This window comes from Acomys russatus, chromosome 5 (genome assembly GCF_903995435.1).
Source record: "Acomys russatus chromosome 5, mAcoRus1.1, whole genome shotgun sequence".
Classification (NCBI taxonomy): Eukaryota; Metazoa; Chordata; class Mammalia; order Rodentia; family Muridae; genus Acomys; species Acomys russatus.
In genome coordinates, this window is record NC_067141.1 from 9,159,794 (window position 1) to 9,447,232 (window position 287,439).

At 45.0% G+C, this 287,439-nt stretch overlaps 3 protein-coding genes, 1 non-coding gene and 2 pseudogenes across 5 annotated transcripts; 4 read left to right on the forward strand and 2 right to left on the reverse strand.

Moving 5' to 3' along the window:
• Positions 1-33,583: 33,583 nt before the first annotated feature.
• On the forward strand, positions 33,584-127,013 carry Inpp5f (inositol polyphosphate-5-phosphatase F). 2 transcript variants are annotated; one of them, XM_051145401.1, is made up of 20 exons: positions 33,591-33,933; positions 63,290-63,370; positions 86,425-86,561; positions 91,585-91,713; positions 92,096-92,263; positions 92,373-92,429; positions 96,089-96,287; positions 96,867-97,046; positions 98,504-98,571; positions 104,393-104,517; positions 105,480-105,557; positions 106,895-107,015; positions 108,679-108,807; positions 111,324-111,441; positions 113,642-113,840; positions 121,105-121,176; positions 122,579-122,652; positions 123,049-123,177; positions 123,665-123,752; positions 125,446-127,013. In XM_051145401.1, exons 1-20 carry the CDS (start codon positions 33,837-33,839, stop codon positions 126,590-126,592), a joined length of 3,396 nt encoding a protein of 1,131 aa, XP_051001358.1. In that variant the 5' UTR covers positions 33,591-33,836; the 3' UTR covers positions 126,593-127,013. The 2 variants fall into 2 exon arrangements, with proteins under 2 accessions (XP_051001356.1, XP_051001358.1); XM_051145399.1 differs by lacking the exons at positions 96,867-97,046; positions 98,504-98,571; positions 104,393-104,517; ... (8 more) ...; positions 123,665-123,752; positions 125,446-127,013 and having other exon boundaries at positions 33,584-33,933; positions 92,373-92,427; positions 96,089-96,281.
• Positions 127,014-129,616: 2,603 nt separating this feature from the next.
• On the reverse strand, positions 129,617-177,171 carry Mcmbp (minichromosome maintenance complex binding protein). Its single transcript, XM_051145402.1, has 16 exons — positions 177,006-177,171; positions 157,055-157,140; positions 156,009-156,149; positions 155,878-155,919; positions 152,268-152,369; positions 148,476-148,620; positions 146,779-146,930; positions 144,765-144,865; positions 141,152-141,330; positions 140,373-140,496; positions 138,170-138,287; positions 136,129-136,294; positions 135,078-135,211; positions 132,741-132,905; positions 130,343-130,431; positions 129,617-129,767 (listed from the first exon to the last, which is right to left on the reverse strand). Exons 1-16 carry the CDS (start codon positions 177,061-177,063, stop codon positions 129,641-129,643), a joined length of 1,929 nt encoding a protein of 642 aa, XP_051001359.1. The 5' UTR covers positions 177,064-177,171; the 3' UTR covers positions 129,617-129,640.
• LOC127190270 (U6 spliceosomal RNA) lies at positions 169,931-170,034 on the forward strand. Its single transcript, XR_007830764.1, has one exon. It is a non-coding gene; the product is annotated as a U6 spliceosomal RNA (small nuclear RNA).
• Positions 177,172-190,716: 13,545 nt separating the features above from the next.
• Positions 190,717-236,790, forward strand: Sec23ip (SEC23 interacting protein). The gene is made up of 19 exons (XM_051145403.1): positions 190,717-190,956; positions 197,790-198,319; positions 201,446-201,656; positions 203,732-203,925; positions 206,538-206,627; positions 209,435-209,555; positions 211,538-211,627; positions 212,370-212,511; positions 213,535-213,743; positions 215,355-215,473; positions 216,139-216,291; positions 217,869-217,964; positions 220,973-221,170; positions 227,752-227,907; positions 228,433-228,535; positions 229,402-229,587; positions 230,165-230,327; positions 231,071-231,172; positions 235,789-236,790. Exons 1-18 carry the CDS (start codon positions 190,800-190,802, stop codon positions 231,150-231,152), a joined length of 3,000 nt encoding a protein of 999 aa, XP_051001360.1. The 5' UTR covers positions 190,717-190,799; the 3' UTR covers positions 231,153-231,172; positions 235,789-236,790.
• LOC127190129 (transmembrane protein 11, mitochondrial-like) lies at positions 221,361-226,830 on the reverse strand (annotated as a pseudogene).
• Positions 236,791-268,923: 32,133 nt separating the features above from the next.
• Positions 268,924-269,769, forward strand: LOC127189944 (40S ribosomal protein S6-like; annotated as a pseudogene).
• The last annotated feature ends 17,670 nt before the right edge of the window (positions 269,770-287,439 follow it).

Genomic DNA, 287,439 nt, shown 5'->3' on the forward strand with positions numbered 1-287,439 from the left:
GGCTCCCCTCCTAAGGGTCCACCCCCTTTCAACATAAACAAGCAGAATCAAGCTTCCAGCATGCAGAACCTTGGAGGACAGACCACACCCCAGAACCATAACAGATGCTACTCCTCTGCGGGGGAACTCTGTTGGGGAGCGCAAGCACGCTTTCTTTGCTTTGCTTTCTGCTATGTTTAGGTTGAGATGAAGTTCCCGCAGGAACGCCTTTCTAGCTCTCTTTTCCTTTGCTTTCTGGCCCACGGAAGTGACAATTCTTGGTGAATCTGTGCCCTTAGTCAGTGTCATTGGCTGGAGGGCCCCTCCCCTGTCTTCTCTTCTCTCTCTCTTTCTTTTTTTCCTTTGCCCGTCTCTAGTATTTACCCTTCTCTCTACTTCCACCATCTCCATAATGGACACTTCAATCCACATTCCACCTCGGGCTTTGAGCCCAGCCTGAATCGTCAGCAGATGCATGCCTACCAGGGATGGGGCCCAGTTAGCCCAGTAATTTATCTGGATGGGGAGACAAGTCGGAGATCACAGGCCGCGGCTAGTCAGTGCTTTAGGAGCAGGAAGAGGGTGATGTCTTGCTTAATTGGGGCCATGGAAGAGGAGAACAGGCCATGAAGAGCATCTTTGTATGGCTCTCCACTCATCCATCCAAAGCAACTGGCCCATGTGCTCAGCATCCCGGAAGCTGCTCTCACTGTGGTATAAACGACGTCTTTGTTACTGGACCAAATGGGGGGGGGGGTTGGGGTGACCGGGGAGACGGGGGGAGGGGGGAGGGCTATTCACCCCTTGCTGTGCACAAGTATTCTGTGGTTCTCCTAGTTGTTGGCTCTTTCTTTTTAATTCCCGTGCCTCCCTTCCTCTCCTTCTTTCTTTACTTCAAAGCTGGGCTTCCTCTGCAGGGGAGTTTCCTTCTCTTCTCCAGGGGCTTCTGTGTGTGTGTGTGTGTGTGTGTGTGTGTGTGTGTGTGTGTGTGTGTGTTTCTACTTCCTCCCCTAGCGACCTCTTTCTCCCACGTGGCCTCGGCCAGTCACCGGCACTGTAACTGATAGGTTCCAACATTATGCGTCTGCTCAGCCTCCTAGACTGCTTAATGGGCTAGGCAGACAGTCTTGCCTGGGTATCCCACAGGTCTCTACACGCTCAGGCCAGGTCAGTACCCTCTGCTTTACAGTGTCTCATCCCCTGATGGCCATGACTTAAACGGGTGGTACCACCCACTTGTACCCGTTAGAAGTCCTGGCAGAATACCCCTGGTATTCCTACCTGGAACCCAATAACCACACATAAAGGAATCAGTGACTGTGTTTCCATGTGTTAAACACCCTGTGCTCCAGGCTCCCAGCACCTCTCTTTTCTTTTGCCCTCCCACTGTTTCCATAAATCCAGGGGTTCTTCAGACGCCTGATGAGGCTTCCAGCTTCGGTTTTCCGACTCCCCAGTTTAGTTACCTCACAGTACTGATGGTTCTTTCCCTTCCTCCTTTTATCTTTTTTTGGTTTTGTTTTTTGTTTTTTCGAGACAGGGTTTCTCTGTGTAGCCTTGGTTGGATAAATAAATATTTTTTGGAAAAATGTGTGTTTTTTGTTATTTTAACTACTAGGGGTGGGGTTAGCATGTGCATGTGAGTGCAGGTACCTGAGGGGAGACCAGAAGTATTGATCCTCTGGAGCTGAGATGCCAAGGCCATCCAACATGGATGCTGGAACTGAATTCAGGTCCTCTGCACTCTCTTAACAATTGAGCTGTCTCTCCAGCTCAATGGCCCTTTGGTTTGGGTTTTTGTTTTGTTTTGTTTTTTGAGACAGGGTTTCTCTGTGTAGTCTTGGTTGTCCTGGACTCTCTTTGTAGACCAGGCTGGCCTTGAACTCACAGCGATCCACCTGCCTCTGCCTCCCGAGTGCTGGGATTAAAGGCGTGCGCCACCACACCCGGCTCTCACTGGCCCTTTTAAAGGCAAATGTAGTTGTAGTACTTCAGGTGTCCAAAAAGAGCTGGGCACACACCTGTAATCCCAGTACCCTGTCTCAAAATCAGCAAAAACAACAACTGATAATGATAATGATGATGATAATAATAATAATAATAATAATAATAATAATAATAATAATAAAGTAAGCAAACAAAATGTACAGAGACTCAAGTCACAGCAAAATGGAGGCAAGCATGCTTTAAGATAAGTATATGTTAGCTACTCTGTTTGTTTTTCCAGACAGAGTTTTGCTGTGTAGCCCTGGCTATCCTAGAACTCTCTCTGTTAAACTATGCTGGCCTCAAACTCACAGAGATCTACTTGCCTCTGCCTGAATGCTGGGATTAAAGGTGCATACCACCACTGCCCAGCTATTTTGAACATATGCTAAAGAAAACAGAATATTGGGAGCTGGAGGTGTGGTTCAGTGGAAGCTCTCTTACCTAACAGGCACAAGGTCCTAGGTTCAAACTCTGACATGGTAAAAACAATAAAGATTAGAGCATTTTTTTTTCCTTAAGATTTATTTATTTATTGTATATGAGTGCTTTTTCTGCAGAAGAGGGCATCAGATCTCATTATAGATGGTTGTGAGCCACCATGTGGTTGCTGGGAATTGAACTCAGGACCTCTGGAAGAGCAGGCGGGACTCTTAACCACTGAGCCATCTCTCCAGCCCCAATTATAGCATTATTATTCTCTCTCAGGCCCCAGGAACATCAGGGATGTGGGCGAGCACTGCCCTGTTCTTATCCAAATCTACTCCTTCTCATGTAATATTTTGAAACACGTTCAATATAACTGATTGTTTTGTTCATCCATATTTCAATATAGATTCCTAAAAGTTAGGATTTACCTAAAAGAATGAACAATAATCCCTTAATATCATTAAAAACCAATGTTCAAATATTTTGTATAGAAATACTTTAAATAAGTATGTTAAAATGCCAAGCCAGGCAGTGGTAGGACACAACTGTAATCCCAGTACTCGGGAGGCAGAGGCAGGTGGATCTCTGAGTTCGAGGCCAGCCTGATCTAGGAAGAGAGTTCCAGGACAGCCAGGGCTACACAAAGAAACCCTGTCTTGACAAAACAACAACAAAGTTAAGATGCCAACCAACCACGATTAAACACAATGGTCTTACTTCTCCCCCACGTGAAAACCTTCGGCTTTCTGGGAATCTCACAAACAAGACTATAAACTTCACTAACTAAAAACAAAACATTTCTTAGGTGGGCTCTGTGGCACACCCAGTTAATCCCAGCACTTTGGAGGCAGAGGCAGGCAGATCTTTGAGTTCAAGGCCAGCCTGGTCTACAGAGTGAGAATGAATTCCAGGGCAGCAAGGGCTACACAGAGAAACTCTGTCTTGAAAAACAAAAACAACAACAACAACAAAGGACTTTAGTCAGCCTTTGATAAATTAGTTCAGAAGCCACCAAAATAGTATATGTGACTCCTGTAAAGACACAGAAACACAATTCTCTTGAGAGAGTTGCACCCACAGTTGGGGTTCCCTCGGCACCTTCTTTCTACTAATCCCTGTGCTGAAATCCATGTTCAAGCCTTTCCCCCCCCCCCCCTTTTTTTCTGTTTTGTTTTTTTCCCGGAGACAGAATTTCTCTGTGTAGCCCTGGATGTCACTTTGTAGACCAGGCTCATGGTGATCCGCCTGCCTCTGCCTCCCGAGCGCTGGGATTAAGGGAGTGCGCCACCACCGCCCAGCTTCAAGTCTTTTCTTAAGAAATCCCTACTGTGCTTAACACCAGTTCACCTTGGGACTCTTTTCTGTGGTAGCGATAGGAACCCATGTTTCATGTGAGTAGAGTTGTCAGAAAAGAAGCCCCAAGGCTGCTGTGGATTCCCACTGCGCCCGCAGCTCCGCCCCACAGCTGCCGACAAGGTGAGGTGGTAAGGATGGGGCTCTTAATACATAGCAGAGCCAATATCCTCATAGAAAACGGAGGGGGCACGCTGGGGAGGTGACCCAGCGGGTGAGAGCGGTTGCTGCTTTTGCCAAGACCTGGGGGAAACTCAATCTGTTTCACTTCGACCTTGGACCTTCTGCCTCTCGAAGAGCCACCACTATGCTCCTGCCTTGCTCGGCACCGTGCCCAGCTAGGCAACATTGTGGTGTTTTGTTCTGGCTAGTGTGATCTCAGTTCCCCATCTGCTCCTTGAGTCCCTCTTCTTGTGCGATTCCAGAGTCTGGTAAAAACCTCTGAGTGCTCTGAGAGACTTGTGCATCATGTTCCCTCACCTAATGAGCACGCCTGTGGTATTTCATGGATGAGTACCACATTTGCTGCCGGGTCTTAATCAATACCTTTCTTCCAATTAAGCAGCCTTGGAAAAACCATCCTGTTTCTACCCTCTTGTCTGGACGCCCAGGCTCCCGGTGCTGCAGAGAAAACAAACTGCAGGCTCCTTTGTGCTCTGTGTTTTTGTGGAGCTTCTTTTTTTTTAATGCCAGGAAAACCATCTTGAACTTTCGAACTCCTGACAGCTTAAAGGGGGCGGGCAGTCCACAATGTCAGTCCCTTTTCTATTGCAGGGTGGGGGGAAAGATGCTTTCATCCCCTTTTGGGAGAAATACTGTCATCCTTTAATTACTCTCCTTCAGCTGGGAGGGGCCGGTCTGACTCTTCCCACTCCTATCAGTAGGTGGTCTGAGAAGCCAGGCCCCCAGCATTGCCCTTCTGTGTTCTGACTCTGAATAGATCTCCTGTGTGTTGATCAACCATTGCCAGGACCACCTTCCGAGGGAGAGGGTAGTGTGAATCGCTCACTCTCTTTATCCCTCCATTGGGACTGGATGGACAGGGGTCTGCGAGTCCTGCTCTGGTCAGTGAACAGAGAGGAGGGCTGGCTCACTCAGGTTTTTCAAGTCATGTTAAAATTCAGACCTCACTGAAGTTCTCATGAAGAATGCTGTGCAGTTTCCCGATATGGCCAGAGGCTCTTGGTTAGTCACAGTCTCTTTTGCTGTGAGACTGTCTGCACCATGAACTCTGTTTTTTGGGGGGGGGGGGGGAGACAGGGTTTCTCTGTGTAGCCTTGGCTGTCCTGGACTCGCTTTGCAGACCAAGCTGGCTTCAAACTCACGGAGATCCACCTGCCTCTGCCTCCGGAGTGCTGGGATTAAAGGCGTGCGCCACCACCGCCCCCGCTGCACCATGAACTCAGACACTGAGGGTGGCCTCTCACTATAGAAGAACGGGGCACAGGAGCCGACGCCTCCAACAGCAGCCTGTGCCCCCATTAATAGGAATAACAGCTGTTTACTACTCCCATGAGTGACGTAAGGTTCTCTCTCGCTGTGTCCTCCTATCTGTGCTACCACCTTCATCTTCTAGAAGGCAACTCCACATATGGATAACATGCCAACTGAGCCTGTGTCGAAGCGCCCACTGCTCATAGTCTCAGATGGGGCTCTGGCTCACCCCCCTGGCAGCATGGAACCTGGTGTGCCTTCGTCTGATCTTCCCAAAACATGCCCATGCCCTGATTTGGTTTCTGCATTCACTCAGTTACTTTTTTTTTTTTTTTTTTAAGACAAGATCTCATGTTTTTTAGACAGTGTTTCTCACTATATATCTCTGGCTGCCTTGGAATTGTAGACCAGGCTGATCTTGAACTCACAAAGAACCTCCCTGGATCTGCCTCCCAACCATTGGATTTAAAGGCATGAACTACCACATCCAGGCCCCCAAATAAGTCTTTTTTTTTTCCTCTTTAATATGTATTTGTTTTTATTTTATGTGTCTTGAGTGGTTTCCCCACAAGTACGTATGTGTGCTCTGTGTGCATGACTCGTGCCCGCAGAGGTTGGAAGAAGGTTCCAGATCCCCTGAAAATGGAGTGTCAGATAGTTGTGAGCCTCCTATAGACGGTCTCTCGTCGGTCAGCGCTTGTTGGATGACAAGCCCTTGGCGTTCAGGATGCATGGGGAGGATGAAGAACTGCCCGGACTGCAGCACTGCATGGGATTTGGTCCCATTCTATCCTGCAGAAAGTGTCATCTTCCTCCCTCGCCTGACTGCTTGCCTGACCTGTGACCCAAATATGTTGTTAATAGAAGATGCTGGAGAAGAAATTGGAGCATCTTGGGACTAGGATTTTCTCTTGCAAGGTTTCACTTCCCTTTTCGTCTTCAACACTTTTACTCTCGGCAGCAGTGCATGAAAAGTCTCCTCTCTCTCTCTTCCCTCTTTCTTTGTATTTCTCTTTTTTTCTGTAGGGTTAAACAGCAGGGTTGCCACATTTTACAAACTTTTATGAAATCTCCTGTCACATACTCAGGGGAAAAAAAATGTCTCTTCAAAACTGTTAAGCCTCCAGCTAAGCATTGCAGAGCCCTGGAGAGGCAGAGCAGGAGAATTGCAAGTTGAAGGTCTGCCTGGGCGACAGGCAAGTTTAAAATCATCCTTGGCAACGGAGTGAGCACCTATCTCTAGATAACAAGTAGGGAGTAGAGACCTAGTTAGGGGTGGATCATTGTCCCAGCATTCACAGGGCTTTAGGTTTGATCGCCAACACAGCAAACAACAGGACCAAAACACAATCAAAATAAAAAGTTCAGCAGCCAGGTGTGATGGCGCACACCTTTGATCCCACACTCCGGAGGCAGAGGCAGGCAGATCTCTGTGAGTTCGAGGCCAGCCTGTTCTACAAAGCAAGAATAGGACAGCCAGAGTGGTTACACAGAGAAACCCTGTCTTGAAAAACAAAAGTTAAGAGAGGGTTGCAGATCTAGTTTGATGGTAGAACACTCACCTAGCGTGCAGAAGGTCTTGGAGTCAACCCTAGTACTGCAAAAATAAATACATGTATGTATGCAACAATAGTATTTCTAAATCTACGCCTGAGGACCCCGAGTCTATGATTTGACATTGTCACGAGGCACACGAGATCAGCAAGCACACTGGGACATGAAGAGTTTTTCTGTTCTTTCTTTATGTATGCATGTACAAGGAGTCCGTAGCGTACATGTGGAGGTCAGAGGTCAACTTGTAGAAGTTAATTCTCTCTATGGGTTAGGAGACAGTTTTCTGGGTCCAGCCATCTCAGGAACAAGTTGCGTCTCACTGGCAGGGTCAAAACTAAGTTCATGTCCCCAGGCCCCGGAACCCAACGCCTCTCCTGCTTCTTCAGGTGTTTCATGTTTGTTTGTTAGCCCGGAAAGGATGGGAAGAGGGGCGTGGCCATTATCCGTTATCCTAACTAAGGCACACAGGTTGTAAATGTGTTTCCAGTCTTGACTTAATTAACTATGTGCAGCCTGATCACCCCTTTGTTCCCTTATCCTAACTTCCGGGTCAGAGTCCAGGAGGGGACCCAGATGCAAAGAGCTGATTCAAGGGTCCTGACACCACGTGACCTGGAAAAGCCCAGGACATTTACTTCCTTGCTTAGCCCCTCGCGTCAAAATATGATCAGTCAGTGCCGCAGCCCACCCCTCTCCTGTTCCCATCCTTTAAAAAATGTTATACAATCAATCTCCCTTCCGGGGTGAGGTTCAGATCTCGAACTGGCCGCCTCCCTGCTGCGCCCGCAGAAAATAAAGCTTGCGGTTTTTAAGCTTCTGTCTCTGAAGTGAGTTTTCTCGGCTTCCAGCTCAAACCCAACAGGAACCAAACTCCAGTCCTCAAGCTCGGCGCAGCAAGTGCCTTCCCCCACGGAGCCATCTCAACAGCTCTGTTTTGTTGTTGTTTTGAGACCTGGTTTCGCTGTGTCTACTTGTATTTTGTTTTATGACCCTCTAAAGCTAGCAAGTGGGAGTTACTGAGTGAATAAACACATCTGAAGGAGAGCCTGGAGAAAGAACATTCTGGGTAAAAAGAGACCTCCAATGTCACTTGAGAATGACTCATCCAATTTTTTTCTGGTTGTCTTACAGAAAATTCCAAAGGACGGCCACATAATCATGATTTCATCAATCCTCAAACAATGGTTGGTCCAGATCAGGAAAATAATGCTTAGATGGTAGTCACCTGACCTTTGTGACAATGGGTCACTGTTGTAGGGTGCTATATTGTAGAGTGCTTTGTGGTTCTGTTGGCTGGTTAGAGACTTGCTAGGGTGCTTAGAGGCAACACTGTAGCCCCCAAACAGACCAGGGCTTGGCACAGAGGAGAGGAGAGAGCTTGTATCTATTCCCAGCCTTTCCCTCCCCATCCCTCCTTTTCTGGGGCTGGCTGGAAGTAGGAGCACCTATCTCTATAGTTTCCCTTTGCTGTTCTCAGGGCCCACGAGACCTTAGCAAGATCCTTCTGTGCTCTGCTTCCTGTTTCCCGCATCACTGACAGGAAATGAGCATGTATAATCATATCAAACCGATTAACTGTGCTTCCAGCAAAACCTAATACAGAAAGGAAGCGCAGATGTGTTAATTGTTCCTATGTGTTTCCCTTTATGGACGTTTTGCTTTTCCTTCTAAAGAATAGCTGGGGAATGAGTGAAATGGCTCATCCAATAAAGGGTCTTACTGCCAAGCCTGATGAGTTCAAGTCCTGAAATCTACAAGGCATAAGGAGAGAATCAAACTGTACTCTAACTCCTACGTGTGCCCTCCCAATAGATAAGTAAAGTGAAATTAAAAATAAACCATAATAGATGAGGTGCTGGGGATAAACAGAGTCGCTGGCTAGCATGTAAGCAGCCCTGGGGTCTTTCCCTGACATTGCACAAACTAAGCATAGAGGTAGATGCCCGTAAGTCCAGTGCTACTCAGGAGGGGAAGGCTGGAGGGTCAGAAGCTCTCTGCTGCATGAGACATTTCTCAACACACAGACACACACACACACACACACACACACACACACACACACACACACACACACACACACACACACACTGATGTCCTGGGTTGACATAGTTCAGTTAACAAGAACAGTTAGCCAGGAGCGGAACTACAGAAGCCGAAAAAACAAGGTTGGTACATTTAGAGACTTCTCTAGAACTATGGGCTTTGATGGATTAGGCCTCTGTTTTAGTTTTGGCTGGTGTTTAGCTTTGCTTTAGTTTAGTTTGGCTGGTCTGCCTTCTGAGTTTATTGGCCTGAATGGCACTTCCATCATGGAGTCCCTTGTGCTAGGGTCTGGGGCCTGTTACAGTGTTTCCTCAGCTCTTGGTTAGGCAGTCAGGTTGGTGAGACTTTAGGGGTGTAACTTTTGACTTTGTAACGGCAAACTCCCTGACCCTCTGGCTCTTACAGTCTCCCCCCCCCCCTTCTTGCACAATGTTCCCTGTGCTGAGGTGCAGGTGGGGCGGTCCTCCTGTGGATGTGTCCACTGGGACTGAGCTCCAGAGCTCTTTTTTGATTGGTTATGGTTTCTGTAGCCACCTCCTGCTGCTGCAGAGAGATGTTTCCTTGCTGAGAGGTGAGAGCTACACTTATCTGTGGGTGTAAAGACAGATGCTTAGAGCCTAGTTAGGCAATGCGCTAGTTTAATAAAGTGACACTTATAGGTTCTTCTCCAAGATCCATGACCTCACTAGCTCTTTTGTCCAGTCCCATGCCGATATTACAGAACGCACCACAGCGCTTGGCTTTTACATGGGTGCCGGGGAATATGACCTCGGGTCTCGATGCTTGCATAGCAAGGATTTTACCCACAAAACCATCCTTTCATGTGCGTGCATGTTAGGGCCTCTTCTATCCCACATTAGCCTCCAGCCGGCTACGTAGCTGAGGATGACCTTGAACTGTAATGTTCCCATTGCTACCTACTGAGCGTTGTTATATGCTCCACTTCTGTTTCATGAGGTGCTATGGATGGATCCCAGGGCTTTGTGAATTTGAGCTAGGCAAGCTCCGTCCTGAATTACATCCTTAGCCCATGGATTCCATTTTCTCCTTAATCTATGTGAGGAAGGGAGGGAGGGAGGAAGGGAGGGAGGGAGAGAGGGAGAGAGAGAGAGAGAGAAACAGACAGACAGAGAAGCATGTCACAGGACCCACCCAGGACAGCCACAGGCACCATCAAGCTTAGGACAGGAAGCTTCTTTGTCACCCTCTGTAAATACTGCCACTTAGTTCTGTCGGGTCCAAAAGAACTCAGGACAAAAGGCTAACAGCAGTTCCTCTTAGCATCCCTAAGTGTCTGCTGGCCTCCAGGCTCACTCAGTGCCTGTAGCTCCTCTCAGCTCTTCTTGCCCTGTCCCTATCCCCTAAACTTCTCCAACTTTGGGGTTCTCTTCCTCCAGCTTTTTAAAAAATTTTTAAATTTTTTTTTTTTTTTTTTTTGAGACAGGGTTTCTCTGTACAGCTGTGGCTATCCCGGGGCTTGCTTTGTAGACCAGGTTGGCCTCGAACTCAGAGATCCACTTGTCTCTGCCTCCTTAGGGCTTAGATTAAAGGTGTGCCACCACTGCCCTGCTCTCTCATTCCTTTATAACCCTGCCATTTTGGCCTTGCTCCCTCTTGGTCTTCTCTCTTTCTTTTAGCCCCCTCTCCCTTCCCCTCCCACCCCCAGCCCCTGTGCCCTGGTGTGTGGTCCACCTGCAGGTCATGCTTAGTCTACTATATTCTCTCTCTCTGCTTTGGACTCTCCCAGAGGCCCCTGGCTATACTCTCCCCTCATATTTACAATACAATCCTTCTCCTGAACCATACGTTGCAGCGGGCATGTCCTTTATTTATACACCTGGTGCTGAAACCCTCATTTTATTCAACTTCCTGTGCACTCAGAATGAGATATGCCTTGATGGTATTTTTTTCAGCTCTGTGAGGGCTGCCATGAAAATTGGAGGTATTGTTGCCTTCCTTCATCTCGTCTCTGCTCCGTTCGAGCTGACTCCCTCTCGTCCAAACTTGTTATTCGCTGTACTTCTGCTAGGTACCCGACAGGACTTCATGTTCTGATTCACGGTGCAAAGGTGTTATTTTTCCCATTCTATCAGAAATGCAATTATCCCTTTTTGTCCACTCAAGAGCTTGTAGGAGATGGACATTTCCTTTTAATGGACCTTTTGCTTGGTAGGCTATGAAGATGAGTGTAAATGGGATCTAGCCTGCTTTGCTCCTTTTGGTAATTTGTGAAATTGATGTAAACCCTGTGGCCTATGTGTTTTTTACACCTCCCACTATGATTATGAGTCACATAGAGGCTGAAATTGACAATAGGCTGGTGAGCTGAAAAAGAGAGCCGCAGCCTAATGACACCATCATTAGCCAGACCTTCTGTGGCCTCCTACTTTCTGACTCAACAATGGTCCTAGTTTACTGGTTGAAAGAGGATTCATTTGCCCTGGTGTTAGAGACATGTGTATGCTTGCTTTCTGGGCTCAGTGTTAACCCCTTAAGGGAATGCAGTAGGTATTTCTTCTTCGTGTCCTAAAGAAAAATATGAATCGTTTTAGTGTGTGTGTGTGTGTGTGAGTGTGAGTGTGTGTGAGTGTGAGTGTGTGTGAGTGTGAGTATGCGTGAGTGTATGTGTGTGTGAGTGTGTGTGAGTGTATGTGTCCGTGTGTGTGTGTGAGTGTGTGTGTGTGAGTGTGTGTGAGTGTATGTGTCCATGTGTGTGTGTGAGTGAGTGTGTGTGAGTGTGTGTGCGTGTGCATACAACCCGGTGGCTTGCATTTTGTCTTTCCTTTTCCTTCTCATTGTCTATCTTTTGTTGTTTGTCTGCTCTTTTTCTTTTTTTTTCCTTCCTCTTGAGACGGGCTATCATTCAGGCAATGTGGTTTGGCTTTGAAATTTCTATGGAGACGAGGATAGCCTTGATTTTTTGATCTTCCTGCCTGCACCTCCTGAGTGCCGAGATTTTAGGCAGGTACAACCACACCTGGTTTATTTGGTGCTAGAGACGGACTCCTTGACTTGATGCATGTTAAGCTACATTCTGCTAAGTGAGCTATACACCAGCCCAGCTTTTTTCATTTTAAAGGGACAATAATGTTGGGTGGTAAATGCCTATATTAATACCAACAATGGGGAGGTCTGAAACAGGAGGTTTTTTTTTTTTTTTCTTTGAGGCCAGACAGGGCTTCAGAGTGAAACCCTGTCTCAAAACAAAACAAAACAATTGAGATGTAATATGAATAAATTAATAAAAATATTTTTTAAAAGGAAAAAACAAAACACAATAAAACAATAATAAAGCAGCAATATTGTCTCACAATTGATGTTGGCTGTGACTTTTTAAAACCCATGATTCTTCTCTCTCATTCAGAGTCTTAGTCTTTTTTTTTGTTTTGTTTTTGTTTTTGTTTTTTTTGAGACAGGGTCTCTCTGTGTAGCCTTGGCTGTCCTGCAGAGTCTTGGTCTTGTTCTAAAGCGTTCTCTTTGGCACACAAGCAAACCTGCCATTTTAAGTCATATTAGTAATGAATTAAGTCAGTTTCTTAGCTATGTTTTTCTTTTTATTTATGTAGTCAACGTCTGCATGATGTCTCTGAAACAATCACTTAACAGTTACTCTCACTTGTCCAGCAATGTTATACAGTGCATCAGGGCTGCATCTGGGCAAGTATCTGGCTTATTTGTATCTGTAAGCCTGTAGATGTTTCAGATTCCACACAGAGGGAAATCACAGTTCGGAGCAATGTGTACTAGTTACTTTTTTTCATTGCTATGACAAAACACTTGACAATGGCAAGTTAAGGACTGGGGAGTTAATTTTGGCTCACAGCCCATTGCAGCAGGGGAGATATTGCCGTGGGAGCAGGGGATGGTTGGATATATTGAGTCCACAGTTAGGAAGCAAAGAAACATGAATGCTGGTAAACACTATGGGCTTCCTCCTTTCTTCTCTTCCTCTTGAGTCAGGGGACCCTTGGCTATGGCATGGTGTCACCCCAATTCAAGGTGGGTCTTCCTCCCTTCAGTTATACCTCTTTGGAAACACCTTGACAGACACACCCAGAAGTGTGTCTGATAGGTAATTCCCAGTTCAGTCAGGTTGACGATGAAGATTAGCTACCCCTAACTGCAGGCCAGGGATGATGGAGAAAGGAGGGAGAAGAAGCCAAACTCTCTGGTTGGTTGTCATAGAACTATATATTGCTTAAATTCACAGACCTCATAGGCCGAGAGATAAGTATATATGATCATAGTGAGGAAGACCCAACTGCCGAGGCAAGAGGGTGAACTCAGAAGTGATCAAGCCCACAGACACCTTGCCTTCAGAGCTGTGAGGAAGTAATTTTTGTTGTCTTGCCCTGCCAGCCTGTGATACTTTGTTGCAGAAGTGCTACTAAGCTAAGGAAGCTGGGTCCCAAGCGCCTGCTCTGGAGATGGACTCGGAGGGCAGGAGGGAGGCAGAGCCATTGGTTTGGAACCTTCTGAGTCCACCTTCCAAAGCCCTGGGTAAGCCATCAGATAAAGGGTGGCTAACAGAGAAGGAATCCCATTTGAAGACAGCCAAGGGGACGGAAGCGGATAAGAGAAACGGGGGCACTCAGGTCCGCAGCAATGGAGGGAGAGGCTTGCAAATGTCCTCGTGTTAGTGATTTGGTTGCAACACACTCTGTTTCCCTGGGGGGGGGGGGAAGCTGATGCTCTGTTGCTCCTTGGAGATAAACAGATCTGTAGAAGAAGCCATAAAAAGCCAAGTATGGCGGTGGTGCACCCTGTAATCCTAGCACTTGGGAGGTAGGAGCAGGAGGATCAGGAATTCAAGGCTAGCCTTTTGGTTACATAGTGAGTTTGAGGGCAGCCTGTGCTACGTGAGACCTTCCTTGTCTTTAGAAAAATGTGTATGTGTGTGTGTGTGTGTGTGTGTGTGTGTGTGTGTGTGCAAAGAGAGAATATAGCAGGTAAAAGTGCTTCCTATGCTAGACTTAGTACCGAGTTTGATTTCCAGAATCACAGTGAAAGGAAGCATTCCAAAGGCTGCCTTCTTCCTCTCCATAAGTATGACGTGGCAGGCACACTCTTCCACATGCATCCACATATCACTCATATACACAGTTCATTCATCCATTCTCTCACTCGTTTAAAAACGTGTAAGAAAGCAACTTATGCCAGGCGTGGTAGGTGCACGACACCATTAATCCCAGCACTTGGGAGGGAGAGGCAGGTGGATCTCTGTGAATTTGAGGCCAGCCTGGTCTACAAAGAAGAAGGAGAAGGAGAAGAGAAAGCAACTTATTGTGGCACACACCTTCAATCCCAACACTCTAGAGGCATTAGCAGAAGGATCTCTTGTGAGTTCAAGGCCAGCCTAGTCTACATAGCAAATTTCAGGTCAGCCAGAGCTATATAGTGACCCTGTCTCAAATAGTATATTAATTAAATTGACGAAGGGTAATAGACGTAAAGGAAAACAAAGCTGTAAGTCGGCGAACGGTGCAGACTGAGAATCCACCAGAGCCTTGGACCAAACAAGGAAGGAAAGCCACCTGGTTTGCAGTGCTTTGCCTGACACCCCAGGGCGCTGATATGGGAGTGAGCAAGGCAGGAAAAAGCAGTCTAGAGAAGTGTCTGTCGGGGTGGGGGGGTGGGGGTTGGGGGGCAGTCCGGCAGATCCACAAACGTGCCAGATCCGTGTGGCATGCAAATGTGTCTAGCGCAAACCCCAGGCAGAGTCCTCTTCTCCTCTCTCTCTCTCTCTCTCTCTCTCTCTCTCTCTCTCTCTCTCCGCCCTCTCTCCTCTCTCTCTCCTCTCTCTCTCTCTCTGCTCTCCTCTCGCTCCTCTCTCTCTCTCTCTCTCTCTCTCTCTCTCTCCTCTCTCTCTCTCTCTCTCTCTCTCTCTCTCTCTCTCTCTCTCTCTCTCTCTCTCTTTCTCTCTCTCTCTGCTACACACAGAAGCAGAAATTGCTAGCTGAGATTCCAGGAGGACAGCTCTTGAGAGAATTCATTAGCACAGAAAGATACCACACAGAGCTTTAGAATCAGAGTGCATCCTCCACTGTGGGGAGATTATTTTTCCTCTGGTGCAGAGGACCTTCTACACAGTGTTCTCAACCATCCTAATAGCAGCTTGGCCATGTGAACAGGCTCACTGTTGAGAAATTTCCCTTTATGAGGCAAAATTAGCATTTAGCATTTAGCAACAGTACAGGAAGCTAACTAAGCATTGGAACTGCAATGGTTTCTTTTGAAAGAAAAAAAAATTAATTCTCTCTCCCTTTCTTCCCCCTCCCTCTGTGTGTGTGTGTGTGTGTGTGTGTGTGTGAAAGAGAGAGAGAGAGAGACTCTGTGTGTGACTGTGTGTGTGTGAGACTGTGTGTGTGACTCTGTGTGTGTGTATATGCATGTGCATATGTGTCCAGGAGCCCAAGGAAGCCAGATGCGTTGTGATCTCCTGGAGCTGGAGTTGCTGTGGGTTGGAAGCCACACAATGCAGGCCCTCTGCAAGAGTAGCAAGCCCTCTTAACCGCTGAGTCATCTCTCCGTGCCTGGCAGAGGTCCCTGAAATCTTTCGGAGATGAAGCATTAAATCCTGGTTTCTGTGTTTAGTGGGTGGCAGGCTGCATGCAGTGTTTTCTTACAAAGGGACTGTGTGCTTTAGTAAAGTACAAATATGCGGCTGATTGTAAGTGCAGTAGCAAACATCTTTCAGAGTCTGGAAATCACCAGGAGGTGGGTGGCCTGGTGGAAACAGGGCTGGACTAGATGCTCTGGATTAAATGTGTGGAGGCCTGCTGTCATCACTGATTTGGTCGCCGGAGGTTGGCAAGGAGCCAGCACTTGCTGAGTCTTCATGAGGCTCCACAGGTGACTGCTGGAGTTTTCTTTTCCCTTCATGGAGAAGGCAAATGAGGAATTGTTTCCGATTATGAGTTGAATAGGGTCCCCCAAAAGGGACCCATGAGTGTCACTTTATTAAGAAACAGGGAGCCAGGAAGTAGTGGCACACACCTTTAATCCCAGCACTCAGTAGGTAGAGGCAGGATACCTGTGAGTTCAAGACCAGCCTGGTCTACAATGGTAGTCCAGGAAAGACAGCCACACAGAGAAACCCTATCTCCAATACGAGAGAGAGAGAGAGAGAGAGAGAGAGAGAGAGAGAGAGAGAGAGAGAGAGAGATGGGGGTGGGTGGGGTGGGGGAGGGGCTGGGCAAGGAGTACATTGAAAATCCTAACATTCTAGAGGGAGAGGAAGGAAGGCAGTTCTCTGTGAACTCAAGGCAAACCTGGTCTACATAGGAAGTTCTAGGCTAGCCGGAGCCAAAGCGAGACCCTGTCCTTTAAAAAGGGTGGGGTATGGGGGTGGAGGGAGGGCTCAGTGGTTAAGAGCATATGCTGATCTTATATTGAACTCAGTTCCATATATACGGGGGAGGGGAGAATACTGGGATGTTTCTGAGAGTGAGAGCTTTCCTGAGCTCTTGGGTGGATTTTAATTGAGCAGCGAGGGTGCTGGGTGCTCATGGACGCGCAGCCTACAGAGTTGGTGTCCTTTGGGTTCTTGTTTCTTCAACTCAAAGGATGAAATTCACGGATCACAGTGGGTGAGTTTGGGAAGGAAGTATTTTAGTATATGGAGCTTAAGAGAGAGAAAACAGGTCCTTGGGAGTGGCACCCCACTGAGGGCACTACCATGGAGTTACTAAGTTATTGGACGGAGGCATGGGCCAGGAGACAGAGCTGGTCAGTCCGATTTTCGTTTGAGGTGTCGATACCTCTCACATCCTCATAGATGGTTTTCAGGAAACGGAGTCTTCCTTTAGAAGAAAAAAGATAGCTAGGTGTGGTGGCGCATGCCTGTAATCCTAGCACTCAGGGAGGCAGAGGCAGGCGGATCGCTGTAAGTTCAAGGCCAGCCTGGTCTACAGAGTGAGTCCAGGACACAGCCAGGGCTACACAGAGAAACCCTGTCTTGAAAAACCAGAGAGAGAGGGGAGGAGGATGGAGTCGGGTGGGGTAGGGGACAGGTATCCCCTTCCTGGCATCCGGCCTGTGGCTAGGGCAGAACCAAAGATGTTTAGACTTATGAATATCTGCCGTCTCTAGCCTCTGGAAAGGAAAAGACTGTCAAAGGCTTTTAGCCTAAGAGACGCTGTTCCCTTCTGGGGTCTTTTACCCTAGCCAATTGCTATCTCCTGTTCTTGTCAATCGCTTGAGTCGGGAGTGGGGCCAAAGGACTGCTTACACGTGTTAGTTTTTCCCGACCATGTAGGTTGCAAGAATCAACTCAGGTGGCTGGGTGTGGAGGCAGGCATCTTAACCACGGAGCCATTTCCTTGATCTCTAAATGTATGTTGCCGGGCGTGGTGGCGCACGCCTTTAATCCCAGCACTCGGGAGGCAGAGGCTAGGCAGATCGATGTGAGTTCGAGGCCAACCTGGTCTACAAAGTGAGTCCAGGATGGCCAAGGCTACACAGAGAAACCCTGTCTCGAAAAACCAAAAAAAAAAAGTATGTTTTAACACCCTCCCCCAAGTTGGAGGTCATTTTCATGGCAGACCTAGCAAATGGATGTCATCCCTACAGGCGAGAAAGACACTGGCACAAAAGTCTTTTTACCCTCGTCATCCACGGGCAATCACACTCTCTGACTGTGTTAGCCAGGTCAAGCGTGTGTGGCATCTAACAGTGGTCATATTCCTCCCTATGGCTGGTGTTAACAATGACTACACATCCGGTGGTGTAAACTCATTCTGGGGCATGAAAGTCCAGTCTCACTGTTGTCACAGTCACAAATCGTCTCACTGAGCCAAGATCAAGGTGACAAAAGGACTCTTGTCCGGGCTGTAAAGGAGAATCACTCAGTTCTTGCCTTTTCCAGCTCTGGGGATGGTCAGTTTTCCTTGGCTTGTGGCCACGCCTGTCTTCAAGGCCCACATCTTCTGTCCATCCATTGCTTTCTCTGTGTGTGTGTCACGTCTCCTTCTGCTTCTGCTCTCTGCATGTAATATCCACCCGGACAATCCAGGATACGGTATCTGATCACACATCTACGGCGACTCGTTTTCCATACAGTAACCGCCCCAGTTTCATTTTTGCTGTTGTGATCAAATGCCCTGAGGAAAAAACAGATCAGGGGAGAGTGGGATTATTTTGCTCACGTTGCCAGGTTACAGCTCATCATTAGAGGGAAGTTAAGGCAGGGATACGCAGGAGCCAGTCACGTGGTGTCGAAGCAAGACAGGGCAGAGGTTCCTCCATCTTGTATTCTTGCTGAGGCTGGTTCCAGGTCTAATCAGAATCTGATGATCTAGTCTAGGAACCAAAGGTCAGGATGCCTTAGCTAACTTATCTTAGCCTTTATTAAAACTGCTTTGTTTGTGCAGACCCTCCTCCAGCTAATCATTCACTGTGGCTAACTGCTTATCTTAGCTTCTGCTAAAATGTCTTGCTTCAAACTGTGTACTCTGTGAAGGACACGCCCCCCCCCATGCATCCCCCCACTCCCACCCGCAGCAGCAGAGCAAGAGGTCTGGACAAGGTCTCTGCCCTTAAAAACCCACATTCTGGACGTTCATGGCCACAGGGGTGGTCCCAGCCAGCTGGAATAAAGACTTTCAGTTGGCTATGCACTGGGTCTGAGTGGCCATCTCTGGTGGGCTTACTGAAACAAATCACACTCACAGTCAAGAGCAGGGAGAGAGGGATACAGATATGTTTAGTGCTCAGCTGGCTTCCTCTCCTAGGCAGTCCCACTCCCCAGCCAGGGAATGGTGCTGCCCACTCTCAGGCCTGATCTTCCCACATCCACTAATAATCAAGGTGATTCCCCTACAGATGTGCCCACAGGCCAGCCGGATTGAGGCAACTCCTTATAAGGCTTCTCTGGTGACTCTAGATTGGATGAGTTGGTTTTTTGTTTGTTTGTTTGTTTGTTTGTTTTTGTTTTTGCTTTGAGACAGGGTTTCCCTGTGTTGCCTCAGCTGTCCTGGACTCACTTTGTAGACCAGGCCGGCCTCGAACTCACAGAGATCCACCTGCCTTTGTTTCCCAAGTGCTGGGATTACAGGAGCATGTCACTGTGGCCGACTAATCCAGGTTCTTAGTATCCTTGAGGATGAGGATGGTTCAGTTGACCAAAGAAGTTCTAATGGTCCCTTTACTGAAATATCAGCTAAGCAACTTAAAACCACCCCGTATGTATGTAATGGGATTGGGCACAGTGCCTTCATCTAGTTGGTTCCTTTGCTCATATACTTAAGTACGATGATAGGGTGGGGTGGGGACTGGTCGCTCAGTTTAGGTTCTCAGAGAACATTCTGGATGGGAACCACTTGTTCCCCGAATTCTATTTCCTACCCTTCTTTAATTCCCCCCCTGAGACTTTTCCCAATCCATACTTTGAAAAATCCACCCATTCCCACAGATTGGGACTTAACCTTTATTTTCTCAAGTATCCTGCAATCTATATGCCATTAATTTAAAATTTTTATTTATTAGTGTGTGCATGGGTGCACGGGTAGAGTTCAGAGGGCCGCTTGGTAGAACTGGTTCTTGCCTTCCACCTTTATGTGAGCTCCAGAAGTTTGAACTCTGAGTCAGTCGACGGGCTTGCAAGGCAAGCGCCTTCACCTGCTGAGCCGCCTATTCTCTACCATTAGCTCTGCCCTGAGGATGGGCAGAGTGACCTTGGGCCGCCACTGCTGGAGGAGAACAGTGGTACCACGCTGCGTCCAAGCTGTGCTCTGTCCCAGCGCAGCTGTGGCCAGGCAATGGCATCACCCAAGGAGGAGCTCACCTTGTCACTGAGTATTGCATTTCTTCCCAAGGCAACCTAGTCCAAGATCACATATGAAAACCCTTTCTCCCTATTAACAGTGCTCTTGAATCCACCCATGGAGGATCTATAACCACAGCATTACTGAATCAAAGGTTCTTCTTAGCTCTGGTTTCACTATCAGGGCTCCACACGAACCGGATATAGCTCTGTCTGAGTCACTGGAACACTCAGTTTCCGATCTCTAAATTTATCTCCTAACAGTGTGTGTGTGTGTGTGTGTGTGTTCACCCAGCTATGTAATTACCAGTGCATTAGAGAACTGCAGGGCAAGTCTGAACTCAGGAGATGGGAGGAGCTAAAATAATACAGGAGAGTGATTACAGAGAGGAGACAATGAACAGGCTCAAAGCCCAGAAGATTCTCCCACGCTCATGCTGGGACTGGGTTTCTGGCACTCAGCTCTCTTTCAGGTGGGAAGGGTCTTTCGAAATACTACAAAACAATAAACACAGAATCAGAATCGCGTATGAAGTCGAGACATCTCAAAGCTTAAGGTTTCCTCTCCGCAGGGCACACTCTGTGTCTCTGAGAGCAAAGGCTCTGCTAATACACCTGAGAGACGAGAGCCAAAGTTTGCTCTTCTCATTCCCCAATGATGCAATTTGTACCGACACATCCAAGTCATATGCACATATCCGCATGTGTCTGTGTACACAAGGACAGATGCTAGGTCACACACAGAAGCAGCCAATGGATTGCTGTTACGGAGGCAGAACAGATGGCCCTGGATATTCTGACTCGTACCTTATATCCCAGTAGTCTACCATAATCACTAGAATTTTAATTAATCAGCCTTGTAAGACCTTCAACAGAGAGATGCTCCTCCTGGGCATTACCATTCACAGTTAAAATGTTAGGGATCTCTCAGACGATGAGTCTTGAAGGAGGAATTGTATACATTATATGTATGTGACAAGATCTTACTATGTAGCCCTGCCTGGCCTGGAACTCCGAATAGACCAGGCTGACCTGTAATTCACCAAGACCCACTTGCCTCTTTCTCCCAGTGCTGGGATTAAAGTTGTGTGCCACCACCATCTGCCATGTTTATTTTGTAAGAATTGAATGTATGTATGTATGTATGTACGTACGTACTTGTGTGTGTGTGTGTGTGTGTGTGTATTACATTTTGTCTCTAGTTTCCTTCTTTCTTTCTTTCTTTTTTTTTTTTTTTTTTTTTTTTTTTTTGAGGCGATCTGCCTGCCTCTACCTCCCAAGTGCTGGGATTAAAGGGTGCGCCACCACGCCCAGCTTTTGTCCCCAATTTCTATAGGAATAACTGACCTGGGTGAGCGGAACACTTGCCTGGGCACATCTGGCTAGTTAACAGGGGAGGTGGGCTGGGCCTCAGGTGTCAGCGTTGACAGAGGGGGGAGGGCCATAGTCGGTCTGCACAGCTACGGCTTATCCAGGCTGGGCAGCAGGGAGAGGGGCAAGCGGAGCAGAGCAGAACAGAGCAGAGCTAGCGGATGGTTCACCTCAGCTGCTCCTCTCCTTCCTCCCTCTCCATCTTTCAGCTCCACAGAAAGTAATTTGCTCCAAATAGATGGGATCAACAGTAAACAAGGATGGGTGAGGCCCCGGGGGAACTGCTCGAGAGCTGGTGCGTGTCCATCTGCACAGATGGCTCCCAGCTCCTGACAAAAAAATAAACAAACAAACAAACAAAAAAAAAAAATCAAAAGATAAAAAGACAGCCCGCAAACCCCGAAGTAGCTGTTTCTCTATCTATGAACTAAGCTGCACACCAGTCAGAAAAATCACAGGGGAGCTAAAGTCCAGACGCCTGTCTGCAGCCGTTAATACAAAGTCCCCAAATTAAATAGTTTGCAGTTTACAGTTTTGTTCCCACTCAGAATGAAAATGCCTTTCCTGAGACCTCACCAAGCCTTCCCTGGACACGTCTGTGCTAACGAGAAGAGAGGCATGCTTAAGGGCCGAGCAGCCTCCTGGCCTTTCCTTTTCCCTATAGCAAGGACCGATTTCCCATGGCCAAAGAAGGGCAGGCCCTACCAGACAGAGAGCAGGAAAAGAGGCTTTTTTTTTCCCCCCTGAGAAGAGGCCCAGGTAGGTGTTGTGTGTTACAGAAAGACAATGGTTAACAAGGGGGAAAAATTAAATAAGATTAAAAAAAAAAAATACACAGGATTTTATAGAACTTCAGAATTATATTCATCTTGGAGAGTTATTTTTAATTGTGTAGAATGGCTTTTTGTTTTCTTACTTGGCTTGGCTCACCCTTTCATTGTAGCATGATAAACATCATAGGCACAAGTTACACAGCCACAGTGGCGCATGCCTTTGATTCCAGCACTGGGGAGGTAGAGGCAGGTGGATCTCTATGGATCCTAGGTTTGCCTTGTCCTAGTCTACACAGTGAGTTCCTGGCCAGCCAGGCCTACTAGTGAGATCCCGCTTTAAAAAAAGAAAGAAAGAAAGAAAGAAAGAAAGACAAGTATATTTGAGCTTTTTTCCTTCCCCCAGCTGCTCCCTGGTTTCCTCTCATAGTTAAAAATACAGTCTTGGAAATTTGGCAAGTCACATTTTGTTCCTGCCTTTCCCCTTCAGCACCCCACCCTCAAGCCTTTGATCATTGGGTCAGAGCCATGCAAACACTCCTCTACCCCCCCCCCCTGACCTCCACAACTCCCCCCATCCAGCACAGAGTTATCCCACCCCAACTGCTTCAGTGCCCAACAGGCTCATTGAAGGAAAATCCCCAGGCAAAGGATGGAGCCCAAATAGGGAAACTGGAGCCTTGTAGGTCCTTGTTTCTCAGTGCTACTCTAACAAGATGTCCTCACATTGTATGATGCTATTATTATTATTATTATTATTATTATTATTATTATTATTATTATTATTATTATTATGCTATTATTTTATTTACTTATTTATTTACTTTTGGTATTTCAAGACAGGGTTTCTCTGTGTAGCCTTGGCTGTCCTAGACTAGCTCTGTAGACCAGGCTGGCCTCGAACTCACATCAATCCCCCTGCTTCTGTCTCCCGAGTGCTGGGATTAAAGGCATGCGCCACCACACCGCGCTTGCTATTATTTTCTTAAAGCAGAAGAAATAACAGGTCCAAAATCAATCCTCTGAGCAGCTTTTCCAAGGATGTACAGACCTTCCCCCACAGTCATTTTCTCCCTGCTGGTTTCTGAGGCACTGCAAAGTATGGTTGGGGGGGGGAAAAAAAAGCCTCGGCCATGATGATCCCCAGAAGGCATTTTGACAGTTGTAATTGACTTGAGATGGTACCGGCCCTGACAGCCATCAGTACGTGAGAATTACAGTCAGCAGAGGCAAAAGAAACCATGCAACTGCTGTAGCTGAGAAAGGGGGGCTCGGCCCATCTGTGCCATTTAAAAGCGTGCTGTACAGCTCAGAAGGCGCTGGGGCTCTCAAGCACTATGTGGAATGAATAGAAAGAGCTATGCCCTTGAGTTTCTTGTCTGCAAAGACAAAGAGTTCTAGAGCCCTAGGTGATAAATTGAGTAAGATTATGTCTTTGTGTGTGTTGAGGGGAATGATACACACATTTGTACTTACCTAGGGAGGATGCATTTATTTCATTTTTGTTTTGTTTTGTTTTTTGAGACACGGTTTCTCTGTATAGCCCTGGCTGTCCTGGAACTCACTCTGTAGACCAAGCTGGCCTTGAACTCTGTGATCCTGCTGCCTCTGCTTCCCATCTGTTGGGATTAAAGGTGTCAGCTACTACCACCTGGCTTGTGTATTTAAAAAAAAAAAAAAAAAAAAAGGTTGAACCAGTGCTGAACACTGAACCCAGAACCTTGTATTTGCTAGGCAGTGCTCTACCACTGAACTAAATCCCTAACCCCCTTTTATCACTTCAAGAATTTGGGGGAGGCCGGGCGTGGTGGTGCACGTGCAGCTTTAATCCCAGCACTCGGGAGGCAGAGGCAGGCAGATTGCTGTGAGTTCAAGGCCAGCCTGGACTACAAAGCGAGTCTAGGACAGTCAAGACTACACAGAGAAACCCTGTCTCAGAAAAAAAAAAATAATTTGGGGGAGCAGTGGTCGGAGACACGGTTTCACTGTGTAGCCCTTGATGTCCTGGACTTGCTTTGTAGACCAGGTTGGCCTCAAACACACAGAGGTCTGCCTGCCTCTGCCTCCCTAGTGTTGGGATTACCCAGCTTTCACTTCAAGAATTAAAAACTCATGGCTCACAAATAAAAAGCACTGACTGGGGGTGTGGCCATTGGTAGAATGTTTTCCTATCACTCACAGGGATCTGGGTTTGACCCCTAGTGCTCCATAAAATTGGGTATTCGTATATGTACATTTTATTTTATTTTTAAAGATTTATTTATTTATTACATATACAGTGTTTTGCCTGCATATACAGAAGAGGGAACCAGATCTCATGATAGAGGGTTATGAGCCGCCATGTGGTTGCTGGGAATTGAACTCAGGACCTCTGGAAGAGCAGACGGTGCTCTTAAACGCTGAGCCATCACTCCAGCCCTCCCCCTCCCACCCCATATATACATTTTAAATCCCAGCACTGATGAAGGAGAGGCAGAAGGATCAGGAGTTCAAGACCAGCTTCAGGAACACAGTTTGAGGCCCACCTGGTCTACATAGAGAGTACCAGCACAGCCAGTACGACACAGAGAGACTCTGTCTTTAAGAAAGAAAGAAAGAAAGAAAGAAAGAAAGAAAGAAAGAAAGAAAAGACATTAGCTGCTTTTCCAAAGCCCTGGGTTTGATTCCCAGCAGCCACTAGGCTAGTCTTATGCCAATTTGAGACGAGCTAGGGTCATCAGCGAGGAGGGGGCCTCAATTTAGAAACTATCATCATAAGATTGGGTCAGCAAGTTTGTAGGGCCTTTTCTTAGTTACTAATTCATGTGAGAGGGCCCAGTCCATCGTGGGTGGGGCCGCTCTTGGCCTGTAGTCCTGGTTTGTTTGTTTTTTGGGGGAGGTGGGTGGGGGGGGCGGAGGTGGTGTTTGGTTGGTTTGTCCAGAAAGGGTTTCTCTGGCTATCCTGCAACTCACTATGTAGACCAGGCTGGCCTTCAACTCAGAAATCCACCTGCCTCTGCTTCCCAAGTGCTGGGATTAACGGTGTGCGTCATTATGCTAGGCTTGGTCCTGGGCTCTATAAGAAAACAAGCTGAGCAAGCCGTGAGGAGCAAGCCAGTAGGCAGCACCTCTGCATCATGACGCTCCTGCCTCCAGGCTCCTGTCCTGTTTCAGTTCTTGCCCTGACTTCCTTCGATGAAGAACAGTGATTTGGAAGCACAAGACAAATAAATCCTTTCCTCCTGAAGTTGCTCGTGCTCATAGTGGGTCCTCGCAGCCACACGGTCACTAAGACAGTGGCTTACACACATCTGTAACCCCAGTTCTAGAAGCTCTGCCATCTTCTGGCTTCAAGGGTGCCGGGAAAACACCCATATATTTAAAATAAAATTATAACAAGGTCTTAGGAGGCCTCTAGACCTTAATTAGCATAACTGACACCATGATGGAAGTGCCATTCAGGCTGTAAAACTCAGCGCATAGACAGCCCCACCAGCCAAAATGAAAACAAAGACCTGATCCATCAAAGGCCACAGTTCTGGGAAAGTCTCTAAATGCACTGACCTTGCTTTTTGGCTTCTATAGTTCTGAAGTGTGTCAACCGAGAACATGGTTTTTATGCCTCAAAGCTCATCCTGAGAAAGGCTTGGGTCTACATTTGGGATCCTGAACACCCAGTGTAGTCACTGGCCAGCTAATAAAGACTTTCTATTGCTTAAACCCATGTCTAAACAGCCATCTCTGGTGAATATCCCATAACAAAAATAAAATTTAAAAAGTAAATTGCGACGCTGTGAACTAGAGAGAGAGAGAGAGGGGAAATATTCAGCTCCTTGCTTTGTGTGTGTGTAGAATGTAGGTGTAATTGTGCTTCTATACTATGGAGTCTGTCTGTCTGTCTGTCTGTCTGTCTGTCTGTCTTTCCTTTCTTTTTCTTCTCCTTCTCTTTCTCCTCCTCCTCTTTCTTTGATTTTTCGAGACAGAGTTTCTTTGCGTAGCCTTGGCTGTCCTGGACTCGCTTTTGTAGACCAGGCTGCCCTTGAACTCAGAGAGATTCATTTGCCTCTGCCTCCCGAGTGCTGGGATTAAAGGATTGCACCCCCTTACCCCGTCCCCCCCAACCTCTGCTTTGTTTTTTCAAGGTAGGATCTTTCACTGAACCTGGACTGGACCTTACTGATTCAGCTAAACTTGCTGGACTGCATACCCCAAGTGTGTCTCTGCCTCTGACTCCCTAGTGTTTTTACTCTGTCAGGCTTTATTCATGTGTTTTTTGACTTGGGTGGAGAAACAGAACTTAAAGTATCCATAATACACACACACACACACACACACACACACACACACACACACACACACACGTGTAGTAGCACATGCATTTACTCCTAGCACTAAGGAGACAGAGGTAGGAGATCTCTGTGAGTGCAAGCCTAGCCCAGTCTATATATCAAGTTCAGTCCAGCCAAAGCTACATAGTGAGACCTTGCCTCTAAAAAATATTCAAAAATATCTGGGGCTGGCTCAGTGGTTAAGAGCATTTCCAGAGGACCTGAGTTCAGTCCCTAGAACCCATCATGTCAGGCATCTCAGAACCACCTGTAACTCCATCTGTATCTGTAGTATATCTGAATAGACAAACATTGCTCATTTCTAGCTAGTACTATCTGTTCAACCTAGGAAACATATTTCTGTGGTTAACTAAATTAGTATCTGACATGATCATGTGTTTGACTGACTGATTGCTTACTTGTATTTCTAAATTATCCTCAACAGTGGGCTTTTGGGACCCCTACCACCACTGGGGTGTTTATTTCATGGTTGATTTTTTTATTGTACCCGGGCACTAATATTTCTATTGTATAATCATTTTGTAACATGTGCTGACTTTCCCTTCCTTTCTCTTCCCTGGGAAAATAAAGACTTATTCGTACTCAAAGGGGGGGGGGGGCGGGAAGTAGTTTTCAAAAGGACTAGAACTTCACACTGCATTTTTAATTGGTTGCATAGGTACAATACTTTATACAAGAGTTGAAACCTATATACAATGTGTATCAAAAATATGTAGGCAGGCTGGGCAGTGATGGTGCACGCCTTTAATCCTAGCACTCAGGAGGCAGAGGCAGGTGGATCACTGTGAGTTCTAGGCCAGCCTGGTCTACAAAGTGAGTCCAGGACAGTCAAGGCTATGCAGAGAAACCCTGTCTCCTGTCTCGAAAAACCAAAACAAAACAAACAAACAAAACAACGTAGGCTTAAGTGTTCGAAAATCTACTTTATTTAGGGTTCTTGAATACTTTACTCTCATTTCTAACCCACTGACCAAAGGAAAGGGAAAAAGAATGTTAATAAGAAAAGGGGGTTATGGACCTGTTTATATGTAGTTCCTTGAGCCAATTCCACTCTGTGTTGTCAGGATTCCAGCAGTCTATCCAACAGCAAACACCAAACAGCACAGGAATCTGTAGCAGTGGCACCATCCAGCAGAAACACCAAGGCTCCACCAAATTGGCAAAAGGGGCCAGAATCATCTGGAGTGCCACGAGAAGTTCTCTGGAATGTTTCTCTCTGTGAAGTGAAGACCAGCAAAGACCAGGGAAGACCATCAAAGACCAGTGACGCATTCCATGGCATAGCATGGTCTACGCCTGGTCCCATCTGGCCGTGGCTCTTTTTATATTCCTTCTGACCATCATGTGCTCTCTCACATGTGTGTTTCCAGCAAAACATTGCATGTCCTCTTGAAAGAGAGATAAACTTGTTTTTTTGTTTGTTTCTTTGTTTGTTTAGATCACAAGTGGGAGATGAGAAAAAGACCTGTGAGAGAGCTGGTGATGTTTACCCACTTAGAAGTCGAACCACCATGTGGGGGAGACTGGTTATTAACCAGCTGAAAAACACCCTTCAACAAAGTCTGAGAGGAGGTATAAAAATGAGCTAAAAACAAGAGGTGGGGCCTTTGGAGACTTTGGGATAGTTTGGCTGTTCCAGACACTCCTAGAGAGAACTGCTCAAGAGAAGGCTTTGGGCTCTGGGCTCTGGCTGAGGTCCAGGTTCTGGTTATTCCAGGTTCTAGCAGAAGAAATCCTGCTGATTATGCCAGGAGAATTGTTCCTCGGAACTGATATCCTTACGGTTTCGTTATTGTATTCTTTAATCTCCTTTTCCTATTGTTTAGGTTAGTTGGGTTATAAGTGCGGTACTCTCCGTTAATAAGTTCATAATAAAATATATTTGTTAAGAAAATTGAGCCTATATCCTTTCATAAGACATCTTCCAGAAAAACATCATGAGCCCTCTTACAAGACAGCGGTCAGCAAAACACAACGTGACACAACTGATCTTTAAAGAAACCAGAAAATTCCACTTCAAAAATAACTTTAGTCGGGCGTGGTGGCGCATGCCTTTAATCCCAGCACTCAGGGAGGCAGAGGCAGGTGGATTGCTGTGAGTTCGAGGCGCGTCTAGGACAGCCAAGGCTACACAGAGAGACTCTGTCTTGGAAAAAAAAAATCTACCCTTTTATTCTATTATTCCTATGTCCATGTTGGGGATCATTTGTAATCACAGGTTTTCCACCCATACCCCAGTTCCCAAAATAATGACTATGAGCCCTTATTATTTATGAATCAGTGCCTAGGCCATAAGCTTTGGCTCATTCCCTGACTAGCTCATAATGTAATTTACCTGTTTATCCTCTTCTATGTGTGTCACAGAGCTGGTTACTAACTCCTCAGTTTCACGTGTCTATCTTCCTCAGAGTGGGGGCACCTCTCTCTATCCCAGAGTTCATCTCTCTCCGCCGGAACTCCCACCTTCTATTTCCTGCCTCAGCTAACAGGCCATCAGCTATTTTTATTGACAATGGGCTTCCATAATAGCAATACTGTACACTCACTCGGGGCTTCCTCTGCTCCCTATAGTCTGTCTTTGCCCTTCTGGTCCTGATCCAGCTCCCATTGGATTTGATACAACCATCCTCAGTGATGAAGGCAACTTTTCTGCAAATAGAAAACACTACTACACTACCACAAAACACAGAGCATCCATCACTCGGGCCCTTAACCCTAAAGTTAATCCATTCTGACTGCCTATTTAAGTAGGCATACAAATATAATTCCATCATGCGGAGGTTAAGGATGGCTGCAAATTTTCACCCAGCCACAGCTGCATGGACCCTATCTCAAAAAACATTCAAGAAAGAAATCATCAGACTACTGATCTAGGAAATTAGCCTCCTGCGAGGTGAGAAAATATTGTGAAAAAATAAAAAATAAAAAACTTTCTTGCCAGGTGTGACATCTCACTCCTGTAATCTTAGCACTTGGGAGGCAGAGACAGGAGGACTATTGCAAATTGAGACACCCAAAGGCCATATGTTCAAGGCAGCCTGGCCTAGAGAGTAAGATACTATCTCAAAATTCAAACCAAACAGCCAAACAAAACCAATTTCTCCATTGGGATATTTCTTGCACAGAGAGATCAGACATAATAAAGTTTTCACAGACACACAATATACACAACTGTGGACAAGCATAGGCAGAAGACAGGGCATGATGTTAAAGTCAGATCTCGCCAGAGGACACCAGAGTCTCCCCAGACTTCATAACCCTCCGTGCCAAGTAATAACGTAACCCTGAGAAGCTGAGCAGCTGGGTTTGTAGCTCACGTGTGGAGTTCTGGTCCACCAAATGTGAGGCCAATAGCTTGATTCCCTTTATCACAAAACAAAACAAACAAAAGGGTCTGACACTGAAGGTCCAAAATTCTCATTAGAGTTAGCTCATTTACCATTTTGTTTGTTTGTTTGTTTGGGCTCCTACCCCCCCCACCCCCACCCCCAGATAGGGTTTCTCTGTGTTAGCTCTGGCTGTCCTGGACTTGATTTGCAGACCAGGCTGGCCTCAGACAGAGATCCACCTGAGATTAAAGGCGTGCATCACCATGCCTGGAGGCATCATTTACCATTTTTATTTGGGTAGGATTGAGCATGTGGATACATTTGGGTACATTTGTTGATTTCAGTACTGCAGGGAGTCTCCGGTGAGGGTCTTTTTAAGTAAGAAAATGGAGGACGGCAGAGATGGCTCAGCATTTAAGAACATACACGGCTCTTGCAGAGGACCTGAGTTTGGTCCTCAGCACCTACACCGTGGGGGTACCCACAACCACTGCAGCTTCAGCTTCAGGGGAGTTAATACCCTCTTTTGACTCTGTGGGCACTGGACACTTATGGACCCCCCTACACACACACACACACACACACACACACACACACACACACACGGACATATTGACATACATTTAAAAAAATTTCAGGATCAGCCGGGCGTGGTGGCACATTCCAGTAATCCCAGCACTCAGGAGGCAGAAACAGGAATTGATGTGAGTTGGAGGCCAGCCTAGTCTACAAAGAAGAGTATAGGATGGACAGCCAAACAAACAAAATCCCCCGCAGGGTATGGTAGTACGTGCCTTTCAGTCTAGCACTTGGGAGGCGGAAGCAGGCACAGGTGAATCTTTGTGAGTTCCAAACCAAGCCTGGCCTAGGTATTGAGTTCCAGGCCAGCCAGGGCTATATATGGTGAGATCCTGTCTCAAAAACCTGAAGTAAGCCTGCGTGGCGGCACACACCTGTAATCCCAGCACTTGGGAGGGAGAGGCAGGTGGATCTCTGTGAGTTCAAGGCTAGCCTAGTCTACAAAGTGAGTCCAGGACAGCCAAGGTGACAGAGAAGCCCTATCTCAAAAAACAAAACCCAAAAAAAACAACAACTAAAAAAACCAACCCCAAAATCCAAATGACCAAAAAAATAAGCAAACAAACAAAAAATCCCAAAGTCAGGCAGTGGTGGCACAAGCCTTTAGTCCTAGCATTTGGGAGGCAAAGGCAGGCAGATCTCTGAGTTTGAGACCAGCCTGGTCTACAGGAGTGAGTTCCAGGACAGCCAGGGCTACACAGAGAAACCCTGTCTTGAAAAACAAACAAACAAACAAAAAATAGAGACCAAGCAAAATAAATAAGTAAAACATAAACATACACGTAAAAGAAGATAACTAACACGTATAATGGCCATCACTGTTCAAAAACTAGAACAGGAGCAGAAAGTACTTCCTTTGTAACCTGGAGACAACCAGAGCAGGAGGACCTTGAATCAGCAAGTTGGAAGGTTAGAAAACAGCACAGGTCAGCCAGGGCTTGAGAACTCTTCAGGATTCAAGGTTCACAAAGCCCAAAGCAGCATGAAAGGGACCTCCAGTGGTGGTAGGAGACTTGATGTGACCTGCCCCCAGGAACAAAGAACTTTCCTTTTTCATCACCCTGCTTTACCTGGCTGGGGCTATGCCTACCCCAGGGCCTGGCGTGGATTTGGAGCCTGCCTGAGGGAGAGAGCAGTATGCTTTTGAGTCAGACACATAACGGGAGTATCATTTTTCCAGGATTTCCTCTCTCTTAGTGAGCGCTAAGTCTTGATTTATAGGTAACCAGCCTCTTACAATGGTATTAAAGAGTAACTGCTGGTTTTTTTTTTTTTTTTTTTTTTTTTTTTTTTTTTTTTTTTTAACCAAGCTCTCAGGCAGTTTTCTAATTAATTTCATTCAAAACAGTGCTACTCAACATTAGGTGCACATTAGACTCATCTGGTGCAGTTTAGAAAAAATACTGGTGCCCATGCCCCAAGCGAATTAAGTTCTTCTGTTGGTCTGAGGTCTAAGAATTAGTATGTTTTAAAGTTTTTTCAGGTGATTCTAGCCACAGAGTTGGAACCACTGGTTTAAAACATTTGGATTTTTTTTTTTTTTTTCAAGACAGGGTTTCTCTGTGTAGCCTTGGCAGTCCTGGACTCACTTTGTAGACCAGGCTGGCCTCGAACTCACATTGATCCACCTGCCTCTGCCTCCCAGAGTGCTGGCTGGGATTAAAGGTGTGCATCACCATTCCTGGCCCAGAAAAATTTTAATCAACATGGTCTCTTGTAGCCTCTGCTGGCTCTGAACTTGTGCTCTCCTTGTTTTTCCTAAGTGCTGGTGTTACAGGCATGCACCCTCATGCCTGGCTTAGCCAATTTTAAGTAGGGTTGTTCAGTAAATAATGAAATTATTTTCAGGACATACTGTCTTTATAGAACTTTTCCAATATTTGCCTTTGTTGAAGAAAAATCAACATACGCTTGAATTCAACAGTAAATCTCCAGTTGATTTATATTTCTAAGTTTCTGGTGAAACTTTTTACTGTCATTACCTTTGCCCAAATCACATCGTAAAGATTTCCTAGAGCAATCACAACCCCTGATGTTGGGGCAGCACATCAGGCACTGAGCTTATGGGGAAAGATTCCAGGACATCTTGTTGTCATGAGACTTGTTGGTCTGTGGAAATTGAACAGTGAAGTCAGTTTGGGTTTAGCAGTGATTAGTAAAGCGAGCTCCTTCCTGTTTTTGGAGACCTCTCAATCTTATTGGAGCCAAAGGTTAAAAGTATTATATCCTTTGTGCTAGCTTAGGCTTCTTTTTAAACAAACAAAAGACCAAAACCATGTACTTTACATTTATGTGCCTGTGCCCCACATGCATACGGTGGCCCACAGAGGCCAGAAGAGGTGCACAAACACAGACGGTTGTGAGCTGCCCTGGGGGTGCTGGGAACTGAACCCAGGTCCTCTGCAAGAGTAGCAAGTACTCTTGACCCGCTGAGCCATCTCTCCAGGCCTTTAGGCCTCTCTCTCTCTCTCTCTCTCTCTCTCTCTCTCTCTCTCTCTCTCTCTCCTCTCTCTCTCTCTCTCTCTCTCCTCACTCCTCTCGCTCTCTCCTCTCTCCTCCCTCTCTCTCCTCCTCTCGCTCCTCTCTCCCTCTCTCTCCCCCACCCCCCTATTTTTAGATTGCTTTGAAGGCGATAAAGACGACAGGAGAGGAAGAAGACTCATTGATGCACAGAACTGGGAGTGTAATTAAAAGACAAATTTAATCACCAGAGACTAAACATTTCCCGCGATCACAGAGCAAGACAGACCTGAAGATGGGTCTGGAGACTGGGATATGGGTCTAGAATTAGAAATGTTATCTCCCAAATCCTTTCTGATTAAGACACCCACCTGACCATTTTACTGAGTGTGTCCCTTTCACTTCAAGAACTGACTTCCTGTAGGCAGGCTTCTCAGGCTCTCTTGTACTTTCTCCTCCCTGGCCCTGCTAACTCTGTTGTATTTTCTGTTGATACTCTCATCTCCACTGATGGGCTTTTATTTAATGAAAGCGGCCTGTGCTCAGCGTAGGCCCACTCGGGATAGAGCCAGCCAGGGCTACACTTGTGAGTTTGGTTTGGTCTAAGCTCAGACTGGGAGGAAATGAATGTCAGGTGGATTTGGGGACTTGACTAGACTTTTCTAGAAGCTAATGGAAGGAAGAAAGGACCGGCTTGCACGTCAAGGAAATGGTTGCATTGAGGGCGACCAACCAGTCTAACAAGGCTTAGTCAGGCCCAGGGTCCGCCCGAGGTCACAACGCGTAGGAAGGAAGGCCGGTTAGTGAGCCAAGCCGAGGAGCTGAGACCGAGAGGGAGGAGCTGCAGGAGGCGCGGCGGAACCGCCCGGAAAGAGCTGAGAGGAGAAAGGCTTGAGACGCAGACGGGGAGGGACAAGACTAGAACCCTGTGGGCGGGACCAGGGCGGGGCCTAGGGAGGGCCTTTAGAGAACTACGGAGGGAGGCGGAGTCGAGGGTCGGGGAAAGCAACCTAAGGGGCGGAGCCTAGCGAGGGGGTGGGCGGAGCCGGCGGGTCAGAGGAGGAGCCTGGGCAATGGCGGAGCCTAAGGGAGAGGGGAGGAACTATAGGAGGGGGAGTTGCACGGCGGGGTGGGGCGGAACCTGGGAGGCGGAGTCTAGGGGGAAGCAAGATAAACCGTAGGGGGTGGAGTCTCAGGGTAAAGGGCGGAGCCTGAGTAGGGGAGCTGCAGGGGGAGGGGGGAAAGGCCTCCAGGGCCGAGGCCGCCCAAGCGTGTTCTCCGCGGGCGGGTCAGGCCCCCGGGTGCTTCCCCGCCCGGTTCCTCAGTGCCCTGGATCCCCGACCTCTTAGGCGTGGACTCTGGTGGTCGCGGTGGAGGAGGACGCCTGCTTCGCTCCCCGGCGGGCCGCTGCAGTGCCCGGGCCGGGGGACCGCCAGCTCCGGGAGCCGGTGGGGCCGGTATGGAGCTCTTCCAAGCCAAGGACCACTACATCCTGCAGCAGGGCGAGCGCGCGCTGTGGTGCAGCCGGCGCGACGGCGGCCTGCAGCTCCGACCCGGTAAGCCGCGCGGCGCGGGGCTGGGTGGGGCGCGCGGGCCAGCTGGAGCGCGGGGGGCGCGGCCCGGCCCCTCCGGAGTAGCGATTGGGAGGTTGGGCGAGCCGCTTGGAGATGTCAGCTCTGGTCCTGAGGGGAGCCGCCGCCGCCTAGGCGCGCACTCGTGCCTCTGTGCGGCGGGAAAGGCCGGTCACCCCCTGTAGTAGTGCACCTCCTCCAGTATCCGGGGCTTGGGGAGCGGGGATTGGGTCCCTCGTGAAGCTCCCACAGGCCACCACCTGCAGCTGCTACGCGTGGTCCAGCGCGGGAAGTTCTGGGTTCGAATTCCATCCAGTTCAGTGGAACCATCGGCGGGACACTCCCAGTTGGCATCCTTGTTTTGTTCCCGGTCCCTTATTAAAGAGTGACTTCAGAAGGGTTACCTCACAGCCTTCAATCGAAAGCTTGTGTATGACTTGTCATTTTGGACAAGAAGTTGTGTTGGATGTCACATAAACGGTTGGGAAAGGTCAAAGTCTCCAGCCGCCAGTTTACTTTAGGAAACTGTTGGCAGCTCCTGTCCTCAGACTAGTTATCACTCTGAGAAGTCTGGTATAGCTTCTACTTTGTTCGCCAGTGCCTTTTCTTAGCCACTCAAGATCTTTTAACTTTAGGAAAAGTGAGACTGAAACTTTTGAAAGAGCCACCGCATTGGACGTTTACCTGTATACCTTGGGTGAAACTAGTTATAATAAATAATAAATAATAAAGGAGCTTTTCCGGTCGTCTTGTTACCACTTAGGGGGTGGTTTCCTAGGACAGGTCCTTTAGCGTCTATCTTAGTCCCAATCCTGCAGCCTGCAGGAGCAGGATAGGAATCTTCTTTTTCAGGTGAGGCCCCAGAGAGTGGAGTTGGAACACTCGGAGAGTCGGTCGGTGACTTTACGAAAACTTTTCGGCAGAGTACACTGTGACCTCTCGAAGTGGGGAAGGGGAACATGTTTTCTCCTCCAGAAATATGAGTCTGGTTGTATTTTCTTGCCACTGTATTTTATTTCCTCTTTTCACAGTAGAGACACTACTGTGTCTACAGTAAGGCTCTTGGTGACCTTGGGATGGTGTAGGTAGGCTAATTTTGGCTACTTGCTGTTTTCTTCTTTATCCTAATTTGACTGCTTTCCTAGCCTGCCACCAGCCTGAGGCTTAGCAGGGAGAATTAGACTGTAAACTAATCAAGAGCCAAATTCCTGGGACCTGGAATGCATAAATGGATGGACTGAGTAGACAGAACTTTTCCCTGCAAGTCAGTTTCCTCAACCAGAAAGCTTGACCCGGGCCTTTTTGGGGATAAACCACATGATTTGGGTTGCCCTTTGTTTGTCCAAAGTCCGTATCAAAAAGCAAACCTAAAACTTTTCCCTATAATAAAAAGTTCTTTGGCCGGTGGTGATGGCGGCAGCTCACCTTTATTCCCAGCGCTCTGAGGCAGAGGCAGGTGGATCTCCGAGATAGAGGCCAGCCTGGTCTATAGAGCAAGTTCCAGGACAGTCAGAGCTACTTAGAGAAAACTTGCCTTGAAAAATCGGGCCGGGCTTGGTGGCACACGCCTTTAATCTCAGCATGGATCTTTGTGAGTTCAAGGCCGGCCTGGACTACAAAGTGAGTCCAGGACAGCCAGAGCTCCATAGAGAAAGTTTGTTGCAGGGCGGTAATGGTGCACCCCTTTAATCCCTGCACTCTGGAGGCACAGGCAGGTGTATCGATGTGAGTTCGAGGCCAGCCTGGTCTACAAAGTGAATCCAGGACAGCCAAGTTAACACAGAGAAACCCTGTCTCAAAAAAACAAAAGAAAACAACAACAACAAAAGTTTGTTGTAGTCTTTGCAATTCAGTTTATCTCATTTCTTAGATACATAGCCCATTACCCACAAACCAAAAATCTAGAGGAAGGCAGAGGCCATCATATTTCAGAATCATCACGCAGTTGGTTGTGAGCCTTAGACGGTTACCTTGAGCGCATGAAGCGTCCTTGTAGTTACAAACTAGTTTAAGCTATTCAGTATTCAAGATTCTAAGTACAGCTATTTTAGTAATGATATTGAAATGACTTGAATGATCTTTAGGTCTTTATATTTATGCAGTGTTATTTCAGATTCTCTTTATTATATTCAATATTCTCTTCTCTGTTTTTATGGCCAGTTTTGCTGTTGTTTGAAGTGACAACAGTTAAAGTCTTTAGTTTCACATTCCCCGCCCCTGCCCAGTTAGTCAACAACTACATTCAGACTACTGACCAAAGTTTTCTTTATTTTTTTATTTTTTTACTTTCTTTTCTTTTTTTTTTTTTTTTTTTTAACCACAAGTGGTATTATCGGACCGAACAGTGTTGGGAATTGTGGTTTTTACATGTAGCTACTGAACAACCAGAAACGAGTATTTTTTTTTTTTTTTAAATCCTGGAGACATCAGAAAAATAAATGATAATGATGTTTAAGGTTAAAATGACCATTTCCATAGCTTGGAATCCCCGTTACTCTTCAGTCCCTGTCCTGCCTATTCATGTGTGAGACTCATTCGAGACCATCTGCCCTGTGCTCCTCTCGCCCTCATCCACGGGGCCGAGTTATCGGTCACACTTAGTTTGCTTCTTGGCTTTTCCTGTACTTTGTACATACTGCAGTTGTAACCCTCCCTTTCTACATTACGAGATTCTAGTTTGACTGTGTCTTTATTTCCGCAACACAAGGCCTTGCTTTACTAATCTTGGTGTCTCTGGGCTTAAGAGTGTTTACAATACAGAACATACTTTATGCTTGAGTTGACCTGAATTAAACATAACTCCAAGCTTCCTCACACTTAAATTGCCTCTGTAAAAATAAGATGTTTTCTTATGTTTACCACTTAGGCCCCATTTTGATGTCTTCCCCCCACCCTTCCAATCTTGCTTTGTGGCCTAGGTTGGCCTAAAGCTCACTGTGTGTCTCCAACTCAGCAATGTTTTTGTCTCTGCCTCCACCTGGGTTCTGGGATTACAGGTGTGACCTATGGTACCTAGCCTAGTCACTTTTTTTTTTAAAGGGTTTATTTAGGACCACCTCTAATCCCAGCACTCAGGAGGCAGAGGCAGGTAGGTCTCGAAGAGTTTGAGGCCAGCCGGGTCTACATATCTAGTTCTGGGATAGCCAGAGCTTACATAATAAACTATCTTTAAACAAACAAACAAACAAACAAACAAACAAACAAACAAACCAAACCAAACAGCACACACTTGTGAAGTTTGTTTGTTTGTTTGTTTTTTGGTCTGATAAGAGCATCGTCTTTTCCCCCTTTATTTATTTATTTATTTATTTTTTCTGTGTGTCTGTGTGATAGGATTTCTTATTTTTTGATAATTGTTTAAATTTATGTTTTTTTTTTCCTAGCTAAAAAAGAATTGAGTATAAATATTTGTATGTCTTTCCTTCCTTCCTTTTTTCTTTCTCTCTTTCTCTTTGTTTGTGTCATTCTTTGTTTCTTTTTAAGATATTGTAGACCAGGCTGGCCTTGAACTCACAAGGGATCTGCCTGCCTCCGCCTCCCCGAGTGCTGGGATTACAGGTGTGTGCCCCTGCGCCCAGCTGCTTTTATTTTCTTAACAGTAGTGAGTAGTCTATATTTTTGTAAATCATTGTGTCGTTTTTTTAGATGCTTCCCACAATTATAAGTTAATGGCCACATAAGTTAGGCTGTTTTCACTTCTCCCAAGAAAGTGATTGAGAGCTGTGTAAATACTCAGGACTCTCCAGAGAGTAGAATTTAACTGACACTAAGAAATAGAGTTTCATAGAAAGGAAGCCAGGAGAAGGGGGGAAAAGCGTTGAAAAGGGGGGGAGAGTAATGGGGTGTGTGAGACATCGAAGTAGAGAAGAGGTTCTGGGAGATAGGTCGAAGAGACGAGGGCAGACCGAGGGCATGAGGAGATGAGGAGAGCCAACAGAAACAAAAGAAACAAATACGCTTGAGAATGCTATTTTAAGGAAAAAAATAAAACCCTAATAATTAAAAAATAAATACATATTTTTAAAAAGGATGGTAGTTTAAAAAACTGAAAAAAGAATATAATACAATCCACTTTTGGGAATAGCTAGGCTAGGTCTTTTCTGTCTTAAAATCAGCTCCACTCTTGGCTTTGTGTGAAGGGGCTGTGTTATGTAATTTATTTCTGTGTGTTACTGCATTCTATTCTGAGACTGAGTGACCATGAAAGATCTCAGAGCACCTGCTACACACAGCATTTATAAGCACCTAGTCTATACATTAGCAGAGTGAAACTTTAAGTGATGAACAGTAGTAGACATTTATTTAGTTTTCTTTCCCTTTGTGTGTGTGTGTGTGTGTGTGTGTGTGTGTGTGTGTGTAGGAAATACTAGTTATGAGAATTCACACTTTCACATTTGAAAATCTTTTTTTTTTTTTTGCGGGAAGGGGCATGAGTGACAACCTGTGGGCCCATTTTTTCCTTCCACTATGTGGATCCCAAGGATCAAATTCAGGTTGCCAGGCTTAGAGTTGGTCACCTTTACCTAGTCACCTTTACCATCTTGCCAGCCTGAAATTATTTTTCACTGTCAAATGAAGTTAACTTTTTTTTTTTTTTCAAGACAGGGTTTCTCTGTGTAGCCCTGGCTGTCCTGGATTAGCTTTGTTTATCAGGCTGGTCTTAAACTCACAAAGATCTGTCTACCTGTGCTGGAATTAAAGGAGTGTGCCACCATGCCCTGCCTAGGTTAACAGGTTTTTTTTTTTTTTTTTTTTCTTTTGTTTTTGTTTTTCAAGACAGGATCTCTCTGTGTTAGCCTTGGCTGTCCTGGACTTGCTTTGTAGACCTGGCTGGCCTCGAACTCGCAGTGATCCGCCTACCTCTGCCTCCGGAGTGCTGGGATTAAAGTCATGCGTCACCACGCCCGGCACTTATTTTTTTAAAATAAGAAATTATTATGAAATCCACATAGACCACATACCTCTTGAGGAATGGTGTATGAAACTGTCTTGCTTATTTCTGTGTCACGTTGTTTAATTTTTTGTTTTATTTTTTTGAGGCAAGAGCTCACTTAGCTCAGGCTGGCCCTGAATCCCCAATCCTCCTGCCTCAGTTTCCTGAGCACCAGGATCACAGGCATGAGCCACCATTTTTGGCTTCCTAGCCATATTTATTATTGTTGTAACCAGGTTTACTAATGTCTTTAGTCTTTAGCTTCTTTGAACGAAGTACTGGTTCTATATCGTGTCCTGTTGTTTTTACCCTGTATGGTATGGTGTTTAATGCTATACTGTAGCAGTTGGGCAGAATGGGTTTTTACATTTAGTTTGTTTCCTGAAATCGTCAGCTAAGATTGTTACCAGCTTATAATAATAGCTTTTACCTGTGGAGCATTTCCTGAGCCAGACCGTCTTCTCACCTCTCTGTGCATATTATTCCATTTCTTCCCACAGTAAAACTCCAGGTGATACTTTTGTTATTAGTTGCAGATGAGGAAGTTGAAGCATAGAGGAAAAATTTGTCCAAGTTCTTGGAGAAAGCTGGAGAGCCAAGGCTTCTACTCCAGTGTTGGTCCTCAAAGCCACACCCCTCAGCGCTGACAGTGTTGTTTTATGACCCTCCCTGCCTTGAGGACCTCAAGGTGGTAAGACGTATGTTTCATGGGCATCTAGAGTGTCATAATGCAGCCCACCGGAGACTAAGAAGCCCGCCCATGTAAAGCCAGCACACGAAGGAAAGGTCAGCACAGGCTGCTCGGGCTAATAGTGGGGGCTTCTCTTTTTTTTTTTTTTGTCCCTGTGCCTGCCTTGCCTCATTTCCTCCAAATTAGTTTATGTGGCTGCAAGGGACTGCATGATGTTATGCAATGGATTGACAAACAGTCCTCGTAGCCAGCATGGGTTCCTCAGGGTTCCCCGTGAGCCTTTAGGACCGCTGCAGGAAGAGGAGAGAGATCGCGGGGCAGGCCTTTGGGTAGACAGTGCTATGTAGTGAAGGACAACTGTTTTCCCCAGGGACGAGCAACCCGAAGCCTTCCTTAGTCTAGCTTTGCAAGAGTCCTAGATCCAGTTTCAGGACAACGTTTCAGAGTACACAGAGCGGAGATAGAATAGAAGAGCGGGGCGGGGTGGGGGCGGGGTGGGGAGGGAAGAAACCTTTAAGGCAGTCACCTTTAAAAAGGGGAGGAAGTTTTGTTTTTAATCCCTGATTCCTAGGTACTTGTGTTCTGACTAGGTCCTGCCAAAGGGGACTACCATCAAGCCAGCACACCAAGGAAGGAGTGGTGAGAGTGAAAAGACGGATAGAGGGTAGGGCTGCCAGGTATCAGACCTAGGTGACCGCCATGTGGGTTTTCAGGAACCTGGCTGCATCAGACGCCTGACGTCTTGGGTCCTCCCACCTAGCACAGCTCTAGCATGGAGGAAGAATACGTTTGTCTCCAGAGCACTGGTTTGTGTCCCTCATAAGGTCACCTGCCAGAGTAGTATTGGAATACTTACTGTCCCTGTTCACTTTGTGTTGTTAGAGCATCAGAGGGATTGTTGGGAGGATTAGAGATGAGAAGGACCAAAGATTAGAACATTCTAGAACATTGCCTATGATTCCGTGCTCGTTTCTTACTGGCATTTTATTCAGTCAGGGGGATTCTAGCTTGTAAACATGTGAAGTTCAGTAGATCTGTTTTCTTTTAAAAGAAAACAAAAAAGTGGGACACGTAGACATCTTTAACCAACCCCCCCCCCACCCCGGCCCTCCCTCCTCACTCTGATCCTTGGTCTTTATGGTGGAGAGGGCTTGTGTCTCTGCACACAGGTACCAGACCATTGGGGAAAACCAAACCAGTCCACCTGTGCTGTTGACTCAGCGCGTCCTCATTTTGGTGTGGCGTTATGGGGGTTTAAGTGTATTAGGTCTTTACAAACCGTGTTGCTGTCTCTTCCCGTCTCTTTACGGATTGCTCCGTTCTTGTTCATGTGTTTTAAAGCATCACTCTTTACAATCTAGCCTTGCATATACAGGTCTGAGAGGTAACAGTGATACCACAGAGCCTTCGATAAATCCCGACTTGTTAGCTGATCTCGGGTACAGTCCTCTTGGGTCAGCTGGCCGTAAATGAGCTGAGAACACTTGAACAAAGCTAAAGGGTCGTTATTTCTGGCTGGTGGCGATATATAAGTCATAATGTATAGATAGCGTTATAAAAGTGAGGCTGAACATTGAACACCCAGCATTATAGTACCCAAAGCACGCTGGTAGTGGCTCAGTTCAGTCGCAGATGACTCAGTTTGCAGATGCTGAGAGACCCGTAGGGAAATACTTTCTGTTCATTTTGGTAAAGCTAGTTGAGAACCACAGGTGGGTTTTAGGTCAGCGTTTCTGTAGAATGTTTTCTTTTACATTATTTTCATACGCCTTCAACCTAGAATTTAGGAGGTAGAGGCAGGAGGGTTAGACATTTAAGGTTACCTTCTGCCAAATGAAACCCTATCGGAAAACCACCAACACATCGGGGGAGGGGTAGAGGGCAAATATAGTAAAAATATGTTTTTCTTTTTTGAGTATAAGGTTCCTGATGGTTTACATCATAAAATATTACTTTTATGCCAGATTCATTCTTCTCCCTACCCTGAGCTCAGGGTTCCTGTCTGCCAGAAAGGCTGTGGTGGGCACACTGTAGAGTTTTGATGACACTGGTGTGCTAGTCCCTTCTCGGGGACTTGTTTCTAGAGCGGTGGCATTTATTCCCCTTGTAACTTTCAAGTACTCTCATTTCTTGAAGAAGTGCTCACTCAATTTAATTTAACATTATATTTCTTTTTGTCTTCTGAGTTACATTGTGATGTGATTTAGTCTTTTTTAAAAAAAAGTATTGATTAGGGGCTGGAAATGTATGTAGCTCAGTTGTAGCATGCACAAAACTCCAGGTTCTATCCTCGGACAGTACTGCATAAAACCCAGTAGAAAATGGCAGTGCAAACTTGTAAGGCCAGAATTTGGGAGGTGGAGGCAGGAGGATCAGGAATTTAAGGTCATCTTCTGCTACCTAGGGACTTTAAGCCTAGTGTGCGTGACATGAGAACCTGTGTCAAACAAAACAAAAGCAAATGTTGCTTGGAGGCTGTCTACTCAGTTTGTGCCAAAATAGAAAGATGAATAGCGCTACCAGTAGACTAGCAGGTTGTGTGGTCCAGTGGAGGAGATACGCAGGGCTTCTAAAGACAGATACTAGTGTAGAGCCTTACCACAAAGTTATGTGCAAGATTTGGTCTAGGTCTTTTTGTTTTGAGACAGGGTCTCATATGCCCTAGCTGTCCTTGAACTCAGGTAGCAGAGGATAACGTTGACTTTCTAATCTTTATTCCTCTACCTTCCCAGTGCTAGGGTTAATGTAAAATGGAGTGGTGGGAACTTTGCCTGGCTCGTTAATCTGAGTCTTGAGGTTTGAGGTCTAAGTGGTTCCTACCTGGTCCTCTGTGAAAATCTGTTTTCTTTCTAACAAATCAGGAAGAAAGATGTTTTTTGTTTTAAGTCTATGAAGTTCCTTCAGCGATAAATAGACAGTGATCATATCACCTTTTAAAAGTAAAAAGGCCTTTGGAAGGCACCATGAGTTGTGGGGATTTTACATTATCAAGAATAATACTTTTTTTTTTTTTCTTGTATTCGGCTTTCTTTATGTACCCTTGACTGGCCTGAAACTTCCTATGTAGACCAGGCTGGTCTTTGAGTCATGTAAATCTGCCTTCCAAGTGCTGGGGTCAAAGGCGTGTGCCGCTATGTCCAGCTGAAATAACGCTTTTTTGAACAATTCCTTCATTCTAATGGGACATGAAAGAGGATTTGCGGTGCTTATGAGAACAATTAGGATGTAAATGGCCTTTGTGTCTGGTTTTGTTTGTTTGTCTTTGGAAGTAGTTCTTCCACTGAGGCCAGGTGAAGCGGTGAGTGCAAGACAGTTGGTGGTGGCTGTGAAGGCATAGCTTTTTGTACGGGCCCACAGCGGCATACACTATACAAGCAACCCTAGAGCAAGATATGAAAGAGTAAATCCGTGTTTAAAAAAAAATTTCAGGGAAAAAGATGCAATTATTTAAGAACCAGCTGGAAGGAAGGTTGCATCTGTTCAGTGTTCGAGGTGCAGCGTCTGTAATAGTTCTCTCTAGAATGAGGAAAGGGAAAATGCCAACGGTCATCTGTGCTTTGATTTCCCTCTCAGAGTCTCCCTCCCTCCAGCGAGCCTGGCACTGACTGTGTAGCCAGGGATAACTTTGACCTTCGGTAGCCCGTTTCCACCTCCTGAGTACTGGAGTTCGAAGGGCACGTAACTTTGGTTTATACAGCACTGAGTATGGAACCCAGGGCCTAGTGGGTGCTGGGCAAGCTCTCTACCTACTGAGCTACATCCCCACCTCTTGTTTTTGGATGTGTGTTTCCTTTTGGTACCTTAGATCAGCTTTTATGCCAAGTCTCTATATTGTTATATTATATTATATCTGTGCAATTTGATTTTTACAACTTTCATGTATTAAACGTCTGACGCGTCATCCGTGAGTCACACTGATAGAGTAAAACTGAGCTACTCAAACGGATTCTTCCCAGATTATAACCACTTAGGCATGATCATTCTAAACCCACCTGTGTGTTAGAATCATGCTTGTGCTGGGGCCCCACCTTGGCCAGGTATGTCCATCTCTACGCAGTGAGCCCCGGCATCAGTAGTTTATAAAGCGCCATGACGATGTTAATGAGCAGCCTGGACTGGTGTTACGCTGGGAAGTCACCAGGTGCCTGAACTTCTGCACTGGATGAATTCTTCATCTTGCTGCCTGGTAGAGAAATAATTACCATTATGGAGATTGAGAAAAGGTGGATGAAACTTTGAGCTTTAAGATGGCACCTGAAAGAAATTATTACTTGCCCTTTTTCCTGCCTCACTAAATTCTGAGAATTAAAGCACGACATGCTAACAATTGGAGTTCTCAGTTCCTCATCCTAAAGAGCTTTTCTTCATCTGTTTGATTTGGCGTTGGTGATTGTCAGAGCAGTAATGGCCTTTGTCTTTAGCAGGAAGTGAAACTGGGGTCTGATTAGATGTGCATAAACTATCTGCCCCCACTTTACAGACACAGACAAAACTTGCTTTTAAACTGTGCACAACCTCTGCCGACCGGCCGGCTCTTGCTTTGAGGGAGTGCCTGTGCTCTGGAAGCTTGGAATGAATGACTCATGCTCTCTGCAGGCACACAGTGCTTAATCACTTGCTTTCTGCGTACCAGGAAGAGAAGGGCATATGAAAATAGAAGCTGTGTACTACTGCCAGATGGACAAAATTACTGGGAATGTTGACTTAATGGGTCAAATCGCTGGGCTTATCTCAATTACAGACTTTGGCCGTATGCTACTTTATTATTTCACAAATTAAAGTTTGGCATTATTTCTAAAATGCTATACTTGTGTAGTTTGTAAACAGCTTTCCTTATTATGTAACTTCGACGGTTTCTCTGAATTTGTTGGCTAGCTGAGGGAAAGGTGAAAACCCCATTGGAGCAGTTCACTTCCATGAGTGTTCTTTGTGGTTGGACTAGCATAAGGCTTGGCCACTTTCTCTGCCCTTCCAATTCCTTCTCTCCCCAGAACAGCCACTCGAAATATTGACAGTGCCAACTCCTTAGTTGTTGCATATGCTCAGACTCAAAGCATCTTCATTTCCTGAGTGAAGAATAAGATTATAATGTAATTCAGGTTTACCTAGAATGTGTGCGAGTATGCATACGTCCACATCCACACGTACATTTTTGTCCATCGTGTACTGTCCTAAACAGTAAAGTACAGCAGCTCCAAAACCCCACAGTGTTGGCTCTGTTTCTTAACAATTAAACTTTATTATACAACCCAACTAGCTTACACAAGAGGGAAAAAAGGTTAAAGGGAAAAAAGAGTGAACCTTCCGTTATCCGTTCCACGGGACGGGTCCCTAGGTGTCTTTGGTTTGTGTGCTGGCCCAGCCGGTTAGCTGATCCTTTTTTCGATCCACGTGCATGCGCTCAAGCCTGGTCTCAACCTGCTGCTCCCCTCTGTCCTCTCTGCCTGCCTGTCTGTTATGTGTAAGGGTCAGTCTCCCTCTCCCATAGAGGGTCAGTTAGAAACACAATAGTCCAGGTGGAGTCCCCCATCGCTTCCTGAATTCTAGGCCCAGGATGGCTCCACTCAGTCTATCTCAAGGTTAATCTCAAGGAGTATCCATGGTGAGTCCAAGGGCAAAGCCCGCCAAGACTGCTTTCACCTGTGACAAAGCTTACCGTCCTTCCCACACCACAGATCCTCCATTCCCTGGTCAGTTACAAAGCCTGCCGGGTCTCACTATTTCTTGTCCCTGGGGCTGTTGGTTTGAGAAGTTAAGTGCACTTGCTAGGGCAGTTGTGGCTCCGTGTTTGTTAGAATATTTGCCTAGCATATACAAGACCCTGGGTTTGCCCTCTAGCACTAGTCAAAACAAACAAACAAACAAACACAAAACCACACACTCTTAAATGTTAGTCTTGGTAGTAGTTTATAAAAATAACTAGTTGTTGGGAGAAATCCTTTTTTACTCTTTGTACCTTTTGTGTTTCTGTGTTTAGCTGAGTAACTGTAGAGTGAGCTCCTGTTAGACATCAAGCATGGCCCCAGGTCACAGGTGCACAGTTAAACAAAATAGGATTTGGGGCTCAATAGCCTTTTATTTGGTTAGCTGAAAGAGTTTATATTTATCACAACTATTAATATGCTAGTCCTGTCTTTTATTTATTTTTTCAAATTTATCATGTTCTTTTCCCTCCCTCTTGTTTTCTCTGTCTTAAACTGGGTAGCTCAGATTCCCCCCCCCCCCCCCAGGTATCTTTCTGTTGCTGATTAAATGTGACACTTGGGGACTGTGGAGGTGGCTCATTGAGCAAAGGGTAAAGGTGCCTGTTGCCAAGCCTGGCTGCCTGCAATTTTCATTCTTAGAGTAATAGGAAAGAAATGATTCCTGCAAATTGTCCTCTGATGTCCATGTCAGATTTGCTTTTTTTTTTTTTTTTTTTTTTTTTTTTTTTTTGAGACAGGCTTTCTCTGTAGCCTAGACCGTCCTGGAACTTGCTCTACAGACCAGCCTGGCTCTGCTGCCTGAGCTATTTACCATGCCTAGCCTCTGTATCAGATTAAAAAAAAAAAAAAGTTTAAATATTATGTATTCTAGGGTCAAATATAGCAAGAGAAATAGCTAGTCTGAGCTACAGAGTAAAAACCTAGGCCAAGAATGTATTTCAGTGGTAGAGTATTTGCCTAACGTGCTCAGGGCCTTGGTTTAGTCCCAGTACCCCTTAAAAACAAATCAAAGGAAGTAAACCAGCATCCTGCCATGGTGGTACACACCTTTAATTCCAGCACTTGGGAGGCAGAGGCAGGTGGGTCTGAGTTTGAAATCAGCCTAGTGAGACCCTGTATAAAAAAAAAGAAAAAAACCTTCTATGCATGTCCCCTTTGTGGTTTTATCAGATTCGGGACCCAGGATGTAATGTCACCACTATCCATGTCTTTCCCATACATAGCTTCCCTCATTTTAGGCTGTGTTTGTAGACCCTCCCTTGCTCCCATGGAGGAGAGAGGAAGCTGTCAGTCACACTTTGTTTACTGTTTGGATCACAGCTGGCTTACTGACACTCAGACTGGATGTCCAGTTTTAAGCTGCATCATCAGAACTATATAGCTCAATGTTTCATATTCTAAGGAAATAGAATTCTGGGATAAATCTAGGCATTTTGATATCTCCATAAAATGTCACCCTAAGAAGGCTTTAGACTTTAGCTGGGTGTGGTGGCGGCTCATGCCTTTAATCCCAGCACTTAGGAGGCAGAGGCAGGCTCTGTGAGTTTGAGGCCAGACTGGTCTACAAAGCAAGTCCAGGACAGCCAAGGCTACACAGAGAAACCTTGACTCAAAAACCAAAAGCCAAAAACAAACAAACAAACAAACAAACAAAGAAGTCGATTAAAAAAAAAAAAAAAAACGAAAGAAAACAGAAAAAAGGAAACATTGAAAGGGGCTCTGAGGCGGCATTAAAGCTTGGCTCCCCGGCCTGGAATACTGCATGTCAGCTGTGGCCAACATATCCAAATGTTTTGACTCTGTCCAGCTTCCGAATGATAAGAGTCAGCTCCAAATGGGTCTCTGATTTCAAGCTTGGTCTCTCTGGTGTGTTGTCTACAAATGTGTCCTAGCATTCTGTCTCAACTGCAAATCTGTCCTGCTTGGAGGAAAACAACTTCTGAACATGTTGCTGTTGCCTGCCCTCTTGAGTTGACCCCTGTCTCCTTACATCTCCCTGCAGTACTTAAAGTGTTTAAGAGTCTTAAAAACTTGTTGGATCCTAGCATTGCAAGCTACTCAAAATGTAGAGGAGTCAGGCTGAGGAAGGCCCGCCCACTTCAGCTATGATATTTAAAGAGACAGGCTGAATAATTTTTTCTTCCTACACCCACCCAATAGTGTAGGTCCTACAAGCTTTGTCCACTAGACTCAGAAAGATGCAACTTTCCTGAGCTGGGCGTGGAGGTACATGTCTTTAATCCCAGCACTCTGGGAGGCAGAGGCAGCAAGTTCGAGGCCAGCCTGGTCTACAAAGTGAGTCCAGGACAGCCAGGGCTACACATAGAAATCCTGTCTTGAAAATCTAAAAAAGGAAAAAAAGAAAAGAAAAAGACAAAAAAGATACAACTTTCCCTTTGCCTTTTTTGCTCTTTCTTTCGGATGCTGACTAGAATCTGAGTGTGCTTTTTCTGGTGTGTCAAGCTTTCTTACTCTCTCTAAGGCTTCCTTCCTTGCCTTGTGTGGCTTGCCTGCATTGTAGCTGACCTCTGTGCTGGTGGGTTTTTTTTCCCCTTCTCTTCTCTGTTCTCCTCCTCCAAGTAGCTGCTGAGATTAGCAACTAGTCTGCACTAGGGTTTTTCTTTTTAAATTCTAATAAAATTATTTTCCTTGAGTAAACTGGCTTTGCTCGACTTTCAAAAAAAAAAAAAAAAAAAAAAAAAAAAAGAAAAAGATTCAGTTCTTTAGAGGCTAACAAGCGCTTTTAAATTTTATTTATTTTTAAGTTTGTGTGTATGAATGCACACAATGCCTGTGGGAGCCCAAGGCATAGGATTCTCTAGGAGTTGGAGGTTGTGAGCTGTTGATGTGGATGCTGGGAATTGATTGCAGGTCCTCTGCAAGACAGGGTCAGTGTGCGCTCCCCCCCCACCCCCCCCACCCCCCGGTTTGGTTTTTCGAGACAGGGTTTCTCTGTGTAGCCTTGGCTGTCCTCAACTCACTTGGTAGACCAGGCTGGCCTCGAACTCGATCTGCCTGCCTCTGCCTCCTGAGTGCTGGGATTAAAAGTGTGCACCACCACGCCTAGCCCCTTAATTGCTGAGCCATCTCTCCAATCCTGACAACAGCTTTTTTGTTTTTTTATGTGATGCACAGGGTGAAGGGCTTGGCCCTGGACAACGTCAGTGGCGTTAGTTATGGAAAGAAGCCGAGGGGAGAGAATCAGTAGGTCTTGATGAGAAACAGGCATTTTTTGATGTCTTATAGGTTTTGTCTTGGACAACTGGACTGTTGATAGTGACCTCAAGCTCCATGCAAATCTGAGAATAATACATCCTGGGTATTTGGTAAGGAAATCCGTGGTGTTGGAGATATGTTAGAAAGAGCCCCCGTGGACTGAGAATGGGAGACTGTGTTCTGATGTCGGCCAGCTGGGTGATGGTGGTCTTCAGGTTTGATGATCATATCTGTGATATGCCACATGAATTTAATTCTTGCCTATTTAAATAGTGAACCTTTCCAGGGTGGTGACTTAAATATCTGGCTGCAGTAAGCCCCTTTCCATTTTGAGGTGGCCTGTCTAGATCAGAACCTGCTGTGCCATGCACTGAGGACACAAAGCTAACCTTAAAAGGTCTCAGTGAACTTTTTGTGAGCTCCTGGGCAGTCAAGGAGTTAGCCAAGCCAATAATTACGTACACTAAAGCAAGGTGCTGAGGTAGAAATTTGCTACACAAAGGTATGATTAGTTCCTAGGGCAGGAGGAATGAGGAATATGTCTTGAAGACCATCAATCCTTGTTCGGAGGCCAGAAGGAAGAGCAGGGAGGAGTGGGTGGGGAGCCGCATTCCAGGCCCAGCCTGAAAGAGATGCAGGGTGACTTCAAGCCAGGATGCTCAGAGTGCAGGGGCAGGGAAGGGCAGGCAGGGTAGCTCATACAAGCACTTAAAAATCTTTCTTCTAATTGTGTTTGTGTGTGATGTAGCTTTGGCTGTCCTGGAACTCACAGAGATCTCCCTGCCTCTTCCTCCTTAATCTTGGAATTAAAGACATGAACCATCTAGATGCCCCCTACTTAAAAACCTTTCTAAGGATTTTGGGCTTTGTTTCCAAGGATATGGGGTGTAGACGTAAGATGATTGGATTCGTAATGCTCACCTTATATATTTTTTTTTTAAATAATTTTTTATTTTTTGGATTTTTTTTTTTCCCCAAGACAGGGTTTCTCTGTGTAACTCTGGCTGTCCTGGACTTGCTTTGTCAGCCAGGCTGGCCTCACTCACAGTGATCTGCCTGCCTCTGCCTCCCTGAGTGCTGGGATTATAGGTGTGTGCCACAACAGCTGGCTCATATTTATCCTTTTTAATGCCCAGTGTGTTTCTTTCACATTAATGTTAAACTAGACAAACAATTTATTTTATGGAATGGCAGTTAGTACATTTTGATAAGCAGATAAGTTTACTGCGGAGATAGAATAACCCCAAATCTCTATATATCTGCTGGTCTCAAAAATACAAAGCAGCGGGCTGCATAAATGGCTTAGCAGTTAAGAGCACTTGATGTTCTTGCAGAAGACATGAATTTGGTTCACACACCTGCGTGGAGGCTTACAACCATCTGTAACTCCAGTTCCAGGAAGACCTCTTCAGACCTCTCGGCATCAGGCATGCTGTGTAGTCCTGGCTGTCCTGGAACTCACTCTGTAGGCCAGGCTGGCCTCAAACTCGGAGATCTGCCTGCCTCTGCCTCCCAAGTGCTGGGATTAAAGGTGTTCCACCACCACCTGGCCATGCAAAGGTTTTAAATGTTTTCATATTTAAATACATGGTGAAAAGTATTTTTTTATTCCCCAAATAACTTTTATAATTGTTTTAATTGAAATGCTTTTCTCCCATAGAACCCTCTTGTTCCCTTTTGGAATCGTGGCCTCTCTCTCTCTCTCTCTCTCTCTCTCTCTCTCTCTCTCTCTCTCTCTCTCTCTCTCTCTCTGTGTTTGTGTGTGTGTGTATAATTATATATAATATAAATGTATATCATATTTATATTCTACACATATACTTAGACTATATATTATATATACATACAGACTTACGTGTATTGTATGTAATTTTAAGTAAGTAAATAACATGATTTCATGTGTCTTTTTTCAGACACTCTTAACTTTCTTAGAACATTTAAAAAAAAATGGCTGTACTGGGGATTGAATTTGGAGTCTTGTGTATACTGGGCACTCACTCTGTCACTCAGCTATGTCCTTAGGAGAAGCAGTAAGTTTTGATGTTATGATCTGATGAATATATTTACATAGGTGTGTTTACCAGAAACAAGCTTAATGAATAACCTCTCTCTATTTTTAAAGAAAGAGTCTTGCTATATAGCCCTGGATGACCTGGTTACTCACTGTATAGCTCAGGCTCACTTTGAACTTGCACTGATTTCTCCTGTTTCCACCTGCTGAGGGCTGAGGGTGCAGGTCCCTGTCACCATGCCTGGCCCCTGATATTTCTCTTTATATTGTGCTTCCTCTCTGCTCCCCCCTCCCCCCCCCTCCAGTTCTATTTTGTGACTGCTGTTAGTCTTTATTTCACTGTGCACAATTGATTTCATGATTTGTTGGTGGGTTGGCACCATTCTTCTTCAGAACACTGAATTAAATAATACACTTAGTGCTGTGTAGTGAGAATTGTGGAATTTTGGTTTCTGTAAAAACATAGAAGTATGAGCTGGGTGTGGTGGTCACACCTTTTAATCCCAGCACTCAGGGAGGCAGAGGCAGGCGGATCTCTGTGAGTTTGAGGCCAGCCTGGTCTACAGAGTGAGTTGAGGACAGCCAAGGCTACACAGAGAAACCCTGTCTCAAAGCACACAAAACAAACACACCCACCCCAAAGCCCCGCAGAAATATTATAAGAATGTGTTTCTGTTTCAATCCTAGGCATGAGACTATGGTGCTGCTTCTGACTGTCCACAGCAGCTGACTGTGATTTGCCTCGTGCTCTGGCAGAGGCATGGTTTTACCAACTACAGCTAGTCTCTGTGATTGTGTGACATTTGGAAATCTGGGAACTTTTCAGAGGGAACATTAATGGGAGGACCCTGAGAGGCGGGGTTAGGGAGGTTGGTTGTAGTTTGTTAGTAGCCATAGTCAAAGAAGAAATAAGTTAAAAAAAAAATTAGATTGAGGGATTTTTCTAATTCTTCTATTCCCTCTATCCTTGTTTCTTTTCTATGTAGTGATAGGGGGTGAAGCCAGGGGGAATAAAGGGTGGCAGAAAGAATCCATAAAGTAGCAAAGACCAGCGACAGGTGGCACCCAACATGGGGCTAGGCAGAATGGGAAATTTGATTTCACATACCATAGAGGACACCACAGTGGGTGAAGGAATAGATATTATTGCAGATGGAAATGGAGGGCCCTGAGGAAAAAATAATGGCTGAAATGGTAAAACAAAAGGGGCCATTCTACTTTCTCTTTTCTGAAAGACTTGCAGAGTTGGCTGTGCAACTGCAGAGGTTGTGGGTGGAGGTGGAAGCACTTGGGAAGTGAGGAGCACTGGAAAAGAGAGAACTGAAAACTCAGTCATGTAACTGAGCAAGAGAGCAGAGTTTCTTGCAGGAGGAAAGAGGGAAAGGCACTGTTCTGGAGGGCAGTCGGGTTAGAGAAAAGCTGAAAGAACGGGATACCAATCTGATGAGACAGCCTGTTTGAGAGGAGTTAACTTTGACTCGACCACGCCACCTGAGATAGAGGAGGGGTGGCCGAAGGTTACAAGATCACCGTCAGCTTCCTCAGTAGTCATACAGCATATGCCTGCTGATGGTGTGGAACAAGGTTATGGCGAGGTAGGATGACATCCTATATAGCCGTGATAGATCTAAGGCGTTTTAAAGAGGTTATGCTTTCCTATGGGATGCATTCGCCTTATGTGAAAGAAATTCTAAATAATGGAGCTACTCAACATAGACTTATTCCCCCGAACTGGAACGGATTGGTAACAGCTGTACTAGAAGCAGGACTGCAGTTGCAGTGGTTAACATGGTGGAGGGAAGAAGTCACGAATATTGAACAGTGAAGTAGGGTGAGGGGAATGAACATAGTAAAAGGTCGGTTGTCAGGTTAAGGTGGTGCTCTGATGTACAAGAACCAATTCAGCTTGACACCATTACTGTAGAGCAAGGTCACCTAGTGGCTTTAAGAGCTTGGGACGAAGTTGAGGAGCCCAGGAAAAGATCTACCTTGTTTACAAAGATAATACAGGGCTCTGGAGAAGCCTTCACTGTTTTGTTTTTTTGTTTCTTAAATAAAGATTAGTGTCAGTTGTGATTAAAGCCATATCAGATCCTGATGCAAGGCAGGCGTTGATAGAGACCTTGGCATTTGAAAATGTGAACACCGAATGTAAACATTTTATTAGACCATTAAAGGTGTCAGCACTGTCTATGGATGAATGGATAAGGGATCCGACCGATATTGGTTCTAAGGAGTACCATGCCACAGACCATCTATAAACTGACTTTTGTGTCCCCTATGCTGATCTTCTCATCCTGTTGCCGTGGCCTCTTCCTTGCTGAAGGAAAGAGGATTGGGTGCCGTGTCTACTGTTAGTGCCGTTTGATATGCTCATTTGTTCCTCTGTTTCTGTATTTGCCTCTCATATTTTTTTCCCAGACAGGCTATAGGTCCGCTGCTTCAGTGGAGGTAAATATGGTCATTTGCAAAGAGACTGTGACCAAACCAAAAGCCTCAGATCTCAGTCAAAATGACCGGTATGGTAACTGGGAGCAGTGCAGCACTTTGTGCCAGGGAAAGTGGACACGTGCTTTCTAAAGGCAATGGTTTTCCTAAATCTGAAACAGAAAGAACACCTAGGCTTCCTGGGGGTGTGTGTAAGATGTGGCAAAGCCACTGGGTTTGGGAATGCAGATCCCAAAGGAATGTTCAAGGTACTTCCTTACCATCAGGGAAATTGCCTTGGGAGCCTAGCTCAGGGCCCCCTCAGCAAAAATTATGAGCCATTTCAGTCAAGGAACAACAGCAGCCAAGAAACACTGAATTATAGAAAAAACTGTGGAATTAAATTAGTCCAGATACTATAAGGATGTGCTAACATTAGAATGGAGGCCAGCGAAAGTTGTGCGTTGGGGACATGGGTTTGCTTTTTATAATGCCACAGGAAATGAACAACTGTGGATACCATCAAAACTGATAAAGATTAGAACTGAGCAGGAGACGTCTCCTGAAAACCTTGACCACTGACTGAAATGTGCTTATTGCATTTAAAGTGTCTCTTTATAATGTCCTGCTATGCCCAGCATAATTAATGACTTAAAACAGAAGGTAGTAAATATAGTGACAATTTTGGAATTTTGCATTCTCTAAAAAACCACAGAAATGCCTGTGTGGTGGCGCATGCCTTTAATTCCAGCACTCAGGAGGCAGAGGCAGGTGGATCACTGTGAGTTCAAGGCCAGCCTGGTCTACAAAGTGAGAACAGGACAGCCAAGGCTACACAGAGAAACCCTGTCTCAAAAAGAGACCAAAAACAAAAACACCCACAGAAATATAAGAATGTACTTTCGTTTTTTATCCCAGGTGTAGGGATGTAGATCTGCTTTGGACTGTTTGCAGCAGCTGCCTGTGATTTGCCTTGTGCTCTAGTGGAGGCGTGGCTTTGCCAGCTGTAGATAGCTTCTGCAGCTGTATGCCCTTTGGAATTCTGGGAGCTTTTCGGAGGGTATATAAATGCTAGAGCCCCTATAGGTGGGGTTGATGGCTGTTGGTCTGTGTTTTGTTAGTAGCTGCGGTCAAAGAAGAAACAAAAGGAAAGAAATTAGATTCAGGGATTTTCCTAATTCCTCTCTCCTCTCTCCTCTTGTTTCTCTCCTATCTAGTGTTAGGGGGTGAGGTGGGGGTGGGTGGAGCCCACAAAGTAGTAAAGGCCAGCTACTGCTGAAGAGGCGCAGCCGTTGAGGGCTTTTTGTTTTTTTGCAGAGGAACCAGGTTCAGTTTCCATCACTCCCACTGGTTGGCATGCAGCCTTCTGGCCTCAGTGGGCACCTCTATGCCTGCGCGTAGATATATGTGCATATACATAAATGAATAATGAAAATAATCTTAAACCATGTATGAACATAAGCTTCCCATAGTGTCCTTTGAGATGTTATATCTCCTTTCCTATTCATTTTTTGTGATACTTTTGTTTGTTTGTTTTTCAAGACAGGGTTTCTCTGTGCAGCCTTGGCTGTCCTAGACTCCCTTTGTAGACCAGGCTGGTCTCGAACTCACAGCGATCCACCTGCCTCTGCCTCCTGGGTGCTGGGATTTGTGATACATTTTTAAAAAATTATCTGTTTACTTTGGGAATATATGTTATATTTGTGTGTGTGTGTGTGTGTGTGTGTGTGCGCGCGCGCGCGCGCGTGCGTGCACGCATGTATGCTTACTGCCATGTGTCTGTGTGGAAGCCACAGACCATCTATAAACTGACTTTTGTGTCCTCTATGCTGATCTTCTCATCCTGTTGCCGTGGCCTCTTCCTTGTTGAAGGAAAAAGGATTGGGTGCCGTGTCTACTGTTAGTGCCGTTTGATATGCTCATTTGTTCCTCTGTTTCTGTATTTGCCTCTCATATTTTTTTCCCAGACTTGGAAGGAAAAAAAATGTCTTTCTTTCTAAGGTTAACTTTTATACCTGTACCTTAGATGTTGTCATTTTCTACTTTCTTTTTCTACTTTATTGTTCCCATTTGCTTTTTTATTTTTGAGGCAGTCTTGAACACTTGAGTGTGGAGATCCTACACTGCATGTTTTATGCCGTGCTGGGGATGAACCCTGGGCTTTGCACATGTTAGGTAGGCATTTTTCCAACTGAGCTGTCTTCCAGACCTCAGTATAATATTTGACGTACAGTCATTATTCTTTTCTGCCTTTCCCATAGTGTCCTTTGAGATGTTATATGTCTTTTCGTATTTATTTCTTGTGATGCACTTTGTTTTGAATTTGTTTATTTTGGGGATATGTGTATGTGTGCTTACTGTTATGTGTCTGTGTAAGAGGCCGGAAGAGGCTGTCAGGTCTCTGCTTTTGCTCTCTGCCTTCTCACCTTTGAAGTCAGGTCTCTGAACCTGGTGGCTGCCATTCTCCCCCTACCCCCTCCTCCCAGCCCCCCAGCCCCCCTCTTCCTCCCCCACCCCCCACCCCCACCCCACCCCACCACAAACACACACAGCTAAGTGGCTTTCAGTGCCCAGCTTTCTACATGGCTGCTGGGGATCTGAAGTCAGGTCATCTTGCTGGGGCAGCAAGCACTAGTACCCACTGAGCCATCCCACTGTTCTTTTCTTTTGCATGTATGTATGTATGTATGTACGTGCATCACATGCATGTCTGGTGGCTGCAGGGGTCAGGAGAGGGCATCAGATCCCCTGGAACTGTAGTTACAGATGGTTGGGAGCCACCATGTGGATGCAGGGACAAGTGGAGGCTCACAGCAAACCCACTGCCAACCCACTTCATTCCCAGCCCATATTGTGCACTAACCACCGGCTTCCCTGCTCCTAGCCCGTGTTTTCATGAAGCTATTTTCCTGGCATTCGCACATTTGAATGTGTCCTCCAGGTCACGGTGTGAGTAGTATTTCTCACTGTGGACCTCAGACGATTGGAAGCACTATTTAACTTTTGGGTGAGCATTCGTGTGCCATAGGAGATAAAATCCCTGGCTGTAATCTTGTTTCACTTCTGTCGTTCTCTGCCTGCCATAGATCCCAGGAAGGGTGGGGTCATTGTCCTTTATTTAAGTCTTTCCTTAGCTGCCCTCAGTTTACTCCCAGCCCTACTCAAATTTTCACTGAACCTTCTGGTCTTATCTTACCTAGATATTACTCTATCGTTGTTGCTGTTGTTTAAAATATTTATTTTTAATTAATTTTATTTATTGTTTGTGTCTGTGTACGTGTGTGTGTGTGTGTGTACATGTGTGTGTGTGTGTGTATAGGGGGGTGGCTGCATGTGGTTGTGCACATTAGAGACCTGAGGGAAGCCTTTGGTGTATTCTTCTTTCTTGGTTGACCTAGTCCCTTGAGTCAGGGTCTCTCCCTGAACCTGGTCTGTGTTTTCTTAGCTAGGCTGGGAGCCAGCAAATCCTAGGCATTCTTCTGTCTCCACCTTCACCCCCAAATTGGGAACTGGACACCCAGCTTGTTATGTGGGTCCTGGAGTCCACACTGTAGACCTCATCGTTAAGCAGTAAAGACTCTTCACCACCTGGTCATCTCTCCCGCCCCTGTTTGAACCTAGGGCAAGTAGTCCTGTACCTCTGAATGACACCCCCTGCCACCCCAGTGCTAGGACCGCAGGTGTGCGCCACTGTGCCAGGCCCGACCCTCCTTCTTTATTTTTGTACCTTCTTAGCCTGAGTTCTGGCAATGGGACGGATTCCAGGACACATTTTTTCTGTCCATAAAGCTCATTACAGTTGTGCCCTTTGGAGATCAGCGAGGCAGGGTTAAGGGGGCTGGCACTCTTTTTTCAGCAAGCACATCTATCTCCGTTGGCATATGTGAGACTTGGAGTCTCTGATAATAGGGTTGACAGACTGGCTATTGGAGTAAAGCATTTAAAAGTAACAAGATAAAAGCAGCTAATCCTTAATTGATACTAGATAAGGAATGTTTTCTTAAGCCTTAGCGGGTAGATTCGTTTAAAATGTAAAAACAAAGTATCTGCAAACAAATCAAAGATTTGAAGTCATAAGTACAGTAAGGATTCATTCATAAGTCAACAAGAAATTAAATCCAGATTTAATGTTTGCTGATGTTAATTCCACTGGTTGAGAAAAGGACCCTGAGTACAATTTACAGCCAAAATTGAAGCAAGTTTTAATTAAACATTCACCAGGATGGACACACTGGTCAGGTCTGTCCTTGGGTTTTCAGAAAATGGCCACAAGTCACATTTTGCAGGGGCTTAAAAAGGCAAAACCCATAATTAACCACATTTCCCATCAGGTCCAATCAGGGACAAGCTTACATCCTGGTGTATTTCCTGCCCACATCAACTCCCGCCCACATGTGATCAAGTTCATCTGGTGCAAATGGGTCAAACAAGGCTAGGACAAACAGGAACTTATTCTTAACTGCCAGCAGAATTCTTAACCTGAAGGTTTATTTTTCCTATTTTGGTCTCACAAATAAATTAATTAAGGATATAAACAAGAGGAGCTGGAGAGATGGCTCAGCAGTTAAGAGCACTGTCTGCTCTTCCAGGGGTCCTGAGTTTAACTCCTAGTAACCACATGGTGGCTCACAACCATCTATAATGAGATCTAATGTCCTCTTTTAGTGTGCAGGCTTACTTACATGCAGGAGAACACTATATACATAATAAAAAATTAATCTTAAAAACATTTTTAAAGAGCCGGCCGTGGTGGCGCGTGCCTTTAATCTCAGCACTCAGGGAGGCAGAGGCAGGAGGATCGCTGTGAGTTTGAGGCCAGCCTGGTCTACAGAGTGAGTCTAGGACAGCCAGGGCTACACAGAGAAACCCTGTCTTGAAAACCAAAAACAACAACAACAAAAAAACTTTTTTAAAAGATATAAACAAAAGAAAGGCAAGGCAGGAGGAGATATAAGTAAGAAAACCATAGTAGAAGAAGAAACACAAGTAGTTAGCTAAATGTTTAACATTACCAACAAAGAAAATAACCTAATTTTAGGTAATGGATGCCATCAAATTAACAAGATTAAAAAATGCTGGTAAAGCCGGGTGGCGGCGGCGCACGCCTTTAATCCCAGCACTCGGAGAGGCAGAGGCAGGTGGATGGCTGTGAGTTGGAGACCAGCCTGGTCTATGAAACGAGTCCAGGACAGCCAAGGCTACACAGAGAAACCCTTTCTCAAAAAACCAACCCCCTCCCCGCCAAAAAAAAATGCTGGTAAATTTTAAGCCAGGTGTAGGGATGCACGCCTTTAATCTCAGTACTTGGGAGGCAGAGGCAGGTGGATCTCTGTGAATTCGAAGCTAGCCTAGGCTTCACAGCCAGCTCCAGGACAGCCAGGACTACATAGAGAGATTCTTTCTCTCTCCCCTTCCTCCCTCCAGGACAGCCAGGACTACATAGAGATAGTTTCTTTCTATCCCCTTCCCCCCTCTACTAAAAAAAAAAAAAAAAAAAAAAAAAAAAAAAAAATATATATATATATATATATATATATATATATATATATATATATATATATATACACACACACACACATACATATACACACACGTATATGTGTACACATATACCTCTTTCTATATATGTAGAAGCACATATACATATATAAACATATATAGAGAGAGGTAAATTTTATTTTTAAAAATGTTTTATTTATTTTTATTTTATGTGCATTGGCGTTTTGCCTGCATGTATGTCTGTGTGAGGGTGTCACATCTTGTAGTTACAAGCTGTTGTGAGCTGCCATGTGGGTCCTGGGAATTAAAACCTGGTCCTCTGGAAGAGCAGTCATTATTCTTAACCACTGAGCCATCTTTCCAGCCCCTTGAGGCAAATTTTAAAATAAACTTTTAAATATGCTTTTGGCAGAAATCTGTTGTGACATAACATTTATAAAAGTAAGTTAATGCTCAAGTGTCCTGATTTTTTAAAAATGTTGTTGGTGACTACTAATTTCATTCCTAGGAATGGATGGAAACAGATGAAATACTTACATAAAATCTATAATTCATCATAGCATTTTTATGATAGAAAAAAACTGAATTAATTAATCAAATGTTTAAGTGAGAAGGTACTTCCTTAAATGAAAAACTATGCTACCATGAAGCCATGATTTTAAAGGATGTTTTATTTCTTAAAAAATATTTTTGTTTTTGTTTTTTGTTTTTCGAGACAAGGTTTCTCTGTGTAATAGCCCTGACTGGCCTGGAACTCTCTCTGTAGACCAGGCTGGCCTCAAACTCATAGAGATCCATCTGCCTCTGCCTACTGAGTGCTGGGATTAAAGGTGTGCGCTACTGTGCCCGGCTAAAAGAGATTACTTTATGAGATTTATTTTTATTTTATGTCTCTGTTTTGCTTGAATATATGTAAGTCAGTGTGCCCAGTGTGCGGTGCCTGTGGAGGTAAAGAAGAGGGTGTCCGATGCCATTGTGTAGGGTCTGGGAACCAGCCATCCTCCATACGGGCAGCCAGTGCTGTTAACAGTGGCACCATTGACCTGGAACACCTGCTCATTCTTCAGTGACAGATCCCTCAGAGGAAGGGCCAAGAGAGCAGGAAATAAGGAAGACAGGAAAGTTGGCACCTGGGAGGTCTCACACAAGCTGTGCCTTATCTGAGCAAGTTTATTAGGTAGTACAACATTGTATATACAGTGTGCAGGGAAAAGGGAGCAGTAAGCAGAAACTGTCGTGCGATGGGTTGAAGTCAGGCAGTGTTTCACAAGGGACCAAGGACACTTCATGTGTGCCATAGACCAAGTACAGTGGCCTTGGAACTAACACTCATGACTCTAGGTCAGTGGTTCTCAGCCTGTGGGGCACGACCCCTTTAGAGGTCAACCCTTTCACAGGTGTCACCTAAGACCATCAGAAAACATAGGTGTTTACATTACTGTTTATAACAGGAGCAAAATTACAGTTATGGAGTAGGGGAACTGTATTAAAGGGTCGCAGCATCAGGAAGGTTGAGAGCCACTGTTTGAGGGGAAAGAGTTGGGTTCTCAGGACCCAAAGCTAAAGTGACCCCAAAGCTCTGTCTCCAGGCCTTTTCCATACTTCAGGGCCTCAGGGAAAGCTGTGGATCAGCCTGGCCCCCACCACACCATCTCTCCGGCCCTTGAAAAAGACTTTAACCCAAAAGTTCTTTCTGTCTTCAGGAAATGTCACTTACAAGAGGAGGTAGTTCAGTGTGGCACAGACAGATCGAAGAGGAGACAGAACAGTCTTGCCTCCTTGGTTAGTTTAACTCTCCCTTGGTTTCATAGTGTTACTTTGTAATCATGCATGACATTTAAAACTTCCTGTTTCGGTAGTTCCTGTGTAATTTCTGAGCAAGGCGTTGTAGCAGGCTGCGGTGGTGTACATGCCGGAGTCAGACAGGCAGACCTCTTTGGTTTTCTTTTAAGATGTAGTCTTGCCGTCAGTCCAGACTGGCTTCAGATTTACTGGTTATTCCAAGGTGGCCTCGAACTCAAGACCTTCTTGCGTTAGCTTGAATACCAGCTGAGATTACAGGTGTGCACCACCCACTATTCCTGGCTCTAGACTTTTATTTATTTATTTATTTTAAATTTGAGACAGGATTTCAAAACTCCGTAGTCCTTGCTAACCTGGAACTCACTATGTAGACCAGGCTGGCCTTGAACCCACAGAAATCTGTCTGGCTCTGCCCCCAAGTGTTGAGATTTTGAGTCAGGGTCTTCCTAGACTTTTCTTCTGATTGTAGCCCTGCCTCTTGTCCTGTGGGCGATTTGACTGTGTTACCTTTCTAACCATTATTTCTTCACCTGTAAAATGGAAGTCCTAATGTCAGCCTCATAATGTTGTCAATATTAGAAATGAAGGCTGGGCAGATAGTCTGGTGGGTAAAGGCACTGGCCTCAACAGCCTGGCAACCTGGAACCCACATACTGGGTGGAGGGAACTGACTCTCACAGTTATCCTCTGACCTCTACATGTGCCCTTTGGCACACTTGTGCCCCCCCCTCTCTCTCACACACACACACCAAATAAAACAAAAAAGATTAGAAATGATAATATGTATAATATGTATAGGAGCCTTTAAGATCTTTTTTTTTTTTTTTTTTTTTTAATTCTTGCATTAAAAACTATGAAGTTGAGGTGAGCATGCTTGGTGGTAGCACCTGGCCCAGCATGCATGAAACCCTGAGTTCACCCCACCCCCACCCCCGCACTGCAAAATAGCCGCAATCAACCAAAGAAATCTGTTGGGTTTTGTGAACATATAACAGTAAAGACACCTAAGAAACAACAGTCCCAGCTACGGAGGCTGAAGCTGGAGGGTGACCGTGAGTTCACAGCCAGCCATGGCTACACAGGGAGACCCTGACAGTGAAAAAAAAAAAAAAATCAAAACCTAAGTGAACTTGAAAACTAAACTATTGGTATGTAGTTACCCTACGAGTGACAGATAATATTTCAGTGAAATGAAATTTAAGTGGTAATAATTTTGTCAAAAGAGAAATTTTAAATTTTAATTTATTACTAACATATGTACCTCGGCACACATGTGGAGGTCAGAGGGCAGCTTTTGGGAGTTGGTTCTACCCTCCCAACATTGGTTCTTGGCGTTAAACTCTGCTTTCATGGTGAGCACTTCCACCCCCTCAGCCGTCTTTGTCGGCCTGAACCAGCAGAAACACTAATTCCTGCTCATCTTTTTCAGCTGTTGAGCATCAGAAATGTCACATTTCACTATGTGTGTAGGAATTCTTTGCAACCCAGGTTGGAGAAGAGTTAAATCACGGCCTTGGTCCTCAAACATGTTTTACATGTAGTTTGGTTCTCTTCCAGCTGTCCAGAGTGCTATTAATTTAGGAAACGAGGAAGCAGTCACAGAGATCACTGTGGTCTGTTCTGTGGTTCAGATGCGGGCGCAGCACTCGGTACCGACAAGCCACGGATGAGGAGGAAAGTGGTTTTCCGGATTCCTTTGCTCAGTGTTGCATGACTCTTTGGGGAACAGTGTTCTTCAGAGTGCGGTCCATCTTGGGCTTTGTCTTTGCACCTGGGATCGCTGGGTCCACCTTGGGCCTTGACTTGGCACCTGGGATCGCTGGGTCCATCTTGGGCCTTGACTTTACACCTGGGATCGTTAGGTCCCTCTTGGGCTTTGTCTTTGCACCTGGGATCGTTGGGTCCTCCTTGGGCCTTGACTTTGCACCTGGGATCGCTGGGTCCACCTTTGGCCTTGTCTTTGCACCTGGGATCGCTGGGTCCACCTTGGGCCTTGACTTTGCACCTGGGATCGCTGGGTCCACCTTGGGCCTTGACTTTGCACCTGGGATCGCTGGGTCCTCCTTGGGCCTTGACTTTACACCTGGGATCGTTAGGTCCATTTTGGGCTTTGTCTTTGCACCTGGGATCGTTGGGTCCTCCTTGGGCCTTGACTTTGCACCTGGGATCGCTGGGCCCTCCTCGGGCCTTGACTTTGCACCTGGGATCGTTAGGTCCATTTTGGGCTTTGTCTTTGCACCTGGGATCGTTGGGTCCTCCTCGGGCCTTGACTTTGCACCTGGGATCGCTGGGTCCTCCTTGGGCCTTGACTTTGCACCTGGGATCGCTGGGTCCTCCTTGGGCCTTGACTTTACACCTGGGATCGTTAGGTCCATTTTGGGCTTTGTCTTTGCACCTGGGATCGCTGGGTCCTCCTTGGGCCTTGACTTTGCACCTGGGATCGCTGGGCCCTCCTCGGGCCTTGACTTTGCACCTGGGATCGCTGGGTCCTCCTTGGGCCTTGACTTTGCACCTGGGATCGCTGGTCCTCTCCTTGGTCCTTGACTTTACACCTGGGATCGTTAGGTCCATTTTGGGCTTTGTCTTTGCACCTGGGATCGCTGGGTCCTCCTTGGGCCTTGACTTTGCACCTGGGATCGCTGGGTCCATCTTGGGCCTTGACTTTGCACCTGGGATCGCTGGGTCCTCCTTGGGCCTTGACTTTGCACCTGGGGTCGCTGGGCCCCTCCCATATGCCCTGTTTGTAGTGTAGCAGCCTCTTGGCTCCACTGTAGGGCGCCAAGGCACTGCCTCCGCTCAGTGGCGTGCCTCGAGTTTATTCTTACCTGGTAACTGCCCTGGCCTCAGAATTAATGCTTTGCCACAAAGTACTATAAGGTAATATACTCTGTGGGGGAATGTTTATAACTGCTTTTTGGGGGGGGGGATATTGATCTCCCACAATATTTTAAAATATTTAAATTAAAATTTAAAATATTTAAAAATATGCTGCAAAAGATAGTTTAACATCTTTTCTGGTGAATATGTTCTCACAATTGCTTCTTATTTTATTTTAGCCACTGATCTTCTTCTTGCCTGGAACCCCATTTGTTTGGGATTGGTAGAAGGAGTTATTGGGAAAATTCAACTTCACTCAGGTATGTTGTTGGATTTTTTTTTTTTTTAAAGATTTATTTATTTATTATGTATACAGTGTTTTGTTTGCATGTTCACATGCAGGCCAGAAGAGGGCATCAGATCTCATTATAGGTGGTTGTGAACCATCATGTAGTTGCTGGGAATTGAACTCAGGACCTTTGGAAGAGCAGCCAGTGCTCTTAACCTCTGAGCCATCTCTCCAGCCCCCCAGGCATATTTTTATAAACTCCTTACCCTTGTAAAATTTACCATGATATTCTGTGATGTCCTTTCAAGGTTGGATGTGGATTCTGTTCTAACATTGGTTCCTTTCTCATAATTTTGGGTATTCTCAAAGCAAGCGTATTTCTACTTAATTTAATGAAATGAAAATGAAATTTTTGAGAAAAAAAGACATGATATTACAATTGTTTTGCTTTTTTGTTAAAAATATTCTCATAAAAATCTCTGCTTTGTGCTAGGAATCATGCCAATTGGCCTAACACACTTATGAGCCCAAACTGACCCCTTCCTACCCTCCCAGAGCTTATAGTTTAGAAGAAAGGACAGGACGCATGGCCACTGCAGTTCGCGTGTCCCTGGGTGAGGAAGTCGGGTCCCTTAAGAGAAGGTATAGCAAGCACATGCGCATGAGGTGAAGTAGGAAGAACACGGCTAAAAGGGTGGGCAAGTGGCAACTGTGATTGGCTGGTTTGAGTCAGCTGCTTAGACCTGAGTCAGTCGCTTCTGCCAGGGAGGAGATGGGTCTTTCAGTGTGTGGTGTGGTACTTTCTGGGACCTCTGTCCAAGGCAGGCCAGTGGATGGAAAGTCTTAAGCCATTTACCTCTTCCCAGGTCTGTGAGTATGTATGCCACATAAATGTGGGTACCCAAGGTGGCCAGAGGAAAGTGATGATCCAGCTGGATGTGGTGGCGCACCCCTTTAATCCCAGCACTTGGGAGGCAGAGGCAGGCGGATCATTGTAAGTTCGAGGCCAGCCTGGTCTACAAAGAGAGTCTAGGACAGCCAAGGCTACACAGAGAAACCCTGTCTTAAACCCTGTCTTGAAAAAACAAAAAACAAAAAACAGAAAGAAAGAGAAAGTGCTGATCCCTCTGTGGCTGGACTTAGAGGCAGTGGTGAGCAGGGCCATGTGGATGCTGGGAACTATAAGGGCAGGAAATACTCTTTTTTGTTGTTTGTTTTTTGTTTTCTCGACACAGGGTTTCTCTGTGTAGCTTTAGTTGGCTTGGACTCACTAGGCTGGCCTCGAACTCACAGCAGTCCACCTGCCTCTGCCTCCTGAGTGCTGGGACTACAGGTGTGCGCCACCATGCCCCGCTCACAGGAAGTACTCTTAACCACCAAGCCATCATTCCAGCTCTTGTTTTTCAGAGACAGGGTCTCAATGTAGCCCAGGCTAGCCTAGAGCTGGTAATACAGTCCGGGTTGACCTTGACCTTGATACTCTCTGCCTGGGCCTGCTGAACGCTGGGCTTACAGGCATGCGCCGTTACCCCTGGCTCCTCTGATTATTTAGTATAATTATGAACGTAGAAGCCTTCAGCAGCGTTACTGCTGCGTAACTGCCTCTGAAGTCACTTACATCTCTTAGTATGTCTGTTGTGGTTTTTGTTCATCTATTTTCTTTCTTTAATGATTAGTGTGTGTGTGTGTGTGTGTTGTGTGTGTGCTTGTGTGTGTGTGTATGTGTGGTGTGTATATGTGTGTGAGAGAGAGAGAATGTGTGTGTGTTTGCATGTGTGCCACAGTGCTAAGAGAGTGTGTGTGTTTGCATGTGTGCCACAGTGCTGAGAGTGTGTGTGTTTGCATGTGTGCCACAGTGCACTGTGAAGGTCCAAGAACAGCTCTTGGGGGTTCAGGGGTGGAGCTCTGGTCTTCACATTGGCCGTATTCTGTCCTTTGAGTGACAAGGTCTCATTTTGTAGTGGGTTTGGTTTTGTTTTTTAGTTTTTGTTTTTTTTTTTTTAAGACAGGATTTCTCTGTGTAACAACCCTGGTTGTCTTGGACTCCCTTTGTAGACCAGGCTGGCCTCAGAACTCACAGAAATCCACCTGCCTCTGCCTCCCAAGTGTTGTAGCCCAGGTTTATTTTGAACTTAGGATTCTCCGAACACAGCCTTCCAAGTTCTGGCTATGGAAGAACACCTAGTAACACTGTTGTTTTTAAGTTTTAAATAAGATTATTGAACATTTAAATGCTAGGTTGGTTTTTGTGAATTACAAAAACATATTGCTGGAGTCAATTTTTAATTTCCTTTTTCTCGATTCTTTGGCTGTGTTTTAAATTGTATTATTATGAGTTTTAAAAATAAATATAAAAGACTGCTTGTCAGAGATAAATAGTACAGGGTGTTATAAGTACATGTACTTATCTCTTACGAGATTAAGAAGTGAGACACTGCTGACCTCACAGCTGTCGCTGCCGTTTTCTCTAAGTGTGTCCTTCCCTCAAAGAGAATCAGCTCTTGAGTTTGGTTACTCCCTCGAAAATCAGGGCTCTTTTTGGATATATATTCCTAATCAATATGTGCTAATATTTATATTTTGGAGATTTTTATGTAAATTCCATTAAATTAATTTTGGAATTATTAAAAATCTCTCTCTCTCTCTCTCTCTCTCTCTCTCTCTCTCTCTCTCTCTGTGTGTGTGTGTGTGTGAGAGAGAGAGAGAGAGAGAGAGAGATGTATGAATGTGTTTGTGTCAGCAGTGTTGGGTGTCTACCTCCGTCATGTTCTCAACATTATTTTTTGAGATAGGGCTCAGGGTCTCACTGAACCTGGAGCTAGTGGATTCGGCTGGGCAGACTGGCCAGTGGGCTCTGAGGACCTCTGTCTTTGTCCTCCCAGACTTGACATTACAGATACATCACCACTAGCTTTTGCATGGATGCCGACAAATCATCGACCTAGTCCATGTTCTGTGGTGATGCATTATTATAAAAATATTGCTTACATTCTGTTATTTTTATTTTTATTTTTTTAGAGCATAAATGCCTTTGGCAAGTTGCTCCTTATCAGCTAATCTCTTATTAAATCTTTTCTTTCTTTTTTTTTTTTCTTCTTGAGACAGGGTCTTACTATGTACCCCTGACTTGCCTGGATGCTATGCAGACCAGACTAACCTAGAACTCACAGAGATGTGCCTGCCTCTGCATCCCGAGTGGTGGGATTAAAGGCGTGTTCCAGTATGCTTGGCACTTTGTCGTCCTTGTAGTGCTGATTTAATTAATTCATTAATTATTATTTTGAGGCTGGGTCTAACTATGTAGCCCTGGCTGGTCTGGAATTCACTGTGTGGACCATGCTGGGCTGACTGAGAATTTACAGCGATCCACTTGCCTTTGCTTCTCAATTGCTGGGATTAAAGGTGTTATACTACCATGCCTGGCAATTTTATTTATTATCTATTTTTGTTTGTTTGTTTGTATGTTTTTTGAGACAGGGTTCCTCTGTGTATCCTTGTCTGTCCTGTCTCTTTATAGGCCACGCTGGCCTTGAACTCACTGCAATCCACCTGCCTCTGCCTCCCCAATGCCAGGATTACCGGTGTGTGCCATCATGCCCAGATTATTATCTACTTTTTAGGATGAGGCCTCATATACCTAGGTGGGCCTCAAACTTGCCACATAACAAAGGACTGCCTTGAATTTCTGTCCTTCCTGCCTGCACCTTCTGAGTCCTGGGATCACATGTATGTGCCACCGTGCCTATTTACTCCCTTCTTTTTATTGGTAATGTTTTTGAGATTAACCTTTGTTGATAGATGAAACTAGAGTTCCTTCTTCTTCCCTTATTGAATATTTCATGATTCGTTTGTCTTTCTCTTCACTGGGTTGTTTAATCTATCCTTCCTTCCCTTCCCTTCCCTTCCCTCCCTTCCCTTCCCCTGCCCTTCCCTTCCTTCCCTTCCCTTCCCTTCCTTTCCCTTCCCCTGCCCTGCCCTTCCCCTGCCCTTCCCTTCCCTTCCCTCCCTTCCCTTCCCCTGCCCTTCCCTTCCTTCCCTTCCCTTCCCTTCCTTTCCCTTCCCCTGCCCTGCCCTTCCCTTCCCTTCCTTTCCCTTCCCTCCCTTCCCTTCCCTTCCCTTTCTTTCCCTTCCCCTTCCCTCCCTTCCCTTCCCTTTCTTTCCCTTTCCCTACCCTTCCCTTCCCTTCCCCTGCCCTTCCCTTCCCCTGCCCTTCCCTTTCCTTCCCCTGCCCTTCCCTTCCCTTCCCTCCCTTCCCTTCCCTTCCCTTCCCTCCCTTCCCTTCCCCTCCCTCCCCTCCCCTCCCTCCCCTTCCTTCCCTTCCCTTCCCTCCCCTCCCTTCCATCCCCTCCCTCCCCTTCCCTCCCTTCCCTTCCCTTTCTTTCCCTTCCCCTACCCTACCCTTCCCTGCCCTTCCCTTCCCCTGTCCTTCCCTTCCCCTGCCCTTCCCTTCCCTCCTTTCCCTTCCCTTCTCTCCTTTCCCTTCCCCTGCCCTTCCCTTCCCTCCCTTCCCTTCCCTTCCCTTCCCTTCCCTTCCCTTCCCTTCCCTTCCCTTCCCTTCCCTCCCTTCCCTTCCCTCCCCTCCCCTCCCTCCCCTTTCTTCCCTTCCCTTCCCTCCCCTCCTCTCCCCTCCCCTCCCTTCTATCCCCTCCCTTCCCTTCCCTTCCCTCCCCTCCCTTCCCTTCCCTTCCTTCCCTTCCCCTCCCCTCCCCTCCCTTCCCTTCCCTTCCCTTACCCTGCCCTCTCTTCCTCCCTCCCTCCTTCCTTCATTCCTTCCTTCTTTACTTCCTATTAAAAATAATATTTCTCTTAAGTTTTGTTGTGTGTCCTGCCTTTGGTAGGTTTTTAAAATTTCTTCAACATAGCCAGATGGTAGTGGTGCACACCATTAACCCAGCACTAGGAGTACAGAGGCAGGCGGAACTCTTGAGTTCGAGGCCAGCCTGGTATACAAAGTGAGTTGCAGTACAGCCAAAGCTACACAGAGAAACCCTGCCCCAGGAGGGAAAAAAATCTTCAGCACAAAGGAGAAAAGCATGCAGCCATTGTGTAACCATGCTAAGTATTTTAATAACACTCTCCTACCTGTCCGCATTTACATATATATATCTGTAATTCATTTACATACTGACAAGATAATTTCACAGCTGGATGTTCTGAGCTAAAATTCAATTTCTATTATGTAAATGACATGTATAAAACTTCTGATTATTTTTCTCTGATTTCAGTCACATCTTAGAGAAGTGAATAAATCGCTGAAATCAGTCAGGACCAAGAGTGAAATTCCATTTGTTGATATTTATTATTATTATTTATTAGCAAAACCCAGCATCTGCCTCACTATCTATTGTATAACCACCGTGCTAAAGGCTGCGTGGTTTAAGGCAGCAGCAGAGTGTAGTCCCTTAGGATCCCATGGGCTGACAACAGTCACTCTGTTCCGCTTTCATCTGCCTGCTGGGTAGGCCAGCAGCAGCAGCACCCTGGGTTGCCACACTTTGACTTCATGCGGTCTTTCTACACCTGGCCATGGCTTTCTTCTTACAGGGCCTCTCTCTCTTCTGGGCTCTTCCTTTCTGTTCTGGCGTCCTCTCCTTTCTCCTGAATAGTGGGGCATCTTTTCAGGAAGTGCCTGGGAGCCAAGAAGACAAATCCCCAGGCCAAGGACCTTATGTCTTAAGCTGTAAAGCAAGATCCAGAGTAATTTGCCTCATTATGTGTTCTAGTATTGTGAGTCCCGAATGAGATAGTACCTGAAGGGTCTTAAATTACAAGGCACTATTTTATCAAGGCTCTTTTAATTACACAGATCTATCCTCTTGTGACATAAACATTTTTTATAAGAACCCAGGGCATCGAAGCTGAAAGAGGACGTCGTATAGGATTGAGGTCCTTCGTCACTATTTCTCTTTGCTGCACATCTCCATCATCTTTCTCTTTGATTTTTTTTATTTTCTTTTTTGAGATGAGGTCTCATGTAGCCCCGGCTGATCTTGCCTTCGTCCTGATTGATGAGATGACAAGTATGTACATCATACCAATCCAGGTGATGCTGGGGAGGAGTCCAGGTGGTGCTGGGGACTGAACCCAGAGCTTCATACATGTGAGACAAGCACTCTACCAGCCAAGCTCCAGCCCTATTTATATGTAGAAAAAAGAATTCTAGTCTAAAGATGGTGTTCTCATCCTTCAGGCTTAGTCTGAGGGTCTCGGTAATCAGTGGAGACTGTCTAGCAATCAAAAAGATTGGATAGGGAGGGTGTCTGGTTCACACAGTAGAGAAGTGCTTTATTGGTCCTGCTTGGCCAAGGACCTCCCCAGTCACCTAGTTTAGAGTGCATTCTAGGGCTGCTCTCCCAGATGAGCGGAGCAGTCAGAGAAGCATGGCGTGGCCTTGGCAGACAAGCCACTGGCCAAATTGAAGTCAGTGGCCCCTAACCATTTTTCCTCTGTACTCAAGGTATACTTGTATGGTTGGCCCTGTTTGTGTGAGGCAGTGTGAGAAATAGTAATACGGGACATTTTGGAAGAGGGAGTCAGGAGGAGAGTGAACCAGGGAAAGAAAGCGTAAAAAGAAGGGCAGAACCAGTCTCTTAGTTATTCACTCTTCTTATCCTTACCTTGTCCTTGCCATAGTCACTTACTAGGGGAGAAGCAGATGAAGATCTCCTGGGGCCTCTGTTCTTTCTCCCCTTACCCACGCCCCAGAGCCTTGTCTTCTCTGTGTAGCGTTGCCCCGGTTCCTTGCCTTGGAAGATCCACCCTCCTCTTCCCCTCCCTTCCATCCTCTGTCCTCCATGGCTCCCTCGTCCCTTCTTTCTCGTTCAGAGTCAGATGGGCCGGAAGGAGCTGTGTTCCTGGCGTGTCAGAATTGAGCTGGTATTTTCAGGGCATTTCCCCATGGGAACATTTTATCATTCGGGGGTAGGAAATGAGGGAATAAAACATCTGCACTTAAGCTCTCCTTCCCTCCTGTTTCCTCCCACTGACTCTCTACATATTAATGCATGCATTTCTGTTCTTGCCTAGTGTGATAGGAACATGATTTTATTTGAACAGATGTCATTGTCAGTCTAAAAAAATGGTGTGGGCGAGCTGTGCTGCTGCTCATGATTGTCACTGAACTCTGGACTCTGAGGAGCATAGCAGGCGTTCGTGACTTTTAAAACTATACTTGTTTGCTAGCGCAGCCAGAGCGGAGCATCACAGGTTGGGGGAGGCATTAAACGACAGATTTTCATCTTCCCGTGATGCTGGAGACTTAATAAGCTGGCAGGGCTGGTTTCCTCCAAGACCTCTTTCCTTGCCTTATAGATGGCTGCAATGCCTGTCTTCCCTTGGGCCTCCTTCCTTGGCACCTTTGTGTATTTAAATTTTCTTACAGTGATACTGGTTGTGGGGGTGACGCAGCAGTTGAGACCACATACTGCTCCTGAAGAGAGCCTGAGTTAGATTTCCAGCACCCAGGTCACGTGGCCCTCATCAGCCTGTAACACTGGCTCCTGGGAATCCAATGCTTCCAGCTTCTTTGGGCATCGGTAGTCACATGTACAAACCCATACCCTGCATAATTGTACATAACTAAAAATAGTAACATCTTTAAAAATAACAAATAAAAACAGCTATTCTAGATTAAAGTCCAACCCAACTGAATTCATTTTAATGTAATTCCTCTTTAGAGATTGTCTCCAAATATGGTCACATTCTAAGGTCCAGACTTCAATAGAAGAAATGGCTCAGCCCATGGCAAGAACCTAATGTTCCGTAAAAACACTTACTACAAAGCCCTGCCAGGTGCTCCCTCCAGTCTCAACTGTCTCTGTTGCATGGCCACATGATTTTCAAACGTGGCTGGCTACATAGTGAGGAGGTAGATGTGACCTGAAAGATCACAGGCCAACCTTGGGTCAGGTCTCCATGTGAACCTCAGTTGCCAGATGCCAGCTGGACTGTCTTAGTTCTTAGGTGTAGTAAGCATTGAATATAACTAATTCTTCTCATTTCCTCCCTCCCTCCCTCCCTTCCTTCCCCCCTCTCCTCCTCCTCCTTCTTCCTCCCCCAACCCCCTTTGTTTGTGTTTGGTCTTGCTATGTTCTTCAGCTGCCTTGGAACTGTCACACAAGATGGAGTTGAGCTTGTAACTCTCCTGCCTCAGGCTCCTGAGTGCTGGGGTTGTGTAGACGTATCTACTATGTCCACTTCGCTTAGCTTTCTTTTTGTTTTTCCTTTAAAGAACCTAAGAGGTAGCCTACTACAGGACCACCTATGTACATAGTTTTGAAAAAAAGTACACTTGGAATGTTTTTCTTAAATTAATATTTACTAAAACTGAGGTGATATTAACAAGTCACCAGAAATGATTGTAAGACTACAACAAGGTTTGTTTGTTTGTTTATTTATTTATTATATAGTGTTCTGCCTGCATGTATACCTGCATACCAGAAGAGGGCGCCAGATGGATGGTTGTGAACCACCATGTGGGTGCTGGGAATTGAACTCAGGACCTTTGGAAGAAGAGCCAGTGCTCTTAACCTCTGAGCCATCTCTCCAGCCCCCTGCAAAAAAGTTGTAGTATCAAAATATGAAAAAAAAAAATTAAAGTATGTTCAGTTGTACTTTTTTGGGGGTGGGGTGGGGAGCAGGGTCTCATTATGTAGCCCTGGGTGGCCTGAACTTATTATATCCCTCATATATGAGTTCACACTGGTTTTGAACTCACAAGAGCCTAACCTACTCCTGCCTCTTGAGCACTGAGATCAAAGGTGTGTGCCACCAAGAGCTCAGCTGTTCTCTCACTCACTTCATAAAGTCCGCCAAAAGTTGTTCTGTGAGCCTTGGTGGCCAGAAAGTATCTCTGTAGAGCTGTTTGTTTTCCACTTGAAAGCTCTTCCTCTGATATTAAAGGCAAGTGTAGCTTCAGGGTTTCGTGTGCTGTGTCTCTGAGTTTGAACGTCTGGCTTTGGGTTGACCAGTTGAGATTTACTGAGAGGAGGAAAAAAAAAGTAGATGCCAGAATGTGCACGTGCTTGGCAGGCTGAAGAAAGAAAAGCATCATGAAAACCATGTTTCCTGGGGGCCGGGAAAGTGGCTCAGCCATGAGAGTGCTGCCTGCTCTTGCCAGGACCTGCGTTCCCAGCACCCACATCACACAGCTCACCACTGCCTGTAGCTCCAGCTCTAGGGTATTTGACACCCTCCCTCTGGCCTTCCAGGCCACTGTCACATACAGATAGATAGACAGACACATCAGCACAAATTTAAAAACAAGTCTTCAAAACAGAATACTTTTATTCTTTGTAGTGTCTAGGAGACAGTAAGAACTGCAGTGAAATTCCTACTATATGCTGATTGTTTGCTTCACTTCTTCACTTGTCTATCTGCCACCTTTCTGTATGACAAGCTCCAAAAAGATAGGGCCCGGAGTGCTGCGGTTTTATTGTGTGCGTCTCTGTGTACTGGCCCATAGTAGGGGCTATTCCAGAATATTCAGTGATTGCCTATGGATTTAACAGATATTTTTTGGTATGCCTACTGTGTGCCAAGGACTGTAGTTGACACTGGAGGCTGTAGAGTGAACAGAATTTGAAACTTCTAGGATCATAGACTTCAACTAATAGCATATATTAAGTACCCAGCCATGGAGTTTTGTATGGGTGCTGTGTGCTTGCTTAGATGCAGTTGAGTCCCAGGATGGAAGGCATTTTTGAGGAAGTAATGTATAATTTAATATCAGAAAAATGAATATATAAGACATAGGCTATTGGAAAAGACAGGGGAAGGAAGGGTAAGAGGCAAGGGAAGGGGGAGGATGGTACACGGCAGGGTGAGCAACTGTGTAGAATATATGTGATGGATGGTTTTGTTTTTGATTTTTGAGACAGGGTTTCCCTGTGTAGCCTTGGCTGTCCTGGAACTCACTCTGTAGACCAGGCTGGCCTTGAACTCACAGAGATCTGCCTGCCTCTGCCTCCCGAGTGCTGGGATTAAAGTTATGTGCCACCACCGCCTGGCCTGTGATGTATGTTTTTATCATTTATTTTCTGTATAATATATGGAGTACAGTTATGTCTTCATGCCAGCATCTGTGAAAAGATTGCTTTAGGCTGGAGATTTAAAATGGGTCACCAAAGCTCTTCAAGTTAAAACACATTTTGAAGACCAAGAAGATAAGCTCAATTAAGGTAAGAATTAACTAAATATAAAAAGTACAGAGATTCATTAGCAAAGATACAGATCACATGTGATATCAGAAATAGTTTGAAAATTGTCTTGGTTATTTTGGCAAGCCCCTTTGTTTAGTAATTGAACAAATTACTCCTCATAGTACGGAACAGTCACAGACAGAATTCACATAAGTAGATCTCATTCATTAAAATAGGCCTCACCATCTGTTTTTCCCTAGTTTGGAAATAGTGAATCTATCTCAGCCATTAAGATGGTAAAATATGTTACACATATGATTTTAAAACTGACTGTAAGCCGGGCGTGGTGGCGCACGCCTTTAATCCCAGCACTCGGGAGGCAGAGGCAGGCGGATCGCTGTGAGTTCGAGGCCAGCCTGGTCTACAAAGTGAGTCCACGATAGCCAAGGCTACACAGAGAAACCCTGTCTCGAAAAACCCAAAAAAAAAAAAAAAAAAAAAAAAAAAAAAAAAAAAAAAAAAAAAAAAAACTGACTGTAGTCTTCTTTATATAGAGGGCTTCCTTGCTGTAGGACCAATGACAAGAAATATTTCATGTGCTTTAGCATTGAATAAATTGAGTATCATTAGCGTTGCTTCAGTACTTGCCTATAAAGCTATTGGAAAGCTGTATTCCTCAAGGGCATTAGAGACAGGAAGCATAGGCAGAGCTCTCAGCTCCATGGAGGCCTGGCTCCTAGGGCAGCACTTTTGATAGTACTTGTTTTGGCCAGTGCTGTGAAGAGACACCGTAACCATGGCAACTGTGATAAAGGAAAGCCCTTACATGGGGCTGGCTCACAGTTTCACAGTTGCATGGTGGCACAGAGCTGGAGAAGTAACTGATGCCCAGGGAGCAGGAAGAGAGACACGGGGCTTGGCTTCGGCTTTTGAAACCTCAGAGCCCACCCCCAGTGATGTACTTCCTCCACTAAGGCCACACTCCACAATCCCTTTCAAGCAATGCCACTCCCTGAAGAGCAAGCATTCAAATATATGATGAGCCTCTGGGGGCCATTCCTATTCAGACGGCCACAGCAATCCAAAGTGAGCGTGAGTTCCATGTCTGTGTACGTTGTGCCGTACAGCCAGACTTTCTTGGACCCACCAGCGCTTAAAGACGCGGAGATGTATTAATATTAATAGCTTAGGCCTTAGCTAGGCCGACTCTCCATTCTGGCCCATGACTCGTCACATGGCTAGTTTTTTTTACCTCTCTCTGTCCAGATAGTCAGTTCCTTCCTGTGTCACGCTGGCAAAAAACCCCGCATCTGATCTTCTCCCATTTTCCCTTTCTCTTCCTGGAAGATCCGTTGTCCTCTTCTGCCCAGCCATTGGCCCATGAGATACAATTCTAGATTGCCTCAGGCAGGTGAGGAAGGAACAAATATTGACAAAATATGAGACTGGTGATGGGCCATAGCTCTTTGCTGGTACAGAGTTAGCAATGGAGTATACGGAGCCACACCTTCACAGTGCACACCAACAGTGCACACCTTCACAGTGCACACCAACAGTGCACACCTTCACAGTGCACACCAACAGTGCACACCTTCACAGTGCACACCTTCACAGTGCACACCAACAGTGCACGCCTTCACAGTGCACACCAACAGTGCACACCTTCACAGTGCACACCAACAGTAGCAGAGCCACACCTTCACAGTGCACACCAACAGTGCACACCTTCACAGTGCACACCAACAGTAGCAGAGCCACACCTTCACAGTGCACACCAACAGTGCACACCTTCACAGTGCACACCAACAGTAGCAGAGCCACACCTTCACAGTGCACACCAACAGCGCACACCTTCACAGTGCACACCAACAGTACCAGAGCCACACCTTCACAGTTCACACCAACAGCGCACACCTTCACAGTGCACACCAACAGCGCACACCTTCACAGTGCATACCAACAGCGCACACCTTCACAGTGCACACCAACAGTACCAAGTGGGAATAACTACTGACAAGTCACATTATTAAAAACATGTAGGAAAACTGGTTATGGTGGCCATTCCTGTGATCTCAGCACTGGGGAGGAGGGGAATGGGGAATCTGAAATTTAAGGTCATCTTCTACAAAGCAAGTTCAAGGCTGGTCTATACTGCATAAGAACCTGTCTCAAAAACAAACAAACCAAGTAATAATAATAGCAACAAATCAGGAATCTAGATTGTGATTGTGATGAAAGTTTAAAAACTATGAATTTATCATGATCATTGAGTTGTGTATTTACAAATGGCTGGTGTTTTGTTTGTTGTGTGAGACTACATATCACTGTGTGTCCCTGGTGGGCCTGAAACTCAATATATAGATGAGGCTGGTATCAGATTCACAGAGATTCACCAGCCCCTGCCTCCTGGGTGCTGTATTTTTAATTTTTTAAACTTTATTTATTTTCATATTTAAATTTGCAAATCTTATGATCTTATGTTTTTGCTTTTATTTTTAATTTTTTTACATTTAATTTAGTGCATATGTTTGTGTGTGTGTGCGTGTGTGCGCGCTCGTGCAAGTGTGCCATAGCACATGCACTGAGGTCAGAGGACAGGTTTCAGACTAGGCTCTCTCTTCCCACCATGTGAGCGGATTCCAGAATTGTCGGCTTGGTGGCCGTTACTTCAGTCTGTTTAGTCATCCTGCCATTTCCTAAATGGGCAAATTTTATGATGTATAATTTGTATCTCAGTAAAGGGCCTCAAAATCATGAAATCTGGGGCGTTACGGCAAAAAACCTATAATTTCAGTAATTGGGATATAGAAGCAGGAGAGTCGTGAGTTCAAGGCCAGCCTGAGCTACATAATGAGTAAGTTCCAAGCTGGTGGTGGCTGCACAGAGACCTTGACTCAAAACAGAACAGCCCCTTCCCCTGTTGTGTGGCGTGTGAACTGTGCGGAGCTCAGAGGACGCTGTGGGAGCTGATACTTCCTTTCCAGCACGTGGGTCCCAGGGGATTGAACTGAGGTCATCAGGTTGGGTGGCAATGCCTTTACTTGTTGAACCATCTCCCCAACCCCTGATTTGTTTTAACTAAAAATAAAGACAAGAACCTGGGGTGGTGGTACACATCTTTAATTCTAGCACCCAGGAGGTATAGATAAGTGGATCTCTGAGAATTAGAGGCCAGCCTTGTATACATAGTGCATTCCAAGACAGCCAAAGCTACACGGTAAGATCCTGTCTCAAAAACAAACAGCAACAACAATAAAAACTCAAGGGTCTGGGGCTATGGCTCATTGGTTAAGCGTACTTGGTGCTCTTGTAGAGAACCCAGGTTCAGTTCCAGCACCCACATGGCAGCTAATAACCAACTGTAACTCCAGCTGCAGGGGTTCTGACTCCCTCTTCATGCCGTCTCAGGCACTGCACACACATGGTGCACAGATGAACCATGTAGCCAAGACACATTAAACAAAACAAAAAGGAAAGCTCGTTAAAATATAGAAACAAAAAATAAGGCTGATGAGATAACTTACACACACACACACACACACACACACACACACGAAATAAATAAATGTAAACAACTGATAAGAAGTAGGGCTGGGAATGTAGCTCAGAGGACAACATGTGCTTAGTGGTCACGCACATTGCCCTGGGTCTCACCTCTGGCACAGCAAACAAAAACAAAAACCCAAACAAATCTATTCTAGTAGTTACAGGTGATTACTCCTTATATGAAAGTTTCTTTAGAACATTTTCCTTAAAGCAGTAGTATTTGTAGTATAACATGTCTACAAAATATAAATGACCTTTTAAAATGTTCTCCAAATACAGCTTCTTACATTCCCTTTTTTATTCACAATAATCTCAGAAGGATTTATTTCATTCATATGTACGATTTTTACCAGTAAGCGGGCTCCTGGGTAATTTTTAAAGAATTTTGGGCCAGTTTTGAAATGGCTTAGTAAGTAAAGGCAGCTGCTTCCTTCCAAGCCTGATGACCCGAGCTCCATCTCTGAACCCACTCTGAGGAAGAGAGAACTCTGCAGGTTGTCCTCTGGACACACGCCAAGAGAAATGTAAAATCAGTGCCTGAGGGGTTTAGATGCCCAGGTCTCCTAGCAGCTGTGTTCTGGAAGCAGGTGGTAGGTCGATATTCAATGATCAGACAATCAGACTGCTCTTTTCTTTCTTTTCTCCTGTCCCTCATGCTTCCCACCTGCCTAGCCAGAGTGCCAAATGTCCCCACCCTTTCTGCTCCTCTCGGCTTGTTCTATGGTTTTATGTGACAGAGTTTCTTGCCTCCCTTGCGACTGATCTGAACTCTGGCCTCCTTAGTTGCTGATGGTTTCTCCTCCCCTGTAGAGCAGTGAGGTCACGGGATTGTGATGCATGGCTGTGAGCCCCCCCACCCCCACCCCTGGGTTGTTTGCTGTGCATGCATTAACTACTTCTTCAGTGTGAGAGCCAGCCAACTTGTCTTGTCGGCTCTCTACTTTTCATTCATTTTTCTGGCATGAATCCATTTTCCTTGAGCTCCATTTGTTTTCCTCAGTGAGTTCTATTGGCATTGATAGTAAAAAAAGGTTGTTTTATGGGTTGACAAGATGGCTCAGAGGGTAAAGGAGCCTGCCTATAAGACTGATAATCTGAATTTGATCCTTGGAGACCCATATATATAGAGAGGAGAGACCTGACTAAACAAATTGTCCTCTGACCACCTGCACACACATGTTGTAAGAGGAACACCCCCTACACACACACACACACACACACACACACACACACACACACACACACGCACGTACCAATAAGTAAATAAATATAAAAAGAAAAAAGATACCTTGGGCCATCAAGATGGTTCATTGGGTAAAGATGCTTTCCACTCTACCTGACAGAGTTTCATTCCATGGTGGAAGGTGAGGGAAGTGACTATTGCCCTCTAACCTCCATATGTACACCATGACATGTTGCCCATGCACACACACACACACACACACACACACACACACACACACACACACACATACAGAGATATAAAAAACGTTAAAAAAAAAAAAACCAACTCTAATAATCAAGTTCCACTTCCCAGATCTACTGAGGTGGAGGCCCTACCTCCTTCCTGCTCAGGAAGGACTGTGGCTCTGGGGTGCTGGGTATCCATGTCCACCTAGCTTTGCATAATGGCCACCTGGCCTAGTGAAAGTGAGCCAGTCTTAGTCTTCCTTTTTGAGACTGAGGAGATGAGTCTCGTGATGTCAGAACAATCTTTGGAGTCATTCTTGTTTGCTTTGAAGAATAGTGTACATTCTTACCAAATGTCTCTGCTCTGTGAAATCCCAGAAGCCAGGAGCCATTTTCACCCGCACCCCTCCCACTAGTGGGTTTCCCACGAGGATAGCCAGTCTAATCACTGATACTAATTTCTTTGCCAAACAGATGCTGGGCCTCAGGGTTTTCTCCAGAATGCCGTTGCCTTTCTCAGTTTGCAGCAGGGATGAGCTGGGAAATAATCAATTCTTTTAAAAGTTCTGCTTCTGATTTTTTTTTTTTTTTTTTTTTTTTTTTGCTGAACAATTGTGACTTTGAGTCATGTTTGTCTTGAATTTTTACCATATTCAGTCAAGAAGAGTTTTAGCAATGACATTTTACTTAGAAATAGCTTCAGCTGAATATTTTATAATTCTTCAGTTCTACTTCCTTCTACAAAAGAATCAACAGTGAACACACTTCAGCCAAGGTCTTTCCCTCTGTGACAAAGTGGTCCCTATGTCCACCTAGGACTTCCTAGAATTACCCTTGTATCTTCCTTTCTGTCAGCATCCCATTAGGGATGCGTAAGTATCCGCTGAGAAGACTGAGCCTTTCTCATCAGGTTTTTCCGTTTCTGAGCTGTAACTGGAATCTCCTTTAAAGGTGCATTCAGGATGCTGTTGGCTTTTCCCAGCATGTACCTCCAAACTTCCAGCCCCTGCCATTCTCCAGCCCAATCCCAAAGCTGCCCCCATGGTGTTAGGTATTCATGACAGCAGTCTCTGCCTCGTTGTCCAACATCTGTAGGTGCCAGGGCTCTCTAGAGAAGCAAAGCAGAGGAGGAGACGTGAAGGCAGAGGAAAGGTTTACTGTGATGTGACTGGAGGCCCAGACCTACCATCTGCAAGCTTGAGAACCAGCAAAGTCTGAGGGTTGGTTCCAATCCAGCCCCAAATACAGAAGACGGGAGGAACCAGCAATGTAAGACCTAGTCCACACCCAAAGGTCCGGCAACCACAAGGACCAGTCTCTTAGGGCAGGAGGTCAGGCCAAAGGGGACATTAACCTTTCCCTTTCCTTTTGTTCTCTTCCATCCCTCAGCAGATTGTATGGCGCTCACCCACATTGCTCAACCACTTTAAATGCTGATCTCTTCTTGAGATAGCATGTACACACACCCAGAAACATACCAGTTGTCAGGATATAACTTAGTTCAGTTGAACTAACATAAAATTAACTATCAAAGGCTCACATAGCCAGATGTAGTGGAGCATGGAAGCAGAGGCTGGTCGGTCTCTGTGAATTTGAGGTCACTTGGTCTACGTAGTGAGTTCCAGAACAGCCAGGGCTATGTAGAGAAGGCCCTGTCTCCAAAAAAAAAAAAAAAAAAAAAAAAAACCCAGACAAATAAACAAACAACAGAAAAGTTACATCACACAAAGCTAAAATTAAAAAGTGGGTGCTATTGTTAGTGGTGGTGGAGTGCTGCCTGAGACACAGGTCTCTGCTGTTGCCTATAACAGCCTGAGAGGTTCTTTTCAGAGAGTTCTACTAATGGGACTCCTGTCTGTCTGTCTATCTGTCTGTCTGTCTGTCTGTCTGTCTGTATATCTGTCTGTCTCTTTGTCTCTTTCTCTCTCTGTCTCTGTGTGTCTTTATCTCTCTCTGACTCTGTCTGTCTCTGTACTATGGATACATGTGTGTGTGTGTGTGTGTGCAAGTGTGTGTGTGTTCCTATGGAGGTTGAAGATGGATGTTAGATGTCTTGCTGTCCCCCTTTCTTTACTGAGGTGAGGTTTCTTGACAAACCTAGTTAGCTAGTCATTTTGTCCCGGGTCTCTGACTCGCAAGCTCTGCGGATACAGGAGAGCCATTATGCCAGCCCAGTTTTTAAAAGGTAATTAATTCTGTGTTATGGTGTGTGGAACAGGTGTGGTGGAGTGTGCCCTGACCCGAGCCATCTCTCTGACCCTCTGCACAGCTTCTGTGTGTGGGCCTCCTGCTTGTCCTGCACTTGGCCCACCCAGCCATCTCCCTAACTCTTTTCCTTTGCAGCAGAAGCCAGTATGAAGCAGAGTTAGGGTTTGTTAAGAAGATATTTAAACAGCTTTAAATGAAGGGTTAGTAGGAAGTAGAGGGACCTAAGAGAGCACATTTCCCAGGAGTGTTTGCTGTGGGCTTCTCAAGAGAGAGTCGGGATTGAGTGTCTGTGTGCTACTCACGCATTCTGCTTTTCGTGGCTTCTGAAGTCACATTTTGGAGGCTTGCTAAGGGTTATTTTCTTTTCAGTCTGGTGCACTTTAGATGGGGTCATAGCCGATGAGTAAATCCTAGGTCATGGGGCTGTAGAGGAGATAGGATATCGTTACTGTAAACAAAGGTGCAGATTCATTTATGAAGTCCAAGAGAAGAGAAAGGCCACACTTGAAAGTCATGTAGGCTTAGGCCTTGAGGTGTGGCTCATTTCTGATTTAACATTCTCTTTTTGTATTACCATTATTAGTGTGTGAGAGAGACTCAGACATTTACACATACACCACAAACACCAAAAAGGAAAGAAGAAAAAAAAATACAAAGAAGCAAGTTTGTTTCTGTCAGCAGCGGTCACAGCAAGCGTTGGCCATTGTGCTGGAATTCTTGCTGCGTAGCTGGCCAGGGCCTGCGGCAGACTCTTTCCCACTCTGTGTCCATAAGTTCCCTGCCTTACTGTAACCCTGCCTTTACCACACCCTCCTATTTTGGAATAGAAAGACATTATGAAACCGTCAAAAACCATGGGCGTGGCGGCGCACACCTGCAATCCCAACATTTGGGAGGCAGAAGCAGGTGGATCTCTGTGATTTGGAGGCCAGCCTGGTCTACAGAGTGAGTCCAGGACAGCCAGAGCTGTCACACAAAGAAACCCTGTCTTGAAAAACCAAACAACAACAACAACAACAAAAACTGTGAAAACTAAGATATATGTCACGAGTATGGCTGTGCACTAAAAGATACGGGAAAGCGTTCTTAGGGGTCTGGAAGTGCAGCTCAGGGTTGGAGAGCTAGCCTAGCATGTGCAGCCAAGCAATTCTTTTTGGAAAAAGGATGCACCAAGCCCCACACTTGGCCAAGACGGAGCCTAACGTAGGTAGGTGGTCCTTGTCTCATCCAGTGGAGGGAGTGTGGCTTCACAACGTCACAATTTGATTTGGGGGAAGGGGAAGGGTCAGGAAATATGAGTCCTTGCCAGGCTAATTTTAATAGAAAAAAAATTGTCTCTCACAAAAGTGAGTTCTGGGCCAGCCAGGGCTGCACGCTAAGACCCTGTCTCAAAGAAGGGGGAAATTTGCAAAAATTAACCTAATAAAAATTGTCAGAGCTGTGTTAATATCAACACAGGTTTAAGGCAAGAAACACAGAGAAGGAACATTTTGAAACTCACAGGATACTCAAGTCACCAGAAGCATAGTTAAAAGCCGGGCTTGGGTTGGGGCCGTAGCCCAGGCTTGCCTAGTGTACACAAGCTGGCCTTGGGTTGGAGCTGTAGCTCAGGCTTGCCTAGTGCACACAGGCTGGGCTTGGGCTGGAGCTGTAGCCCAGGCTTGCCTAGTGTACACAAGATCCTGGGTTTGATCTTCAGCACTGAGAAAAAAAAATGCACCTGAGCACAGCCTCTAAGCACATTAAGAGCAATTAGTCATCTCGTTCACATTTCTTACCTTTAGATGTCAGTTTGAAATGACAGAGAAATATCTAAATGTTCTTATTCTTAACTTCACAGAGAACAAAGGAGGGTGAACAGATTCTAATCTTTTTTTTTTTTTTTTTTTTTTTTACCAGTACATTTTCATCCTCTGAAATCCCTGGTAAAGTGTAGAGCTCTTTCTGTGGCTCTCTGAGGCATAAACTGCAGAAGCGTGTGAGGCTTTGGGCTTTGCTGGCTCTCTTCTTCAGTCCCAGCACTTGGGAGGTGGAGGTAGGAGGCTCAGGAGCTCAGAGTCATTCTTCATGGTGAATTCCAGCCTGCATGGGTTGTGTAAAACCTTGTCTCAACAAAGTTGTCTTAGCAATAACAACAATATTGATTTGAATCATTGTATTCAAAATTACATTACATGAGAACAGTCTCCTCCCCTACCTTTGGCTCAGTGTGAGTGTGGCTTCTGTGTGGTCCTCAATACCACACCATTGGGTGGGTGTTCTGGCAGTGTGTGCGCTGTGTTTCTGGGAGAGGGGACTCTGGTCTCAGGAATCTAGCCTGCAGCACTAGGTCATAAGTGTATGCAAACATGAGAAACCGCAAATACACCTCGTCTTCACTTTCATATGGTTAATACATAGTACTTAGCCAGCTACAGTGGCGCTTGCTTGTAATCCCAGCACTCTGGGAGGCAGAGGCAGGCAGATCTCTGAGTTCGAGGACAGCCAAGGCTGCACAGAAAAAAACCTTGTCTTGAAAAAACAAATAAACAAACAAACAAAAATATGGTCAGTTATATGGAGAGATTAAAAGCTTCTAAGAGAGCAGCAAGTTGCGCCTATAAAATAATTATGATACTGTTTTTTTTTTAAACCCTCAAGCAAAATTAAAGGGACTAATGCCAAGAAATGGCAGCCGTTTACTCTGTCTCTGCTGTTCTCAGGAGAGAGAACTAACAAGGCGGAGCTTGGGGTAGAGTAAGACCTTGCATATAATAAGGAGTGGTGGTCAAAGGGAATCAAGAGAATGTTAGTTTTATCTATAATGTTTAAATTTTTTAAAATGGGGGAGGGGTATATTGGGGCTGCAGAGATGGATCACACTGGTTAAGAGCACTTGTATTTTCAGAGGACCTTGGTTCAGTGCCCAGACCCACCTGGCGGCTCACAGTTATCCACAGCTGCAGCTAGGGGCTCTTTTTTTCTTTCCAGTTCCTATAATGTGATTTTGTGTTCAATTTGCCATAGACTGGTTCACTGCTTGCATTTTGTGTTGGGGCCCCTCACATTCTGGTTGATTGAAACATTTCTGTTGTTCTAAGAAGTGGAATTAGACTCAGAGACCATTCGTCTTTAAGAATGCGTTCCGAACTATCACTCCCCCTCCTCTTCTTTTAATATCTTATTATTTTATGTACGTGTGTGTGTATGTATGTATGTATGTATGTATGTATGTATGTATGTATGTATGTATGTATTGTACTGTCTGAGAGTATGGCTGTGCACCATGTGCATGCCTGGTGCCGGAGGAGCCAGAAGAGGGTATTGGATCTCCAGAACTAGAGCTACAGATGGTTGTGAGCTACTATATGGGTGCTGGGAATCGAACCCATGTACCCTGGAAGAGCAACCAGTGTGTTTAGCCACTAAGCCATCTCCCCAGCCCTGACGCTTCCCTCTTCTTTTCTGTCCCATTCCCCTATGCCCCCCTGTACCTCATTTCTACTTTTCCTCTTTTCATTAAATTATCACATTCACTTCTGGCTTAGTTCTCCTTTTGTTTTTGTATAAATGAATTATATATGTTTATGGTGTTACCAAACCTTCCTTCTTATGGAGGGTAAAGCAACTTAGGTTGGATACCTCCTTTTCTCTCTAGAGAAAGGATGTTGGGCATGTTAATTACATGAGCCAATAGGGAGTTTCTGGTTGTTCCGTTCTCAGTGGATGCTTGAAATAGCAGATAATAGTTCCATATCCCGTGTGCGCAGTCATGCACTGTCAACAGTAACATTTTGGTCAACAGTCAGATGCCACAGTGGTCAGTAAAGAACATGACCTATTGGCATCAGAGCTGTCTTAGTTTGAAAGTACATCCCATAATGTTCTCACATGAAATCACTTAATCTCAGACTGTATTCCTGTCATAAGCATTTCCTGGCTGTACAGTATTTTTTTTCTAATTGTAATACATTGATAAAGTTTAATTTCCAAATTAGGCTTAATAAGAGATTAACAGTAATGACATTGTAACAGCATCAGGGGACTATGTAGGGCTACTCGAACAGTGCTGTGATACCGTGGCAGTCAGTGTTAGTGGACAGCATTCCGGGATCAATTCTTTCTTCCACCATGGGGTCCAGGAATTGAACTCAGGTTGTGTCAGACTTTCATAGCAAGTGCTTTTACCCACTGAGCCACCTCACTGGTCCTTACTTACATATTTCTTTTTTAAAAAGATTTATTTTATTTTATATGTGTGTCTTGCCTGGATGTATGTCTGTCTGTTCACCGTATGCATTGAATGACCCAAAGGACTGGAATTGGCACAAGGCACCCAAGACCAAGTTCTTAGCACAAAGGAGATTTACATGTCCCAAAGGGACAAAGGACAGGGAATAAGAGACAAAGATGGGAAACAGAAGAAGGGAGAAGGGAAAAGACAGGGGAGGGGAAAGGGATATTTGTCTAGGAGGGACAAAGACCCGCCTCTGCATAGAGAGGAGACAGGCAATGTGGCCTGTAGGCAAATGGCAGTTTATAAAGGGAAAGGGGAAACCCCATGTTAGGATGAGGTGTTTAATTTAATTGGGCATGTTAATTAGGGCAGCCAATAGGGAGTTTTGGTTGCTGGACTTGGATAGCTGGACCTTGGTGGCCAGCCTCAGGGGGAGGAAGTGGCCAAATAAGGGAATGGACCTCCGGTGGCTAGCTTCAGGAGTGTCATCTAACAGTTTAGCAAGGTAGAGGAGATGGGGGAGAAAGTAAACCGTAAAGCCTGTTTGCCATGCGTGAGGCCAGCAGAGGGTTTGAATGGCTTGAAACTGGAGCTGTGTGTGGTCATTAGCTGCCGTGCAGATGCTGGGAACTGGGCCTCTAGCAAGAGCAGTAAGTATTCTTAACTGCTGAGCCATCTCTCCAGTCCCCTAGTGCCTGCCTTTGCTGAGGTGCCCAGGCTGGCCTTGAACTCACAGTGCCCCTGCTTTAGCTTCCTGAGCCACTGGCATTACAGACCATGCCCACCTTGATGACCTGTGCTTGGAAACATTCCAATTGTTTATATTTGAGATTTTCCATTTGACGCTTTTAGACTAGAGTTGACCACAAGTGATTAAAACTGTAGAAAGTAAAGCCCTGGCGGAGAGGGGCTGTTGCACTTCCTTTTTGCTTTGATTTAATAAATATATCTTATTCTATCCCAATGTAGCATGTTTTGCTTAATGACTGAGATGTTTCCTGTAAGCAGGTTGTGAAAAGACCTCGTCACTGTAGGACCGTTACTAGGATACAGGCCTCTCACTGTAGATCCAGTCACTTGGCGTGGCCTGCTGATTCAGGCCAGAGTTGTAGTAAACACGACACAAGTGTGAGGTGTGAGGCTGCTGCCAGCGTTATCTTGACATGATATTATAGCAGACTCAAAAGCGTTTGCTTTGTTTTGTTTGGATTATTCTGTATTACATGTGTGGGTGTTTTGCTCGCCTATATGTATGTTTACCAGATGCATGCCTGGTGCCTGTGGATGTCCAACCGGGTATCAGATCCCCTGGAACGAGAGTTACAGACAGTCGTAGCAGCCATGTGGGCGCTGGGAATGAACCTAGGTCCCAAAGCCTAGACACAAGTGTTTGTGTGCACTTTTCAGTTCTCTGAGTGAGACTGGGCACCTTTTGTTTAAGAGGCTTTTTTGTATATTGTATATTTTATATCTTGTTACTGTTAGGTCATTCACCTCAGGCCAGCAGCCCTCTATGAACCATCCATTTATCAGATCTTTTTTTTTTTTTTTTTTTTTTTCTTTCAGATCTTCCATGGTGGCTTATTTTAATCCGGCAGAAAGCGTTGGTGGGCAAACTCCCAGGAGACCATGAGGTCTGTAAAGTTACCAAAATTGCTGTATTGTCACTTTCTGAAATGGAACCTCAGGAGCTTGAGCTAGAGGTAAGGTGGCATCAAGGAAGCTTTCTCTGATCATGGAGACAGTGTGATGGCAGATATGTAATTTGTGTGTAGTCTTCAAACCTTGCATTAGCAGTAGACTCCTTCAGAACCGTAAAACGAGCGGTGTGTGTGGAGCCACTTTGGTGGAGGTGGCGGTGAGGGAAAGGTGTTTTCAAATAACATGAAAATGAGGTTTCCCTCCCATGGCATAATTTGTTTTCACATGTGTATGTGTGTGGAAGAGGGGAGTATATGAATGTGTCCATGTATATGCTCATGAAGGTGTTTGCTGCATGTACACATATGGAGGACAGGTCAACGTCATGTATCTTCTTCCTCTACCACTCTTTTTTTAGTTTTGGGGGGAGGTGTAGAGGGTCTGAGACAGGGTAATATGTAATACTAGCTGCCCTGGGACTCCCTACATAGACCAGGTTGCCTTGAAATCACGGAGATCCTCCTGCCTCTGCCTTCTGAGTGCTTGGATCAAAGGTGTGCGCCACCATGACCAGCTTAGCACCTGTCTCTTTGAAACAGTCTTTCAGTGAGCCTAGCGCTCACAGACTGTTGTGTGGCCAGGTCCAGAGATCTGCCTCTTCTGCCTCCCAGTGGTGAGGCCGCAGGCACATGCCTTCATGCCGGGCTTCCTGCTTGGGTGCTGGGCATCCAAATCTAGGTCCTCAGGGTTGTGTGACAGGCACTTTATTCACTCAGCCATCTCCCCAGGATGACTGACCAGGCTGGTTGAGCTCTAGTGCTTATTAGAGTCACCAAAGATCATGTTAGGAATGGAATATGTTATGCCCTGTATGAATTAGGGAGAGGGTAACACTTTTTGCTGTCCTAAAACACCATGACCAAGGCAACTTATGGTTCCAGGGGACTAAGAGTCCATCCTGGCAGTCAGAGTGGCAAACATTGTTGCCTTGAACAGAAACTAAGAGCTTCTTAAACCATAGCATGAAGCTGAGAGAGTGAACCAGTGATGGCATGGATTTGAAACCTCAAAGCCTACCCCAGCCATGTACTTCCTACAGCAAGGACACGGCTCCCAAACCTCCCCAAAACAGCGCCACCAACTGGGGATTAAGCATCCACATGTCAGAACTTACTGAAGATGTTTTCCACTCAAACCATTGCAGTAACTATAGAGAAAGTGTTTCCCATCTCTTAGGAGAATATTTGAGAAATTATTATCATGCCTTTCCTCTTTAAATCCATATCACAATAAAGAAACTTGGCAACAGTGAGTAGCGGGAGAGGTACGTATAACTATGCTGGTAATCATAACATTTCCTCTAACCCAATATATTAATTTAAATCTGTCATCTCCTCCTTTTTTTCTGTTCATGTACACTCCATTAAAAGGAGCTTTTAAAGGCAGGAGTGGTGGTGTGCACTGTGGAGGCAGGACTAAGATATATTCAAGATTGTCTTCAGGTATGTAGTAAGTTTGAAACCAGGCTGCACTCTATGAGACCCTGCCTCAAAAATTTAAATAAACAAAAGGCGCTTTTAGAAGCTAAACATGCCTTTTTTTTTTTTTTTTTTTCCCTAACTGTAAGGGAGAAGGAAAAAAATACTACCACGTAGAAATAATAATGGTTAGGGGCTGGAGAGATGGCTGTTGAAAGCACCTATGCTCTTTTGGAGACCTGAGTTCAGTGCCTAGCATCCATGTCAGATGGCTCACAATGGCCTGCAACTCTAGCTCTGGAGAATTTTGTTTATTTGTTTATTTTTAGCTTATGTACATTGGTGTTTTGCCTTTATGTATGTCTATATGAGGGTGTCATATCCCCAGGAACAGGAATTAGACAGTCTTGTGAGCTGCCATGTGTGTGCTGGGAATTGAACCCTGGTCCTCTGGAAGAGCAGTCAGTGCTCTGAACTGCTGAACCATCTCTCCAACCCAGAAATAAATCTTAAGAAAGAAATAGTATTGGATAGTCATGACTACAGCTAGTGTGCTTCTATTTGACTACATTTTCATTGGAGGTTTCCGTATACGCTTTGCCTGCCTCACTCCTATTGTCTTCCCTGGGTGTACATATAAGTCCTCATTAGGTGAAGCCGCCGCCTCTGACTGAAGTCAGTTTTCTGTTCTGTGCACCCAATGGCTGCATCCTTTGCAGCAGAGCCCTCTAGGTGGTTAGGTCAGCTTCTTCAGATTTGCTGAGGAAGCTGTCTTCTGTAACTGGAGCAGAAACGGTTTCATTGCAGATTCTAGTAGTAGAATTTGTAGTTTCTGCCTCAGTTGTGTTTTTACCTGAGGTGGGTGTGTGGCTTATTTCCCTGCTTATGTTTTGTAGTGTTTACTAGTACTTTATTCCTTATTGTCAAATAATGTCAAATATCTTATTGCAGGAGTGCGGTTGTTTGTTGTTTATGTACCGTCAGCTGAGGAACATTTGAGTGGTTTCCATTTTAAGCCATTTATACATAATTCTGTGGTAAACAGTTTGCACCACACAGCTTTTGGCATACGTAGGTTTTCATTTCCCTTGAGTATAGAGTTCCTAGGTCATTTTGGTAATTCTGCTTAACTTTTTTTGGGAATGCTTTCCAATATAGAGTATCCTTTAAAAAATATAAAAGTATATGGCTCTGGGTGGACCTTTAGGGCTGAGACAAATGAGAAGACATGCATTATACATTTTGAAAAAATATCCTGAAGGTATCAAAGGCTTACGTTCCACGCCTGCATATCTTATGTGCTATATCACGTTGCCGGAATAGAGAGCCGCATCGTTTTCCGGGCTTCGTTTCCCATCAAAAAGCTGTTTAAAATTTTATCTTGGAATGGATAAAGATAACAAATTTGAAAGTAAAACCATTTGTTTTCCTTTTCTCCAGCAACATCGGCTTTTAATCTTGGTTATGAAATATAACTTGTAAGAAGAATAGAAAAACAGAAGGAGTTTATGGTAGTGATACACACACACACACACACACACACACACACACACACACACACACCATAACCAAAAGCAAAGTAGAAGAGAAAAGGCTATGGTTTTAGAGGAGACAGGCCATCATGTTGGGGAAGATGTGGCAACAGGCAGGAAAAGCATTGCAGCAAGAGCAAGGAATCTGGCTGATCACATTTTCACCCTCACCCAGGAGAGTGGAGAGGGAAGAAGGGGAGGGAAGAAAGAGAGAGCAGGAATGAGGCAGGGGTGTAAAACCTCAAAGCCCACTCCCAGTGACATACTTTATCCATTAGTCCCACCTCCCAAAGGTTCCATAACCTTCCCAAGCAGTGCCGCCAGTTGGGGACTAAGTATTCAAATATACAAGCTAATGGCGGCCATCTCTCATTTTCATATCAAAAAGTTTATTCCACGTATTATCTATACCCCCAACTGAATCTAAAATCTTATCCTACAAGACATCAGTATTTCCTAAAGAGTCAGGCGAGTGTTTATGTTAAATACTAATAAGTAATGTTTATGCTAGCTAGTAAATGCCTGACATTCTCGGGCATAGTTTATAAATGTGCTCTTTTTAATTAAAGGTTTTTTTTTTTATGTGTGTGGTTGCTTTGCCTGCATGTGTGTCTGTTTCATATGCATGTCTGATGCCCTTGGAGACAGAAGAGGGTGTCGGATCCCCTGGGACTGGAGCACTCAACAGTTATGTGTGTGCTGAGAATTGAACCTGGGTCCTCTGGAAGTGCTCTTAACTGCTGAACCATCTCTCTAGTCCCCATTTAAATGAATTCTTTAACAGATTTCAAAAGTAAGAGTTCAGCTCTCAGAGTTCTTTGGATTTTCTAATAAGAAGCTAAGGGGTAGTAGGCCCAAGTGGACTCTCCTCCAAGCTGAGGTAAAAGCAGGTGAGGAAGTAACAACAAAGGCAGTTGTCTAACTGTTCTGTTGACCTGCTGGTTACTGTGGCCAAAGCAGCTTACAAAATAAAGCGTTTAACTGACTCTCACCGGCTATTGTTAGAACTGTCTGTCCCCTCTTCTTCCCTCAACACATTGATACTCACATCTCCCTCCTCCTTCATTTGCCGATTGGATTGCACCTTTTCTTATATATAGCCACTAATTGTTGGGGACAATAGGCCAAATGGCCAGTGTTCAGCCATCTTGTCAGAGCCTGCACCTTCAAGTCTCTGTTTTTCCCAGAGCTTGCCTTTCACCAGAAACTAGCTGACCTCATCATGGGTCAGCAGTTAGACTAAAGACAGAGATGGAGCAGCCCTGTTATGGTTTAGCAGTTAGACTAGACAAAGATGGAGCCAGATACCCTGTGTGGCAGGACATTATGACCCTGCCTGGAATTCCCTATGTTTTGAGAAAAGCCTGCAGCTGGGTTGCTTTAGCAATATGCTTCCCTGCCTTCTGACTTATAAAAGCTGCTGCCTGACTAATAAAGTTTGAGAGCTTGATCAATCAGACTTGCTCTCCTTCTTTGTGTCTTGCATTCCAACAGGTGAACTTCCTCCCGAGTTTTAGTCGAATCCCGCAGGCCAGGGCAACTAATTACTGCTCCTTAAATATAACTAATCTCTGGGCCCAAGTTATGTTATTTGCTGATTTCATTATTGTGTCTAAAGATAGGAAGAGAGAGTATTGAAAAGTCTAGCTTTTCAGATTCCCCGTAGAGTGGACTCTGAGCATTTTCTCAACCAAAACACTCAAGTAGTTACTGTAAATGAGTATTTAACACAGATGTTTGTGATGACCTTGCAGCCTAGCAGGTGTGGATCAAAGCATTAATAACTGACCAGACATTGTATCCTTTGGACATGTTAGATTAGATTAAACTGTCCTCTGACCTGGGTTTGCTGCCTCTCGCTCTAAGTACATCTTTGCCTGTATTCTTGTGTTTCATTTGTGGTGTGGTTTCTAATTATTGAAACCATAGCTGTGCTCTACCTACTTAGTCATTTCACTAATTCTTGGGGTCTACTTCTAACCCGAATGCCCAAGCAGTAGTGTTCACTTTCAGACTCGAACATCTAAGGCAGATGATTATTAATAATGAATCATCCTTTTAAAAAATTCATTTAGCTCTGTAAGAAGCATCATTTTGGAATTAACAAGCCAGAGAAGATCATACCATCTCCTGATGACTCCAAGTTTCTACTGAAGACGTTTACGAATATCAAATCCAATGTGTCTGCTCCCAACAAAAAGAAAGTAAGCATTTGATTGATGTGGGCTTTGAATCTATCTTTGATTAGTCATAAGTTGAGGGTGATTAATTTTTTTAAAGATTTATTTTTTATTTATTATGTATACAGTGCTCTGCTTGTATGTACTCCTGCAAGCCAGAAGAGGGCGCTATATCACATCACAGATGGTTACGAGCCACCATGTGGTTGCTGGGAATTAAACTCAGGACCTTTGGAAGAGCAGGCGGCGCTCTTAACCACTGAGCAATCTCTCCAGCCCCTAATTAATTTTTTTTTAATGTATCAGAAGACTGTCACGTGTTTTGGGAGTTGTCCTTACTTGAAGTCTTGCATTATCTCTAGCCTTTCCCTCTGACGCCTGTACTTACAGATTTGACCTCTTACAGGTTAAAGAAAGTAAAGAAAAGGAGCGGCTGGAGAGGCGGCTGCTTGAGGAGTTGCTGAAGATGTTCATGGACTCAGAGTCCTTCTATTATAGCTTGACCTATGACCTGACCAACTCTGTGCAGAGGCAGAGCACTGGGGAGAGCGATGGCCGTCCCCTCTGGCAGAAGGTACAGCTCACGCAGGGCGATGCTGGCTCCTGGAGCAGTGCCCAGCCGCCTTTCATGGGAGGTAGAAGTGAAGTGCTCCTCAGCTGACCTTCTCCTCCACTTTTTCTAGGTTGATGACCGGTTTTTCTGGAATAAGTACATGATCCAAGATCTCACTGAGATTGGTGTGAGTAAATGCTTCTAAGACACCATTGGTTGCAACTGTTAAGCAAATGTCATTTGATTAAGGTGAATTTTGAGATCTTATTAGGATCTTCCCCCTCCTGAAGTGAGTCATTGCCTGGAGATGAAGGCATTACTTTCAGGCTCTACAGCCCCACCGCCTCTGTGCACAGCCTGGCTCTGCAGCAGTTAGTTAGCTGTCACACACCTGTGATCCCAGCACAGGGCAGCTAAGGCAAGAGACTTGTCACAAGTTTGGGTCCTCTGGGCTCTATAAGTATGTTCAACTCCATCCTAGGCTGCAGAGCAAAATCCTGTCTCCAGACAAAGAGGCGTGGGGGTAGTGATAAGTCCAAGGAACCAATAATGTCCATAGAGTCCCTGCAAAGATGAATTATTATTGTTTTACATTCACTGGGAATGCAGAAGCCTAGTTCTGTAATGATACCATTCCGGTTTTTCTTCTGGGGCTTGGGGTGTATGGATCGATCTTTAAGGCCTGACTAGTACTGCGGTGCTTAGGGAAAACTACAGGGTATGAGGAGAGGACTGCGTGGAGTTCTCTCTGTTATGTTTTACGTTTTATTTGTGTGTGTGTGCGCGCGCGCGTGTGTGTGTGTTTGCCCACACACATGCCATAGGTGTAGAGGTCAGAGGATAGCTATTTGGAGTTGGGTCTCTCTTCACTGTGGGATGCAGGGATTGAACTCAGGTCGTCAGGCTTCCTCGGCGGGTGCCTTTGCCCTCTGAGCCAGCCTTCCTGCTCCCTTTCTGATTTGATGGTTACTTTCTTCTTTTTCTTTGTGCAGAAGGACTTGAGTATGTTTTTTTTGTTTTTTGTTTTTTTTTTTTTTTTTGGTCACTGTGATTAGGATGTCTGAGATGGGCAGATTGAGGGAAGAAGAGTTTATTCTGGCTGATGATTGCAGGGAATTCAGTACGTCATTGTGTCAGAGAAAGCATCTTGTCACGGTGGGCCAGGCAGTTGAGAGACAGGAATACTGACCTGCACCTTTCCCCTGTATACGGTCTGATACCACCCACGTTCAAGGCACATCTTCCTTTTGTAGGTAATTCTTTCTAGAAACACCCAAAGATGCTCCAGAGTTCTGACTCATCTTCTGGGTGATTCTAAGCCCTGTCACATGACTAACCATCAGCTCCTATTGTGTATAGTGGAGAATAACACCTGAGGGCTCCAGTGTGCTGTGTGCTTTGGACACTGAGCACTAGACAAAAGTAGTGGCTCATTGTCACCATTTTCTTGGCCTTTCAGTTATTTTCCTTGTTCCATTTCCCCTTTACTGATGGTTCATAACACTTACTGGCTTCTTATCTAGTGGCAAGTTGAGCCAGACACCCACCATGCCGCTTCTGAGGCTGAGTCACAGGCTGTTCTTAGCTCTCTGATACTGATCATGCTGTGACCCTCATAACTCACTGACAGGAGACAGATAAGCTGTTTATAATGAGTGTTTGTGTTTATGATGACAATGTGGAATTCCAGTGCTTGGTGAGCTTTTGTCAGACTTTTAAAGCTGATGACTTAGGATGATGATGACATTTGGAAACATGTTTCTATGTTCCTGTCAAGAATCTTGGATTTATTGCTAGAATGAAAGTACAAGGAGAGAGGGTAAAGGTGAGAGAGAGGAATGCAGGCCAACGCAAGCCAACCCTTCGCCTCACTGTTTCCAGCCCTGACCTCCCAAAGAAACACAAAACAGAACAAAGCTGTGAAGTGAGTGTGACCCTAAGCGCATAGTGACAAAAGGAAAGGTAGACTTGAAGCTGCTGTAGATGGCTGTGGTGGTACAAGTCTGCGATCCCAGCACTTGGGAAGCTGCGATGGGAGGATTGTGAGTTCCAGGCCAGCTTGGGCTACATAGGGAGACCCTGTCACAAGACAATGTTTTGAGTATTTTATTGTTGTTTTGGTGGTGATGCATATGAGTGTGTGTATTCGTGCGTGCGTGTGTGCACGTGTGAGTGTGTGTGTGCACGTGTGAGTGTGTGTGTGCACGTGTGTACATGTGGAGGTCAGATGGCATGTCAGATGTTGTTTCTCAGGCGCCTGGTTTCTTTAGAGACAGGGTCTCTCACTGGCCTGGGCCTCCCCGTGTAGGCTAGGCTAGGCTAGCCAGATGGTGAGCCCCAGGGACCCACCTGCCTCTACCTCCCAGCAGTGGTTCCAAGCATGTGCCCACACCTGGCTTTTAACACAGATGCGTTTTCCTGGCTGAGCTTCTTCTCAGTCCTATCCTGCTGTTTTTGAGACAGGGTCTCCTGTAGCAGATCTGGAGTCAAACATGTGGCAAAGAGTGGCGCTGAACCTTCAGTCATGGCTCTCCCTCTAGTACTATGTTTAATTTAGAAGAAGAAGTCTCTGAACAGTGCCCTCCCAGTTATGCTAGATGACATTTTTAAAACAAGACATTTATGGAAATGCTCCCTCCTTTTCGTTTGCTATTCTGATTTGAGGCTGGTGTTTCTCTAGAGTAGACTGGGAAGTTCAGCTGCCACTGAGACAGAGCTCGGTTGTACAGTGTTTTCTTGGCATGCACGGGCTCTGGCTCTGATTCCCAGAAGTGAGGACAATACAACTAAGCACGGTGGTGCATGCCCAGCATGTGAGACTACCAGAAGTCTGGAGCCTGAGTGAGGGACAGAGCGAAGCTCTACCTCAAAGATGCAGGGGGAGATGGCTCAGTGGGGAAACCAGAGGACCTGGCTGTGGTTCTCACCGTTCCCTGTAAGTCCAGTTTCAGGGGATCTGATACCGTCTTCTGGCCTTTGCGGGCACTGTATGCACCTGGTGCACATACAGACAAACAGGCAGATACCCATAAAAATAAACAAATTTTTGTTTGTTTGTTTGTTTTGTTTTTTGAGACAGGGTTGCTCTGTCCAGCCTTGGCTGTCCTGGACTCACTTTGTATACCAGGCTGGCCTCACAGAGATCCACCTGTCTCTGCCTCCCAGAGTGCTGGGATTACAGGTTTATGTCATCATGCCCAGCTAATATACAAGTTATTGTTGTTGTTGTTGTTGTTGTTGCCCAGCTAATATACAAGTTATTGTTGTTGTTGTTGTTGTTGTTGTTATTATTATTATTATTATTATTATTATTATTATTATTATTATTTAAGAATAAACTGTTTTGTAATGAAATGATCGGGATTGGTTCCATTTTGTTATAGGCTAATGCAATTGGGGATTGAAAATCATCTTTAAAGCTTTGCTTTGCGATACCATGAGGAATACTTATAAGAGCTACATTTGTTAAGTACCCTATGGCAGGCACTGTCCTTTACTTTACATGTGCTGTTGATTATTCACAACAGCCTTATGAGGCGGTAGTGGTCCCATTTTGCAGAGAACACTGAGGCGTAGTGAGGTGAGTGAGCTTCTGTCAGTGAGTTTGTGGGTGGTGGAGCTTGAGTTTCTGCAGAACAGTCTCGCACCCGGGCTGTGCTCCCTGACACTCGGCTCTTAAGAAAACCACTGTAAAGGACAGAGAAGGCTCTCCTCCTCCCCTGATGCCCAGTACGTAGAACATGGGGCTGAGACAGGGCTTGTGTTGCGGTAGGCGGCTGGCAGACTGTGTGGACTGGTACTTGGTGCGGTACAGAGTATAGATGACGATGTCCATTTCTACCCCAGACTCCAGACGTGGACTTCTGGGTCATCCCCGTTATCCAGGGCTTCGTGCAGATTGAAGAGCTCGTGGTTAACTACAGCGAGTCATCAGACGATGAGAAGAGCAGCCCCGAGACCCCACCTCAGGACTCCACCTGTGTTGATGACATTCACCCGCGGTTCCTAGTGGCTCTCATATCTCGCAGAAGTAGGCACAGAGCAGGTAAGAGTGTGCAAGTCAGATGCGGGATGGAAAACAGAGATGCTGCGGACATGCTGAAAATGCAAATGACAGCCATGGACTTGAAAGCACAGTTAGCTCCAACCTCTAAATGCTGTGATGCAATTAAAGACTGATTTCTACAGTAGAGGAGTGGGGAAGTTAGCAAACCAGACGGAGCAAGCAGCATGCAGACAGATGATAAGAAAGTCACTTGGGATGTGTCACCGTGACCAGTCCTTTCAGAGTGCTAACTGACTCCTTTGGGAAAACTGTTGTCTTTCATTCAAAGGCACCAGCTTAGCAGTGCCGGGTCCCGCTGTGATCTTGGGGATGTTGGTGTTTACCTGTGGGTTGTGTGTATAGGCTTCCAAGGCCTTCGAAGCACAATCTAGTCAGGCAGTGCCAGGTTCTTTTGTTTTGTTGAGGGTTTTGCTATACAGCCCCAGGCTGGCCTCGAACTTGCAATTCTCTTGCCTCAGCCTGCAAGAGCACAGAAGTAGCAAGCATGTGATCCAGCACCAAGCAAAGCTAAGCATGTTTTTTATAACTTTTGCTGCCTTCTGTTTAATTTTCTCCCAGGAATGCGCTATAAACGAAGAGGGGTGGATAAAAATGGAAATGTTGCCAATTATGTGGAGACCGAGCAGCTGGTTCATGTCCATAACCACACCCTGTCATTCATTCAGACTCGGGGCTCTGTGCCTGTCTTTTGGAGCCAGGTTGGGTATCGCTATAATCCAAGACCTCGGCTGGACAAAAGTAAGCATAGCAATTATTTGTTCTGCAGGTGAAGATTTCAATGAGAATTTTTTTTTCTTTTTTCTTTTAAATATCAGTTGCCAGCCAGGTGTGGTGGTGCATGCCTTTAATCCCAGCACTCAGGAGGCAGAGGCAGGTGGATCCCTGTGAGTTCGAGGCCAGCCTGGTCTACAAAGTGAGTTCCAGGACAGCCAGGACTACACACAGAGAAACCCTGTCTCGAAAAACAAAACAAAACAAAAAGAGAAATAAAATATCAGTTGCCAGATCAGGGTTAAGTTTGTTTCATTTAAAACAATAATTCGCAGGGTTGGGATTTGGCTGAGGTATAGTTTCCTGACCAGTCTGCTGAGGCCCTGTTCAATCTCTGTCCTAAGAGCAACAACAAAAGCCAAGCCTCCCTCCCACCACGACCTGTCCTCACAGGTGACAGTGTCCTCACAGGTGACAGTGTCCTCACAGGTGACCGACAGTGTCCTCACAGGTGACAGTGTCCTCACAGGTGACGACAGTGTCCTCACAGGTGACGACAGTGTCCTCACAGGTGACGACAATGTCCTCACAGGTGACAGTGTCCTCACAGGTGACAGTCAGGTGGTCGTAGACTCAGGACTAAGTCCTTCGTTGGACGTTGCAGTTTCTCCGGCTCTGCAGAAAAACACCCCATTTCAGATGCTGTTTGTTTGTTTAGGTTTTTCAAGACAGGGTTTCTCTGTGTAGCCTTAGCTGTGAGTGCTGGGATTACAGACGTGTGCCGCCACACCCGGCTTCATTTCATATTCTGAACTGCTGCTGCTTTGAAGCTTATCATTTAGAACATTTAACTCTGGGAAAAGATGAATGCAGCCAGTGTCTGAAGACGCAGGGAGAATGTTAACTAGATGACAGTGCACAGGAAACCAGTTAGAGGTGCTTTAAAAAAAAATAAAGGATTTAATTTCTTAGACTATTTTAACGTTAGTACCAAATTATCATTTTTGTTTTCTTATTAGAAGTCACATGAAACCTTTACTGAAAGGGAGGGTATGTGTGAGTGCATGCCTCTGTGTGTGTGTGTGTGTGTGTGTGTGTCTGTGTGTGCCCGCGCGTGCGTGCACGCTGCCATATATGTGCCTGTGGGTGTTTACAACTTCACAGTTGGCACTTTCAGATATTTTAGCTCAGTTTAATTGGAAAAACAAAAATTTTAGTTTGAAAAATGATGGTTAGGCAGTCTTTCATTTAAGTTGTCAATAAATTATTAAAAAGGAAAAATGGGCCTGGCAGTGGTGGCACCCTCCTGTAATCACAGCATCCCAGAGGCAGGTGGATCTCTGTGAGTTCAAGGACAGCCAGAGCTACACAGAGACGCCCTGTCTGGAAAAAAAAAACACAAGCAAACAAGAGCTGGAGTAGGGCACACTGACCTGTCACAGCATGGGAAGGAGGAGAAATAGATTTGTGTTGCTTCTTTGCAGGTGAGAAGGAAACGGTTGACTGCTTCTGTGCCCATTTCGAAGAACAACTGAAAATTTACAAAAAACAGGTGGGCTTTGATTTGTCATAAGAAACATTTCCTTAAATGTATAACCCATGAAAGAAACCAGTGTACTGTTCATAATTGGACAGGTGCATTTAGCATAAAGATTAAACATGAGTGAGGTAAGAATGCCGGGACTCAGTTGCCTCGGATTGTTTGGAGACGACAGCGTTAGGTGCTGTCTGTTCTCACCGCCTGGGATAGCATCTCAGGACAACACATGGAAAGCAGAGTGGACTGAAAACCGCTGGGTTGAAAACAAGGGCAACAACTTTGCTGCAAGATTGGTAATTGAAAGTAATGCTGTTGTCTATTAAGAATGGCCAATCTGACTGTGTAGTGACATGGGAGTCATTTTCCAGGCCAGCCTGGTCTACATAGAGAGTTCCAGGCCAGCTAGCCAGGCAAGGTAGCGAGAGCCTGTCTCAAACAAAAGGAAAGGAGAGGAAACACTGAGTTCCTGGCTTATGGGTAGAGATCCAGTGGTGAAGGACTCAGTTCTTAATATTTAGATATCATGTAGTTTCAACCACAGACTCATAGGGAACTGGAAGAAAAAAATCAGGAAAGACAAAGCAATCATTATTTAACAATCACATTAAAATTTGGATAGTTTTATAATGGATAAAGACAGCTATTTGCTTTTAAAAATAGAAACTCAAATATTGCTAGCAGCAGCATTAGTTAGTACAGGTACTTTGAATGTTATTATCAATTAAAATAAAGCATGTTAATCCTTAACTGAACTTGTTTTTAGTATCCACTATCCATCTAGCTTATATAAAAATAGCTTGAGAAAGACTCTGAAAGTAAAAGGCTAATAAACATTGAAGACAGCATAGTCTGTCTTTGAGTCATAAGCAGGATTTACGAAAGCACTTACTTTATCTTCCTGTGTGTCAAATGTATGGTTGCCTATCACATTTTATTAGTCACTTGGTAAGGAGTAATGCCCATCTAGGAAACAGTTATTTTGGGTTGCAGAGATGTCTCAGTGACTAAGAGTGTGTAGTGCTCTGCAACAGACCTGAGTTTGAATTCCAGCCCCCACTCAGCCCTCTGTTACTCCAGCTACCGGAGAGATCTGGCGTCTCCTGCCTCCTTGTGTGGACTACACGCAACACCACGCACAAAGCACCTACAAACATACACAGATACACATAATTAGAAAGAAACAGCTGGGCATGGTGGTGCACACCTGTAATCTCAGCAGTTGGGAGGCAGAGGCAGGTGGATCGCTGTGAATTTGAGGCCAGCCTGGTCTACAAAGTGAGTCGAGGACAGCCAAGGCTACACAGAGAAACCCTGTCTCGAAAAACCAAAACCAAACCAAACAAACAAACAAACAAACAAATGTGCTGGCATATGCCTTTAATCCCAGCACTCAGGAGCCTGAGGCAAGAAGATCTCTTCTGAGGCTAGCCTAATCTATATAGTGAGCTCCATGACAGCCAGGACTAAAGAGAGAAACCCTATTTCAATAAACAAAAAAACCAAAATAGTTAAAAAAAAAAAAAAAAAAAAAAAAAGTAATAGGGAGATGGCCCCATGGGTAAAGTACACAGTGCACAGATAGGAGGACATGGGCCTGGAGCTCACATCCAGTCAGACACTGCATTGTGTCTGTAATCTCAGCTCTTTAAGTGAGCTGGATGTGGGGAAAGGAGAATCCTAGAAGCTAGTGGGCCAGCCAGCTGGCATGTGCAGCTGCAGAGAACACAGACGCTGCCCCAAACAAGGCAGAAGGCAAGAAGCAACATCCAAGGTTGACCTCTGACCTCTGCACATGCACTGAGCTGTGCATTTACCACACAAAGATATGTACATGTACAAAACAACACTAGCCATAATGGAAAAGATTAACTTAATTTTGACTTTAAATGTTCTTATTATTTCTGACTATACACAGTAGAAACTCATATGCATAAAATTTTAAAGTATTTTTAAAAAAACGTTATGAAGAGAATGAAAGGAAGTTCAGAAAGTAGGAGAGGCTGGAGAGTTGGTAAGAGCATTTGTTGCTCTTGTGGAAGTCCTAGGTTAGATACCTAGTAGACACATGGAGACTCACCACTGTGGGTGTCTCCGGTTCCAGGGACTCTGACACTGTCATTTGACCTCTCTGGGCACCAGGCACACACATGACACGCATAGATACATATAGGCAAAACACATTTAAAATAAATCTTTGATAGTTAATCTTACAGTATATTTAAATATCTTCTTTATTTGAAGTATATAATGCAGGTTTATTGGAAGCAGCTCTCAGCTGCCATGCAGCTGGGGGTGGGGAGGGGGTGGGGGGAGGAGAAGAAGAGGAGAGACAAAGAGAGGGGAGAGCAAGAGAGGGGCGGGCACTTACATGTCTTCTAAGCCCACTAAAAATGATGTACAATACAAAAGAAAACTGGAAAAAATAATTGAACAGAATCTTTATGTAAAAAGATATTTTATAAAGCCAAAAAAACATGTGAGAAGGTGCGCCATCACATTAATCATCAGGGAAATGCAAATTAAAGCTGTGACTCACACACCAAGGTGGCTGAAGTAAAAAAGATGAAAAGATGAGAAACACCAAGTACGGGAAAGGATGGAGAGCAATTAGCACTTAAATAGAGGACGTGTCTACGACTGTGTTCAGTCAGGGGCGCTCACGCAGGAACACTGCAGCATCTGAGCAAGGCTGTCCAGGGAGGTGTGTGGGATTGCGTGTGCTCAGGAAAACAATTTGGTCTTATTCCACATTATAATTCCTTAACACTGATTCATGGATTAATAATATTCCTAACTGTAAGTAGCATTAGGATGAATAAGCCATCTTTAAATGTAACACAAAATCGTGGAAAGGAGCAACGCAACACTGAGGCGTGCAAGCCAAGGAAATGACGTCTTCCCACGCGCGTCCCCTGCCCCCTGTTGACTCATACCAGTTTCTAGGTGTGTGCACTGAGCAGACGGCTCCTGCTTCCAGCGGCAGCCTGGCAGTGCTCATTTGTCTGTGTTATCTGTGTCCCTCTCCTGGGTAATTGCTTTCTGGAGTGAGAGGCCCATCGTCAGTGTGACTCACTCGTCGTGACAGCATTGCTCTAGCCCATAATTGGTTTAGGCTGGGGCTGTTGACAGATGGTGGATGATGTGCAGAAAGGGCCCTGCTGTAATAAAACATATCCCGGAACCAACAGTGCCCCTGAGGTTGTCGTGTCTGGATTTGATGCGGGACTTTTGCAGCTATCTCAGGACTGTGAATGAGCCAGGAGGATGTTTATCCAGTATGCTGCTAGGAAGAGTCAAAAAAAAGATAGAGGGAATGGCCGAATAGAAAGGCAGGAAGAACCAGAGTCCTCCATGGTTTCTGGAGTCACTGAATTGACCTTCTACTTCCAGCCTGGCTCTGAGATTTGAGTCAGTGATGTATTGTTTGTATCAAAAATTACCCGACGCCAGCACATTCACAGTGAGCTCAGGTCAGAAGGAGATGCACGTGTACTGTTCCTCAGTAGTTCGGTTTTACTTGTCTCTGGCTGTTAGCCTTTACCCACTGATGGACCATTAGAATATACCAGAACTCAGCCAAGCTGAGGTGGCACACACCTTTAATTCCAGCACTCAGGAGGCAGAGGCAGGAAAGTTTTGGACTTTGAGGCCAGCCTGGTCAACAGAGTGAGGTCCAGCCTAGGCTATCCAGTAAGTTCAAGGCCTGGGCTACATTAAAAACTCAGTTTTAAAAAATTAAAAAAAAAAAAAAAGTTGGGTGTGGTGGCGCACGCCTTTAATCCAGCACCTGGGAGGCAGAGGTAGGTGGATCTCTGTGAGTTTGAAGCCAGCCTGGTCTACATAGCAAGTTCCAGACCAGCCAGGGCTACATAGTGAGACTCTGCCTCAAGAAAGCAAGAAAAGCAAGTAATCCAGAGCACAGAGCTGGCAAGATGGCCACATAAATGGGGAGGGGGTGGGGAGCAGCCGCTACACAGTGATTCTCTAACCTTCCCCCTGCACCCAGGCATGTCCTCGTGTCCTTCCCCCCCCCCCCCCCCCCCGCACACAGGCATGTCCGCATGTCCTTCCCCCACCACCACCAGAAATAGTAAATAAGATTTTAAAGTTCAAGAAGTAGTTGATTTTACAGATTAAATTTGTGAAAGCAAACTTGTTGAATTAAACAGCATATCCATTTAAAGTTGATTTTTAGCATCCTGTTTCTTTAGAGAGACCATACCAGAACCAGTGAGACTCTACAGAGTTGTCCTCTGATCTCTACCACACGTACACGCATGTGCCCGCCCACCTAACACACATGACAGTAAATTAAAAACATTTTTGAGAGAGGACACAGTTTATACTCCCAGAAACAGTGGGGCCCTGTTTCTGTTTTCCCATGTTCACCAATGTTGTCTCTGTTTCATATTTAAATTTACCTGTATGTAGGTAAAATCCATTTTTACATCTTAACATTTGTAATTTACTATTAACAGTACTGTAACATCCTCTTACTGTGTTTTTTGTGAACTTACCCATTTTTTTTTTTTTTCTTACACTGTTTTTGGTTCTCTGTAAAGTGTTGATTTGTGTGGCAGGTATGTTCTCAGGAGAGGTCCTTGTGGCTTTTTTTTTTTAATCTTTGCTTTAAATGTACACAGATTTAATTTAATTGTTTCTGTTACTACATCTGTCTATCTTTTCCTTTGTCTTCTGATTTTTGTATTTTGCTTGGAAGGTCATGCTCCCACCTACAGCTGTGGAAAAGTGACTTTTCTTTTTAAATAAGTTGAAGAAAAACATTTAGGTCATTGATGCATCTAGAATTTACTTTGTGATTCACTAAAGAGATGTAGGGAGCTGCTGTCTCTCTTCCGTGTGGACAAAGACAGCTCTCCCAGTGCCCTGACAGTCATGTGTGCTTGCCCACAGTGGTGTGCTTAGTATACCCTGTGCTCCTCAGTGGACTCAGAGCTTCGCTCCATCAGACTTGTTCTCTTGGGTCAGTAGTCTGTGTCTAGTTCCACAGTCTTGCTTGCTATGGAGAATGTGTAGAATTGCTCCAAGTGGGACAAATTACTCTGTGTTTATTACTTCTCATTTCCCCCAAATATTTACTCTTTCAGATGAACTTTAGAGTTAACTTATCTTGTCCAAGAAAAGACCTTGATTGAATTTTGATTGGGATTGTTGAGTATATATATTATTTTGGGGAGACTTGACATCTTTACGATATTGGATCTTGAGATTTGGCCACATGGTACATATTTCTGTCTATTCAGATTATCTTTTACATATTCAGTACAATGTTTAATTTGTAGATTTATTTTAAAAAGTTATTCTACCTATTTAAAATACCTACTGTTTGGGCTGGAGAGATGGCTCAGCATTCAAGACCATAAATGTCCAGAGGATTCAAGTTCAACTCCCAGAACCCACATAAGGTAGTTCACAACTGCCTGTGACTCCATTTCCAGAGGATCTGATGCCCCTGACCCCCAGGGGTGTACACACACACACACACACACACACACACACACACACACACACACACACACACACACTTAAAAGTCTTTTAAAAAAACACTTGCTGTTAAGAAGAAGCATGTTTTTACTTAGTATTTGTTGGCTATTGTGGATTTATAGAACTGTTACCATTGATGCCAGCAGTTCTCATACAGATAGATTTATGTAACATATTTTAATTTTATGGAAGACATTGATACTTGAGTGGATTAGTTTCTAAGCACAGCTGTTATAAAATGCAACTCCCAGTGAGTGTTACACTCACATGACGGTGCTGAGGCCTCGCTCATCTTGTTTTTGCTGTCACTCTTCTTCATCCTCGCAGGTCATCATTAACTTGGTAGACCAGGCTGGGAGGGAGAAGATTATTGGCGATGCTTACCTGAAGCAGGTGCTGCTCTTCAACAACTCGAAGCTCACCTACGTCTCCTTTGACTTTCACGAGCACTGGTGAGGGTCTTGCTGAGAGGGCAGGACTTGACGCTCTCTCCTCTTTCCTGGGAAGGACGCCGCCCTTTCCTCTGCTGAGAAGGGAAGCAGGTCATGGGTACTCGCTGTCAGTGTTTGTGAGCTTTGCTTGGACTGGGCCGTTAAGTTGTTGCCAAAGCATTTTCAGTCTTTCTGTTCCAAAATGTATCGTGAACTCAAGTTCCAGCTTTGGCTTCTAAGCGCAGCCGAGGGGAGGACAAAGGCATCGTGCTGTCTGCCCTCATACTGTTGGGAGCGAGTCTGTCCCTCTGCTCTGATTGGTCAGTGATAGCTGGCTTCGCCTGTAAAGGGTTGTAGGGACAGAGCCATCTGTTTGTAATGTCACTGTGTCTGAACGTGTGCTCTCAAGTGCAGATTTGCTATAGAATATACACTAGTTTCAAAATCATCTGTATGCATAGCTGTTCTTTTTAAGACTTTTGAGCTACTTTAAAGATCCTAAGGAGCTGGTGAGATGGCTCAGTGGTAAAGACACTTGCTAACGAGCCTGACCATCTGAATTTCATCCCCGGAACTTACGCGGTAGAGAGGACCAACTCCTGAAAGTTGCCGTCTGACCTCCACATGTGCACACACACAAAGTAAACAAAATGTGATTTCAATACAAAAGGAGTATTATCTTAATAATATCTTTTTGGTTTTGTTTTTGAGATAAAGTCTCACTTCACTATATAGCCCTGGCTGGCCTTAAGCTCATGGAGTTGTCTCTGCCCCTCAAATGCTGGGTTTAAAGGTGTATTCCACCGTGTTCAGTGTTTGTTTGTTTTAATGGTGCTGGGGATTGAAACCCATGTGTGCCAGGCAAGTGCTCTAACACTAAGCTACGTCTCCAGCCCCCTTCATCTTAAGTAAACTAAAAAATAATAATTCTGTTATATACTAAATATTGCCTTTTGGTTTTTGTTTTGGGGAATGGGATTTAGCCGAGGAATGAAGTTTGAAAATGTTCAGACCCTAACGGATGCCATTCACGACATTATTCTTGACATGAAGTGGTGTTGGTAGGTATTTGTATTCATTGGTTTTCTGTAGCTGTGAAGAGACACTGTGACCAAGGCAACTTATAAAGAGAACACTTCATTTGGGGTTCATGGTTCCAGAGGGTTAGAGTCCATGACACCGAGACGTCATCATGACATCACCATGGCGGGGAGCGTGGCAGCAGCGGCAGGCAAGCAGGCAGGTGCTGGAGCAGTAGCTGAGAGCGTATGTGTGTCTGATCCATAAGTATAAGATGGGCAGAGAGGGAAGGAGCCATAGGCTTTTGGGATCTTACAGCCCACCCAGTGACACACCTCCTCCAGCAAGGCCACACCTCCTCCAGCAAGGCCACACCTCCTCCAGCAAAGCCACACCTCCTCCAGCAAGGCCACACCTCCTAACCCTTCCCAAACAGTTCCTCTGACTGGGGATAAAACACTCACATATGTGCGCTTATGGGGCCATTCTCATTCAAACCACCACAGTATTTCACAAACACTTGTTTTGACTCGTGGTCTGTGAAGTCATGTGTTCATCTAATACAGCTAAGCATCATCAGAACAGCATCATGCTGACAGTGTGTGTGCATGCGTGTGTGTGCGCGCGCGCGTGTTTTCCCTGCTCAGTTTACTTCCTTTTCACTAGGCAGTGCTGCCTGTAGACAGGGAACAGCGTCAGATGGCTAGAAAATGGAGTAGAAGGTTGCTGCTGCCCTTAAAGGACTTAAACTTGTTCCTCTCACTGTTTGTGGTTTCCATTCTGTTTTTCTCCTTTGCCATCCCTCATATGGGAAGGGAAGCTTAAAAGTATTCAGTTTTTAGGCATTTTGAAATTAACAGAGAAGGGAAAGATGCCCAGACTCCAGGAGGTAGATGTAAGGAGGAGGGGGAAAAAATCATCTTAAAGGCCAACAGAGAACATTTGATTAGATGTTAAGACGACACAGGTGGCTGAGGAATTAGAGGGCACAGACTTACTGTGTGACTCCTCGGCAGGCGGTGGGACCAAGGTTCCACTTGGAGGAAGAGCAGGCGTGTTTAAAATGTTTATAACTCTGTGCAAATGCCGTGCCTGGGGTTGTGGCAGCTCTGCGTCTTCAGAGGGAGGGAAGCCACTTGCTCTCTGGTGTTCTTACCTGGGGTTCTGAGTTCTCCAGTGGGGGATAGCAGTGCCGCACTGCCAAGTTACTTTGTAGTTGACTGTAAGCTCTATGGGGCGCTCGGTGCAGCCTGGCATGTGAGGGAGCTCCTACACGGTTGCCGGCGAGCGGTGCTGCCGCTGCCACGTTTTTAAGAGTTGTGGTTTTTGAAAACTTTTTTGAAGTTTTGTAAATTAATCCCACCTTTCTCTTGACAAGGGTTGATCAAGCTGGGGTAATATGTAAGCAAGAAGGGATTTTTCGAGTTAATTGCATGGACTGCCTGGATCGCACCAACGTGGTGCAAGCTGCCATTGCGCGAGTGGTCATGGAACAACAGGTAATCTGGAGTCCATTTGATTCTAAATACTCACTTTAGAATGGCTTAAACTTCATATGTAAGTAAATAGAGAAACTACTTTTTAGAGTTCAAATATTTTGTAGAACATTTTTAAATCATGCAGATTGAAAAAAAAAAAAACCCTGGGAAATGTAACTTAGAAGTAAGTAGAATGTGGTAACATTTTCTTAAATACTCAACTTGGAAACATTTTAAATATGTTGGGGGGCATTGTGTGGTCATTTTCCATTTTTCTCTGGGCTTCAGCCCCACGCTTCGGTGTTTGAGGCTGGGGGTCTGTGTGCCCCACTTCTGTGTGGCCAGCGCTGGCAGCATGAGGTCGGGGTGGCACTGGTTGGGGACCTACTCCAGAGAAGTCCATGATCAGGGATGGAAAGCGACAAGGCCCTTAGCCTGTGGCACTCCTGTTATGGATGGCTCTCTGGGACTTGCTGATTCCTTCCCCTTCCCCTTGTGCCTCGGCTCAGAGGATGGCAGCTGCTGCTTCCCGGATTGGTTGGGACCTGTGTCTCATTGTCAGTCTTTTAGCTCCCTAACACCTGGTACCCAGTGTCCTGTGCTACAGTCCAAAAGTGGAAGCAACTCCTGTAGTTCTGATTTGCGTCCCTGCCCCCATAGAGTCTGTGACTGTTCACTGAGGACTCTATGCTGTTCTCTGAAAGCACATTTAGTCAGGCTCTTGAATTTCAGCCCTTACGGAAGATACTGACTCCAGGAAACCTCCCCAAACCTGAGTCTTACCAGCTTTTTTGTTGTTAACAGGGTTAGTGGGGTACAGATGGTTGCTGGGATGAGTAAGGGAGATAACTCAGGTTAAGAAAAGCAAAACAAACAAACAACCCCCAGAAACCCTTGAGCTCTGCCCTGGCACGGTTACAGTTCCGTAGCTGCTCTTCGTGCTGCTGTTTGCTCGTGGTTTTCTGGTATCTGGTTCCACTGCTTAGGCAGGGTTAAAATAGGCAAAATGCAGTAGTAATGGCCTGCACATTAAAAACATTAAAACAGGGTAAGTATTATACTGGTTTAGCGATAGTAACTGACAGCAGGATTTTCTTTATTTAATAGTGATTGTTTTGGAAACGGGGTCTCCTTATGTACCTCTGGCTGGCCCAGAGCTCACAGAGATCCACCTGTGACCCCGTCTTCCAAGAGATGGGACTAATGGGGTGCATCACCACACCTGGCAGTGCTGTTTTGAAAAATGTGCTGGTGCACTCTGTCATCTCAGCACTCAGGAGGCTGAGTTAAGAGGACTCAGAGCTCTAGGCAAGCCTGGGCTGCTGCGTAGCAAGACTCTGCCTCAAAAATAACGTCTGAGGGAACCGGTGCGATGCGGGCGGGGAAAGCACTTGCCACAAAGCCTGGAAACCCGAGTTGGACCCCTGATCACACGCGGTGGGAGGAGAGAACTGGCTCCTGCAAGTTGTCCTCTGACCTCCCTGTGTTCTTAGTAGTGTGTGTACGTGTACACACGCGTGCGTGCATGCACCCCCCCCAACACCTGTAGTTAAAGGAATAAAATCTGAAAACATTTTGTTTATACAAGGGTCCTAAATTATGTCAGCTTTTTCTCTTTTTCTATAGTATATATTTCATGCTGTGTTTCTCAGATATTATTTACCCACCAATATGTTTATTTTAGCTTAAAAAACTAGGTGTGATGCCCCCAGAGCAGCCACTACCTGTGAAATGTAACCGAATCTACCAGATAATGTGGGCTAACAATGGTGACTCCATCAGCAAGCAGTATGCGGGGACAGCTGCTCTGAAGGTAACTTATCTGTAGCAAGCACTGCGGATCAGTATATCTGAGGTGCAAAACCAACTCTGTTTTTTATTTAAAAAAAAAGATACCTGCGCTCCAGATGATAGGTCTGTGGTTGGTTTCTCCCTGGACTGTCTGACTATGGCAGGAGTCTGTGTGGACCTGAGGGGAGCACACTGTCTCTGGAGAGGCTGCTCTTTCTGAGGGGTCCCATGTTGCTGTAGCTCCCAGGTTCTTAGGGGAATCTGGAAATCTGAAGCTTTCTGTGCGTTATTTTGTTCTGAGACAGGGTCTTCGTATGTAGCCCCAGCTGTCTTAGACTCTACCATGTAGGCCTAACTGTCCTCAGAGTCACAGAGAACCTCCTATTCCTGCCTCCCCATGCACCAACACGCCTGGCTGTGCGTGCATTTTAAAACTGTATGCAGACAAACCATGTCTACTAGGACCTGCCCTGTCCCGGGATGCTCGTGCCTTCTCTGAATGTGAGTCTTAAGCCTGCCTCTTACTGTATGACCCTGGCCAAGTCACTTATCGACTCCTGCTAATTGTTCGGTGGGAATACCAGGCCCTCTGTGACAGGCTGTTACAGGCTACTGACTGTTTCCTGACACGTAGTGTGTATTGATGGGTTGCTTTATCAGTGTTTGTTGTTATAAATTAAGTTCCATGAACAGCCTACAAAGCTATTCTTCGCAGACCCTTAAATGTAGATATAGCCCCTGGTAACAAATTCTCAACTTGTGGGCGCTCTTCATGGGCAGCAGGAAGCGGCTCAGTCAGCTTAAATTAGGTTTATGTTGATTTCCCTTCAGGATACTATTTCATCTAGAACCATATCTCCTCTAACAAAGTGTAGCTCGGTTGGTAGAGCACTTGCCTGAAGTGCGTGAGGCCCGGAGTTCATTCCCAGCAAAACCCAAACCAAACAAAATAAGTTGGACCAAGGGTTCAACAGACTTCGGCTTTTTTAGGTTTTGGTTGCGTAATACATATTAAAAACCTTCTATTTTTATGATAAGGCCTTTGTGTAGGCCAAGCTGGAATTACTAGTGTGAGCCACCGCATCTGGCCTGGGAGTATGTCTGTGACTTTCATTGAAGACCAAGCTGGCCTTGAACTCAGAGTCCAGCGTGACTCTGCCTCCTGAGGGTTGGGACTAAAGGTGTGCGCCACCGCCAGCACCTGACCTAACAATGTTATTTTATTAATTAAAGAAAATAATCTTACAAGTCCTTATCCAAGCACTGCTTCATTTTCTTCTTTGAGTTAGAGTTCTCTGGCGTCCACATGCATGCCCTGCTGTGTTCACATGTTGCTGCACCAGGACTCCATGAAAGTGGCCAGCTTGTTGTCAGTATGCTTTTCCTGAAAATGTCAGTTTTAGGGCACGCCTGTAGCCTGCAACCTGCTGTTACCAAGGCAACTCTTATAAGAAGTTTTTGCTTTTTTGTTTTGTTTTGTTTTTTGTTTTTTTGAGACAGGGTTTATCTGTATAGCTTTGGCTGGCCTGAACTTCTTTGTAGACCAAGTTGGCCTCAAACTCACAAAAGCCCTCCCCCCACCCCACTTCCAGTGCAGGGATTACAGGCATGTGCCACCGTGCCCGGCATAAAAAGAAGTATTTATTGGGAGCTGGCTTACAGTTTCCTAGGTTTAGTCTGTTACCATCATGGCAGGGAGCATGGCAGGTGTGGTGCTGGAGAGCAGCTGAGCACTACACCCTGACCTGCTGGCAGGGGGAGACTGGGCCTGGTGTGGGCTAGCCTGGGTGGCACACCTCCTCCAATAAGGTTGCAGGAGCGCAGCGTGTTTCTGAGATTGTCACGGGTAAAACTAATGGTCTGGAATAGGGCTGGAGGCTGTACCTTCCTTCCCTTTGAGTTACTTTAAGTCACTACCTCTCTATTGATGGCCTCATTCTGAGACTAGGTATAGGAACTCTGGTCTCCATGGACTGCACGTGGACACACACACAGACACACACACACACACACACACACGCACACACATGTTAAATCTCATTACAACACACTCTAGAGAGCTATCCATATCTTCCCGTATCTTCTCACATCAGAAAAGCTGCTTTTGAAAGCCGGCTAGGGTGGTGCACGCCTGTAGGCCTAGCTCCTGGCATGTGAAGGCAGGAGGATCGAGGTCAAGGTCATTCTTGGCTACAGAGTTAGGCCAGTTGAGGCTACATGAGACTGTCTCAAATCCTTCCCTCTACCCTCTAAATTTTTGTTTGGAATATATACCGGTTTGAGCCTTGAAAAATCTTTTTTTATCTTTTTAGTACTTGTTATATACTTGGTTTTGTCTTAGAAATTCTGTAAGTTGCCAGAATGGCTTTTCACTGAAGGGCCATTTATCTGAAGGCTTGATGTCATGAATAAATATTACATAAAATTATTTGGCATGCTTAAATCAGAGTATTTCTCATCTTGAACTGAAAGTTCCAAAGACTTTTGAGACCATTCTTATTTTTGAGTAAAATTCCACATTTACCTTTTCTTTGATAGGGTGACTTCACCAGGACGGGAGAGAGGAAGTTGGCAGGAGTCATGAAAGACGGCGTTAACTCTGCGAATAGGTACTACCTCAGCCGGTTCAAGGATGCTTACAGGCAGGCTGTCATCGGTAAGGAGGAAGGCTCCCCTTCCTTAAGACCACAGCCCTTCTGCAAGTGAGATTTTGCAGAATTCAGCTTCTTGCACGTATTGTGTTTTGTACTGTACTTGTATTTCTAATATGTCAAATTCAAATTTTCACAGTCTTAGCATTTGACAAATGTTTTTGGCTGGAGCAACAAAGGAGCATACAATTCCATATGTATTAGTTTGTTTCTCAAGTAATAGAAAAACGGGCTTGAAGGTGCTAGTGTGTGGGACATAGGACCCCAAAACCTCAAGCTGTAGAATCTTCATATTCATTTGTTTGCCCATTTGCTCAAGCCATGTAAGCAGATGATTTTCTTTCCTGTTAGTTTTTTGTCATTACAAATATACGACCATCCTTTTCCATAAGCCACAGAGTATCCTAACCAACGCACTACTTTTTAGAAGAGGAAATGGCTGGTAGATTACCCACAAAATTGCTACATTGACATGTTAATTTTAGTTTCAAGAAAATGATATTTTACAAGATTAAAGTAAAAGTAGACTGTTCTGGATTAGAAACGAATATGACATAGATGGTCTATGATCCCTAAGATTAATTTTTAGGTTCTGTTTCTTTCACCTGATTATTTTAGCGTGTGTGAAATAACCCTGAGCCAAATACCATATAGGAATTGGAGGAGCCTAACCGGAAGAAGCTGGGTTCAGAGCTGGGCTGTCACTCAGTTTTGGAGTACTTGCCTAGAGAATCTAAGGCCCTGAATTTAATCTCCATAAACAAAACAGAAAGTCTGACTCGTTTGCCAGAGATGTTCGTGACATAACTAGAGACGACTCGGATGTTTAGAACAGGGTCTCACCCTGTAGTGCTGGCTCACCTGGAACCCGTTATATAGACCAGGCGGGTCTCAAACCCAGAGATCCACCTGCCTGCCTCTCGAGCGCTGGGATTGAAGGTGTGCACCACACTGGCTGAGATTTGGATGTTAGGGTTAGAGGGGAAAAGAATGGTTTGCCTCCATTGGCTGAGGCACCTACTTGTTATGTCACTGAGAAGCTGGGTTCTGCGCTGCCCGACTCCAGCTGTCTGTTCATCTTGCTCTGATGTTCAAGGGAGAAGCCAACAGTAACGGCAGCTCGTTGAGTGCTGGGAGGCCAGGGTTAGCAGACTTTCTTCCCGCGAGCTGCCTTAGACCTCAGTGTCCGAAATGTGTTCATAAGGAACAGGCTCCAAGTAGCTTATTAAAGCTTTTGCTGCGTACCCCATTGGGAGGAAGTTAGAATGTTAAAGTTTTTGCTTATTTTAGAATTAGATAGACTTGGTATTGCTGAGCTGTTAGAAGTTCTTTATGTATTAGGTATGCAAATCCCCTACAGGATGAGCAGTTGTAAATGCACCCAGAGCAAGCCTCTCAGTGGCAGGTGGGTAGCATCTTTACTCAGGATTGGGTGATGTCCATGACATCATCAATCAAGCTGGCTTCTCATGCGGCCCATAAAGCCAGTTCCTTCGTTATCAGGTCCACCCTAGAATCTGCATCAGGTTCATGCAGACCGTTGGCCTCACCTGCAGCCCGTGAGCAACGCCCTGTGCAGGGTGTGTAAGCAGGGGGCGTGCCGGGTCAGCATAAGCTTCGTCTCCCTTAGTCCACACACTCTCTAGTCCATTCCTACCGGCCTATCCCCTGGGGGGATTATGTTCAGTGTCACCCAGAGGACCATATTTCTATTAGATACCAACTGAGACAAATGAGAACTCATCACCCAAGTCTACAGTATAATGCTCATATCTGAGATGAGGTCCGTCTTGAAAGATTCATCTTCACATGCAGTAGAGATACTCCCAGGGCCTGTGAGGAAAACACACAGTACTGTACACAGCACAGAGCAGGAAGCGGCTGATAATGCAGCTGAGGGTCAGCAGGCCCTGGGGAAGACATGTACAAATACTGAGAAAGCCATGAAATTCTTCTCACCCATGAAATGTTTTCAGAAACACAGAAGTTTGTAATTTTGATGTCATCTAATTTGATTTTCTTTTTTTGATTATATTTTTAGTATCCAGTCTAAAAAAAAATTGAGCCTGCTTTAAGGTGGAAAAGATTTATGCTTTCTGCTTTCGTTAATGAATTCTGTTGTTTTAGGTCTTAGACTCTCTTTTGTTTTCTAAAAGACACATCGGTAAAGCTAAGATGATGATAGTATTAACACTTCTACCCTAGATTTGATGCAAGGCATTCCAGTGACAGAAGATCTTTATTCCATATTTACCAAGGAGAAAGAGCATGAAGCTTTGCATAAGGAAAACCAGAGAAGCCACCAGGAACTCATCAGCCAGCTCCTGCAGAGTTACATGAAGCTGCTGCTGCCGGGGGATGAGAAATTCCACGGGGGCTGGGCCCTGATTGACTGCGACCCCAGGTGAGCTGCGGGGTCCAGCACTCAGCCAGCTTCCTGTTCTGGGTTGATAAGTTGTCGCCGTTAGCACCAGCACTTGTTCATGACACGTGGACTTGATCGCACCAAGCATGGCAGTTGCAGCGCAAGGCACACTCACGTTTGGTACAGAATTAAGGGAGTGCTAAAAAAACTAGGCCATGAAAAGAAATACTTAAATACAGCACTTGGTATTTTTTTTTAATGCCTGGAATGTTAACTCATATATGTAATCCCATCCGTTTTGAGGCTGAGGCAGGGAGACTGCTTGGGTTTGAGGTCAGCCTGGGCTACGTAAAGAGTTCCAGGTCAGCCTGGGCTACATAAAGAGTTCTAGGACAGCCTGGGCTACATAAAGAGTTCAGGACAGCCTGGGCTGCATAAAGAGTTCCAGGACAGCCTGGGCTATAGAGAAGTCTTGTCTCAAAAAGTGAAACAAAGTAGAACAATGTTTAAACGGGTCTGCTGCATCAGTATTTTGAAGAGCACTCAAAACTGGGTGTTTTTGTTTAAAAAAGAAAAAAAGTCAAGTATGAGTTGGCCTATTTATTCTGTGAAAGCTTGGAACCACTTTATACCAATAAAAATAAGCGTCACTGTACCTCTTACCGATTGCACATCTGTGTGCCTCAATACAGTAAGCTGGTCTCCCCAAAGAAAGGTTTGAGGGGACCCACACAGTGAGCTGCATGCTGCCTACCTACATTTGTTAAATGCTCTAAGGCAGGCACTATGCCCAGGGCCTGCACAGACATACATGCAGGCAAAACACATACAGTAAAACCAAATCTTAAAAATGATTTGAAGTGTGTTAGTAACTGGTACTCAGTGCCTCAAAATTAGGGTAAGCATGCTTTGTGAAGAGTCATTGCACCCTCTTGCAAAGACCCATGAAAATAGTGCTCACCAGTTCTGTGAAGTTAGTGGTGGAACAAGAGTTGAGTCTAGGATATGTCTTTAAGAAACATGCAGAATCTGGGGCTGTGGTTCTGTTGGTAGAGGCTTCCTTCCCTTATACACAAGAAGCCCTGGCTTCAGTCACTTGCACCTCATGCCTCCAAGCCCAGTCCTTGGAAGATGGAGGCAGGAGGATCAGAAACTCAAGACTATCTTCAGCTTCAAAGGGAGTGGTTACCAAGCACTTAGACGAACACAGTGGCTTCTGTTCCTGTTAGCTGCTAGCATGATGTCATACTTACTTCTCCACCCCCACCCATTTCCAATGTTTAGCAAGACACGTCCTGCTTCTTATTTTTCCTCTTTTGAGACAGGATCTTATTATGTCGCCCTGGCCGTCACAGGATTCTCTGTGTGGACCGGGCTGGCCTCTCACAGACAGAGATCCTCATGCCTCTGCCTCCCAAGTGCTGCCATTAAAGACCGTAGCTACCGTGTCTGGCTTACTCCTTACTGTAACAGCAGTCAAGTTTGGCTTTCTTGGTAATAGAGAGCCACTGTCTTCCACACATCCATGACAGGAGTTCTTGCTAAAGAGTATCTCGTTAAGAACAGCATGCTCGAGAGCGAGGGTGTGGACAGCCTTCTGCTCTGTGTTTGGGCTGTATGGATGGAGTGTACTCTCCACAAAGCAGATCCCATTTTTTTCTTCACTGGAAGTTGAAACATGCAGATCAGAGTTGGTGGATTTTTACCAAGTGGTTCTCTCTTCCAAGCATCTCATTTGCGTTGTGTCCTAAGATGCAAGCTTCAAGTCCATCCCGTTTCTCCTTCCTGCTGCCCCGTCTGTAGGTGCTAACTAGCCCGTGGCTTATGTGACTACCAGGGAGATATAAATTGAGCCCCAGGGTCCTTGGTGTGCCCTTTGGATTCAGGCTGAGCTTTCTGCTGAGTTGTTTCTGTTTGAGCTTTCTTTCCATTCTGTTTCCTGAGAACAACCTGTATCCTAGCCGTTGGTGCATCTTAAAGATCCACACCAGGCTTTTATTGTTTCACATTGATTTTCACGAAACTGTTTGCCAGGCATAAATGTTTCTTTCTTCTTGTCCCTTAGGGCATCTTCAGGTGTAGGCCTCTGGGTAGGTCTCCTGGCTCTCCTTCGCTTCCTGATAATAAATGGTCTGTCTTCTAATTCTTCCTTGGGTGATGAGTCGCATAGGAGTGTACTTTTCCTGTTTCACTGGCCAAAGCCCCCACGGTTACTCTCTTCTTCCTCTAGGACATTAATGTAAGCTACCTGCATCATGTCTAAGCTAGAGGCTCACCGGGGAGCTCCACTGCTGCCCAGAGCAAGAGGGGTGTCTTAAAGGATGGTGTGCTGCTGCTGCTCAAGGGCCGCTGTGGGGCAGAAGGTCAGAGCTGCAGACTTCTGGAATAGATATGTCTGCTGTGTGACACCCACAGCTGCTTAACACTCTCCACTCGGGTCCCAGAAGGCTCTCCTCTAGGTTGCCCATGTTAGACTGGCTGAATTGCATATGAGGTTGAGGTCTTTGGCCCTTTTCCAGTATTTTTCCTGTTTCATTGTTACCGTTCTTAGAAACTTTATGGCTTTGGGATAGAAGGACTGGGGGAGATGGTGGGCAGATGTTCTGGAGCTGGAGCTACTTAGCTCACATTTTGGCTCTTGGCTTGAGCAGTGTCATGCCATGGTCTGTGATAAGCAATAGGGTTTTAATTTGCAGAACCTTTTGTCTTGTGTTGATGACTAGGATCAGAAGTCCTCGTGTTTTACTAGCTCCTGTCCCTTAATGAGGTGCGTACACAACCAAGCCCTGTTTCTGTGGCGTTCGGGGCTTCAAGAACGTGACTCAGGCAAGCCCTCTGCCTCTTGAGCTCTACATAGTGCCAGCTCTGTGTGGTTTTGTTTTCTGTCTTTATGGGAGGTGTTTAATCGACCTTAGCTTATCTTAGCTTAGCTTAGCTTAGCATAGCATAAGAAGAGCTTGTTAAGGTTTAGGAGCTTTTAGGCTAGGGTGTGGACTTAGGCTGTAGTTTCTTTAAATGTGCCGCTGGTTTTCTTTCTTCATTTCTAAGGCTGTGTGTGTGTGTGTGTGTGTGTGTGTGTGTGTGTGTGTGTGTGTGTGTTTGCGTGTGTGCGTGTACCTGTGTGTGGTTTCCCTCTTCTCTCCATGAGCAACATGCTCTGGGCATCTGAGTTTTCTGTAGCATCACAGTACGATGTTTGCTAACTGGATGCAGATTCAGATCCAGAGCTGCTGGGTGCCTGGTGGAGGACAAGGTACTCTGGCAGTGGCTACCTGGCATTGGGCTCTGCTTGGGGCTTCAGCAAGTCACGGTGTGCCTGCCTCAACCATTCATCCTTGATGGACTTCTAAAATTAAAAAAAAAAAAAAAAAAAAACCACAACTTTTTTTTGAGAGGGTGGGTTTGACACAGGGTTTCTCTGTGTAGTCTTGGCTGTCCTAGAACTCACAGAGATCTGCCTGTCTCTGCCTTCCAAGTGCTGGGGTTAAAGGTATGTGCCACCACTGCCCTGCCTTCTAAAATTTTATTGTGTGTCAGTGTGTATATACACAACCGTAGTGTGCATATCATCAGAGTACAACTCAGGGAGCCAGTTCCTCCCATCACATGGACCTAGGCTTTGAGCTTAGATATGTAGCAGGTACCTTTTTTTTTTTTTTTTAACCCCAGTCATCTCAGCAGCTGGCTTGCTCCCTTGAGACAATGTTTCTTACTGAACTTGTCACTTGCAATTATGGCTAGACTAGCTGGCCACCAAGAGCCTTTCTCCCGTCTCTCCCAACCCCCACCTGAAGTGCTAGGGTTCCGAGCATGTGGATGCTGGAAATCTGAATTCAGGTCTGTATGTTTGTGCAACAAGCATTTTACCGAGCCATCGCCCCGGTCCTAGGATAATTGTATTGATACATAATTTATAAAGGACACAGTTCACCTATTTGTAGTGTATGCTTCGGTAGTCCTCCCCCCCCCCACCCCAAGGCATAGTTTCTCTGTGTCACCCTGGCTGTCCAGGAACTCACTATGTAGACCAGACTAGGCTCGGCTTCACAGAGATCCACCTACCTCTGCCTCCCAAGTGCTGGGATTAAAGGTGTGAGCCACCACGCCCTGCTCCCTTACCTGTTTTTTCAATTGTCTTTTTTTTTTTTTTAAATCTATTTAGGCCAGGTGTGCTGGCATACTCTTTAGTCCCAACACTGAAAGGCAGAGGCAGGCAGATCTAAGTGATTTTGAGAGCAGCCTGATTTATCTACACAGTGATAACACCAAAAATGCATCGTGTGTATGTGTGTGTGTGTACGTGTACACACAAGCGCCCTTGCTCAGACACAATTTTGCCTGCGTGAACGATTTGGTTTGGATGGAACCCGAGTCTTGAGACTTGCGGGGAAGTATCTTTTCTGGTGGTACTATTTGTCAATCCTTTTGTCTTTTTGTCCCTGAACTGGAATAATTTTTTTTCAAGACCAGGGCTAGGACTAGGGTGTAGGGAGTAAGACAGGGAGCAAATGCAGGAGTGGATTGTTGTTACATAAATATTTGATGTCTTATTCTCTATGCTGTTGTGTTATTTTAAAAATACTGTAGTTTTGTATAATCCTAAGAACTGTTTCGGCAGCGCATTAGATTTTGCCGCATTCACTGCAGTATCGGTAACGAAAAACTGTCTGGAAAGCAGTTTACCAGAGCCTTATGCAGGAGAGGCCAGAAGCGGCCGTAGGAATTGTCCAGCGCGTGCCGCGGCAGGTGCGCATTGCGGCAACGCAGCGCTCGGCCGGCCTCACAGTCCATCCCTGCAGGCACGGGACAGAGGCAGCTCTCCTGGACTGTATCCTTCCAGCCTGCACTCCTGCCGCCTCAGTTGCCACAGAACAGGCTTTAGTGACTGGAAAGAGGCTTAGGTTCGAAAGGAACTAGGAGAGCTGCAGACAGGTCCCTGAGCACCTGCCGAAACCGCGGCTGCCGACTGCGCCCGGCACAGCTACCCTCCGCAGGGTTTTTGCTGGGCAGCAGGAGCGCGGCAGCAGCAACCACGCGGAAACTCTCTGTCCGCCAGACTGCGGTAAAGGCGTAAGCCAGAAGCCCTCCCTCCCCACCTCCACGGGCCGGGGTCTATATTCTCGGTGGAGGGTGCCGCGGGATGCGCAAGATGCAATGCGCACGCGCATTGGCAGCCAGCCGCAGCGGAAGTGGGCGTGACTGGCGAAGGCTTCGCAGCGCCATTCTCTGCAGGCGCGAGGTGCGGTGCAGACCGAGGATGCCGCGCTCGCACAGGCAGCCGCCCCCTGCGCCTCGCGCTCCCCCAGCCAACGCTGCGGAGCCCAAGTCTGATGGCGTTCTCGCCATGACTTTTAAGATTTTCCTCCTTTTTGCAGGACTTATGGTTAAAGTACCTGTGGGGCTGTATTTTTCCTGTAAATTACTTCTTTTCCAAAGCCTGATGTTAATGTCCCCGGAAGACAGCGCCTTTTATGCGACCATTGTCTCCGTCGTTGGGCTGCATGTGGTTTTGGCAATTTTTGTTTTTATAGTGTGGAAGGAAGGTTTGCCACAGTGGCGGGAAAACAAGAATGATTAGGGCAGCAGCTAGGAGCTGCAATGCTGGGGGTGGGGGGGAATTATACATAAGGGTTTTTGTTTTTTTTCTTGTTCGTATCAAATGTGCTTTTTCTTTTTTTTAAAGGGTAGGGGGTGGGTATATGGGCAGGGGGGATTATTTACTGCACCTAAGACTGCAGTAAAAATGGGGTGGGAGGGGAAAAAAGGCCGACAACATTCGACCGCTTGTTTCGTGCCAAATGCTTTTAGATAAGGACATGATGTTTTTGACTGATGTAAATACTCTAGAATAGGCAGCCAGGATGGAAGTGACACTGTAATTAGATTTTTTTTTCGTGTAAAAATTGTGTCGTGATGTAATTTTTGTGACGTGGCTCGGCTCAAGCAGCAGTTTTCAGAATGCAGTAAGTATCCGTGCAAAAAGCTCAGTTCCATTTAGTGTATTATTCTGCGTCATTTTCTGCTAAGCCACCAGGATCTCTGATTTTGTGGTGTTCTCTTACTCAGATATTGGCTGCCAGAATCAGGTCGTGGTTTATTAGATGCTACTGTGTTAGTTGATTCATTGATGTCTTCAATGTAGGGGAACATTGAGGAATTAATTTCAATTCAAACTGATCAATTTAGGCTGCAACAAGATGGTACTGATGCAGAAAACCCGAGGTGACGGTGTTGGTAAACCTGCTCTTCTCTGCAGGACCCTCTAACAATGACCTCATCCTCAGGCAAATTAGTGGCTTAAATTTCACCTCCAATTGCTATTTCCTATTTGAGTTGTTCGTTTTTTGCTACTGCTTTGATAATAAGAGCTAGCAGATAGGTTTGAGATCCTAAGGCAGGAATTTCTTGACGTGAAACCCGACGATCAGCCATCAGAATGCATTTTTATCAACTTGGCTGGAAAGGCTACTCATGCCAGATTAGATATTGGGTTAAAATGTTCATTTCAGTTTATATTATGCCTGCTTGTCGGTTGTTTGAATATTTCAGTCCTTGGCCATTTCCATGTCAGAAATTCTCAAAATGTGCATTTTACTATAGTCTTGGTTTGATGGTTCAACACTCACCTGAATTCTAATGCTTTGGTATTTGGAGTGGAGAATGTAACAAAATGGCCTGAAGGCAGTGCTTACTCATTCCTTGAAAGCCAAGTGAAATCTATAGTGAGAAAAGCGGAGTGTGGCTTGCCTTGCTTCACATTCACAACTGTTGAATTTATCTGAGACTATTCCAGAATAGCTGTTTTCTAGTAGTGCAAAAAATCCCCTCAGTGTCTAGCATGCTATTCTGAACCCTGGCGAACATATGATTTCTCCTTCTGGGTGTCACGTTTTCTTTCTTCTTCCCGTAACCGCCTCTCTGTCACCGTCCATTTTTTTTTCCTCCCCCCCCCCCATTATCGTTTTTTCCTTTGAAGACTGCTCCCCCTCCTCCCCCCCCATTATCGTTTTTTTCCTTTGAAGACTGCTCCCCCTGCTGGTCATGCCTGAACAGACCTCCCTTCGGCTCTGGCTCTCCTTTACCCAGATCTGCTCCCACCTCAAAGGTGGGGGTGGGGAAAGATGTTTAAGATTTTTTTTTTTCCCCTCAAATAGATAGATTGCCTTTGTATTAAATTTAACTTCAGAAGTAAAACTATTTCATTTTCATTTGTTCCCCTGGGCAACCTTTTGTCATAGTAGGAATATGCTTGAAAAAAAAAATATGTGGATGTAAATAATTTCTCGGGTGTCGTGTCTGCCAGCCTCACTGACGCTGCTCACAGGGAGGTGGACGTGCTGCTGCTGCTTTCTAACTCCGCCTACTACGTGGCCTAGTAAGTCGCCATTGATTTAAAGCTTTCAGTTTGTTTTTGGAAAATATTTGCTTTTGAAAATTCTTAACATTTTTTGTCTTCATGTATATACAAAAATCTCATTGAGCCTTTAAAATAATCATCTTTGAAAATTTGAGTTATTTATCACTGTTTGAGCTTAGTATTACTTGGAGTTCATCAAAGCCTGGGCCCTGTGCACACATAATTTTCTTTTTATGAGTGGCCATGTATCATGGCTTGTCTTACTGTATTTTCCCCCATTGTTAGACACTGAATTCCTTGTCGCTTTTTGCCACGGGATGATGCAGCTCTGCAGATGTACAGCTTGTGTGTGCGCATGTGCACACGTCAGTGTCTCCATGGTTACAAGCATATGATTATGTGACTTTCAGCGTCTCCTTGGTTACAAGCATATGATCAATTATGTATGTGACTTTGGTGGTTAGCACCATCTCCAAAAAGGCAATTATCTGTGCCAGTACCAAAGCTGAAGTGCTTGTTCCTTGAGCTGCCCAGGATGCAGCTTCAATGCGTATTTCCTGAGTAAATGCCCCCTTTATTTTCTGCTTGCTTTGAGCTGCCATTTTCCTGTCATTCCACATGCCTATGGCACAGACCTACGACTGTTTTCTTCCTTGGTTTGGGGTATCAAACCCATCTGTTGTATTATTCCTTAACTAAGGTGTTTTAATGTGTGTGTGCTACTTTAATTTTAATTAGGTTTGTTTTCATTTTGTGTTTATAAAACTGAAATTTTTTTGCCTTGTAATTGATTTCTTTTTGTAAACATTTCCATTAGTTGTTATCTTAAATTTTACTTTCCACCACCCCCACCATTCCCAGACAGTCTCTCTCTCTCTTTTTTTCCCCCCTCAAGAGAGGGTTTCCCTGTGTAGCCTTGGTTGTCCTGGACTCACTTTGTAAACCAGGCTGGATGCCTCTGCCTCCCGAGTATTGGGGCTACAGGCGGGTACCACTGCACCCAGCTAGGGTCTCCCCATTATGTACCCCTACCTGGCCTGGAACTCAGAGAAGTCCACCTGTTTCTCCCCCCTGAGTGCTGGGCTATTACTTTTTTTTTTTTTTTTTAAGATTTATTTATTTTGTATGCCTGCACATGTGCCTGAACTCCAGAAGAGGGCATCAGATCACATTATAGACTATTGTGAGCCACCGTGTGGTTGCTGGGAATTGAACTCAGGACCTTTGGAAGAACAGTCAATGCTCTTAACCTCTGAGCCATCTCTCCAGCCCTGGGCTGTTATTCTTATTTTATAGTTCTTATGTTTCACTTTGTTCTAGAATGTGTGCTGCATGTGGTAGCTTGTTACATTGCACCTAAGCTTTGGCACTAAGGCTGAGACATTTAGTTTTTAACCTCCTTTTCACTCCCTTTCCCTAGTTACGATGATGAAGTTGATAAAGTAAACCAGTACCAACGACTAAGCCTAGAAGACCTGGAGAAAATAGAAATAGGTAAATGCTAGCACATGACTTAAGCCACAGGCCAGGGTTCTCCAAGCCATCTGTGATGGTGCACTTCCTGTCTCTTCTTTAGAGACCAGTGATGTGCCTCATGAAAATAAAGTCCAGGGACCAAAAAGCTGAAACAGTTATGACTGAAGAAGTGTTCTTGTGGCCTCATTAAATCACATGTTCATAGGAGAACAGGGGGCATATAACCTCGGGGTCTCTGGATGGCGGGGGATATGTACATGTGTGAACTGTCATGGCGAAACCCATGATTAACACATGCTATAAAAGCATTTTCACAAATGGACACGCGCTTATATCTTATTTCTGTTTAGATTATAAATGTCGTGTGAGAATGTTGTGAGAAAAGCACCTTTGAACATAACTCGTTTCCGTTAGGTCCTGAGCCTACTCTTTTTGGCAAACCAAAGTTCTCCTGCATGCGCCTGCACTACCGGTGTAACGAAGCAAGTGGCTACTTCCACACACTGAGAGCCGCACCACGCAGTCCTGAAGAAGATGGGAAAGGTGAGATTACTCGGAGATCTTTTAGTAAAAGCGTTGTGTCTGTTATAAGCCCATTGTGTGGGACACTGTGCGGGAGAGCTGGTTTCTAGGAAGATGGCTCAGGAGGATTGTGCTCTGAGATATCCCTGTTCCTGTTGTTTGAATGGAAGGTGTAGTCGGCAAGGATCTGTGCAGTACTGAGTTGTAGTGTTAGCAGCAAACAGGGCCGACTCCTTGTCTGTGGGTGCTGCCCCGGCGTCCAGCACAGTGAGTTCTAACAAATGTTTAGCTGCTGTCTTTTGAGCTCTATTGCTCTCGAGTCTTCTGTTAAAGTCATCACTTAGAACATGTTGAATTAGTAAAGTGGAGGATAGCGAGCAAATAACAGTTTTCTCTAAGCTAAAGGTAATAAACTAGTATTTAAATCCCGTGGCCACACATTGGATTCGGGCTGGTGTTTTCTTGTGCCTGGAGGAATCTGCTAAGAGCTGTTGTGTTTGGGTTTCAGATACTCTGCAGTGCATCGCAGAGATGCTACAGATCACCAAGCAAGCCACGGGACTGGATGTCCCTATCATTGAGAAGAGACTCGACAGGTCAGTGGCGAGAGTGGGGACATCACTCAGAGCCAGGTCAGGCAGTGCACATCTGGAACCACAGCATCTGGGAGGCCAGACTGGGTAGAGAGAGCCTGTCCTAAAACAGGGAAAGCCCAGAGTTAAAAAAAAAAAAAAAAAAAAAGACCAGCTACACAACAAAACTCTACACTGTTTGAGTGTGCTGACATTACTGTTCTTAAGACGCACATCCATACAGCACATGCAATTTAAACCGCATTTGAGTCTGGCATTACGAACCTGTGCCACCGGACGCCATCTGCGCTGTGCTGGAGACTGGGTCCATGGTTGCATGCATGCTGGCAAGCCTCTACCAACCTAGCTAAAAGCCCTGTTTTGTGGTGAGACAGGATCTCACTAATAGCCCAGTCTAGCTTCAGAGTCTTACTCCTGCCTCAGCCCTAGCATGTAGGGACGATGAGGCCAGCCACTGTGCTGACTGAAGACTCTGTGGCCTGGTCCTTCTGTCTTGTTACCTCTACAATGAGAACGGCCGTCAGAAGGGTCACACAGAGTTAACTAACGGTAAAGCACACAACTTTCGAATCCAACCACGGAACAGTTTGCTTCTCGTGCTCGGTTGATTTCCTTAGAAGAGGAGCCTTAACTCTATAGCACCTTACAGACCTCATCCTCAGTCTGGAGTTCTTTAACCACCCAGGCTTTTATTTTCTCAAATGACAACACATTTCAATAGCCAGATGTGCTTAGTGCAAACCACGAGCACTTCACTTGCTAAGTAGTGCACGCAAAAGTTGTGAGGAAACGTGGCTCACAGTACCTGAAAGAAAGTCCTGTCTGCTCTGGCCACAGGTGATGCTATTTCAGCTCTTAAAAGTGACCAGAGAACGCATCCCACCGTGCCACTGGTATGCAGAGGAACTAGCATCTTAAACACTTAATTCCTGCCAACAGATCATTTCACATTTAGTGTGGACTTTCCCTTCTCCTAAGCAATGGCCAGGCTCCTGCTCCTGCTCCACTGGGGTAGGAGAGTGTCCTCTGCCCGGTGACAACACTCCAGGAACTTGTTCTTCCTGCAGTGCTCCTGTGGCATGTGGCCCTGTGCAGATGTGCACACAGATATTTGATGACAAAGGAGAGAACACAGATTAACTATATTGAATACCTCAGATCTTTAAGAAAAAATTGTAACTGATACAGAGTATATTCCTGCAGGTTCCGATTACAGCCAGCAAGCTCTCTGCATCAGTGGTTAGAGCCACTGCACGGAGCATGTGTTAAGACTTGTGATTGTCAGAACAGTTCAGTTATGCTGTAATAGTGCACACTGACTGTTTTAAAGAAGACCGAGATACAAATCTTTTTATATATCTATGATGAGGTGTACTATTTTGTATATGACATGCAAAACTTTAATTCCACTTTTTTTTTTTGTAGCTGCTAGAAAGTTTGAGTTACATTTCTGATGAAAACACCATCCAACTCCGATTATCTTATCAGTTAGCCACACCTTGCTTTCAGGAAGTCTGGCCTAAATACAAAGCATTTCCACTTTAGTTGTTACATAAGTATTTTCGGATTCCAAATAGGCATATTTGGAATATCTATATTCTAAAATATAGGTATTTTGGATTCCATGTATAAATCCAAGATTGTGTATTATGATTATAGAAGAAGTTAACCTTTTTATTTTTCTTCTAACTTACAGGAAAAGCAGTAAGCCTCATGAAGACATCATTGGTATCAGATCTCAACACCAAGGCTCTCTGGCCCAGGGGAAAAGTTTTTTAATGAGCAAGTTTTCATCTCTAAATCAAAAAGTAAAGCAGACCAAATCCAATGTGAACATTGGCAACCTACGAAAATTAGGAAACTTTACAAAGCCTGAAATGAAAGTTAACTTTCTAAAACCAAACTTAAAAGTCAATCTTTGGAAGTCAGATAGTAGTCTGGAGACCATGGAAAACTCAGGAGTAATGAGTACCAAGGTCCAGGGCGAGTCTGACGGGGACATGTCTTCAGATAACGACTCCTACCACTCTGACGAATTCCTCACAAATTCCAAGTCAGAGGAAGACAAGCAGCTAGCCAGTTCCTTAGAGAGTACAGGGCCAGTAGATTACATTCTCCCGAGCTGTGGCATCATTGCTTCAGCACCTAGGTTAGGCAGTCGGTCCCAGTCTGCCAGCAGCACCGACATCAGCATTCATGCTCCCGCAGAGGCTACTGCTGGTCCTGGGAGTGGGTTTGGAAAAGGCCAGGAGTCTCCCTTGAAGAAAAGTCCTTCTGCCGACAACCTATGTGTACTGACTGGCTTTGCCAAGCCTGTGGATGTGTACTGCCACCGATTTGTGCAGGATGCACAGAACAAAGTGATTGAGCTGTCAGAGACCAGGTCTGTATCGCAGAATAGTGAGGAAGGAACCCAAAAGACGAATCACATTTCTAACGAAGAAAGCCAGTCAGAATCAGTGGGAGAGATGCCTCCTCGACCGTCTCAGCTAAGTGTCTCCTGCTCTGTGACAGGCCCACAGCTTTTGTCAGCTGAGCCAGTTAATGCCGTGGCCCCTCAGAAGACCCCCAGCTCCGGGTCTAGCCTGCTGGAGCTTGAGGCAGGGCTTTGTGTAACTCCTTCTTCAGAGAGCAGCAGCAGAGCAGTCTCTCCCTTTGCAAAGATCCGTAGCTCCATGGTCCAAGTTGCTAGTATTACCCAGGCTGGGCTGACCCACGGGATAAACTTGGCAGTTGCCAAAGTTCAGAAGAGTCCAGCTGAACCTGAAGTGGTTAATGAAACTCAGCAAAATGAACTGAAAAATATGTTTACACAATGCCAGACAAGAATAATCCAGATTTAGATTTTAGTTACAATCCTATGACTTCTATTTAAAAACTGAAAATGAAGTTTTCAACTATCAGGCTGTTTTAACATGTACTGAGTTTAGGGATTTCAGATTATGTTTACTGGAGATTATTTTTACAAGGAGTCTGAACGTGAACAGATTTCCAGATGTGTAAGTCAGGACCACAGCTGTCACCCTAGACTAGACGGCAGAGAAGCTAATCTACTAGGGTGGTTTGCTCATCTCACTCAGAGGTGCAGGAAGGAAGCGAGGCTGGTGTTTGGAGCAGGGAGATGGACTGTGAGGTAGACTGTGGACACTATCTGAGGGATCAGTGTTTTTCTGCTCTGTCAGCTCACTCCTTTACACTGCCTCTGTAAGGGAAATTAGACATTTATGGTTTAGTGACTATAAAGTGATACTAGTGTGCAGAAGTATCTAATTTTTTTTTTTAAAGTAGTATTGCCGGCTTTACCATTCTCTATGAAGTTGAGAACTAACAATGGTGAAACAAAGTATTTTCATTTGATCCCAGTTTCTCCCCATATTTTTTTCCTCTCTAAAATTCCTAAACAAATACAGGCTTGCCTGTCATAAAGTACACCTGCTGCAGTAACATAAAATCATGTATATTGACTGTAGGAATCTCTAAAAGAAAGGTCACGTTTTAACTCTTTCAAGGGGGACACTGAACAGCTCTTGTGGGTTCAAGAACCAGGAAAACATAGCTAACGTGCTGGCTAATGCAGTAACTGACCACCAAGAACACTGGCCTCTCCTGTAACGCAGAGTAAGAGAGCTGTACGGCACATCCCAGCACGGTCTCGGGCATCCTTTAGAGCCTTACTCTGGGTAACCGACTCTCAGCTTAACATTATGTCTGTTGAAACTGATAAGCATTCCGCTTTTGTTATTTATTACAAGTGTCAAGTCTTGTGACTATTAAAGTACCACTGTAATTTAAAGCATCCATGTGTATGAGAATTTCTTGTATAGTATTTAATAGAGTGATTTCAAAGAACTCTAAATGGTAAGTTTGCTATAACCAAACACTTGTTTTGAACTTTTTTCAATTATGGTGTTCTTATAATTTAAAAATGTAAACTGTATTTTAAATCCCAAACATTAAAAACTGAATGCTCCAGTCTGGTTTTTCCCACTTTTTTTCTTTAGGGTCTTCAGAATAATTGAGTATTAACCCAAGGTCAAGTGGCAAAATATAATGCATGTTTGGGTTTCCACAGAAATGAACCATGAAGAGATTTGACAACAGGAATTAAAACAATGGTTATTCCCAAAGAGACACACAGGTGTCTGGTTAGGTTAACATCTTGCCTTAACACAGAGCTACAAACAGTCATGTGTGGAGGAGGCATGGGAGAGGCAGTGCCTCAAAAGGCTGAAGATTCCAGCCTCTCCCAGTTCGACTTGTGTAGACGTCGTCTGTGCTTTTAACTCACGAAAAACGGTCCTCGGTAGTAGTAATGTGGGTTTATTTACTGGCCAGGGTTACTCAAGGGAGCTTTTCTGCAAGACCAAGCAAAACTGTGACTGCTCTTTGGTGAGTTACAGTTTACACTGGGACAATTTGACAAGACAAACCACAAACTTTGTTCTAGGACAAAGAAAATGCATTTCCAAAAATCTATGTGACCATTTTATTTTCAAAGGTTCAAGGAAGATCTTGTCTACCAGTTATAAAAATGAAAACCAGTTAGAATTCTAATATGAACAATATTTACATTAGCTTATAAAAAATAGATTTGAGGTTAGGAAAAGAAAGCTGAGCAACTAGTAGTTTGTATCCCCTTCCTTAGGCTAACCCTTTAACTTACCAAGGTTGACTGACGCTCTTTCCTTGGTTAGCAATGTCAGTGCAAGCCTCCTTAGCAGACGAAAAGTCAGGGGCCAGTGCATTCCTGTGTTTCCAGCTGGATTCATCTTCATATATAACAGGTTAACAGCAAAGTTCTAATCTTCCTGTAGAGTCTCGATGCCACAATCACCATCACACTATACTAACCTGCAAATTTTAAGTACTAACATTTTTGTTCATTTGAAAATACACATCAAAATAACTGTACGGGCCTTCAATGCACTAGCAAATGGTGTTACATATCTAACACACTTAGAAACTGATAAACATTAAAAGATCAAAATCCAGTACATTTATCAAATCAGCTAAACAACAAGGAAAATGATTAAAAGTCCCCACTGCCCGCAGGCTGGGGATGTAGTCCAGTGCTAACCCGTGTCTAGCATGTGTAAGAGGCCAGGGTTCAATACACAGCACCATAAAGAAAACATTCTCCCCCTCAAAGCTTACTATTTAAATAGCGTTGTTTGTTTGTTTGTTTGAACAAGGTCCCATGAAGGCTCTATTCCCTTCACAGTCCTTTAAAATAGTTCCCAAATGCAGGACATGAGGAAAGTTAAGGACAATGTAGCCATCTTCACAAAGCTGCGTTTATTCCATTAAAAGACTCTTGTGTTCTGAGTGTCCTTAACGAAAACAAAATAGTGATCACAGTGATTTTTTTTTTTTTTAAATGACTTGGCAAAATCAATTGGCAACTCTACCCCAGAAGTCTTTGGAGGTAGTTCTAGTCTGTGAAAAGCCTAGTATGCAGGCTGTTAACGGAAGATAAGAGGAAGAGACGTGGCACGAGGTCACATGAATCAGTGGTAAGTACATCCCGAACTCAACACACTCAGACGCACTCTGAACGCACACAGCTCCTCCACAACCTTTCAGAAGAAGCTGGCCTAAGATGTGGCTGTGGCTAAGGAAATGGTATGATCAGCAACATTATCATTATTAAACCTTTAATATCAAATACACGTTTGTACATCATAACTAATTATAAAACAAACTCCAAAACTCCATAAAACCAGTAAGGTAAAAGCCCTTACAGAATCATATAAACTTTAGGTTTCACCAGACTTGATTTCAGGAAAAGTCATTTTTTGGGGTACAAAGTATCTATAAAACAATGTGGTATAAAGTAATCTGGACAGCACAGCACGCAGCTGCTGCCTGCTGCTCTCCTCAGGCTCGGAGCTCTACAGCTCGTTCCCGTTGACGCTCTGGTGCTGCTGAAGCCGGTTCTTCCTGGAGGACTCCAGCTGCTTGGCTCTGAGCCATCGCTCTCTGGAAAGCGTCGTCTGGCCAGCACTCAGAGACAGAAACCTGGTTTGAAATTTTAAAGTTACCTAGGGTTAGGATTGTTAAAAGTTTTAAGAACTAGGAAAGCTATCAGGAGACAACACATGATTGCTACACAGAAGGAAAGGCCAAGTGTGACCTCACAAAGAAATCCCCGAAGAGCCAGAATTAAAGGAGGCTTACTCTTAGAAGCGTGGCGATCACACCTGTCCTACCGCTGAGATCACTGCTAAACATAAACATCCTCAGTGAGCACTTCCATTAGGTGGTATGTGTGTGTGTGTGTGCGCGCATGTGTGCGTGCGTGCGTGCGCGCACCCAAGATAACATCAGGAGTTTTCCTCAATCACTTTCTTCCTTATTCACTGAGGCAGGGTCTCTCCATTGAACTCAGGGCTGGCTGACTTTCTAGCCATTTTGCTCTGGGATTCCTCGTGGCCATGCATACCCAGATTTTTAAGTGGGATCTGAACTTCAGTCCTCAGGCAAAAGCTCTGCCCATCTGCTCAACCCTAGAAGGCAAGGTTCCTGAGTTTTTAGGAGTCGGCCTCAGACTGCAGCCGGTAGAAAAGGAGGGCTTTCAGGTGAGCACGACTTACCGAGCCACCACAAGCAGCTGGTGCAGGTCATCAGCTGTGATACTCTGAGGGTCATTTTTACGCATTTCCACAAAATCGTCTTCAACCGCCTGTATCAAGAGAGTAATACACTTGTAAAAGTATTCCTTCAAAAACAGGTAAGTGCATTTCAAAACTATTTCCTTTATTTGCTGTAAAGAAAAAGAAGCATGGTTCTTGACTGAAGTAAAAATCATGATGGACAATGAGGAAAGATGAATAAAAGAGGAAGAAGTAAAACTTAAGCCCCATCACAAAATGCAAGATGGAAAACATTCTACATGCAGCTCAGTCCTGCTTGAGAAGGCCAAACGAGCACAGGGTGAAGCCAATTACCAGGAAGAGATAGCAGAGGACCTGGCACAGCAAAGGGTAGGATGGTGTGACGATGCACACCTGTAATCCCAGCACTGAGGAAGCTGAGAGAGACTGCCTGGGGCCAATACGGTGGAGACCGGTAGTGGGTATCAGCTTTGTCTAAACCTGTTGACTACCAGTAACTTGAGGATCATTTATACAAGAAAACAGGTGGCCAGGGATGGCGGCGCATGCCTTTAATCCCAGCACTCAGGAGGCGGAAACAGCCAGATCTCTGTGAGTTTAAGGCCAGCCTGGTCTACAGAGCCAGGGTAGCCAGGACTACACAGAGAAACCCTGTCTCAAAAAGCCAAAAATTTTAAAAAGTTGAGTCCTGTGACATTTCAATTTCAACATTTGTTTTCACACCCTACTCCCCCACCCCTGAGCACCAGCCTTGGCAGCCGCTGGAAAGACACAAAACCATTACAATGTGATTTTCTGTTTTGCTTAAGGGCAGGAGCCCCTTCAGGGTACCATAGAGAACTGCTACTCAGATCTGCAAGGCTTTCTTCACTAATCTAACTTGGAGCCTGTTAAACTGTTCTACCGCTGTTACCGTTAATATCTTGCTGTGCTTGCTATAAATTACGCTCTGGAAAGGTGTGTTTATATATGCACACCATTACAGTTCCCTTATATAGTGCTTGTGAGCTCTGCTACTAGCTGCCGTTCCAGGCACCCACTGGGATTCTCCAGCACGCAGCACTCTTGGATAAGGGGTGACTGCTATATAAAGAACGAAAGCAGAACATGTGAACAGTACCTCACCAGGCAGAAGAAAAAACTGCTTAAAAAGAAGTAAATGGGAAAATAAGGCAACTAATGCAATGATTGCTGGTGCAGAGGATCTGAGCAGGCACAAAACCAAATCCACCAACTTCAAGCCTGTTGACTTGACTTTTTAGTCTGTGTAACACAAAGAAAAAACAGGGGAAACTGAACAGCCATCCAGTGCTCTGACACAGTGTAATGAGAGCCAGAGGGAGAAAGAAAGCAGCAGACAGGAACTGAGAAGAAAACAAAGCAACGGCCCAAAGCTCGCTCAAAACCAAGTGCATGTCAAGAAGCACAGCAAACTGCCGTGCAGCAGACAACAGAGATCCAGTCCTAGAGGAATGTCCCTTAAGGAGACTACTGCTGACAGAACTCAAAAAGCAGAAGACCCAGGAACAGGCTGGGGCATGGGGCGAGAGCTTTAAAGCCCAGAACTTAGGAGGCAGAAGCAGCTACTACACAGTGGAACCCTATCTGGCAGGGAAAAAAAAGTGTAAGTATGTGGACTTTGTTAACGGCAGCATCATAAAAACAAAAACAAACAAACCAAAGAACAGTCCCAGGAAAGCTTGAAGAAGCTACAAGAGGAGACACGCCCTCAAGCTACACTAAGGGAGCCCTTCAGGTGGGAATGAAAGCCTTGGTAAAGGCAGCCACCCAGGGAAACGCTGACCAGTGTGCAGCCATGCAAGGAGGTGCCTCCTATATCCCTACACCCCCTCTAAGTCACAGACAACTGAGAAAAGCAACAAAAACTGTATTTTCTCGTTTAACCCTTTCCACTCTGGTTTGAAAGATAACTACACAAAGTGATAATTATGTATTGTGGGTACACAACACACAGGGATATAGTCTGAAATAACAGCACGAATGAAAGAATGAAGAAGAGACGGGAAAGGAGCAAATCTTTATGCACCAACGTGGTCAAGCTGTCTATCAACCCTAAACAGTAAGGGGCATCACTCTGCTCCAAAACTAACTTGATGAGGTAGGAGCTGGAGCGGGGGAAAGAGTGCCACAGGTAGTGCTGAAAACAATTAATCCAAACAAGCAAAGACAAAAGCAATTCAAATGCAGAAAGGAAGCAGGTGGCTAAGTAAAAGGACAGAGACTGACTGTCTCAAACAGAAGACCATAATGAAGCCAAGGGCCACCAAACACCAACCTTGCCTTCCAGCTAACTGCTGTAAGACACACTGTGCGAACCCCAAAACTTAACAGGATTTCTTGCTGTGACTAAGTGTACCTTGGTTATGTCGTCTGATATGCTGTAATCCAGGAATCTTAACAGGGTCAGGTAGATGCGGAACTTGTTGAGCACAGACGGCAGCACTGCCGCGAGAAGGCTGTTCATGTACTCCTCCATATTGGGTGGGACCAGCTGGGGCTGTAAGTGAATCTGGCAGTCTGCCTGGAAAGAGAAAGATGAACTGGTTTCCAAGTTCCTACAACAGCCCACATTTTAGAGGAGGCAGCTCTTAGCTTGTAAGGGAATTAGAAAACACTGTTTATTTGAGGGGGATTTTTCAAAATCTTACTCAGTCTGTCTGGATTATAAAAGACACAAAACCATTACAATGTGATTTTCTGTTTTGCTTAAGTAACTCAGGCTAGCCTTAAACTTAGTACATGCGCACTGAGACGGAGATGGCTCAGCGAGTGAGAATCCCCCACCACACCTGAAACCCTGAGCTGGGGTCCCTAGCACCCAGATTGGAAGAGAGAACCCACTCCTTCCAGTTGTCCTCCGACCTCTCCATAATCCGTTTTAAAGATTAAAGGTGTGCACCACCACCTCCAGGAAGCCTCTACTCTATTTCTAGATATAAGAGGGTCCCTGCCAATCAATAGCTTTGGTTATCTTGTGATTTTTGGTTCTTGAAGTTACACTTTTTTACACGGAGGTAAAATGAAGTAACAGAATCCCTTGTTAATAATTAGCCGCTATAATCTCCTATTTTGTAATCAGTGGATGGAATACTGTGCTGTACCCACAGCTCTTCTGAGGAGGGGGTCTTACCATGCTGCCCAGGAAGGACATGACGTCACCACCCTCCCACCTCAGATCACAGGCATGAGCTAATACTCCAGGCTAACCCATAATTCATAAACAAACATAGCTCATTAATAATAAGCAGTGCTGGGCTGAGCAGATAGTTCAGTCTGTGAAGTGCAGGCCTTTGTGCTGGAGAGATGGCGCAGCAACTAGAAGTTACTAGTGCACTACAGCGGCTGGATCCCAGCACACACACTGGGTGCATTAAACTCCAGCTCCAAGCCTCCAATCCCCACTTCTTGGGTATGAGCGAACACAGGAGCACATCCACATCTATAAAACACTGACACTTAGAGCTGAGGAGCTGGCTTGGTGGTTAAGAGCACTTGCTGTGCTCCTGCGGAAGACCTAGGTCTGGTTTCTAGTACCTATGTAGTAATTCACATCCCTAATTCCAGTTCCAGGGACCAGTGTCCTCTATGAGCACCAGGGCAAATGAATGGCAAACACACGTGCGTGTGCACAGCCATCATACACATAAAATATTTTTAAAAATAAAATGTGGCTCCTCTTCCTGTGGAGCTCTAGGGACATGACCAGGCCTGCACAGTGGAGTGATGGGTCAAAGAAAAAAGCGATGTATGAGAAAGAAGCAAAGCAGCAAGAAGAAAAGATTGGAGAAATGAAGGATGAAGATGAAGGCCACTAAGAAGCAGGCAGGGATCCTGCAAGAGTCCCAGGTGATGATCCCAGCTTGCCAGGGCAGTGGGGGGCTCCACAGACTGATCTTCAGCAGCTATCACTGTGAAAAGGACTTGAAAGAAGCCGAGGATTATAAATAAGGAAGCGCGCTTAGTGCGGATTCAGTGAATCTAGAACCCTGAACGTCTTCTGTACAAGGTGTTTTCTGCATTAAATCCTACAGTCCATTCTACAATTCGTTACTTTTGACTGCTGCTGTGTTTAGTAATGTGAAAACATGGCTCTTTTTACAAGGTTGCATAATTTTACTTTGCGTAACTTAATGTGTCAAATAAATGAGTTCATCTAAATAAAATAAAATGCATGCCTTGGTAATTTAAAACATGTTTTTTGTTTGTTTTTAAAAGACAGGGTCTCTGTATTATGTACTCCTGGCTATCCTGGAGCTTGCTACATAGACCAGGCTGACTTCCAGCTCACAGACAGATGTGTCTGCCTGTGCCTCCTGAGTGCTGGCAGAAATGCACCACCACACCTGGCTCTACAGAAACGCACGCAGCTTGATGACTACAGTAAATTCCTGAATCTATGTTAAAATGATGGGTTTGGTGGCATGCCCTTGTAATCCCAGTGCCTGGGAGGCAGAGACAAATGAATCCCTGGGGCTTGCTGGACAGTCAGACTAGCCTACTTGGCTAGACCCAAGCCAGTAAAAGACCCTGTCTCAAAATGCAAGGTGTATGGTTCCCGAAGGTGACCCCTGGCTTTGACAGACATGTGCATGAGTGCATGCACCTGCACACACAGACAGTATAAGTTATAAAAAAGGACAAAGTGACAACAGTAATCTTTGCAGCGTAACCCTCCTCCGAGCGGCCATCATACCGGCAGCAGTGAGCGCCCCTCGGATGTGATGAGAACGTTAATGTCGCACGGGAACTCCATCTGGTGGTAACTGAAGTCATAGTCCACCTTCTGCCAGGTTATCAGGTTGCTCAGGGCGGTTACATTATGAACACCTGGAAAAGCAAAAGCACCAATGGCAGCGATGTGACTTTAATCCCAAAACATCAGCTTGGCCAACCATGATCTTAAGACACGCGGTTTTTCTGCTGCTTAAATAAGGGACATCGGAGCTGACAATTTAACAAGGCGAAATCAGACTCTGGTAAGTTCATTACTTCCTAGGTCATGGCTATGATAAGATGGGAAAACATAGCTTTAGAAAGTTTGATTTTAGCTGGGCAGTGGTGGCGCACACCTTTAACCCCAACATTTGGGAGGCAGAGGCAGGTGGATCTCTCTGAGTTGGAGGCCAGCCTGGTCTTTAGAGTGAGTTTGAAGGACAGCCAGGGCTCTGTTACATAGAGACACCCTGTATCAAAAAACAAACAAAAGGTTGTCGAATTTTCCCAATTTATACATTTTTGAGACAGAGTTTGTTGAAGCCCATCTGGCCTTGAACTCCTGGTCTCTTGCCTCTGCCTTCCAAGTGACAGGACTGCAGGTGAGTGCCACCACCCTAGCTACACTTCCCTGATTTTATGTCGTCTTTGCCATTAAAGTCCCCAGTCTTCATCACTGGTCGGCCTTGGCCTCACCTCAGCACAGCGCTGAGCCACGCTCTCACATGCTCCTGTCCTCTTGCAACAGGTCCCCTAACTGGGGTTAGTTCAAACCATGTGATCTGTTTTTTTCCCCAGGAACTATAAAACTGCCCGTGGGATGTAAAAATGTCATTTTAAATCCTTTCCTGAGCTAACAGGCAACCAACAGAGTGTCACAACAAAGCAATTGGTGCAGTTTGTGCTGCATGCTTTAGTCAAACGCATACTTTAAAACTATTTGCTAAATATAAGTCTGCCTGAAGAAGCCAGCCACTTCTGGCTAGATGGAGCAAAGCCAGAAGAGGACACGGGATTCTGCGCACGCGTACCTGGGGTGTCCAACTGCCCCTGCTCTAGGAGAGTCTCATCAATGACCAGGGAAGTGTTGTTGGGCAGCTGGAGCAGGCCGCTGACCAGTCGATTGGCTGTATAGTCTTTGTGAGGAATGAATTTCAACTGGTTCATGTTCTCTATCGTCATCTGTAGACGAAAAGACTGAGACAAAAACTGTAATGAGCAAGGATCCAAGCTTCTCTATTAAAAAATGCGCACAGACACACTTTGGGGTCAGAACTCCTGTGTTTCACGGAATGATATCATTTCTAAAAATGAGACAAAATGGTCTCAACAGCTCTTAGAAACGATTTGTGGCCACACTGCAATCCATGCCTCTTATAGCTGCTTGGTCTCCACCATTTCAGCTGGGCCTGGGGCATGCTGGAGAGAGAAGGCCAACCAGAGATACAAAATAGTAGACAGCTGCAGTTCAAACATCGGACACCCGGAAGCTGAACCTCATTAAGGGACAGGAGCTAGTAAAACACGAGGACTTCTGATCCTAGTCATTGACGCAAGACAAAGGGTTCTGTTTATCACAGACCACGGCATGACACTGCTGCCTCCTTTCCAACACTCCAAGCCAGAGCAGGGACCCCAAACCCCATCCTTGCCTCCACCCCGAACACACTCAACTCCCTTCTGTCTACTCTAAATGCCCTCTACTCATGCACGTTCCAGCCTTCAGAAAACCACCCTCCCCAAGTAAGAATGCAGCCCTGGCCTCACAGCTGAGACCTAGATGGATGGTCTCTGGCGCCACCTTGTGGCTGAGGGCTGGACCCACACCAGCCTCTTTGCTGGCGTACCTTATGTGCCCTTACTGTCCTTATATGCCCTCATTTGTGTAGGCAGACATGCCCCCAGGCAGGCACCAGGTCTGCTCCAGACTATTTGAGTCTCAGACCCTATTGGATAGATGAGCGTTTGTCCACTGCCATGGCCTCCTATCCCACTGCCAGGGTTTCACTGTTCTGCCGTGCATTTTTAAAGAGCCCACCAGCAATTACTTTCTTGGTCTTGAGGACAGAGAAACTATTTCAGGAGATGTGGACCTAGGGAACTACTAAGACCATTACATTACAGGGTCTATGAATGAAAGTCACATGACTTTTTTTTTTGATAGTCACATGCTTAAAGACAGAACAAGTTCTCCTACAGAAAATGTGCAAACTCTGCTGACAAGCTCTCAGATCCTACACCTCAGCTACCATCTAAGAAACACACAGATCAAAACACAGGTGCAAATGTGGAACCAGACCAGAGAACCTACGGGTCTCCTATTAATTTAGACAGTCCAGAGCTAGGCAAAATGCACAATGGTGTTAGTTTTGCCAGTTTCCTAACGACTCAACATGTCTTCAGTTTCGACACTAATGCTGGAAATTAGTGAAAGCACAGCCCACTGCGTCCTCGGACCTCTGCTGCTTCCACAGGGCCTGAAGTGAGGACACCACAGGCTGCTCAGGGGGCTGCTTCCGCAAGGCCTGGAGTGCAGACACCACAGGCTGCTCAGGGGGGCTGCTTCCGAGGGGCCTGAAGTGGGGACACCACAGGCTGCTCAGGGGGCTCTAGGTTCATTTTTTAAGCCCCAAAGAAGTGGCCAGCATTTCTAGTTACACAATTCATCAGAGCAACTCCCCTACCCCTGAGATCCTGACACACAAATGGTACATTTCAGATGCCTCCAAAGAGCAACTAACACTGGGGCTGGGAGGCAGGCCAATCTATTACCTTAGTGGGGAGAACTGGGCTCATGTGCTTTAGAGCATATTTAAAGTTCAGGGTCAATATGCACGCAATGGACCAAACTGAAAGAACAAATAGGCATAGATAGGCCTCAAGAGCAAGACCTTAAGGGAGTCACTGCTTTTGCATTAATTATTAGATTTACAAGTTTGGGCCTGGTCAATCAGTGTGAATGCTGAGAGCCCAGTTTAAATTGTGTCAATTGGCTTTGTCCCTTGTAAATGAGACTCATGAGAAGCACAAATTAGCCCTTGAGGCGAGCGGAGACTTCATGTATTATCTTACTGCTGGGACAAGGTGCTGGATGATCCGATACAGGTGCTCCGTGAAGGTGCTATTCTTTGGGCAACCACTCAGGTTAACTGTAAATTTTCCTAGTGGAAGAACATCTCTCCTTGTATATCTAGGAAAGGGGGGGGGGGGAACAAAAGTAAGATACTGAGACACCATCATTACAAACTTTGAAAACAGGAAGAGACAGCTCAGCAGTTAGAGCATTACCTGCTCTTCAAGAGGACCAGGGTTCAACCCCCAGACCCACAGGACAGCTCAGAGCTGTCTGTAACACCAGTTTCCGGGAGGCTAAGATGCCCTCTTCTGGCTTCCACAGGCACTGCATGCACAGATACACAGGCGAAACAGCCATACATTTATTTTTTATTTTTTTTATTTTTTAGCAGAACACTGGCTCTTTCACATATTAGAACAACAGCAGTTCAAGAGCCTTTCTGAAGTACAGGTAGAGCACCCCTTCTCCAGAGTCCAAAGTGCTTCACACTCCAGAACATTCACAGACCTCACTGGCTAGGCATGCCCGCTATGAGCTGGTAGCTACTGCTACACAGTCAGACCTGAGAAGGCCTGTGGCTCAGGCACTTCAGACTTCCCAGAATTTCAGGCTTTTCCATTAGGGATGTCCAGACAAGCAGTGACAGAACTCTGGTGTGAACCCAAGCATTACATACTATCTTAGATGCCTCCAGGAGAAAGGAAGATTTACAATGTAAAGATGCTTAAATAACATTTGTATTAAAAAGAGGGCAAAAACCCAACAGTTTGGGAAATGGTTACAGTATGAAACAAATTTATGATAAAATAAGGTAGAGTCATTGGAAAGCTTGGGAAGAAGGCTGAGTGTGGTGGCCACCCTTAATCCCAGCACTCGGGAGGCAGAGGCCACCTTCAGTCCCAGCACTCGGGAGACAAAGGCCGAAGGAGCTCTATGAGTGCCATGCCAGGACTATACAGTGATCCCCTATCTCAAAAAAGAAAGGTGGGGAGAGAGCTATGACGAGAAAATGGAGTCAACTAAATATTAAATGTAAAAAGCAAGACAAGAGCCGAGTGTGGTGGCGCACGCTTTTAATCCCAGCACTCAGGAGGCAGAGGCAGGCGGATCACTGTGAGTTCGAGGCCAGCCTGGTCTACAAAGTGAGTCCAGGACAACCAGGGCTACACAGAGAAACCCTGTCTTGGGGGGAAAAAAATTAAGATATGTGATTCAACACAACCGATGAGCCCACATTAGTAAATATATACATGGGTAAGAATATACTCAAGTAGGGGGCTGGAGAGAGGTGGCTCAGAGGTTAAGATCACTGACTACTCTTCCAGGGGTCCTGAGTTCAGTTCCCAGCAACCACTTGGTGGCTCACAGCCATCTATAATGTGATCTGATGCCCACTTCTGGCATGGAGGTGTACATGCAGGCAGAGCACTTATATACATAAATATAAGTAAACATTAAAAACAAAAAACCAAAAAGCAACAAGCAAACCCAAAACAAAATTACAAAGCAAACCAAATGCAACAACCGCTATGGTAGCGTCAAAGGCTGAGACACTAGCTGGCAGTGGTGGCCCACACTCAGGAAGCAGAGGCAGGCGATCTCTTGTAAGCTGGAAGCCAGCCTGGTCTACAGTTAGTTTTAGGACAGCCAAAGCTAAACCAAAAAAACAAAAACCAAAAACAAACAAACAAAAAAAAGTCTGAGGCATTAAAGTAAATATACAAATTAAATGTATATAAAGAAGGCATCGTTGTTTTTACAAGCAGAGTCTAGAGACGTATAAATAACACACACACACACACACACACACACACACACACACACACACACACACACACACGATATGGGGATGAGACTTGGTGATGAAACACATGCCTTGTGTGCACAAGACCATGGGTTTAATCCATATTACCACAAAAAAAAAATAAAAATAAAATAAAAATAAAAAAAGAAACAGCTCATTTTCCTCATCAGTCGTGTCCTCTGTCTGACCTAGGCTCTAACGTTTACTAGGAAGATGTAGTCAAAATGAGTTATGTGAAATTAAGAAAGGTTGAAAAAGGAATCGATATTTGGTACAACATTTGTAAAAATTCCACGTGAAGATAAAGCCTATACACTAACACACACACACAGCACAGCCGTCCCAACCCCCACTCTGCCCCGCGCCTCAGTTCCCAGGAAGACAGCAGCACTTACACTGTGGAGATGAGGTGCAGGATAAGGTACTCAGCAGCCAGACTGTCACCCAAGAGCGCATGAGTGAGGAAGCCCAACAGCTCTGCTCTGACTGGAGACAGCTCAGACATGAAACTGGACACAACTGTGGAAGGAAGGAAGGAAGGACGAATGAGTGTGTGCACGCCAGCTCTGCACCAGCATCTCGTGCAAGAGCAGGAAGGGAAGCTGTGATTCTGGAGACAATGAGTGTGAACTTGTAACAGTGGCTTGCACACAATGCCAATATCAGGGCGGGGCCAGACGGCTCAGAACTGAGCTTGATCCCGGGACCTGCACTGTAGAAAGAGAGGTGACTCCTTAAGCTCTTCTCTTACCTCCACTTGTGTGCCTTGACACACGCATGTTCTACGTTCCCCACAAAGAAATGTATTTTTCTGTTGTTGGTTTTCGAGGCAGGGTCTTTCTGTGTAGCCTTAGCTGTCCTGGACTCACTTGATAGACCAGGCTGGCCTCGAACTGACAGTGATCCGCCTGCCTCCGCCTCCTAGAGTGCTGGGATTAAAGGCGTGCGCCACCACAGCCAAGCTATAAATGCTCTTTTTTTTTTTTTCCCAATTAAAAAGCGATGTGAATATTAGACAAAGATAACTTATACTGTTCATTGTTGCTTAGGTCTCATCTCAAGGACAAGAATTAATAGAAGAGGAAATGGGGCAGAGCCACTAGAAAACTCACTGTGCTGAGGAGGGACCCTGGCCCGCAGAGGTGAAGCTGGCACTCGTAGCTCCAACACTTACACTGGCAGGTCCTGCTCTCCTCCTTGTTAAGGCAAGTGGGTAACAATGGGTTGATGTGCTGCAGCTTCTGGGCTAAAATCACATGAATTCTTGGCACGAGTGACGCTGGAGGACTATGCACCCTGTGCTCTTCTGCCGTGTCTGTGCACTCCATGGGGTCCAGCAGCGCAGAGGCGTCCCTGTGGAGGGAGGGATACGGTGGTTTACACAGGCCAGATAGCAAAGGTGTAAAAACATATGGTCTGAAGACAGACTCGGAATCCCATTCTAGGGATTCTCCATCCCCACTGGCAGAACGTGATCTCTCAAGCTAAGTGTGTTTGGTCACTCACGGCAACGTTTACTACCCTGGGTTTGTTCTTCCGCCCAAGACCAATGTGTTTAAGTCAGTGGCCTAACAGAGGACGGCAGTCAGAAGGCATCTCAAGGCAGATGCTCCTGGAATTCTCAGCACATCACAACACTGCAATCTTTTTTTCTAAAACCACATGTATTTATTATTTTGTGTGGAGATCCACTCACCTCTATCTTGCTAGTGGCCTTTGCTAAATTTTATTCTTTAATTTTATTCTGATGTGATGTTGCTCCTCCTCTCCCGAAAGTGCGAACAGGAGTGACTCTCACAGTGCGAGCGCTCAGGTCTGCTAGTCAAGAGTGACTCTCACAGTGCGGCGCTCAGGTCTGCTAGTCAAGAGTGACTCTCACAGTGCGGGCGCTCAGGGCTGGTAGTCAAGAGTGACTCTCACAGTGCGGGCGCTCAGGGCTGCTAGTCAAGAGTGACTCTCACAGTGCGGGCGCTCAGGGCTGCTAGTCAAGAGTGACTCTCACAGTGCGGGCGCTCAGGGCTGCTAGTCAAGAGTGACTCTCACAGTGCGGGCGCTCAGGGCTGCTAGTCACTTCAAATGACAGTCACCCCGAAGCCACGGGCCAAAGACTGAACGTGCAGTCTTCAGCTACACTGTGCGCCATGGCTAACACCACACATACAAACTGTGAGGCCTCACAAGACGCGGTCACAAACCCACTCCAAAGTCTGCCCTGTCTGTTTTCTTCCCCCTTGAACCAAGAAGCCTCAGTAATCAAGTAATTTACAAGGGGAGCTGTTCGGTGTGGTGGCACACACCTTTAAAATCCTAGCATTTGGGAGTCAGAGGCAGGAGGGTCCCTGAGTTCTAGGCTAGACTTGCCTACAGAACAAATCCCAGGCCACCCACGGCTACATGGTGAGACCATCTTGAGGAAACAACAGCAACAAAAACAACAACAACAAAAAACTTTTTGCCAACATTTTTGTGTTGTTGACATTGTTGCATTTTCTTCTCTCCCGCCACACCCCCCCCCCCCCCCCTGTTTTTCCCCGAGGCAGAGTCTCACTATCTTGTCCTGGAATTCACTATGTAGAACCAGGCTGGCCTTGAACTCATAGACATTTGCTGCTTGTGCCTCCCAAGAGCTGAGATTTAAAGCTCATGCCACCATGACTGGCTTTTTCCAATATTTTTAAGTATGAAAACCATTAAGTTCTTGGTATGTAAAAAGCCAACAAGTCTGCCGTGGTGTGCTGCTGCCAGGCTTCCTTCCCCTTCAGCAAAAGGGAAGGCGGAACACGGGCTAGGGTCTCACAGCTTGCTAGGTGATAAGACAAAGTCTCAAAGCACACAAATATATCACGCCTTGTCGAAGAAAGGAGGAGTGATGATGAAATACATGTGCAGCTGCGTGTTTTCCCAAAGGATAAATATGGGAAGGGTAGCCAGAGACTAGGAAGCTAGTTTCCAGAAGGATAGGACCAAAACAGGGGCAGGAACACACAAAGGCATCCTGCGCACTTGCCAACAGCATAGCCCGCTAGTCCTGTAGGGATGCAGAGAAGCTGGGAAGTGAAACGGAACCACACAAGTGAACTACAAACACCAGAATCAGAATCAAAGTGGGCAGGAGTGGCACCTGAACACAAAGCCTCACTCTGACAAACAGTACTGGGTGCTGGTGTACACCTGGAACCCTAGCACTCAGCAGGCAGAGGCAGGAGAACGGACACAAGCTTTAGGTCAGCCTGATCCACGTAGAGACTCACTGTCTGAAAAGACAAGAAAACAAAGCCATAGGAAACAAAGATTTTGGTGTCGAGGCTCTTTGCGTAGTGCACTGCTCACCAATTCTCTAAGTCCCTTCGTTTAACTGCAGAACTGAGCACAGCACACCGAGGGCAACGGGTGTACAACTACAGAAGGAGACAGCGATAGCCCGTGCTGAGTGACACTGTCTTTTGCTACATTATGTAGCCCAGGCTGGTCTAGATCTCAGTTCTTTCTGTCTCAGCCTTCCAAGTGCTGAGAGAGAGAGAGAGAGACGAGGGAGGGAGGGAGGGAGGGAGGGAGAGAGAGCAAGAGAGAGAGAGAGACAGAGAGAGACAGAGAGACAGAGAGACAGAGAGACAGAGAGTGTGTCCGTGCACCAAAAACCCAGGTAGTCACAGAAAATATAGAAAAGCATTTTCAAATTCCAATTATCCTACACAAACCTCAACTCAAATGAGCCGTGAAGAGAGTGCTCTTGAGCTTATGGGCTCAGGAAAAGACTTTCTGCACAGGACCCCATAGGATAAGCACTAAGACCAACACCTGACAGGTGGGATAGTATGGAGTCCTGTGAGATGATACAAATTAGATGCAGCAGAGAGGAGCACAGGTCCCTGAGCACTGGAGCAGTGCCTTCATGGGATTATGGAACTGGGATTTTCTTCTCCGTCTTTTATATCCTAGTCACACTTCCCACCATGATCCCTACCTCCACATGGGGCAGAAAAAAACAAGAACAAAAGCCCCAGTGCATGTGATGGGAAGTCCACAACTGTGAGGCACACACTGACTCGCCGTATAAATGGACGCTCTCAGGCATAAGGGCAGCAAGCTAACAGTCTCCTAGCTCTCTATCTCTAAGGATCTAAAAACGAGCCAAGCCAGTACCAGTATTTACTCTTCACTTAGATAAAATTCCTCACAAGAAAAGGTGTCCCTTGAAAAAACTAGACAATAATAAGCTGGTACCTACAAAATCCAAGTTGTTTAATGTGACAGAAAATAATTACTAAAAACAGTAAGGCCATGGTAAGGACCTGGAGTTGGCTCACTGTGGCTCCTACTAGCTGAAGCTGGTCCATACTGACAGAAAGAAATTACCTGAATAACAACTGCAGGAGAAAATGGCTACTGTAACAGAGACAAACTTAATGAAGAGCCTTTGAAAGACACAACATAAGTCAACCGAAGCTGAGGTGCCAGACATTCACATAAAAGTATCTTTCAAACTACTAAAGACAAAGTGGAAAACACTACCATGACAGGAGGGAGACACCGCCTTAGCCGCCTGATCAACACCGATGCTGTGATGCATCGGCGACACAGCACTAGGAGACTGATGCAGCCTGGCTCCCTTTGCAGAGATGGATGGTGCTGATACACAACAGCAGTGATGACAGCCACATGGGGCATGGGTGGGCAACTGGTGAACTGGAGGTTCTTGTTATAACTGTCCTTTATAACTATCTGCCACTTTCCTAAAATGACATCCAAGGAAAAATAACAAAGAAAACCCTAGCGAACAGACTCACCTCTCTTCGTGATTCAGTATGCTCAGGACAGGGTCCACAGACAGCACACCATATAACTCAAGAACATCATTAACTTTGAAGCAATCCCAGTCTTCGTAGACCTAATGGCAACACAAAATCAGGTTATCCCTGAGTCATAACCAAGAGTGGCCAGGTCCTTGCCAGCTGGCAAGCACGGAACAACCACACTCCTAGCGATTGGTGGTGAGCCAAAAGCTAAGCCAGAGCTAGGCACAGGTGCACAGAGCCTGCCTGCCTGGTCTTATACTTGTTCTGTGGCCTACACTGACCCTGGACTCAAAGCAGTCCTCAGGCCTCGGCCTCTCAAGTGCTGGGACAAGAAACTATAATCAGTTTATTATTTTGCATACTGTAGCTCAGAGTAGCCTTGAATTCTTGATCTCCCTATCTCAGCCTCCAGAATGGTGGGATTATGGGCTTGTGATGACACACTCAGTATTTTATTTTGAATACAAGTGAGAGTTCGGTTTTGAAAACAAAGGTACAATAGCAGAAACAAGATATTATGAAATCAGAAATGACATAGGAAGGGAAGCAGAGCTGAATTTGGCTTTGTGAAACAGGATGTGCTTGTAATTTTTATGTCAACTTAACACAAGCTAGTCTTTAGTGAAGGGGAGACTCAGTTGGAAAAATGTGTTAACACAGGACTGCAGGCACATTTATAGAGCATTTTCTTAGTAAGTGACGAATGTGGGGCTGGGCTATCCCTGAGCAGGTAGGCCTAGGTTCTATAAGAAAGGAGGCTGAGGGCTGGAGAGATGGCTCAGTGGTTAAGAGAATCACTTGCTCTTCCAAAGGTCCTGCGTTCAATTCCCAGCAACCATATGGTGGTTTACAACCATCTGTAATGTGATGTGATACCCTCTTCTGTCAGGCCGAACACTGTATACATAATAATAAATAAATCTTTAAAAAAAAAAAAAAAGAAAGAAAGAAAGGAGGCTGAGCAAGCCATGAGGAAGGAGCAAGCCAGTAAGCAGCACTTCTTTCCATGGCCTCAGCATCAGCCCCTGCCTCTAGGATCCTGCCCCACTTAAGCTCCTATCCAAAGTTCCTTTGATGGTGAGCTGATGTGGATGTGTACACTTAATAAGCCCTTTCCCAAGCCCTTGGTTTTGGTCATGTTGTTTCATCAAAGCAGTACTGACCCTGATTAAGTCACTGTGTCTCACTATGTAGCTCAGGCTGGGTTTGAATTCTCTACTATTCTGTCTCTATATTCCCTGAGCACTTGGAATACAGGCATACGACACCACGCTAGGCTCCAAACTGGCCAATTCTATAAGAATGTTGCGGTGGGTGGAGACATGGCTCAGCAGATGACAGCAGCCATCTGCTCTTCCAGAGGTCCTGAATTCACTTCCCAGCAACCACATGGTGGCTCACGACCATCTATACTGGAATCTGATGCTCTCTTCTGGCCTGCAGGGGTACATGCAGGAAGAGCACTCATACATACAATAAATCTTAAAAGAATGTTGTGCTAACCAAAATAAGGGGCTCCCAAAAAATTGGTTCAGTCCAACCAATTGAATGGTAAGCATGTTACTTCATATACAAAGGGAATACGCAAGTACGCATAGGGACCCTGATCATCTCAGTGGGATCAGCGTCAGAGAGGGAGCCTTTTCTGATGGGAACTATAAACAAGTATGGTAAAAAAGATGCAATATTGCTTTCTAAAGATGGAGAAGCCATGAGCCAAGGGATGCAGGCAGCTTCTCAAAGGTGGATGAGGCAAAAGACCAAACAAACTGCATCCTGGCCTCCCGTCCATCCTGCCAGAGCATCCAGAGGACAGCAAAGCCTCCAGACACACTGATTTCATCCAGTTCTCATGTCAGACTTACAACCTAACCCTGGAGAACAACCTTTATTGTTGTAAATGTCTAAGCCTGGAGGGATTTGTTATAGTGACACATGCTGGGCTCTTCTAACGCCTCATTGCTGAGAGGGTATCATCTGTGGATAGAGTCAGGGAAGGCCGTACCTTAACGAGGCAGGCAGGGCCCTTCTCTCCTGGCAGAGGGAAGTTCAGATCGAAGGGAGAAGAGAGATTCAAGGAGTTCAGCTGCTGCCCGGTGGAAGCTTCAGTTTCTAAGCGTTTTGGCTCGCCGCACCAGTGCAGGCCACCGAGGCCGCCTAGACCCAAACAGCAGTGCATGCAGTCACTTCAAAGCCCAAAGACAAGAACATTCCAAAAGTGCTTTTCAAGTTTGACGTAAGTCACGTTGGTGAGTTTGAAAAGCCCAATGCCCTGCTTTAATCAAACTGTTTGACCAGAACAGGACAGATACACACCTAAAATATTAATCCCTTCCTTATTATGAAATGGCAACAAACTACTCCACACATATTGAAGGAACTTTCTTTCTTTTCTGAGACAGGGTCTCACTCTGTAGCACAGGCTAGCACTGAACTCTAGCTCATCCTCCTGTCTTAGTCTCCTTAGTGTTAGGATTTCAGATATTAAGTCATAATGCCCAACTCATGTAAGGACTTTTAAAAGTTAATTTCCTCTTAGTCATCTACAGCACTATGACCCACTAGTGACCAGGACAGCACATTAGCCCTAACAACTCTCTAACTGGACATAAGGCCACTCAACAAGTGGGAGACCACGTCTGGTACTGGAAGCTTAGCCAACGGCTCAATGCTGTTGAAGCCATGGTTCCTGGAGAAGCATCCACAAGCACTGCTTCCCTAAGCCAGCGTAACCCTAACAACAACCTGAGTTGTCCTTACAGCCACTGCTAAGTGCAGCCCCCTCACCCTCCATCTAGGAAACCTCTCTTTGCAACAGATGGAAGACCACTACAGAAAGCCTCAGCCAATCAATCTGGACTTGCACCTGGCCGTGGTGGCGCATCCCTGTAGTCCCAGCACTCAGAAAGCAGAGTCAGGCAGTGGATCTCTGAGTTTGAGGCCAGACTGGACTACAAAATGAGCTCTAGGATAGCCAGGGCTACAAAAAGAAACCCTATCTTGAAACACAAACAAACAAAATTAGCTATACTCAGGAAAAAATGAATCACAAATTTATCCTGCAATTTTTGTATTTTTAAAATTTTTGATATTTCTGGCCTTACAAAATTCAACAGAAATACCATGATTCCAAAAAGAAAAAGGATGTTCTCAGATAAGTCATTTTTAGGGTAAAGTACTATTGTTCAAGAGTGAGGACAACAGCCAGGCACGGTGGCATATGCCTTTAATCCCAGTACTTGGGAGGCAAAGGGAGTCAGATCTCTGTGAGTTCAAGGCCAACCTGGTCTACAAATTGAGTCTAGGACAGTGAGGGCTATACAGAGAAACCCTGTCTCAAAAAACAAAACAACAAACAAACAAACAAACAAACAAAAAAAGAAAAGACAGGCAGAAAAATATCTTTTTCTAGCCAACCACCCGGGGAATAAAAGCATCCGTCAAAGTAGCTTTCCAAAGAGTGCTCACTGCTGTAAAGATGCCCCAGCATGTGTACGGCACCCCAGTCCCAGCTGTCAGGTATGGAACCAGGGCCTCATACCTTCAAGGCCAAATCTCGGCTACTGATCTTCACCCCGACCAACACCATCCAGTTATGATGAACATGAAATGAGGTCGTATACATCATGTGTGTGTGTTCCCAGATTTAGAACAACCTGAAAACAAATCTGAACGTCAGGAGGAAGCTGAGGTGCCCATTACCTGCCTGCCGGGCACCTGCGTGTTGGTCTTTCTGTTTATTAGGCTGTAGGTCCATATCTTCGTCATCTTCATAACTCCGCTTATGCCGACTGGGAGTATAGGAAGTCGAGGGACTGACTCGAGCTTGGTTTGCATTGACATAGGCGTTAAATAAAAGGTTAAGAAGAAAATCACCTTGAACCGCATTATCTTAAATTAGGGTAATTACATGGTTATAAACATCACCAATTTGACAAGTAAGTTAAAAGCAAAAATTTTTAAATATTTGTTTTTATTTTATGTTTATGAGTGTCCTGCCTACAAGTATGTAGGAGAGGGTATCAGATTCCCTGGCCCTGGAACTGCAAACCATTCTGAGCAGCTATGTGGATACCAGGAACCATGCCCAGGTCCTGTGCGAGGGCAGCCAGTGTTCTTAATGGCGGAGTCATCTCTCTAGCTCCTACAATATTTCTGAAAGAAGGCTAGACTTCCAGTGTTGGCCACTGTCTTAATTGGGGCTTTACTGCTGTGAAGAGGCACCATGACCACAGCAACTCTTACAAAGGAGAACATTTAGCTGAGGCTGGCTTACTGTTCAGAGGTTTAGCCCATCGCCATCACGGTAGGAAGCATGGCAGTGTGCAGCGGGACATGGTGCTGGAAAGGAGCTGAGGGTTTGACATCGTGATCCACAGGCAGTGGGAAACTGTGTGCCACGCTGGGCATAGCTTAAGCATAGGAGACCTCAAAGCCAGCCCCCACCCCGCCCCTGACAGTGGCACACTTTTACAACAATGCCACACCTACTCCAACAAGGCCACACTTTCTGTGGGCCAAGCATTCAAACGCATGAGTCTATGGGGGCCAGACCGATTCAAACCACAGTCACGAAAGAGGTTTTATTCTATGCCCTACCTCAACCAAACTGGACAATACAGATAAAGCTACTGTCTGCAGGCAATGGACAGCAGTAAGGTAAGGTTATAATCATCCTCGAATTAGGAGACACAACCCAAGGAAAGACTTTACATCCTTCTGGCTGTAGTGGGACCCTCTAAACTGTAGCAAATATGAGTGGAGGTCTATCTCTTGCTGGATGGAGAAAACAAAGCCTATAGCTCAGGGATACAAAAGCAGCAGCAATTTGCAAAAGGGCATCTAGAAGGAGCCAGGTGTAGACAGAAGACCCTCCAAAACTTTATCTCTAGCCAAGCACCAAGCTACCGACTACAAGAAGTCGTGTTGTTCCCTCAGGTCTAGCAGAGAACTTAAATGGCGACTGTGCACACAAGCAGCACTCGGACCTGAAGGGCACCCCAGGCATTTGAGAGCTGACTGCAGCCCATCTTGTTATGTGGGGTGTGCCTCGGAGAAGAGGAGTAACTATATAAGCTTGATAAATTCCCAAACCTCTGCATGACAAGATCAATGTGATCTAACACACCAACTGCCAAAACCAAATCCAACCCTTCTGAAGACAGGAAACTCAATTCTCTACTACAGTGTTGATTTTTAGCAGATAATTTAAAAAGTAGTTAAGTGAAAAAACAGGAAAATCTGATCCATTATCAGATTTTAAAATCAATACAAACAAACCGTTGAGATAACAGATTCTGAGATAAGAGAATAACTGAGTAAGGATTTAAAACACAAAGAAAGGTAAGGCACAGTATTAAAAGGACAAAGCTGGAGATGGAATGCAGCTCAGTTGGTAGAATGGCTGCCTAGCATGCCTAAAGGCCTGCGTTAATCCCTGGCGTGGAGGCACATGTCTTGCGGTCCCAGCACTCTAGAGGTGAAGGCAAGACCATCAGAAATTTGGCGTCATTCTTGCAGATATGCCAAATTGGAGCGCAGCCTAGGCTACATGAAATACTAGAGGAACAGAAAAGGAATATTCAGAGAACGGTAAACATTGAATTAACCAAATGGAAAATTACATCTGAAAATAAAATCTGTGAAAGGCAAATTCAAGTCCAGCGTAGGCTATATGAAATACTAACTCAAAAACAAAAAGGTGAGCCGGGTGTGGTGGTGCTCACCTTTAATCCCAGCACTCGGGAGGCAGAGGCAGGTGGATCGCTGTGAGTTTGAGGCCATCCTGGTCTACAAAGCGAGTCCAGAATAGTCAAGACTACACAGAGAAACCATGTCTCGAAAAACCAACCAACCAAACAAACAAACCAAAAGGTTTGTTTTGATGAGTAAATAGAGAAATATCCAGAGAAATAGTAACACTGAAAGAAAAAAAAAAAAGAAGACAGAAAATTAGATCTGAAAATAAAAGCTGTGTAAAGAGGGAAACAACAAGCCGGGCGTGGTGGCGCACGCCTTTAATCCCAGCACTCGGGAGGCAGAGGCAGGCGGATCGCTGTGAGTTCAAAGCCAGCCTGGTCTACAAAGTGAGTCCAGGATGGCCAAGGCTACACAGAGAAACCCTGTCTCGAAAAACAAAAAAAAAAAAAAAAAAAAAGAGGGAAACAACAATGAAAGCTCAAACCACCCCTGCTGCCCCTGCCCCAACCACGTAACACACACAAAGCTCACAGTGACCTGCAGACTGGAGATGGAGGAAAGAAATTAGATGAACCTGAACAAAGGCTAACAGTAACAATTTTACTAAAGCGAAATGAGGGGGAAAACACTAAGTACCAAAAACAAAACCCACAACGAACAGCTGGCCATGGTGGTGCACACACCTACAATCCCAGCCCTCAGGAGGAAGTGGCAGGCAGATCTCTGTGAGTTCAAGGCCAGCCTGGTCTACAAAGCTAATCCAGGATAGCCAAGGCTCCACAGAGAAACTCTGTTTCAAAATAAAACAAAAAACAAACAACAACAATAACAAAAAACAAACAAAAACCTACAAAGAACAAAGAGGATCGTGAGTATGTTCACAAATATAAATGACGTGGTCGAAGTCTGGCTGGACTGGAAGGTGCGTGTGATTCCAGTAGCTGGAGGAACACCAGGAGGCCAGCGTCTGAGCTGTGTAAGACTTTGCATCAAAACACAGACACTGCCAAAACAAAACAAAACACCCCCTAAAACTCACCAGTTTTAACTAAATGACTGAAACATGTACCAAAACTTAGTGTAATGAGGCTAGAGAGATGGCTCAGTGGTTAAGAACACTCCCAGAGGACCCAGGTTCTGTTCCTAACACCCACAAAACACTTGTAACTCCAGTTCAGAAGGATGTGAAACACTCTTTCAGTTTCCCCATGAGCTCTTAGGAGCATGCAATGCTCATAAACTCACGCAGGAACACACACACACACACACACACACACACACACACACACACACACACACACACACACACACACACACACACACACACACCTTTAAAAAATTAGGGCTGGTTATGACTCAGCAGTCAAGACACTGGCTGCTCTTGCAGAGAACCAGGGTTCAAGTCCCAGAACCCACACTGCAGTTCACACCTGTCTGTTACTCTAGTTCTGGGGCTTATGACATCCTCACATAGGCATACATGCAGGCAAAACACCAACGCACATAAAAATTATATATATACATACACATATATAATAGAATGCATTCTAATTTAAAATTGTACTTCTCTCTTATTATCATGATAATGTTTAAGTACCTACAAATCTATCTCAACCCATTTTAACAGCATTTCACTATAGGGATATATCATAATTTATGTACCTCTGTGATGAATACTTGAATTTGTGTCTTACTAAAAACATACTTAGGAACACATTTTTTCCTAGCTCATGTCCCCAGGATAAAAAGATTAAAGAATCATTCGGCAAATGGTAATGTTCAGAGAAAGGATATCTCTTTGACCCATGTAGATTCCCCGGGCACTGGGACACAGTAGAAGGTCTGTCTCTCTGAAGTGGTGGATCGTGGAGAGCTTAAGTCAAGCTCTTGCTGAGGCTGGGACATATAGAAAAACATTTTAAGTCTTTGTTAAGAAAAACACATTTTCAATTGAGATGTAATCTGAATAAATTAAATAAATAAAAGAAAAAAAAAAGGAAAAACATATTTTTATATTGTAAAATCATAATAGATATTGTTACCTCAAGTTAATGTAAATAACAAGCAATTGATTTCATTTTTTTTTTTTTTAAGATAGCATCTCCATATGTAGCTCTGGCTGGAATCTGCCTCACATCACACTCACTCCCATATACTGGGAAGCACTGTATGGCACATGCTGCCACCACCACACACTACACTTCTAAAACTGCCTTCTTTTCTTTTCCATTTTTTTTTTTTTCTTTCTTCCTTCTTTTCCTTTTGTGGAGCTTTTTTGTAGCCTGCATTGAGCTCTAAGGTTTGGCAATCCTCCTGCATCTGCCTCTCAAATTCTAGGATTACAAAAATGAGGCAGTACACCTAGCTTTCCAGCTTACATTTCTCCTACATTACTCACTTAGTTACTGTGCACGTGGGGAGGAGGGCTATGTGCGTGCCATGGCTTACATATGGAAGTGAGAGCACAGCTTGCAGGAGTGGGTTCTCTCCTTCCATGTGGCTTCAGGGACTGAACTCAGGCCATCAGGCTAGGTTGGCAGCCATTGCTCTTACCCACTGAGTCATCTTACAAGTCCCCACGCTACCATTTTTAAAACAACCCCAAAGCCTGACAGTGGTGTTGCATGCCTTTGATTCCAGCACTCAGGAGGCAGAGGCAGGAGGATGTCTGAGTTCAAGGTCAGCCTGCTCTACAGTGTGAGTTCCAGAATGGTCTGAGGATGGTCTTGAACTTCTGATCCACTTCCTGAGTGAACCCAGTGCCTCGTGCATGCTAGGCAACCATTGTTACCTCAGCTATATTCTCCACCCCAAACTATGTTTTTTTGCCTATTTTTCTTTCTTTTTAGGGACAAAGTCCTTTTCATTGGAATGGCGCTCTCACTTAAGATTTTTATTTATTTTATTTCATTCTATTTTTTTGAGACAGGGTTTCTATGTAACCCTGGCTGTCCTGGAACTTACTCTGTAGAATAGGCTGGCCGCAAACTCAGACATCTGCCTGCTTTTGCCTCCTAAGTGCTGGGATCAAAAAAAGCTTGTGACACCATTGTCCTGCTGGAGCTTTTCTTTCTTTCTTTCTTTCTTTTTTGCAGATACGCCTTCTCTCTGAGCCCGTGGCAATGTCATGCCAAGATTACCTACTTGTAATTTATGCTACTGGACAATGAAGAGGGAACTTTAAATGGTGATATAATCACCAAGGCATTGGGACTTCTCTTTCTCCTTTAAAGATTTATTTATTTATCATCTATACAGTGTTCTGCCTGCATGAACACTTGCATTACAGAAGAGGGCACCAGATCTCATTACAAATGGTTGAGAGCCACTATGTGGTTGCAAGGGGGTTGGACTCAGGACTGATAGTCAATCCACCAACTTGGTATATTTTCTTATGGAAATACTCTAAAAGGAAAGACACGATAAAGCCTTAAGCCATCTTTAAATCAGTCCACTAGTCTAAATCATTGTCAGATGCCACACGGCAGCTTCTCGGTTAGAGCTGGAGCAGTTCTCCGTGCAGGAATGGTACTGGTACCTGTCATCATAGCTGGCATAAATTAAGGCTGTCAACTGCAGGAAAGCTGAGTAGGTAAAGAGTAAGAGGCCCCAAATCAGCTAACGAAGACAAGGTTCTGGATCCATGAAGTGGAGAGCTAGACCCAGGAGAGGGGCCAGCAGAGGCCTCACCTTCCTATGGCCTGGCTAACCCCACCTATAATCCTTATGTCCCTCCCAACAATGGACAGTTAGGGTCTGTGTTTCAACAGAAAACACATGAAAAACACAAGAAATGACAGGAGACACTAGTTATCTGGTCTATTTAGACAAGCTAATGGTCTGTTTTACTGTTAAAATAAAAATAAGCTTTTCACTGGCCCAACTAAGACACCACATGATGAACTGGTGACAAAATAAAGTCATGTTCCCCTAGTATTAGAAAAGCAAAGAGAAACAGAGCAGATAGCTTACAGTTCCTTTACAAATGTCTCCTAGTAAATTTATCCTCCACACTGTCGCTTTGGGGCCTAATATTCCCGAAGCCCTGTACGAAGTAAAGCAGTCACTCCTTTCACAGCCACATGACGCCCAATATTCAGTGCTTTCTCTGTTACTGATACATAGAAGAGTGTTTTTGGTACTTGTTTCTATCTGTGAAAATTCTGTTTTAAGCTGGGTGCGGTAGAGCACACCTTTAATCCCAGCACTCAGGAGGCAGAGGCAGGTGAATTGCTGTGAGTTTGAGGCCAGCCTGGTCTACAGAGAGTTCCAGGACAGCCAGGACTACACAGAGAAACCCTGTCTCGGAAAAAAAAAACCATAATAATAATACTTAAAAAAAATTCTGCTTTAAAACCCGTATATAAAGTCAAGTGTGGTAGTAAGACACCTGTGATCCAAACACCTGAAGGAAAAGGCAGCACACATATGGGTTCCAGGTCAAGGCAGCCAAGCTGCACAGTGAGACCTTCATTCAGAAGCCGTGTTTGTAAGGGGAAGGAACTGCTCGATGGTAAAGCCAATGCTTCTTTACTCTCCGACACACCCCACAACTTTCCCTTAGAAAAACAGGGTGAGATTTAATTGTATTTAGTTGAGGGAGTGACAAGAGAGTTCAGTGGGCAAAGGTACTTTCTGTCAACCCTGTTGACCTGAGTTTGAGCCCTACGACCCACATGAACATGCTCAGACCTCCATGGTATATGCCCTCTGCCCTACAAACAAACAAACAAACAAACAAGTAAATGTTTAATTATACCTAATTGAGAAAGTGCCATGTCTAAGTTAATCTTTCACCTTTGTTTAAGGAAACAATCATACACTGTGCTTTCAACCAAAGATACTAAGGAAGGGTCCTGTCCTTTATAATCTTGCCAAAAATCTTTAAAAGAAAAGTATGTCAGAAAAACTCTTAAAGATAAATTTAAAATATTCTGCCTGGTTTTGTTTTGTTTTTTCAAGACAGGGTTTCTCTGTGTAACAGCTCTGGCTGTCCTGGAACTCACTCTGTAGACCAGGCTGGCCTCAAACTCACATGGATCTTCCTGTCTCTGCCTCCCAAGTGCTGGGATTCAAGGCGTGAGCCACTACTGCCCGGCCTTTTTTTTTTTTTTTTTTTTTTTTAAAGTAATTCACACATAAGACAAATATATGAAAAATCATGCTTAAAAAGTTTCAAATTGGGGGCTGGAGAGATGAGATGGCTCAGAGGTTAAGAGCACTGTCTGCTCTTCCAGAGGTCCTGAATTCAACTCCCAGCAACCACATGGTGGCTCACAAGCACCTGTAATGGGATCTGGTGCCCTCTTCCGGTGTGCAGGTGTGAGGGCAGACCACTGTATACATAATAAATAAATAAATAAATATTTTTTTTAAAGTTTCAAATATCATAAAAGATACATACCCCGCATTCTGCTATATCTCTGTATTTTCCAAAATGAAGAACCTATGACCCAAACAGAAGATAAAGTTATATAAATGTAATTAATATTAAAATCTATAACTAAACAGGCTCAGAAAGAAAGCTGTACATACTCGTGCTTTTGTGTTCTGGTTAACCGTTTCATACACTCCCATGTAAAACTCAGGGTCAAACATATCCTGAACCATGCAGCGGAACTTGACGAGGCTGTTAGGTTTCAGATAGTGAAGAGGGACTTCGTTCAATGACGGCACCTTCAGAGAGACCAAGCTAGTCAGCAAACCTGCCGTCTGTGACTGGTAAGCACACGCGCACTCAAAATCGAGCCCCATCCAGAAGCTGTCTGCTCTCACTGCTCAGCACATCTGCTGAGGAAGGAAGAACTTTCCTCTGAGTTCTCCCAAGTTCCTATGATCACACTTGACTCTACAGGATGCTTGCTTTTCCTTCCAAAAGCACGCATAGTATGTGCAACACCGCCCCCCGCCCCGCCTGCCTTCTTTTAGTTCAGTTTTATTTTTTGTTTTCTTTCTTTAAAGATTTATTTATTTATGCATTTATGTACATGAGTATTCTGCCTGCATGCACACCTGCACACCAGGGAGGGATCAGATCACATTATAGATGATTATGAGCCACCATGTGGGTGCTGGGACTTGAACTCAGGACCTCAGAAAGAGCAGCCAGTGCTCTTACCCACTGAGCCATCTCTCTAGCTCTCTTGTTTTCCTTCTTTTGAGACAGGGTCTCACTTTGTAGCTCAGAATGGTCTAGAAGTCACTAATAGCCCAGGCTGGTCATGATCCTTCTGTGTCGGCCTCCCAAGCCCCAAGGGACCCCCGAACCTTTCAATCAACAGAAAGGCGTGCGCTTTGCGGGGCTTCTCTGTACACTCACACATGCCAATTCTTTTAGGAAGGAACAAGACAAAGGTGACAGCTACTCTTAGAACCACAGTTTACTAAGAAGGAAGTCACCTCCTGCCATCTAGAGGCACAACACAGAAGCACCAGGCCAAAGCCTTTTTATTTTTACTTGGAACAGTTGTGGCCACTCACTCCTCTACTTCTGATCACGGGTGTGTTGGGGAAGGGGAGGGGGCTGCACGATGCTGAGAGAAACGACAGCCAACCAACTCACACAACAGCAGTAAGCTCACCCATTTAGGAGCATTATTTTCCTTCAGCTTTTCCTTGAAATAGTCAATAACTTTCTTCTCCCAGTCAGGATTAACTCCATTTTGGGCTGAAAGAGAAACATGTTCATCATAGCACAAACGAGCATCAGGTCAGTAACATGCAAACGTAATAGTTAATACAGGGGCTAGAGGGATGGCTCAGTGGCTAAGAGCACTGGCTGCTCTTCCAGAGGTCCTGGGTTTACCCACATGGTAGCTCACAACTGTCTGTAACTCCAGTTTGAGGGAATCTGACACACTCTCACACATACACAAGCAAACAGAACACCAATGTACATAAAATAAAAATTAAAAATGTAAAAATAGTTAATACAAGTAAATGTGCACCTGAACAATTCACAAGCATTCAAGGAGCTTCCCTGCTGGCTGCTGGGTGCTGGGTGCTGGGTGCTGGGTGCTGGCTGCTGGCCCTCAGCTCTCGGGCATTAGCAGCTGAGAGCCAACACCTAAACAGAGCAGCTAAAGCTTCAGTATCTAAAGCATTTAGTTCAAAATACTTTTGTGTGTAGTAATACACCTTCAAATGGCAAATGGAGAGGGTTTTTTTGTTTTGTTTTGAGACAGGGTTTCTCTGTCCTCCACTTGCTTTGTAGACCGGGCTGGGATTACAGGCGAGTGCACGTGCCTGCGCGTGTACAAGGAGCCAGAGAACAATGTGGAGCAGCTGGGTCCCGGGCTCTAACTCGGGTCAGTCATCAGGTCTGACACTGAACGCCTGCACCTGTAATGATCCGAAGCCGTTAACCTACATACACAGTACACAGAGCACCTGCACCTTTGTCCCATTTGTCCTATCATTTGTTGGATCACTCGTAAACAGTTTTCTAACCCATTAACGTTTCACGCATTATGTACATTTGCCTTCTAAATATTTCACTGTGTTTCTTAAGATTATATTAAATTTAAACAGCTGTTATAATACTTGATTTTTAAATTATGTATACCCATAGTTGGGTGTGTGCACTGGAGCATAGGGATCCAAAGCCTCTGACCAACGTGGGCACCTGCACTCACATGTGCATACCCACACACAGACACATAACTAAAAAGTCGGGGAGGTTTGGGAGATATCTCAACAGCCAAGAATACTGGCTGCTCTTCCAGAGGTCCTGGGTTCAATTCCCAGCAACCACATGTTGGCTCACAACTGTAACTGTAGTATCAAGTCCAAGACAGCCAGAGCTAAGTAGTGAGACACTTGTCTTGGAAAACGACAAAAACCACCCAAGTGCTTTAAATAAAAATTGGGCTGGGCATGGTGGTGCACATATCAGTAATCCCAGCAGCAGGTCCTGCCTGGGCTCTGAAATAAGACCTGCCCCAACTCATCTTGGATTTTTCTGATGTTCCCTTAGGACTAGATTTCGGTCAAATATGACCAGTGTTAAGAATTCCAGGCAATTGTTTTCGAAGAGGCAAATGCACAGAAAGTATAGCTACAATAAAATGCAGTTACCATGAAAAACTAAAGTTCCATGCAACCAAAACACCACCAACTAAGAAGCCAGGAGAGATCAGAGAACAAGCAAATTCTCCCAGTCAGCAGCTTGAACTGGCCTGACAAGAAGCTTCTCCACTGTATTCCTTATGCCAGTGGCCTAGGGTATCCAGACACTAACCTGCTGCTTTTCGGGGGCTCAGTCTTGCTGTCCCCCACACCTGAAAACAATCTGTTGTTCCCTTTGTTTTTGCTTTCAACAAAATTCAAACTCTTCCCCTCAGCCTACCTAAATCTTTATTATCTCATGGAATAAAGTGTTGGCCAATTCTAGAATTCTAAACATAACAAAACAAAATTAAGAACTAAATTTGTACTTTGATCTTTTGTCACCAACCACCACACTACTAGCTAAGTGATGTTGGGTTGCTTGAATCAAAATTGAGGCCAAATAAGATCTTCAAACTGAGATGGGCAGTGCTGGCGTACACCTTTAATCCCTGCACTTAGGAGGCAGAGTTCAAGGCCAACCTGGTCTACAGAGCAAGTTCCTTGACAGCCAGCACCACACACTGAACCCTTGTCTCAAAAGACAAAACAAACAAACAAACAAAAGACAAATCCAAAAGCCTTTTAAACTGTGCTATGGATGTAAGTCAGTGGTGGAGCAGTTGTGTTCCACACACAAGGTCTCAGATCTGATTCCCAACAGCAGAAGCACAGGGAGAAAATCTTATGAGGGTGTAAATGACACACCTGTGACCTCATGTTTTGGGTGACAGAAGGGGGAGGATCAGGAAGAGTTAGTTCAGGCTTCTTCCGCTATAAAGTAAGTATAAGGCCAGCCTGAGCTACATGAGCCCATCTCAAGCAAACAAAAACTTTGAAACAGAATTGTGTCCCTCAACACCAGCCATACTATCACATAAGCAGTGTTCTAACCTTCTAGTGGTACATATGCACACAGGGTGTCTGTTGTTCTCTATCACCCAACGGGGCTGAGTGTTCCCCACCACACTCACAGCATTATGTGTATTGCCCTCACAATGAATAAGCAATCTGCAGGAGCAACTTAACAGATGATGAAAATGGGAGTTATCTATGAGTGTATGTGGACTGAAACTCCCAGCCTATACGTCTGGCAAGCCTTTCTATTTACCACATGGCTGCTCTGAACAGATGGCGACAAAGAGGAATTTGTTTCTAATTGTGATGGAGCTAAGCCTGCTGGAAACACTCACAAAAGCCTTGCTTTAGCAGGGTTTCCAAACATTTCCCCTTAACTGGGCCAAGCTCAATGACCACAGTTCAATCCCTAGCACCCACATGATGGGGGAGAGAACTGAGTTCCCCATTTGTCTTTTGACCTCCACATGTGCACCACCCCATTCATATACATTAATTAATTCAAGTTTTTTTTTCAAGACAAGGTTTCCCTGTGTAGCCTTGGCTGTCCTGAACTCACTTTGTAGACCAGGCTGGCCTCAAACTCACAATGATCTACCTGCCTCTGCCTTCCAAGTGTTGGGATTAAAGGCCACACCCAGCGCTCAATTTTTTTAAATTAAGAATAAACAGTCTTGGTGCCATATTTCAGGCTTTGTTCTTAGATCTATGACCAACTGAGTTAATTTCTATGTAAAGCATGAGGTTTAGGTTGAGGTTTTTATTTATTTATTTATTTATTTTTAGGTTGAGGTTTTTAGATATTAAGTGTTTAGTTTTGTTTCAAGGAATATCTTTTATCCACTAGATTACCCTATGCTCCTTTAATTAAAAAGGAAAGAGAGCAAAGAAAAAGGAAGAAGGAAAAAAAAAAAAAGAGTTCACAGTAACAGAGATAGACCCTGAAACCATTTTGCTAAGACTTAACCACACAGAAGGGACAAATAGTATGGTTCCACTTAGTATGGGAACTAGACTAGGCAAGTTCATGAGGAGAGCATAGGAGAGGCTGGAGGTAAGGCAAGTTGGAGAGTTTGTGACTATGATATACAGAATGCCCCGGGCGGGGCTTACTCCCTATAACTGAAATCCAAACCCAGCGCCCTGAAACAAGGGAATTTGCCAAGAGCCGCCTGTTCAGGGAGCTCACTAGGCATGTGGGCTGTCTAGGAGGTGATCTGGTGTTTGCAAGGTCTTATACCACGATGTACCCCAAAACTGCGTCCAGCCTCTGACATGCTGTCAGGAGCCATTGATTTGGGAAAGTCCAGGAGGCAGGAGAGATCTCTGGAGGTGATCCAATATTTGCAAGGTCTGTATTGTGATGTACCCCAGAACTGCTTCCAACCTCTGACTACCCTGTCAATTGTGCACTGCTGCATCTCTCTGAAATCTGGCATTAGAGCTGGGCATGGTGGCGCATGCCTTTAATCCCAGCACCCAGGGAGGCAGAGGCAGGTGAATCACTGTGAGTCTAAGGCCAGCTTGGTCTACAAAGTGAGTCCAGGACAGCCAGGACTACATTCATGGCCAGCCCGGTCTACAAAGCGAGTCCAGGATAGCCAAGATTACACAGAGAAACCCTGTCTCGAAAAACCAAAAATAAATACATCTGGCATTGGTGTGAATTGTTAGCTTCTGAGTACTGACCAGCTCTGACTGAGCAAACTTCCTAGAGGATCTTATTGAAGATGTACTTTTTGTTATCCAGATGAATTAATCCCTGATTATGGAATTGCTGATTTGGCTCAAATAGTTTTAAAAGTTAAAGTTAGTTTATGGCTGCAATAAATACCTTTGTGGACCTCCAGATGCCTCACTTAGGATAGCCTACCAGCAGATTTGTGGCTTCAGATAAGCCTCCACCGCAGATGGCACCACGAATCCTGGTATTTGACCATAAATATAGCCTAATTTGTTTAAACTCCATGTGAACCTATGTGGAATGAGGTTACCTAGAGATGTCTAAATTTACTCTGATTCTTAGAATGAAAGACAGACAAAATTATTGTCCTGAGCTCATATGAACTAAGAGATAGCTGGATAATGTATAGTCAGGTCCGTCCTAACTGAGAGGTTGTATACTCTTGTAAGTTTCAGACCCTGTTAACCTTAGACCCTGCCAACCTTCGTCATTTTGAACTCACCATGAACTTACATAATGGATACATAGATAAGAAATGTTTAGATTTAAAGCATGTAACCTGTTGTATTTTAGAATTCACCTGCTTTTGTGATTAATTGTACTCTTCTAACTATGAGGTAATTCCCTTTTCTCAGAAGTATATATATGGGCTACAATAAACGTGAGCAAGAAAAAAGGAGAACAAAGGAGAAAAGGAAGGAGAACGAGAGAGAAATGAAGGGGAACAAAGGAGAAAGTGAAGGAGAACGAGAGAGAAATGAAGGAGAAGAGAGGAGAAAATGAAGGAGAACAGAGGAGAAAAGATTGAGTAGCTTAACTTCAGTTGAAGTTAAAACGCCTGACTTCATCCATCTTTTCTCCTGGTCCTCTTCTCTTGAACGTATGTGTGTGAGTGGTTGATTTTCTCTCTATCTCTCTTACTTCTTATTTCTCTATAGATTAGTAAATAAGTTAGCAGACCCAGGGGCATCAGCCTTCTATGGCTAATAAGCCTAAGTTTACACCAACTTATTGGAAATCTCCGCAAAGAGGCCTATCTACAGATCAAAGAGTCTCCTTTTACGACCCCCGTGCAGTTTCTAGCCAGAAGCCGCTTTTACAGCCTCAGCCATAGGAAAAAAGGTGGTCAGTTTACGTTCTCCTCAGCCGCAGTACAGCCAGTCCCTAGAGAAGAAATCTTGGGCTCTTTTTCCCTTTCTTTCCTTTTTCTTCTTTCAATCCTGATCAGTGGCCTGAGGCATAAGCTCTGGTCACCCAAGAGATAAAGTAAACTAGAAGGACATCTGCATTCCAATACCAGAGAATCTACCCTGGACCCTCTCCAGAGCACCAGCCGGGCATTAACAGGAATTATCAGGAGGGCTCACTATGGAAGGAGGGAGACTGGAAGTGTGGACAAGCTAAGTAAGGAGGCACCTAAGTTCTAGACCAGCCCAGACTATACAGTAAGAACCCAAGGCAAACCAAGCCAGAGGGAGAGGAAATAGTATAATTTGTTGGCTAAAGCGGCCCAAATCATGTTAATATAGGCAGACCCAGTGGCCTGACGTATCCAGACCTTAGGCGTGTTGTCTTGGACCCACGTGTGAGTGTGGGTAATATGCTCATGCATTTGTCCATGCGTGTACGTGTGTATGTATGTTTGTACAGGGACAAATTACAACCTAGGGCGTTATTTGTCAGGCACTGTCTACTTATTTTTGGAAAGGGTCTCTCACTATCCTAGAACTTGCCAACTAGGTAGGCTGGCTAGGGATTTGCCTATCTCCACCTCAGTGCTGGGATTAAGGGCAGGCATATGCTCCAAGCTCAGCTTCTATGCATAAATTCTGGGGACTGAGCTTGAGTCATCATCATGTTTGCAAGCCAAGCATTTTACCAACTGAGACTCTTTAAAAGCTCAGGAAAGACAAGGAATCAGATTGTCTCTCAGAACCTCTAGGTAGGAATGCAAGTCCTGCCAACAACTTTATTTATTCCAGTGACACTCGTGCTGCTCACTTCTGATGCCTAGCGCTGTAAAGTAATGCATCTGTATTGTCTCAAGGCACTGTGTTTGGCAGGAACAGGAAGTCAAATAAGTAGCTGGATCTATGAATCCAGAGCTCTTTTGTTACTGTCCTTCTATCTGTGCAGTCCATGGTGGTATTACCTGCTTATTCCTGGTATGGGTAATTTGTATTCTTTTTTCTTTCCTAGTCTAGCTAGAAGTTTATCAACTTAGATAATAAAAAGGAAATAAAAGGTTAGGGATTAGTTCGGTGGATCAATGCCCAATTACAACCCCCACCCCACCCCACATCCCTAAACACACTCAAAGAAAAAGCAAAGAGGGGCTGCACATGTTGGCGGGGCCTCACAGGATGAGGACATGGCTCACTTGCATACACCAGGGGAGGTGGTGTGTGCCCACCCTCAGGAAATGGGAGGCAGGCGGATCAGAAAGTTCAAGCTCATGGCTAGCAGAGGCGCATGCGACCAAAGGATGGACTGAGTTCCGTCCCTGCAGGGGAGAACCTAGGCCCACAAGTTGCCCTCTGCCCACCACATGCACACTGTCCACAACATGCAGCAACTTCCGTTTAAGATCGCCTTCACCTACCAGCAAGTTCTAAGGTGGCCTGTACTACATAAGACTCAAAAAAAGTCTCACCGATTTGCTTTTTTCTTTTGCTTTCAAGTCTTGATTTCTGTTCTTCCTTCATTATTTCTTTTTCTTCTCTTCTGTGACTTGGGTTTTTAAGTTTTAATTTCTGATTAATACATGGAAAATTTGTTTAAAGCCTTTTTTTCAAAAACACACAGCAGTGTGTCTGGTTGTGCTTAGAGTGTGTTCTTATGTTTCCATTTTGGTTAGCTGGAAATAATTTTAAGTTTCATAGGGAATTCTTTTGACCTACTGACTGTTTATAAGTGTTCTACAAGTCTGAATTTTCCTGGCATCTTATTTCCAGTCCCTTCTTATTACAGATAGGACGCACAGAATGATTTCCTGTCTTTGGAGTCTGTTGATACTTGTTCATACTCAGATGATTTATCTTGGCTATAGTCCCATGTGTGCTTGGATAGTGTGTGTCCTGGGGCTGGGAGGCAAACATACCAACCGAGCCTGCTTGGTGGCACTCTCAGAGCTGGAACAGCACTACTGCTAATTTTCCCAACTAGTGAAAGCAGCAGCAAGGTCTTCAACTATGGCTGCGCATTTGTCCACTCTCCAGCTTGCCAGTACCTGTGTGCAGTCTGAAGCGCCACCACTGGTGCACGCGTGTCATGTCTTGTTGGTGAACAGACCCACTGGAAAGCTATGTGTCTCTTATTTTCTTCTCAAGAATACTTCAAGAAATATTTTGAAACTGGGGGCTGTCTAGGTGGTGGTAGCACACACTTTTAATCCCACCACTGGGAGGCACAGGCAGGTGGATCATCAAATTCAAGGCCAGCCTGGTCTACAGAGTGAAATTCCAGCAGGGATATGGCAAGAAACCCCATCTCAAAACAAATAAACACTGGGTGGTGGAGGCACGTGCCTTTACTTTAATCCAAGGGTTTGGGAGGCAGAGCCAGGCAGATCTCTGTGTGTTCATGGCCAGCCTGATCTACTAAGTGAGTCCAGGATAGCCAGGACAGAGAAACCCTATCTACAAAAACTACTCTCCCCAAAATGAAAACAAACACACACACAGTTACATCAATCTTCTCTTCACCCATCACCTCCAAGTCCTTTTATCCTTCCTGACTAACTCTCTTTCAAATTCATGGCTTTTTAGTTCAAAATTATTATTGTTACATATATATGTCAATAGCTATATAAATGTAGCCTGTTGTGCCCACTTAGTGTTGCTTATATGTATTATTTTTAAGGCTAATCACCTGGGATTGGGGAAGAAGAAATTCTTAATGCAAGCAGTCCCTTCTTAAGTGTGACATATTCCAATAATGTTCTGTGTTTTAGCTGTTTAGGAAAACTCAATAGAAATTAAATATATTGTTATGTTCCCTAACCATAGGAAATGTAGGAAAAGCAAAAAAAGAAAATCCTGAAACCACGATTCCTCACGATGAACTGCTTTCCCCAAATAAACCCAGACTATTAGCTCACCTTTAGGAATTTCTAGTAAGTTACAAAATTCTCAGCAATGGATTACAAATTAGTCTGTGTGAATTAGTGTTTGTACATTACTAAACTGGGTATGGAGAAAAAAAACCTTGAACATGTTTCTCAAATACCAAGAAAAAACAGAAATAGTCTAGTCTATTAATCTCCAACACACACAGTTAGAAAAGTAATAAAACTCAGGGCAAACATCAAGGAAGTGGAAAATGAAAACACCAACACAAATGATTAATGTTCAAATTGACAAGTTGCTGCGTGGGGCAATTCGTATTCACAATCCTAGTACCTAGGAGGTGGAGGCAGAATGAATAAAAATTCAAAGTCATCCTCAACTACACAATGCGTTCAAAGCCAGCCTGGGGCCCGGCAGTGGTGGGGCACACCTTTAATCCCAGCACAGGGAGGTGGATCTGTGAGTTTGAGGCCAGCCTGGTCTACAAAGCCAGTCCAGTTACACAGAGAAAGCCTGTCTCCAAAACAAAAACAAAAAAACAAAACAAGATGAAGAAAGAGACAAAAAGAAAACCAAAGAAAGACAAAAGTTCCAGCAAGCCGTTCAGGAGGGGAAACAACGCAAACAAAAGCACAGCGGTTGGGGATGTGGGATGAGCCCGAGGAGTGCTTGTTTAGCGGCCATGAAGCCCTGAGTTTGATGCCCAGTGCTTCATGAAACAAGGAGTGGGGTATACATTGCACAGAAAAAGGAGGATGTGGGAAAGATTAAGCTTTGTCACAGGTGGAAGCAGTCTTGGCAGGCTTAACAAGTTCCGGGCAAGCTTGCACTAGATGACAGCCAATCTCAAAAAGAAGGGAAAAAAAAAAAGAAAAAACAACAAACAAACAAGTATAGTATCAACAAAAGAACAGATCAATGAAGTAAATAAAATAAATAGCCTATAAGTTTATCAGCATCAATGTAGCCAACTGAACTTTCTTTATTTATTTCTTTATTTTTTTTTAAAGATCAGCACCAGTAGAGGAATGAATTAGCCAGTTGAGCTTTCAAGGGAGCAAAAACAATACAGCAATATACAATTAAGAAAGAACTGTATCGGGAGGCAGAGGCAGGTGGATCGCTGTGAGTTTGAGGCCAGCCTGGTCTACAAAGTGAGTCCAGGATGGCCAAGGCTATACAGAGAAACCCTGTCTCAGGGAAAAAAAAAAAGAAAGAAAGAAAGAACTGTGGCCGGGCATGGTGGCGCATGCCTGTAATCCCAGCACTTGGGAGGCAGAAGCAGGCAGATCTCTGTGAGTTTGAGGCCAGCCTGGTCTAGAAAGAGAGTTCCAGGGCAGCCTTACACAGAGAAATCCTGTCTCGGAAAAACCAAAAACAACAACAACAACAACAACAACAAAACAAAAAACAAAAAAACAAAAACCTAAACAAAGAAAAAAAACCTGTAAGAAACAATGTTGGAACAAACAACCATTCCTGCTGCATAATTGCAATTTAGAACCAAACCTCAAATCTGCCATAAAATTAACTTAAAATAGATCACAGAACTAAACAAACAAAAGTAACATTATAAAACTCATAGAAGCAGGGTGTGGTAGTGCACACCTGTAATCCTAGCACTCAGGAGGCAGAGGCAGGCGGATTGCTGTGAGTTCGAGGCCAGCCTGGTCTACAAAGTGAGTCCAGGACAGCCAGGGCTACACAGAGAAACCCTGTCTCAAAAAACAAAAACCTCATAGAGTTTAACACAGAAGAAAACCTAGATACTTGGCTAAAACTGCTTAAATAAAACACCAAAGACACACTCTACAAAAGACAATAAAAGAAAAGGTAGACTTACTGCTTTTCTGTTACATGAAGCAAACTGTCAAAAAAAAAAAAAGCTCTCTCTCTCTCTCTCTCTCTCTCTCTCTCTCTCTCTCACACACACACACACACACAGAGAGAGAGAGAGAGAGAGAGAGAGAGAGAGAGAGAGAGAGAGAGAGACACAGAGGGAGGGGAGGGGAGGGGAGAGAGACGACAGACAGACTAAACATTACAGAGTGATGAAAATTCAGAACGCTGACCATACTACATGCAGATGAGGACAAAGTGTCCAAATTGAACTTTAGAAAGAACAATCTCTGGCCAGGCAGTGGTGGCTTACACCTTTAATCCCAGCAATTGGAGGCAGAGGCAGGTGGATTTCTGTGAGTTCCAGGACAGCCAGTGCTACACAGCAAAATCCTGTCTGGAAAAACCAAACCAAACCAACAAAAATTAAAACAAAACAAAAAACCCAAAAGACAAGGCTAGGATGCAGGTCAGCACAGCGTGCTTGGCCTTGGCAGCAGGAGTTGCTGACAGCAGCAATTTTTATTTCACTGCAGCCGGAAAGCAGCACCCAGTCCGGCAGCATCCAGTCTGGCAGCATGTCACGAAGCTAAACACATTCCTATCACACCACTCGAGCAAAGCATACTATGGACTTTGAATGATAAGATGTTAATGCCCAGTTGTTTAAAAAACAAATTGGGGGCAGGACTTGTGTGCAGAGGTCATAGAAAATGTTTTTAAATAATTATTCATTTTATTTTATATGTAGGTGTAGTACCTGAGTGTATATATGTATACCATGTGGGAGCCAAGGGCATTTGAGCCCATAAAGCTGTAGTTACACCCAGTCACAGTTACCATGTAGTTACTGGGAATCTTATCTGGGTGCAGAGGACAACTGTGGAACTCTTTCTCTCCTTCCACCTTTGGACATGGGTTCCAGAGATCATGCACTGAGCCATTTTGTTGGCCTGTTGAGGACTTCCTAGTTGTGACAAATAATACTTCTGTGGGAGGAAATGTTACCATTTCAGGGAAGTGGAAGTGTTACACAGAAAACCCTTACCTTTCACTCAATTTCTCTGTGAACTTAAAACAGTTCTAAATAAATTGCTCAAAAATATATACAAGTAAAGCTAAAATGAATAGAAAAGTCCTAAATAATTTTAAAAGCAAATAGTGTTTAGAATAGTGGTTAGAGTCGGATGGTTGGTGGTGCACACCTTTAATCCCAGCACTTGGGAGGCAGAGGCAGGTGGTTCACTGTGAGTGAACCCTGTCTCAAAACAAAACAAAACAAAACAAAACAAAACAAACAAAAAGAATAGTGGTTAGGTTATAAGCAATAATAGTCAATGTTTAGCTGCCCCTCCCCCAAAATGCTGGCGCTAAAACCTCGGGTCTCAAGCACGGTGACCATGACAGTGTGACTAGCATGTGCTCTCTCGCTAAGGTGTAGCCAGCAATGCCTGCCCTCTCTCACCTAAACACAGAGCCTCATTACTAGGTCCAGGCTGTCCTTGAAATTTGTACTCTTCCTGCTCTCTCTCTCTCTCTCATCCTCCCCTCCCTCCCTCCCTCTTTGGCTTAGCTAGACAGGGTTTCTCTGTATAGTCTTGGCTGTCCTGGGCTTGTTTTGTGGACCAGGCTGACCTCAAACTCACAGTTATCCACCTGCCTCTGAGCTCTGGGATTAGAGATGTGCGTAACCACGCCTGCTTCCATCTCTTGAGTGCTGGGATTCCAGGTATATGTGTATGAACCCATAGGAGAATGGGTGTCATTTTTTGAAAGCTGTCTTCTGAAACAAGGGCTCCTGCTGACCCATAGATCACCAAGTAGGCCAGGACCTGAATACAAATCACAAGCACACACATAAAGGCTAGGTATAGCTATGGCCAGCTGCCTGAGCCAAGGTGCCAAAATTTGGATCTAGTGAGATACCCTGCCTCAAGAGGGTAAGATGGCGAGTGATTTGGTACAGCAGGATATCCAACACCATCTTTTGACGTCTGCTCTATGCCCATGTAGGCATACGTGTACACACACACACACACACACACACACACACACACACACACACACACACACACACACCACTCAACAATAAAATACAACAAAGCCATAGCAGTCAAGACTGCAACAGTACTGGCATGGTGAGGTCGTATAAACTGCAGAGTGGAACTGGAATGCAGAAGTAAAGCCACACTGTTAGGATCAACTGGCTTTTCAGCAAAGGTGCCAAAACTGTAATAAGGACAAGACAGTCTCTTCAACAAATGAGACTGGGTAAGCTGCACAGCTATAGCCAAAAGAATGGCTTAGACCCCCCCCCCCACCTCACACTACAGTTAAAAAAATAACAGAAACCGGGTGGCACACACCTTTAATCCCAGTAGTCAGGAGGCAGAAGCCGGCGGATCTCTGAGTTTGAGGCCAGCCTGGGCTACAAGAGCTAGTCCAGGACAGCCAGGACTACACAGATACACAGAAAAGCCCTGTCTCAAACAATGACAACAATCTTTGCCTACATAGTGAGTCTAAGCTGGTCTAGAAGACATGATGCCTGGTTTAAAAAAGAAAGAAATAGGCTGGGACGTACCTCAGTTGATGAAGTGGCTGTTTGACACATGTACAGAGCCAGCCTGGGAGACACGAAATACTTCCTCACCTTCTCGTTGACTGCAAAGGATGTGACAGGTGGTCTAAGAATACACTGTTATGTAGCTCAGGCTGGCCTCAGAGAGACCCGCAGCAAACCAGACTCTTTCACTTCGCCTTCCTTCCAAGTGCTGAGATTACAGGCATGCAGCACCACACCCAGCTGTTTAGCAGACACTTCCTCAAAGAGAACACTCAAAAGCCAGTATACAGGTAAGACGCTACTTGTTATTAGAGAAAGTAAAGTACGGATCGCAGCAGTGTCCACTTCAGCAGCACATATACCGAAGCTGGAACAATGCAGAGATTAGCATGGCCCCTGTACAAGAATGACACGCAAATTGGTTAAATGTTCCATATTTAAAGAAAAAAAAAGAAATCCCAGCAGCGTACAACCTTACTCCCACCCAAATGGCTATAGTAAAAGAAATTCTCCAAAGAAGATCTGGAGAAATCAGAATGCATGCATCTTGCTTAGGGTTTCTACTGCTGTGATAAAGGACCACAACACCTCGGGGAAGAAAGAGTTTAATCATCTGACAGTAGTTCATCCTTCAGGGATGTCAGAGCAGAATTCGAGACGGGAAACGACACAGAGACCATGAAGGCATGAATGAACAAACAAAAATCTTTTAAAATGTTAATTAATTTTTATGTGTGTGGCTGTTTTGTCTGCATATATGTCTGTGCACCACATGTGCCTGGTGTCATGGGCGCCCAAAGAGGGTATCATATCCCTATAGACTGTAACTGGAGTTACAGACAGGTGTGAACTGCCACATGGGTGCAGGGAATGCAACCCGGGTCCTCTGGAAAAGCATCCAGTCACCAGTCCCTAATCAAAATATTTTACAATTACATACAGAGGAATATTATTGTTAGTCCTAAAAAAAACTTAGAGGGCTTCTCCCTCGGGAAAACACCAAATGGCAGATGACACCGGTGCAGCAGGAGGGCCTGGAGGATGGGGGAGGGATATATATATATTTGGGGTTGGGAGGCCAAGGCAGCTTCCTAGGAGGATTTGGCAACAGCATTAGATGCCAATTGTCAGGGACTCATGGAGGTAAAGCCGAAGACAAGGAGTGGATCCCCGTCACCAGGCTGGGCTGCCCGGTTAAGGACATAGAGATCAAGTCCTTGAGGAGATGTCCCTGTTCTCCCTGCCCACTAAGGAATCTGAGATTACTGACTTTTTCCTGGGCGCATCCCTAAAGGATGAGGTTCTCAAGATCATGCCAGTGCAGAAGCAGACACAAGCTGGCCAGCGGACCAGGTTCAAGGCTTTTGTCGCTATTGGGGACTACAATGGTCACGTTGGTCTTGGTGTTAAGTGCTCCAAGGAAGTAGCCACTGCTACCCGAGGGGCCATCATCTTGGCCAAGCTTTCCATCGTCCCTGTGCGGAGAGGTTACTAGGGGAACAAGATCCTCAAGCCATGCACTGATCTGTGCACAGTGACAGGCCTCTGTGGCTCTGTTTTGGTGTGTCTCATCCCTGCCCCCTCCCCACCGAGGCACTACTATTGTCTCTGCTCCTGTACCCAAGAAGCTACTGATGATGGGCGGTATTGATGACTGCTACACATCAGTCAGGGGCCATATTGCCACCCTGGGAAACTACCAAGGCCACTTTTGATGCCATCTTCCAGACCTGACACCTGACCTCTGGAAAGAAACTGTGTTCACCAAGTCTCCATATTAGGAATTCACTAATCATCTTGTGAAAACCCACACCAGAGTCTGTTCAGAGGACCCAGGCTCCAGCTGTGGCTACCACATAGGGGTTTTTATACAAGAAAAATTAAGTGAATTAAGTCTGTTTAAAAACAAAACAAAACAAAACAAACAAACAAAAAAGCCTTAGAGGGCTGGAGAGATGGCTCAAAGGTAAGAGCACTGGCTGCTCTTCCAAAGGTCTGGAGTTCAATTCCCAGCAACTACATGGTGGCTCACAACCATCTATAATGAGATCTGGTGTCCTCTTCTGGTGTGTAGGCATACATGCGGGCAAAACATTGTATACTTAATAAATAAATAAATTACTCTTTTTAAAAAAAACGTAGAAGGCTAAGGCTCAAGACCAGCCTTAGCTATACAGTGGGTACCAGAGGAGGAAAATGGTATAGACCAGAAACTAAGGCCATAATACACTAATGTCAACAGTGGTTGGGTGCAGTGAGGTACGCTTGTAATCTCCACACACCAGAGACTGAGGTAAAAGAAAGGAGAACTCAAGGGCAGCCTGGGGATACTGATGAAGCTAAAACCCAAGGAGGAAAAGTCTCTTGAAGCAACAGGAAGCGCTGATTCCAGCATAGAAAGTGCAAGAGAGAAGCTACCCTAGAGGCAAGAAAGGAGGCTGCCGCAGAAATCCAAGCAATCCAAAATGCGACCACAAGATCCTCGGCTATGTGCAGCAGCAGTGTTGAAGATTAAGGTTTCTGGACAGGGTCAAGAGATATTTAGTAACTAAAGCTACATAATGCAGAGATAGAAGCTGGGTATGGAGGCGCATGCCAGTGGTGAGGCTAGCCCCAGCTACATAGTGAGTTCAAGGCCAGCCCAGTCTACCTAAAAGCACAGCCATGGGACTAGGGAGATAGCGGAGATGGCTCAGCACTTAAGATGCACAACTGCTCTTCCTGAGGACCTGAGTTTGTTGCTTCCCAACACCCATGTTGGGAGGCTCACAACAGCCTATAACTCCCTCCAGGTAGGGGGTGGGTGGGTGTGTGTGTGTGTGTGTGTGTGTGCGCGCGCGCGCGCGCGCGCGCGCGCTGATGGGAACAGGGTTGGAGGTCTGACACCTCTGGCCTCTAAGGGTAACTAGACTCACATACCCACACTCTAGCACACACATACATAGTTAAAAATGATAAAAATAAATCTTAATAGTCTGCACCTCTGCTGTCTCATATAGTCTCTACCCACATGTAGCTAGCTAGTGAGCATTTGAAACGTAGTTGGTAACACCAAGGTATTCAACCTTTTAATTTTGTGTAATTACAGCTAATTTAACTAAGTGGCTGCTGTTTCAGACAACACTGTTCTAGATTAGTCACTAACTTAAAATATATAATAGGATAATAAACAACAGGGACATTCAATGGAAATATAAATTCCCTCAGATGGGAAGATGTCCAAAACATTAAGAAACACATATTTCTGAATACTATGAACATCGCTTTTTGTTTTTGTTTCTCTGTGTAGCCTTGGCTGTCCTGGATTCACCTTGCAAACCAGGCTGGACTCAAACTCATAGATCTGCCTGCCTCTGGCTCCCGGAGTGCTGGGATTACAGGTGTGTGACACTGTGCCAGGCTACATATTTTAGTCTTAAACTACAGAGCAAGGGTATAGCAGCGCACACTGTAACCACAGCATTTGGAGACAGGAGAATGGCAAGTTCAGAACAGCCTAGGCTACAAAAGGAGATACTATCTCAAAGAGCCAAGGACAAGCTGGGCACAGTGGCACACGCCTGTACTCCCAGCACTCTAGGAGGCAGAGGCAGGCAGATCTCTGTGAGTTCTAGGCCAGCCTGGTCTACAAAGTGAGTCTAGGACAGCCAAGGCTACACAGAGAAATTCTGTCTTAAAAAGAAAAAAGAAGAAGAAGAAAAGCCAAGGGCTAGATGTGGCTTGATTATGTGTAAACTCCAGGGCCCTACATTTAGCACTGCAACAAACCCATACAGAGACTGAATGGAGGGCTGGGGACATGGCTTGCTGGGGACATGGCTCGCTGGGGACATGGCTCGCTGGGGACATGGCTCGCTGGGGACATGGCTCGCTGGGGACATAGCTCATTGGGGACATGGCTCGCTGGGGACATGGCTCGCTGGGGACATGGCTCACTGGGGACATGGCTCATTGGTCAGTTCTTATCCAGCACAAGCTAGGTTCTAGGTTCAATCCCAACACAGCTGAAATAAAGAAAGTGGACAACCAGTCCAGTACTCCAGGAGCCAGAGGCAGGCGAGGCAGATCTCTGTGAGTTTGAGGCCAGCCTGGTCTACAGTGTGAGTCCAGGACAGTAGGCAACCATAATAAGGCAAATAGTGGGTACCCTAAGCATGGAAGACACAGGCTATCCATATTTCCTTTCTTATTTAAGAACCGTTTTTAAAAAACAGATATGGCCTGGCGTGGTGGCGCACTCCTTTAATCCCAGCACTCTGGAAGCACAGGCAGGCGCATTGCTGTGAGTTTGAGGCCAGCCTGGTCTACAAAGAGAGTCCAAGACGGCCAAGGCTACACAGAGAAACCCTGTCTCGAAAAACCAAAAAATACCTGGGGCGGTGGTGGTGCAAGCCTTTAATCCCAGCACCTGGGAGACAGAGGCAGGAAGATCTCCATGAGTTTGAGGCCAGCCTGGTCTACAAAGTGAGTCCAGGACAGTCAAGGCTACACAGAGAAACCCTGTCTCGAAAAAACAAACAAACAAACAACAACAAAATAAATAAATAAATAAATAAGCTATGAATTATCTTTCTACCTGGAAAGAAAAACAAGAGCTAAAACAATTCCCTGGGGCAGAGGCCCTGCCTATACTGGGTTCACTCCCCAGCACCAAAACCAAAAACCAAGCACAAACCAAACAATCTACAGATTCTCATGCAATACCTTCAGCGCTATTATAAAGGTACCTAATGTAATCACAGCGATGGGAAAAGAGCAGAAATACAGAGCAGAGCAGGAGTCACTCAGAGGACAACAGTGACCTTCCCAAAACATCCCCCAACAGTTATAAAATACGGTAGTATTTATAATTAAATCACATTTTTTTTTTCTGTACTACGAAGAGATGTGTACCTTAGGCTCACACTTAAGGAATGAAAGATGACAATATGTTCGATCTGTATTACATTTAAAATACAACCAGGGTCCTGGGACATTTCTCACAAATGGATTTTCTGGCTGGGCAAGGTGGCACATGCCTGTGAGCCCAGCACTCCACAGGGTGAGGCAGGGCTTCCGTGAGCTCCAGGCCAGCCAGGGCCAGAGACCTTGTCTCCCTGCGGGCCAGTGGGGGGGGGGGGGGGGGGGGGAAGAGGGGAAGACAGGGTGTTCTACTAGTAGTTATTAAACTTAACCCTCTAAATCCCAAACCTTTAATGATGGAGAGATTTTTTTTTTTTTTCCCTGAAACATATCTATGCATTTGCACCCTCGGCCAGACTGGAACTGAATCTTCCCTTGACATTTGAGAGCCATAGTCTCCTCAACCCCAGCTGTTGGGTCCCACACTTTGAACTTCAATTACCCGCAGTTAGTGACGGAGCACAGGGCTTCCCCCCACCCCCTCCCCCTATTTTAGCGACAGGGTCTCACCGCATAAGCTAGCAATTATGCCTCAGCCTTCCAGGCGATGGAATCACAGGTTAGCCGCCTATACACAACCCTTGAAAACCACCCTAGACTGCCTGCCACCTGCGAATCTGTGTCTTTCACTGTATCAGACCGTTCAGCAGGCCAGGCATGCGGTCTACTGAGCTATACCCCAAGCCCATGTTTTATTCCTTTTTTTTTTTTTTCTTCCCTCCAAGCCAGGGTTTCCCTGGCTGTCCTGGACTCACTTCGTAGACCAGGCTGGCCTGGGATCCGCCTCTGCTGGGATTAAAGGCGTGTGCCAAGCCGGCTCCCTGCTTTATCTTCCATGGGCTTGCACCCACTCCCCTGCCGCTCGATGTCAAGCCGTGTGCTCACCGGCTATCACCCGAGTGTCTACCCTGTCCTTCTATCTGCTGGCTTTGGTTTCACCCTGGAAAACCACATGACTAGCAGTTATTAAACTTCTCCGGGATCGGTCGCGTTACCGCACTGGGCACCTCGCGGCGCTCATCTCCGCCACCCCGGATTCGGGGATCTGAACCCGACTCCCTTTCCGTTCCTTTCGGAACGGTGCTCCCCCCCATCTCTCAGGACCGACTGACCCTTGTTCAACTGCTGTCACATGGAACCCTTCTCCACTTCGGCCTTCAAAGTTCTCGAATATTTGCCGCTACCACCGAGATCTGCACCTGCGGCGGCTTCACCCGGCCCCGCACCCTAGGCTTTTACCTAGAATTCTAGGTAAAATGAACAGTTTCTGTGGGAGCATTAAAGGCCCTGCTCCGGAAAACACATTCCACGGAGACTGCTCCACAGGCTCGTAGAGGCTGAGGCAGGACTGAGCGCGTTCAACTAGCCTGGGCTACACAATGGGTCCCAAAACCAGCCTGCATTAGTCTAGGAAACAAAAGCAGAGAATATATTTCCCGACATCGGTTATGAGCCGCTGAAAATTCCAGCTTCTTACTAATTTTTCCCTAGAATGTCACTGTGGGGCTGTGTGTGTGTGTGTGTGTGTGTGTGTGTGTGTGTGTGTGTAATTGAACCCAGAGCCTTAAACAGGCTAAACACGGACTCTATACTGAAGTACCCTCGTGCCCCCGCTATGTTTTAAACATAAAGCGAACTCTACAACCCTTTAATTCCGTCCGAGGCAGGTGCTGCGGATCTGCAGGAGTTCCTAATAATCCGACATCACTAAGCACACAGAAATCAGGGGTGCGAGTGGGACTTGTTAAGCAAAAAAGTAACGATGACAACTACAATTAAAATTGACTCAGCTTGCCTGCAACCCTCGGGGCTCGCGCTCTGTAGCAACTCCTGTAAGTTGCCGAGCATTTCTCGCTAGCCCCAGCACGGGAGCAGGTAACACAGCAGACGGGTTCTAAAAGTCAACCGAGCAGGAAAAAAAAAAAAAAAAATAGGCATGCCCCCCACCCGCGACCTCATCAAGGTGGATGTGTGGAAACGGGGGGGAGGGGGGGATAGTGTTAACTTCTGTGCGCTGGATCCAGCAGCCCCAACCTACACACACACACACACACAGAGGAAATTTTGAAATATCTCACACTCACACACACACACACGCGCGCGCGCGCGCGCGCACACACGCCCCGGAAGTTTTGAAATATCCCGCAGGCTCCCACAGGCAGAGTGGCTACCCTCGGTGGGCAATGGGTCCTCTCTGTGTCTGCAGCAACCCGGGCTAGGTAGGCCACCAGCCTGGAGCCAGGCCGTCAATCACAGGCAGCGCTCGCAGCTGCGTCCCCGCCGCCCGCCAGCCGGAGCCCGGCAGCAGGCAGGTGACGGGCAGGTGGCGGCCCCTGCGGCCGCGGCGACCCCAGCCGGCTGTTCCTGCTCGGCTCTGCCAGGCCCCGGGGCCACGCGAGTCCTCGGCGGTGATGATTGCCCAGGACCGCCGTCCCGAGCGCGGCCGCGCGGCAGGCCTGGCCCCGCCAAGTCCGCTCCCCTCCCGGCCCTGCTCGCCACGCGCCGCTCACCGAAGAAGCCTTGCACGATCCCGAGCGGGTGGCTCAGCCAGTCTTCTCCACAGGGCATGGTGCTGTGGGCCGGGGCCAGCGCGGCCCGTGCGACGCTTCACCGCGGGCCGAGCGCGCTCCGAACCCGGCTTCTCCTCGGGGGCTCGGCCGCTCCTCGTCCGCGCTCTCCCACGCGCGCGGGGCGGCGCGAGCCGCAGGCCTCGGCGCGCCTCAAGGAGAGGTGGCTGCGGCGGCGGCGACGGCGAGCGCCTCGGCGCTGCGGGCCAGCGACGGGAGAAGGAGACGGACCCAACCTCCACTTCTCACAATGGCGGGAAACCGCGGCCACCGACCGCGCTGCCAGCGACCTGGGTGGAGCTCGAGAGGGAGGGGCGGCGGGAGCGAGCTGCGCACTCCCGGAGGGGAGGGAGTGGGCGGGGCGCGGGGCGGCCATTTTGGAAACGGGTAGAGACCGGGCAGTCGCGCGGCCGCCATCTTGGAGATGGGCAGAGGAGGGATAGTGTGCTGTGTGTGGTCACCTTGTGCGTGCGTTGGTGGGAAACTCCATCAGGGTACCTCATTGGCTCTAAGTTTGCGTCCTTGTGCAAGGACCAAAAGGCACAAGTTCACCGGACCTGGAGACATCTAGGAAGCTGGCGTGGTGGCGCACGCCTTCAATCCCAGCACTCGGGAGGCAGAGGCCGGCAGATCTCTGTGAGTTCGAGGCCAGCCTGGTCGACAAAATGAGGCCAGGATAGCCAGGACTACAAAAGAAACCCTGTCTCGAAAAACCGAAAAGGGAGGGAGGTGGGGAGAGGGAGGAGAGGGAGAAGGCAAATCTCGGAGCAAAATTAAGGAACACCATTTGGTGCCCGCCCACCTGATCTCTTTGTGCCCTGTTCTATTTCTGGTGATAGAACTCTTCTACGGCATCCTGCCCAAAATCCTATGTAACAACTAGCCCCCAGCTCAATGGGTTCTTCCTGAACGATTTAATCAAGGAGGCTTTGCAGCCTTTGTGGGCATCTCAGTGTGGCAGAGGAACTGGTTCCTTACAGAGAAGCAAGCGCTCAGGACTCTCTCCTGGGCCAACCTTTAGTTTCTGGTAGAAAATCCCCAGATGTCCTTCTGCCTCTGACAACTAGGCAACTAGGGAGCTGTGACAAGATACCTGCCCAGCATATAGATCAGGATACTCTTAAGGGCAGACTCAGAAGGGGACCTCCACAGCAACCATCAGCCAGGAGAATTTAGGAACTATCCAAGTTTTCATAAAGAAACCAACTGTTGTGGGACGTGGTGGCACATGTCTTTAATCCCAGCACTCAGGAAGCAGAGGCAGGTGGATTGCTGTGAGTTCGAGGCCATCCTGGTCTACAAAGTGAATCTAGGACAGCCAGGGCTATTACACAGAGAAACCCTGTCTCGAAAAACCAAAAGAAAAAAGAAGAGGAGGAGAAAAAACAAAACAAAACAATGTTTCCCGTGTATGAGATGTACCTCAGAGAACCTTGGTTTCTGTAGAGCTTTTGCCTGGCATACAAGGAGTCCTTGACTTAATCCCTAGCAAGGGATAAAGGGAGGAGAGATGGCATCAGATGAGTAGAGACAGCTGCCACTGAGTCCAGAGACCTCTGGAGGACAGTGGGGAAAGGGAACAAAACCTGCCCTCCTAGTTTTAACAACACACACATTGGTGAGGGAAAGCTGCCAGGCACTGTGTCTCTAAATCCCAGCACTTGGGATATGGGTAAGGGAGGTCCGGAGTCCATGGCCAGCTTTGGCTCCACACCCAGTGTGAGGCCAGCCCAAGCTACATATGACTCTGCCTCAAAGAAAAAATTATGAACATATGTGCCACAAGTTTATGAACAACCAGGGAAGGGTAACAAAGTAGCTTAGAATTTGGGGGGCTATATAGCAGTCACTCATCAAGAACAATGAATTTTTAGAGAAAGGACAGAAGAAAGTAGATTTCAGTTCTCAACGGTAACAAGTATCAAGAAGAGAGATTCATGATAGACACAGTTTAGTAGTATGTAAAATCTTCCTACATCTGGGTTGATAATTGTGGGCCCGTGTCTGCAGGCGGAGGAGATGCCCCCTCCCAGTAAGCTTTGTGCTCAGACATAGGTGAGTGGACCCCCTGCTGATAACAACCCACCAGACCCAAACATGTTGAAAGACTAGTTCCTTGCAGACCCTAACCCACACAAAAGGTGTCAAAAGCTGGCTCTTTGAGAAAAAAAAAAAAATGTCTAAGGTGTCCTGGAGACAAGCCCCAGGAAGTGTCTCCTGCTATTCAGGTACCCTTGGTTTAAAAACCCAGAGCTTGGAGGTTTGGGGCTCACTCTCCATTTCTCCCTCCATAGCTCCCTGTCCTTGATTTTATTTTTATTTTTTTCCTCTTCTTCTTTTTTCAATCATTAAGTTTAGTGAATTAAAATCTAGCTCTCTGACTCTTGACTGTCTTTATTTTGATCAAGTGCGGTCTGTTACCTGGCTTTTCACAAGCCAGAGGCTTCCAGCAGCAGATTCCTATTGTCTCAACCCAGGCTGAGCATGGCTGCCCTGCGCTCCCTCTCTGCCAAGAAGGCCTTCTTCAGCTAGCCTCCAGAAGGCTGAAGAAAACTCTGTGACCAGATTCTCAGCCCAGCCTCCTGGAGAAAGGAACCCACGATAAGGATCTATATAACATTCTTCCAGGTCATTAGCTGCTGTGTTTTCTGGCAGAAAGGAGAGGGAGGACACCTTGAAAGCCTGTATCCTATTTTCGCACAAACACTGAGATGGCAGGAGTTTTTCTTCAGTATGGTTCTGTTCAGTTGCCTTCTGCTCAATCTTTATGCCAAAGTGGCATGTTGGAGTGACTCCATGCTTTGCTTTGGGATGGAAGGGGTAATTTGGACTTGGCATTTCAACATGACTTTACATCTCACTTTTGTGAGTTGAGAAGACTCACAAGGCTAGAACAATGTTGTTGTTGTTTGAGTGAGAATGGCCCTCAGAGGCTCCTATGTTTGACTACTTGGTCCCCAGTTGGTAGAACTGTTTAGGAAGGATTAGAAGGTGTGGTCTTGTTGGAGGACATGTGTCATGGGGGGGTAGACTCTGGATCTTCAGAAACCTCCCATGGTTCCCAACTGTGTTCTCTTTGCCTCCTGCTTTTAGACCATGATGTGAGATTGTTGGAGGATGGTTTTGTGAACTGTGTATTCAGATGCTGATTTCTGTGTCCCTTGAGAGAGGTCGGTTGGACTCTTGACGTGTTACAGTTAAGTGGATCTGTTCAGCCTAGGAAGCCAATAACTGACACAAGAAGCCTGAATTGTATTATTAAGGCTGCAAGCACTAAGCTGGGCAGAATCTAAACTGATACAAATCTACTCATAAACTAAAATAAACTACTCTAATCCTATGTCCTCATAAACCTACACATATCCCAATCACTTACCAATCTATCCTTCCAGGGGAGCTTCACTCCCTCAACTCCAAAAGCCAACCATCAACTGTAAACTCTCAACTGTCAAGTCCCTTCAGGCTCCTCCCACCTCCCGTGGAAGTTCTGCCTCCCACTTCTGTCCTTCTGCCCAGCTGATTGGCTAAACAGTGTTTTATTGACAACTGCTACATCCACTCAAGGCATTCCTCCATAATTCCCCCTTTTAGTCTAATAAAAAGCCCCCTTTTACCTACACATTTATATTATTACACATATATAAAATATACACACATATAATAAACTATATACAGAAAGAAGAACCCCAAAATAATCAGAAATTGTATTAATGTTATACTTGTAAGGTTTTTCTGTCTTCAACCCCATCAGAGATTTGAGAAGGAATAAAATTAATTACCTGAGTAAAAGGGAAGTGTAGGTTAGCAGCTTCCAAAATGAAAAAAATGACAGAGACACTTTGCTGCCTGAACAGTCACTCAAAACTTTCTTAACATGTTGGAGCATCATCTTCAGTCTTCTGGTCCAGTATATCTGACAGACATATTTGTGAAGCAGGGACTATTGAGGACTTGCCTACCCTGTCTTGGCAGAGTTAGGCCGTCAACTCCACCTGCACCCAAGCTTGCCCATTTCAGGCAGAATTCTGTCTGTGGCAGAAAACAAGAACATTTTTTGCCCAATGGCTGGTTTGCCACATCTGAAGCCATCTCCATAAGGAGGTTCCTTGATGCTCATTACCTTCTTTGAGGCAGGCAGGGTGTTACCAGGAGTCAACCTATCTCATTTTCAAAGAATCCTGAAAACAATAAATATTTAAATGCCATATTCTGTAGGTCTCTGATGTTTTTGAAGACCTTATCTAAATATTTTACCTTGTCTATCTTCTTGTGATAAAATCGAATAGTACAATGAATTAAAAATAAAACTTATTTTACATCAATATATAAAATTTTATACCAATGAATTAAAAGTAGCCTTGTGAGTAACAATTAAGGCCTTAAGCTGAAGAGTAGATTCAATAATCTACCTTTTGTCCTATCATCCCTTTATATTTGTATGTTCTCAGAGAAAAATCCCTGAATCCAATATTGTTCTCTCTATGAATAAGACAAATAATAACATAACCAATTCCTAATGAGAATAAACATCCATAGCTCAAAACCATACCCAACCCTCCCCCTTAAGGGAAATGGGACGTCATTCTCTTTTTAAGGCTTCTTATAGCTGATTTGGGACAAATAATACCTATGTAGGGGCCCAAGTAAAAATGGGAAAATGGTTAAACAAGCTAGAGATAGCATCTGTGGTCCAGTCTCTAAATATTGAGAAATTCAGGCTTAATGAAAGTCCTGTGTGGGATGGTCTGAAATGCTGGGCCAATTGGAATCAGGAACTTTCTTCGAAGCTGTCCTGGGAGCTGCTCTGTTCTGATGACAACAGCAACCGAAGCACTCGGGGCTGGAACATGAGGAAGGCAGGATGTCAGCATCTCAGCGTGCTGGAGGATGCATCCTGTCCGGTCTGATGCAGCAGCAGTGTCTGGAACATGAGGAAGGCAGGATGTCAGCATCTCAGCATACTGGAGGATGCATCCTGTCCGGTCTGATCCAGCATCAGTGTCTGAACATGAGGAAGGCAGGATGTCAGCATCTCAGCATGCTGGAGGATGCATCCTGTCCGGTCTGATCCAGCATCAGTGTCTGAACATGAGGAAGGCAGGATGTCAGCATCTCAGCATGCTGGAGGATGCATCCTGTCGGGTCTGATCCAGCGTCAGTGTCTGGTACTTTTGTTCTGAAAATATATAATTTCTCACAAGCATTATCCAGTTCTAAAACTGTAAATGCATGAGGTGTGCAGGATGCACAGGACAATCGAGGCTGGTTCTGTAGTTTGAGTTCTTGTACATATAGACTGACTTAAGCTAGCAGTCTCTCTTTCATCCAAGTCTGTTCCATTTTGACCTCTTTTGAAAAGGAAGTATAATGTTACCATTACCAAAGAGCATACAATCATTATTTAATTGAAATTAAAACAAAATTCTGTACTTTTAAATGTCCTTCACTAGGCTCTATGGCACCTGATGGATAGGCTAGGCCACTACCTGTCTCCCAAGAAAATGTATCCCATTTTAGAGACAAGCTGGTTGCCCTAAGCAAAAGAAAAGGCATTTTCTTTTAATCATATGAATTGTAGCCTTTGAGTTTTTGGGATCCAACTAGGCTGATGTGCACTTTGTCACCTGTAAGTCCTCTGAGTCTTTTTGCATCTGGTGTGACCGCCACCTGTTCCCCATGAATATAGCTCATGTTTAGAGGGATAAGCCGGCTGGCAGAGTGGTGACACCTCAACTCAGCATACAAAGGCTTTTCAATGTAGGAGGCATGCAGCTTGCATGTCTGTCTCCCCGTCAGACCTTGGGCAAACAGAGTATATCTCTTATGCCAATTACCCTTTGGCACCAGTTCTCCCAATGGAAGCTCCACTTTTACGGACATTGGCTGGCCTTTTTAGAGCAGTGACATTTTTCCTTACATGGACCTAAAGTTGATGTGTATCCATCCTTTAGATCAGTAAGGACATATAATCGATTATTAAGAAAAAGGAACTTACTTAGTAAATTTAAGAAAAATTTTGTCAGTTTAAATCCTAGGCTGTCTCTGCAAGTAACTTCTTTTATCAGCAGGGGGTCATCCCCTGACTTACTGTGGAGACCAGGCCGGTCTAGAACTCACAGAGATCCACCTGTCTTTGTCTCCATGGTATTAGGATTAAGGGTGTGTGTATGAGTTTCAAGAGATCTTCCTTTGTCATATCTATTTTTTTTATCAGTTTTGATGGAACCCACAATTTCTTCTTTCCTGTATGAACATATGCAAAACCTCTACCCCATCGTAACACATTTCCTGTTCTCCATTCTGAGGTCAGGATGTCTTTGAAGTGGACAGGCTGATCTAATTCAGCAGATCTTTCTAAAATCCAGTGTCTCTCTGCGGCCATTGCTTTTTATTCATTAGCATTCAAGACAAAGTCAATAAGGCATTATGTAATCTATCTCTCGGGGTCTTTGATACCCTTTTTTGTTTGATAAGCATTTCTTTTAAAGTATGATTGGATCTTTCAATGACTGCTTGTCCCGTAGGATTATGTGGTATACCTGCAACATGTTTTATGTTTTAATATGTAATTGTTTCATTTTATTAGAGACATATGATGGAGCATTGTCAGTCTTAATTTGTTTAGGTATACCCATAATTGCCATGACTTCTAATAAATGTGTAATAACAGAATCAGCCTTTTCAGAACTTACAGCCATTGCCCATTGGAATCTTGAATATGTGTCTATAGTATGGTGCACACACCTCAGTTTTCCAAACTCTATAAAATGAAATACATCCATTTGCCAAATTTCATTTCTCTGATTACCCTTACTTAGGGTTACTTCCTGCAGGTAATGGAGTTTGGTTATATATGGAACAAATAGGACATTTTCTCACAATTTCCTTGGCTTGTTGCCAAGTGATAGAAAATTCCTTTTTTAAATCTCTGCTATTGGGGGCTGGAGAGATGGCTCACTGGTTAATAGCACTGCCTGCTCTTCCAGAGGTCCTGAATTCAATTCCCAGCAAGCACCTGGTGGCTCACAACTATCTATAAAGTGATCTGATGCCTTCTTCTGCAGATAAAGCACTCATATTCAATAAATAAGCCTTTGCTATTAACACGGTGTTTTGTTTGTTTGTTTGTTTGTTTGTTTGTTTTTTTGGTTTTTCGAGACAGGGTTTCTCTGTGTAGCCTTGGCCATCCTGGACTCACTTTGTAGACCAGGCTGGCCTCGAACTCACAGCGATCCACCTGCCTCTGCCTCCCGAGTGCTGGGATTAAAGGCGTGCGCCACCACGCCCGGCCAACATGGTGTTTTTTTTATGAAACTCTGAAACTTAGAATACACTTCCTATCAATAGTCAAACAATTTCATCATTACCTTGTGCTAGAGGTCCGGATAGACCCATGTGAGATCTTGTGTGGGCTTTATACAATGGATGGTTTCTATTTCTGATCACTTGTTATAAGTGAATACGTAGTGAAGTTAAATCGGAATCATCCTGAGACGATGATACTGAGAGTCAGTATCTATATTAAGAGAGTCTTCGAGCTCTGATAACACCAGCAGAATTGCATACAATTCTGATCTTTGAACGGAATCATAAGGATTCTCAACCAACTTATATTTTGTGACTTATAACCTGCTCTCTTTGATTTACCTGCATCAGTGTAAAATGTAGGAGCACCAGAAATTGGAATCCTCTTTACCGTATAAGGAAGAATCCAATTAGTTCTTTTTATGAATCGAAATCACCTGCTTTTGGGGCATCTGTTGTTAATTTCTCTGAAAAATTCACTACAAGCCCTCTGCCAGTGTTCATTGTCAGCCCATAATGAGGCAATCTCAGCATTACTAAAAGGTACCACCATCTCAGCTGGATCTATTCCAACTAACTGACAAAGTCTCATTTTTCCCTTTACCATCAATTCAGAAACCTTTTCTATGTAGGTTTTTAAATTTTTTTACTTTGTGTGGTAAAAATATCCATTCTAAGATACAATCTTCCCTCTGCATAGGAATTCCTGTGGGAGAAAGAGTAGAAGACAAGACAACTAAGATCCACGCCTTCTTTGGATCAATGTGGTCGATATATGACTCTCGTAATTTCCTTTGTACCAGAGCCAAGTCCTTTTCGGCCTCAGCTGATAACTTCTTAAACTATTCAAGTCCTTATCACGTTGTAGGGTTTGAAATAAATTATCTAGTTCTTGGGTAGTTAAACCAATTGTAGGACACAGCCAGTTAATATCTCCCAGCAATTTTTGAAAATAATTAAGAGTTCTTAATTGATCTCTCCTGATTTGTACTTTCTGTGGTCTAATTTTCTGTAGGCCTATTTTGTATCCTAGGCAATCTACAGAATCTCCTCTTTGTATTTTTTGGGGGGCAATCTGTAATCCCCAACAATGCAAGGTTCTATTTATTTAATCAAAAATCTGTTCTAATATACTTGCATCTGAATCAGCCAATAAGATATCATCCATATAATAATTATCTCCAGTGGCTGTTGTACGAAATATTGACACAAAGTAGTACCGTTTAACATCCCTTGTGGTAAAACTTTCTCATGATATCTCTTTATTGGGCAGCTTCTATTAAAAGTAGGTGCTGAGAAGGCAAATCTCTCCCTATCATGTTCATGTAAAGAAATCGTGAAAAAGCAATCCTTTAGATCAATCACCAGCTGTCCTAGATTCACTTTGTAGACCAGGCTGGCCTTGAGTTCACAGAAATCCACCTGCCTCTGCCTCCCGTGTGCTGGGATTAAAGGCGTGCGCCACCATGCCTGGCACTTGGCTTATTTCTTAAGCTGGCTATCACACAAACAATTGAGACTTTTATAATACAAAGATTCACAACATAATCCGAGCTGTGACTAAAAAGAAAAGGAAATAAGCTAAGAGAAACAAACACTGTTTTATAAAAATAACTTCAAACCATTATATTCTGGGTTTATGGGATGTTCAAACCAACTTGCCTATGCCTATGGTGCCATCTCTAGAGGGAAAGCTTGTCTGAAGGCACAAGTCTGCCTCAAGCCTGTGTCCTAGTGAGGCATCTGGAGGTCCATAAAAGTATTTATTTCATCTGTAAACTTTCTACTGACTATTAACTTTTCAACTTCTGAGACTGCTTAAATCAAATCAGGAATTCCATTATCAGGAATCAATTCATCTGAACAACAGTACATCTTCATAAAGGTCCCATAGAAGGTTTTCTCAGTCCGAATGGGTAAATATCCAGAAAGTGAGGGTTCACACCATGCCAGGTTTTTGGGAGATACAGCAGTACAGAAAGGAGGACTGTCAGGGGCTGGAAGCAATTCTGGGGGTGCATCACAGTACAGACCTTGTAAAATACCACAGGACCTTCCAGAAAGCCCACGTGCCTACTGAACTTCCCAAGGTCAATGGCTCTTGGCAAAAGAAGATTAGTAGGAAAGAGGTTGTGAATTGCTTTAGATGCAGTTCCTTAGGGCAAGTCCAGACCAGAAAACAGCAAACAACAGCAGCTGCGGCCAGGCCGTGGTGGCGCACACCTTTGATCCCAGCACTCAGGAGGCAGAGGCAGGCAGGTTTCTGAGTTTGAGGCCAGCCTGGTCTACAGAGTAGGTTCCAGGACATCCAGGGCTACACTGAGAAACCTTGTCTTGAAAAACAAAACAAACAAACAAACAAAAAACAAACAAAACAAAACAAAATAAGAAAGAAACGTATAAACAGCAAAACTGGCAAGAGTCAGGATGCCACAAGAAGTTCTCTGGAGTGTTTCTGTACGCAGAGTCAACTATAGAAAAGCAGAGACCAGCAAAGACTATGCACCATCGCAAAGCGTAGTGACGCAGAAGCGCTGTTCTGCGGTCTGTGTTCTTCCATTTATCCTTCCTTAGAGTCCACACAAGGATGTTTTTTCAGCTGGCAAAAACCACAGCCCTCGCACAAGACAGCTTCCAGCAAAACATCACTCGGCCTCTCACGGGTCTGTTTTCCACTAACAAAGATCATGAGTCTGTTTTCAGCAGTAGAAAAACATTTCCACATCCTATGCTTGGGACCAAAACAAAAACCATTTTCACTTGACACAACTGAGTTTTTAAAGAAACCAGAAACTTCCTCCTCCTCCTCCTCCTCCTCCTCCTCCTCCTCCTCCTCCTCCTCCTCCTCTTCCTCCTCCTCCTCCTCCTCCTCCTCCTCCTCTTCTTCTTCTTCTTCTTTCCCAGACAGGGGTTCTGGCTGTCCTGAAACTCACTCTGTAGACCAGGTGGCCTCAAACTCATAAAGATCCACCTGCCTCTGCCTCCTGAGAGAGGATGCTGGGATTAAAGGTATGTACCACCACTGGCCAGCTGATGGATTTTTTTAAAGGAAAGAGTTATTTATTTATTATGTATACAGTGTTCTGTCTGCATGTACACCTGCAGGCCAGAAGAAGGCACCAGATCTCACTATAGATGGTTGTGAGCCACCATGTGGTTGCTGGGAATTGAACCCAGACCTTTGGAAGAGCAGCCAGTGCTCTTAATCTCTGAGCCATCTCTCCAGCCCTTTAATGGATTCTTTGTTTGTTTGTTTTTGTTTTGTTTTTCGAGACAGGGTCTCTCTGTGTAGCCTTGGCTGTCCTGGACTCGCTTTGTAGACCAGGCTGGCCTCGAACTCACAGTGATCCGCCAGCCTCTGCCTCCTGAGTGCTGGGATTAGAGGCGTGCACCACCACACCCGGCTCTTTAATGGATTCCTAATTGGTGGTGCTGTCAGGGAAAAGTAGAGTCCAAGAAAGGGACCTGATTAGAAGGTCCCTCGGGACATGACTTTGAAGGGTATATCTCATTCTGGGCCTGTTTCTTTCCATTTTCTCTTAGTTTTCTTTACTTTCTGTTGTAGGCTAAATTAAAAAAATATGCTCATGTTAATTACTCAAAGTGATGGTTTTGGAATTCAGGTTTTCTGAGGTGAACACATATAAGGGGAGTCATTAGGAAAGGGTGCCCTGCACTTAACGGGTGTTTTTGTTTTTTCAAGACAGGGATTCTCTGTGTAGCCTTAGCTGTTCTTGAACTTGCTCTGTAGACCAGGCTGGCCTCGAACTCACAGCAATCCACCTGCCTCTGCCTCCTGAGTGCTGGGATTAAAGGCGTGTGCCACCACCTCCCAGCTGGATCTCTGCACTCATAAAGAGGCTTGAGGTGCTATTTTTCAGATCTCAGTTTTAGTTTTTCTTTCTCAGGGAAGCTTTTTAATCACTTCAGGCTGGGTAGGCTCTTTGCTAATGGTCTGATGGAGGGAATGTTTGGACCTCCGTCTCCTGATGACGTCAGTGTTCCAGGAAGCACAGGTGAATCTGCAGTTTATTGTTACTATGTGTTTAGGTGGTTGTTTTGCCAGCTTGTAAACTCCAAAAAGTAAAGATCCCAGGTTTGTTTCATACATCACTCTCTGGTGCACAGGTCTCTGCCTTGCTTATTTATAATAGAAACAGGAGAATCTTATTGACCAACTTCTAGTCTATGGCTTCCAGCAGCTTGAGGCCATGTTATCTATGACTCACCTAAAAGCGTCTTCAACACTACTCTCCCTCAGTTTCAGCCCCATTAAAATGCTTGTCTGAGGAAGCTCAACACTGACATAATTTACTGTTTTTGTTCCAGACAAAACCCAGTTAGAGGCAGATAGGTCTCTGAACCCTAGATTAGAACAATTACTCTAGAATGTTTGCAATGATCTCTTCTCTGCCCCTTTTGTAGTCCCTAAGTGGCATGCTTGAGTCCTTTCCTCCCACCCCAACCTGCACTGCTGTGGGGTGCTGCCGCGGGAGCTGTCAAAATGGCAGCATTTGTCAAAATGGCAGCACCTCTCAGGTCTTCAGCCTGCTGCCATCCTGTGATGGCACCACGGGAGCTGTCCATGGTCTTTGCGCCTTCTTTCCCGCCTTGGTTTACCGCCATAGTGGGGTGCCACCGCGGGAGCTGTCCACAGTGGTGATATCTCCTTGCCAGTATCTACGAGCTACTCTGCAGCAATGGCACCAGCCAAGGCGGCCTGTGGCCTGGAAGGTCTTCCCACCCTAACCCATGGTCTGATGCAGGGAAAATGGGGTGGGGAAAAAAAAAAGCCTCAATCCCTGAACAGGAAAATCCACCAATCCCTGAGCTCCCCAAGCTCAGGACTTGAAATCCCACCAATGCTCACTCTGGAAATCTCTGCCCTGAAAAGCTCCACTCCCTAAGAAATCCTGTATAAACCCTGACCTTTGTTCAATTTCCTGCTGTCTCTCCTGTGAGCAGGGGCAGCCAACCCTGGATTCATTCCTCCACACCCTGAAACTTCCCAATAAATCTCTTTTATGGGATTTGCTGCCTGGTGTGACTCTGTCATTGGAAGAAGCCAAGAAGCAAGGAAGAGAAGAAGTGGAGCAGGGCTGAGGCTCCTGAGCTCCTCAGCTGAGCTAGGGATGCCCTCCCCTGGAAGCTGTAACGCCTCTGCTGAGGAGGCTTCCCCTCAGAGCTGTGTGGTTCCTGGGCCCCTGTGTCTCAGGATGCCCTTCCACTGGGACACCTCAGAGCCATGGTTCCTGGGCCCCTCTGTGTTTTAGGATGCCCTTCCATTGGGATAACTTCTCCCCTCGGAGCTGTGTGTTCCTGGGCTTCTAAGTCCCAGGCTCTCTTTCCATACAAGCAGGAAGGGCAACACCTTTGAAATGTAAACTGTCTACTATTTGGAACTGCCTTACCAAAGGTACTTTTCAAAGTACGCCTGGAGTGGTGGAACATGCCTTTGAAGCACTTGGGACGAATAGGCAGGCAGATTGCTAAGAATTCCAGGCGACATAATAAGAACCTGTCTCAAAAACAAAACAAAACAAGGACATAGTAATTCTTATTCCCAATTCTTTTTTTAAAAAAGATTTATTTATTTATGTATCTAAGCACTCTATTGCATGTATGCCTGCACGACAGAAGAGAACATCAGAGAGAAGAGGGCATCAGATCTCATTATAGACGGTTGTGAGCCACCATGTGGTTGCTGGGAATCGAACTCAGGACCTCTGGATGAGCAGCCTTATTCCCAATTCTTACTACCTCAAGTCATAAAGATATAAGAATTACTGCGTGTGGTAGTATTAATATCAGAAATAGGAGCACTGAGGCAGGAGGATGATGGCATCAGTGTGGGCTATAGTGAGATCCTGCCCCGAAAGCAAGCAAATAAACCAACCAAATCAGATACCCCATGAAGGCCGGGCGTGGTGGCGCACGCCTTTAATCCCAGCACTCGGCAGGCGGATCTCTGTGAGTTCAAGGCCAGCATGGTCTACAAAGTGAGTCCAGAATAGCCAAGGCTACACAGAGAAAGCCTGTCTCAAACAAAACAAAACAAAAACCCCAACACCACCCGCCCCCCCCCCCAAAAAAAAAAACAGATAACCCTTGAAAAACTCAAAGGCAGTCCTGTGCAACCCAGTATGCGCAACTTGTTTTTGCAACAGACCACGCCCCTTTACGCCTTGATTCCACAGCCGATCTAGTCTCGCGAGGCCTAGAGTGACACGTGATCGGCTTGGGTCTGAAGCCGAGTCCACCTTATTGATTTTGGGCGGCGTCAGCTTCCTGACTGGCCCCTAAGCAGCTGCCTGCTCTGTGGCTCCCGTGCGCAAGTGCGGAAGTGCGGTGGCATCCCGATTACCGGTTTCCGGTCTGTGTCCGGCACGGGGCTCGCAGAGCCACGTAACGGACGGGGGCTGGTCTGCAGCCATGGCGGATCGGAAGGCCAATGGTGGCGGAGCGTCCGCCTCCTCGTCGGGCACTAACTTACTCTTCTCCTCCTCGGCTACGGAGTTCAGCTTCAACGTACCCTTCATCCCCGTCACGCAGGCCGCCGCCTCCCCGGCTTCCCTGCTCTTATCCGGAGGTAGTGAGCCGAGGGCGCTTAGGGGGCCAGTGTGTGCTCGGAGGAGGGTGGGACAGGAGCGTCGTCTTCTCTGGGCCGCTTTCCAGGGCCAGCAGTGGCCAGCTTCCCGGGGGCCAGGGTCTGTGCGTTCTTGGAGGAGTGGCCCATGTGATGGGGCTTGCTCTTGGTCGAGGGAACTCCTCTCATTGCCCAAGTTCTGGCTGGACACCCACTGGTGTGCTGGTGCTGGCAGGAATACAGCTAAATTAAACAGTTACCTTCTGCTAGCGTACCATAAAACTGTCCTCTTACTGGGAAACAGCAGTGATAGGGCAGGGCATCACCTAGGAGACAGTAAAGTTGCTCCAGAGGGGACAGTGTCCCTGTTACGGAGTACTTACTATAAACTCAGAGTAAAAGATTTCCAGTTACAGGAGGAAGCCTCCTAGGATAGAAACGCTTCCTACTAGGATTGATATGTAATATCCCAAGTGTAGGTACAGAAAGCGGTTCTCATTTTTCAAGGTATCGCTTCCTCTGAGTTTTTCCTTATTCTTTTAGGCTCCCACACCTGCGTTCACCCCCTGCTTTTGGTTAAGCTCTGTGTATTGCCTGGGAAGGTTGCTTTTTTCTTTTTTCTTTTTTGGACCACTCTGTAGTGGTTAGGAGCAAAGACTGGACAGTCTCGATCGTGCCACCAACTTGCCGTGTGGCCTCAGGCATGATATTTGACCTGTCTGCTTAAATTTCATGTTTTCAGCCTCTCTTCCTGGCCTTGAGATGAGGGCCTCTCTGTGTAGCCCTGGCTGTCTTGGAACTCAACTATATAGACCAGGCTGGCCTCAAACTTAAAAGATCCACTTACCTCTGCCTCCTGAGTGCCGATATCAAAGGCGTGGGCCACCATGGCCAGTCTCACTTTTGTAGAGCTCTAAGTACAGTGCCCTGCTCATAGTGTTGTGTAAATATTTGTCATCTAAGTACCTCTGCCCCTCCATTTGGACTGTGAACTTCTTACCTCTTTTATTTGCAGGGTCCTGTTTAGCGCCTAGCACATAGGTCCTTATTAAATGACGACATTTTCCCACTAAATAATTCCTGCTCGGAAGACTTAAGGGAAGTTTCCTGGGGAAGGGCAAGAAGACAAGCTGAAGACATGTGTATATGAAGGTTCCCTTTCTGTCATGTTTCTTTTTAGCGCCTGTAACTGTCTCACATGTACACATACCTGTTTATTCTACCAGGCCAGAGTGTAAAGGTCCTCAAAGCAGGGACTCAGTGTGAGCACTAGGGCCCACTGCCTAGAGTGCAGAGTACATAACATGCAGTGGGTATCCGTTCGGTGAGTGTGAGAGTGGATACCAAGTCTGTCTGGTGTAAGCAGTGCTGCTGAAAGGCCAAGTGTTGCTTTCTTTGGTAAAGAATTGTGGCTGGAGCAGAGTGCTATGGAAGGCTTCAGGAACAAACAAGGTTGTGCCTTGGCATTTTCAGATCATTTTCTGCCTCCCAAGTGTTTGAGTTGCCAGTTTCCCTTACTGTATAATATTTGATTTGTGTCTTGTCAGTACATGATATTTTTTTCCTAAATAATATATTTGTTTTTATTTTATGTACATTGATGTTCTGCCTGTCTGTATGTCTGTGAGAGGGTGTGGATCCCCTGTAACTGGAGTTATAGACAGTTGTAAGCTGCCATGTGGGTGCTGGGAATTGAACTCAGGTCCTCTGGAAGAACAGCTAGTGCTCTTAACCATGGAGCGATCTCTCCAGCCTCCTCTTTCTTTTTTAAAATTATTATTTTTAATTTGTATGTGTACTGGTATTTTGCCCACATTTGTGTCCATGTGAGGGTGTTGGACACCCTGGAACTGGGAGTTACAGACAGTTATGAGCTGCCATGTGGGTGCTGGGAGTTGAACTCAGTTATGAGCCGCCATGTGGGTGCTGGGAGTTGAACTCAGTTATGAGCCGCCATGTGGGTGCTGGGAGTTGAACTCAGGTCCTCTGGAAGAGCAGCCAGTGCTCTTAACCACTGAGCCATCTCTCCAGTCCAGCATTTCTATTTTCAAGTTTAAGATAAGTATACCTACCTTTAGATTTACTCATTTATTAGTTAATTTTTGAGGCATGGTGTTACTCTTGTAGCCCAGGGTAGCCTTGGAACTTGTGACAGTCCTCTTGTCTCAGCCTCTCAAGTGCTGTGATGAGAGGCCTGAGCCGCCATTCTTAGCTGTATACTTTCTTTAAAATTCTTTAGGTTTCTTTTTATTATTTTTAAAAACGTGTTCTTTTGTCCGTCTGTCTCTGTGTATGTATGCACGGTGCAGTTTCTCTCAGAGGCTAGTGACTGTGGGGTTGCCTGGAGCTGGGGTGACAGGGGATGTGAGCTACCTGATACAGGTGCTTGGCAACAAATCTGGTCCTCTGTAGGAGCAGCACAAGCTCATCTCCAACCCCATCTTGAAAACTTATTTTTAGATGCAAACTTATTTTTTTTGTGTGTGAGAACATAAGTATCTTTTAAAACTAGCATTTCATAACAAGCCATCTTTTTTGTTTTGTTGTGTTTTGAGTTGCTATCTTGCTGTTACGTAGCTCTGGCTGTCCTAGAACTCCCTGTGTAAACCCAGCTGATCCTGAACGTACAGGGACCCACCTTCCTCTGCCTCCTGAGTGCATAGCAAGTATTTGCTTCACTTAAACAGTCTCATGATTAGAGATCTGGTCAGAGCATTTTCAAAGACAAAGGAGATTCCATCTTCTTGGAAGCAACAGTTGCTGGCATCAGAAGACACACAGGAAGCAGTTTCTTACATTTAGCTGGGCATAGTGGTGCACGCCTTTAATCCCAGCACTCCGGAGGCAGAGGCAGGCAGATCACTGTGTGAGTTCGAGGCCAGCCTGGTCTACAGAGTGAGTCCAGAACAGCCAAGGCTAAAAACAAAACAAAACAAAAAAAGATTTCTTACATTTAGCAGATACGTACTGAGCAGCTTCTCCTTGGCAGGCCCTGTTGCAGATGTCAAGGTAGCATGGAACAGAAGGTTCTGCCCTCTTCCAGACCAGTGTATACACCGTTTACATCAGTACAGGTTTCAAGCAGCCAGCAATGACATGGGTAGGCTGCTGTGGCCACTGCGAGGCTCAGCTGCTGGGGTGGAGGGACGATGTTCCCTTAAGGCCGCAGAGTCTCGTGGGAAGTGATCTGAGCAGAGCTTGAAGGATCCATAGACACGAGAGTCTGGAAGTCTGAGGAAAATCTGCAGGCCTGTCTGGGGCTGGTGGGGTGGTGTGAGGTTGTATGGACCTCTTTCCTCTGTTTCCTGTCCTTTCATCCTCCACTCACTTCAAGTAAGATGGCTGACTGTCGTGTATGCAGGCGAGTGGCCTGGTGGTCTGAGGGCCTCGTGTACTGTGCTAGAAGGTTTGTACTTTGTTGAACGATGTGGGGAGCCTTTGGAAGGACGGCTTTTCTTGTTGACAGTCTCACTGAGCAGCCCTGACTGGCTTAGAAGGTGCTTCATTGGCCAAGTTGGCCTCAATCTCACTGAGGTCTCCCTGCCTCTACCTTCAGAATGCTGGGATTAAAAGGCAGCTACCAATACACCTGATCTCCTTTGAAGGATTTTTAGCAACACAGTGAAATTAGAAATGTGTTTTAGAAAGGCTTGTGTGTTCTAAGATTGCACTAGAATAGGGCTGTCACAAATGTGATGAGTCTGTACCCTCTGTTAGGCTGGAGTGGATGGTACCTTAGGGTAGGGGGACACATGGGGAACTTTTAAATTTTTATTTTATCATACTGAGGCTCAGACATAGCCTTGCACACTCGAGGCAAGCAGTCTGCTGTTGAGGTGCATTCCATGGCAGAGATGTTTATATTATAAGGTTACAGAGGCCAGAGTATCAGCTCTGTGTCAGTGTCAAGGTCCATCCTCCTTCATGTGTAGCTCTGCCTCCAGGCTCCCACTGGCATGTGGGAGAGACTGCATACATGGTTCTTTAATGACTAGCTGATGACTACACGAAAGGTCCAGAGGTGTCAGGTTTCACATTGAAATCTGGACAGTGGTTGGTGAACAGTTTGAGGGGGAATGGCTACGATAGATTCAGTGTGAGGCTTACTAAATTTGACACATGCGACTGGGTCTGCCGGAAGTGTTGGGAAAAGTGTGGACCCCAGGAGTACAGTCCACAGTTGAGACATAGATGAGAGAATCACAGGTATAGAACACTCACTGTGGGTCTAGATCCGTTGTGTCTGTATGGAGTTAGGACGTGCTCCTAGAGTGATGCTTGCAGTATGTGGGGCCAGTATTTTATTTATGGTTGGTGCTAGTCAGAAAAATATTTCTTGGAGCAAGTCAGTCTCAAGTTCTCTTATTGGGTGGGAGATTCCACAAAGAGCTCTTTGTAGTAGGGGACAAACTAGTAATACATAGTCCTAGTAAGGTTCACAGGACTAGACAGTGATGGAGTTGGAGTGTGGATTAGAAAAGTAGGCGTGTGTGAGCAGAGGAAGAGCCTGGGCAGGAAGCTGCTTTCTCTTCAGTAGTGAAGAAACCAGTGTAAGAATCTCTCCTCTTCCAAGCCGGCTGTGGTGGCACACGCCTGTGATCCCAGCACTTGGGAGGCACAGGCCGGCGGATTGCTGTGAGTTCGAGGCCAGCCTGGTCTACAAAGCGAGTCCAGGACAGCCAAGGCTACACAGAGAAACCCTGTCTCGAAAAACCAAAAAAGAAAACAACAACAACAACAAAAACCAGTCTTCCCTCTTCCTCCCGTAAAAATGTTTCTTCTTTTTTTTTAAAGCTGGACATAGTGATACACGCCTTTAATCCCAGTGGGAGGCAGAGGCAGGTGGATCTTCCTGAATTCAAGGCCAGCCTGGTCTACAGAGAGTTCCAGGACAGCCAAGGCTACACAGAGAAACCCTGTCTGGAATTTTTTTGTTTTTGTTTTTTATATTGGCTTTAGGTGTTCTGTTGCCTCAGTCTGGAGAAGCTGGGACTGCAGGCATCTCTTTAGAAAAATGGGGTTCCATCAGGGTCCAGAAAGCCAGCCCTAGACACTGTATTCTGACTGGAATTGTGTTTTGGGCATTAGGGCCAACCCTGTGGCGGGGCGTCTCTTCACCGACTCAGTATGTGAAGCATAACTGGCACAACCTGGAAGCTGACGGCAGGGTCACCATGAGGTCACAGAGCCCAGAGCTTTGGCAGTTGTCCAAGGGCAGGGACTGTAATGTCCTGTGTGCTGGGAGTGGCTCCACACATCTGAGGGACTGCAGCCCTCCAGCAGTGGCAGATAAGGGTGACCTGAGCAAGGGAAGGAACAGTAGGAGGAGGAAGCTTGGAGCTTTCATCAGAGCAGGGCAGGGGAGAGTGCGGGGAGCGCCTTAGTGAGTGGGAAAATCATTCCTTGTCAGTGGCTTGCTGGTGAAACAGAAGAGGCCTTGTCCAAGCCGAGAACACAGTGAAGATGAAGGTGGCCAAAGTGAAGTGAGGAGCTCGCCCCTCAGAGACACGAGTTTTCTGGAGACTTGCCATTTTGTTTTGTTTTACTTTTTTTCCCATTTATTTATTGTGTGTGTTACATGTGGAGGGTGAGAGAGTCATTTGTAGGAGTTGGTTCTCTCCTCCCACCCTGCCGGCTCTAGGGCAGCCAGTTTTATCTGCTGAGCCGTCCTGCCAGCCTGGGACTTGGTGTTCTGCAATGTCTGAGCATCTTGTTGTGACTACTGCTTACATTTTAGGGATGGCAGTTAGTGGGTAGCCTACGCTGCCTTAGAACACAAAGAGACATGCTTGTTTGTACAGTAGCTAGGAAAGACCCCGGACATACCTCTATTTGTCTGTACAGCAAAGGCCTGTACTTTATTTTCTCCTTATAATTGTAGAAACAAAATTACATATGTTTAGGTATATTGGTAACATTTGAATTATGTCAGAAAAAAGATTCAAAATATATAAAAAGTAGGTACAAATTTCTTCTTTAAAAATTCTTTATGTAGGGGGCTGGAGAGATGGCTCAGTGGTTAAGAGCACTGGCTGCTCTTCCGAAGGTCCTGAGTTCAACTCCCAGCAACCACATGGTGGCTCACAACCATCTACAGTGAGATCCGGTGCCCTCTTCTGTCATGTAGTTGTACATGCAGATAGAGCACTCATCTATAGAAAAATAAACCTTTAAAAAAAGCCTTTATGTAAACATGAACTTTACAAAACAAATAATATTTATTTAGAAAGTAAGAAGGGCACAAAATTTTTTTCTTTTCCTTTTCTTTCTTTTTCCTTTTTAGAGACAGGGTTTCTCTGCGTCCTGGAACTCTCTCTGTAGACCAAACTGGCCTTGATCTCCCGAGATCCACCTGCCTCTGCCCCTTGGGTTGCTGGGAGTAGCGTCCTGTGCATCACACCTGTCCTTCCAAAAGTTACTGTTTACAGTGACTGTCTCTGGAAGGTGGGCTGGTGGCGGGATTCATAATTTCTCTCTTCTAGTTTTTCTTACACTTTTTTAAGAGAAAAGTTTTTGTTGTTTTTGGTTTTTTGTTTTGTTTGTTTGATTGTTTTAAAATAGGCTTTCTCTGTGTAGCCTTGGCTGTCCTGGACTCACTTTGTAGATCAGGCTGGCCTCGAACTCATAGCGATCTGCCTGCCTCTGCCTCCCAAGTGCTGGGATTAAAGGTATGTGCCACCGTGCCTGGCAAAGGGAAAAGTTTTTCTTTTTTCTCTGTAATACAGAAATACAAGTTAGAATAACAAAGCAAGAAGTCTAAGGACTGGGCCTTCTTTTCAGGGCCTCTCAAGAGGCTGGCGTTGCTTTTAAACCCCTGCTCTTGTGTTGTGTTGCAGATGACTCCACAGACGTTGGGGAGGAGGACAGCTTCCTTGGCCAGACTTCTTCTCACACACCCACCCCACAGACGTTCAGTTACTTCTCTCAGGCATCAGGCAGCAGTGATCCTTTTGGGAACATTGGACAGTCACCCTTAACGACTACAGCCATGTCAGCTGGGCCATCACCATATTCCAAGCCCCCAGCCACACTTCCTTTTACAACTGGGTCCCAAGATGCGCAGACTGCATTTCCACCATGTGTTTCCACAGCTCACTATGGTGCTTCCCCTGCCTCACAGATGGGAAGAGATACCTATTTGCCTTCTCAGCCAAGTAGTCTCCCTCCAAATTTTGGGAGCCCCCCACAAGGGATTCCTCAGCAAGGACATAACCCGTATCGCCACACTCCTATCAGTAGCCGGGTGAATCCCTATATTACACCTCCACAACTGCAGCAGTGTCAGACGCCAGGCCATCCCTCCTACCCGCTGCCTTCTGGACCCCCTGTGCAGACATACCAAATGCCACCAGGACCATTGCCACCGGTATGTGACTGACATACTAGTTTTCTCTCTCTCTTTTTTTGTTTTTGTTTTTTAGAGACAGGCTTTCTCTGTGTAGCCTTGGCTGTCCTAGACTCGCTTTGTAGACCAGGCTGGCCTCAAATTCACAGTGATCGCCTGCCTCTGCCTCCCGAGTACTGGGATTTAAAGGTGTGTGCCACCACGCCCGCCAAGTTTTCTCTTTTACCTTAGTAAAAGCTAAAAACAAAAAAAAAACCAAACTTTTGTATATTAAAAAAAATTTGTTTTGAGATTCTCTCGTTTTTATGTTATGGGTATTGTTGTTTTGTCTGCATGGGTCTGTGCCCCATGTATGTGCAGTGCCCTTGGAGGCCAGAAGGGGGCATCAGATCCCCTGGAACTGGTGTTTCAGGTGTTAGCCACCACGTGGGTTCTGGAATTTGAACCTGAGTCCTCTGGAAGAACGTTAGTGTCCTTAACTGTTGAGCCATCTCTCCAGCTCAACTTTATGCATTTTAACATGCAATGAGGCTAATATCTATTTTTAAACCCTCATTATTTTATACATCTATGGGTGTTTTATCAGAATGTGTGTCTGTATATCACTTGTGTGCCTGGTGTCCCAGGAAGCCAGAAATGTTGGTCAGATTCCTAAAATTGGAGTTATAGATGGTTTGTGAGTTACCATTTGGGTCCTGGAAACTGAACCAGGTTGTCTGCAAACAGCAAGTGCTTTCAAGCACTGTGCCATCTCTTGAGCACCAGGACAAAATGCTCTTACAGAGAAGTGCGGTATGCTACTAGTCAGAACCACAGTGTAGCAGGACGCACTCCTGCTAGCTCACCTTTTAATTTTGAGACAGGATCTTGCTAAATTGCTTTGTTTGGCCTCAAACTCTTTCCTGCCTCCGTCTCAAGTCATTAGTATTGCGTGTATATGACACGAAGGGTTTCTTTGTAAACTGTATGCTTTGAAGTAAACATTCTTTTAAAAGAAGCTAATTGGAGGTCAGCAGGATGGCTCATGGTAAAGGCCTTTGCTGCTATTTAGGTCCCCAGGGCCCATGTGGTGGAAAGAAAGAACTGACTGCTACAAATTGTCCCCTGACTTCCACACTTGGCTGTGGCACCAGCATGCCCACCCAAACAAACCAACAAACATAAATAAATATAAAATTTGTTTTTAAAGCTAGCCATTGAATGGCTCATATTTGAGTTTATATTACCTATTTACTGGAGGAATAGTTGATTTTAATTGCCAAGGTGCATGCTAATAGTCCTGAGATTGTAGTGTATACTATCAGTAAAAAATGTTACCTAAGGATATATGAGAATTGGGGCAATGTAAACTGCCAGCTTTAGCTTCTAATCTTTTTTTTTGGTTTTTCAAGACAGAGTTTCTCTGTGTAGCCTTTGTTTTTGTGGACTCATTTATAGATGAAGCTGACCTCGAATTTACAGAGATCCACCTGCTTCTGGCTCCCAGTACTGGGAGTAAAGGCATGCACCACCACCTGGCCCTCTACTAATTTTTTAATGTTCATGAAATTTATGTTGTGGTTAATATAAAATATGGCCAGTGTTTATAATTATAATTATTAGGGTGGTATTATCTAACTCGCTATCACAACCAATAAAGACCCAGACACCTGATAGGTTTCAGAATAGCCTAATTTCACGTGGGGCATGGCAGGTATTACCTCTTGAGCTATCCATATCTCCCAAGGCCCACACCATGGCATCTGTTCTAATAATTTCTTTCTGGGCTACCTCCATCCATAATTTCATGGATTTGATTACTCTGGGCTGCTTTCCTCCATCTACCCTGATCAGGCCACATGTTCCTTTCTGTGCTATCCCATTACAGCTGCTCTGCTTCTTCCTGTCTACCTCTCCCAAGATCCTTCTCTTCCCAAAGCCCGCCACGCCTACCTCCCTCGGGCCCTGCCCAGGTATTGGCTTTTTATTGGTCAAACAGGAATAATTTCTTCTGCAAGGTTTACACAACCAGAACTAGTGTACGTGAGGATGTGCTGGGCTGGGCAGCAACGGGATCTTGCAAGCCACTGATTAGCACCAGATACCTATCAACAGACCAACCCCCAACACATTCACATGATTAGAAATGAAATGGCTGAGTCAAGAGATGTGGGTGTTATAAAGATGTTTAAATTATGGGACATGTGCAGGTCTTGTGCATGGTGCATAAGTTCAAGCTGTACAAATTCCAATACTGAGGAGATGCAGGGACAGAGTTCCACCCCTAACCAAGGAGCTGTTTTGTGCTTGATAGCCGCTAGAAAGGGAAAATCCATTTTCTTCCATGGAGTGCCGTTTGTATGTCAGCCCCACTCTAGGGCAAGGCTCATGCTCAGGAGGAGTTGGGCCAGCGCAAAATGACCTCTGTGTCTTGTGTGTGTGCTTTTTATTTGGGCATTTTTTTTTTTTTTTTTTTTTTAAGATTGAGAGAGAGCATGAAGTTGGGTGAGTGAGGATCTGAGGATTGTCGATGGAAGGGGAGGATATGATCAAACCATTATATGAGCAATTTAAAAATAAATTTATTAAAAATTTCAAAATTGAGCTGGGCATGGTGGCGCACGCTTTTAATACCAGCACTCGGCAGGCAGAGGCAGGTGGATTGCTGTGAGTTCCAGCCTAGCCTGGTCTACAAAGTGAGTCCAGGACAGCCAAGGCTATACAGAGAGACCCTGTTTCAAAAAACCAAAAACAAAACAAAAAAAATTTCAAAATTGGCCTCGTGGTAATGGCGCATGCCTTTAATCCCAGCACTCCGGAGGCAGAGGCAAGTGGATCCCTGTGAGTTTGAGGCCAGCCTGGTCTAAATGAGTCCAGGACAACCAGGGTTGTTAAACAGAAAACCCTGTCTTGAAAAAACAAAACAAAACAAAAAAACCGGAAAAAAAAAAAAATCAAAATTGGGGGAGACATATTGGTGGGTGTCAGTTTGCCATTAGTATGCAGAAATCTAGTTCACTTAGCAACTGACTTTAGGTTTTAGTGCACTAGTTATGACACTAAGTGGTCACCTAGAAATACATGTAAGATAATTACCATTGCTGTCAATGCAGTGGTTACAGAGTTTCTTTTGGGCACATCTGATGGTGTTGACCTTGTTCCTTTCAGCCTCCTGCAGCAGTGCAGTCGCCAGCGCAGCAGCAGATGCCTGCCAGGGCCGCGGGCCCCCTTGTCCAGGGGCCGGTGCCTCTTATGCTTCAGAGCCACTATGAGCCTGTTCAGCCCCACTGGTTTTACTGCAAGGAAGTAGAATATAAGCAGCTATGGATGCCCTTCAGTGTGCTTGACTCTTTGAATCTTGAAGAGGTGTATAATTCAGGTAAGTACCCGCCTTGCCTCATTCCATCTTACTTGAGGAAGAGGAAGAATGGTGTTTATTCGTGGTCTCCTGTTTTCAGCTGTCAAATTCCTTAATCTGTTTAGGTCTCCACATCTCACTTTTAAGATATAGTACTAAATAATATATATCCTAAGTTATTGAGGAAAATACTTTAAAAATGGCTTAGCAATTTCTTTTGTTTTAGCTGGCACAGTGGCGCACCTTTTTATCCCAGCACTCAGGACAGGCAGATGTCTGTGAGTTTGAGGCTAGCCTGGTTTACATAGTGAGCTCCAGGACAGCTGGGGCCACATAGTTAAACCTCGTGTCAGTAAAACAAAACATAGCCAAAAAGTTGTTTTAAATCAGAGAGGTAGGGGCTGGAGAGATGGCTCAGAGGTTAAGAGCACTGGCTGCTCTTCAGAGTTTCATTCCCAGCACCCACATGGTGGCTCATGACCATCTATAGTGAGATTTGGTGCCCTCTTCTGGCATGCAGGCACACATGCGGACAGAATACTTTATAAATAATAAATAAATAAATCTTTAAAAAAATCAGAAGGCAGAGTTGTTATGTAATCCAAGTTTCAGTTTTCCTATTTCATTCACTCACTCGTAGTCAGGGACGTGAAGTGTCTCCTGAGGTGCTCTGGTGGGGAGTGCTGAGTGAAAGCGGGTTCTGAGGGCAGACGAGTTTGGAATAATTATTCCCATGTCTACCTCTTGAGAGAGATGCGACACAGGTGTGTCTTACGGCTCTGAGAAGTCTTGCAGCACACAAATATGATTCTTTATCTTGATACTATTTGATTATGAGACTTAAATCTCTCTCTCTTTTTTTTTTGAGACAGGGTTTCTCTGTGTAGCCTTGGCCATCCTGCACTCACTTTGTAGAGCAGGCTGGCCTCAAACTCACAGTCATCCGCCAGCCTCTGCCTCTGCCTCCTAAGTGCTGTGGTTAAAGGCTTGCGCCACCACACCCAGCACTTAAATATCCTGGAACATTTCAGAACATTGATATTATTGTATTGTTTTTACAATTTTTTGTCTTTTCTTGTTTTGTGAGACAAGGTTTCTCTTTGTATTAGCCCTGGCTGTCCTGGAGTTCAGCTCTGTAGACCAGGCCTTGAACTCACAGCTATCCACCTGCCTCTGCCTCCCGAGTACTGGGATTAAAGGCGTGCGCCACCACGCCCGGCTTGTTTTCATTTTCAGTCTAGGCTGGCCTCTAAGACACCATGTGCCTAGAGTTATCCAGGAACTCGTGATTCTCCTGACTATATACACCTGAAGTTACAGGTGCTTGGCAGTAGTACATCTGGTTTGATATTACTACTTACCTTATGATTGTGCTTTTCAAACTTGTCCTGGCTGGTTCTACACAAGGAGAGTCGTGCTGCATGGCGGCTCACCTCTGCGATCTCAGTATATGGGAGGCTGGAGCAGAACTGCTGGGAGGTTGAGGTTAGCCTGGGCTACAGAGTGAGACTCTGCCTCTAAAGTAAATAAATAAATGTCATGGGGGCTGGACAACCACTGGTGGCTCAGTGGTTAAGAGTACTAACTGCTCTTCTGGAGAACCCAGGTTTAATTCCCAGCACCCATGTGGCAGAGACCCAGTACCTTCACAAAGACATACATGCAGGCAAAACACCAAAGCATATAAAATAAAAATAATTAAAAAAATAAGTGTGATTTTGAACAATACAGATTATCTTTTTCTGTTGTTTTTTTATTTTTTGACACAAGATTTCTCTGTGTAGCCTTGGCTGTCCTGGACTCACTTTGTCTCAGAAAAACCAAATAAGAGCCAGGTGTGGTGGTGCACGCCTCTAATCCCAGCACTGGGAGGCAAAGGCAGGTGGGTCTTGAGTTCGAGGCCAGCCTGGTCTATAAAGCAACTTCAAAAACCAAAAAAAAAAAAAAAAAAAAGAAAAGAAAAAGACCAGATTAAAAACCCCAGGCTGAGCTGTCTGTGTTTGAGTATTGACTTGTAGCATCGTGACTGTTATTGTTGTTGTATTTTCAAATGTGCCTGGTAACATTAGGAGAAAATGTTCTTTCTTGGTTCCTAGTGCAGCCAGATCCTGAGAGTGTGGTTCTAGGCACGGACGGAGGGCGCTATGACGTCTACCTCTATGACCGCACGAGGAAGTCTGTGTACTGGGAAGAGGAGCCAGCTGAAGTGAGACGCTGCACTTGGTTTTACAAGGGGGACACAGATAGCAGATTTATTCCCTATACAGAGGAGTTCAGTGAAAAACTAGAGGTATGAATGCTTTATTTCTTTATATTTTTTTTTCGTTTCAAAACATAGGCATGTATGCAAGAGAGGCTTCTGTGACACCACTGACGGCAGAGATGGCTTTATATATGAAGAGGCCTGTCTTGATCCTGGTCACACAGGAGATTGGTCTTTAAGTGGTATCACCACTCAGGAAGTGCAGCACAACCCTATGTCTCAAGATAAGACTGTAGTGTTTGGAGGGGGCACATTCCTCGTCTACTAAGGAGCTCATATCAGCCCTTCAGACAGATGTAGGTAGAGACCAGCCCTGCTTCACTTGCTTATAATCTCAGCATTGATGAGGCCAAGGCAGGTAATGAGTGTCAGCGCTCCCCTGGGCTAGAGTGAGAACCAGTCTACAAAAACAGTCTCTGCTTCCCCTCCCCTCCCTTCCCCTCCCTCCCCTCCCCTCCCCTCCCCTCCCATCCCTTCCCCTCCTCTCCCCTCCTCTCCCCTCCCCTCCCCTCCCTCCCCTCCCTTCCCTTCCCTTCCCCTCCCTCCCCTCCCCTCCCTCCCCTCCCCTCCCCTCCCTCCCCTCCTTCCCCTCCCCTCCCTTCCTTTCCCTTTCCCCCGCCCCAAGAAAGGGTTTCTCTGTGTACCCTTGGCTCTCTTGGAACTTGCTCTGTAGACCAGGCTGGCCTCAAACTTACAGAGATCTGCCTGCCTTTTCCTTCCTGAGTGCTGGGATTAAAGGTGTGTGCCCCAAACTAATCTCTGAGTCCTCTGTAAAGCATACTTTTGGAGCAGTTTTATGGCATTTACTTGTGTGAATGTGTGTGTCTGCTCTCACACGCATACTGTGGTGCATATCTGCAGTCAGAGAACATGCAAGAGTTGGTTCTTTTCTTCCCTGTGTGGGTCCTGGTAGTTAGGTTTGGCAGCAAGTGCCTTTACCCACTGAGCTTTCTGGATGACACTGAAAGCATACTTTTAGTTAGTTCAGTAAGGGGAAATATGTGAAAGGGTGCTAATACATAGAGTTTACTTTTCAATTTAAAATAAGCAAATAACTAGAGGACACACTGTGATTGTTGATACTTCTAGGTGGGTCCATACTGCAGTTGCAATATCCCAAAGCCCAATGGGTTCGGCTTATTACTTTGAAGCTGAAAGTACAGTGTTCAAATGTAAATATCTGAAAGCAGAGGAAGCACTTTCTCATAACTGTAATGATAATATTTGTGTGGGTGACACAGCTCTAGGCTGGGATAGCTATGCTGTCCAAGTCTTGCCCATCACACCAGCATGAGGCCCAAGCTCCCGCCCAGCTTTCTAAGAAACCCACACCTCAGTGGAGGCAAAGGAGAGTGTGAAGTAAGAAACAAGTGATGCGTATGATTCTGTTGTGTTGTTTACTTGTCCTATCTGAGCACCAGGATAAGGAACAGAAGTGGGTTCGATTTGAAATGCTTGTATTTTATAATGACACGATTGTCTCCATAGAAAACCAATACAATGTCAACTGGGAGGCAGAGGCCAGTAGATTACTGAGTGAGAGGATGAGAGGCCAGCCTGGGCTTGAGACCTTGTCTCAAAAAAAAAAAAGGGGGGGGGGGGCTAGGCAGTGGTGATGCACACCTTTAATCCCAGCACTCGGGAGGCAGAGGCAGGTGGATCTCTGTGAGTTCAAGGCCAGCCTAGTCTACAAAGTGAGTTCAGGACAGCCAAGGTTACACAGAGAAACCCTGTCTCGAAAAACAAAAACCAAAAAGGAGAGAAAAAGAATACTGGCTGTTTGTACAGAGGACTCAGGGTTGATTTCCAGCATCGCATGGCAGCTAGTAACTATTGGTAACTCCAGTTCCAAGAGATCTGACACCTTCCCTCTTCTGATTTCTGGGTGTGCACATTGTACACATACATACAGGCAGGCAAAATACTCACGCACATTAAAAAAGGTGACCTCCGAATACAGCTAAACACGTGCTGATCTGTGTATAGTTTCAGCATTAGAGTTGACTTCTCAAAGTACGTGGTAGATTGAATGTCTCCCCTCCACCCCAAAGTTCTGTTGAAGCACTGACCCCCAGAACCCGTGAATGCAGCTTGGTGTGGAACTAGGGTGTTGAGAGTAAATGAGTTGAGATGAAGTTACTTGAGTAGAGTGGCCCTGACCCCATATCTAGTGTCTCCATAGCAACAAACAAGACAGACATGTTCAGGTAGACAGGATGCTGCGGTTGGATAAAGGCAGGGGTTGGAGTCAGCCATACACCAGGGGATGGCCTTGACTGTAGCAAGCCAAGAGTACTTAGGAGTGGGCATTCCATAGTGATTGGTGTCCTGCTGTCACCTTGATTTTGGAGTGGTAGCTTCAAGAGCTATGAGACAATAAATTGATTTTATGGCACTCAGCTTGTTCAGCCCTAAGACTCTGATATACTGTCTAAGCCTCATTGTCTTCCCCGTGTAATGGAGAGGTTACTTAGGAGTGTGTGATCACAAACACTGGACTAATTTACTCAGATGATAGGAAGTGGCATCCGTAAAGCAGACGTACTGTCACTGCTGTGTCGCCAGCAGAGCGCTCATCCACCTTCGCTCTGCTGGTGTGAAGACGGACTGCAGCGCGTTGGGCTGTCTTGTCTCTGCAGGCAGAGTATAAAAGAGCTGTAACCACGAATCAGTGGCACCGCAGACTCGAGTTCCCGAGTGGAGAGACCATCGTGATGCACAACCCAAAGGTGAGCTGCATTCTGAGACGGGGCCGCCACGTTAAAATTCTGCGTATCTGTGGAAATGTTATGTTTGTAGTCTTTTTTTGCAGTGATTTATTTGTGATAAATATATTACTTTTCAATTTTATTATTTGCTTATTTTATTTATTTTTAATTTTTTCAGACAGGGTCTGTGGAGCCCTGATGTCCTGGAACTCAACTATGCAGATCAGGCTGGCTATGAACTCACAGAGATCCACCTGCCTCTGCCTTAAAGGCCCAAACCAAGTTTTATTCATTTCATTTATTTATTTATTTTTTTCTGAGACAGAGTTTTTCTGTGTAGACCTGGCTGTCCTGGACTTGTTTTGTAGATCACACTGGGCTCTAACTCACAGAGATCCACCTGCCTCTGCCTCCCGAGTGCTGGGATTACAAGTATGCACCACCACGCTTAGCTAGGCAGGTGTATTTTGTAATAATTGTTAATCATGGAAATCAACTTATTTTTTACAAAGTTTCTGTTTGACACATTAACTGATACTGAATATCATCTTAGAAAAAGTTTGGTAGATCTTTTCATTTGGCTTGTGGAGCCCACTCTTTCTATAAAGGGCCAGAGAAAGCACTTAGGGCTTTGCAGGCTGTCTGCTCTCTAGTGAGCTACCAGCTCTGCCCTCATTGTGAGAGCAGCTGGGGGAGACAATTTGCAAACCAGTGGATATATAGAAAAATCATTATTGTCAGTACTATTATTATTGTTACTATTATTGTTGTTGTTGTTTTTGAGACAAGATTTGTCTGTATAGCCCTGGCTATCCTGGAACCCACTCTGTAGACCTCAAACCCAGAAATGGGCTTGCCTCTGCCTCCCTGAGTTTGGGATTAAGGCATCTGCCACCACTACCTGGCTGAAAATGTTATTTTGAGCAGCAGGTATTGATCTGTACTGTGAGCCTTATTATGCTTACCTGTCCTTGGTTATTTTTCTTCTAACCATTCAAGAAAAATGCACCCTTTTAAGTTAAAGTATCTCTATATAAACTTGTTTCACTTAAATGACCAATTAATTTTTTTAATTCCTTCATTTTCTGTACTTGTTTTCTTTAGTTCCAAGTCCTTCCCTGTACTCATATATACTACCCAGGGTCATTTCAAATGAAGCAAAGTAAGTTTTGCATCTAGCATCTAGTGTAAGGATTAGCCTATGGTGTCTGGTTAGAACATACAGTCTATAATACATTGGCTTATGTTACAGAAAAGTTGAAAAATTAAAAAGAAACTCAGAGTAGTATGTAATCCTTACTGATATTGAAAAATTAAAAGCTTGATGCAGTGGCGCACACCTGTAATCCCAGCACTCAGGGAGGCAGCAGCAGGAGGTCTCGGTGGGTTCGAGGCCAGCCTGGTCTACAAAGTGAGTCCAGGACAGCCAGCGCTACATGGAGAAACCCTGAAACCAAAAATCAACCAACCAACCAACCAAACAAACAAAAGAAATAAAATATAAATAGTATGAAAAATTATCAAGTGAAAAATAAAAGCCTCTTCTCTCTGAATATGGTGTTGCATGCATTTAATTCCAGCATTTGGAGTTAAGACATTCAGATCTCTCAGTTTGAGTCCAGCCTAATATACATACTGAGTTCCAGGCTAGCTAAGCCTACCTTGTGAGACTCTCAAAAACAAAACAACAAACAAAACAACAAAAGCCTCTTACTTTCAACTTTCTATTGTGGGATACTTTCAGAACTTAATTGTTTTTATATAAACATGTTATATACCATGCTGTATATATATGTATGGGCTTTTTTTTTTTTCTCTTTTCTTTTTTCTTTTTTTTTTTTTTTTGATGCAGGGTTTTTCTATATAGCCTTGACTTTCAGGCTGGCCTCAATTCATAGAGATCCTAGCGCTTGAGAGGCACCTTGAGGCGGATCTTCATGTTCGAGGCCAGCCTGGTCTACTGAGTGAGTTTCAGTATAGCCAAGACTACACAGAGAAATCTTGTCTTGAAAAAACAAAAGGTGTTTTTGTTTTTTTTCTTTTCTATTAAACATTCTAATTTTGTTTTTGTTCTTGTTTTGTTTTTCAAGATAGGGTTTGTCTCTGTTATCTTGGCTCTCGCTTTGTAGACCAGGCTGGCTTTGAACTCATAGTGATCTGCCTGCCTTGTGCTAGGATTAAAGACGTGTGCTACCACGCCTTGCTAAACATTCCGTTTTTGTCACTGAAACTAAATTTGTAAGTTAGTCGTGAATTTTGCCATTTAAAGGGATTCTTTCTGCCTTAGATAGTCTTACAGGTAAATTGTACAAACCTGGAATTTTACAAACACACACACACACACACACACACACACACACACACACACACACACCCCTCCCATTCTTGTGCAGAGAATCAAACTGAGGGGAAAAAAAATCAATATATACTTCTTTTGATTTAGGTGCATGGTTTTCCAGAGTTAGCATTTGAAGTAATGATACGTTGTTTTGATGGTTAGTGATAGCAGGCCCTTTACAGAATCTGCTTGGGGGAACAGTTCTACTTCATTTTATGACATTTATACTCTGAAGCATAGAACTTTTTGTATTAAACACATTACTTCAAAGTAGGCTTAGTGGTAAATTCCTGTAATCCTAGCACATGGGAAGCAGAGACAGGAGGATGGCTGTGGGTTCTGGTCTGACTTTGTGTAGAGTTCTGAGCCAGGCAGGGGATATGTGGTTAGATCGCATCTTGAGAACCAACTAACCGTCCCCAGAAACACTGCTGAGTCTAATGGGAGATGACTCTGCTAACGAGGGGCCTCTATGCTTTGTGTCTTGGAGGTTATTGTCCAGTTCCAGCCTTCTTCAGTGCCGGATGAGTGGGGAACGACACAAGATGGACAGACAAGGCCCAGAGTTGTAAAGCGTGGAATTGATGACAACCTTGATGAAATTCCTGATGGTATGTTACGTTTGCTTAAGAGAAAAGTCCGTATGTTAGTGTCATCATTTACTATGAAAAAAGAAGCAGTTACTAGGATTACTTCCAGAGTGCTCAGACTTCAGCCACATGCTGGTCACATTTCTATCTTTTTAAAATTATTGATCCTTGGGCTGGAGAGATGGCTCAGAAGTTAAGAGCACTGTCTCCTCTTCCAAAGGTCCTGAGTTCAAGTCCCAGCAACCACCTGGTGGCTCACAACCGTCTATAATGAGATCTGGTGACCTCTTCTGGCCTGCGAGTGTACATGCAGGCAGAGCACTGTATATGTTATAAATAAATAAATCTTAAAAAAAAAAAACCCTTTAGATACATGTATAAAAATTATTAATCCCAAGCACTGGAATTATAGGCATGAGCCATCATACCCTGGGTTTTTTTGGAGGATTGTTCTGTTTATTTCTCTTTGTTCTGAGACAGAGCGTCGCTGTGTAGCCCTGGCTAGCCTACAGCTTGCCGTGCAGCACAGACATCTTCCTGCTTTAGCTTCCTGAGTGACGGGATTACAGCTGTGAGCCACCAGACTGGGCTTTTTGAAAGATTTATTACTATTTTCTTAAATTCGTTTGCGCAGGCTTGAGGAAGCCCAGGGATGGCATCGCCTCTTCTGACACTGGAGGGCGGGTGGGCGGTACAGGCAGCTGTAAGCCACGTGGCATAGGCGCTGAGAACTGAACTTGGGTCCTCTAGAAGAGGAGTAAATGCTCTGAACTTCTGACCCATCTCCTCCCGCTTCGAGACAGCCTTTCACTATGTAGTTCTCCTGTCTCAACATCCCCAAAGCTGGGGCTACAGATGGGTATCAGCACTCTTGGTTTTCCTCTTTTATGCATTGAGGTCTTGTTTTGATACTACATATACCTTCTTTCATTGTCTAATAAAATAAGATAAATAGATGTTACAAGATCTGGATGTAGTAGTGTAGAAAAATAGATTTAACTTCGATATATTTTGTTTTAGTTACTGATCTGTGTCTGCTAAGAGACAGCAAGCGCAAGGCAACTCTTACAAAAGAAAGTATTTAATTGAGGGCTTGCTTTCGTTTCAGGGGATCGGTCCATTACCATGATGAGGAACATGGCAGCAGGCAGCCAGGCAGGCATGGGGCTGGAGAAATAGTGAGAGCTTTAGATCTTGTTCTGAAGGCAAAGAGGGTGTGACCTCAAAGCCTTCTCCCACAACACAGTCCCTCCAAGGCCACAGCTCCCAGTCCTTCCCAAACAGCTCCATTCCTTGGTGACTAAGCACTCATATAGGAGCCTGTGGTGGCCATTCTTACTCAGATTCTACTCCTAGAGGTTTTTGTTTGTTTTGTTTGGAGACAGGGTTACAGTGTCTAGCTCTGGTTGGGACTTGCTGGGTAGACCAGGCTGGCCTCCAACTCACAGAGATTCGCCTGCCTCTGCCTCCTGTGATGAGACTGAAGTATGCAGGACCACGCCGGGCCTTCCTAGAACATTTTTGAATTAAAGGGAAGGACTTTGGGAACAAAGATTTTAAACTTTTATATTGGCAGATTGCTTGGCCGTGTCAAGCCGAGTGCTTGGGGTTGGGGGGTTGGTTTTGTTTTTTGGTACAGCGGATTGTGCTCAGGGCCGTGTCCTATATGAACTTTATATTACTGAGATACACTTTCACCCCAGTCCTGTGGAATTCTGAAGAGATCACATGATCACATATGGAAGATCAGTAGGTTTATGAAGAACAGATGGAGCCTGTTTCCTCAACCTCTCCATTTAGTTTGCTATTATTTGCCAAGGTAGACAAATTATTCTAACTTGAAACAGGGTAATGAGAGATATTTCCTTGGATGGGTAATGGATTTATGATAAAAGGGATATTGAAAATTTAGCAATTTAATAATACTAAATTCTCAGCTTTGTGTATTATATATATTTGATGAAGAGAATGATGATGAAGATTTTCATTATTTTTTTTACTAGGGGAAATGCCTCAAATTGACCATTTGGTGTTCATGGTGCATGGCATTGGGCCTGTGTGTGACTTGCGTTTTAGAAGCATTATTGAATGTGGTAAGTCACATTTCATTTGTAGAAGACTCTTTTTTTTTTTGGTTTTTTGAGACAGGGTTTCTCTGTGTAGTCTTGGCTGTCCTGGACTCACTTTGTAGACCAGGCTGGCCTCGAACTCACAGCGATCCACCTGCCTCTGCCTCCGAGTGCTGCGATTAAAGGCGTGCGCCACCACGCCCGGCGTAGAAGACTCTTAATGCTGATAAAAGGACACTTCAGTGTTCACTTATGATAGTTCCTACCTGTGCACTCATGGCTGAGGGGATTACGTAAGAGGAGATTTCTGTGGTTAGTAGGGATCTGCTCTTACAGCGTAAAATCCCAGATTCTGAAGAATTAGAAGGTGTCATGATAATAGTCCCACCATTTTGTCAGACAGCCTTCCTAGCTGAGCACTTGCAGCAGCATGTTGCATGTGTTGTGTCATTCAGCCTTCACACGTCCACCTTTGGGTGTGGGTGTGTCACTGGTGTCTCCAGAGCTAGGTGAGGAAAGGCCTTGGCTCAGCTAAGTTTTCTGCTGTCACACTTGGTTCTGGAACCAGATGTTAAGGAGGGAGTCTGATCGAGTCTTCTGGCAAAGTACTTCTGAACAGTTGAGTGTTTGTTCATGTACTATGTTTTCATCATTTAAAAAAGCATATATCTTTATTTCATTAAAAATTACAGTATATTTCAGTTAATTAACTAGCTATCAAGCTAATTTATTTCTTGATTTGTTTTTTTTTTTTTTTTTTTTAAAGTGGATGATTTTAGGGTGGTTTCTCTCAAGCTGCTGCAGACACACTTCAAGAAGTCTGTAGATGGCGGGGAGGTCAGCAGAGTGGAGTTCCTTCCAGTTCACTGGCACAGTGCCCTGCGTGGGCATGCCTCAGGGGCTGACAGGTGTGTAGACTTTGGTCATTGGCTTTTCAGAGTAGTTAAAATTAGAGGCAAATTTAAACTGTAATGCAAAATGAGTTATGCCAACTAGAGCAAGTAAGGTTCTTTAATAGTATGCTTGCTCTGATGTGTTGAAATGCTAGTTGTACCATTAATATCTGGCTGTTCCTGTGTATATCTGTGCATTTATTCCGATTCGAAATGTTTAAGACTCTAGGAAAGTTTAGACAATTTGAGTTTATTTTTGGTACTGGAAATTGAACTCAGATTCTCAGGTGTGGTGAACACACCTCGTTTGGGATTTAGATTTGTAGTTTCTTGGTGGGGAATGCATAAAGCTATTAACATGTAGGCCATTTGACACCCCTAGTGTCGGTGGCACTAAATGCTAGCAACACTCACCAGGCACTGTGACAGAAATCCCTCATTCAGTTTTGCATGCTCCCATTTCAGAACCACAGGTACGGGTAATATTTATACTTCCATACATGGCTGGTAGGTGTTTCCAGTTATTAGCCATTGTGATGTGTTGGGATGTGTTTTCACAGTGCTAGCCCTGAGGACAGTGCTCTGGCCACATTGGACTGTGCTGTGACACTACCCTTGAAGAGCTTTGTCTCAGGTCACTCCTTCCATCATCCAGGGTTGACAGCCTCTTGTCTCTGCTAGCCACAGTTTTTATCAGGCATCTAGATTTTCAGTTAAAAGAAAACGGGGCAGTAGGCATTTCTATTTAAAAATGAAAGTAAAACCTTCACATATAACACAGCAGCCTGTTGTAGAATCCTGAAATTCAGTGTAGTCATGGCACAGATAACTTTTTTGCTTTATCCTGGTTTATTTATGACTAATTCTGCCAACAGAGTCAGCTGCTAGTTAGCCTATGACATCTATAGGTTGATTGTACCAACTAATGTATAGTCTATAAGTTTGTCCTTTTTTTCCCCAGAAATAAAAAACTAAAGTGTTAAAAATCCAGAGGTTGAAGATAAATACTGACAGTAACTTTTTTTCCTTTTAAAACAGGAATATCAAGAAAATTACTTTGCCAAGTATTGGTCGGTTCCGGCACTTTACCAATGAAACTCTGTTAGATATCTTATTTTATAACAGCCCTACCTTCTGTCAGTCGATTGTGGAGAAAGTGGGAGTGGAGATAAACCGACTATACTCGCTCTTTATGAGTCGGAATCCAAACTTCAAAGGAAAGGTCTCCGTTGCTGGTCACAGTTTAGGTAAAGCTGTCTTATAATTTTAGATGTGTCTGTTTGGTTTGTTCAGACACTGCTTTTGTGTTCTGCCTCAAAACTTAGAGAGCTTGGGTTAGTGAGTAGAGGAGGGATGTCTTGAGTTGAGCCTGCCTGTGCTCCTCCTGCCCAGTAGCAGAGGGAGGCTTTTCTGTTGTTGCTGTTTTAAGATTTTATGTACATGTGTGTATTTGAATCTGTTGAGTGTGCACATGTGCATGTGTTGCTGTTAGAGGCCAGAAGAGGCTCTCTCTTCCCTGAGCTGGAGTCACAGCAGCTTGTGAAGAGCTGAGTGTGGTGCTAGGAGCCGAGCTTAGGTCCTCTGGAAGAACAAGACGCACCCAATCACTGAGCCATCTCTCTACCTGTTAGGGTTTGTTTTGTTTTGGTCTCTAGATGAAACAGCAATGTCGTTAGATCTTTTTTAAAGTGTGTAGGTACAGCTGTCTCATGTAGTTTCATATTTGTTTGTTTGGTTTGTTCAGAAGTTGCTTTGTGTTTTTCTGGCTGCAGAACTTAGGGTATACAAGACTCCTGCACATTCACCCGCATGGACGTGTGTCCTGCAGCACCTGTGTGGAGGTCAGAGATGGCCTTGTAGGGCCAGGTGTGTCCTGCAGCACCTGTGTGGAGGTCAGAGACGGCCTTGTAGGGCCAGGTGTGTCCTGCAGCACCTGTGTGGAGGTCAGAGACGGCCTTGTAGGGCCAGGTGTGTCCTGCAGCACCTGTGTGGAGGTCAGAGACGGCCTTGTAGGGCCAGGTGTGTCCTGCAGCACCTGTGTGGAGGTCAGAGACAGCCTTGTAGGGCCAGGTGTGTCCTGCAGCACCTGTGTGGAGGTCAGAGACAGCCTTGTAGGGCCAGGTGTGTCCTGCAGCACCTGTGTGGAGGTCAGAGACAGCCTTGTAGGGTCAGGTGTGTCCTACAGCACCTGTGTGGAGGTCAGAGACGGCCTTGTAGGGCCAGGTGTGTCCTGCAGCACCTGTGTGGAGGTCAGAGACGGCCTTGTAGGGCCAGGTGTGTCCTGCAGCACCTGTGTGGAGGTCAGAGATGGCCTTGTAGGGCCAGTTTTCCTCTACCTTCGCATCGTGCCGTAGTTTGGTTCCTGTTGCTTTGATAAACGCCATGATCAGAAGCAGCATGGAGGAGAGGCTTATTTTAGTTGACAGTTGTAGTCGGGGCAGGACTTCCTGACTACACAAGAACCTGGAAGCAGACCCTGGAACAGAGACTGGCCGTGAAGGAACACTGCTCACTGCCTTGCTCCTCCTGCCTTGCTCAGATACCCCAGGAGCACCTGGCCAGGGATGGCGCTGCTCATAGCAGCCTGGGCCTTTCCACATGGATCTTCAGCAGTCTGATGGGGGCATTTTCTCAGTTGAAGGCTCCTGTTTTCTGATGACTTTAGCTCTTGGCAAGTTGACAAAAACCTTTCCTGGCTGTGCCATCTTGCTGTTTCTGACTCTCAGATTTTAATCAGCAGCTCATCTTTGTATGACTTCTGCCAGAGACTGAAAAAAAAGCAGGAGGATTTATTTGAAAAATACTCAGGTAACTTTGTTCTAGTATACTTTGTTAAAATGCTTATCTTTTTTTTTTAGGCTCTTTGATACTGTTTGACATCTTGTCTAATCAAAAAGATACGAGCATCTCTAAGTCTCCGGGGTCTGTGCCTGTTTCTAATGGAGTTATGAAACAGCCAAGTTTTCAGGAAAGGCAGGTAAGTTTGTAGTTACCCTGTTGACGTTGAGGGCTAGGGCTGGAACAGAGCTTTTCTCCAAAACCTGGACTGTCTCCTGTAACTTTTCAATTGTCAAAATGCATCGAGGCTCAGAAGTACAGAAGAAGAGTTGGGCTGCACACCTGTAATCATGGCTGCTCTGGAGGCTGGGGTGGGAGGATGATGAGTTCAAAGCCAGCCTGGGCAACATAGTGAGATCCCATCTCCAAAAGTATGGGTTTCTCACTCTTTTTCCTTATGGATTATAAGGTAAATGTGAAGGTTTAGGATTTTTAAGTCACTATTACAGGAAATGGAGCGTGAATGATTTATGGAATGCATATGCTTTAAAGTCCAGGTGAAAGATGACAACGTGCTAAAATTATAGTTAATCTGTAGAGCACAACTATTTTAGACTTTATGTAGAGCACAGCTATTTTAGATTTTATGTAGATCAGGAGACTTTTTTTTTTTTTTTTTTTTTTTGCTTTTTACGAGATAGGGTTTCTTTGTGTTATCTTGGCTGTCCTAGACTCCGCTTTGATGACCAGGCTGGCCTGCCTCTCTGCTGGGATTAAAGGCATGCGCCACCACACCCAGCTAATCAGGAGACATTTTATGGGAGTGTTGTTTGTATTACTTTCTTCTTTCTGCTTTGCGTTAAGATCCCTGAAGACTCAAAGTTGGTGTCAGATGAACCGTGTGACCTTGACGTGGAAAACGAAGAACCCTTAACTTTGCATGGAACCCTGGAAGCACTCAGCCTGTTTGATTATATTAGCACTTTTGAGAAGGAAAAGATTGATATGGAATCTCTGGTACTGATAATAACCTGTTTCATTTTATTTAAAATTATTGTTCCTTTGTGTAAGCTTGAAAATTGAAGAACGATTTAAGCGCTCTTGCATCAGAATTTATTACACATAAGCCAAAAACTTAAATGCTTAGAAAAAAAAAATAGAGAAAAAGGAGCTGGGAAGAGAGCGATGGCTCAGTGGTTAAGAACACTTGTCTCTCTTGTAGAGGACTGGGGTTTGGTTTCCAGCACCCACGTTGTGGCTTACAACTATCTGCAACTCCATTTCCAGGATTAAGTATTCTTTTCTGGCTCCTGTGGGCACCACTACACACAGGGTGCACATAGTACACTCAAGGAACACCGTCTTACACATAAATCAGCCTTTTTAAATTTTGGGGGAAAAAATTAAATGTGTGAAAGTGTTTTAAAGAACGAGACAACCCAGAAGCCATAGGTGAACAAGAATGTCAAAGTAGTGAACTCTGTGACAGCAGCTGATGGGGAAGCACCTGGACAGGGCAGCAGAGGCTTTACCGTCAGCTTATACAGAACTAATGATAAGCAGTGGGCAAGCAGGCAGTGGGAACGAGAGCATGCCATACAGGGAAGAGCGTGACTGGTGGCCTCATGCTTTGGGAGAACAGGTTCAGAATGCCAGCTAAGAGCAGTGTGGCTCTGGCTTCAGCTGTCAGTGAAGTGGGCACGTGGCCAGGATGAGGATGAGGTCACTGCTGCGCTGTTGTTGCTGAGAGTATAAGTGCACGCAGTCTCTGGAGCTTTCTGGTGGCTTCCAAAATAAAAGTGTGTGCCCTTTGCTAGGAATGTTTTCTGTAAAGATGCCTCTGGGGATACCCGCAGGGGTGCTCACTGAGCGCTGTTTTAACACTGTGGGACCTTAGCAGCCCCAGTGCACATGGACGGGGTGCTGTGAAGTCCCTTGATCAGTGGTAGAACTCGGCAGCAGTTGAGTGGCAGATGCTGTCAAGAATCTGACACACACTGAAGAGCATGTTATGTGCACGTGAGGGCAGGCTGCTGTCGCTGTCGCTGAAAGGATTGGATGGGTGGAACTAGAATGGACAGCACAGATTTGAGGGGAGAGATTATTCATTATATATTTGACAGGATAGCTTTAGAATTTTGATGACATACATATATTTTCTATTAAAAATAATAGAATTTGTTTGTTTGTTTCCAGATAGAGTTTCTCTGTGTAACAGAGTCCTGTCTGTCCTAGACTAGTTTTGTAGACCAGGCTGGCCTCAAATTCACAGAGATCCACCTGCCTCTGCCTCCCAAGTACAGGGATTAAAGTACTCGGCCACCAAGCCTGGCTCTAAAAATAATAGAATTTTAAATGGAGAGGCTAATTAAAAATTTGTTTTGTAGTGCTAGGTTTCGAAGTTAGGGCCTAACATGTGCTAGGCAAGTGCTCTATCAGTAAAACCGACACTGGACATTGTAAAGCAAAACGCCCTAGCTTTTTAGTGTTGACAGGCTTTTTGGTTGATTTTGTGTTAATATTTTCTGTGTTTTACTTTCGGCTCATCCGCTTCTAGGCTGCTTAGTTAATGTGCTCCTTGTTTCCCTTTCAAGCTGATGTGCACAGTGGACGACCTGAAGGAGATGGGGATACCCCTCGGGCCCCGGAAGAAGATAGCCAACTTCGTAAAGCTCAAAGCAGCCAAACTGGTGAGGATCATCTCTGCCCTCAAGACAAATTAACTGTTTGTGACCTGCCCCTCCCACCTCCCTTTTTTAAAAGGCAAGATCTCATTCTGTAGCCCAGGCTAGCCTAGAACTAACTCACCATAAAGCGTGATCTCTTTGCTTCAGCCTCCTGAGCCTGGGCTTGCGGGTGTGAGCCCCTGTGCCTGGCTCTCATTTTAGAAGCCTGCAGTATGGGGTTGGGCAAACTGCTTGACTTTTACCTGGAGCTCGATAATGGAAGCCCAGGCTCCAGTGAGCTGGTTATATCCACGGTGCACAACTGAACAACCAGATGCTTCTGGGACAGAGAGTTCCCAGGAAAAGGCTTTTTATTTGTGTTGGTGTATTTCAAAAATTTAAAAAATACTTATTTTATGTGTGTGGATGCTTTGTCTACATGCATGTATGTGCACTGTGTTCATACCTGGCATTCACAGAAGTCAGAGAAGGTGTTAGATCTCCTGGAGCTGGAGTTACTGATGGCTAAGGACAACCACGTGGGTGCTTGGAACTGAGCCAGACTGTTCTTCATGCTAAGCCATCCCTGCATTTGGGGATTTCTAGCACAAACACTTGTGATGTTCCAGACCCTTGGATGAATGAGAGGCCCTAACTACTTGGTAACTGCACAATCCTGAGCACTAACTTGACTTCTCTGGTCCTTGATTTATTTATTTTTTTCCCCATTGCTAAAAGGGGAGCTAAGTGCTTGCAAGATGGCTCAGAGAATAAAGGCATTTATCACTAAGCCTTACCGCTTGAGTTATCCTCTGACCTCCAAATGCATGCTGTGTCATGTGCATATCCATTTCTCTTTCACACAGAGATAATAAAGTTGGTTTTAAAATTATTAAAATGGGAGCAGTTTCATCCCTCATAGATTAGAATGAGCATGACATAATGTACATGACTTAAGTTTATTTGCCATGTTGTAGTTTAGCACATCTATGTATGTATGTAGTTTAGCTCTTCTATTTAGTCTAAATTTTATGTTTTTCTTGAGACAGGGTCTCATGTATTCTAGGCTGGCCTAGATAATCTTACCTTTTAACCCTCCTGCAGTCACCTTGCCAGGGCTGGGAGTGTAGGCATGCACCATCATGCCTGCTTTATGCAATACTGGGGAGCAAGCCCTAGGCTTTGACAGATGAAGATAATACTATGTCTTGGTGACTTACTGTCACTGAAGTAATGAGACTAAAATTAGGCAATTGTTTTTTAACAAGGATATCAAATCTGCGTGGCCTGGGTTCCTTCCCCTCTGTAAACCATCTTCGGCATTTTTTCTTTTCTTTTTAACAAGTAAGGGCACAATGCTTCTTTTCCTTTTCCTTTTCCTTCTTCTCTTTCTCCTCCTTCCTTCTTTCTTTTCCTCCTCCTCTTCCTCCTCTTCTTTTTCCTCCTCCTCCTTCCTGTTTTTTTGAGGCAGGGTTTCTCTATATAGCTTGGACTTGCTTTGTAGATCAGGCTGGCCTTGAACTCACAGAGTTATGCCTGCTTTTGCCTTCTAGAATGCTGGGATTACAGGCATGCACCACCATACCCAGTTCCCAGCCTAGGAATCAAGAAACTCTGACCCTGTGGATAAAGAGGTCCACCTTGGCTGGGTGGTGGTGATGTACATCTTTAATCCCAGCACTCGGGAGGCAGAGGCAGGCGGATAGCTGTGAGTTCGAGGCCAGCCTGGTCTACAAAAGGAGTCCAGGACAGCCAAGGCTACACAGAGAAACCCTGTCTTGAAAAAAAAAAAAAAAAAAAAAAAAGTAAAGAGGTCCACCTTGAGAAGTGTGCCGTCTCTTGGCATGGTGTGCATTTGGGGTGTGCTTACCAACCATTGGGAATGGGCTTTGTCTCATCAGCATTAGCATTAGCATCTTTTATGTATTTGATCTATAGCTTTTTTTTTTTTTAAGATTTATTTATTTTATTTATTGTATATGAGTGCTTTATCTGCAGAAGAGGGTATCAGATCACATCATAGATGGTTGTGAGCCACCATGTGGTTGCTGGGAATTGAACGCAGGACCTCTGGAAGAGCAGGCGGCACTCTTAACCACTGAGCCATCTCTCCAGCCCCTGGTCTATAGCTTTTGTTGTTGTTTATAGAAATGCAAAGCTCTGGTTCTGCGTGGTAAATTTTGACAGCTAAGCACCTATATAGTCATTCAGTGCCTAAAACAAGAAAAGAAACAATGTGTCTGTCTTGTGCACAGTAAGCACCATTGTTCTTTCTTTCCTTACAAGAACGTTTCTGCCTAGACTGTCAATATAAGTAGAGTTGAATATACTGTGTTCTGTCTGCCCTCCTATACTTAACAATTTTGAGATTCATGTAAGATAGGCAATATTAGATTTAACTTTAGCTGTTTTACTGTATTTTGTCTTTTGTAACCTTTATTTTCTAAGAATTATACGGTATATTATAGATATCGTACCATGTCTTTTCTGATGACAGTATGTAGCTCTAAACTGTGTATTTTCCTGGGAGGCTGGAGAAATTGCTCAGCAGCTAAGAGAACTTTCTGCTCTTGTAGAAGGAGCAGGTTAGGTTCCCAGCGCCCGCATGGTGGAGCAACTTCCTGTCGTTCCAGCTCCAACGGATGCAGTGCCCTACTCAGGCCTCCATGGGAACCACAAACATGCGCTGTTCACTTATACAGCAATACATACACAGAAGTAAAACTAGTAAGAGTAATTTTTCTTTTTGAGACAGGGTTTCTCTGTGTAGCCCTGGCTGTCCTGGACTCCCTCTGTAGACCAGGCTGGCCTCGAACTCAGAGATCCACCTGCCTCTGCTTCCCAAGTGCTGGGATTAAAGGCATACACCACTATGCACAGCTCAAACAGTAAATATTTTTAAGAAGTGCCTTTCTGCAATAATCCCAGTGTTGCTCCTGTGCCTAAATTACTAAGACTTCCTAACACACGCCTGCATGTTGTGTGACGATAGCGAAGAGCAAGACTGTCTTATACTGTCTCGTGTTTCGTAGGAGCAGAAAAAAGCAGCATCAGAAAAGAAGGCGGCGATGGCTGCTTTGACAAAAGGACAAGATGAGAGTTCTCAAAAAACTAAGGAAATGGCTTCTCCCTCTTCAGAATCAAATGAGTCAAAGAGGAAGCTTTCAGTTGGGGCCTATGTGTCATCTGTACAAGTTGGGTATGAGTCTTTTGAAGTCGGCACAGGACAGGTGAGTGTGCAAGTTGATGAGGCTAACACTTGAGGTTGAACGTGCACGTTTAATCATTTGCTCTGGCTTTATGTTTGCAAATAGCTATGTAGCATGCATTGGAGCTGCGCACAGAAAGCTGGTTTTCTCTTGGTAAACATTTTATGCTCTTGTAATGCTCAAGAGATACCACATATTCAGAGCATGTCATCTAACTCTTGTAACTGTCCTTTAGTTTACACTGTTCATACTTTTGTAGCATTGGTCTCATAATTGCTGATAACACAAAGGGCTAGAGTTATAAAATCATGTTCAGAATATGTACACTTCTCTGTGAGGAATTGGCTGTAGTCACTCATTTTATGTTTTCTACTACTACTCATAATTTTTGGTGGAAATTCCTATAAAAAGTGAACAAGTTGGGGCTGGAGAGATGGTTCAGAGGTTAAGAGCGCTGGCTACTCCTCCAGAGGTCCTGAGTTCAATTCCCAGCAACCACATGGTGGCTCACAACCATCTATAATGTGATCTTATGCCCTCTTCTGGTGTGCAGGAGTATATACAGGCAGAACACTGTGTACATAATAAATAAATCTTTTTTAAAAAGTGAACATGCCATTGATAACACATTTAATAACATAGTTATATTTCAATTGCTTTGAGTATTGAAAGACTCACTGTTGCTCACGTAGGACCTGTTAGTCTAAGAGAGTTCAGAAGCACAGCTTGCAGCTTGATGTTTGGTCCATCATCTTCACGATTATAAGTTCAGGTCCTTCCTAAAGATTGCACATGTTAGGGTTGGGGAGATGGCTCAGTGGGAACTGTGTTTGTTGAGTAAGCATGAGGACCTGAGTGCATGTTTTCAGAAAGCCTGTGTGACGCTGGGTGTGATAGTGTACTTTTGGAATCCCAGTGTTTCTAACGGTAGCAAGAGGTCGAGACAGAGGATCCCCAGAAAGTTACAGGCCAGCTAGCCTGGCACATATACAGATGCAGACAACACACAAAGAGGAAGGAGAGGGTTAGCACCAAGGTTGTCCTGTAACTTATACACTGTGGCATTTACCTGCTCATGTACACACAGATTGTATTTTTAAGAAATCATTATTGCATGTATTTTTAAATTTTGTGTGTGTGCGTGCATGCCATGACAATATGGAGGCCACAGGACAACCTGTGAGAGTTAGTTCTCCCTTGCCGTGTGTGGCCTGGGGCTCACATGCAGGCCACCGGCCCATCTTGCTGGCCTCAAATTGTATTAAGATGTCTTACTTTGTGGCCATGCCTTTATAGGCAGGTAGTTCTTTGTGAGTTCAAGACCAGACTGGTCTATACAGTGAGTTTCAGTCAGAGCTATCTACTGAGGCCCTGTCTTTACCAAAAGAAAAAGGAAAAGCCTTTTCTTTTCAATGTGAGGAAACCAGAGCAAGTGCTAACAAAGAAGGAAGCTTCCTTACCTCCTTGTGGGGGCAGCAGTGTAGGCTCTGAGTCCCTTGGGCTCACAGCACACCTCGCTTACTCCATGAAACTAGACTCATCTCCTTGGAGAAGAGGAATCCACATCTTTAGGTCTAGTAAAGAACATTTTATGGAGTTTTTTTTTTAAAGATTAAATTTTAATTTTTTGTCTCAGGTTTATGTGTGGGGGGTGCTATGTGCATGTGTGAGTGCAGGTGTCCCCAGCATCTAGAAGAGGACATCAGATCCCCTGGAGCTGGAGATACGGATGCTTGTAATGCAGGTGCTGGGCACCCTGGTACTCTGGAAGAGCACTGCTTAGTCTTAACTGCTGAGCCATCTCCCTAGACCTTTATGGAGTGCTTTTACTTGAGTCGCGTCTTGGGAAGGTACAGGTTGGTTGACCCAGCACAGGCCGCATGCCACATCTATGGTTGGTGGGCTGAGGCAGGCAGATAGGTTATTTGGTAATACAGACAGCACCACAGTATGAATTGTTTATTGTCAGAAAGCCATGCAAAACAGATAAGCAAAGGTTGTATGTTTTGATACAAGGACTCACTATGAAGTCCTGGCAGGTCTAAAACTTGCTGTTATAGTCCTCAAACTCACAGAGTCCACCTACCTCTGCCTCCAGAGTCCTGGGATTAAAGGTGCTCACCACCCAGCCCAGCAGCAAAAGAGATTTTTGTTTTGTTTTGCTTTTCTTGACAGGGTTTCTCTGTGTAGCCCTGACTGTCCTGGATTTGTTTTGTAGACCAGGCTGGCCTCGAACTCACGGAGATCTGCCTGCCTCTGCCTCCCAAGTGCTGGGATTAAAGACGTGCACCACCACTGCCTGGCTGTTTGTTTGTTTTTAAAAGACAACAATTAAATAACCATTTAACTATAACTATTTGAGCAATGCTTTCTAAACTTGTTTGAAGTTATATTTAATACTGTCTTAATTAGTGTTACTATTGCTGTGATGAAACACTGTGACCAAAAAGCAAGATGGAGAGGAAAGAGTTAATTCATCTTACACTTTGACAGCACTGTTCATCATTGAAGGAAGTCAGGATAGGAACTCAAGCAGAGGCCATGGATGTTTTTTACTGGCTTGAACTCTATGGCTTACTTAGCTTGCTTTCTTTTTTTTTTTTTTTTTTTTTCTTTTTCCTCCTCCTCTTCCTCTTCCTCCTTTTTTAATTCCTAAAATTAAAAAAAAATTTTTTATTATTAATTTATTCTTGTTACATCTCAATGGTTATCCTATCCCTTGTATCCTCCCATTCTTCCCTCCCTCCCATTTCCCCTTTATTCCCCTCCCCTATGACTGTTCCTGAGGGGGACCTCCTCCCCCTGTATATGCTCATAGGGTATCAAGTCTCTTCTCAGTAACCTGCTGTCCTTCCTCTGAGTGCCACCAGGTCTCCCCCTCCAGGGGACATGGTCAAATGTGAGGCACCAGAGTACGTGAGAAAGTCATATCCCACTCTCCACTCAAGTGTGGAGACTGTTTTGACCATTGGCTAGATCTGGGTAGGGGTTTAAAGTTGACTGCCTGTATTGTTCTTGGCTGGTGCCTTAGTTTGAGCGGGACCCCTTAATTCCTAAAATTTTAATGGTCAATAGCTTCTGTTTGGCTTTTGAGTGGTATAGTTAAACAGTATAATTAAGACACCCCCACAATGAGTTCACACCCCTCAGAAAGTAGCATTGGCTCCCATCCATAGTCCATTGCCCAGTCAGACTTGCACAGCCTGGGACCCACTCCTGGGTCATGGAGTGAGTTATGGTTAGTGTAATGAGCTGAATAAACACCTAGCATACCCATGATCTGTTAATTTTGCTTAAAAAATAACAAGTGTTAAACCAGACATTTTCCTAGGTGCTGTTGCTTCACAGAGAAAACCCAAGTGTTGCTGTAGGGATCTGAGTCCTGTGGGCCCTGTGGTTCTGCTTCGTGCCTCACTCTCCTGCAGCCACTCAGCATAGAGCTCATAACCCTCCTTTACACAGTGCACCAGGGCAGCCAGTGCTATTGTGTGGTGCAGCCTCTTCCTGTGCAGGCCGTCCTTCCGAACCAGCGCCACTGGTGTGGAGGAGGTGAGCGTGTGCAGAGGCTGCGGTTTATAGGCATCATATTCCACCTGGTACTTACAGTAAGGGTCAGACTGCCAGGAGATCCCATAGGGGGTGCAGCAGGCTAGGCTCAGCACACCAGCAGGCAGGGAGATGTAGTGGGAATAATCCAGGGGCAGCACCAATGTGGTGAAGAGGCAGGCAGTGTCTGCCAACACGGCCATCTTGTGCAGGCAATTGCCCACGATGATGCAACGTGCTGTCTCATCTCCAGTCTGGTGGGCTCAATCACAGTGTGCTTGTACTGGGCTTCCAGCGCCAGCTCCAGCTCATACTCAGACTGGTCCTGGGCATTCTCCCCACTGTAGGTTTCATGTACTATGTAGCAGCCTGTGGCTGGCAGGCTGACCCTCTCTCGGGAGCTGCTGCTGCCTGGACCAGACGCCCCTTTCCCCACGCGGCCAAAGAGGCTTTGGCTCTCTTTTTCTTTCTTTCTTTCTTTCTTTCTTTCTTTCTTTCTTTCTTTCTTTCTTTCTTTTTTTTTTTGAGAAAGGTTTCTCTGCATATCCCTGGCTGTCCTGGACTCTCTTTGTAGACCATGCTGGCCTGGAACACTCAGAGATTCACCTGCCTCTGCCTCCCAAGTGCTGGGATCAAAGCCATGCACTACTGTGCCTGGCAATGACTTATTTACTTACTATTTACATAGTGTTCTGCCTGAATACTAGAAGGGAGCAGCAGATTTCATCAAGTATGGTTGTGAGCCACCATGTGGTTGCTGGGAATTGAACTCAGGACCTTTGGAAGAACAGCCAGCGCTCTAAACCTTTGAGCCATCTCTCCAGCCTCTAGCCTGCTTCCTTACAGAACCCAAGACTACCAGTCGAGAGGTGGCCCCCCCTCACAATAATTAAAAAACCAGATCTTACAGAGGCAGCTTCTCAATTAAGGTTCTTTCCTTCCAGATAACTCGTTTGTCAAGTTGACAAGACTAGCCCACACATACACATATGTTAAAAAAAACTTGAGAAAATCTTGTGTATGGGGTTTTGTTGTTTTGAGCAGCGTATTGCTAGCATATTCCTCTATAGATTTTCCTCCAGCTTCTCTTGAAAGGTTTGTGGTGCTTGATTGTTTAGATAGTGATGCACCTGTCATTTTCTTATTACTGGATGCATTGATTTCTGAGGGCTGCCATAACAAACTGTACTACATCCTGGGTGGTTTTGAGCAATGGTTTATTATCTCCCAGTCTGGAGGCCAAGGTGCTTGGCAGGCCACGTCTTCCTTATCTTCCTGTCTGTCTTCAGCTTCTTGTCACTAGTCATCTTTATCAGTACTAGAGTAATAGATGCATTACTTCATTGCTCCATCGTTGCCTCTTCACCCCAAGTCCTCACATTGTCTTTCAGGCAGCTCTGCCCTATCCCCCTGTACCCCCTTTTCACGGTAGATGAGGCATACTGGCTAGGCTTTATGATAACAGCCCCACATGGGCCTGGTAATCTCTTCATTGGTTGTTTCTAAGTAAAGCCATGCTTTGATTAGGGCTGTAACACATTTGGGGGGTGGGGCAGGCAGGCCACGCAGTTGAGTACATATGAAACATATAGGCTATTTCCAGTTTTTAACCCATTTAAGCAATCCAGTGATAAATATTTTACACTGCATTTTGGTGTGTGTGCTTGTTTTTTGTTTTATGTGTACAGCTAGACTGATAAAAACACACGTGAAAACTCATACTTACTGCCACATTTTTTTTTAAAGACAGGGTTTCTTTGTGTAACAGCCCTAGTTGTCCTAGAACTCACTCTGTAGACCAGGCAAGCCTCCACCTAACACAGATCTGCCTGCTTCTGCCTCCTGAGTCCTGGGATTAAAGGCGTGCACCACCACCACTCCACATAAGACTGTTGAATTTTCAAAGATAAAGCAAATGAAGCACAGGCTCCTCAGAGGGCTGCCTGGTAGTGTCTGTAGAAGGGACAATGGATTTGAAGTTGCTCACCTATGTCTGCACTGTGTCACTTGTGACTGCACTTGTGGTGAGGGATGTCACTTCTCAGGCTTTCACTGTCCTCACCTGTCCAGTGGTCTTGCCGCATCAGTTCTTTTCGTGCACCTCTGTTCTTGGTCCACGCGTTCATGACATTCATTAGTCTTTATTTTCCAAATCTAACATGGCATAAAATAAAAGGATAGAACTTAGCTGGGTGGTGGTGGCACATGCCTTTTGTCCCAGCACTCAGGGAGGCAGAGGCAGGTGGATCTCTGTGAGTTCGAGGCCAAGGCCAGCCTGGTCTAAAGTGAGTCCAGTACAGTAAGGGCTGCACAGAGAAGTCCTGTCTTGAAAAAAAAAAAAAAAAAAAGAGAGAGAGAGAGGAGAAAAGATAATAAAGAGAAGAACTTTATAAACAGCGTGCTGTCACAGAGATGTCTGTTCTTTTCCTTGAGAGACTTAATGCAAACTATCAATCTCACATAAGCTCCTTTTAACAGATCATTTTCTGACAAGAAATGTGCCTGGTTTCTAAATCACTGTGTATTCAAGGATGACCTGAGCTTTCTTAGTCTCCTGACTCCAACTCTCTAAGGAGAAGACGGAATAATAATAGAATTAACACAGAATGCTCAAGATCAGAACCCCTCTTTGTGCTGATAAGTGCTTTCTGTGGCCTTGGTTTTCTGTTCTTCACTGTATTGCGTTTGGTGTTGTGAAAATCCCCACATTATAACTGAAGCAGAGGCAAAGACAGTAAGAAACTTGGTTAAGAGCAGAAGCAGGCCCAAGCGGGGTGACTGTAGGTTCTGCACTTAGAACCACAGGGAATGTCATATTTCCGCCCGGAGTTTATCAATTAGACCTTAGCAGTGGAACAGAGGCTGCCGTGGACTCCAGAGTCCTAAGGAGGAGGTCTTCTTGTGCTCAGCTCACAGCACCTGTTTCTGAGAGGTTCTGTATCTGTGTGCTCGTGAGCCCTGTGAGCCAGGGCAGATCCAAGAATGTTTGAACATTCAAAGGGTTTTGTACATATGACCTTGAAAGGATGATTCTTTATTGTTGTGTTTTTTCTTAGGTTTCTGTTGCTTACAACTCATTAGACTTTGAACCGGAAATTTTCTTTGCCTTGGGATCTCCACTTGGCATGTTTCTCACGATTCGAGGTGTGGACAGGATTGATGAGAACTATCGCCTCCCTACCTGCAAAGGCTTCTTCAATATTTACCATCCGGTGAGGGTTTTGAATTTGCTTTTAAGAAGATGAGCGTTCTGTCCTCTTCATCCAGGTAGACTCTCAGGCTCTTACTTGGAGATGAATGGCAGGTGTGATTTGCAAAGCTCTGCCTCTATCTTAAGAATCTGATGACACTTTCCATTTTTGGCTTTTTTGGGTTTTCAAGACAGGGTTTCTCTGTGTAGCCTTTGCTGTCCTAGAATTCTGTAGACCAGGTTGGCCTTGAACTCTAGAGATTCTCCTGCCTCCGCTGGGCTTAAGACATGTGCCACCACGCCAGTTCTGATGACATTTTTCAATAAGTATTTCTACCAGAAAGCTTTTACTCAAAGAAAAAAAAAGTGGTGGTTGCTTTGCTTGCAAAGTGATTTCACCTACAAATCAAAAATCTGGTAATTGCCAGTGTCTGAGTAAGGTGTGGAAAAAGTCAGTCTCTGGTTTACCAGTTAGCTGTTTGCTTCCCTAACTGTGGCATGTAACTCCAAGTAAGCATTCACGAGTTCCTACGTCTCCTCCTTGCAGCTCGACCCAGTGGCGTACAGATTAGAACCCATGGTGGCTCCAGATTTGGACCTAAAAGCCGTTCTCATTCCACATCACAAAGGCAGGAAGAGGCTTCACTTAGGTAAGAAGGAAGTGCTGTGTACAGTCACTGCAGAGCAGGCAGGAGATGAGGCGTGCAAGCTTGTACCTGGTGATAACATGGGTTACCGGCAGTCTTGTCACACCAAAACAATATTCTGTTGATACTGTAATCTGTAGTGAATTAGGACAACTTAAGAGAATTATACTATGTGTGATGTCTCTGTGAGTCTGGGCCCATGCATGCCACTGTGCACATGTGGAGATCAGTGCACAGTGTTCAGGAACTGGTTCTCTCTCCATAGTCCTGGCTGCCCTGGAACTCACTATGTAGTCCAGGCCTGGCCTTGAACTTACAGAGATCCATCTACCTGCCTCTGCTTTATGAGTGCTGCGATTTAAAGACATACGGCCTCACATCCCGCTTTTATAGGCATATTTAATTTTTTTTCCAGTGAAAACATAGGATTATGTTTATGTATGAAGTTTGAACCTTTTTTTTGAGAAACATTTGTAGGTTTTGGATGGGTTAAATTACTGAAAAGAAGTGGCTGGGCACCTGCTGGTAACCAGTGCTCAGGCGTCTGAGATGTGAAGTCATCTTAGGCATGAAGCTCCAAGACCATGTGTCACAAACAAGCAAACATAAAGCGAGGTGTGCTAGTGCATGCCACAGCTTAGCACGCGGAGGCGGAGGCAGCAGGATTTCTAGTTTAAGGCCAGCCCTACATAGTGAGACCTTGTCTCAAAAAACAAAAACCAACCAACATTTTATTCTATTGAGGCTTCTTGGTTCTAAGAGGCTCCCTGTGATATTAAAGGCAGGAGAAGATCCTTGCTTATCTGGGACATGGTTGACTTTTTGTTTCTGTGGCTAATTAACTTGGTGTGTCATCCGAATCTGTTTAGAGTTGAAGGAAAGCCTTTCTCGGATGGGATCCGATTTGAAGCAGGGCCTTCTCAGCTCTCTGAAAAGTGCTTGGCAGACATTCAACGAGTTTGCGCGTGCTCACACCTCTACTACTCAGTTGCAGGAAGAGTTGGAGAAGGTGGTCAATCAAATCAAAGAGGAGGAAGAAAAGCAAGTGGTTGAAGGTAAACTTGATATTGAAGCATTTTCCAGGGCAGGTGCCGGGGACGAGCATGACGTTTGTAGGTTGTTGGGGATTTTCCCTTCCCAGACGCCTCACACTGCCTAGACTGCACTGTCAGGTGTGCCTGCTGATGAGTTCTCCCTGCTAGTTCTCAGCCTTTCTCTGTGGGTTTAAGATTTTATTTAGATTCTTTAGGCTGGAGTGGATAAGAGTTGGGGGCTAAGTTTGTGTTCAGACTTTGTAAAGGCTCCTCAAGGTCCCCACCCTCGGCTCTCGCTCACCTGTGTCCTTAGCCTTCGTGTGCAAAGTCAGCTCATCATGCTTTGAGACTTTCAGAGTCTGTTTCTTTTTTTTCTGTGATGCTCTCTCACCCTTTCACACGTTCTGTCAGCTGTTGGCTCTTCTCTCTCTTGGGGAACCAGCCCATCTTCTGTTCTCTGGAGGAACGAGGAGAGAGCCTGGTAGCTCCCCAGTAGCTGTATATGTCAAGCTATATTCATTAAACCCAGAGAGTCAGCTAAAGTCAGAGGATAATGATCAAATGATTGACTTTGACATTGAATTGATTTAAATTTTAGCAGAAAAGATTGCTGAAAGTCCAGAATTTTCCAAGGATGAGGACTACTTAGGAAAGGTTGGAATGTTAAACGGAGGCCGCCGGATTGATTATGTTCTTCAAGAAAAACCAATAGAGAGTTTTAATGAATATCTTTTCGCTCTTCAGAGTCACTTATGCTATTGGTAAGGATTCTTCACTTTGATTCTCTTGGAAGGGCTTTAGCTAGTACAATGTTCTCACTGTGGCTAGGGTCCTTCACTAATTGCGTATTTGTAATAGACTTTAGGTGGATTCACCCATTGAACTAATACATGTAAAAGCATTTCCCCCTCCTTTTTTTAAACTAAGATTTATTTATTTATTATGTATACAGTATTCTGCCCGCATCTGTGTCTGCACACCAGAAGAGGGTATCAGATCACATTATAGATGGTCGTGAGCCACCATGTGGTTGCTGAGAATTGAACTCAGGACCTCTGGAAGAGTAGTCAGTGCTCTTAACCACTGAGCCATCTCTCCAGCCCGCATTTCCCTCCTTACAGTTTTGTTTGTTTGTTTTACATTCAGAGTGGAGATACTAAGGAAGTATTGGTTGGCAATTTACATTTCTGACTTATTAACAGATTTTCTAAATCTGAATAGAATTTGAGTTATCCACAAGGTGGCAGTGTGTCATGTGCCTTTGACTAGAGACCGATGGCCCTTACATACTGTGTTCCTAGGGGTGTCTTCTATGGCAGGAGTGTCAGGCCTTTAAAAGCATTCTGACGTGTGTGTCCTCACTCGTACAGTCTTTAAAGGCTGCTCTTGATCCAGGGCTTTGCTGTGGTCTACCCATCTCAGCTAAAGGAACAGCATATGTGGCACTTACATCTGTTGGGTAGATGCTAACACTTACTAATTGTTAAGTGTTGTTTTCTGACAGGGAATCTGAAGATACTGCCCTCTTGTTACTTAAGGAAATTTATCGAACAATGAACGTTAGTCCGGAGCAGCCCCAGCATTGAGCGGACTAGCACTTTACCAGGTGAGTGAATTGTTGTTAAATGTGTGAGTGCTGCTGTTTGTGTTGTTGGAATTCTGGGCTCCCTTCGTGATTGTCATATGATAGAGGGAAATCAGTTCCTCTTGAGATTTTTAGTCTTATTAATCAAAGAATTAAGGAATGGACTCAAATGGAAGCTCAAGGATAATTTTACTAGTGTTTAAAAGAAAAAGTCTCAGACAGGCATTGGTGTTGCACGCCTTTAATCCCAGCACTCAGGAGGCAGAGGCAGGCACCTGGTCTATAGAGTGAGTTCCAGGACAGCCAGAACGACACGAAGAAATCTTGTCTTGAAAAAACACAAAAAACTATCCATATCTAGCCAGTGGGCAGCACATTCTCCACAGTTGTGTGGAGAGCAGGGACTGACTCTGACATGAGCTCTGGTGTCCCACATTTGACCACTTCCCCTTGGTGGGGAGGCCTGGTGGCCCTCAGAAAAAGGATAAGCAGGCTACTGGGAAGAGATGTGATAGGCTGTGATCATGTGGTGGGGGAGGAGGTCCCCTTCTGTCACAGACCTAGGGGAGGGGAATCGTGTGAAAGGGGGAAGGTGGGGGGCTGGGAAGATACAAGTGAGGGGATAACAATTGAGATGTAATCTGAATTACTTAAATACATAAGAAGGAAAGAAAGAAAGAAAAGTCAAGTCTCAGGGTAAAGCTAAACTGTAAGAGGACAATTGAGGAGAAAAGGGGAAAGGACATTTAAGCTGGCACAGTGGTCAGGTAAGTACGTGGCAGATAAGCAGCCACATGGTGGGGAGAGAAGCTGTAATAAGGATGCTCCAAGGTGCCAGGAGAAAGCATGCTTTGCCTCTGGCCAGCATCTGAAAGAAAGAAACAGGGAAAGGAAAAGTTGTGCCTCTCTGACACAGGCCTCACAAAGGTAAAGTCCCAGCCAGATTCCATGGTGCATAGAAGGGGCTGTGCTTGGTGGGGTAGAGGTGGTGGGAGCTGGGGTAGCATTCTAGGAAGAAAAGAAGGCGCGGTTCCTTACTAAAGGAAACATTATTCTCTCTGTGTCTTCGCACGGCCTACGGTTAACCTCTCCCAGGCCAGAAACCTGTTCTCTTGAGCAGAAGTTTTCTTTCAACAGCCTTTATTGTGCTAGGGTTCTGAGGTCTTTGGTGTGAAGTGGCCCTTGATACAGTTACAGATGCTGCTGTGGTTGTTGCTGTTTAAATTCAGGATAGTGATACTAAGGAAGGAACTGGGTTTGTAACGTGTATCTTATTATAAGTTTTCTAGAGCCAGGTGTAGTCCATGTTAGTAATTCTAGAACTTGGGAGTCTTTTTTTTTTTCTTCCTGAGACAGGGTTTCTCTGTGTAGCCTTGGCTGTCCTGGACTCACTCTGTAGACCAGGCTGGCCTCAAACTCACAGTGATCCGCCTGCCTCTGCCTCCCTGAGTGCTGGGATTAAAGGCGTGCGCCACCACGCCCAGCCCAAACTTGGGAGTCTTGAGGCAGAAGGAGCTCAAGTTTGAGGCTAGTGTGGGTCATACGCTGAGATACTGCATAAACAAGCAAAGAAAGACAAGTTAAAAATCTTTTCCAAATCTGAATAGAATTTGGGTTCTCTTTTTTGTTTTGTTTTGTTTTTTTCTTTTTTGCCTTTTTCTTTTTGATCTTATGAGACAGGGTTTCTTTGTGCAGCCCTAACTGCCCTGCTGTAACTTATTCTGTATTCTATAGACCAGGCTGGCCTGGAACTCAGAGATCTGCCCACCGCTGCCTCCAGAGTGCTGGGATCAAAGGCCTGTGTCATCACTGCCCAGTTAATTTTTGGTTTCTTTTAAAAATAGATTCCAAGGTATGGCAAATAGGGATTCCTTTGTCTTTAGGTCCTAGACCCCAGCTCATTGATTTCCATCGGTAGCACTCAGGTCCTCTGTTGAATGAGGCCACAGGCACTCGGTGTTTGCTCTCCTGCCTAGTAGCTGCAAACGTCCTCTACTCCAGACAGTATGTGCATGTTCATGTCACGAAGGTATCTGTCGTATGTGCGCTGGGTGTGGCAGCACATGCCAATCAATACTCCTGAGGCAGAAGGATTGTGAATGTGAACCCAGCCTCTGCTACATGGTGCCCCACACCAAAGGGTCGTCCACACACTGGCTCACCCATTAACTGAGCCATACAGCCCTGTCTGTGTGGGAATTGTAAAGGGGACGTTTAGGTGCCTCTGACTTTGGTAGGACACATAGAGAAGGTGGTGAGGTCTGCGTCTGAAAGTCAGCCATGCTGTGTGGTCTTAACCGACTTCCTGAGACACCAGGAACTTGCTTTCCTTGCTACGTTATGGAGTGTTTTAAGAGAGAGAGAGAGAGACACAGACAGACAGACAGACAGACAGATAGAGAAAATTAGCCAGGCCCATACCTTTAATCCTCACACTCTGGAGGATAAAGGTCAAGGTCAGCCTGGTTGATACAGGAGTTCCAGGATAACCAGGACTACTTGGCAGAGGCTGAGGCAGAAGGATCACCATGACTTCAAGGTCAGTGTAGGTCTAGGCACTGGGTTTGCAGCCCATACACCCCAGTGGAGGCCTAGCATGCATGAAGCCCTGGGCTTGGTTCTTAGTACCACAGAGGAACCAAGTGTGACAGCCCCACCCATGATAGGACCCCAGGGCATGAATGGGTCATCTGGAGGATCAGAAGCCCAAAGTCAGCTGCTGAGGTCCCGTCTCAGATACACACCCTACCCCAAACCAGTGAGTTCCATGCTAGCTTAGGTTTAAAGTGAGACGTATCTCAAACCAAACCAAAGGATTGAAAAAGAAAATAATAGCTTATTTTTTTAAAGTAAGAAAATTTAAAGCCTCTGAAGGAGTGAAGCCCCAAATCTGAGTTCTAAATTGTCCAGTGAAAAGTAGGTTCTAGAGGGGCTAGAGAGATGGTTCAGTGGTTAAGAGCTCTGTCTGCTCTTCTAAGAAGCCCTGAGTTCAATTCCCAGAAACCACATGGTGGCTCACAGCCATCTATACTGGGATCTGATGCCTTCTTCTGGCATGCAGGTGTACATGCAGATAGAGCACTCATGCACAAAATAAATAAATCTTTTTTTAAAAAAGGTTCTACAACATTTTATTTGACTGTTAGTAAATAGTAAGCAAACATTCCCTCTAGCCCCATCCTTACTTTTGAATTATTTAAAGATTTATTTTACTTTTTAAAATTGCTCATGTGTCCATATGTGTGTATGTACCCATGTGTGCTACTGCATGTGCCTGAATAGGCCAGGGCATCAGATCCTCCTACACCTGGAGGTGCAGGTAGGTGGCTGTGAGCCACCTTATGTTAAGTGCAGACCAGGTCCTCTGCAGGAACACATGTGCTCTTAACTGCTGAGCTGTCTTTCCTGCCCTTCTCATTTTAAAGAGCTAACCATTTTTAGTGGGATTCCTTTACAGAGTTTTTCCTATGCAAGTATTTATACATTTTAAAAGAAATTGTTCATTATTCATTCAGTATTGTTTTGCAATTGGATATCATATCTAGGGGTCCATATTAGCACTTGCAGATCTTTTTTATTCTTTTTAATGGCAGCATATAGTTGTTTGAATGGCTATAGTCTATTTAACTAGTTTCCTGTTTTGAACAATTAGACAATTTCCATTGGCTACAGACACCAGGTTTTGGCTGGGGAGAGTAGTAAACCAGATTGTATTTTCACCTTCAAGGAGTCCCCTTTCCATGGGGTATAGGTTGACAGTGACGTTATTCTCCAGGACAGTTGCAAAAGCCAATATTGGTAGGTTTGGTGGGAACGGATGCAGGAAGTGACAGTGTGACTGGGGTCATCTTTTGGGAAAGACTGGGTCGGTGGTATTTAAGCTGTATTTTGGGTAGAAGAAGGTGAGCAACCGGGCGCACGCCTGTATGTAATCCAGAAGTTGGGGAGGCAGAGGCAGGCAGATCTCTGTGAGTTGGAGGCCAGAAGCAAAGATGAGCACATGCGAATGTTGGGGAGCAGCTGCTGCAGAGCCCTGCTGTGGCTGAGGGCAGAAAGCAGACTACGCAGCATCAGAGATGGCGCGAGGAAGAGGCAAGGGAGGTCTTGGGAACTTACACTTTATTTGATCCCTATTTGAAATGGAAGTTTTATTCAAAATGGCTTCATGATGGGTCCTTCTTAACCATAGCTTTACATGCTTTTTGCCTGTTACTGACTTGAGATAAAACGCTGAGTAGCACTGTTAGATCTAGAATATTACACATTTTGACAGCTTTCTGATCTGTTGTTATTGTTCAGTTGGTTTTCATACTTAATGTATAATTGCCAGTTTTTCTGATCCTTTGCCAACATTATTGCTGTTTTTGAGTTTTTGTCAATTTCTTGCCAGAAATTGCCGAGTCGCCATTTTGCTTATATCTGCATTACTAGTGAACTTGAGTAGTGTTGGTGTATGTAACTGCCCAGTTCCATTTCTTTGCCACTTGCCCCTTGTTGATCTTCTTGCATTTCCCTGGAGCTGTGGGGTAGGGACTCTGTTGGCTGTATGCAAGCCACGTAGACTAGGCTAGAAGGGCACAGCTGTTACTGAGAGTTGGTGAAGTCACTGAGGCTTTAAGGCTCTCTTGTCTTTACAGGAAGTCCCAGCATGAGTGTCACGCTATGCAGCTCTTAGTGGCTAATCCCTCTCTGCATCTGTGATGGATAACAGAAAAGTGACTCAGCGACAGTTACCGACACAGTCCTCAGATGTAGGGATTCATCTTAAAGGCACAGAACAGAAAGATACTGAAAAAAAATCAGTACCACATTTGGGAAGTATTGAAGAAAAACTCCAACCATAAAGTGATGCTGTGCAAAATTCTCAGATCTGTTTTGTTTCATAGTTATCAAAATTAAGTGTATCCTAATGAAGAGATATTTGTAGCATGCAAATGGTTATTTCTATTTCTTAAAACTATTGTTAATGGGCTATTAAACTTATATTTTTCTTTGTATTAACTCAATATGTTATTTTCCTTTAAATATGGACTTCTTGAGAAACGATAGTAACATGATTTTTAAGAAACTTAGGCTGGGCTCGGTGTGTGGCACACGCCTCTAATCCTAGCACTCAAAAGGCAGAGGCAGGCGGATCTCTGAGTTCGAGGCCAGCCTGGTCCTGGACAGTCAGGACTACATAGTGATAAGACACCTATGCTGTACTTTAGATGTGACTGCTCTAGGTTGCCCTGGTGCACTTGTTTCTGCTTGTGACAAGGCAGTACCAAGCCTCCTCATCCCAAGCTGACCTGAGCTATTATGAAGCTGAGTGCCATCAGCGAGAGCCTAATTGCAGAAGGAATGAAGCACTTTTTTCCCCAGAAATCCTGTGATGATTTGACCTGTCCTGACATGTCCACATCCTCTGGGAGATGAGCCAATGTCAGCTTTCATTGTGAGCAAAGGTTTCTGTGCCAGCACTCAGCGACTGAGGTCCGGTTAACGTGAGAGCCAAAGTGGAAGCTTTTGTTCTTTTGGTTTAATTTTACTTGCACCAAAGTGTTTGGAAGGATGGAGTTACTGCTTGTGGGATGTAGAGCTGCTTGGTGACGACTGCGCTGTAGCATCATCTTGTTTACTATAAACTCTAATGCTTTCTCTAAACATTTCCTAACAGACATTGGGGGTGCCGGTTTCCTTTTTTGTTACATAGCAGAAACATTTTATGTCGTTTACATGGTTCTCATGGAACATGGAATTTTTTTGAAAGCAACATATAATACACATTTTTGTGTATGTATTCTAATTGGTGTGAATAAAACAGTAACCTCAGTGTTCTTTTTTAAGCTGCAAAGTGTTGTTTCTCACCCTTTCTTAAGGTGTTCCCTTTGTCACCCTGCGGCCTCTGAGTGGTTAATTAGAAGAGGAAGATTTAGAGCAGTGGTTCTCAGCCTGTGGGCCTAGGCCATTCGTGGGTCACATGACCCTTTCACAGGGGTTAATACCAGATACCCTGCGTATTAGATGTTTATATTACGATTCATAACAATAGCAAAATTACAGTTATGATTTAGCGACAAAAATAATTTTATGGTTGGGGTCACTGAGGAACTGACTGTATTAGAGGGTCACAGCCTTAGGAAAGCTGAGAACCACTGGTGTAGAGCTTCCCTTGCCCAGGCGACACAGTGTCCAGTCTCCTCATTGTCTGCTGAGGACATGACGTTAAATGCCTATGCCTCTCCCTACCAGGGAGGAGCATTGATTCTCTCTGCCCTTTGTGTCTCTAAGCCTGGACAGTTAATTTTCACTTAGCTTCCATGTGACTTCCAAAACTGGCAGAATCAGGGCAAAAAGAGATTCCTGATGTGTATTTTAATAAAATTTATGTAGCTTTTCCAACTTGAGACAAGTTTGAGTTGTATTATTCTGCTTGTGTCTTGTGAGTCTTGGGCAGAGAGGGACATTTGGAGCTAGAAGTCCATGCCGCCGGTGCCTGCTGTGCCACTTCACTTTAGACGGTGGAGCATAAAGTAGGCGACTTCGGTGAGCTCGCCTGTCACATATTTTTCTATCACTGTCATCTCTCTTTTTTTGTCCCCTCTAAGACAGTGTATCATGTAGCCCAGGCCGGCCTTAACCTCGCTTTGTATTTGAGGGTGACTTTGAAACTCTGGTTCCCCTGCCTCTCCCAAATGCTAGGATTACAGGTGTGTGTCTCTACACCTGCTTTATGCAGTCCTGGGGATCAGACCCAGTTCCTGATGGCACCAACCCAGCTGAGCTACACCCAGCCCCGTCACTGCTCCCTGCGTCTTGGGACTAGCATCTTGCGTACATTGAGCTTCAGCCTTTGCTGCTGAGTAAGATGCTTATCAAACATCTGTCGATTTAGGGGAATTTAAAAAAATCTAAAAAATCAGAAACGTAAAGTCAAGTGACATTGGAAGAGATCCTGGAGGGTCACCTAGAGCAGGGGCTTGCAAACCTCAAAAGGAGTGGACCCCTTTTCAAGTAGAGATGGTTCAAACTGTAAACAAGGTGAGGACACTACTGGGCACTGGGGCCTCCTCTCGCTCCCCAGCCCCTCGGTTGATGCTCTTTTCCCTCGGGTGAGGAAGGACTTCTCTAGTCATCTCAGATGCGTACAGTTTGTGACAAAAACTTTAAAAAGTAGGCACTTGAAGGTGAACATCACCATAAAATCATGGTGGGCAGCTCTGGACCATATTCACACTCATGTCTACGATGATAGCAAGTGCTTTTGTAAGCCTGATTCTTGAATCCAGACAGACATGTTCTCTCAAAGCCAGACTGATTAACAAAACACAAAAAGGGACCCCAAGACTGGCTGCTCATGCCTGTATCCCAGCACTTGGGAGGACTGCCTGAGACACGGAGTGAGATCTTGCCTCAAAAACAAAAAGGACATAATGATAGCATTTGAGATAAGTATGCTTTCTAAAAGGTAGGATCCATGTAAAGCCTTAAAAGGACGTTAGAGAGCAGGTGACCCTACTTGGCATAGATGTTATTCTGACTGTGGGACATGCTGGAGGTCAGGGCTGTTGTCTGACTGTGTGGGACATACTGGAGGTCAGGGCTGTTGTCTGACTGTGTGGGATGTACTAGAGATCAGAACTGTCCTTTGACTGGCATGTGCTGGAGGTCAGGACTGTTGTCTGACTGTTTGGGACATGTTGGACATGAAGACTTTTTCTGCCCGTCAGTGGTGGCACACTCCTTTAATCCCAGCACTTGGGAGGCAGAGGTGGGTGGATCTCCGTGAGTTCAAGGCCAGTCTGGTCTACAAAGCGAGTCCAGGACAGTCAAGGCTACACAGAGAAACCCTGTCTTGAAAAACCAAAACCAAAACAAAACAAAGCAAAAAAAACCCTGTTGTGTGATTGTGTGATATGCTGGAGGTCAGGACCGTTGCCTGGCTATAGGGCATGCCTGAGATCAGAACAGTTGTCTGACTGTGTGGGGCATGCTGGAGATCAGAACTGCTGCCCAACAAAGCCGCCATGGCTGCCCTGCATTGTTAACAGCATCTGACTGAGGCATTTGGCTGCTATAGTGTGTTCCCCTAGTGTTCAGCAGGCACTTGTCTGCTGGGGTTTGGTTTCCCTTGTACATCTTATCAGCTGGGAGAAGGGTGAATGGTTTGTCCTGGTGCTGCTCAGCTAGGAGTCTGGTGCTTGAGTAACAGCAGAGAGAGGCTTTCTCTGCCCACAGAAGCCTCCAAGGAGGGACAGGGCCTGGGCATGTGTAGCATGTGGGTGAAGGGAAGTACAGTGCGTGGAACTATGTGAGTGGGGCTGGTCTTTGTCTGCTTCCCTTGGTGCAGTTTAGGACTTTTACAAAGCACCGTTGGGTCATTTAGTTATTGTGCCCCGATGCTTTAGACTCATTTTGGGGTAAGGATCAAGAGGGGACTTTATTTTCTGTCCTAAAATTCTGTTCTCTTTTCCTTATTTCCTGGTTTAAGTCTGTTCTGTAAATTTTCTTCATTGACTCCACAGAGCACTTTATAAATAACTTCACGTTGCCACCAGCGTTGGGAGCAAGCGAGAGAATGTGGGCCCCTTATGAATGCTTGATTTGTCACGCCTCAGATCCAGCTGAGAGCGCATGCTCAGTACTACAGTGGGTCTTAAACATCTCAGCGCATCTTCAGCGTCTGACATCACAGGGCCACACCAAACAGGCCAGCGTCTATCAAGGTTACGTCTCTGGGGTGGTGGGCACATGCACTTGGTGGTGAGCTGCCATTCAGGCTCATGGATGGACTCACCCACCATGGTTTCCTCCTCTTCCCTGCGTATGAATGTCTTGGTGTTAAAAGAATGACGTGGCATGCGTACCCAAAGCATTATAATGAATCCTCACGTGCCCTCCTCGTGTCAGGTGGTGGTCAAGTTTTTAAAAGAGGGAGGGAAGGTGCATCCCAGAGCTCTGCCAGCCCTGGGGTGGGGTGGAAGCGGCAACATCTGAAGAGTCACGGTGTGTGAAATGTAAAAAGACATCTCCCAGCCCCGTGTAGGCTTTGACCTTTTCAAACCTATTTTCTAACCCTGTGTAACATTGATGTAATTCCTGATTGTTTCGTGGTTCTTCTTGCTGTAGGTAGATTTTTGTATATATGCGTAATGATATAAATGTATATGTAAAAACAATTTTAAACTCTATTTTATTTGTGCTTCTTTAATACGTAAATCTCCCTTCCAACCCACCTACCCTAGACAGAAGAGAACAGTTAATGGGGACAGAAGTAGACCTTTTTTAGATTCAGTTCCTTGGAGCAGTTCCACTCTGTGTCGTCAGGATTCCAGCAGACCCATTAAGTAGCAAACCAGCAATTCAGCAAAAGTGACTGCAGCTGCAGCAGCCGGAACCTGGAGCAGCAGCCGGAACCTGGAGCAGCAGCCGGAACCTGGAGCAGCAGCCGGAACCTGGAGCAGCAGCCGGAACCTGGAGCAAACTTGGAAGTGTTCTCTAGAGCATTTCTAGGAGCGTCTAGAAATGGAGCGATGAACAGCCAAACAACAGGAAATGATGCCAGAACCAGAAAGCCAAGCCTCTGGTTTTGGGCATGCATAATATATATCCTCTCATAGTTTGTACTAGGATGTTTGTCAGTTAGCAAAGACCATGCCCCGGAAAGAGGCAGTTCCTCTTCCAGTGGACAAACACCACGCGTCCTCTTACGAGTCTGTTTCCAATGGACAAACACCGCACACTCTCCTACAAGTCTGTTTCAGTCCCACACTTGTTTACATCCACTACAGCCCCACGTACGATCACGTCTGTGGCCACATTCCATCTTGTTGGAGAAGCACACAGTCTAAAAGAGCTTGCTTCTCTGCACCTTCCAAACCCAGCCCAGCCATTTCCCTGGAGCCTCTTGTCTTTTCTCCCAGAATAGACTGATTGGTCAGAAGTGTCAAGCTGTGGTATTCTGGAAAGCACCAGGATGCTGCTGTTCCAGTGTTGCTCCCTGGAGTAGAGACGGGCGAGGGGTGCTCACTGTGCTTCAGACACTGCCAGCTGAATGTTTGCAGAAGTCCAGATGGGGCAGGCAGAGGAGGTATAGAGGCTGTGCTTGCTAGATTTGTGTCAACTTGACACAAAACTGACGCATCATCTGAGAGGAGGGAGCCTCAGTTGGGAAAATGCCTCCAAAGATCAGGCTCCTGGCCAGCCTGAAGAGCATTTTCCTAATTAGTGATTGATGGTGAAGTCCCAAGCCCATGGTGGGTGGGGCCACTCCCTGGCAGGTGGTCCTGGGTTCTACAAGAAAGCAGGTTGGCCAGGCGGTAGTGGTGCTCGCCTTTAATCCCAGCACTCGGGAGGCAGAGGCAGGCGGATCGCTGTGAGTTCGAGGCCAGCCTGGTCTACAAAGTGAGTCCAGGACAGCCAAGGCTACACAGAGAAACCCTGTCTCGAAAAACCAAAAAAAAAGAAAGGCTGAGCAAGCCATCTGTAGCACGCCAGTAAGCAGCACCCCTCCATGGCCTCTGCATCAGCTCCTGCCTCCAGGTTCCTGCCCTGTTTGGGTTCCTGTCCTGACTTCCTTCAGTGATGAACAGCGATCTGCAAGTATTAGCCCTATAAACCCTGTGTTCCCCAGTTTGCTTTTTGGTCATGGTGTTTTGTTGCAGCAATAGAAACCCTGACTGAGACAGGCCCACAGGAGCTGCTGCCGTGCCCAGGGCCACTCTTGTGATTGACAGCAGAAGAAAGTGTGCTTACACCTTAAAAATCAGAATAAAGGGGTACTCTGCTACAAGCATGTCTTTCAAGTACTTGCAAATTGCCTGTTTCAGTTTTTACAAGCACCTAGCCAGTCAGAGCCCATTTCTTTCTTCATAAGCAAAAATCTTTTCAAAGAGTAACTTTGGAATAAAAGGTGAGGAAATACGAATTATAAGTTGTTTTTGCCTTAATACTTTTTTCTTTTTGGTCTTATGGAGATTAAAAGCCTCCTGTTAATGAAGATCCTTTAATACTGTTTTGAACAGGATGCAACTATTTCCACAAATACCCTTTGAACTGAAGAGGAGGAATAAATGCAAGACATTCTATTTGTCCTTAGGGTATAAGAAATATTCATAGTAGCCAAGATATGGAATTAGCCTAAGTGATCATCAATGGATGATAAGATATATATAAAATCTTGACCTTGGCTTCCACATGTATGCACACAGAGGAAACAGTCACTCACACACATAGGAATATGCATGCCTGTGCACATACACATGTCTAGAAGATAAGTGTACAAGTGTCCCTAGCCTGTGTCCATCAGCCCTGAGCTCTTGGTAGCCACTGCAAAACGTTGGTTCTCCCTTCTTGCTTCACCTTCCTGCTTCCCTCTGCTCCTGGTCGTCATGGCTTGGGTCTGACTGCATATACCCTGAACCGCTGTCCTCCTCACTTAGCTGTGTAGCCTGCCTTGGCTTCCTTGTTCTGGTTGGGTATAGAGTCTGGTGTCCTTGGTCCAGATTTTTTTCTTCTTGCTTTCCTCCCTAGCTTTTTTCTGGCCTTGTCTTATACTCATTTGCATAAAGCAAGCTAAGTTACGCACTTTATTCTTTTCCCTCCAAGCGCGTTAAGGGGGAGACAATCCCCACAGTTCCCAGAAAAGGCTCCTTAGGCCCTTCCTCTCTTCTTCCTTGGCACTTACAGATCTCCTCTGTTATAATTTCCTCAACCTAGCACTCTTTCCCCACCCCCAAAACAAAATGAGAACAGTGGTATGAAGGAGTTTGTCACAGTTGTGGAGGGGACGCAGGACTGTCATCAGTGAGCTAAAGAAAGCATACGAATAATAAGTCGCCTTCCAGTGCCTAAACTACAGCTTGTGCCACATCTGACGACAAAGAAGATTCCTCTTCTAGAACATTCTGTCACCTGGTGGGTGGTACATATACATTCATTTCAAGGATTTTACACGTTTTACTTTGAACGAGATGCTGTCACAGAGCTGTTTCCCGTAGAAAGACTTAAACCTGTCATGGGTTGGGTGAGAAATGCCCGCCCTCATCTCAGGTCCTCGGTTGTTGGCACTGCTTGGGGGAAGTTTAGGTAAAGTAGCTTTGATGAAGGAAGTTGATGCTGAGTCATGGGCAGGTTTAGAGATTAAATGACTCCTGCCACTTCTAGCTCACTGTCTGCTTTGAAGACCTGCACTCTTAGCTTTCTGCTCCCTCTGCCGTGCATGCTGTTAGCTGTCACGACTCCCAGCCATGATAGCCTCTTATCCCTATGGAACCGGAAGCCGGAATAAATTCACCCTTCCATAAGTTGTCTTTGGTCTTGGCGTTTTATCACCATAAGTCGTCAGCTTTAGCTGCTATCAAATACCATGAGCTTTGCGTTGGTGTTAGAACTTAACTTTCTGTTGCTGTGATAAATACCATTACCGAAATCAACTTGGGAAGGAAAGGGTCTTTCATCTTACAGATTACATCAAGGCAAGCCAAGACAGGGAGTCAAGGCAAGAGCTGAGACAGAAACCATGAAGGAAAGCTGCTTGCTGACTTGCTCCCAGACTCACAGTCAGCTACCTTTCTACCTTTCTTATGTAGTCCAGACCCACCTGCTTAGCAATTAGGTAAGGACTGCTATGGACTAGACTCCCCTGATCAATTTGCTCAAGAAAATTGTGGCCAGGCCATGGTGGTGTACGCCGTTAATCCCAGCACTTGGGGAGACAGAGGCTGCCACGTCTCTCTGAGTTTGAGGCCAACCTGGTCTATAGAGTGATTCTGGGATAGCCAGGATACATACAGAGAAACCCTGCCTCCAAAAACAACAACAACAACAAACCAAACAAAGCGGGGGGTGGGGGTGGGGAGAGAGAGAGAATGAGAACGAGAATGAATTGTGCACAGACATGGCCCATAGGTGACCTGAGACTCGGGACAAGTGTTAGGATGAGCGGCTCTGAGTCCTTTGGGTGGACTTGAGCTGATGGATCTGTGCAGAGAATCAGGTCCATCTTTGTACTGTGTTCCGGTGGCCAACCTGTCGTTGCTGCCTTACAGGCCAAGATAACATCCATTTCTCCTCCTTGGCATATCTGAAAGTTCAGGAAGGAACGCTGTGCTGAGTTGCAAGAGTAGTCATGTGCAGTAACTGGAACTAAACTTCCATTTTTTAAGACCAAGAGAGATGAGCATGTAAGACTTTTAGAGCTTTTGTTGAGATTTGCACAGTGAAAATTCATAATCAGATTAAAAGAGGTCAGTTTGTTTAAGTTTCAGATTTTTGTGCCCTCTCTTGTGCTCTTTTTCTTAGTTTGCCTTGTCCAACTCCAATGTGACAGTTTTTGTTTTACGTAATTAATTTTATTTTGATATATTTTACTATCATCCTTTATAAACCTGTTTTTTTCCTAATGAGAGACAGAAAGGAAGTAGATTCAGATGGCAATGGATGTGATGGGAAACTTTGAGAAGTAAAGTGGGGGGGATCATAATCAGGATATATTATTGAGAAAAAAAATCTATTTTCAATAAAAAGGGGACAAAAAAGGGGGACTGGCAAGTGTTCTAGTTACTGAGCCATGTCTCTATGCCCCTTAAAGCAAATTTTTAAGTTTAATTCAATGCAAGGAAGAAATGTTTAAAATTGACATAAATGTGAAAAAAGTTCATTTTTAAAAGAACAAAAATAAATTTATTTATCTTTGCAGTCCTGGAGAATGGAACCTGCTAGGCTGATTTTTAATTTCTAGAATTAAGTCTCCCATATGCTCAGATGTGGGAGAAGTTACTTCCAAGGTTTTCTTACAGTAAAATTTAGGCAAATTAATGTGAAAAGGACATGAAAGATCAATTCAGTGAAAAGTCTAGGAAATTAAAGAAAGTGCACACCTGTATCACTTGCCTCAGTATTATAATCAAATTTTTAAAAAGGTTATGCCAGTTAGTTTTTTGTCAGCCACACACAAGCTAAAGTGATTTAGTGAGGATCTACGACTGAGAAAGTGCCTCCATCAGATTGCCTGTAGGGAAGACTATATCTTGATTAGTGTTTGATGTGGGAGGCCTCAGCCACTGTGGGTAGTACCACCCCTGGGCAGATGGTCCTGGAGTATATTAGAAAGCAGGCTGAGCTTGTGCCATGAGGTACAAACTAGTAAGCACCATTTCTTCTGTGACCTCTGTTTCAGTCCATGGCTCCAAGTTCATGCATTGGGTTCCAGCCCTGACCTCCCTTTATGATGAACAATAAACTGTAAGCTGAAATAAACCCTTTCCTCCTGAAGTTGTTCTTGGGTCTGATATTTTATCATAAAAATAGAGACCCTAACTAAGACAGGAATGGGGTCATGATTATATTTGAGGTCCCCTCAATGAGAGGAAATACGTGCCTGGCACTATATGTATCTGCTACTATGACTTGGGATATATTACCTAAAGAGGACTCTTCTAATGTTTTCATGTATGTATGTATGTATGTATGTATGTATGTATGTATGTATGTGAGTATGTATGTGTGTATGGCCCCAAGTGGGATATCTCTATCACTCCTTTAGAGCCTCAGGGGACATCGCAAAAGAGGAGCTGGAGGCTGTGGGAAGGGAAGGATGGGAGGAAGAAGATGGATATGGCATAGCTGTTGCAGTTCTGAATACACAGTCTGCATGAGGCTTGGGAAGGGGGCGGGGAGGAGTAGGGGAGGAGGACACTACTTGGGAAGAAGGGGCAACAGGCGTTTGAGGGGAACACGGGAGTGCAGTGGAGTGTGTGTAAATGTATGATACTATAAAATTTTATTTTTTATTTTTAAATATAAAATATTTTTATTTAAAAATGTTTATTAGTTCTTTGTAGTGTGATTTGGTTTGTGTGCCTGGACCTTTAAAGGACCCTATGATCTTTGGTTTAGGTTGGCGCTTGGACTTCTGGGAACAGGAGAAATATAAAAAGCCAGCAGAGGCTGAGAGAGATTGAGTAGGGTCCAGCTGCCAGATGATAGGGTCAGAGAAGTTAGTTGATACAGGAGGAAAGAAGATTGAGTAGGATTAGAGTAGAGTCAGAGGGCGGGGTTACAGTAGGGTCAGAGGGCGGGGTTACAGTAGGGTCAGAGGGCGGGGTTACAGTAGGGTCAAGGGCGGGGTTACAGTAGAGTCAGAGGGCGGGGTTACAGTAGAGTCAGAGGGCGGGGTTACAGTAGAATCAGAGGGCGGGGTTACAGTAGAGTCAGAGGGCGGGGTTACAGTAGGGTCAGAGGGCGGAGTTACAGTAGGGTCAAGGGCGGGGTTAGAGAGGACAGTTGGTTCAGGAAGAAAGAAGATTGAGTAAGGCTAGAGAAGAGAAGAAGAGAAATTGAATAGAGTGAAAACAGGAGACAGTTGGTTTGGGATATCAGAGTGAGAAGCCAGTTGGTCCGACAGCTGAGCCAGGAGAAGCTAGGGTAAGCCAGAGAAGATATTGTTGGGAGACAGGAGAAGAACCCATTAAGAACCCACAAAGAAGGGAAGAAAACAGACATAAAGCTATATTTGCCACCCAATGTTTATAAAAAAAAATGAAACATTAAAAGACATGTGGCTACACAAAACCAGAGGTTTGATTTCAAGTACCATACATCAACAGGTAGGAAAAGGAGGGATGGGCACTTCGTTTCAAAAAGCCAACAGGGTGTTTGCTGAAGTTGTTGGGACATCCCTTACATGGTTTTTAGCAGCAGATTAAAAAAAAAAAAAAAAAAAGATGTATGTATGTATTATGTAAACAGCGTTCTGCCTGCATGTACACCTGCAGACCAAAAGAGGGCATCTGATCACATTACAGATGGTTGTGAGCCACCGTGTGGTTGCTGGGAATTGAACTCAGGACCGCTGGAAGAACAGTCAGTGTCCTTAACCGCTGAGCCACCTCTCCAGGCCTGTTTTGTTTTGTTTGTGTGTGTGTGTTGTCATTTTTTTCAAGACAGAGTCGTTGTGTAACAGCCCTGGTTGGCTTCAGACTCACAGAGATCCCCCTGCCTCTGCCTCTCCAGTACAGGTATTAAAGGTGTGCGCCACCACGCCTGGCTAGCAACAGTTTTATATTTCTTTCTTTCTTTTAAGCTATTGTGCGGTTTTGCTAGAGAGTGCAAGGTCTGGTGCTTCTGGATAGTCTCTGAGCTCAGTATACAGTGATGGCACTCCCTTACTCAGCGAGGTCTCTTTTCTGAACCCTTTCCTGATAGAACATGTTCGCCAAGCACCTGGGAATTCCTGGCAATACTAGACTTTTTCTAAATCTTTACTATATATACAGCATTTTGCCTGCATGTGTGCCTACAGGCCAGAAGAGGGCACCAGATCTCATTATAGATGGTTGTGAGCCACCATGTGTTTGCTGGGAATTGAACTCAGGACCTTTGGAAGAGTTGTCAGTGCTCTTAACCTCTGAACCATCTCTCCAGCCCCCAAGATCCTAGACTTTTGCAAATGACCTTTAATCATTACCTGTAAGTTCCTCTCCCACCCGGAGGATAATTAAGTGCTGTGTTCTCCTTCTTGTGATGGGACTCCGTGCTACTGCGTGTAAATGAGGTACTGGACCGCTGCATGTAAATCAAATATCCTGGCACACCTAGCGCTAGTGAATCATACATGTCCTCCCTCAAACTCCTCCCCACTGCCCAAGGTTTATAAACCCCTGATTCATGAAAATAAATGTTGGCTGGCTTGCTCTCTTGTGCTTGCACCATTCTTCCACCATAACTGTCTGAGACTCCATTTGTCCTGGGGAAGAATCACCACTGGACACCCAGGGCTTGACTGCAGAGTTGCCTTGGTAGCTGCTAGCTCGGTGCTGATCACTGGCGAAGCACGGTCGGGCCTGCATCTCACTGGACCTGCCTGCTGGCCAGTTTCAAACATCTACCTGCTTCCTCTGCCATACTTAACACAGCAGCTTGACAAATGGCTGTAACACTTTTGGTATCATCATGGGCCTGTAGAGCTCCTGAGTCTCTGCTGCCTTCTGATACCAGCAATCTTAGTCTAAAAGACCTAGCTAACTGTAACACTCAGTGGGCAACTCTCTCTATCCCAGTCTAGTGCACAGGCCTGACCCTAAAGCTCTCTAAGCTGCCCCTGAGAGAGAAGTGGAACCTTTGATCTCAAGGTCCATCTGTTCTTATCTGGAAGCAAGCAGCACCTGGACCGGCTTGCCAGATGCAGAATCTAGGTCACTTGCTGGACACCAAGTTCATAAAGAGGTTGAAAGACAGGCAGAGCAACTGGAAAAATACAGGTGGAATTAGAGAATAAAAATGGAATAAAAAATGGAAGAAAGATTGGCTGAGCAACAGGAAAAAAAATATGGATGGAAATAGAGAAGCATGAAAATTAAAAAATGGAAGAAAAGGTCAAACACAAGAAAGAGCAGAACAAATAGGTTCATTCCCAGTGACTGAGCCACAGAGAGGGAGTTTCCCCCAGGTAGAAAGAGGGGAAGGAACTGTGTCAGAGAGCAGTCAAGTCAAAGAAATGAAAAAGCAGGATGGTCAGATGAGACAACCTTTCTAAGGATATAGGGTTTGAGCTGGGTGTGGTGGCACACACCTTTAATCCCAGCACTTGGGAGGCAGAGGCAGGTGGATTGATGTGAGTTCGAGACAAGCCTGGTCAACAAAGCAAGTCCAGGGCAGCCAACACTGCACAGAGAAACCCTCTCTCAAAAAACAAAACAAAAGAAAAGGATACAGGGTTTAAACCTGCAGCACCTTTCGAGGACAGGCAATCCTGGGTCACAAAATCACCAGCAGCATTCCCAGTAGTTATGCAGCATATGTCCGCTAATGGGGGTAATCCACAAGCTTATGATGGAATGGGACTGCATCCTGTAGAAATGATGGACTTGAGGCATTTTAAGGAGACAATGATGTCTTACAGGATACATTCACCCTGTGTGTGTGAAACAAACTTTAAATAATTGGGCTACTCAGAATTATTACCCACGCCCGGAGGGGATTGGTAACAGCTGTACTAGAACCTGGTCCTCAATTTCAATGATTGTCATGGTAGAGAGAAGAAGCCAGGAATTTGAAACAGCACAATAGTGTGAGGGAGATTAATAAAGTGAGGGACCATTTGATAGGTGAAAGTTGTTAAGCCGATATGCAAGAACAAATCCAATTTGAAGATGCAATCATAGAACAGTGTCCTTTAGCAGCTTTAAGAGCTTGGGACAGTCCCCTTCTGTCAGAGGTCTAGGGGAGGGGAATAGGGTGAAAAAGGGAGGGACGGAATGGGAGGATACAAGCAAAGGCATAGCAATCAGGATGCAATCTGAATTAAAAAAAAAAAAAAAAGATCTTGAGACAGAATTGAGGAGCCAGAAAATACATCCACAACATTTACAAAAATTATTCAAGGCTTTGGAGAAGCCTTCTCGGATTTTGTTTTGTTTTTCAAGACAGGGTTTCTCTATGTAGTTTTGTCTGTCCTGGACTCCTTTGTTAACCAGGCTGGGCTCAAACTCACATCGATCCGCCTGCCTCTGCCTCCTAAGTGCTGGGATTAAAGGAGTGTGCCACCATGCCCGGGTGCCTTCACTAATTTTTAACAAAGATGGATCTCAGCAGTAAATAAGGCCATGCTGGACCCTGATGCAAGACAGGTGTTGATAGAGACCCTAGAACTCAAAAATGTAAATGCAGAGTGTGAAAATGTCATAAGACCATTGAATGAGTGGGCAGCACCCCTGGATAAATGGATAAAAACTACAAACAATATTGGTTCTAACATATACTGTGCAAATACCAAGCTATAGCTAGAAGCCTCCAATATAAAAATGCCTGGTGTTTTAACTGTGGGAAATATGGACATTTGAAACAGAATTGTGAACAAGGCATCTCTAAGGGCAATGGTTATTCTAAATATAAACCAGAAAGAAGGCCCAGGCTTCCAGTGGTGTGTAGGCAATAGGGCAAGTGTTGCCACTAGACCAATGAGTGTAGGTCCATGATAGATAACCCAGGCAATTTCTTGCCATTGGGAAACAAAATGGGGGGCTTAGCTTGAGACGCCACCACAAAGAAGTATGTGCTATTTGGCACTTGTCATCCAAGAAATAACAAGCAGACAGAAAAACCACAACTAAGTATTGCAGATCTAGTGCATGCTAGCTACTGCAGGCAGTGCTGCTGTAGGCTTGGCCATAGATAAACATCTTACTCCATCCCCAAAAGTTCAATGTTATAAAATATCTACTGGAGTCTATGGTCCTTTGCCCTCAAGGGACAGTAGGAATGGTCTTGGGAAAAGGCAGTTTGAGTTTTCCAAGGATTCATTTTGCATCTAGGAGTTATGGATGAAGATTTCAAAGGAGAAATTAAAATAATGACTATGTTTTAAAAAAAGATGTGCAATATAACACAGGTGATAGGATTACTCAGCGGTTACTGTTTCCCTATGTCAAAGCTGCCCCAATAGAAAGACCAGGAGTGTTTGGAAATACAGGAAAACATTTGTTCTGCCAAACAGTTGTTAATGATCAGAGACCAAAATTAAAGTTGCAAGTGAGTGACATTGAAATAGAAGGTTTGATGGATACAAACTCTGATGTAACTATCGTTTCATAAAAATCTTGGAATTCAGAATGGCCACTTCAAAAGACCTACACCCAGTTTTCAGGAATTGAAAAGTTATCTCAGATAAAACAAAGTGTGTGGTGGATTAAATATTAAATGTGTGCGGCCAGAAGGTCAAATAGTAACGTTAAGGCCTTATATGGATGACATACCCATACATTTATGGGGATGAGATTTCTTTACATCAGTGGGTGATCTCGGATTAATATTCCCTCAATTCCAGAGACAATCCCTAAAATAAAGGTTAAAATATAAGATTCTTTTGGGGAAGGTATTTAAAAATATCATCCAGAACAACCACAGACTCTGCAGGTTGTCCAAAAACAGTATTTCCAAATTTATAAGGGAATCACTTCTGAAATCATTCCAATGGCCCCACCCTTAAAATGGCTGACTAACAAGCTTGTGTGAGAAGAGCAATGGCTGTTAACAAAGGAAAAATTACAGTCATTGAGCAGATGGTACAAGAGAGCTAGAGGCTTAACATACAGAAGAATCTACCTGCTCAAGGAATGCCCCTGATTTGTTATAAACAAGAAATTGTGGAAATGGAGAACATTAACAAGCAGTTGTAGAAAGATCTAATTGCACCTTAAAGGAAATGTTTATAAAGGATTAATAAAGACTCCCAGGGATCGGCTAAGTAGTGCTCTGTTAGCTTGAAATTTTCTGAACATTAACAAGAAAGGAATAACAGCGGCCGAGAGACACTATGTTATAGAAAAAAACTCTGGAATTAAATTATAAGGCTGTGTTAACATCAGAATGGAAATCAGCAAGTGTTTTGTGTTGGGGTTGAGGATTTGTTTGTATTTCCATAGGAAACAAAAAACATGTGGGTATCATCAAAAGTGATAAAAAGCTCAGAGTTGAGTAAGGGAGGGCTTCTGAAAACCTTGGCCACTGACTGAAAAAGAGTGAAGAAGAGCCACTGGCCTCCCCGGCCAGACAGAAAAGCCTGGAAAAGAAACGTTCAGCACCTAACCACAGACAGGCCAATGAGCAGGGCTTTGGTCTCCTGCAGCACAGAGCCATCCACTATGCAGAGCAACAACAGGCCTATGAACAGGACTTTAACACAATGCTGAATACCACATCCTGTATGCCCAAGTCAGGGCTGCAGGCAAAAGTTCACAGAGCTGGGAGTGGAGACTAAGACTCAGTGAGGAACTCCAGAACGCAAGATGCTACAAGATATGACAGTCCAGGTTGTGCTACCCAAGTTACAAGAAAGAGAAGTACCACTGTTAGGTTCTTATCTCAGTCGTTGTAGGGCTCGGGTACCGTGGAACCAGGAGTAGCTAGTCCGGAGCAAGAGTGGAGTCAGGTTGTGTCCAACCCTGGAAATCTCATCTCAAGAGTGGTAAGGAGTGAGGGCCACTCCCTCCCTGCCCTGGGACTGCATGTCCCAAAGCATAGAGTCCTGCACTGGTCACCTTCACCCACACCAGAGGAGAGGATGTAGTTGAGCCTGGTTAAGCTCCCCTCTCCTTATAGGGCCATGCACGCAAGCTCATACACCAGAGCCGTGCAGTGGTCTGTAACCTTTAGTCTAGTAACTGTACTGGGAGGCATAATCTAGAAGCCAACAAAGATGAATGCTTGTTAAATCACTTATCTTAGGAGAGTTACAGAGTGGAACCAGGGCAGGAGCTGCTCAGTGATTAAATGCGAGTTTGGGAGGATGGGGCCGGAGTGATGGCTCAGCAGTTAAGAGCACTTGTGGCTCTTACAGAAGACCTGGGTTTGATTCCCAGCACCCATATAGTGGCCCATGACTATTCATAACTCCAGTGTTAAGGGATCTGATGTCCTCTTCTGTGGGCATCAGACATATAGATGGGCACTTATATACATGTGGCAAAACACTCATAAATGTTAAAAAAAAAAAGTCTGGAAAGAAATCAGAAGAAGAAGAAGAAGGAAGGAGAGTTTAAAATGACCTTTCTAGACTTGGCCACAGGAATCATAACAGACAACAAAAATCCATGACGGGTCAGGACAAGTCTGTTCCTGTCTGTAAGGAAACAACCCAAGAGTGCTGGTGTGAGTGGCAGTTGGCAGCACTTATCCGTATAAAAGTCAGCACACCAGGGCTGAGGGTTTGCTCACTATGCATGAGACCCTAAGCTTGAGGCCCAGCATTTTATAAGCTGGCGTAGTGGTACAAGCCCGTAATTTTATCATTTGAGAGGCAGAGGCAGATGGCTCAGAAGTTCAAGGTCTTTCTAGGCTACATACCGAGATGGAGGTCAGCCTGGGATACAGGAGACTCTGGCTTAAACAACAACAGAACCTCAACAAACAAACAAACAAACAAACAGACCCAGCACTCCAAACAGAAGCAGGAAGTCACCACAAGGCATGGAGTCATCCAGAGCAAGCAGCTTGGGAGAATGATTTCTACTTGTAGCCTGCACTCTGACTGAGGCAGGACCAGAATCTTCATAACCAGTGCTGGACAATCAGAGAAAAGCAGATGTGGTCACCACGTCACAGTTTCAAGACCTTTGGAACAATCTTCTGAGCCCAAGTCTGTTCACAACCATCTTCTGTCCAAAACACATGAGCAACTTTGTTTGGCCATCACAGCCCAGGGGTGTTTCCGGCCCGCTCCATCGAGAAACAGGTCAGAAAAGTCAAGCGGCTTCAGCAAGGCACTGTGTACTAGGACATGGTGGCGTCTTTCAAGTCTGATTCAGCCACAGGAGTTTATTAAAAAGGAAAACCCAAATTTACAAACTGGTCTGGCCACAACTCACACACATGCCCTTGTAAACCTAAAAAAAATTGTTTCTGAACCATTCTGAGTCTTCTGGAAAGGCTCTTATGTTTTGGAAGGTTTTGAATTATAATATCTTGTGTTTGCTGTATTGTGACATATCACATTAATTTGTTTTATTCCGATGCACGTGTCTTACTTTCTTATTCAGTCTGATTCATATAGTTAGTGTCAGCAATAATTTAAATTATTCTCACAGTATCTCTGGCATTTCATTTATTTCCTCCCATGCTAAAATGAAATTCACTCTCAAACATAAAACTTACTTTCTGAAAATCTAATAATAAAACTGGGTATGGTGGCTCCCACCTGTAACCCTGGCATCAGGAGCTGGAGGCAGAAGGATTGTTGTAACTTCAAGGATAACCTGGCTATAGCCCTTGTCTCAAAAACAAGCAAACAAACAAAAGAAGATTATTAGCTAAAGGTGTTTGTTATATTTGGGGTGTACAATTTCCCCGACAGGCTCATGTGTTTGGTTACTTTATCTGATGGCACCGTTCTGAGAGATTGTGGACCCACCGGGAGGTTGGAACATCACTGTGGGAAAGTGGATTCCTAGGAGTGCCAACTTTGAAGCTGCTAGCCTGTTCTCGCTCTGTTTTCCTGATCTCCCAAATGCCACAGCCCTGGTGCAAGCTCTTTCCACCACACCCATCTGCCCTGGCTGCCCTACCATGATGGACTGTTCTCAAACTGAAAGCTAAATATAAATATTTTTCTCCCTTAAGTTCTTTCTTGCAAATATTTGGTCACAGGAATAAGCAAAGTGATCAATGCAATATTATTCCCCCAGAGGTCTGCTCAGAACTTCCAATTTTCCTTTCACAAGATCTTAAGGCCACATTAGGCATGTAAGAGGAAGAGGAGAGAGGTCATGGTCATCCATACAGTGTTCCCTCTTGCTTTGAAACCTTGTCTTTCAAGTTACATCTTTGCTGACCTTTCCCCGATTCATCCTAGTACCCAACACAGTGCGGTTTCCCATTTCAGCGCCCCAAGGGGATTTCCACAGTCAGTGAGCCAGCTTATTATGGATGGGATTTTCCACTAAAACCAACTACCACGTGTAGTATAGAAGAAAAATTTGTTTGATGGTAACAGAGACCCACTAAAGAAGTGAGGACATAAGGGAGCTCAAATGGTAAAACTGAAAAGAGAAAGCGGCAGTTAGCGGACAATGGTTCCCTTTTCTTTGCTGAGTACGAGCCGAGAGAAAGGTGAGAGGCTAAGAGACTGTGATGGGTAATCTTCCTTGTCAATTTAACTGGATTTGGAACCATTTAGAACAGTGTGGTTCTCAGCCTTCCTAATGCTGCTTTAATATAGTTCCTCCTGTTGTAATGACCCCAAATCATAAAATTGTTTTCATTGCTACTTCGTAACTGTAATTTTGCTACGTTTCTAAGTTGCAATGCAAATATCTGATATGCACCTCTGCGAAAGGGTCACTTGACCTCCCAGATGGGTCACGACCCACAGGTTGAGAACTGCTGACCTGGAAGCTGCGTATCTGGGCATGTCTATGACCCTGCCTCTAGAGGATCTGAACGGAGGACTGAGGACCTAGCTGCCGTGGGCAGCAGCATCTCACAGGCAGGGACTCCAGACAGAATAAAAAGGGACAAAGAAGGGGGATGGTTAAGAGCACTGGTTCCTTTTGTTTGTTTTGTTTTGTTTTTTTGTTTTTTGACACAGAGTTTCTCTGTGTAGCCCTGGCTATACTGGAACTTGCTCTGTAAATCAGGCTAGCCTCGAACTCACAGAGGTCTGCCCGCCTCTGCCTCCTGGGAGTTCTGGGATTAAAGGTGTGCACCACCACTGCCCAGTTGCATGTATGGCTTTTGCAGAGGACCTGAGTTCAGTTTTTAGCACCGATGAAGCCTGTTACTTCAGCTCCAGGGAATCTGATGCCGCTGGCCTCCAAGGGCATCTACCTATACTCACTCATATACACAAAGGCCCCAGACACACATTACATACACAGATAATTTTAAAAATACATCTTTAAATGTATTTCACTTTTCTTGTTACTGCAACAAAATACCCATGAAGAATCAATTTAAGGGAGGTAGAGTTGGTTTTGACATAGAGTTCAAAGGGATTTGTTTTAGCACAGAGGAGAAGTGGGAGGCAGCTGGTCACATTGCATCACTTTAGGATGCAGAAGTGACTGTTTATCCTCAGCTCTATTCTCCCGTGGCTGTGCATTGGGTGCTGCGACCCACAGTCGATGTGGGGCTTCATGCTTAAGTTAACCTAAGCTAAATAATGTTACAGGCATGCCCGGAGGCTTGCCCTCTAAGTGATTGTAATATCTTGTCATTTTTGTCACTATTAACCAGAATAGGGTGTAAGAAACACAGCTAGGGGTAACAGTTGGATTCCTTTTTAATATTTGTTTTAAAGTTCAAATTATAAATAATACAATATTCTATTTCTTTTGAATGGCTTTTGCCTAGTTGGGTTGGCCTCTTTCACCACAAAGGACTTTTTCTAGCCCAGTGGTGGTGCTTGTTCTGCCAGCGCTGGCCCAAGGATGGTAGCTTGCTGGGACTTAAGGTGGCTGAGGCTGCTGACAAGGCCACTATGTCCTGAGAAGGTGTCCTGAGAATGCTTGCTTTCTCCAACCCACCAGTGTCAGTCACAGCAACGGTGACCACAATTCCCCACCAAGGTTGAGGCCACTCTGCCGCCTCTCAACTCCCTCTATTAGCTATTTTCCTTTTCCATGACAAAATCAGGAGCAGAGAACATCAAATGACTAGGGAGGACTGTCTCACTCAACGCCTTTGGAGGCTTCGGCTTCCTGTGTGGTCAGATGGTATGTACCAGTGTGATGGAGCTGTGAGCAAGCCCTCAATTAAATGCTTTCTTTTATAAGTTGCCTTAGTTATGGTGTCTCTTCACAGCACTAGAACAGGAGAAATTAGTACCAAGGACTCAGGTACCAGGGACTGCCACTGTTGTAACAGGCGTGGCCATGCAGTTGTTTGGGAGAAGATGGAAGACTTTGGACTAGAAAAGAGGTTGAATGCTTCAAGCAGGGCTTGATGGTCCATCCTAGCAGGAGCATGGTACACAGCAGTGCTAAGGGCAGTGCTGGCTTTGACCTTTCCCAAACCTACTTCATTTGGGGTTCTTTAATGTTATACCTCCCTTCCAACCTACCTACCCTAGATAGGAGAGATAAGAGGCTAATGGGAATGGGAGAAGTAGACCTTTTTGGACTCAGTTCCTGGGAGCGATTGCCCTTGGCATAGTTGGCGCAGGATTTCAGCAGACCAGCAATTCAACCAAAGTTGTTGCTGGAACCTGGAACAGCAGCCCGAACCCAGAGCCCTGATGTGTTCTCTGGCGAGGTGCTTTCTAGGAGCGTCTTGAAGTGGAGTGATAAACAGCCAAACAATTCCAAGACCCAAAAAGCCCCCCTCCTATTTTGGGGCATATATTTTATATATATATTTATATATATATATATATATATATATATATATATATATATATATATATATATATATATATATATCTCCTCTAAGAGTCTGCACTAAGATGTGTTTCAGCTGGCAAAAACCAAGGCCCCACACTAGGTGGTTTGTCTTCTAGTGGATAAACATCACCAGATCTCTCACAAATCTGTTCCCCATCCCACACTTGGAATCAAAACAAAAACATGTTTATATCCACCACAGGGCAATGTGAACTGTGAGGTCCCGCTTAGGAGACTTCAGAGGAGAAGAATATCACCAGTGAAATGCCCAAGTCACGAAACCTCCACAGACTACTAGAGACCAGCCAGATGCCATTTACAGTGTCTTTTTTTATTGAGCAAGCTCCGAAGCATGGACCATCCGTTCCTCAGAGGCTGAGGAAGGTGGGCGGCCTCGTCTCCTCAGGATACAAGGTTTATTAAGGCAGAAACCACAAGTGGGACTTTCCCAGCCTTGGAATTATGTAATTGGGTAAGGGGTATAGAGGAAGCTAGTCTTCAGGGGGACTCATCAAAAGTTTTTCATCTGCTGTAGCTGTCACACTGCAGGTCTCCCACACAACTGGGTAAGGGAAAGCTGGCCCTAATCTGATAAGGTGAGCTTTTGTTTGGATCTGCACAGGGCAGGCACGGGGGCTTCTGCTCGGGGAAGCTAGTCCTTGTCCAGTTCCCGCACCAGCTGGTCTACAGACCATTTGTGTGTGTGTGCGTGCATGCATGCGTGTGTGTGTGTGTGTGTGTGTGTGTGTATGTATGTGTGTGTGTATGTGTGCGTGTGTATGTATGTGTGTGTATGTGTGTGTGTGTGTGCATGCGTGTGTGTGTGTATGTATGTGTGTGTATGTGTGTGTTTGTGTGTGTGTATGTGTGTGTGTGTGTGTGTGTGTGTGATATTTTGGCAAAGAATGTGGCTGTCTTTTCCCCTTGCCCTAAAAATGTACTTGAGGCTAAACTGAAGAATTTTGGATTAATGCAGTTGGCAGAGATTTTAAGACGGCTTAGTGTTGACTGCCTCACATGGTTCTCGGTGACCACTCTTATGCCTGTCTACAATGCATAAGAGAAATACAAAATGTACAGTTTGAAGAGAAAAAGAACACCAGGAAATATAATGTTAGAGCCAACTTGTCACCCATCTCCAGTGGAGTCTGTGTGACAAATACTACACAGGCCTGAGACTAAGACCCCCGAAAAGAAGAGAGTCTCCTGGATTGGGGTCGATATTCCTGACAGGAGAAATCTGATTGCAGTTTTTTTCCTTCTCTCATGGCTGGGAGCTATTTTCTACCCTTTATCCTATTTCTTAAAACTTCACTCCCAGTTCAGGATCTTTTTCAGGTATGCCTGTTGCTATGAGAGATGTTGCTAACATGGGACTGCAGCCAGGGACCGTTCAAGCTTAAAGTTTATCGTCAAGCTCTGCTGGTCTCCACTTATCAAAGAAACATAGCCAAGGATTAGCCATTTGGCACTATCTTGTGACATTTACCAAAAAACAGTATGTTTCAAAAAACTGTCTTGATTCCCGTAACCTCAGCACCAGGTGCTGGGCAAAATAATTAGCAAGAGAAGGCTGACCTTTGACGAGGAATGCCTCCGTACCAATACCAAGGCAATTACTTAATAATGATGACGTCTTTTACTGTGCATTTAAAGTTATAATTCAAATTATGACAAAACTATCTGTACCTGTACCATGTGTGCTCGATTGCTCACTGATCCCTTTGAACCTACTCCATGGAAACTGTAACTGCAACACAGCCCCACAACACAGCCCCCCCCTGCATTTTTCAAATATACATTTGAAAAAAAATGTATATAACCCTAGACTGCTTGCTTGAAAAATACACTCAGATGGAAACTCAAACTTGAGTCACCTCTGTTTGTCAACGCCCTATCTCCTGTACACCGATGCTCCAAGAACTCCCGTCCCTAAGAACCATTCCCCAACTGAGCTGATCTATGGCACCAAGTCCTGTGCTCAAGGAGATAAAACTAAAGCTGATTCGAAATGGACCAGAAGGAGTAGTGAGTGCCCTCAGAGTAAGACCCCACCCAGCCAAGCATCCAGTTTGTGAAAGGAATTAAATGAAAAGTTAAGCAGCAAACAAACAAAACTCCCAAACAAACAAACAAACAAACACCCCAAACAAAACAAAACAACCCCCCAAACCCTAACAAAACAAGAAAAACAAAACACCCACCCATCAGCAATGGACAGTTTATGCACATTGAACTCAAGGAGGAGTATGGAGTCCAGCCTCAGTGAACAGAACTTGGCAGCTTCACCTATGTGTTTCTGATTTTAGAGTCAAGAAACATACAGGAAAAGGAGCTGTGGAACCTTCCTCTGTGGTAAAGGAAAACCACCGAGGCCAGGTGTGTGGCAGGAGAGTCTCCATATGGAGGCCCAGAGAGGCCATTGCACAAATCTCTGCAGGTTGAAACCTGGATTGCATTGGAGACCCCCAAGATGCTGGAGATGCCAGGGCTGTGGGGGTACCTGCTGAGGAGAGCTGCCCTGCATGGAGACAGCCCAAGAGAGAGAAGTGCATTGCAGGCAGCAAAGTGGGAAGGGAAGCGCCATCTAACACACCCTTTATCATCAGACATGGAGTTACAGAGTCTGGAGTTTGACCTGCTGGCTTTTCATTCTGGCTTTGGTCCAGTATTCCTCACTGTGCTCCCCTTCCTCCCTTTTGGAATGACAATGCATACGTCCTGTGCCGCTGTGTGTTGGAAGCATGTGATCTGCTTTTTTGACTTTGATTTTTATAGGGGTTTACAGTTTAAGAGATTACCTTGAGTCACCTCTGAAGAGACTTTGGACTTTTAAAAAGCTGAGACTGTGGGAGACAATGGGGACCTTCGGAGTTGTGTTAAATGCATTTTGCATTATGCTTTGGCTCCAAGGCCACGGGGGCCAGGTAGTTTGAATGACAGTGGCCCCCATAGGCTTGTAAGTTTAAATGCTTGATTCCCACCTAGTGGAACTGTTTGGGAAGGATTAGGAGGTGTGGCCTTTGAGGAGGCGTGGCACTTGGGGGTGGACTTGAAGTTTCAAAAGCCCACACCAGGCCCGTGTCAGTTTCTCTCTGCCAGCTTGATGCCTGTGGAACAGGATGTAAACCTCTCGGTTACTTTTCCAGTGCCATGCCTGTCTGCTTTCTGCCATGATGATGGACTAACCTAAAATCGTAAGCAAGCCCTCAATTAAATGCTTTCTTTTATAAGAGTTGCCTAGGTCACACTATCTCTCCACAGTAAGGCTCTGTAAAGAAGCCCAACCATTGTTACCTCAAAGTGAAAATGTTGGCAGAGTGGTACCTTGGTTTGTTGTTGGGAGGAAGGAATAGATGTTGCTTTACATTTCGGACAGGGAGAGAATTTTAGCAAAAACGGAACAATGTGCAGTGTCCTGCCAGCTTGCTCACAAGTGTCACATGGTGTCCTGGTTGGGAAAGTTCACTCCAGGGAACCTTAGCATCACTGTTCATTGCCTGCTGGTGCCCCTGAGTCCCAACTGGGTGACTGGGTTCTGTGTTTATATTTTGGTGGTGCTCCTTAAGAAAACTCTAACATAAAATGCAGTATAAAAGTGAAAACTCTACAGGGACAAACAAGACCCTTCCCCCCGCAGTGTCTTCCCTTCAAAGTTACCATCCAATCTTTCATGACCTCAGAGCATCTTCAAATAAGTTTTTTACCTCTCAGGATAGAAACTTGGTCCATGTCCAAGGTCACCCTGAGTGATTGCTAGGGTGGCAGAGTGGAAAGGAATAGCCTTTGGCTTCACACTGATTTACTTCCCCTCTTATCTCTGAATGCTTTTTGTTTTTCTTCTTCAAGATAGGGTTTCTCAGTGTAACCCTGGCTGCCCTGGACTCACTTTGTAGACCAGGCTGGCCTCTAACTCACAGAGATCTGCCTGCCCCTGCTTTCCTGAGTGCTGGGATTAAAGGTGTGTGCCACTATGCCTGCCTTTCTGAATGATTTTTAAATGTATTTTTAACTTTTTTGGTAAGCTCATACATAAACACAATGTATTTATGCCATTACTACTCTTCCCCTTTCCAAACTGTCCTACAGCCCCTTCCCACAAACCATCCCAATTTCATGTCATGTTTCTCCTTTTAAAAAGAATGGACAATTTTAAGCCTTACTTTTATATATTTCTTGTTATTACCAAAATAATTGCTTACTAAAACAGTTGCTATGAAAATATACACCTGTATGAAGGTGTGCCAGGTAAAATGTGACTTTTCTCACTCATTCTTTTGCCCTCTTTATTTTGTTTATATTTCTCTAGAAATAATTTTTTACAGCCCCTTTTCAATATTCTGTGTCTTGACCTGTGAACATTTTTCTTATTCTTTTGCATGTGTGCTGTGTGTGCGTGCACCCACTGAGCCATGTGCTGTGGGGTGCCAGACTATCCCACAACTTTCTCAGAGGCCCTGATGAGGAGACAAGGGGAACTTTAGTTCTGTGCCTTGTCCAGGGGGTGCACTTGGCAAGGCTTTCCTGAGGCTAGAGCCAGTGCCTTGAAGGAGTCAATGCTTCTGTTTCTAAGGAGCTGCCTCTTCTCCCTGGGCTGTGGTTATCAGTCCTAAGGCAGCTGTATCTGAGATATCCTGTCTTCTCTTTGCCAACATTGTCTAACTTAGCTGTCTCATGACCTTGGCCATTTTCCTCCTGTAAATAGTATGTATGCTACTGTACCTCTTACTAACCTTCCGTGGCATAAGGCATAGCTTGTGAAAGACCTCTTGACCCCAGCTTTTATCTTTCTAACTTTCTTATCTCCTGGCACATATTCAAATAGGATACTGCTAGCACATAGGAAAGTGGGATTACTCCTCACCGTTGCTTGCCAGTATGTACTATCTCTCTTTCCTATTGGTGACCATAGGCTGTTTTTGGATTGGTGGAACACTAGTGTAAAAACAGAGGCTTCCCAGATGTGCCCCAGTTCTCAAAATAATACCTCTGAGACTTCATTACTTATGAATCAATGCCTGGGCCATAAGCTTTGGCTCGTTCCCGGACTGGCTTGTGACTTATTTTGCCTGTTTATCCTCTTCTATGTGTGCCACATGGCTGGTTACCTCTCTTCAGTTTCATGTGTCCGTCTTCCTTAGAGTCCGGGGTAAATCTCTCACCTCTTTCTATCCCAGAGTTCATCTCTCTCTGCCGGAACTCCCACCTCCTATTTCCTGCCTCAGTTAATAGGCCCTCAGCTTTTATTGACGGATGAAGCTTTTATACAGTACACAAGAGATTCTCTCTAGACACTGGTTTCTTTAGTTGTGAAGTGGAAATGCTGTTCACCTCCCAATGCTTTAGTAAGGACCCGAGCATCTATCTAAGAGCCTTGTAGTGTCATCTTCATGATGTCATTCCTGCTCAACTCATGTAAACATGTGGAAAAGTGAATCATAGAGGAAAGTGATTTAATACATACTATTGCTAAGAAGAAAGACAGACATCAGTGAAGGGGCTACCTTTCTTTTTGTTTTAATTTTTTAAATGCTTGTGTGTGTGTGTGTGTGTGTGTGTGTGTGTGTGTGTGTGTGTGTGTGTGCACGAGTGCATGTGTGCACGCGCATGTGTGCATATACACATTTACACATGAGAATGCTTTCAATTCTCTTGGGTATATATACCAAAGGTTGGCAATTGCCTATTTAATTGTTTTGTAGCTCACAGTGGTCTATAATCAATGCCCCTGCCTCAGTTTTCTGAGCATTGCGATTATATGTGTGCAGCAATGGGGTTTTGGGCATTGAGAAAAAAGTTCCTAAGTGTTTCGTTGTGTCATTTGCTCTGAGAACTGAGGCGTGACTGGCAGGCGCAGCTTCCTGTGGCAGAAAAGAGGCGTCTGTGTCCAATGGTTCCCCTGTGTGTTGAGCTTGCAGAATCCCTGTGCCCCTCGCTGTTTCACAGCAGGGCTGCCAAAGGCATCCAGCAATTGGGAGATTTGCTGCTGTGTTGTTAACGTTCAAGACTTCCACAGATGCACATTTTTCTATTTTATTGTGCATGTCTAACCACTGAAATGACCCTGAACAATGTGTGAACTGCAATAAAGCATCAACATTTGACATCCAGAAAAATAAAAATGCAGTGGGAAGAAATAACAGTTGGTGGGGGGGGCGGGAGAAGGCGAGGAGAGGCTCCTGGCAAACATGTCTGTACTGAAATGCCAAGACTGGCTAATATATCTCCTCCACCCTAGTGTTTAAACTTCCCTTTTTAGTGTACCATTGTGACGGCAGAAGACTGTGAGCAACTGCAGTGTCTGTCCAAGAGAGGTGGTTAGACAAATGGCAGCCCTCCAGGCCTCAGGGTCCTGTACAGCTGTGACAACAAATGATGAGCCTTCCTGATGAGGAAGAGCTGCCAGACAGCCACAGCAAAGGTCAGATGATGGGCAGAGTGGCTAGTCAGCGGCCTTTGTGGGAAGGTGTGTGTGTGTGTGTGTGTGTGTGTGTGTGTGTGTTTGCACGCCTGCATCTCTAAGACATCCTTATGCTTTTCCATATTCATTTAATGAGAGCCAGGAAAGATGAATAAGAAACCAGCATAAGGAGGGAATGTCACATTAGCGTTTCCTATATGTACCTTAGTTTTGGGTTGTGGTGGTTAATTTAGAAGTAGGGTCTAATATATGTTAATTATTAGCCCTATAATTATTATTACAGCGGTATTTTCTAACCCACTATCAATCAATAAAAACACAAACACCTGTTATATTTTAAAATAGCCTTGGTTCACCCGGGGCAGGGCAGATATTAATCCTCTACACTACTTCCACACTGGGGTAGGTATCCCATATCTTGCCCCAATCTCATGCCACCTGCTTCTAATAATTTCTATCGCGCTACCTTCCATCCATAATCCTAAATACGTGCTAATGTTCTTCATCTGGGCCGAATCCTCCATCCATGCCGGCCATGGGCTTCTCCTCCAGCTCACCCATGGCGGCGGCCTCCTTCCTCTTCCTCTTCTTGTCTCTCGCCCCTCTAATCTCTTCCAGACTCTCTGCTAAAAGCCCGGGAACCTTAGCCTCACATACCCCAATGCCCTGCCTGGGTGTGTTGGCTTTTTGTTGGTCAGACAGGAATAAGTTTTTAGACGAGGTTACAAACATTTGGGGTATGTGAGTCTGCTCATTTGGGCAGCACCCAGACCAAACCTGAATCTTGGGTCATGTGACTACATCTCTCATTGAAAATAAAGATGAAAAAGGCTTCCATTTTCCAGACAGCATTGCTGTAGGTGATTCTTGGCATCTTAATTATGTGGATTTGTTGGCAACTGACAGCTGCATGACTTCTTACAAGAAAAACAAATCTGTTACAAGCTGAATTCATCGTTTAATCAAGAAGCCAGCAACCTCTGGTCCCCTCTCTTCAGGTGCCCCAGGAAAGATGGAGGTGTGATGGGGCACAAGTCTCATTCAGCAACTGGCCCTTGGCTAGTGTCGGTCCTTAAATAGACAGGAGTCTAGGTGTTACTGTGTGCTTGCTTCTCCATGTAAGCACTAGTGGAGAGACAGACCCTCCCCTGCCTGTTTTGTTTTGTTTTTTCCTGTCGACATCCACTCTACCTAGGGACTCTACAGTGGCAGCAGTGAAGGTTGTGACCTTGGGGGGTTGGGAATTATAACCAGCATGAATCCATTTGTGAGCCTGTTGACCTGCTGGTCGCTGAGCTGCTGTTGATTTTGCTGCAGCTCTTGGTTTCCTCATACAAGCCAAGGCCTTCTACTGCACCGCGCATGCAGTGATCTCCACCTGACAAACCAAGTTGCAGGAAAGATGGAGGAACCTGAATAAAACCAGCCCCAGCCCATCCTGCCTCAGTTTCCTCCTCTACCAACCCCCCACTCCCAGCCCTGTGCCAAACAACCCCCTTTCACCAAAGATTTGGAAGGCCAGTTGCTTCTTGTTCAGGACGTCATAGCCACAGTCTGCAAAAAGGGCAGCTATTGATTAATGCAGTGTAGTGTCAGTTAGATGGACACTCCTGAGGTCTTTTATCTGTTGCAGCTTTGTCTTTCTTCTTCTTTCATTACATCAGGTATATTGCCCTGTAAATTGTGGTAGTGGTACCAGGGATAAAAAATTAAGGAATTTTTAACTTTTCAATATTTGTGTAGTTCAGTTTTTCTACATTTTAGTACAGAAACTTTAACAAAATGCAGTTTTGAAGGTGTTTCCTTGTAAGTTAACAAATAAAGAAGATCATTGTTAATTGCTATTTTGTATGAATTTTGCTAAAGTTAACTGTAAAGAAACACCTACTGAGTTGCAATTGAAGGGGAAGCTATTCTCACTTCCAAAACCATGATGAACAGGCACTGCCATGTGGAGAGAATAGATGTTTGTATGTTTGCAATGTGTGTTTTAGATAATTAGGATTGGGTAATAAAAAAATAGCATATTTGTGGATTTAATAGCATTAAGATTACCTTCAAATGAAAAATATCTCAAAAGTTACTATTTGGTTTTTGTGCATTTTCTTTCAAAATGTAATCATGATTTTAGTGTGTTAGATTTATTGAGTCCTAGCCATGTTAAGAACATCTCCATTCCACATTTACCTTGATCACATTGATACCGCTGCCAAGAAGTTTGGGGTATAAAGAGTTTATTCTGCCCTCTACTTACCAAGGGTGGAGGATGTATTTCATCTCCCAGTGTAAGTCTTTACTTTAAATGCAGAACCACTAAGTTTGCTGAGTCTGAGTAAACTGGTGGGTGCCTGGTTTGTTCTGCTTTTCAAATTCAAGATCTCAAAGCCTGTTGGTCTAGTAGTCACTTTCCTTAAGTGTCCCCTACCCCCTACACACACAACTTTTCAGAGCAAAGGAATAAAAGTCACTTGTTTGAACCCCTGAAAAAAAAATGCCCTGGCAACTGGATCTTATGGAGTCATTTTCTCACCTGAGGTTCCCTCCTTTCAGATAACCCTAGTTTGTGTGTCAAGTTGACCTAAGACTAGTCAGCACCCCCCCAAAACAAACAAAACCAAAACCAAAACCAAAACCAACCAACCAACCAACCAAACAAACCCAGACTCACAAATCTATGCTAAAATGACAACAAATGGCAGGCAAGGCAAGGTGTCTCTTGAGGATAAGTGAAAAGCAACCTAGAAGATACAGTAATCATTGGTGTATGCCCCAAGCATCGCAGCCTTGAAATCCATTAAGCCCCTTGTAATAGGATTAAGAGGAGAGGCAGAATCCAAGGACCACAGTTGGGGATTGTGGCACGTACCCAAAGGCTGGCAAATCAAACAGACTTTCCTGCTCCCCCAACAGAGAGAAGTTTGAGAACATGATTGCTTCTTTAAAATTAGTGGATCTAAGTTTAACTTTACAGTCTAGACAGAGAATATATTCTTCTGAGGCCACCCAGAAGAGCTGCAAAATTATTCATGTATGTATGCTGCCACCAAGAAAGCCTTGGTGAATTTGTGCGAAATGACTTTGTGTGATCTATATATTGTGGTGGAAATGGAAGAAAATCACAGGTCACACTGGAGGGTGAGGTAGGAGGAATTGTGGCTGGGTTGTCCCTCAAGGCAAAGGTGAGTTTGCAGATGCAGTTAAGGTTTGGGGAGAGCTGCTTGGATGATGTAGCCAAGCAGCGAACCTCTCCCAGATAAAAGTGGAGGTGGGAATATGTTAATGACTGTTCTTGCTGCTGTGATAAAATCCCAACAAAAGCAACTTTAGGAAGGATTTTTTTTTCCTCACAATTTGAGTGTGAGGCAGTGGTGGCACACACCTTTAATCCCGGCACAATCTGAGGGTGCAGCTCACCACGACAGGGAAGGCATGGAGGCAGGACTGTTAGCAGCACTGCACTGGAGTCCTAGGTGGTTGGTTACATCACACAGTCAGGAAGCAGAGACCAGCAAGCGCTGCTGCTCACAGCTGTCTCCTTTTAAAAAGTTAATTAATGTATATTCCCGACTGGCCTCGAACTCCAGATCCTTCTGCCTCTGCCTCCTTCAGCAAATCCTACTGGTCAGCACCACCAGAACCAGAAATTTGTGGACAAATGGAGGAAATTAGAAACAATCATACTGAGTGAGTTAACTCAGAAACAGAAAGACTCACACGGTATATATTCACTTATAATTGGACACTAGCCCAAAAGGCATGACTCATGAATGTCTTCACTTACCAAGAGATTGGGGCAGATGTGAAGACTTCCTACTGGGACTCTAGGTAAGAGAAATATAGGAGATGGGGAAATAAAAGGATCTAGAGGATCTTAGAAACCTACAAGAAGAACATTGTAACGGGTGGATCAGGGCCCAGGGGTGTCTGCTCAAACTACTGCACTAACCAAGGACAATACAAGTGGTAAACTCTGATCTAGCCAATGGACAGGACATCCTCCACAGTTATGTGGAGAGCAGGGACTAACCCTGACATGAGCTCTGGTGCCCCATATTTGATGACCTCCTTTTCGTGGAGAGCCCTGGTGGCACTCAAAGAGAGAATAGGCAGACTACCAAGATGAGACTTGTTAGCCTACTACCATAAAGTGGGGGAGGAGAACTCTCCCTTGGACATAGACCTAAGGGAGGGTAATAGGGCGGGGGTGGGAGGGTAAGAGGAACGGAAGGATACGAGTGATGGGAGAACAATTGAGTTGTAATCTGAATAAATTAATTAAAATTCAAAAAAGAAAAAGTTAATTAAAAAAATTGTTTTAGATTTATTTATTTTATTTTATGAGTATGAATGTTTTGCGTGAATGTATGTATCATGTTCACGCTTGAGCGGGAATAATAGATGGTTGTGAACCACCATGTGGATGCTGGGAATCAGACCTGGGTCCTCTGCAAGAATAACAATCGCTCTTAACTGCTGAGCCGTCTCTCCAGCCCCAAGATATTTTATTTTTTGTTACATGTACATATGCGTATCTGTGTGTGTGTGTGTGTGTGTGTGTGTGTGTGTGTGTGTGCATGCACAAGTAAGTGTAGGTACCTCTGAGGTCCCAAAGAAAAGGTCAGATGCCCCGGAGCTTCAGGTGGTTGTGAGCTACCTGACATGGGCGTTGGGAACTGAACTTGAGACCTCTGCGAGAGCAGTACATATCCTTCAGTACTGAACTATCTTTCCAGAGCCAGCTTTCTTTTTTTCATTCAGTCTGGGACTCAAGCTCATGAAATGGTGCCACCCACATTTGTGTATCTCTTCCCCCTATCTCCCTCCCTCCCCCCCCTCTTTCTCTCTCTCTCGGCATGCGTGCATGCATGTGTGTGTGCATGCATGTGTATGTGTGTGTGTGTGTGTGTGTGTGTGCGCGCGTGTGCTGTAGTGTATGTGGTGTGTGTATGTGTGTATGTGCTCATGTCTGTGGAGGTCTGAGGTTGACATTCGGCGGCAGGGTTCTGACCTCTCATGCAGTCCTCACTGGTTGGTTGTTAGAGACACTGGTTCCTGGCAATATTACAGCAAGTAAGACAGAGCACTGGTTGGTTGCAGTCTTGTGGAGCCTGTCACAAGAACTGGGTGTGTGTGCGTGGCTGAGGCTGGCGGTGATGCAGAATTCTTAGGACTGAAGGACCAAAGTGGCACATAGTGATATTTTATGATACAATTAAACCTAATTAAGAAGGAAATTCGTAGATCTGAGTGTAATTTTAAACAAACAAGAGGGATAATTAAGGGGGCTGTGGGCTCAGCTTTCAATTCAAATAACTAGGATAGAAAAAAAAACTATAGGAAGTTTGGAAGAAATGGTTAGCAGAAATTCATGGAAGAGTGAAGTAAGTGACATGGTTTTTCAAAATTGAAAGCTCGGCTTTGGCCAGTGAGTTGGGAGTAAGAATTTATGTGTGGTTCTTTTTCGTGGTGCCTCCTAGGCGGTCGGCTGTGCCAGGATGAAGCTGAGTATCTCCTTCCCTGCCACCGGCTGTCAGAAACTCATTGAGGTGGATATTAACGTGATCTTCGTACTTTCTATGAGAAGCGCTGGGCCTCAGAAGTAGCTGCTGTTGCTCTGGGCGAACAGTAGAAGGGTTATGTGGTCCAGACTAGTAGTGGGGACGACAAACAAGGTTTTCCCACGAAGCGAGGCGTTGTGACCCCTAGCAGAGTGCGCCTGCTGTTGAGTAAGGGGCATTCTTGTTATAGACCAAGGAGAACCAGAGCGAGGAAGCACAAGTCTGCTCGTGGATGCATTGTGGGTGCCAATCTGAGTGTTCTCAACTTGGTTATTGTCAAAAAAAAAAAAAAAAAAAAAGGAGAGAAGGATGTTCCTGGACTGACAGTCGCTACTGTGCCTCATCGGCTGGGACCTAAAAGAGCTAGCAGAATCCAGAAGCTCTTTAATCTCTCTAAAGAAGATGACGTTGGCCAACATGTTTTCAGAAAGCCCTTAAATAAAGAAGGTAAGAAGCCCAGGACCAAAGCACCCAAGATTCAGCGTCTTGTCCCTCCTGGTGTCCTGCAACACAAACGCCGACGCACAGCTCTGAAGAAACAGCGGGTGTCCTGCAACACAAACGCCGACGCACAGCTCTGAAGAAACAGCGGGTGTCCTGCAACACAAACGCCGACGCACAGCTCTGCGTCCTAAGAAAAACAAAGAGGCTGCAGAATACGCTAAACTTGTGACCAAGAGAATGAAGGAAGCCAAAGAAAAGCTCTAGGAACAGACTCCCAAGAGACATAAGCTGTCCTCTCTGAGAGCTTCTACTTCTAAGTCTGAATTCAGTAAAAAATAAATGTTTTTAAAAGATTTTTAAAAATTTATTATGCATACAGTATTCTGCCTGCATGTACACCTGCAGGCCAGAAGAGGGCACCAGATCTTACTATAGATGGTTGTGAGCCATCATGTGGTTGCTGGGAATTAGACTCAGGACCTTTGGAAGAGCAGTCAGTGCTTTTAACCTCTGAGCCGTCTGTCCAGCCCCAAAAATAAATCTTTAAGAGTAACAAATAAATGATCATACCTTGAAAAAAAAGAAAGAAAGAATTTATGTGTGACTTCCCCGTGTGTCCTCTGCCCTGCTGAAGGGATTGTAGAAGGCACATATGAAGAGACCATGTCCTCAATGTGAGGGCGAGGGCGACATCCAAGAGTGGTGGTCTAGCTAGGGGCCTAATGGTTGCAGGGACATTGAAGCATCCCAACTCTACACTCAGACTTTTAATGGGAATGAAATTAGTGCTTGCCAACACCCCACCCCCCACCCCCGACAGTCTTGCTTTATAGCCTAGGCTGGCCTTGAACTCACCAAGCAGCCCACGCTGGCCTCTGGTTCTTGACCCTTTTGCCTCAGTCTCTCACATGCTGGGATTCCAGGTGCGCACCACCACACCAGGCCGAATTTCTGCCTTTTTGGAGCCAGGATTATTTGTCTCTTGTACACACAGCTGAATCTATATCCTAAGTAATACAGAGCTGCGGTAAACTTGTCATAATTTTTAGATAGAATGAGAATTTACACGGTAAACTGAAGAAAGTAGGCAAGGCATTAAAATTAATAAGAGAATTAAAAGTTCTGCAAGATGGGGGTGGGGGTTGAAAAGACCACTACTAGTGGTACCTGATAGTCTAGAAATGACTCATTATAAAATGTGAATGAAATAAGGTACCAATTAAAATCATGAAAATACCCAGGCCTGACATCTGTACATTTTCTAGGAATTAACATAATTAAAAAGTCTCAAGACCTTTATGAAGAAAAATTTGAAAGACAATGAAAGTATATAAAATAAGATGTAAATAAATAAAGAACATGGGTGGGAAGACCGCCATAGCCCTGCTGAGGCTCACATAATTAGTCCATAAACTCAGCGCAGCTCCAATTAAAACCAAAGACTGTTTTTAGGGGACTTAATAAAAGACATTAGATGGATGAACAAAAGCTTCCTGAATAACTAGAAATTTTAGGGGAAAAGAAGTATGAAAAGAGACTCATGCTACCAGGCAGGTCAGTTCTTGGACTGTTTCTATTTATTTATTTGTCAGTTCTTTTTACTTTTTTCATTTGTATATTATTTTTATTTATTTTTTATTGGTATGTGTGTGCGTGCGTGTGTGCGTGCGTGTGTGTGTGCGTGTGTGTGTGTGTGTGTGTGTAAGCATGTAGAAGCCAGAGGTTAACAACGAGTGTTTTCCTAACTGCCCCACCTGGAGCTTCCTGATTGGCTAATTTTATGTCAATTCAACACAGCCTAGAGTTGTCTGGGAGGAAAGAACCTCAATTGAGAAAATGCCTCTAGAAGATGGGGCAAGCCTGTAGGATGTTTTCTTAACGTGATTGATGCGGGAGAGTCCCGCCCATTGTGGGCGGGGCCATCCCTGGGCGGGCGGTGTGATCCTGGGTTCTATAAAATGTAGGCTGAACAAGCCCTGAGGAGTCAGTCCTCTATGGCCTTCGCATTGGCTTCTGCCTCCAGGGTCCTGCCCTGACTGCTTTTGAAGATTAACCGATATTTGGAAGCGTGAGTGTTATGAACCTTTCCCTCCCCAAATTGCCGCTGAGCTCGTTTACTGCTGGGTGTGAGAGCTGTCTTGAAGAGCGGTTTGCATACTCAAGTGAGATTCTGTTGGCGAGGAAGGAATTTTCCCTTTGCGAGCAGTTATCAGTTGGAGACAGCTTCTGGGTTAGGACTGGGGGCTTTTGTCCACTTCCTGTCACTTCCTGTCTCAGGGCCGGCATCCCAGCCCCAGCCCCGTGTGTGCTGCCACAGTCTCTGTGAGTTCCTAAGTGCATTTGTGTTTGGAAGGCCTTGGTTCCCTGCGGTTCTCCATCCCCTCTGGCTCTTACAACCTTTCCATCTCCTCTTCAGCGAGGTTCCCTGAACCCTGAGGGGAAAGGTTTGCTGGAGAGATCCCATTCAGGACTATTTCAAGGTCTTTCAGTTTTCTGCACATTGTCCTGTGGTGGGTCTCTGTCTTAGGGCTCATCTCTCCCGTGAGAGGAAGCCTCTCTGATGATGGCTGAGCAAGACACTGATCTGTGAATATAGAAGGATGTTCTTAGAAGTTATTTTATTGATAAGTTTTTTTTAGCAGAACAATCGCATTTGGTTTTCTCCGAGATCCGCGGCTACCCAAGCGGTGTCAGGCATGGCTTCCTTCTCATCAGGTGGGCCTTAAATCCAATCAAATACTGGTTGGTTACCCCCACAAGCTGTGTGCCACGATGACGCCAGCATATACTGCAGGCAGATCACCATTGTAGACCACAGGGCTTGTAGCTGGCTTGGTGTTTTGTTTACCTTCTGCTTGTAGCGTGCTGAGTCCCGTCTAGTATCACCGACACTAACTAGTCAGTAAGGGGGAAGGCTCCAGGTAGGCACCAGATGAGCGTCTCTGTGTTCAGTGAGTTGTGTGGGTGTTGTCTTTAGCAACTGAACTCTACCATCATTTTGTGCCTTACCTAGGTTTCTTTCTTTCTTGTTTTGTTTCCGTGGGGCTCCTTTGCCAACAACGCGATGAGATATAAACCCATTCCTAGAACTGGAGGTTCCATGCTGTGATAAGAGATGTCTAGTCGGGACTTTGTCTCTCCTGTTATTTAATGAATCCTTCCATATATGTATGTGCTTTAAGGAGTTTCTGCTGGAGTGCGTTTCCATATGACCTTTTAAATGGCCCTTAGCTTTAGCTGTCCCTCATTGTATTCCTTCCCTTGCCCTCTTCTTTCCTCTGTTTCCCCATTTGATCCTCCTATTCTAACTCCCCCTCTATTCTATTTTCCCTTCCTAGGGAGACCCATCCCTCCCTCCTAGTCCCTTACTCTGTACCTAACCTCTGTGGCTGTATGGATTGTAGTCTGCTTATCTGGGACTTAAGATGTTATATTTGTCTCTTTGGATGTGAGTTACCTCACCGAGGATGATTTTTAAGAAAAAATAACCTTAGTTAACCCGAGGCAGGGAAGATATTAATCCCCTAAAACTACTTCCCATAGGGGGGCAGGTATGGGATCCCTGTCCCAATCCCATGCCGTCTGCTTCTAATAATTTCTATCAAGCTGCCTCCCATCCATAATCCCAAATACTTGCTAATGTTCTTCATCTGGGCCAAATCCTCCATCCACGCCGGCCATGTGCTTCTCCTTCACCTAACCCATGGTGGCCTGCCTTCTTCTCTTCTTCCGGCTCTCTTCCTCCCTGAGGATAATTTTTGTTAGCTTCATCCATTTAGTTACAAATTTCATGCTTTCACTTTTTTTTAATTGCTGAGTAATATTCCATTTTGTAAACTTACTATAATTTCTTTATTCATTCATCCATTAATGGACATCTTGGTTGTTTCTGATTTCTGGCCATTATAAGTAGAGCTGCAATGGTTGAGCAAGTGTCTCTGTGGTAGGATGTAGAGTCCTTTGGGGATATGCCCTAGAGTGCCATAACTGGATCTTGAGGTAGATCTATTCCCACCTTCCTGAGGAACAGCCACACTGATTTCCATAGTGGCTGTACACATTTTTTTTTTTTACTCACATCAGGACCAGATGAGCCTTTTCCTTACTCCACATCCTCACCAGCATGGGCTGTCATTTGTTTCTATTGATTTTGGCCATCTTGACTGGAGTAAGATGAAATCTCAAAGTAGTTTTGATTTGCATTTCCCTGATGACTAAGGATGTTGAGTATTCCCTTTAAGTGCTTAAGTATTTCCTCTTTTGAGAATTCTCAGCCGGGTGGTGATGGTACATGCCTTTAATCCCAGCACTTGTGAGGTAGAGGCAGCCTGGTCTTCAAAGTGGGAGTCCAGAACAGTCAAGGTTACACAGAGAAACCCTGTCTTGGAGAAAAAAAAAAAAAAAGAGAATTCTCTATTTGGAGCTGCACCCTGTTTTTAATTGGATTATTTGTTTTCTTGATGTCCAGCTTTTTGAGTTCTTTATATATTTTAAATGTTAGCCCTCTATTGGATGTGTAGTTGGTAAAAAAGTATTCTCCATTTTGTAGCCTGATAGTTTACCCTAATGACAATATCCTTTACCACACAGCAGCTTTTCAGTATCATGAAGTCCCATTTATTAATTGTTCTTAGTTCTGGTGCTGTTGTTGCTCAGCTCAGAAAGTCTTTCTTGCACTAAGACTATCCCCATTTTTTTTCTTCTATTAGATTTAGTGTATCCAGACTTATGTTGAGGCCTTGGGCCCATTTAGAGTTGAGTTTTTTGTAGGGTGACCATTAGATTTGAACAGCACCATTTATTGAAGATGTTGTCACACACCCCCCCCCAGTGTATATTTCTGGTTTATTTATCAAAAATCAGGTGTCCATAGATGTGGACTCAGTCTGGGTCTTCAATTCAATTCCATTGATCAATGTGTCTGTCTATCTGTCTGTCTGTTGTTGTTGTTTTTTGTTTTGTTTTTAGATTTATTATTTATACAGTATACCACCTACATGTGTGCCTGCAGGCCAGAAGAGGGCACCAGATCGCATTATAGATGATTATGAGCCACTATGTGGTTGCTGGGAATTGAACTCAGGATCTTTGGAAGAATAGCCAGTGCTCTTAACCTCTGAGCCATCTCTCCAGCCCTATGTGTCTGCTTTTATGCAAATACCACGCTGGTTTTATTATTAGAGCTTTGTAGTACAGTTTGGGACTGGGATTGGTGATACCTCCAGCAGTTCTTTTATTATTCATGTGTGTGTGTGTGTGTGTGTGTGTGTGTGTGTGTGTGTGTGTTTCCATATGAAGCTGAAAATTGTGTTTTCAAGTTCTGTGAAAATTTGTGTTGAAGTTTGATGGGGATTTTTATTGAATTTGTAGATTGTTTTTGGTAGGATGATTATTTTAACTATATTAATGTTGCTGATCCATGAGCATGGAAAATGTTTCCATCATCTGATGTCTTCTTCAGTTTTTTTCTAACATGTCTTTTTTTTCTTTTGCCCACATATGTTTACTTTCAAATGTTCATTGCTATGAGTCATGGGTCTGGTTGGAGGCCTACACTATCATTACCGGATCCTCACTGGGACTGCTGTCAGATATCCCGTTGTTGCTGTGTGACAAGGAGATTCTTAATCTTTGAATCTGCAGGTCCAGCCCCTTCATGTGTTCCAGCAGGTCATACATGGGGTAGATGTTGGGGTGAGGTCCACTTAGAGCTCTGGATCAGGGCCCGCTCCCGTGTCGTCAGGGGAGGGCCAGTTGCCATCATGGCAAGGCCGGCTCTCCTGCTTCTGTGTCCTCAGGGGCAGCTCTTCTGATCTCCTGCAATTAGCCAGATTGTTGCTGCCTCTAACACGTCTTAAGGTTTTTATTATACAAATCTTTCACTTGCTTGGTTTGAGTTACCCCAAGATATTTTTTTTTGAGGCTCTAACTTTTGTGATAAGTATTGTTTCCCTAATTTATTTTTTAGTCTGTTTGTGTCATCTGTATATAGGAAGGTTACTGATTTTGTGTGTTAACTTTGTATTCTTCTACTTTGCTGAAAGTGTTTATCACCTGTAGGAGTTTCCTGGTGGAGTTTTTAGAGCCATTATGTATATGACCATATCATCTGCAAATGAAGATACTTTGAGTTGTTCCCTTCCTGACTGCACCCCCCCCCCTCCCCCGGTCTCCTTTAGTTATCTTATTGTTCTAGCTAAGACTCCAAGTACTAAACTGAATAGGTATGGACAGAGTGTATATCCTTGTCTTGGTGCTGATTTTAGTGAAAATGCTTTTAGTTTCTCTCCATTTAGGTTGATGTGGGCTGTGGGCTTGTGGGAAATTGTCCATATTATGTTGAGGCATGTCCCTGTATCCCTAATCTCTCCAAGATTTTTACCATGAAGGCATGTTGGATTTTGTCAAAATTCTATTTTGTATCTAATGAGACTCTCATGTGGTTTTTGTCTTTCAGTCTGTTTATATGATGGATTACCCTTACCAATTTATGTATGTTAACCCATCCCAGCATCTCTGGGATAAAGCCTACTTAATCATGGTGAATGGTCTTTTTGATGGGTTGTTGGATTCACTTTGCAAGTATTTTTATTGAGAATTTATATATATTTGTTCATAAGGGAATTGGTCTGTAATTCTCTTTCTCTTTTGGGTCTTTACGTAGCTTTAGTATCAGGATAATTGTGGTCTCCTAAACAAATATTTCTCTTCCTCCTCCTCCTCTTTTTGGCTATCCTGAACTCACTTTGTAGACCAAGCTAGCCTTGAACTCACGAAGATTCACCTGCCTCAACCTCCCTGAGTGCTAGGATTAAAGGTGTGTGCGACCACACCCAGCTTTCTTTCTCTACTTTGTGGAATAGTTTGAGGAGTATTGGCATTAATTTTTCCTTGAAAATCTGGTAATACTTGGAACTGAATTTATCTATCCCTGGACTTTTTATTTTTAATTTTTGTTGTGAGACTTTTAATTATTGCTTCTATTTCACTAGGGGTTATTGGTCTGTTTAAATACTTATCTGGTCTGGTCTTTATTTAACTTTGGTAGGTGTTATATATCAAGAAAATTATCCATTCCCCTTAAAATTTTCAATTTAGTAGAACACAGGTTCTTAAAGTATGTCCTTATGATTCTCTGGATTTCCTTGGTGTCTTTTGTTATATCCACCTTTTGTCTTTAATTTTGTTAATTTGGATCTTCTCTGTCTTTTAGTTTATTTGACTAAGGGTTTCTCAATCTTACTGATCTTTTCAAAGAGCCAACTCTAAGAGACCACAGATAGCAGGCTAAACTACTATACTGAGAAAAAAAATTCCGTGATAAAATCAAATTTAACCAGTATCTCTCTATAAATCCAGATCAACAGAAGGCACTAGAAAGAAAACTTAAACCTTAAGAGGCTGACCAGGGCCTTCTGACTTTTAGAGTCAGCACTGAAAAGTTGTATTGTTTTAATAGGTCTGCCTTTAAATATTACTTGGTCTTTTCCCATGCAGCTTTTAAATTTTTTTTGTTCATTTAGTGTTTTGATTATTATGTGTTATTTGGGATTTTCTTTTCTGCTTCTATTTAGTGTTCTGTATGATTCTTTTACCTTGATGGGCACTTCCTTTAATATATTTGGAAATTTTCTTCTATGAGAGATGGATTAGGCATTGTCTTGCACTGATTTTGTTAAAAATAATTTCTGTGACTTTGACCTGGGTTTCTTTTCACTTTTCTATTATATCATTTGTAGATTTTTGTCTTTTCCTAATGTCCCAAATTTCCTGGGTGTTTTGCGCCTGCTTTTTTTTTTTTTTAATTAAACTTTTCTTTGACTAATATATCCATATCTTAGTGCCTGAGATTCTTTCTTCCATCTCTTGTATTCTGTTGTTGAGGCTTTCCTCTGAGGTTCCAGTTTTGTTTGGGTTTTCTTTAATGATTCTCTTTCTACTTTCTTATCTTTAACTGGTTTTCCTCTTTTTCATTTTGTTCCACTGTTTTTTCTGTGTCCGTAGATTTCATTAGTGGATTTGTTTATTTCTTCTTTAAGGCCTTTGAACATACTCATAATGGCTATTTTTCAAGTGCTTGTCATATGCTTCAGTTATATTGTATTTCTTGGTGTCTACTAGAGTAGGGTTGCTGGGTCCGGGTGTAGGCATATGGCTTTAGTTGTTGTTGTTTGTGTTTTCTCACTGGCATTTAGGCATCTGGGTTTGGAGTGGCTGTGATTCTAGTGTGGCTTTGTTGGGTAGGTGTTCCACTCCTTGATTTCTGTTGCCCTCTCTGAGTCTGAGAGGTGTGTGGTGGTTGTGGGTTACCGGTAGGGAGTGCTTCTGAGTCCCTTCCAGGTGTGGCCGCTGTGGCCTGTGGTAGAATGTATTTCTAGGTATTGTAGGTGACACAAGGGATGGGGCTAGAAGGTGGAGGAGGCTGAAAGGGTCCACAGAAAGGGAAGCTGGGTCTGACGTGAGGGTTTGTGGAGTCCCTGGGGAGTGGAGTAAGAGAGGAAGGGCAGGGCCTGTAAGTGGTCTCCTACAGTGCTGGGCATGAGACTGGGGGATTGGAATTGGGGGGTAGAAAGGGGAGTAAAGATCATGTACCTGCTTCCCAGGCCAGAGGGGCTGGCGGGGGTTCTAGGCAGAGAGAGCCTGTAGATGTTGGCACCTGAGACAATGGGACGGGGTGAGGGAGGAAGGCTGAAGGAAAAGGTCTAAGGACGACCCTGGGAAGGGGAGTAGATATGGAGGAGAGGCCCCAGCAGGTGGGATGCTCCAGGGCTGGGCATGAGACTGGGGAATTGGAAGACAGGAAGGGGCGTGAAGACCAACCACCTCTGGTAACAGTATTTTGATGGCTTCTTGTTCATCATGACCTTGACAGAGCCGGGAGCTGTGTTGAAGATACTTTTGTTGTATGTCTCTGACAGGGACCCAGACTTCATGCACATTGCAATACTTACTCCATTCACTAATACCTTTTTTATTCATTTGCCAAAGTGTTTGATTCTCCCTTCCCAGCAGATGGAAAGATCCATGTGCCAGGGGGCAGGCTTACTTTTTACCAACTTTGCGTGATGCCTGGCACACAGCCATACACTAATATATGCACAGTAAGTTAACATACATTCCATGTCTTAGGGTTTCTGTTGCTATGATGAAAAATTATGACCAAGGGACTTGGGAGGGAAGGGTTTATTTGGCTTACAGCTACGCATCACTGTTCACCTTGAAGGAAGTCAGGACAGGAACTCAAACAGGGCAGGAACCTGGAGGCTGAGGCCATGGAGGAATGTTGCTGACTGGCTTGCTCCTCATGGCTTGCTTAGCCTGCTTTCTTTATAGAATCCAGGACCACAGGCTCAGGGATGGCACCATCCACAATGGGCTTGGTCCCCCATCAATAACTAATTAAGAAAGTGCCTACAGACTTTCCTGCTTTTATGGAGGCATTTTCCTAATTGAGGTTCCCTCCTCTCAGATAACTTTAGCTTGTGTCAAGTTGGCATAGAATTACTATCTAACACACTCCATATGTTGAATAATGCTCCATACATTAAATTTAAAATGTATTCTTGCAATATACACATATGTTTATGATGTATGTGAGTTCAGGTGTGCATATGCCATCGTGGGAGTCACTTCTTGCCTTTCATCTGGCTGAGGCAAGGTCTCTTGTTTCTTCTACACTGCGTAGGCTACTGCATCCAGGCTAGCTGGTCCATGAGCTCCAGGTTATTCCCCCACCTCCACTTCCCACCTCCTCTAACGAGTACTAATTACAGATGTCCACCACTGCATTTGGCTTTTTACATGGGTTCTGGGAACCGAACTCAGGCTGTCAGGCTTGCGCAGCAGGCACTCTTCCCTGCTGAGCCGTCTAGCCCATCCCATTACATATGTTATGGAGTTCAGAGGACTAAGAACTATGCCTTAATTAATCCCGAGTGTGATGTTGCATGCCTGTCAGCTCAGCAACAGGGAGGCAGAATTAAGAAGGATCATTTCAAGTTCAAGGCCAGCCTGGTCTACATAGTGAATTCCAGGCCAGCCAGGGAACATAACGAGACCTAGTCTCAAAAACCTAAATAAATAAATAAATAAATAATAAAAAAGGTTTGATTGCAGTACGGCCTCCACAGATAGCTACTGTTTGCTGTGCACCAGGCACATTATGTTTTACTCACATTGGCTTAGGGTGTCTTCAGTTCAGGTACATAAGATAAGAGCTGTGAGGTCTTCTAGAGGATTCTGCTTGAAAAAAAATCTGGCTTTGTTCTTGAGAATCACTGATTAAATCTAATGCAGCTGAAGGGTGGGGGTGGGGGGGGTGGGGGGGTGGGGGGGTGGGGGGGGGGGGGGGGGGGGGAGGAAGGCTTCCACAACGTCACAGCAGCTATTCTGGCTTCAGTTCATGGAAGCCCAGCCAGGGAAGACAGCAGATGTCAGTGTGTGTAACAAAAACGGTAACATGTTAACCGTGTGGGGGGAAAAAATCAAATCCTAGACTCGTCCATGCCTCTGTGAGATCTGGTGCCCACATTCAGTCTAATTCAATACAATGCACGACGTTTCAATTCAGTGCAGAATTCTCCCCAACTCTTAACATTGGGATTTCATTGTCTCTGTCCTTAGTATTACTCTGCACACAGCTACGGGTGGTTTTGTCAGTGTTCCTCATTTGTGGATTGCTTTATGATCGGAGAGGTGGGAGGTGACACATCTGGGAAGGTAGGAAAATGAACTTTATGGTGTTTGGGGACTGAGCCGAGGTGAGCTGGTGATGTCTGTGGCAGCTCGGCTAACGTTATTAGAGGCTTTATAGGCGTCTTATATATAACTTAGAAATAACAATAAATTGGAGTTGGACTTTGACTCTCTCCCAGATTAAATTCTTTCAACGTGTATCTTGCAGACGACACACACACACACACACACACACACACACACACACACACACATATATAATTCAATTTTTGACTTGCATATTTATTTAAATTCAATAAGCAGCTTTTCTTTTCTTTTTGTATGTGGAAGAAATAAAAATATGTCTTAAAGTGAAACACAGAATTCATAGTGAAAGTATTCATAGTGAAAGTCCAGGACTGAGACTCCAATACATTTGCTGGTGGCAGTACAGCCTGATGAATCCGAGTGTTTGCTTACTTTATAATTGATTTTCAATTTTTTTTAGGAGGCCACAAGAAATTCAGCTTTAAATATGTCTGTTTTAAAATTTAATGTTATTAATTTATTCAGATTACAACTCAATTGTTATCCCATCACTTGTATCCTCCCGTTCCTCCCTCCCTCCCTCCCTCCCACTTTCACCCTATTCCCCTCCCCTAAGTCTAAGACCGAGGGGGACCTCCTCCCCAACTATATGGTCATAGGTCATAGGTCTCATCTTGGTAACTTGCTTATTCTTTCTTTGAGTGCCATCAGGCCTCCCCACCAAGGGGAGGTGGTCGAATATGGGGCACCAATATATCTGTTTTTTACCTATGACTCTCTATGGGAGGAAATTACTCTCTTCCATTTTTTTTTTTTTTTGTTTTTGTTTTGTTTTTGAGACAGGGTTTCTCTGTGTAGCCTTGGCTGTCCTGGATTCACTTCGTAGACCACGTTGGCCTCAAACTCACATTTCCTTGGCTTCCAGCCCTTTCTAAGGCTTTGGTGAACCACTGAAGAAGCCTCAATAAATGGTGGCTTCTGCCTCCCAAGTGCTGGCACTAAAGGTGTGTGCCACTACACCCGGCTTCATCCATGTTTTAAATTATTTGCCTTCCTGAGATTTTCATTGCTCTATGTCCAGATTGAGATTCTGTAAGATGGTCTGTTCATTTATTCATTCAGTGGTTTAGAACCTTGCCTTGGATTCCAATAAGTAGCTCCATAGCTTGCATATGGTGGCATCTTTACATATTTATTGAATGGAGAAACATTGTATTTCCCATAACATGGTGATGCAGAGAACACTGTTCGAATATGTTTACTAAGATGTAGCCACTCTCGATGTAGCTAATTTAAAAAAAAATCATGTTCTTCTTTGTTACTGACAGTAACAGTATTTTTACTTTAAAAAACATTTAATGGAGGTAGAGATAGGTCGATTCCTGAGTTCGAGGCCAGCCTGGTCTACAGAGGGAGTTCCATGATAACAAGGGTTACACAGGGAAACCCTGTCTGGAAAAACAAAAACTAAACCAAACCAAACCAAAAACACAAACCAAAACAAAAACCATTTAAAAAATTTATTGTGTGTACACTCATGTGCTCATGACATTGCATATGTGTGGAGATCAGAGGAGAGGTCATGGGGGGCAGTCTCTCATTCAACCACATGGGTTTCAGGTATTAAATTCAGAGTGTGAGGCTTGGAGCAGGGACTTCCATCCCCTGAGATACTTAACTAGCCCAACAGACATTTAAAAATGCCTATCTGCCTATCTATCTTTTTTTGTGTTTTGTTTTTTTTTGGAGACAGAGTCTCACTATGTATTCCTAGCTAGTCTGGAACTCACTATGTAGACCAGGCTGGCCTTGAACTCACAGAGATCTGCTTGTCTCTGCCTGCTGAGTTCTGGAACTAAAGGTATGTACTACCATGCTTGGTTTTACCTTTATTTTTATGTGTATGAGATTTTGCCTGAATGTATCCATGTGCACTGAGTGTGAACCTGGTGCCTGCAGATGCCAAAAAGAGGGTGTTGAATCTTTGGGACTGGAGGTACAGATGGTTGGTTGTAAGTCACCATGTGGGTGCTGGGAACTGAACCCTGATTTTCTGCAAGAGCAGCCAGTGCTCATAACTGCTGAGCCACTCTATAGTTCCAAAATCAAGGGCTTGCCCTCCTCCTGCCACCTGTCCTCAGTAGACTATAGTCAAGGTGTTACATCACTGTAGACAGATGGGAGCAGCCCTCCGTGTGCAGCAGATGTTGGGGTGACCTTCCTTCCTTTGAGAAGCTGTGTCCCTGTATTTTCAATTATTAATTCTGTGCTGGCCAAGACCTAAGTGCTGGCAGGATTTTGCTACTACCATTTCTATGGCCCATCACTGGCTTTCGATTTGTAAATGCTTGACCTTCATCTGCCAAAAGGTAACCTGTGAGAGATGGATCTGGCGTTGTCATGCGCTGATCGTTTTTTTGTATAAAAAAAGGAGCTGGTGGCCCAGGGCTCGGGCAGGAAGTAGAGGGGTGGGACTTCTGGCCAGGGAGAAGAGCTCCAGGAGGTTCAAAGAGACCGAGGGAGACAAGGAAGGAAGCAGAAGCAGGTAGTGGGAACCACATCGTGGAGGAGATGGCGGAGAAGTTAGGACGCGTTTAGATGAGCTAGCTGAGAGACTGCCTAGCTAAAGGCCAACAGCTTTAGCCCATATAGGAGTCTTGTGTGTCTTGTTTAAGCTGCAAGCAGGACCTCTTAGACCCTCCCCCCTGCAATAAGAGAAGTGCCTGGATCTCTGCATGGCACCCTGAGGAAGAGCCTTGTGCTCCATCTCTGCAACTGCACTGTTACATGAGATAGAAATAACTTTCCTTCTTGCTTGAGCCATTGTTATTCAGAGGCGTCTCTTAGCCAGCAGCCAGATCTATCTTCTGACTGCGTAACTGTGAACGGAGGAGTGATCCTCCAATAACCCTTGGGTTCACTGGGTGTAGCAGTTCATTTTCAGTGTCCACTTGACAGAACCTTAAATCACCCGGGGAGAGAGCGTGAGTGCCTAGCTCAGGTTGGTCTTTGGGGGATTGCCTTGATCGTTACTTGGTCTAGTCCACTGTGGGCAGCGCCATGTCATAGGCTAGATCCTGGGCTAAGAGTGGAGAGGGCAGGCAAGCCAGCCAGCAGCATATGTGTGTTTGTTTCTTTCTGTTTTCGCATGTGATGTGACTACTGTTTGGGTGTTTTGCCATCTGGATTTCCCCTCAGTGATGGGTTGTGGACTAAGGTTGAGTCTTTCAAGTGCATGGATTGAGGTCCTCACAAATGATCAAGGTGGTCAAGAATGTGTGCTCTAGAGTCAGGCTCTAGAGTCAGGCTCTAGAGTCAGGCTCTGGTTCTGCTACTTACCAGTGGGGATCCTGAACAGAGCATTGGAGCCATTGATGATCTAGGTCCCCAGGTTGGGGTCTACAGTTCGCCACTTGGGAATTATGTGACCAATGCCATGTGCTTAACCTTTCTGTGAGATGAATTTTTTCCATGTATGAAATGGGGCTGTTAAATGTATCCACTTCTTCCGGTTGTTGGGAAGGTGAGGCAAGGTGCCCTTGCACTATCAATTCACTAGGACACATTTACTGTTTAGTTTGTACCGGTCATGCATGAATACTCTCTCTCGTGTGTGTGCATGTGTGTGTGTGTGTGCGCGCACACACACACACACACACATACGTTTTACTTTGTTTTGAGACAGGTTCTTACACTATAGCCCAGGCTGGCCTAAAACTTGTTTTTTGTTTTTGTTAGCCCATGGTGGTCTGAAGTTCCTTATGTTAGCCCAGGCTGGCCTCAACTTGGCAACAGTCCTTCTGCTTTAGCCTTCTAAGTGGTGGTGGTGGTGGTGGTGGTGTGTGTGTGTGTGTGTCACTATGCCTAGCTCACATTTATACTTTCCCTTAAGATGCACAAGCTGAACAGTTCCTTGCATGGTGAGTGCCTCTTATCAGCGTTGTTATTCATGTTCTCAGTGTCCCAACGCTTCACTTTACTTTTGTGTAAAACACGGTTAATAATATTTTGTTTCCTTGTTTTCACTTGTAAAGTAATTGCTTACTCTTTGGGTCATACCACTAGGTCTGTGAGTCATTTGTGTAATGTCTAGTATGTGGGAGGATCAAAAATCACCATGTAACTTTGAAGTAAGTCTCTAAAAATTCTCCACGTGTTTTCTGTGATTTTTTGAGGGGGGGGAAGGGTTCTATGAAATTTGGTACATGCAGACATGGGGTCCAGGGAGGCCATGACATCTGTCAGAAAGCAGGTGTTTAGTCTAATGTGCTCCATGCTAATCAGCTGACACTGGGAAACAATAGGTGTGGCCACCATTCATTGAGGCTTCTTCAGTGCTTCACCAAAGCCTTAGAAAGGGCTGGAAGCCAAGGAAATGGGAGTTTTGAGAAGGCAACTCCCCTGCACACTGCCCCCCAGCTGCCCCTGGGAGTTGGTCCCCCGTCTTCTGCACATTTACTTTGGGACTAAAAATAGGAGGAACAATCCCTTTCCTCTCCACACTGGGAAAATTCCCAAGAAGGCATCCCTTAGTGTGTCCAGGCCTGTGGGCATTGTTGGATATGTTGACAGAGGGAGGGACCTCTGAATGACACCACATGCTTTAAGAACTTTTGGCAAGTATTAGCCTGGGACAATCCAGTTCCCAGATGGACCTGCCATCTTTTCAGAGCTGTTATAGAAGTCAGGGGGTGAAGAATTGTAGAATCATCAAGAGAGACACCCGGAGTTGGTTCGGAAGAGGCTAGGCAAAGACACGGGAATTGATTACACAAAATGATGGTTTTTTTCTATGACATTTTCATACAATTGGATCATGAATTTTGACCATATTCATTCCCGTCTCCTTTTCTAATACTCACCTTCAAACAGTCCACCTTCTACTTTTATTTACTTCTGTCTGTCTGTCTTTTTCTTTCTTTCTTTCTTTTCTTTTTGACAGGGTCTCATTGTGTAGGTCAGGTTTGCCTAGAACCTGCTATGTAGACTGTAAATCAAACCTTAAACACAAAGATCCATTTGCCTCTGTTTCCTGGAGTATCAGGATTAAATGCAGGTGCCACCAGACCTGGCTTTTCATGTCTTTTTTTTTTTTTTTTTAAATACTCAGATTCCTAGGGAGATGGCTTAGTAGCTAAGAGCTCTTGCACAGCACAAAGACCTGAGTCTGAATCATCAGCACCCATGTAAAACAGGCATGGGTGGAGACAGGAGGATTCCTTGGTTGGGCTTGCTGGCTACCAGCCTTGCTCCAGGTCCAGTAAGAGACTCTGTCTCAAGAGAAAGAGGAGGAGAGTGATAGATCAGGATACCCAATATCCCGCTCTGGCCTCTGCTCCTGCAAGGGCATGGATGCTGTGTGACAGACATTTCCTTGTGGAGACACAACACATACTCATGTCTATTGGGAACCAAGGGACAGACCAAAGTAGAGATGCCACCAAAGAAGAGCTTGGTGAACCAATGAGCTTTATTTGAGTCACTTATGGGAATATGGATGAGGGGTTACTTACAGGAACAGAAATGACTCAAAGACTTCATGTTTTTGCTGAAAAGATTAAAAGATATTTTGGATGAGGATAGATTTTTGTATGATAAAATGATTAAATGATATTTTGGATAAGGACGGATTTTTGTATGATAAAATGATATTTTGGGAGCTGGAGAGATGGCTCAGTGGTTAAGAACACCGCCTGCTTTCCTGGAGGTCCTGAGTTCAATTCCCAGCAACTGCATGGTGGCTCACAACTATCTATGATGTAATCTGATGCCCTCTTCTGGCCTTCAGGTGTACATGCAGACAGAACACTGTATACATAATAATAAATAAATAACTCTTTAAAATGATATTTTGTACTAAGAATAAGAAACAGCAGATCAGGACAAAGCCATGAAAACTTAAAACCAAGTTGCAGAAGGTCTAGTGAGTTATACAAAGTTTGTGGAGGATGGGACTTAAGGATAACATATGTTTTGTGATTAATATTCATATTTTCCCTCAGGGATCTATTGTGGGATATATCTGTTGTTACAGTGATCTGATCATATTAATACTGACTTGTAGATGTATGTCTAATCACATGTTTTGCTAACATTGTTAAGCTTGAGCTATTTGGAGAAACTGAGTCATATGAAAAGCTGTGATAATTTGTAAAAACACGCTATAAACAGATCAGGAAAATGAAGTCCCCGGTTTCTTTATGGTCTCTATCAATGGTTTAAAGTTTATTTTGATGCTCAAAGAGCCTCAATTCAAGACTGTAACTTTTAAGGCTCAAAACCTTTTTTTTTTTTTTTTTTTTTTTTGGTTTTTCGAGACAGGGTTTCTCTGTGTAGCCTTGGCCATCCTGGACTCACTTTGTAGACCAGGCTGGCCTCGAACTCACAGCGATCCACCTACCTCTGCCTCCCGAGTGCTGGGATTAAAGGCGTGTGCCACCACGCCTGGCTAAGGCTCAAAACCTTAAGAGGGACAAATTGTAAAATTCTAATCTTACGAAGGTACTAATTTATTGAAAACTATTAAAGACAATTAAGACATAAAAATTAATTATCAGCCACCTTATAAATGATCAAATGTCTTTAATGTGCTCAAAACTATACTGGTAGTCATGCTAAGAATAAGTGTGGTTTATTTACAGAGACCAACTTACATCTTCCATTATATAGTCTTCTGCATATGTTGTTAAAGTTAAGCCTAAAGCAAGTAACTTCAGATAAGTTTAAAGTAAACTTAAAGTTTATTTAAGGTAAAATAATATTCAAAACCATGTGTATTAAAAAACCCCTGCATATAAAAAATTGAACGTTTGAGTAAAATGTATTAAATTTACAATACACTCTCAGGCAGGACATTCCCAAGGCTCAGGAGGAACCTTTTCCCTGGGCTGGGGCACAGCCCTGCCAGAGTAGAGTGCATCCTTGCTTCATTACAGGGTGAGGTTGCTTGGGGGGAAATTGGACCCGCCTGAAGCCTTCTGCTCTTGTCTTCAGCTAAGAAGGTTGGACCAGCTCTGGATATGTGGCCAGACCAGGAAAACCTCCTCCTTATCTCTAGGGAAGACGAATTGTTCCTCACGTCTCACATGATGGGGGATGGAACCTTGTCCAGTGGAGGATCTTAGAGTCTTCACCCTCATCTGAAATGTCGAAATAACAGAGAGAGGGAAGTAGCAATTACTCTGATCTCAGTGTCTCTCTAGCTGACAAAGGGGGATGCTGTCACCAGGGCAAGCTTGTACCTAAGCCACCACCCGACTGGTACAGGGTCTGCATGCTAGCTCAATT

Excerpts from the sequence above, each read along its gene's own strand:
- Inpp5f (XM_051145401.1), top strand. The coding sequence starts at position 33,837 with ATGGAGCTCTTCCAAGCCAAGGACCACTACATCCTGCAGCAGGGCGAG. Across the intron at positions 33,934-63,289 it reads CGGCCTGCAGCTCCGACCCG|CCACTGATCTTCTTCTTGCC; the intron begins GTAAGCCGCGCG and ends ATTTTATTTTAG. Across the intron at positions 86,562-91,584 it reads CTCAGGAGCTTGAGCTAGAG|CTCTGTAAGAAGCATCATTT; the intron begins GTAAGGTGGCAT and ends AAATTCATTTAG.
- Mcmbp (XM_051145402.1), bottom strand. The coding sequence starts at position 177,063 with ATGCCCTGTGGAGAAGACTGGCTGAGCCACCCGCTCGGGATCGTGCAA. Across the intron at positions 152,370-155,877 it reads GAGATATAGCAGAATGCGGG|CCTCAGCAAGAGCTTGACTT; the intron begins GTATGTATCTTT and ends TATATGTCCCAG. Across the intron at positions 141,331-144,764 it reads ATACTGAATCACGAAGAGAG|GGACGCCTCTGCGCTGCTGG; the intron begins GTGAGTCTGTTC and ends CTCCCTCCACAG.
- Sec23ip (XM_051145403.1), top strand. The coding sequence starts at position 190,800 with ATGGCGGATCGGAAGGCCAATGGTGGCGGAGCGTCCGCCTCCTCGTCG. Across the intron at positions 190,957-197,789 it reads TTCCCTGCTCTTATCCGGAG|ATGACTCCACAGACGTTGGG; the intron begins GTAGTGAGCCGA and ends GTTGTGTTGCAG. Across the intron at positions 203,926-206,537 it reads AGTTCAGTGAAAAACTAGAG|GCAGAGTATAAAAGAGCTGT; the intron begins GTATGAATGCTT and ends TTGTCTCTGCAG.